The following is a 288,358-nucleotide window of genomic DNA, read 5'->3' as shown; positions in this document are numbered from 1 at the left end:
GGCTTCATAGAATGAGTTGGGTAGTATTCCATCATTTTCTATGCTTTGAAATACCTTTAGTAGTAGTGGTGTTATCTCTTCTCTGAAAGTTTGGTAGAACTCTGCAGTGAAGCCATCCAGGCCAGGGCTCTTTTTTGTTGGGAGTTTTTTGATTACCGTTTCAATCTCTTTTTTTGTTATGGGTCTATTTAATTGTTCTACTTCTGATTGTGTTAGTTTAGGTAGGTAGTGTTTTTCCAGGAATTCATCCATTTCTTCTAGGTTTGCAAATTTGTTAGAGTACAATTTTTCGTAATAATCTGATATGATTCTTTTAATTTCAGTTGGGTCTGTTGTGATGTGGCCCTTCTCGTTTCTTATTCGGGTTATTTGTTTCCTTTCCTGTATTTCTTTAGTCAGTCTAGCCAATGGTTTATCAATTTTGTTAATTTTTTCAAAGAACCAGCTTTTGGATTTGTTAATTCTTTCAATTGTTTTTCTGTTCTCTAATTCGTTTAGTTCAGCTCTAATTTTTATTATTTGTTTTCTTCTGGTGCCTGATGGATTCTTTTGTTGCTCACTTTCTATTTGTTCAAGTTGGCGGGACAGTTCTCTGATTTTGGCTCTTTCTTCTTTTTGTATGTGTGCATTGATCGATATAAATTGGCCTCTGAGCACTGCTCTTTCTGTGTTCCAGAGGTTTTGATAGGAAGTATTTTCACTCTCGTTGCATTCTATGAATTTCCTTATTCCCTCCTTAACGTCTTCTATAACCCAGTCTTTTTTCAGGAGGGTATTGTTCAGTTTTCAAGTATTTGATTTCTTTTCCCTAGTTTTTCTGTTATTAATTTCTAGTTTTATTGCCTTGTGGTCTGAGAAGATGCTTCGTAATATTTCGATGTTTTGGATTCTGCAAAGGTTTGTTTTATGACCTAATATGTGGTCTATTCTAGAGAATGTTCCAGGTGTGCTAGAAAAAAAAGTATACTTTGCAGCAGTTGGGTGGAGAGTTCTGTATAAGTCAATGAGGTCAAGTTGGTTGATTGTTGTAATTAGGTCTTCCGTGTCTCTATTGAGCTTCTTACTGGATGTCCTGTCCTTCTCCGAAAGTGGTGTGTTGAAGTCTCCTACTATAAATGTGGAGGTGTCTATCTCACTTTTCAGTTCTGTTAAAATTTGATTGATGTATCTTGCAGCCCTGTCATTGGGTGCATAAATATTTAATATGGTTATATCTTCCTGATCAATTGTCCCTTTTATCATTATGCAGTGCCCTTCTTTATCCTTTGTGGTGGATTTAAGTTTAAAGTCTATTTTGTCAGAAATTAATATTGCTACTCCTCTTCTTTTTTGCTTATTGTTTGCTTGATATATTTTTTTCCATCCTTTGAGTTTTAGTTTGTTTGTGTCTCTAAGATGTGTCTCTTGTAGGCAGCATATAGACGGATCGTGTTTCTTTATCCAGTCCGAGACTCTGTCTCTTTATTGGTGTATTTAGTCCATTTACATTCAGCATAATTATAGATAAGTGTTTAGTGTTGTCATTTTGATGCCTTTTTATGTGTGTTGTGGACAATTTCATTTTTCCACTTACTTTTTTGTGCTGAGATATTTTGCTTTGTAAATTGTGAGATCCTCATTTTCATAGTATTTGACTTTATGTTTGTTGAGTCGTTACGTTTTTCTTGGCTTTTATTTTGAGTTATGGAGTTGTTATACCTCTTTGTGATTACCTTAATATTTACCCCTATTTTTCTAAGTAAAAACCTAACTTGTATTGTCCTATATCGCCTTGTATCCCTCTCCATATGGCAGTTCTATGCCACCTGTATTTAGTCCCTCTTTTTGATTATTGTGATCTTTTACATATTGACTTCAAAGATTCCCTGTTTTGAGCATTTTTTTTTTAAATTAATCTTAATTTGTTTTTGTGATTTCCCTATTTGAGTTGATATCAGGATGTTCTGTTCTGTGACCTTGTGTTGTGCTGGTGTCTGATATTATTGGTTTTCTGACCAAACAATTTCCTTTAGTATTTCTTGTAGCTTTGGTTTGGTTTTTGCAAATTCTCTAAGCTTGTGTTTATCTGTAAATATCTTAATTTCGCCTTCATATTTTAGAGAGAGTTTTGCTGGATATATGATCCTTGGCTGGCAGTTTTTCTCCTTCAGCGCTCTGTATATGTCATCCCATTGCCTTCTTGCCTGCAGGGTTTCTGCTGAGTAGTCTGAACTTATTCTTATTGATTCTCCCTTGAAGGAGACCTTTCTTTTATCCCTGGCTGCTTTTAAAATTTTCTCTTTATCTTTGGTTTTGGCAAGTTTGATGATAATATGTCTTGGTGTTTTTCTTTTTGGATCAATCTTAAATGGGGTTCGATGAGCATCTTGGATAGATATCCCTTCGTCTTTCATGATGTCAGGGAAGTTTTCTGTCAGCAGATCTTCAACTATTTTCTCTGTGTTTTCTGTCCTCCCTCCCTGTTCTGGGACTCCAATCACACGCAAGTTATCCTTCTTGATAGAGTCCCACATGATTCTTAGGGTTTCTTCATTTTTTTTAATTCTTTTATCTGATTTTTTTTCAGCTATGTTGGTGTTAATTCCGTGGTTCTCCAGATTTCCCAGTCTGCATTCTAATTGCTCGAGTCTGCTCCTCTGACTTCCTATTGTGTTGTCTAATTCTGTAATTTTATTGTTACTCTTTTGGATTTCTGCTTGCTGTCTCTCTATGGATTCTTGCAACTTATTAATTTTTTCACTATGTTCTTGAATAATCTTTTTGAGTTCTTCTACTGTTTTATCAGTGTGTTCCTTGGCTTTTTCTGCAGTTTGCCTTATTTCATTTCTGAGGTCATTTCTGATGTCTTGAAGCATTCCGTAAATTAGTTTTTTATATTCGTATCTGATAATTCCAGGATTGTATCTTCATTTGGGAAAGATTTTGATTCTTTCGTTTGGGGGGTTGTAGAAGCAGTCATGGTCTGCTTCTTTATGTGGTTTGATATCGACTGCTGTCTCCGAGCCATCACTAAGATATAAAAAAAAAAAGATATGGTAGTGATTTATTCTATAATTACTCACTGAGTCTTATCTTGTTTTGTTTTCTTTCAATATATGTGGATGGGCTACTAGATTGTGCTGTCTTGTTTGTTGTAGCTGTTGACTTACTTATGACCTATTACCAGCTGGTTTGGGCTGTTGCCAGATATATATGCCTGAGTCTATTCACTATTCTTGAGTAGAATCTGATTTTGGGTCATCAAGTGTGTGCTGCACCCTAACACCTATCCACCTCGAGACGTAGTAGTGATAGTTGTGTGCAGCAGATTTTGTTAGCAGCTGGGGTTCACACTCCAGGGGGGCAGGATGCTGACAGGCTTCCCCCAAGTGTCAGTGAGGTAGGTGTGTCTCTATTCCTATAGCACCTTGGTGGGAGGGCTCTGCAGCTGTACCTTAGGCCCCCATTGCAAGTACCTCTACTGATTGGTAGGTGTCACCCTCCTTAGACCCCTAAGGCAAGAGGCTAGGTGGTCTGGGGGGAGCTTCAGCCCTCAGTTCCCTGTTGTGGGTCATTTAGGGCTCTGTTGAATAAGCAGAGATATCAGACCTGGGAAACTTGTTTTTCCAGTAAATCTGCTAAAAAAAAAATGCAGTCAGATCCCTATCAGAACTGCCTTTGCATTATAACAGCCACCTTGTTCCCTGTAAGGATGAAAGCCCGAGATTTGGATCATATATGCTTGGCTGGAGCTGGTTCTGTGTTTTTAGTCCAATTAGGGAAGGATTTTTGGTTCCTGGGTTTTTCGTGTTTGCTTCTCTCAGGCCGCAAGAATAGGTTAGGAAAAGACCAAAAAAAAAAAAAAAGGGAAAAGCAAACCGAGGAGATGGAGCTCTTCTCCCTCTGGCTCAGGAAATTCCAATGTTAATGAAGCCACCTGGGAAGGGGAGGGGAGGGTTCAGAAAAACAGGCGAGAGTAGCACCCCGGAATATAGCCAAAGTTGCTTATCTTGCTTGGGATGACTATTTTATCTGAGATTCCCGAGGGGCATGTCGCCTATGTGTGCTGGCTGTGTGGAGATTGTCCCCAAGGGTCTGGCCTGCTGAAGCCACGGTCAGATCCTCCGCTGCCAGTCCAAAGCCTAGCATCAAGGTTCTCCTGCTGGGACGCTGCACTCCTGGCTCCAAAATCAGTCACTGCCTCCCGGGGACTTCTTGTCCCGCCAGCTACGTCGCCGCACCTCCCCCGCAGACCAGATGGGCCCCCCCCCGGGGTTAGTTCAGGGGAGTAGGGCTGTGCCCCGTGTTTGTGCCGTGACCGGATGCTGTGTTCAGCTCCCCTGTGCCCAGTCCAAAGCCCGGCGCCAAGGTTCCCCGGCTGAGACGCTGCACTCCTGGCTCTAAAACCAGTCACTGCCTCCCGGGGACTTCTCCTCCCACCAGCTGCATGGCCACGCCGCCCGCGCATACAGGCTGGGTCCCCTCCCGGGGTCAGTTCAGGGGAGTAGGGCTGCGCCCCGTGTTTGCGCCGTCACAGATGTCATGTTCAGCTCCCCTATGCCCAGTCCTAAGCCCGGTGCCAAGGTTTCCTGATTGGGACACTGGCTCCAGGCTCCGAAAACAGTTGCTGCTTCCCCGTAGTTGTTTGTTCTCTGTCTCTGTCACTCAGTTCAACTCTTTAAATCTGTGTTTGTTGTTCAGGGTTCGTAGATTGTCATGTATGTGATCGATTCACTTGTTTTTCCGAGTCTTTGTTGCAAGAGGAATCCGAGGTAGCGTCTACCTAGTCAATCATCTTGGCCCCCCCTCCTGCACTGACTTTTGAGGATTAGTCAGATTGTCACATTTCAAAATTTGATAGCATTGTTTTAGGTTGGGTTCTCTAGGGAAGCAAAGCTAGTGAATCGTATAAATAAATATAGAGAGAGAGCGTTTTATATCAAGGAAATATCTCATGGGATTGTAGAGGCCGGAATGTTCTACATCCATAGGTTAGGCTGGAGGCTTCTTCTGACTCATGCTGCCACGGGGGCGGCTAACCCAAGATCGGCAGGTCAGAGAGCAGGGCTCTGGCTCATAGGCTACAAAGATCAACAAATTCTAAGACTGGCAGACAAGACCACAGAAAAGCTGCTAGCTCAAGTCCCAAGAACCAGAGGTTAGATGAACAGAAGCCGGCTGCAGGATTCAGAGCAAGCAAAAGCCCACGAGCTTTGCCAGAATGTCTACTCCTATTCAATGTGCGCTACATGCCCAAGGAAACTCACTTTCAACTGATTGGCTACACACAGCAGATCCCATCATGGGGGTGATTACATCATACAACTGCTGAACCACTGAGAATCATGGCCCAGCCAAGCTGACACATAGTCTTAACCATCACAGGCATATACACAAATACATGCTTAAACTCACCAAAAAACCAAACCAAACCCAGTGCCATCGAGTCAATTCCGACTCATAGCGACCCTATAGGACAGCGTAGAACCCCCGCATAGAGTTTCCAAGAAGCACCTGGTGGATTTGAACTGCCGACCCTTTGGTTAGCAGTCATAGCGCTTAACTACTGTGCCACCAGGGTTCCCCTTAAACACATATATGGATAATAACAACAAACATATTTCTTCTCAAAGTAACTGTCATGGATTGAATTGTGTCCCCCCAAAACATCTGTCAACTTGATTAGGCCATGATTCCCACTATTATGTGGTTGTCCTCCATTTTATGATTGGTGTAATTTTCCTGTGTTGTAAGTCCTAATCTCTGCCAATGGTTAATGAGGCAAGAGGCAAGATTAGGCTATATTAAAGAGGATTAGGGTGGGATGTAACACCCTTACCCAGGTCACATACCTGTTTCCTTGGGGTGTGGCCTGCATCACCTTTTACCTTATAAGAGATAAAAGGAAAGGGAAGCAAGCAGAGTATTGGGGACCTTATACCACCAAGAAAGCAGCACTGTGAGCAGAGCGCATCCTGTGGACCCAGGGTTCCAGTGTGAAGAAGCTCCTAGACTAAGGGAAGATTGATGACAAGGACCTTCCTCCAGAGCCGACAGAGTGGAAAAGACTTCCCCTGGAGCTGATGCCCTGAATTTGGGCTGGTAGCATACTAGACTGTGAGAAAATAAAGTTCTGTTCATTGAAGCCATACACCTGTGGTGTTTTTGTTACAGCGGCACTAGATGACTAAGAGAGTGACCCAATTGTAAATTAAAAAAAAAAAATCTAACAAATGGGATTGTTTTTCATATTATAATGGAATTTTTTTTTTTTTTTTAACTTTAGCGAGAAACTCAGATCAGGGATTTGTCACCAGCAAACGACCACTGTGCTTTTGAAGTAAGTCACATACAACACAATGCTCTAATATTAGAAAGCAATGAGTCTTATGTAAGGACTGAAACAAAGTTAGAACTGAAACACTTTCATGTGCATGTGAGGGGGTTGGAAATATTTTTAAAAGTGTGTTTCTCATTGTTGCATGGATAGTGAGAGTAACTGCCAAAATGTGGGCAAAACTGGAGAATTATGCAATGGGAGGAAAGAAATCAAAACAAGTAGCATAATTTTGACTCAGTTGTCATTGGGTTTCTTTTTTTTTTTTTTTGAATTAATAATAAATTTGAGCAGGTGGAATGAGTCAGTTGATGACTCAGGAAGGCCCATAGGAAACTTAAAGCTGTTAAGCCAAACACTTCTTCCTCACCATGAATTTCAGTTTCTTCTAATGGTTTTTCAACTGAAAACCTAATCTGTAAGGAGATCTGTGCAAGTCTGCCCTTCCCACCTAACTCTAAACCTTTATGAAAAAGACAGATTTGCATATCACAAATTTGGTTAAAATGCAGGAGAGCAAATATTCTTAGGGTGCAGCCCAGAGTGCCCAGGAGAAGGAGGTGGTGGCAGAGGACATGGTGGATATAATCAAGAAATGGCCTGTATTTTGTGTCTTAAAATGAAAAAAGAGAACATCCTTAGCTCAGGCCTTGGCTCTCACCAGGACCAGTGAAGTGATTCTAACTTGACTCTCCTAGAATGTGTCTCAGCATTTTTACTACACTGCTCCAGGAGTTAACTTTCTGAATTTCAAGGGCATTCATGGGATACCCTGGCTAAGATCATTCAGTAGCCCTCCCACCCCAACCTGGGGTCCCGGCCATAGTCTGCTCCTTTCAGCTTCTTCCAGGCTTTGCCATAACTCCATGCCCTCTACATAGTGTTCCTTTGTCAGGAATGTCATCCCTTTATTTTCATTTTACCTACACTTTCAACTTCCAGGGAGCCCTGGTGGTGCTGTGGTTAAGAGCTCGGCTGCTATCTAAATGTCAGCAGTTAGCTCAATGGCAGCGGGTTTGGTTTGGTTTAGCTCAACTTCTAAAGAAGAAGAAAATCGAAGCTGTCAATGATTTCATTCTACTTGGATCAAGAGTCAACATCTATGAAAGTGGCAGTCAAGAAATCAAATGGCCAATTGCATTGGACAAATCTGCTGCAAAAGACCTCTTTAAAGTTCTAAAAAGCAAAGATGTCACTTGGATGGCTAAGGTGAGCCTGACCCCATACATGGTCGTTTCAATCACCTCATATGCATATGAAACCTGAACAATGAAAAATGCAGATAGACAAAGAATTGATGCATTCTAACTGTGATGCTGGAGAAGAATACCGAATATACTGCGGACTGCCAGAAGAATGAGCAAATTTGTCTTGGCAGAAGTACAACCAGAATGCTCCTTATAAATGAGAATGGCAAGATTTCAGCACATTTACTTTGGACTTATCATCAGGAAAGAGTAATCACTAGACAAGGACATCGTGTTTGTTAAAGTAGAGGGCTGGGGAAAAAGAGGGAGACTCTCAATGAGATGAACTGACACAAGAGCCACAAGGATGGACTCTAACATACCAACAATCATGAAGATGGCGCCGATGGGACAACATTTCATTCTTTCGTACGTAAGGTTGCCATAAGTCAGAGCTGATCTGACAGCAACTAGCAACAACAAAGGAATACTTTGAAATGTTGCCTCCTCCTTGATGCCTTCCCAGATCTCACATCTTGCATGTAGTCCAGCACACCTTCTTCTCTGTTCTCTTGTTTTATATCTTCCTGTATTAAGACTTTATATTGTTCTGTAATTATTCACATGCTTTCTCCACTTCTATACTGTGTGTTCCCAGCAGCTACAGATTGAACCTTTTATCTTTGGTGAACTCAATTTAATCCCTAAGTGTTACTGTGTTTCAGATGAGGCCATGCTAACAGTATGGACATCCCTTTTGCTGGCTGATGAAGGACCCTAACATTCCTGACTGAGTTTCTTCTTAATATATTCTTGAGGCCTCTGGAAGTGTCTCCTATGTGAGGAAGGTCCGCTGATAACCACTCTTTCTGCTGATGCTGTCTCGGAGATAGTGCCACTGTGGAGAGAGCTGTAGCCCTGGGCTCCAAATCCTCAAGGTTCTTGGACCTTTACGTTACCTTCAGTTGCAAATGTCAGAAGGTAACAGTGTTCTGTGTAGTACTTCTCTCTTCTCAGCATTCAGCTCTGGCCCAGGTGCCAGGCTGAGAAACAGATAATTGATTATCTTCTGTGTTTTCTACTGTTTTGTCCACAGATCAACTCTGGTGCAGACACCTTGGTGTACCACAGTTTAATTGGTTTATCAAACTCTAGCCAAGTGTATATCTGATTTTCATCTTAGATGGGACATTGTAGCGTATTTATGTTTCCGTCCATCAGCTAGACAATGACTAACATTCAGGAGGTGCTTCTGTAAGTATTTCTGGGACTCTGAAGATGACCTTCACGTTCCTCAAAGCCTTCCTTATTGTCACTGACTAGCGTGGCCCCACTTGGCCCCAATCCTGCTGTTTTTCTTCATGCTGCTCGTGCTCTGCTATCTTGTAGTGAATTCCTCAGGCTGAGCCATACTTCTGGTACACTTTACTGAAAGCTTGGGGGTAATGTGTAGAAAATATTGCAAAACAGAAAAAAAAAAAATCTTAAAACTAAATATTTTTTTTTTCTGTTTTGCAATATTTTTTCTACACATTATCCCCAAGCTTTGGAAGTGACTGCCTCACAAGGGCTTCTTGTACCTGCTTCAATTAATTCTTCTGAGGTTCCCAGAGAATAAAATAATTTATTCTAAATAAAAACACACTTTTACTCTGTACATTACTATGCCTTTTTTTCCCCCTTACGTTATTAAAATTTAGCTCTTCACTGATTTCTTAACTCTCCATTCAGGAGATATTTGTTTATTTTGACATCACTAAACGGACTCCCTAAAATATTCTCACCAGCAACACAGGAATATTCTACTTCCAGATCCCAATCTCATTATAAGAAGATGTACTTCCAGCCACCATGTTTTCAAAATCTTCTGGGGGATTCATACTCAGATTACTGGAGGCACACCCATGAGTGAATATCGTGTTCCTTGGAAAGGACCCGTCTGTGATATGACGCCATATTGGAGATATACTGGGCTGAAGAGGAGTTTGAGGCTTCATCTAGATTACCACCGTGCATGCTTCAGTGAGATGGATTGGTACAATAGCTGCCATGACGGGCTCAAACATGCTTTTGATCGTGAGGATAACGCAAGACTAAGCAACGTTTCGTTCTGTTGTACCTAATGTTGCCATGAGTCAGAGTTGACTCGATGCCAGCTGTCTCTATCGTCCGTCCGTCCGTCCATCCATCCATCCATCCATCTTCTATCTACCTATCATCCATCTATCTATCATCTATCTATCTATCTATCTATCTATCTATCTATCTATCTATCTATCTATCTATCTATCTATCTATCTATCTATCTATCATCTATCTATCTATCCATCCATCTATCATCTATCTATCTTTCTCTCTCCTCCTCCTTGCTTTTCTGCTGAAAGTTCTGGTCCTTCTTTTGAGAGCTGGTTCTGTGGATAAGTCACAGATACCCACTTACTTCTATTTCAGTTCCTGTGCTGCCCAGAATCCCAGAGGCAGCTGTAGGCTGATGGAAGACTTCTTCAAGGGGGACTTAGAGCACTCTGGGTGAAATGGAGCAAGGGAGACTTCTGTCAATGGGCAGTGGAGTGTAGCCAAACACTTCCCCACCCCACAGTGCTGGGTAAGGAGATGCAGCAGCAAGCTTCTGCAGGGAAGACTGTTAATTTCTGAACCTAGAAAATATACTTAACTCCTGGACCGAGAAAAGACTTTTCTAAATTAAAAAAAAAAAAAAAAAAAGTTGTTTTTAAATGGGGTAACGTTTCTGGAATATATCGTTCCCAAAAATAAGATCCTCCAATTTGGAAAAATCTAGCTGAAATAAATGAAAATAACAGATGGAAAAGAAATAACAGAAGCTATCCAAGGAACAGCAAGAGATACGGAGTGGGATCATCTGTCTCGAAAATGGGACTCCGCTGTACTTTTGAAATTAAAGGTGCATTGACTTCGGAAGAGATTGTGATTTTCCTCTTGGCAGCCCCCCTTTCCACATTACGTCCTTTCTGGGCCAAGGTTAGCTCATAAGAGGTATATTTTCCTTTTCTGTTCCTGCGTTTCCCATTTGGTGCCGTTTCCATCTGTTCAAAGGTGTTAAGATCAACTGTTCTGTTCTCCTGGATAAAGGTTTGGCCTCTTGGCAGCGAGCTGCGTAAACACAGTCATACTATTAGCATAGGAATGTTTAATAACAGGTTATTTATGTTCTTTTAGGCTTGTCTAAGTGAAGTCCGGGCGAGCTGGGCCTCCCTGCTAGCCTGTGGGTGCCACTCAGCGGCAGCCGCAGGGGCCTGCGAACCTCGGCTCTTCCTCCCTCGCCGCCCCTCCCACCGTCCTCTCCTGAAAACACAATTCTCCTGCTCCATTGGTCATGGGGCTTATTTGGGTTACATAATTCATGATTCCATCCCTGTTTTTTGATAGCGTGACCTTGGCCCATTGTGGACTTTGTGTCTCCTTCATCTCTCCTGGCCTCCCCCCCGACCTTCCTGCTTGTTCTCACAAAATGACTCAGAGGGACCCATCCCCGGTGAGGCACTGGGTAGGGTTTTTGTTCCTGGCTGTGTTAGCCCCTGTCCATCGCCTCTCTTTCCTCAGGTTGCTGAGAAGCGTTTTTAGAAGGAAAGAAATGGACGCTCTAGCGAGCAATTTAAGTTCTGTCCTAGGCTTCTTTCTTCCCCCAGTCCCTACCCTGTTTGTTTAGTTGACTGAACTGAACTTGTCGCTTTGGTTAACGCCTAGGCAGAGCCAGTCCTGGGCAACTAGCATTTTGTTCCTCTCCTCCACCCTGACCTTGTCCCCCTTTCACCTTCCCCAGCTCTTGGGACCGGAGACCCAAGGGCATGGGGTAGTCCTGGCCCTAAACTTTGTCATCCAAAATATCCCTGCGGACAGAGAAGAGAAAAAAGAGAGAGGGAGACCACTTCACCAGTGTAACATTTCCCAGGAGAACTTGATCCCTAGGTTTATAATCTTCTAGATCAGTCCTGTTGTTGTTGTTAGGTACCATTGAGTCGGTGCTGACTCATAGCGACCCTATGCACAACAGAAGGAAATGCTGCCTGGTCCTGCTCCATCCTCACAATTGTTAGGTAAGATGAGTTTGCATGTAATCTCTGCTGCGTCCTAGATAAAGGTTCTGAGAAGGCTGAGGCGAGAGTAAACGGTGAGACTGCCTGCCATTCACTCACTTCCCATTTCGTTGCACTTCGAAAAATAAGTGTTAAGTAACTTAGTTGCTGTCATCGAATAGGCTCTGACTCATGGTAACCTTATGAATAAGCAGTGGCCAATTATCCAATAGGCAAGGTAAGCACGGTGCTTACCTTGCATACCAGATCAGCTGTGGTGAATAATTTCACATTTCTTCACCACATCAAAGGTTCTGCTATTAGATATGGTTGGCATCTGTCTCTCTCCCAACCCACACCACTTTCCTACAAAATCAAAGCCTCTTTTCAAATTTGTAATCCCTGACAGGGGTGGATGACCCAGTAAGCAAGGTAAGCACAGGCTTACTTGTGTTTACTTACTAATCTGTAGTGAACAATTTCACATCGAAGATGTGATGAAACTCATGTGAAATTGTTCACTGCAGGCAAGCGCTGTGCTTACCTCTGTTATTGGATAATCTGCCCCTGTATAACAGAAGGAAGCACTGCACAGTCCTGTTCCATCTTCATGATCATTTGTATGTTTGAGTCCATCGTGTGGCTGTTGCATAGTGCCTTCCAATCTAGGGGGCTCATCTGCCCGCAGTAGGTTGGCCAATGTTCTGTTGTGATCCACGAGGTTTTCACTGGCTAATTTTCAGTAGTAGATCACTTGGCTTTGCTTCCTAGCCTGTCTTAGTCTGGAAGCTCCATTGAAACCTGTCCACCATGGGTGACCCTGCTGGTATCTGAAACACCAGTGCCAAATAGCTTCCAGTATTTTAGCAACACACATACCACCGAAGTCTGATAAGCTGACAGACGGTAGTGTTAAGTAACTTTAGGAATCTTTTAAAATGCCACACTATAATATTTCCCTAAAAGTTTTCATGTCAAACATCCCCAGTGAGACCTGGGGAAGGGTTCAAAACAGAACACATCACAAACCTTCTAACTTTTTTCCAAGGACCTCCTCCTCAAATTGTTATTATTATTTATTTTTTTAAAGGAACTTTTTTTTTTTTAGAGAAGTGTTCAGTTTAAAGAAAAGTTTAGCATAAAATACAGACAGTTTTCATGCCTCCTGCACACGGCCTTTCCTGTTATTAACATCTTGCATCCGTGTGGTACCTTTCTTACAGTTGATGCACCAATATTGATACATCGTTATAAACGACAGCGCATAGTTTACATTAGGCTTCCCTTTTCACATTGTACAGCCTCATGGGTTTTGGCAAATGCATAATGTTATGTATCCACCATTGCATCATCATACGGAAAAGCCCCACCGCCCTGACTCTTCACATTTGTATGAAGTCTTAAAGCAAAATGTTTACATTCTGGCTCCCACCTCAAAAGGGGCGAACCCTGAGACCCTGAGGTTTGGGTTTACCAGTGCATGGCTGTGGTAGGAATAGGCACCCCCTTTTCAGTTTTCTGCAACACCCCTGCCCTTTCTGTTGCCTCCTCAATGTCACCTGGAAGCAGGTGGCAGATGTGTGATGCGTGGAGCAGGGAGGGGGCGCTGATAATAACAACACAAATCATGGAGTGGAGTGGAGAAGGATGAGAGGAATAGTTGGATTCCCATTGGAAATTCCCAAGCAGAGAAGCTGTTATAGCAATAGTTTGGCTTCAAGATTAACTGTTAGACCAAAGTGATACATCTGCTTGCCATCAAATTTTCCCAGATCATTGCGTGATTTTTTTCCCAGCTGCTAGGGAAGAGAATACCCTTCCTTGTAGTCAGCATCTTCTGAACCTGCCAGCATGCCCTTGCCTTCTGTGGCAATAGAGACTCAATAAAGACATGTCGATGGGGAAGAAAACTTTTTCTGAAATGAGGAGAGAGATTCTTGAAGAAAAAAAAAGCAAATCCTATCTCCCTGCATGAGAAAGACCCTCTTTTCCTTGGCTCAATCTTTTCTTATTTCCCACATTGATCTTTTGTCTTAATCACCTAGAAAATCAACATCGTTTGACAGCTGCCTCCCTCAAATTGCTGGCGCCCCATTTTCTTTCTGATTAAAACAAAACAAGACAAAAAAACCTATTGTCATCGAGTCAGTTCTGACTCATAGTGACCCTATAGGACAGAGTAGAATTGCACATAGGGTTTCCAAGGAGCAGCTGGTGGATTTGAACTGCCGAGCTCTTAACCACTCTGCTATCAGGGCTCCTTCCTTCTGAATAGGTGTACCCATTAGAGCCCAGATTGTCTCAGGCCCATGGAACCCGGCTCCTTCCTGCCAGGCTTTTTCAAAACAGAGGAATGCGATCACTGCCTTTACCCAGTCACTGCCTCTTCCTCCTGAGCCCCTGCAGCCTGGCTTCTCAGCCTTCACTGCCCCATTGAAACTGCTCCTGTAAAGGTTACCAGGGATTTAAGTTGCAAATTGTCTCAGCGCTCACCCTCCTCAACCCTTCGCAGCACTGTTAGCTCTCATTAAAATTGTTTCTTCCCTTGTCTTCTGAGATTGTGTACAGAATTGATTCTGGTTCTTCCTCTTTTGTAAAACTTCTAGTGGGATGCTTCTGACGGCTCTCTCATCTTCCCTTTCTCTTTTCTCGCTCTCTTGGCAATTTCACACACACTTATGAACACATCATCTGCCTCTCTGTTCTCAGAGTTGACCTTTCTCCTGTGCATTTGAGCTCTTCTTTTCTACCTGTCTGATGATATCTCTAGCAGGTTGTCCTACAGGCAATTCAAACTCAATATTTCTAACAAAAAGACTTGGATACTTTCCCCCAGAACCACTCAGTCCTCTGTGTTCCTCACTTCCAAGGCACATAGGACCATAACTGATTATACCTTGAACCCATCCCTCTTCTTCCCATTCCACTCTCATCCTCATTACCCTAGACATTTGTTACCTCTTGTCCAGATCATCATGGCAATCCGTCTGAAAGCTTTCCCTCCATCTTCTTTCCGCCTCACACGTCATCTCGGTTCATGCACTACAAAGGGGAGTTACAAAATCCTGCCCCTGGTTATGCCTCTCTTCCTGGTCAACAACTTCAGATTATGGCTCTCCATTAACTCCCAAAGTTAATTATTATTATTATTTTTTTTTGCCTTAGATTTTAATACCCCCTATGAGCTGGTCCTAACTTACTTTCTCAGTTTTCTCTCCAAGCACTCAACTAAAAACTGAAGTGTGATATTTCCTTTCTACACTTTATATTTTTCACCACATTTTTCCCACTCATTCTGTTCTTTCTGCATTTCCCCCAATCACTGTATTCCCCAATCCCACCTCTCCCTTTCTCCTTCATAAAGTTTATGCCGATGCTCCCATTCCGCCTCCCATTTCAGAATATGGTTTGTGGTTCATACAGACTACTAGTAGGGCATTATTGCTCTTTGACGTATTCAAAAATAATTGTTATCTTCCCTGCCAAACTCCTAAGAAACAGGAAAGTTTGCCTTAGGCATTTTTTTTTTTTAATCTTCCTCACTCTGCCTTGCATAGTAGGTATTCTATTTGTTAGGGAGAGGGAATTCATCTTGATTTTTCTTACCAAACTTGGATAACAATCAAAACTACCTTCATTCCCCTCTCTCTCTCCTCCTCCTCCCCCAGCCCCATTTATATATAAAACACAGACTGCTACCATATGGTGCCTTTCTAATCACACTCTCGTGGGAGAGGAAGAGACATGTTATTACAGACACATTTTAGCTGTATGAAATGACAATCCTAACTTAACAGCAGATAGTTCATTTAAAGTTTCATACTTTACATGTTATTCTGTCGTGAGCATTATTTAACCTCCTTTACTAGTAAGTTGAATGATGGGCATATCCCACAAAAGCTGTATTAATTTAACTTTATGGTCTTAATATGATACACCCCTCAGCAATCAGGGTGGGGGGTGCGGAGAACACAAACCTGTGGTGGACAGGCAGGTATAATTCTTCATGAGACATTAGTGTCTCTTCAGTATAATCAATGTTGTTGTGACAGAAAAATAAGCATTTACCATGTAGGTGGTGCATATGGAGCCAAGAGACAAATTGTTCTGCACCATGAGCACATGACATTGGCTCTGGCCAAGGCAGAAGAAGCCCACTGCTTCTTATTTCTTCCTCTGATTAGAACTCAGATCTGTGGGCAGACTACAAAAGGCAGCTACTTGAATGCTCAGAAAAGTAAACAATAGCAGACAAGTAAGAAATTAAAAGCTGGAAGAACAGCCATCTCTGGAAAATTTTCTGTTGTTTTTCTCATCTTGGGTTTTTAAAAATGTATATGAATGTTGAAAGAAAAAATTACAGTATTTATGGTGTGTTTTCAATGTATGTAGGTATAGCATCATGTTTGGCAAAGTGGAGGGTCAGCAAAAGAGAGGAGGAGTCTCAGTGAGATGGATTGACACAGTGGCTGCAACAATGGGCTGAAAGATACCTACTGTTGTGTGGATGGTGCAGGATTGGGCAATGTTTTGTTCTGTTATACTTGGGGGTGCTATGAGTCATAGACAACTAGACAATACTTAACAAGTATAATACATATAACCAATGTAACATAAAGGGAGGAGAGAAAAGGTACCTATATGGCTCTAAGTGGGAAGATATTAGCTCAAACAGGACTGTGAAAAAGCAACAACTAAAGAAATAATAGAAAAAATGTATAGCCAAAAATCTAATAGATAAATTAAAAGGAAATATTTAAAAATGTTTAATCCAGAAGAAGACAGGAAGGAGGTGAATCAAGGAACAAAAACAAAGAACAAATGATAAAATGTAGGCTTAAACTCAAACCTGACAACAATTTCAATAAATGTAAATTGTTTAAATAAACCAATTAATAGCAGGGATTGTTCACTTGGAGAAAAAATATTAAAGACCCAAATACATGCTCTCTGTGAGAAATCCCCAGTAAATGCAACATTATAGGTAGGTAAAAAGGTAAAAAAGGTGGAAAATGATATACCATGCAAACGATAGTCAAAAGAAAGTAGAGATGCTATATTAATATAAGACAAAGCAGAGTTCAAAAAAAAAATTACCAAAACTAAAGATGGACATAACGTAATGACAAGGAGTACTCGTGACACAGTGGTTAAAGTGCTTGGCTTCTAACTGAAAGGTCAGCAGTTCAAACCCACCAGCCACTACACAGGATACAAATGTGACAGTCTGCTTCTGTAAAGATTACAGCCTTGGAAACCTTATGCGGGCGCTATAAGTCGGTCAGTTCACCAAAAAGACATAACAATCCTAAATGTGTATGCAGCCAACAACGGAATTTCAAAATCCATGGGGCAAAAACTGATAGAACTAAAAGGGGGAACAGACAGATTGAAAATAGCAGATGAAAACTTTTATAGTCTTCTTTTAGTAATTTATAGAACAAACCAAAAACAAACAAACAAACCCCCCCCCCCAAAAAAAAACCCATTGCTACTAAGTCGTTTCCAACTCATAGCGACTCTCTAGGACAGAGGAGAACTGGCCCATAGAGTTTTCAAGGAGCGCCTGGTGGATTCAAACTGCTGACCTTTTGGCTAGTAGCTGTAGCTTTTAACTACTATGCCCCCAGGGTTTAATTTATAGAACAAGTAGATATCAAATCAGCAAGTTTATCAAAGACCTGAACAACACTGTTATCAACTTGAGCAAATACATATTTGTAGAATATTTCACTCTACAGTAGTATAATTACTCATTCTTTTTAAGTTCACATGGAACATTCATGAAAATACATGGTGTTTTGGGCAATTAAACAAGCCTCGTTGTTGTTATTGTTGTTTTTTGGTGCCATCAATTTGGTTCCAATTCTTAGCAACCCCATGTACAACAACAAAAATACTGCCCAGTCGTGTGCCATCTTCACAATCGTTGCTATGCTTGAGCCCGTTGTTGCAGCCACTCTGTCAGTCCATCTCGTTGAGGGTCTTCCTATTTTTTTGCTGACCCTCTACCCTACTTTAAGGAGGCAGCTCTTCCCCAGTCATGTTTTGAGTACCTTCCAACCTGAGGGGCTTATTTTCTGACACTACATGAGACAATGTTCTGCTGCTATTCATGAGGTTTTCACTGGCTGATTTTTTTCAGGAGTAGACCACTGGGTCCTTCTGTCTAGTCTTTTTTAGTCTGGAAGCTCTGCTGAAACCTGTCCGCCATGGGTGACCCTGCTGGTATTTGAAATATCGGCGGCATAGCTTCCAGTATCACAGCATCACGCAAGCCACCACAGTATGACAAACTGACAGATGTGTGAGGAAACAAACCTTAAAAATATATAAAATCATTGAGATTGGACAAACTATGTTCTCTGGTTATAATAAAATCAAAATTGATATCAATAAGAGAAAGCTATCTGAAATATTTCCAAACATTTGGAAATCATACCATATACTTGTAAATTACTCATAAGCCAAAGATAAGAGTCTCAAAGGAAATGAGAAAATATGTTGAACTGAATAGAAATAAAAATACAACATAGCAACATTGCAGGATGTAGCTAAAGCAGTACTTTGAAAGAATTTCATAGTACCAAAGGTTTATATTAGAAGATCTGATTAGAACAAAGATATGAAATAAATAATCTGTGCATCCACTTTCAGAAGCTAGAAAAAGAACAACTGAAACCAAAACTAAACATAAGAAAAGAAATAATAAAGTCAAAAGCAGAAATCGGTGAAATTGAAAACACAACAATAATAGAGAAAATCAAAGAAACCTTGAAAGAAAAAAAGAATGACAAACCTCTAGCCATATTGGTCAAAGAAAAATGAGAGAAGATACAAATGATCAAAATCAAGAACAATGGGGGGTGGGCATTAAAAGTATAATGCAGTAATTAGAGGTTTAAATAAAACGCGGTTGTCTTTAATGATAATTATTTTCAGATAAGATGCACAAGTTAGACCCTGGACTGTTGTTAGGAAGACAATTTCAGATATGCAAAAGTTCAAAATATACATTACTGATGTACACATATTAAAAAAAACACTCATACTGATGTACACATATTTTAAAAAAAACACTCAAAGACACTCTAGACGATTGAGAAAAGGGACAAAATTCAAGATGTAAGAAAGGCAATTTCATAGTATAAGAGAATCTGTAGTAAACATTGCAACACAATAATTATAAATTTAAGGGTGGGAGTGTTTGAGAGTGCTTTAAAAACCCTAATGTGATTTTAAAACTTTTCAAAAAGAAGTAATAGAATGTCAAATTATGACTTAATGAAAAAAATGGATTGAAAATTTAAGCTTAAATCCATGGACACCCCGAGTTAAAATGCATTTTGCAGGAGTGTGGTTGTAGGTGTGGGCTGGGAATGAATGGAAAAGCAGGCAGACAACACATCCTGTTTCACTCTTGACTTTGATAACCGTAGTTGGTAAACAATTTCTAATTGTCTGCCTAAAATCTATTCTTCCTTCATCTCTACTAAGGAAACCCAGATTTTGTTCAGGGTGGCGAACTACCCAGGTACAAATCCTCTATACCAGACTCCTCGTAGCTAGAGGTGGCCGAGGGGGCACAATGCTAGCCATTGACGCGTTAGAGAGTCTGCTGGAGGTTCAGGGAAGTGTTACTGCCCTGCAACAGACTACTGGTCCCTGGATGGTACAAACGCTTGACTACTGACCTAAATTTGAACCCACCCAGTGGCACTGCAGAATAAAAGCCCTGGTGATCTGCTTCTGTAAGATTACAGCCATGAAAATCCTATGGAGCAGTTCTATTCTGTAACACACAAGGTCACCATGAGTCAGAACTGACTGAAGCAGTAATGAGTTTGGTTTTGGTGTGGTTTGATACAGGCAATGGAACGGCCTTTCTGTTCTGTTTCTTCCTGCTTCTTCCTATTTGGAATGTGGATGGTAGGTCGGAGGTGCAGCACTCGTCCAGGATACCTATTCTTCCTTGGGATGACAGCCTCATGCTTAGGATGACAGAGCAGGACATCGGGAGCCTGAGCAGGGATGACACTGTGGGGCAGCTGCATAAACCCTGCCCTTCTCTGCCCTGAATTCTGGTTACATGGGAACAGGGGGTCCCAGCTTGGTAAAACCACTGGATGATTTTCTATTTCAGTTAACTGAACCCAGTCCCTAAATAACGATGTTTTTGAAACCATAAATCAAACCATTAATAGAATCACAAACAAGATATATACTTAGAAAATCAAAAGAACAGAAAAATAAAATGGTAAAAATAAATCCACATGTATCATGCATGACAATGAACAGAGGAAAACACTAAGAGGAAAATAAAATCTCAACTACAATCTGCTGACAAGAGCTGCTTCTCAAAAAAAAAAAAAAAGAGTTAAATGTGTAGCAAATATTTATCAGCAAAACAGACAAACAAAAAAAGCAAACAATATATAGTGGCAGAGTTAACATCAGATAAAATAGATATTATGGCAAAAATATTAAACCAAAGAGGGTCTATTATTGTTATAAAAGATACAATTAATAATAAAAATGTTCTTTTAAGAGCCCCACACCTAAACTGATGGAGTCCCTGGTGGCGTATGCGGGGTCACCATGAGTCAGAATCGACTCAATGGCAACTAAGAACAACGACAACACACATAAACTATATTTCAACCAAACTCTCTTAAAAGAAAGGTAAATTGATTGAAAGACTGTTGTGGGAGACATAACACAAATTTCTAAGCCTTCAGAGATCGTGGAGACCAAAATAAAAAATGTTATACAGAATTTAAATAATGCATTTAGATTGAAATAATGGTTATATATTAAGCAGAACATGCATTTGCTTTTGTGAGAGCTGATAGAATATAAAACTGAGGTCCAAAACATTACAAAATGCATAAGTTATAGAAAACCGAAAAACCAAACTCGTTGCGATAGAGTCGATTCCAACTCCTGGTGTCCGATGTGCTGCAGAGTAGAACTGAACGCCATAGGGTTTTTTTTGGCTGTAATCTTTACAGGAGCAGATCACCAGACTTTTCTTCTGCTGTGCCACTGTGCGGGTTCAAACCACCAACATTTCAATTAGAATCTGAGCACAAACCAAACCATTTGTATCATCCAGTGTCCTGTCTTAAGTTACATACTTTGACCTTTATTCACGGGGAAAAATGCAAAGCAAGTCAAATAAAGGTTTTAGTTAAGGGATCAGCCAATGTTGTCTTTTTATTTATTAAAGTATTTTTATATAACTAGAAGACCTCAACAGGAGCCCTGGTGACACAGTGGTTAAAGTGCTCAGCTGCTAACCTAAAGGTCAGAGATTCTAACCCACCAGCGCTCTGCAGGAGAAAGATGTGGCAGTCTGCTTCTGCAAAAATTTACAGCCTTAGAAACCCTGTGGAGCAGTTCTTTACTGTTCTATAGAGTCACTATGAGTTGGAGCTTCTTCCATGGCAATGGGTTGAGTTTGATATAACAACTCACACACACACACAGAAAAACACAAACCCATTGCCCTTGAGTTGATTCCAACTCATAGCGACTCTATAGGACCAAGTAGAACTTCCCCATAGAGTTTCCAAGCAGTGGCTGGTGGAGTCAAACTGCGGACCCTTTGGTTAGTAGCCAAGCTCTTAACCACTGCACCGCCAGGGCTCCATAAGGCCTCACAGCTAATTTAAACTAGATTCATACACTATTGAGAGAATAGCAAAAGACAGTACTACACTTGCAAGGTAGAGGGGCCTTCAGGAGCAAATTTATAGCCTCAAATATTTCAGAATTAAAGAAGGAGAAACTAAAAGAAGGTGAAAAATGACAGTTAATTGCAAAATAAAACATACCACAACTGAAGAGTCCAAAAATTGGAGAAGAGCTAAACAAAACATGATCCATCCATTTGTTGGAATACAGTGTGGTCGCTGCATACCATATTTTGATGACTAACATAGGCGACCCCGTGTGTGTCAGAGTAGAACTGTCTCTAGGGTTTCCAATGGGTGCTTTTTCAGAAGTAGATCGCCAGGCCTTTCTTCCAAGGCACATCTGGGTGAATTCAGACCTCCAACCTTTCAGCTAGTAGCTGAGTGCTTAATCGTTTACACCGCTTGGAGGCTCTAGATATTGCCAAATATCCCTGAGAAAGGCAGGGGAGCGGGTGCAAAATCACCCCAGTTTGAGACCCACTGGTCTTAAGAATGTGCGAAAATCAGTGAACCTCAGTTTTTGGTTCGACTTGGTGTTAAGGGAGAAATAATTCTCTTTATAATGATTTACATTGAACTGATCAACTGAACCGGTAAGAGAAAATGGACAGGAAGTGACCAGCTGGTGGACCTCCACAGTTATAATCCCATCAGGGATTATAACTGCGTTTAGTCTGCACCTCAATTAAGAAGGTAGAACCAGGATAAGATCACTCCTTGGTGACAGAAGAGAAATCTGCAGTGATCAATCGCATCCCATGCGGCATCGAGGCCCAAGAAGGCAAGCCGTGCAAACAAGCCCTAACTGGCATAAAATAAAAGGTTTTTCACCACATGGAGCAAATCAGTGTCTGGGCTGTGCCAAGAAGGAAGCTGGAAAGGACGCAATTATGGAGATTGCGACTAGAGAGATGATTAGAGGCTTGGGGAATTCTCTTTTCAAGGACTTGCTAAGGAAATGGGGTTGTAATTAGAAAGGGAAGCGGAATGAAGGTTTTTTCTGCTTTCTTTTAGGTGAACTAAATAGCTGCAGTAAATACATAACGAGAACCTCCTAAACTTCTAAATCAGTGAGAAAATGTTCCGACGTGAAAACTCACTAATGAATACATTCTGAAGCCAAGTGCTGCATTTGAAAATCCGTCTTTTTAGATACCTGTCAAATCCAGAGCTCCAGGATTTGTAGGCATGTCCTGAAGCAGCAGATGACAACCTGGTGAAATGAAAATTCGGAATCAAATTAGGGCCAGCCCATCAGGCCAAACAGGAGGAAACATGGTCAAAGGTTCAACAGATCTGTGGGCTGCAGTTTTATGGCTGATATTCTTATTTTCAGTTGAGAATAATTTTTGTCCTTTTTGGCAAGGTGAAAAAAAAAAAAAAAAAAAACCCAAGCTGAGATCTGAGGTTTTTATAGTTTGGCAAATTTCAGCGATATGAGAGCAGAATTTTGGCGTTCGGGCCTGAGAGGCGATAGAACTTGAGGGAACTAGAGAGCTAAAAACGTGCCTTTGGAGAATTTCAGAAGCTTCTGCTGCTGAAATAATTTTGAATTTTTTTCCCAGTGCATTTAGTCGTCACAAAAGGCAGCGGATTGACAACCTTGCAGAGGAAAACGCGTGTGTCCCAGGGGACTCTGTCAGCCTCGGCACAAGCAGCACCGGGGCTGGGAAGCTGTGCTGGTGCCTTGTCATTCTTGGCCTCCAGGGGGCGACTCTCTGCGTGAGCGGCACATTGAGGGTGAGTTCTGTGGTTCCCCTGTGGTCCTGCTGGCTGGTAGAGAGGACTGAACTGTGATAGTCACTGCCCAGTCTGTTTCTTGGGCCTCCTGGCCTTGGAATCATGCTGTTTCCAGAGACGAAAATCAATGTAGTCATTCCAGCGCTTCTGTCTCTTTTTCCTTTTTAAAAGAATTTTATTTACCTGTTTTTGTTGTTAAAATGTCCACAGCAAAACACGCACCAATTCAACAAATTCTACGCCTAAAATTCAGTGAGATTGATTATATTCTTCAAGTTGTGCAACCATTCTCACACTCCTTTTCTAAATTGTTCCTGCACAATTAACATGAACTCACTGCCCCCTACGCTTCTTCTTTAGCCTTTCGAGTTGCTGTTGTCAACTTTATCCCATGTCCCAGCCCAAACACAGTTCTTTAAAAGAGCACAGTAGTACAGTGCTTAAGGCAGACAGTCTTTTCTAATTAAGCTTAACTATTGTTTGGCGTAAAGAAAATTTGGGGGGATATTTTTGGCTTCAGGTTTAAAGATGATCCCAGGGTGGTAGTTTTGGGGGTTCATCCAGCCTCTATGGCTCCAGAAAATCTAAATTCCATAAGAATTTGAAATTCTATTCTGCATTTTCCCCCTTTCGATTAAGATTCTTTTATAGAACCCAAAGCTCACCTCTTAACTTTGGGAAATATCTGCCATCGAGTTGACTCTGACTCATGATGACCTTATATTTAACAGAATGAAACATTGTCCTGACCTGCAACATTCTCACAGTCACCAGCATGTTCAAGTCTGCCTTTGTAGCCATTATGCCAATCCATCTCTCTTGCCCTCTTTGACCCTCTACTTTACCAAACATGATGACCTCTTGCAGTGATTAATCCCTCCTAATTATGTGTCCAAAGCAAGCCAGTTGGGCAATGTTATGTTGTGATTCATGAGATTTTCACTGGCTGATATTCAGGAGTAGGTTTCCAGGTGTTTCTTCCTAGTCTTAGCCTGGAAGCTCCATTGAAACCTATCATGGGTGACCTTGCTGGTATTTGAAATACAGGTGGCGTAGCTTCCAGCATCATAGCAACATGCAAGCTACCACTGTACAACAAACTGAAAGATGGGTCATGGTTTCTCTTAACCTATACTCCCCTAAAGAGAGTTCATAAAAATGATAACTTTGATAAATGGCAGATGAATTCAAGGATAGAAGACAAACACGGTAGGAAAAATATAGGAAAATATTTTTTTTCCATAAAAGCCACTGCTGACCTCTTCCCTCACCCTCAGGTGGCCTAGGGAAACATGGGGAAGGGGCTATATCAAGGACTTAGCTGGAAAAAGGAGAGGAGAATTGAGATAGGAGAAAATGTTTTCTGGCTTCCCCTTCCCCAAGCCTACTGATTTTCAACACCAATCTAGCTTATGGCTTTGCAGTGAGATGGTAAATGAAAAGTGGTATAGGAAAAAAATTTAATGAGAAAATATATTTTTAAAATGGAATAAAAAGAAAAGAAAGAGGAAAGGATAGAAAATGCATTTAGTGTTGCAAATACACACCTACTTGGAAATGGGAAAACTATAATTAAAAGCATCAAGCAAAAAATCAGGACAAGTAACATAAAATGTCCTTGGGTCTTGTTTGTTTTCTGGTATTTTTGTTTTCAATTCTCCAAGTCCAGCTTTGAGCTACTCGCTAAATTAACAGTAGTGTCAAACTCATATTGGAAAACCAGAATTGGGCCATATGGTGTGTTCATTGATATATTAGCATCAATCAATTTCCTAATCGTTTTCAAATCTTGATTCAAAACGTTTGCTTTTTCTCCCTCCATCAGCTGTGGCAGTGCTGGGGTGTTCCATAGAATTAGAGAAAGTTCTCCTGGTGTTTTCCATGCATACACCTGGAAATATGTCAAACCTCACCCCTGAAATCATCTACTCAGAAGTCCTGCTTTCTGCCTATGGGGCTCCTCCCTGTGTCTGCTCTTCCCTGGGCTCCTCCCACCCCACTCCCTCCAGGAGCTCACTCACACTGGCAAAGTGTGGAGGACCCTGATCAGTGGAGCCTTCCTTTCCTTCCCTCCTAACCAAAGACCTCAGGAATGAATTCCATCTGCTTTCTTCCTCCAATTTACCAGCTTGAGTTTTTTTTTTCCTCCATCCTCAACTTCACTCTTTTGCATGCTAACCCTGGCACTTGTAAGCTCTTGATCTTATCTCCTTTTGTTTCCCCAAAGTCTCTACTACATCAATTATTCTCTCTCTTTCTTAAATCTTCAATTACTCTTTCTCTACACTGGCTCCTTCTCCCTCTGGCTACAAACATACTTAGATCTCTCTCATCTTAGGAGAAAAACATATCCTACAAAAAATTCTGTGTCTCCTTTAACTATTATCCTTCTCAAACTCCCTTTAAAATAGATCTCTCTCTTTTTTGACCTATTCTTGACTCATAACACAATTTGATTTGGGCCCCAGCCTGGTCCCCACCCAACCCATTTTCATAGATATTGCTCTGGGAGAGGTCAACAATGATCAGCTTCTAATTGTCACATCAAATCATCTGCTTTCATCTTCCTCTTAACTGGCCTCCCAGTAGCCTGGCCCTAGTGTTTATTTTTCTGCCTTGTAACTCTTTTCTCCTAGTTTTCCTCCCATTTCTTTGATATACCCTCATTTAATCTTTGCCAGCTTCTCTCCCTTTACCCTCCACTTAAATGTTGACCCTCCTTTTGGTACTAGCCTCACCTTTCTTCTCTATTCTATAAGCTCTTGCTGGGCAGTTTTATCTAGTCCCATGACTTCTACCTTGTCTTCTCCATGGATGAGTTTAAGATCATATCTCCAGGCCTGATCTCATGCCTGAACTCCCTTCTAAGGTTTCCCGTTGTCCCCTGGGTTTCAAATTTAAGCCATCTGTCACGGATTGAATTGTGTCCCCCAAAAATGTGTGTATCAATTTGGTTAGGCCGCGATTCCCAGTGTTGTGTGATTATCTGCCATTTTGTTATCTGATGTGATTTTCCTATGTGTTGTAAATCCTGTCTCTATGATGTTGCTGAGGTGAATTAGTGGTAGTTATGTTGATGAGATCTACAAGATTAGATTGTCTTAAGCCAATCTCTTTTGAAATATAAAAGAGAGAATTGGGCAGAAAAACAGGGGGACCTCATACTACCAAGAAAGCAGTGCTGGGAGCAGAGCACTTCCTTGGGACCCAGGGTTCCTGCCAGGAGAAGCTCCTAGCCCAGGGGAAGATTGACGAAAAGGACCTTCCTCCAGAGTTGACAGAGAGAGAAAGCCTTGCCCTAGAGCTGACACCCTGAATTTGGACTTCTAGCCTACCAGGCTATGCGAAAATAAATTTCTCTTTGTTGGAGCCATTCACTTGTATTTCTATTATAGCAGCACTAGAAGACTAAGACACTGTCAAAAACTAAACTCATTATCCCCAGGATCTAGCATGGTGCTTAGCTCCAGTTTGAGAGATGGAATTTCCAGGCTGGGCCACATCTGCATTTTCCTCTTTCTCCTGGAGTGGTTGGAAACCCTGGTGGTGTAGTGGTTAAGAGCTCTGCGTGCTAACCAAAAGGTTGGTAGTTTGAATCCACCAGGTGCTCCTTGGAAACTCTATTGGGCAGTTCCACTCTGTTCTATAGGGTCACTATTAGTTGGAATCAACCCAACGGCAACAGGTTTTTTGGGCCGAAGAGTTTAAAATCATGCAGATGCAAACTGATGATTCCCGTCTTGGCTTATCCTCAAAACCTCCTCCAATTCTGTAACAGCAGAAAACAAAATCATGAATTCTAACACTGGTATAAACACACACATTGGCCATCTTTGAGGTGGGACCAGAGGCCTTGAATAGCCTGACTTCTGAGCCAGAAGCCTAGATTCTTCAGTATCATCTCTGTGCACCTTAATCTATTCTCTTTACCTTCCTGCAAAGAGCAAAGGAACACCTCCTGGAGATGAAAGCCCTGGAATTCTGTGATGCATGAATTGCAGGCAGGGAACCTAGTGTGTTGAGGAATAGCTTTGCTAAGCTCCTGGCACAAAATTTTCTCATTCAAGCTATTTTCGTCCAGGTTCATCAGCCCTTCACGCAAGCTTTCGGGAGGCAAAAATGGACACTCTGTCCGGTGGGGGCTGGGGGGGCGCCACCAATCTCATGGAGTGAATGGGCAGTCCCCTGAACTCCTGTCTTGTGAGACCCTGGAGAGCAGTGTTGAGAAGGTGTCTGGAGAGCAAGAGCCATGAGGACTCTCTCCAATCTCTTCGAAGATACAGATATCCTGATCATGGAGTTCACACCTTAAGCTCTCACCTGCTTATATTTATATTAAAGGTTAACACTTTGTTGTTATCAGCTGCTGTTGAGTTAGCTCCAATTCATGGCGATATTATGTATAACAGAACAGAACACTGCCCAGTCCTGTGCCATCCTCATGATCATTGGTATGTTTGAGTCCATTGTTGGGGCTATTGTGTTAATCCATCTCATTGAGGTTTCCCTCATTTTCACCAACCCTCTACTGTTTAATTGAAGCCACTTGAAGCATTTCCTAGATTCTATGGGGTAGAATGATACCTGAAGAAGTAAGGGAATCCTGGGGCAGTGAAATAAACAAACAAACCAAAACAAGAACAGGAGACGTTCAGGGAAACAAAGATAAATAAACCCAATGTATCATTTTTCTTAAGGTCAGCAAAACTACCCCAAGATTTCTGATCCCTGCTTACCATAGTGGTATAGAAGGCTAAAAGAGCATCAGAGGATATATGATTCAGAAGTAAGATTCTATTTCATTTGATAAAAATGATACTGACAGTTACTGAAAAAATAAAATAAGTTCCCCTTTCTTTTGCTTTGTTTAGTATCAGGTCCAATAATAAAAAAAATACAATGGATCAAGTTCACCTTAGTCTTTGTAAAGGTTTTGTTTTGAAAGACAGTGTGTAGATCAGTTATGGGTGGAGGCAGATGTTGAAGTTATTCTAAGAATACAAAAACCTTCTTACCTTGATGAGCAGACAGCTCAAACAAGGATGAACTATACAATGATTGATGACGTAAATTCATTTCTGCCTTTAATATTTTTTATCTGGACTGAAATTTGAAGGGGTGTTTAGGGAGATGTATTGAAAACAGATGTCTAACTGCAACAGGGGCAAGGGGAGGGAGGCGAGGCTCTACTCATGTAGGAAGCCACTTTCTAATGGGACACTTGGAGCCTTACTGCATCCTCCTGAGGAGTTTCAGTCTGGAAGCTTTCAGATCTTTTGAACTCAATGCTTTTATCTTACTTCAACTCAGTCGATGCAGATGAGAAAGTCCTGTGAGGCAGTAATGTCACCAAGAAACTTTGTCCTTGGCTGTTATCGTTCTAATTGCTTCTGCTCCGTAAAGCCTTGGAATTGACATAGCCCAATCAATAATGACTGCCTTTAAGTGAGGAACCACTCTGGGAGACACTGCTGCAGGATTTCAGATTTACAGATATTTTCTCATTCAATTAAGAAGATGGAGACCATTCAACAACTGCTGGTCAGAGACCTAGAATTCCTGTAACACACTTCCGCCCAACTAAATTTGGCTGCAGAATTCCTGTGTAAGAGAAAATCTGGGCCTTGTCCCCGGAATGGCTGCCCAGTGCTTTAAATATTCAAAGGAATGGTGTGTGGCGCAGAACAGAGTGTCCTTCCTCTTTGCTGGGAAGAGGTTTTTCAGACCCAAGTTCTCCTTTTTACGATTTTGCTTACATCAGGGAAAAAAGTTGTCTATTGATGATGTCTCTGAACAGTTGGTAGCTTCCGTCTACAACCAAGCAGAGATAATCATCAAAGCTATGCCATCCGTTAGAGCAGCTTAAGAGTTTTAAAAGCTTTATATATATATATGTATATATATATATAAACCATTTGGATTCCTGCAGTTTGTTATTTGATATAAACTCTAACAATCAACTATGGACAGAGGAGCCTTCAATCCCAGAGTGGGCACTGGACCTGACAGGCATAGGGCAGGGGCAACTAGGATACCCAGGGCTCAAAGGAATTAATCATTTTAAAAATCAATTCTATTAAGGTATAATCTATATACAATAAAGTGCACAAATATTAAGTATATCGCTCAATGAGTTTATATATATATGTATATGTATATGTGTATGTGTATGTGTATGTGTATGTGTATGTGTATGTGTATGTGTATGTGTATGTGTATATGTATGTTGTTGTTAGATGTCTTCCAGCCAGCTCCAACTCATAGTGACCCTACATACAACAGAACGAAACACTGCCCGGTCTTGAACCATCCTCGCAATTGTTGCTATGTTTGAGTTCATCGTTACAGCCACTGTGTCAATCCATCTCCTTGAGGATCTTTGTTTTTTTCGCTGATCCTCTATTTTACCAAGCATGATGTCCTGCTCCAGGGACTGGCTCCTCCTGATAGTATGTCCAAAGTACGTGAGACGGAGTCTTGCCATCCTTGTTTCTAAGGAGCATTCTGGCTGTACTTTTTCCAAGATAGATTTGTTTGTTCTTTTGGCAGTCCATGGTATATTCAATATTCTTTGCCAACACCATAATTCAAATGCATCAATTCTTTGGCTTTCCTTATTCGTTGTCCATCTTTTCCATGCTTATGAGGTGATTGAAAATTCCATGACTTGGGTCAGGCACACCTTAGTCCTCAAGGTGACATCTTTGCTTTTTAACACTTTAAAGCAGTTTTTTTGCAGCAGATTTGCAAAATATACATACATATATATATATACACACATGTGTATAGTGTATATATATATATGGGAAACCCTGGTGGCGTAGTGGTTAAGTGCTACAGCTCTTAACTAAGAGGTCGGCAGTTCGAATCTGCCAGGCGCTCCTTGGAAACTCTAGGGGGCAGTTGTACTCTGTCCTATAGGGTCGCTATGAGTCAGAATTGACTCAATGGCAGTGGGATATATATATATATATATATTTACACACTAGCACCCATCTCTCAGTTTGTTGTACTCTGGTGACTTGCATTGTGATGCTGGATGATACGCCACTGGTATTTCAAATACCAGCAGGGTCGCTTACAGTGGATAGGTTCCAGTGGAGCTTCCAGACAAAGAGAGACTAGGAAGAAGGGTCTGATGATCCACTTCTGAAAATTAGGTAATGAAAATTTTATGGATGACATTAGAACATTGTCTGACTCACTTACTTTGGACACATCCTCAAGAAGGAGAAATAGCTCAGGAGAATATCACGTTTGGTGAAGTAAAGGCCAGCGAGGGTAAGGAGACCCTCAGTGAGGTGGATTGGCACAATAGCCAAACTGTGAATTCAAATGTGCCTGCAATCATGAAGACGACAAAGGATTGGATTACTTTTTGTTCTGTTGTAAGGTTGCTATGAATCAGAGTTGATGCAAACATAGCAACAATTGTAAGGATGGTGCAGGACTGGGCAGTGTTTCGTTCTGTTGATTACAGGGTCTTTATGAGTTGGACCGACTCTACAGTACCTAACAACAACAAGTATTTCATTATATAAATGTACCGGAGTGTATTGATCCATTCTACTGTTGATGGCCACTTGAATTGTTTCCAACTCTAGGCTCTTATGAAAAAACTCATGTGAACATTCCTATACCAGTTGTGCACAATGCCAAAAATTTTCCAGAGTGTGTTAATTTACATTTCTATCCGCAGTAGAGGGGAGAGACCCAGATGTTCTACATCTTCCCAAATACTTGGTATTGTCAGGGTATTAAATTCGTGCCATTCCGACCGAGTGTGTCTTGATATTTCATTATGCTTATAATGTGCATTTTCCTTATGGATAATGACATTGTCTTTTTTACGTGCTTATTTGCCATTTAGATATCCTCTTTTATGATATGTGTGTTCAAGTGTTTTGCTTATTTTGTAAAGCTGAGTTGTCTTTTCTTTCTGGATTTATGTTATTCTGTGTATATTCTAAGACTCCTTTGTCAAGTATGAGTATATTGAAAATATCTTCTCTCAGACTACCAAGTGTTTCGAAAGTGCTGTCTCTGAAGGACTCTCTCTTGTTGATGCTGATGTTTAAGACTAACGCCAAGCTTCCAGTACTGAAGTTCAAAGGAAGGAAGAAGAATTCAAGTGGGGAGATGGGGGTTCCCATCATCAGGTGTTTTCCAGTGGGAAGGAAACTTTTCTTTAAAGCCTTCCCTAAGTGCCTATGTGACATGTTCCCTTATGTCTTGTGGAGCTCTGTAAAAAAAACAAACAAAAAACCCAACAAAACCCATTGGTGTCAAGTTGATTCCCACTCATAGTGACCCTATTGGACAGAATAGAACTGCCTCATAGAATTTCCAAGGGTGTAATATTTATGGAAACAGCTTTCCACATCTTTCTCCCATGAAGCAGCTAGTGAGTTTGAACCACCGACCTTTTGGTTAGGAGCTGAGCACTTAACCACTGTGCCACATGATGCCATGCACTCATGTTTATTAGCCCCCAATCACATTGTGTTGCAGTTGGTGCCAGGTCTGTCTTCTCACTAGACCCTGAGCACTGTGAGGACAGGAGATACCACTTCTCATCCATGTATCCCCAACACCAACTCGGGGCCTGACTCTTACTCCACCTAGATTGTTCAAAAAATATACATTAAGTGAATAAATGAATGAAAATGATTTTAAGCATGGAGGTGGCACAATCAGTTTGCATTTTAAGTAGATAATTCTGACAGCCATGCACAGAGAGGGAGGGAGGCTGGAGATATCAAATAGTGAGTGGCAGTTCGGATTCCACCAGTTTAGACAGCAAAGTTGGAGAAAATATGCCGAACAATCAAAAGAAAAGATCTGTGTATGTTTTTCTTCTATAGCCAAGGGATGCACAATCAGCCCCAAGGCAATGATGATGTCAAATTTTGTTAGCGAATTTACTGACGCTGACTCAGTGATAGACGACAATACAAGAAAACAAAAAGATATGTCACAAAGCTCCAATGCCAAATGACAATTGAATAGTACAGCCAGCAAGAGCTATGAGTTCCGAGGAGGTAGTGATTACCATAAGCCACAGTAATCAGGATTTTACCAGTAAGATTTGCCCCCAATAAAGGTGCTAGCTGACATACTTCTTTTTTGTTATGGTGATAGAAATGTTATTTCAAATGTGAAACTAGAGTAAGCTGGATGGGAAAATATAAAAGATGAAACTTGCTGTTTCTGCTGTCTCTCAGCCTTGGGATCAGGGCAGAGGAGGGAGAAGTAAGTGAAAGCTTAGAGAGCTGCAGGGATTAGCACCCTGAGCTCTGGATAGCCATGGCTCTGTGGGGGGCAGCGTGCTATGCCCTTGGGTGTTGGTGAACCTATTGCCCTTGCAAACTGAGCCCTGCCTCTGCTTTTGTGCTGCTTCCTATTCCAGCCAATGGGATGTGCAGCACAACCCCAATGAAACTGACCTTGAGCTTTCTTGGGACTTTATAGATCTCCACGGTCTAGAAATCCTTGGTCGAATCTTTCATTTGGAATGTACAACAATCAAAAAGCCCTGCAAAGTTTAACCTTTTAAAATGAATTATTCCTACTTCTCCAAGGTGAATGTGGATATTTTGCTGTATTTTTATGTATGATCACAAAAAATAAATTAAGGAGGGAGAGTGTCTTAGTTATGTAGTGCTGCTGTAACACAAATACCACAAGTGGGACATTTGAAAGGAGCAAAATTAATTTTCTCATGGTTCTGGAGGCTCAGGGTCCAAATCAGGGACTTGGCCATGTCAGTGCCTTCCTTGTTGGTAGCCTGGACATTCCTTTGTTCCTTGACTTGTAGAGGGTTCTCGTATGTTGTCTGCCTTCCTCTGCGTGTGCAAGTAGCCCTGTGTTTAATCTGCTATTTGTATTTGTATGGCTAATCTTTGTTTATAATTCAGAAGTGATTAAGTTTAGGGTACGCTCTACACAGACTATGGCCTTATGAACATAACAAAGAAAACCCCTATGTCCAGACAGGATTACATCCACATATTTTTAGAGTATCTAGAGTGAGGAAGTGATGATTCTGTCTATTCTTTAATCTTCAGATCATTCCTAATGTATGCTGTCTGGCTCTGGTAGCCATGCTTGAACAGGAACATTGGCAAATTAGAATGTATCAGTAGAAGAATGTCTGGGGAGGTAATGAAAAACAAGATTTTACCATGTACACAAAACAAAAGAAGGATCAGGAATATTTAACTTGGAGAAGAGAACATTTATGGAGACAGCATAGCTGTCTATCATGTATTTGAAGAGGTGTCTAAGGGAACAGGATTGAACTTGCCCCTGCCACCCAGTAGCCCAAACTGGTAGGATACCACCTGGTACATATCACCAGGAACTCTGCTGGGCAGTAGAAAGAGGGCAAGTCTTGGAGCCAGGCAGACCGGGGCACTTTCTAGCTGTGTTATCTTCAGCACCTTAATTAATGTGTCCAATATGAACATGTGAGTATTTCATAGGGCTGGGCAAAAGACTCAGTGTGTCAATGAATCCATTGCTGGTAATAGGATGCCTGCCATACAGTGGTGGTTTCACGCATGCTAGTGGTAGCATTAGTGTTAACAGACTTTTCATAAACATAAGAAAGGAATGTTCAACAAATAGAGTGACCTTACAGCAAATGAGAGCTTTCAGAGGTACTGAGTTTGCTGTCCCTGGAGGTGTTTAAGCAGAAGCTTCCCAACCATTTGGTAGAGCATAGTCAAATATCTTACGTGGGTATTGGACTAGGTGGTATTCAGGGTCTCATCTGATTTAGAGAGTCAGTGATTCTAGATCTTTATCCATTTCTTAAGTCTTTAAACTATTTCTTAAATTCGTATTCATAATTTATCTGTTTTCAAAGATTTAACAAGTAACAGTTTTAGCGATAATTATTGCATTTCTATATTTATAGATAACTGGCACATATGGAGGTGGAATAGCACAATTTGATATTTTCTCATGTGCCAGATTTTTTTTTAATAAATATAGAAAATCCTATAGTTATGAAAAACTATTTGTTAAAATTAAACATATATGCAACTGGGCATCTGTTCTGATATATTAGGTCTCTCGAGAACTAGTTTCCCTGTTGCTATTGGCTGGAACTCAACATTGTTGTTGTTAGGTGCTGTCCAGTCCAATCCAACTCATAATGACCCTAAGCACAACAGAATGAATCACTGCCAGGTCCCATGCCATACTCACAATTATTGCTATGTTTGAGCCCATAGTTGCAGCCATTGGGTCAATCCATCTAATTGAGGGTCTTCCTCTTTTTCCCCTGACCCTCTACCAAGCATGATATCCTTCTCCACAGACTGGTCCCTCCGGAAACATGTCAAAAAGTACACTAGATGAACTCTTACCATTCTTGCATCTCAGCCTTCTGGCTGTACTTCTTCCAAGACAGATTTGTCTGTTCTTCTGGCAGTCCATGGTATATTCAATATTCTTCGCCAAAACCATAATTCAAATGCGTCAGTTCTTCTTTGATCTTCCTTATTCATTGTCCAGCTTTTGCATGCATATGAGGCGATTGAAAATATGGCTTGGGTCACGTGCACTTTAGTCCTCAAAGTGACATCTCTCTTTATCACTTTAAAGAGGTCTTTTGCAGCAGATTTGCCCAGTACAATGAGTTCTTTGATTTCTTGACTGCTGCTTCCATGGGCATTGATTGTGGATCCAAGTAAAATGAAATCCTTGACAACTTCAATCTTTTCTCCATTTATCATGATGTTGTTTATTGGTCCAGTTGTGAGGATTTTTGTTTTCTTTATGTTGAGGTGCAATCCATACTGAAGGCTGTGGTCTTTGATCTTCAGCAGTAAGTGCTTTGAGTCCTCTTTGCTTTCAGCAAGGAAGATTGTGTCATCTGCATATGGAAGCTTGTTCCTCCAATTCCAATGCCAAATTCTTCATCATATAGTCCAGCTTCTTGGATTATTTGCTCAGCATACAGATTGATTAAGTATTGTGAAAGGATACATCCTAAAGCACACCTCTCCTGACTTTAAACCATGTAGTAACCCTTTGTTCTGTTATCATGACTGCATATTGTTCTATGTACAGGTTCCTCATGAGCACAATTAAGTGTTCTGGAATTCCCATTCTTCTCAATGCTATCCATCATTTGTTATGATACATACAATTGAAAGCCTTTGCAAAGTCAATAAAATACAGGTAAACATCTTTCTGGTATCCTCTGCTTTCAGCCAAGATCCATCTGACATCCTCAATGATGTTGTTGTTGTTAGGTGCCGTTGAGTCGGTTCTGACTCATAGCAACCCTATGCACAACAGAATGAAACACGACCCGGTCCTGAGCCATCCTTACAATCGTTATGCTTGAGCTTATTGCTGCAGCCACCGCGTCGGTCCACCTCACTGAGAGCCTTCCTCTTTTCTGCTGACCCTGTACTCTGCCAAGCATGATGTCCTTCTCCAGGGACTGATCCCTCCTGACAACATCTCCAAAGTATGTAAGACGCAGTCTTGCCATCCTTGCTTCTAAGGAGCATTCTCATTTTACTTCTTCCAAGACAGATTTGTTCATTCTTTTGGCAGTCCGTGGTATATTCAATATTCTTTGCCAATGCCACAATTCCAAGGCATCAGTTCTTCTTCAGTCTTCCTTATTTGTTGTCCAGCTTTCACATGCATATGATGCAATTGAAAATACCATGGCTTGGGTCAGACGCACCTTAGTCTTCAAGGTGACATCTTTGCTCTTCAACACTTTAAAGAGGTCCCTTGCAGCAGATTTACCCAGTGCAATGCGTCTTTTGATTTCTTGACTGCTGCTTCCATGGCTGTTGATTGTGGATCCAAGTAAAATGAAATCCTTGACAACTTCAATCTTTTCTCCATTCATCATGATGTTGCTCATTGGTCCAGTTGTGAGGATTTTTGTTTTCTTTATTTTGAGGTGCAATCCATACCAAAGGCTGTGGTCTTTGATCTTCATTAGTAAGTGCTTCAAGTCCTCTTCACTTTCAGCAAGCAAGGTTGTGTCATCTGCATAACGCAGGTTGTTAATGAGTCTTCCTCCAATTCTGATGCCCCTTTCTTCTTCATATAGTCCAGCTTAACATATTATTTGCTTAGCATACAGATTGAATAGGTATGGTGAAAGAATACAACCCTGACACACACCTTTCCAGACTTTAAACCATGCAGTAACCCCTTGTTCCTTCCGAACAACTGCCTCTTGATCTATGTAAAGTTTCCTCATGAGCACAATTAAGTGTTCTGGAATTCCCATTCTTCGTAATGTTATCTATAATCTGTTATGATCCACAGAATTGAATGCCTTTGCGTAGTCAATAAAACATGGGTAAACATCCTTCTGGTATTCTCTGCTTTTAGCCAGGATCCATCTGACATCAGCAATGATATCCCTGGTTCCACGTCCTCTTCTGAAACCGGCCTGAATTTCTGGCAGTTCCCTGCGGATATACTGCTGCAGCCATTTTTGAATGATCTTCAGCAAAATTTTGCTTGCATGTGATATTAATGATATTGTTCTTGACATTAAGATATTATCAATCAAGATGCATTGATAATTACTGGTGATTGGAATGTGAAAGTTGGAAACAAAGAAGAAGGATCAGTAGTCGGAAAATATGGCCTTGATGATAGAAACAATGCCGGAGATTGAATGATAGAATTTTGCAAGACCAACGACTTCTTCATTGCAAATACCTTCTTTCACCAACATAAACGGTGACTATACACATGGACCTTGCCAGATGGAACATACAGAAATCAAATTGACTACATTTGTGGAAAGAGACAACGGAAAACTCAATATCATCAGTCAGAATGAGGCCAGGGGCCGACTGTGGAACAGACCATCAATTGCTCATATGCAAGTTCAAGCTGAAACTGAAGAAAATCAGAGCAAGTTATGAGAGCCAAAATATGACCTTGAGTATATCCCACCTGAATTCAGAGACCATCTGAAGAATAGATTTGACGCACTGAACACTAGTGACTGAAGACCAGACAAGTTGTAGAATGACATCAAGGACATCATCCATGAAGAAAGCAAGAGGTCACTGAAAAGACAGGAAAGAAAGACAAGACCAAGATGGATATCAGAGGAGACCCTTAAACTTGCTCTTGAGCATTGAGCAGCTAAAGCAAAAGGAAAAATTGATGAAGTAAAAGAACTGAACAGAAGTTTTCAAAGGGCATCTTGAGAAGACAAAGTATTATCATGACATGTGCAAAGAGCTGGAAATGGAAATTCGAAAGGGAAGAATACACTTGGTGTTTCTCAAGCAAAAAGAACTGAAAAAAAAATTCAAGCCTCGAGTTGCAATAGTGAAGGATTCCATGGGGAAAATATTAAACGACGCAGGAAGCATCAAAAGAAGATGGAAGGAATACACAGAGTCATTATGCCAAAAAGAATTAGTCGATATTCAAACATTTCAAGAGGTGGCGTATGATCATGAGCCAATGGTACTGAAGGAAGAAGTCCAAGCTGCTCTGAAGGCACTGGCGAAAAACAAGGCTCCAGGAATTGATGGAATATCAATCGAGATGTTTCAACAAACAGATGCAGTCCTGGAGGTGCTCACTCGTCTATGCCAAGAAATACGGAAGACAGCTTCCTGGCCAACTGACTGGAAGAGATCCATATTTATGCCTATTCCCTATCCCACAATGAGAGATATCTTTTAATCCACATCCTCTTCTGAATCCTGCTTGAATTTCTGGCAGTTCTTGTGGATGTACTGCTGCAACAGCTTTTGAACTATCTTCAGCATAATTTTACTTGCATGTGATATTAGTGATATTGTTTGATAATTTCCACATATGGTTGGATCACCTTTCTTTGGAATGGGCACGAATATGGATCTCTTCCAGTTGGTTGGCCAGATAGCTGTCTTTCAAATTTCTTGGCATAGAAGAGTGATCTCTTCCAGGATTGCACCTGTTTGTTGAAACATCTCTGTTGATATTCTGTCAATTCCCGGAGCCCCGTTTTTTACCGGTGTCTTTAGTGCAGCTTGGACCTCTTCCTTCAATACGACCTGTTCTTGATCGTATACTACCTCCTGAAATGGTTAAATGTAGATCAATTCTGTTTGGCATAGCAACTCTGTGTATTCCTTCCATCTTCTTTTGATGCTTTCTATGTCATTAATTTTTTTAGTATATAATTCTTCAAAATTGAAACTGGAGGCTTGACTTTTTTCTTCAGTTTTTTCACCTTAAGAAATGCTGACCATGATATTCCCTTTGGGTTTCCTAACTCCAGGTCTTTGTATATTTCATTATAATATTTTACTTTGTGTTCTTGGGTTGCCTTTTGAAATATGTTTAGCTCTTTTACTTTGTCATTTCTTCCATTTGTTTTAGCTACTCTATGTTCAAGAGCAAGTTTCAGAGTCTCTTCTGACATCCATTCTGGTCTTTTCTTTCTTTCCTGTGTTTTTAATGACCTTTTGCTTTCTTCATGTATGATGTCCTTGATGTCTCCTCACAAGTCCTCTGGTCTTCAGTCATTAGTATTCAATGCATTAAATCTATTCTTGAGATAATCTTTAAACTCAGTTGAGATATACTCAAAATCGCTCTCTTGGACTTGTTTTTAATTTTCTTCAGCTTCAACTTGAACTTGCATATGATCAATTGATGGCCTGCTCCACAGTCAGCCTCTGTTTTTTTTTTCTGACAGATGATATTGAGCTTTTCCACAGTGCCTCTCCACAGATGCAGTTGATTTGATTCTGGTGTATTCCGTCTGGTGAAGTCCACGTGTATAGTCACTGTTCATGTTCTTTGAAAAGGAATTTCCAATGAACAAGTCTTGCAAAATTCTATATGCGACCTCTGGCGTTTCTATCACCACTGCCATATTTTCCAACTACTAATCCTTATTCTTTGTTTCAAACTCTTGCATCCCAATCACCAATAGTTATCAATACAATTTGATTGCATGTTTGATCAATTTAAGAATGCAGAGATTGGTAAAAATGTTCAGCTTCTTCATCTTTGGCATTAGTGGTTGATGTGTAAATTTGAATAATAGTCGTATTAAATGGTCTTCCTTGTAGGTGTAAGGATATTATCCTATCACTTTCAGTGTTGTACTTCAGGGTAAATCTTTGCAATGTTCTTTTTAATAATGAATGTGATGCCATTCCTCTTCAATTTGTCATTCCCAGTATAGTAGAACATATGATTGTCTAATTCAAAATGGCTAATACCAGTCCATTTCAAGAGATACAGCTGCTAACCACCAGGTGTTCCTTGGAAATCTATGGGGCAGTTCTACTCTGTCCTGTAGGGTCGCTATGAATTGGAATCAACTCCACAGCAATGGGTTTGATTTTTTTATTTTAATGTCTAAGTTATTGATCTTCAAGCATTTCATTTTATTTTTTACAACTTCCCTTTTTATTTCATTCATATCATTCATATTTTGTACATTCCACATTCTGATTATTAATAGACTGTAGCTGTTTCTTCTCATTTTTAGTTGTTCCACATCAGCAAATGAGTGTCCTGAAAACTTACTCCATCCACGTCATTAAGGTTAACTCTCCTTTGAGGAGGCAGCTCTTCCCCAAGTGTATTTGAATGCCTTCTAACCTGAGGGGCTCATCTTCTGTCACTATATCAGACAGTGTTCTGCTGTTATACGTAAGGTTTTCACTGGCCAGTTTTTTCAGAAATAGATTGTCAGGTCTTTCTTCCCAGTCTGTCTTAGAGTGGACGCTCCACTGAAACCTGTCTACCACGGGTGACCCTGCTGGTGTTGGAGACACCAGTGATTAGCTTCCAGCGACATGCAAGCCACCACAGTGCAACAAACTGACAGGTGAGTGGTAGGACCCAGTATTAGCCCAGAGTTTAAGGGCCTTAAGTCTGAGGGCCCAAATAAAAACTGAAAAATTTTACTAATTCCAGTATATATTGCAGTTGTACACATCCTGGTTAAAATTTAATTTTCTGTCTATAAATATTGAAAAAATCCCCTCTCCCAAAAAAGCTATATTGGGATTTTTTTTTCCCCCTCAATGGTAAGAATTCCAAGTAGGCTACATGGTTAAGTACAAAGACTGGATTGTAGAGCCAACTAGATACAGGTCTATAAGTTCCGACTCTGTCTTTTTCTACCTGTGTGATCTTGGGTAAATTGTTTAACATTCTTGAGCCTTCTTTTCAATTTGTACAAGGTAGAGCACCACCCGTCTGTCAGTTTGTCATACCGTGATAGGTCGTGTGTTGCTATGATGGTGGAAGCTTTGCTATCAGTACTTCAAATACCTGCAGAGTCACTTCCATACTAAGGCTTCCAAAAATTAGGCAATAAAAACCCATGGATCACAACAGAGTATTATTCAATATGGTGCTGGAAGATGAGCTCCCTGGGTTGGAAGACAGTCAAAATACACACTGGCTGCAATGATCGTCTTGAGCTTAAACCAACAATCTTGAAGACGGTGCAGGACTGGGCAGTGTTTCCTTTTGTTGTACTTGGGCTTACCATGAGTCAGAGCTGACTTGACAGTAAGTAACAACAACAACAACAAAAGGCGGAGTAAGACCTACCTTTAAGGCATGTTTGTGAGGGTGAAATTATATCAACAGCATGCCTTGCACACAGTAAACATTTTAAAAACATATATTTATTCTTTGATATGTGTGAGCCTGTGCATTTTGGAAATGATAATAGTGATGGTATAGATCATGATAATAGCTACTAATAATATCTAAATTTATTGTTCGGTAAAGCAGACAGTGAAAAAGAGGAAGACTCTCAATGAGATGGATTGACACAGGGGCTGCAACAATGAGTTCCAGCATAACAGTGATTGTAAAGATGCCACAGGATGGGGCAGTGGTTTGTTCTGTTGTACATAGGGTCACGATGAGTTGGAACCGATTGGATGGTACTAACAACAACAACCATTTATTGAGTGCTTCCTATGCGTTGGGTATTAGGTTAAGCACTTAAAATAAAGATCTCATTTAAGCCTATCAACACAGCCCCATGGAATGGTTGGCAGCAGAACCACTGTAGAAGTGAGGACACTATCAGAGAAGTGAGGATCCTAAAGGTCCTACAACTAGTGGCAGCACTGGATCTCAGGCCAGGGTAGTCTGGCTCAAGAGCCCAAGTTTTGAACTCTTACTCTACGCTGTTTAACTAATATTCTAGGAGAATCTTAAAAGAGCTAAAACAATGTTAATAGTGTCTTAGATTTAGTAGAGATGATGTTCTCATTTTTATTTGACTCAAGGTAAGATTTTTTTGTTATCACATGGCAGTATTTTAATGACCTATCTTTTTGTATTCACAACTCCCATATACTTGGATGGATGCAGAATCGGACCTTGGATTCTTTGCCATTGCCGTGGTCTTTCGTCCTCCATTAGGACCGTTTCTGTCATGTTTGTGTTTTGCTAGTTGAAAGAGAACCAAATATACATTAATTATTGTTCTCAGGTTATTAATTTTCATTATGAAATATTCCAGGAAATATGGTTTAGGTGAAATTACGGGTTGATCGAGTTTTGTCTTTTGTTTCCCTTTACTTTGGGTCTGCCTTGCTCTTCCACATGGTCAGTAGTCAAGCTCAGTCCTGCTTCCATTCCCACTACACTCCTTGAGGGACAGGGCCCTCAGCCCATCAGGTCTCCACTGAATGCCTGGCACTTATTGCCTGGTGGCCTCCTATGACCCCTGAGAGTTTCCAGAGATGCTCAGAACACCTGTTCAGAAGGCAGCCTCTTAGTGCTCTCTGGGTGTCAGGGTTGGATTTGCTGGCTTCCAATTTAGGCTTATTTTTGAGAATTCAAATCTCCTTTCAGGCAAATTAGGTTAAAGTTTTCCTGATGAGGGAGATGCTTGACCTTGAATTACTTTCTTTTTCCTTTTTGAAGGAGAGATGACAAAACGGTTGACAGATGAGATTTAAGATGCTCCGGAGAAGCCACAGAGAGCTTATAAGCATAAACATATGGATCAAGGAGCAAGTAAATAGGTCAGAGATTGGTGGCATCATTTCAAGAACAGAAACAATCCACATCTTATTTGGTGATTATATCTAGTGCCACATAAATGTCACAGTATGTGTTTTTAAATGGCCTTCTTATCAACTTCTTGATATTTAAAGATTTTAAAGAAAATTTATATAAATAATGTAGAAAATATTAATAGAGATAAAAGGGCATCAAGAGTCTAATATTTTCCTTAAAATGTAACTGTGTATCATTTGCTTTTTAGTTCAGTAAGAGCTTTCTCTGTATCTGTAAACAAGAACCTACTCTTAGGTACAAGTTGTCCATGTCTCTAATGTCACACAGGAGGTCTCCAAAGAAAGTCGCTTGGCATTTCGTTCCTAAATTGTAGACCACTTGGAAGAGAACAAGGGAACATAGTTGAAAAGGAATGTATTTTTTGACAATCATGTAGGGTAAAACTAGTGGCTCTCAAACTTAATACATACCAGAATCACCTGGAGGGCTTATTAAAATACACTGCTGGGCCCCACATCCAGAGTTTCAGATACAGGAGATATGGAGGGGCTGAGAATTGGCATTTCTAGTAAGTTCCCAGCTGATGCTGATGCTTCCAGTCCAGACATGATATTTTACGAGCCATTCATCCCGACCAGCACTGTCCAATACAAATATAAACTAAGCCACGTGTGCAATTTTAAATTTTCTAATAACCTCATTAGAAAAGTAAAAATAAAGAGATGAAATTAATTTTAATAATATATTTTATTTAATCTAACATTTCCAAAATATTATAATTACAACGTACAAACACACACACACACACACACAAAACCAAACCCATTGCCATCAAGTTGATTCTGACTTAGAATGACGGAGTAGAACTGCCCCATAGGGTTTTCAAGGAGCAGCTGATGGGTTTGAACTGCTGACCTTTTGGTTAGCAACTGCGCTTTTAACCACTGAGCCACCAGGGCTCTAATTTCAACACTTAGTCCGTATAAAATTATTGAGATAGTTTACATTCTTTTTTCATATTACATCTTTGAAACATGTTGTGTGTTTTACACTTATACCAAAAAACCAAACCCAGTGCCGTTGAGTCTATTCCGACTCTTAGCGACCCTACAGGACAGAGTAGAACTGCCCCGTAGAGTTTCCAAGGAGCACCTGGCGGATTCGAACTGCCGACCCTTTGGTTAGCAGCCATAGCACTTAACCACTACGCCACTAGGGTTTTACACTTATAGCATATCCCAATTCAGACTAGCCACATTTCAAGTTGTCAGTAGCCCATATGAGTACTGGCTGCTGTATTAGAAAATGAAAAGTGAAGATTCTAATAAACTACATTGCAAAGAAAGGGCTTAGAAAGGTTAGCAGTGGCCCTCAACCCTGGCTGCACATCGCAATAACCTGAGGAACTTTTAAAACATACCAATGCCTAGGTCCACTCCCAGGAAATTGTATTTAAAAAAAAGTCTCCCCCAAATGATTCTAATATGCAGCCAGGTTGAGAATCACCGGGGTAGATGCGAGTCTGGCTGAAGGTAAGATCCACCTGCATGTGTTTCCTTGGCAAAGGCAAAAAAGAAGGGATACTAATATTAGTAAGACATTTATCACCGTGGAACAAATACTTTTAAAAAGATGATTTCACTTAATCCTTAGAACCCTGGCAGACAGCTATTATTGCTATTTTACAGAAGGTGTAGTTTAAGCGCAGAAAGATCAAGTTGGTCGGCCAACTTCTGTTGCGCTGAAACAAAGACAGATGCTAAATGGCAGCTGAAGCACCTAATTCCAAGGCCCACACACCACCCTGGGTGGTGTAAAGGGTTAATGCTGTCAGCTGCTTACTGAAAGGTTAGAGGTTTGAGCCTACCCAGAGGTGCCTGGGAAGAACATCCTGCTGATCTACTTCCCAAAAAATCAGCCATTGAGCACGACTCTGGGGCACAATTCTACTCTGACACAGGTGGGGTCATCATGACTTGGAGGCTACTCCACAGCAGCGGGTGGTGGTGGCCGTGATCTGCCTATGATAGCACCTTGTCTGACTTGTTTTATTTAACTCTGATCCAAATATTGCTTGAACCAGAATGGTGGATACACTCTCCCTTACCCACTTGCTTACTTGGATGCAATTTTCCTCCCTACAGGAGAAAAATAGAAGCACATGTTATTAGTATAGTATAGAGCAAGTATAGTCAGTGGCTTCTTTCTACAGAGAAAACAAACAAAAAACTCAAAAAAACAAACATGTTGTTGTTGTTAAGTTGATTGTGACTCATAGCAACCCTACAGGACAGAGTAGAACTGCCCCATAGGGTTTCCAAGGAGTGGCTGGTGGATTCGAACCGCCGACCTTTTGGTTAGCAGCCGTAGCTCTTAGCCACTGCGCCATCAGGGCTCCTCTTTCTACAGAGGACCTGGTTAATTTTCCAAATTTTTGAGGGTTGGTAGAAAACAAGATGGTTACTAATGCCAAACTCTTTCCTCTTCCTTTTCTGTTTTAAAGGGAATGTTCTCTGAGTCATCGTTTGTGTTTGATTCTTCTAATCAAAAATGATGTCCCTTTGATACCTGAGAAACTTTTCTAGCCAGGACTTATGTACTTTAGAGTTCCTTTTCTTAGAACCTGCAGGCTGCACCATGTGAGGGAGCATGGGTGTGCTCATGAGCTCCGACTGCTGGGCTGAAGGGAGGGCATGGGAGCATCCGGGCGTCTCTCTGGGTGTCAGGGGCTGAGGAGGGGACCATTGGCTCAGTGGTAACTAGTGCCCCATGATCTCAAATAGATTTATTACGATCAGTGCCAGTCTCCGTGAAGTCAGCTCCGACTCATGGCGACCCCATATGTGTCAGAGTAGAACTGTGCTCCGTAGGGTTTTCAATGGCAGATTTTTCAGAAGTAGGTCACCAGGCCTTTCTTCCCAGCTACCTCTAGGTGGACTCGAACCTCCAAACTTTTGGTTAGCAGCTGAGCTTGTTAATTACACCACCCAGATGCAGATTTATTGTGAGCTCTCCTGAATTAAGACGTTTTGCTAAAAAATCTTCCGTGGTTTTCTATTGTATAGAGTTTAGCATATTTAATATGTGATTTGAATGGCAGAACTCAAGAGACTTGGGCCCTTATCTATCTAAATGCAGTCTCTTTCTTAACTCATTTTCAGTCTAGGATATGTGTATTGTTTGAAGCTAAGAATTATGATTACATTCCAATATTTTGCCTCCAGTGTTTTTCCTGGACCACTCTTCATATACTTCAAAATCATTAAACAAAGTAGGAATTTAGGTCTTTCGTTGATCTGCCCTCGACTTCTCCTCTAACAACAATAGTGTAAGTGGATCTAACTAATTAAACCAATTTGTATTTTCTTGCTGTAGAGGCCATGAGTGTGACCTCAGAATCCCACTGCTGAGAGCCTGGCCCCAAAATACTTCCTCCCAAACTTTCGTATTTGAAAGCCTGAATCTAAAAACAAACAAACAACATCAACAATAAAAAAAAACCCAGTAAATCCCTATTCAAACTTATATCACTAATTCTTGAAATTTGAAATCCAAAGTCAGAAATTTGAAGAAAGTTGTTTTATCCACCCTTCATTAACTTATTGCCAAATAGTCTTCATTGTGAATCTGAAAACGTGCCAAAGAGGTAAGACTTTTGGAGAATAATAGGATGGATGTTTGGCCAATGGCATCAGATAAAATTCAACAACAAAAAGAGATATTGTGAAGTAGGAAGTAAGGTCGAATGGTTAGGTCCAGTTGGATTAGGTAAATCCATAAAATTAGGCAAAAGAGTCTGCTTCCCAAAGTTTGTTCTTGTTAAGGAAAAAGCCATTGCAGTTTTCAGGTGAGCTAAGTGACTGAATTTGAGTCATATGCCAAGGGCTGCTTGGTGGAGGAGGAGGAGGGCTTTAGCTGCCCTCAACCTGATTCATCCCCACCTCAGCTCACCCTGAATAACAAGACCCCCGCACCCCTTCTGGCGAGACTAGCATTCCTCCCTATGTAATAAATAGGATGGTCAATGTGACTCTTCCTGAAGTCATTCTGTTTCATTCTACTGAAGCCCGAAAAGCTGAGGACAATATCATAGGTGCCAGTTGTCTCCTGATCTAAAGCTGTATACAAGAACAGCTAGTACATGACAGAGCTTTGTGGTTCAGTCCTGTCTTGACACCTCTAGTCTTTAAAAAAGAGGCAGGTGAAGGCTGATAATGAGACTGCTTAGACACCGTGGTCACTGTGTTGTATACCCTCCACCACCCTAGCAGTGAGGAGGACATGGTTCCCTTCTAGTGAAATGAACTGAAGGAGGGAGTTTCTAGAAGAACATGCAGAGCACTTGCCACATCTGGAGTTTGGGGGATGCAAGGACAACGAAAAAGGAAGATGGAAAAAGGATTGAAACATTTAAGTTATGATGTTGGCAAAGAATATTGAATACATAAGTGGCTTCCAAGAGATCAAACAAATCTGTCTTGGAAGAAGTACAGCTAGAATGCTTCTTAGAGGCGAGGATGACGAGACTTAATCTCACGTACTTTAGACATGTTATCAGGAGGGATCAGTCCCTGGAGAAGGACATCATGCTTGGTAAAGGAGAGGGGTCAGTGAGAAAGAGGAAGACCCTCAAAGAGATGGACTGACACAGTAGCTGCAACAATGGGCTCAAACACAGCAATGACTGTGGATGGAACAAGACCAGGCAATATTTCCTTCTGTTATCCATAGGGTTGTCATGAGTCAGAGTTGGCTTGATGGTACCTAACAACAATAACAACAGATCTCTGTAAAGTGCAATGCTAGCTGGAGCTGGCAGAGAAAAGAGAGACCCAAATTCTAAGTGAGAGGCACACCCATCAACGGTAGGGCAAGGGTGCTTGTCTCTAGATGAGATGAGGGTCCAACAGAAGGAAGCCAACTTGGGGTCCTCTTAAAAGACACCCTACCCAAGAAAGCTACCTGAAGAGCCATTTGACCCAAGAGAGGGCACACATTTCATTCAGGGTCGGGAAAGTGTAAGTCCAGGGAGTTCATTGGAAAAAAATGTAATTGAAAACACAAAGTTAATTTCTGTTTGCATACTACAGAACTGAGCTTGCTCAATAAAACCATTATGTAAAATGCAGCTTCAAGTTACCCCCCAAATAAAAATATAATAAAAGTAAAGATTAGTTATGTAAATCCTCTAGCTCCCTTTAAGTCACAGCTGTCCCTAAAAAATGTTGGAGCTCCCACACTGATTTTATTGTTCTAGCAAGATTTGTCTAGTAAGGCCATGAAGGATAGTCAGAGAGAAGAGAAAATGGTGAATTTCTGTCTCCTTTTTGAGGATCACTGGTGGTTCAGTGGTAGAATTCTTGCCTTCCATGTGGGAAACAATGTGAGTTCGATACCTGGCCAATGCATCTCACGTCCAGCCACCACCTATCTTTCACTGGAGGCTTGCGTGTTTCTATGATATTGAATAGGTTTCAGCAAAGCTTCCGGACTAAGATGGACTAGAAAGAAAGGCCTGGTGACCTACTTCTGAAAATCAGCCAGTGAAAAACATTGAATCACAATGGTCTGATTCCCAACCAATCATGGGATTGGCAAGGGACCAGGCAGCATTTAGTTCAGTTGTGCTTGGGGCCACCATGAGTTGGGGGCCGACTCGATGGCAGCTAACAGCAACAACAGCCTCTCTGACGATCTTACCCTTTCCTCCCGTCATCCAACGCCCTTGTGTGGAGCTCCCACAATAATCCTCTGCCTGTCTTCATCACTGAGCTTACAGAAAGTGTCCTTTGGTTGTCTCAGTAGGTCTTGTCTCCTGAACTGCACCCTCCTCATGGAGAGGTCAGGGAATTCATATTCCTATTTTTAACCCAGCCTCTAGGACAGCTCCTGGCCCATGTATGTGTTCTATAAATGCTTCTTGAGTGGGTGAATGAGTCCCAGTCTTGACACCAGGTCTCTGAAGACTGGTGTATTTTTTGACAATTTACTTTATTTGGGCTGCAGATTTCTCAGTTACAAAAGGATTGGTCTCAATCCTTCGCTTTCTTTCAAACTATAAATCTCTAGTGCAAGAAATATAAGAAAAAAAGGAAGTGGAAAAAAAAAAAGACTCGAGATGATGCCTGCCAATGGTTTTAAGTTTGAAAGAATGGGAAAATAGTTGTACCTACGTGCAGAAATTAGGCAGTTAGGAGTGATAATCGGGACACTTGAGAGGAAATTTTTTGAAACATGTTCAGATGAGATACAGAAGCTCCATCCAATTGAAACCAGTTTGTTTGTCATGTTTTAGTAGGAAATTTGTGGGTTATCTTTATATAAGTAAGAGGAGCTTGATAATGGAGTTAATTTAGAGAGAACAACTGCAAAGTGTTAAAGCCAGCATTTGGGGCATACCAAGAGTTGGGGGTGGAAGGAGGAAGATCCTCCTGAAAGGCAAGTTCAAACGGAGTGGGAGGAGAGTCAGTGAAGCTCTGTGCCATAGAAAACTAAAGGAGAAAATTATCTCCAGGGATGTTTTGCATAAACTAAGTGGTTTGGGTTCAGGTAAGAAATTAAAGTTTACTTGCCGGGTGGATTTACAAACTCCTCCCTAGCCCGTGGATAATAGGCCACTTTGCCACTACCACCCCACAGAGAGCTGTGACTTAGTGACCTAGTGCTGCTGTAACAGAAATACCACAAGTGGGTGGCTTTCAAGAACAGAAATTGATTTTCTCACAGTTGTGGAGGCTGCAAGTCCAAAGCAGGGTCTTGGCTGTGTTGATTCCTTCTGTGAGCGTCTCTCCTGGTTTCTGGTGCCTGCCAGTGATCCTGGGCATTCCTTCGTGCCATTTGATGTCTGTCTTCCACCTGTGTGTGTCTCTGGGACTATTCTGGTCTTTTTTATCACTCAGAAGCGATAAGGTTTACGATTCACTGTACACTGGTATGACATAACATAGCAAAAGAAAAGCCTCTTTTCTAGACAGGATCACACGCACAGGTGCATGGGTCAGGAATTCAACACATTTTGGGGGGACACAATTCAATTCACAAGAAGCTGCTAGGATGTATCCTTTTTATGGTCGTGTTAAGCATCCACAAGACAGGAAACTTCCAACATAAATGGGGAAAGAATAAAGTTATATTTTAACTTGTGCAGTTATAGTGGCTGATTCTTTCAGGTAGATTTTTAATAGATTATCAATAAAGAGGTTAATAAACTACTGCCCACACCCCCAAACACATTCACTCTTCCTCAAGAAACCTGTTTGGTGTCATGTAGAATAGGCTTAAGTTTAGTTATTTAAAGAAAAGAAGAAAAGCATTTTCTTCAGCAAACAGCACATGCGTTGCTGCAACAGGACCCTGGAATAGACCCAGGAGTTCAGTTACACGACTTTGAAACCAACAGGTGAAGGCGTAAAATTGGTTGAGCCAGATCAACTAGTACAGCGATGAGATGGCCAAGGGATGTTTGAGATAAAACTAGTATGGGAAAGGAATCTAGTAAAACAGCCTTAAAAATACCTTAGGTTTAAAAAATGCACTTCTTTGCTATTATAGAATTTGTTACTATTTTTTTCTGACTCCGGGGCTCACGCACTGTAGGTGACTTCTACTACTTCACAGCATTTAAGCAGAAGTACTGACAGAAGGACATACCCCCATCTCGTTTCCTTATCTTCGGAAACCAGTAAGTCAGTTGCTGTTGAGTTGGTTCCAACTCAGGGTAACCTCCTGTGCGTGTCAGAGTGGAACTGTGCTCTGTCGTGTTTTCAATGGCTGAATTTTTGGAATTAGATCACCAGTCCTTTCTTCAGAGGTGCCTGTGGGTGGACTTGAACCTCCAACCTTTCAGCTAGCAGATGAGCACATTAATTGTTCATACCACCCAGGGACTCCATCTTCAGCAAGGGACCCAGAATATCCATGGAGCCATCAAGGCAAGGGAGACAAAGATGGCCTATCAGGAGCCCTGGTGGCACAGTGATTAAGAGCTCGCTGCTAACCAAAAGGTCAGCAGTTCAAATCCACCAGCCACTCCTTGGAAACCCTATGGGGTAGTTCTGCTCTGTGGTATAGGGTTGCAATAAGTCATAATGCGCTTGAGGGCAACAGGTTTGGTTTGGTTTTATAGTGTAACAACCCTTTCGTATATATTATGAATGGCAACATCAAGAAATCCATAAACAGTTTGAAAATTGTTTAAAATGCTGGATGTGCGTGTGAGCAGTACTGTAGCAAAGAAAGAACCCAAAGGACACCTTTTCAAAAGGAAAAATTGCCACCAAAGAGCACTGTGGACAAATCAACAGGAAACCAGTGGCTGACAGAATCACGGCTCCAGGAACGAATGCTAAGCATCCTGCCTTTAGCCCAGCTGGCCTATCATCCCTCTGAATCCCGAGGCTTACTGTGTCGCTCCCTCCTTCCCTCCAATTTCAGAAGTGTCAGACAGGCGACCCAGCGCCGGCAGAAAACCTCGTGTCCGATCTCTTGTTAGCTAACTGCGGTATTTTGCTCCAGGAGCCGGTGTCTGCGTGCGCTGTCACTGTGTCAGTCATAATTACCACCTGTTCGCTGACCCCTTCAGGTCCCATCACCTCGGCAATGTGAAGCAGCCAGCAGCAGGGAGCAGTGTCGATGGCCGGGGAGCAGTGACTGTCAGGCTTGGGGTTGCACAGGATAATTGCAGCCTGTGCACAAACAGCGCTGGCCTCTTCCCACCTTTCCCCTCCTGAACCCGAGCGAGGAGCCCCAGCCGGTCCTGACTCCAGCACTAACCCACATTCTTCAGGCGGGCGAGATCACAGACACATCAGATGTCACCTTCATGCCAGGCATCTTAGCTGAACTCTCACACAAACGTGTCATTCTGCAAAAAAAAAAAAAAGTTCAATTTTTAAAGACTGCACCAAACGTAATGTCTTGTCCCCGCCGTTCAGTGTTTTAATATTACCCGTTCTCTGAAGTTTTTGAGACGTTCTTAGAAATTGTGCTGGAATAAAATATTTGCATCTTTCTCTGCCAATTCTAATATCGTAGAGAACAAACAATAGACAACACCAGCTCATATGAACTGAGCACGTACTGTGGGGACAGGCATTGTTTTCAGCGCTCAGGGTTAATTACATAATTTAATCTTCACATTACCTCTCTCTGGTAGGTACCATGGTGATGATTTCCTTTTATGGATGAAGCCGGTGCAAACAGTTCAAGTACTCCACTGCTAACAGAAAAGTAGGCTGTTTGAGTTCACCCAGAGGTGCCTTGAAATAAAGGCCCGGTGATCTACTTCCAAAAAATGAGCCACTGGGAACCCTATGGAGCACAGTTCTACTCTGACACACACGGGGTTGCCATCGCGTTGGAGCTGACTCCACAACAACTGACCTTATTACGCAGAGCATGGTTAACCAGCTTTTCCTCAAGTGGCCCATTACCTGTTTCTGCCTCCAAGCCTTTGCACGTGCTGTGCCCGCCATGTTAGCCCTTTCCTCCTCATCAAGCCCACTCCTGCCTGTGCTGAAACCCACCTCAAATACCGCTTCCTGATCTCATCCTCCAGGTCTGGACTAGACACTCTAATAAACTCGGTTTATATCAATCGGAGAACTCTCATCTATGCTATTGTAACTCTTGGTGTTTGTGTCTTTTATTTCCTTGTGGGTAGGGACTCTGAATCCCCAAAATAAATGGTTCTGAGCCAACCGTCTTCTGACTCAGGACTAGTTAAACATTTCCATAATTATTAGCAAGAAAAACAAAATGGAAATGATAGTATTTTCTGCCATTTTTTTTTTCCTTTAGATTTGTGAAAATAAAGGGTCTTCAACTCTATGTTGTCATGAAGTCTCAAATGTTTGCGACTGACATGACACTGCTCAGGAATGCTTTTTTGTTGTTGAGGTGCTGTTGAATCAGCTCCAACTCCTGTGACCTTATGTATTAACAGAATGAAACATTGCTCGGTCCTGTGCTATCTTCACCATCATTGCCATGTTTGGGTCCATTGTTGTAGCTATTGTGTGAATCCAGCTCATTGCAGTTTTCACTCATTTTTGTTGACCCATACTACTTAGAAGTTTTAAAGCTTCAGTGTTATGCACATAGGTTCTAGAGTTTCAAAGCTTTCCTACTTCCAAGTTGGAGCATGTCAGAATTAGAGTTATTTTGCCTCGGGTCATCTCAGAGAGGCGAGGATGGAGTTATGTTGTGTAGGTTGGTGGTTCCTAAAACCAGCTGACCATAGAAATCACCTAAAAAACTGAAAACACACACACGGATATCCTTAGGTCCCACCAACTGATTGGGTCAGAATGTCTGGGGTTGAGGCCCAGGGATATGCATTTTCAAATTGCCGTAGTTGACTTTGCTGATCAACTAGTTTTAGAAGCAGTGTGACATGCCCTAAGGTGGCTTAAAGTAGTTTTGTCTAAGCAATGACTGAAAACTTAGAAAAGTTATCTTTCTACATGTGGTAACATCAGATGATAACATCAGAGGGGACAAAATAACCAACTTACTAGTCACATCAGTAACATGAAGGAAACGAACAAGAAATGGATGTTTTTAGGTCAGGGTTCTCAATATCCGGCCTGAGTAGAATAACGGGAGGAGCTTTTATACAATACCTGTGCCCCAGGGTCCACACCTGCCAATTAGATCCTTTGGGTGAGGAGGACTCATGCATCAGGATTCTTTTGAATGAAGCTCAGGTAATGCTGTCAGGTGGTGGTGGGATCAACAGCCCTGTCAAGAAGTTTGGAATTACAGGTACTTCAGAAACGATCACATCCTGGAAGGACTTCTCATCATTCAGACTGACAAACAGTTTCCAGAGACTCTCCTCAGAACATGATTTCCTCAAGATGCTCTGAAAAGAGGATTCTGCGTTCAAATGAATTTTAGAAATGCCCACTCCATGTCCCCATCTGTGAGACTACAATGCACAGTGTGTATTTACGTCTCTGAGAAGACCTGTGACCAAGAAAACCATTAACTGGGTTCAATCCAGCATTTTTTCATGGAAGCCACCTTTTATTTCTACAGCACGTATTAACGGCATATGAAGCTCCAGAAACAATGATCCAAGGTGAGGAGGATGAGTAGCCCCTAAGGAGTCCTGGGTGGTGCAGTTGGTTATGAGCTTGACTGCTAGCAAAAGGTTGGCAGTTTGAACCCATTCAGATGCACCTTAGAAGACAGGCCTAGTGATCTGTTTCTGAAGGGTTACAGCCTGCAGTTCTACTCTGCACACATGGAGTCACCAAGTGTCAAAATCGACTCAAGGCAACTAACAACAACAACCTTCAATAGTCCACTAAAACACTCTTCATAGAAACCTCCTTTCCCCTTCCTGCAGCAAAACAAAAATCTTTGGCATTGGCTGGAGGCCAGATAGACTTGCTATGGCCGATGCAATGTGAATGGAATGTGAGGAACATTGAGTCTGAGCAGAAGATCTCAATGTACTTGCATGCTTTAGCTGTGTGGCCTTTCTCTTGCCCTCCACCCTGAGAACAGTATGTCCCAGATAGTAGTTGCTCCTTCCCAGAGCCCTGGTGGTGCAGTGCTTAAGAGTTATGGCTGCTAAGCAAAAGGCTGGCAGTTCAAATCCACTAACTGCTCCTTAGAAACCCTATGGGGCTGTTCTACTCTGTCCTGTAGGGTCACTATGAGTTGCTTCTTCTGGACGGGATGAGACGATACGTGGAGCTGAGCCACAGCTCAGTCCTGGTGTCATATGACCAAGAAATAAATGATTGATGTTTTAAACTAGGGAGATTCTGCTATAGTTTATTGTAACTAAATGCAATATTCAAACCTTATTTGGCTCCTGGTTTAAAGAAACCAAACAACCAAAAATTATATGAGATAATCAGGGAAATTTGTATGCTGATGTTAAGAAATAAATTCGTGTCATCTTTAAAGCTGTAATAAAACTATTGTGTGTGTACTTAAATAAAGCGTCCCTATTTTTAGTGATCCATACTGAAATATTCATGCATGAAGTGACACAATGAGGGAACAGAATGACTGGTGTATAAATGAGGAAAGAGTGACCAGGAATTGATAATGGTTGAAGCTGGGTGATGGGTAATTGGAGTTCACCATGTTATTCTCTCTGCTTTTGTATATGTCTGAAATGTTTGCAAATTTCAGTAGGAAGTTAGAAAATCAACATTCATAAAAATTACCCTGTCTAGGTTGGAAATTGTTGGAGCTTCCTCATTAGGTTTATTACCATTTTCTCCTAATTGCATAGCATCGCCAATGAGCCATCCTCACCATAAAAGTGTCAGCCAAGGATACCTAAGAATTTCCACTGTGTAATTATTATCACTGTTTATCTCAGTGGAAACGGGTGCATATTTGGAGCTGGAATACTGAGACAGAGAAATAAAGATCCAGAGAATTCAAAGGATAATTCTCCTTTTTAAATATTGACACACTTACATGTTTTTTTCCAGACGTAGATTTTGTGTAGGCGAAAGCTCTCTGATTATAAAAGATCCGGTTTCTCCAAAATTTTTAGAGATAAAAACTTCATTAATTAGCATCAAGGGAAATGGAGCAGCTGCTCCTCTTTGTCAACAGATTTTAATATTATTGAGCACTGCTAATTGGATAGAGCTGAAATATAGTTCTTTGTATGCCAAATTAAGGTAGATTCTTCTGGCATTGTTCCCACTAAATTTTATTTAAGCTGTGGCAACTCTTCAGTGTTTTCCTCTACCACTTATGTTAAAGTGATGTTGAATACTTATGGATAAAAAGGATTTATGTCAAAAAAAAAAACCAAAAAACACTATCATTACTGCTGTTGTGGTAGTTACTGTGGCCTGGAAGGAGAAGAAAAGCAACAGAATGTGCCAACATTACAGCTCAAGAGTTATCTTGGGTGTTTCTGAAGTCAAAAGATCGAATGGGTATGTTGAATGGGCTTGGGGAGAAACTCCAAAGGCCGCACTGGTTAGTGACCAAATGAAATATGTGGCTAACTGGGGGTGATGGGAGAGGGAGGCAGTAGATATTTCTGTTTATTTTAAACACTGCTAACCTAATCCAAATCTAGTTTGGTGTATAAAAGGAAGCAGAACAGTACAATGGAAAGAAAGATGAAAGTGGAGTCAGGTAGCGTGAGTTTCACTGAGGAGACCTTCAATGAGATAGGTTGGCCCCATAGCTGCAGTGATGGTTTCCAGCATTGTGAGGATGACATAGTAACATTGTGAGGTGATCGTGAGGATGACACAGGACTAGGCAATGTTTCATTCTTTTGTACATAAGGTCACCATAAATCAGAAATGACTTGACAGCTTTTTATCTATCTGTCTAGCTTGAGGTTCAAATCTGGGTGTCACCATTTATAAGCTGGGTGGCTTTGAGTGAGTTGCTCAACTTCCCTGAGCGTCAGCTTCTTCGTTTATGTAATGGTGACAAAAAGACTTACCATGCAGGATTGTTTAAGGGAAAATTATACAACAGACGTGAAGTTCTCTTCCTCCTCTGCCTTCTCCTTGTAATACCAGAGAAAAGTTTTCCAATCTCCTTGGGTTTCAAATACTGGACTTCTTACGAAATGCTCCTGGGTACTCTCAGGTGCTGTCCTAGGGCAGACCAGAAGTAGGCACCCACATTGCATGTAGAGCAGGCCAGACTCCTGAGTGCTCTCAGATCCTGTCCTGGGGTTTTGGTTTTGGGTTAAGCTTCCCAGAGCTACCTCCCACGTATTGCATCCCAGGTGTGCCTTCGGGGTATGCCCCTTGTGGACACAAAAGGGTGGTAGCAACTGGATCCTGAGCTCCTTCATCTTGTAGAAGTCAGTGCGTCCATCCGTCTGATGGCTGGCAGAGTCCCCTCAGAGACCTTCCCCTGGATGACCTGCCTCAGCAAGCTCACCCAGGGTGCTGCCTCTGGTCTCTGGCCAACCTCCTCCTGCAACCTTGGCATTTGGAGACCTTGGCATAGCACCTTAAACTCTCTCGCTCAGGATCACTGCTGAGGCTCAAGGTGTGCCAGGCATTCAGGTTGTAGCAGAGAAGTGTTTCCTGTCCCACGCCCCCTAAGCTGGTGCCTGTGTGCAGTGCCAAACCACATGCTATGCACGACACCTGTCTGTCTTGGCTTCCTACGGCCACCATAACAAAGTACCACACACTGGGTGCCTTATAAGAACAGAAGTGCATTGTCTCACAGTTCAGGGGTAGGAATCTGATTTCAGGATATCAGCATGTTGATTCCTTCTGAGCTTTGAGGAAGAATCTCTTCCCTGCCTCTCTCCTAGCGTCTACCAGTTTAACTCCATGCCTCCCTCTCTCCTACCGTCTATCAGCTCCACGTTTCTCTCCTAGTGTCTACCAGCTCCGTGCCTCTCTCCCAGCATCTACAAGCTCTACACCTCTCTCCAAGCGTCTACCAGCTCCACGCCTCTCTCCTAGTGTCTACCAGCTCCAGGTGTTTCGTGGCTGATGGCTGCAGTGTCTGGGCCTCTGTAGCATCTGTCTCTCTGTCTGTTCTCCTCTTTGATAAGGACAGCACTTGGATTGGATTAGGACCCATCCTCCTCTGGTATAACCTCATGTTCACTTAACTGATAACATCATCAAAAACCCTATTTCCAAACAAGCTCACGTTTACAGGTCCCAGGGGTTAGGATGTGAACATATCTTTTGGGGGACACAATTCAATCCCTAACGCTCTCAAACAAGGACACTGAGGCCTAAAAACATTCGTTAATCGCTTTCTCGTATACACAGCCAGCAAGGGGAAGAGGCAGGATTTATATCCAGGTAGTGTAACGCTGGAGTCCCTGGTAGTGGAAACAGTTAATGCACTTGGCTGCTAACTGAAAGACTGGAAGTTTGAATCCATCCAAAGGAGCCTTGGAAGAAAGACCTGGTGATCTTCTACTTCTGAAAAATCAGCCCCTGAAAACCCTATGGAGCACAGTTCTGCTTTGACACACATAGGGTTGCCAGGCGTTGGAGGCTGGAGGTAGACAGCTCCAGAGCCTATGTTTGTAATGTGTGCGGTCTGCATCATTGCTTTCATTTGTACAAATAAGGAAATGGAGGCTCCGAAGGTTTAATTTGCCCACAGCTAGAAATCCAGAATGGTGAAGAGGGAAATGAAACTTAAGATTTCTGTCTCCAAATCTTACTCACTATTCTAAAATCAGATTAACCTTATTAATTTTCTTTGGCAAAAATATGACAAAATCCAAGAAATTGTGGGCTAATAATTCAGGGATTGAGTGTGAATGAACTGCTTGAAAATGACAAACTGTACATCTAGGAGTATGATTTTGAAGCAATTAGGTTGCCATCACCTTTCTTGTGGTCATATTTTGAATGCTAAAAAAATGCCTAGCTTGCAAATTTGATATCTCTGTTCCCTTAGCATAAATAAGTAGCATTGCCTATAAAACAGAGAGTAATTCTGCATTATTATGAGAGTTATACAAAAATACACTTGGGTACAATAAGTACTGTAATATTTGTGAAAATGACCCCTATCTTATAAAGATTTCCAATTGCCTGTGTTTCATAATTGTTTACTTGGGTACTAATTGCACAAAGCACTTGTCACTGCTTGGAGGCATGTTGACAGCTATATATCCCGAACTTGTGTGTCTTTCCAGCCTCAGAACACTCACAGTAATAATATATTAATAATAATTGTTTTCAAATGTCAGTCATTAAAGAATTCTTAGGTTTTTTCCAGGTAATAACAAATAATTCACTTTTCTACCATTCCCTCTGAGACAAACCAAAAAAACTCATTGCCATTGAGTTGATTCTGACTCATAGCAACCCTAAAAAATAAAAACAAAAAACAAAGCCGTTGCATTGATTCCGACTCATAGCAACCCTGTAGGGCAGGGCACAATTGCTCCATAGGATTTCCAAGGAGTGGCTGGTAGATTTGAATCACTGACCATTTGGTTAGTAGCTGGGGTCTTAACCACTGCATCACTAGGGTTCCAACTCCATAGGATAGAGTAAAACTGCCCCATGGCGTTTTCTATGCTGTAATCTTTATGGGAGCAGATCACAAGGCCTTTCTCCCAAGGAGTGGCTGGTGGGTTTGAACTGCCAACCTTTCAGTTAACAGTTGAGCACTTAACTACTGTACCACCAGGTCTCGCTCTGAGACAAACAACTCTCATATTCATTTTATGACGAAGCTGAGGTTTGGAATAACCATGCATCATGTACCGATGTGATGATGGTGATGAAGAGGAAGGATACTTCCAGCATGGTCCTCGGCAGATAAAGAAACACGTGTGTATGTCTTCTCCTTTGATGCTGACCATGCCCCTCTACAGCAGGATGGTGATGATTCTCTTCACGGTGAGGAAACAGATCAGGAACCTTGAGATTACTCACTCACGTTTTCTTCCATTCGATAAATGTATTATTATTGTGATTATTAGTATTGAGAGACTACTAAGTGCTGGGGACTATTCAAGGTGTGAGAACACAAAAGGTGACAAAAGAAACAGAACTGCCTGCCCTCATGGAGCCTATATTCTGCCTAAAGTCAGACAGATGGCAGGTAGCAGGGTGTGATGGTCAATTTTATGTGTCAGCGTGCAATGCAATATAATGATCCCGTAATGTGATCTAATGCAATGCAATCGCCTAATCAGTTGAGGTCGTTCCAACGTAAGATGTGTCCTAAACCTAGTCACTTCTGAGTTATAAAAAGAGCAGTATAGACACAGACACACACAGAAGAAGACTGTGAGGATTGTCTACAAGCAAAGAATGACAAAGATCGCCGGGAGACACCAGAAAATAGGAGAGAGGCTCACAGAAGGAGTCAGCACAACTGAGACCTGGATTTGGGCTTTTCGCCTCCAGAGCTGTGAGAAAATCAATTTCAGTAATTTCTGTTCTTTAAAGCCACTCGCTTGTGGCATTTCTGTTACGGGGGCCCTAGGTAACCGAGACATGGAGTCAGGGTTGATCTCTGCTTTCCTGACATATTATTAGAACCTAGAACATGCTTCTCTTGGAAGAAGTACAACCAGAATGCTCCTTAGAAGCAAGGATGGGGAGATTGTGTCTTACATACTTTGGACATGTTATCAGGAAGGATCAGTTCCTGGAGAAGGACATCATGCTGGGTAAAGTACAGGGTCAGCGGAGAAAAGGAAGCCCCTCTACAAGATAGATTGACACAGTGGTTGCAACAATAGCTCAAGCATAACAACAGTTGTGAGCATGGCACAGGACTGGGAAGTGTTTTGTTCTGTGGTACATAGGGTTGCTATGAGTCGGAACTAACTTGATGGCACCTAACAACAACAACAACAGAATGTGCTACATGTCTCTTATACACCAGAATAAGACCTGAAACGTTGTTAGGATGTAAGAAATGTGTATGTGTCTGAATGTATGTGTGGCGTGTTTATGTGTTGTTATGACAAAAAAAAAAAAAAAAAAAACCCATTGCTGTCGAGTCAATTCTGACTCATAGTGACCAAACTACTTATAAAAAGGAGAATAGACAGTGTCCACCACCCATCTGTCTGTTTGTCATGCTGTGGTGACTTGTGTGGCACTGGTATTTCAAATACCAGCAGGGTCACTCATGGTGGACAGGTTTCAATGGAGCTTCTAGACTGAGACTTGGAAGAAAGGCCTGGTGATCTATGTCTGAAAATTAGCTAGTAAAAACCCTATGGATCACAAAAGAATAATGTCTGAATGCCAACTTTAGTATGCCGGGGATTATTTTTCACTAAAATAATAACTCTACAATTCTAATGTTTTTCCTACTGTATCATACAGGTAGTATTGCTTATATGACTAAGAACAAGCTATGGTCTTTTCAATCGTCTCATGTGCTAGACAATGAAAAAGGAAGACAGAAGAAGTATTGATGCACTGATATTGTGGTGTTGACAAAGAATATTGAATATACCATGAGCCACCAGAAGTCAAACAAGTCAAGCATAGAAGAAATACAACCAGAACGCTCCTTAAAAGTGAGGATCGTGGGACTTTGGCTCGCTTACTTTGGACATATCATAGGAAAGATCAGTCACTAGAAAAAGTCATTGCGTTTGTTAACAAAGAAGGCCAGTGAAAACGAGGGAAATCCTCAATGAGATGGATTGACCCAATAGCTGCGACAATGGTCTCAAACATATGCCATTATGAATATGACACGGGACTGGGGAATGTTTCGTTTTCTCATACATAAGGTTGAAGACAACTTGATGGCAACTAACAACAACAACAAGGTAACATTTTAGGGCAATTATTCTCTCCAAGCTGTGCTTTCTGGAACTTCCCAATTCATTATTCAGATCTCACCAATTATTCCTTCCATTTCAGCTGTCAGCTCTTGAACATTTTGATTTCTTCTAAACCTCTTTTGGATGACTGCAAAATTCACAGCATTTAAAAGTAGAAGCTTCAACTGTTTTTTAGACTAAAGTTTCTTTCTCTGTGACACCAAGACTTTTTGCTTTGATAACTTCAGATGTTTCTCTCTCCATACCATGTATATAACGCTTGCCAGTGATTCAGCTTTTCAAACACATTAATAATATATTTTGTGTTTATTATTTTTTAAATCAGTTTTAACAGTGCATTTGTACCTGCTACGCAGCTCTAAACAAGGCTATTAACTGAATAATATTGTTTTTTAAAAAATGTCTTAAGAACTCCTCTTGTTTTTTTTTCTTTTTTAATGCTTTCCGTTCTGTGCTTTCAGTATACTGACTGTGAAAGAAATAAACGACAGCTTTTGCATTTTGTCACCTTGAAGTTCTCAGAGTCCTTTTACCTCCAAGGCTGGACAGATGAGCGTTTTCAAGTGCTTTAGAGACAAGGCGAGGGGGAGTGGCACAGTGGGGAGTAAGCCTGGCTTTTAGGTGAAACAAGAACAGGACTTGAAATTTCCAAGACTCAAATTAAAAGAAGAAGCGGGGGGGGGGGAGAGGGAAGCAGAGTGGAATAATTTTATAATTTTGGGGGCGGTATTGGAGCCTTTTATTTTTATTACATGTTTAGGAGCTGCATGGTGCTTTTCTTCTGGAAGAAGTGCAGGTGGCTTCACGCGTGTTCGTTCATCCTCACGAGTATTGTCTCCACATGTGCTCTTATACAATGTCCCCCCATTGCAGCCAGCTCTCGGGTAGAACAGAACCGCTATGTGATACGAACTCATTAGACACCTTCCTCAATGAGGAGGAGAAAGCATGATATGTGAGAATATAACTGAAACAGTAAAGGCAGTCATTCATGCGAAGAAATTGTGGTCTAGTCCTGAATTAAATTTGTTACAAGGATAACAAAAACAACAATAATAACAAAAGTCCTTCGTCCTGTTTTAACAAAAATAAAAATAGTAAAACTGAGGGCCCTATTTCTTCTATAAATAAGCACTTTCTTTATAGACTCAGCCAATTAAAAGCTTGCAGTTTTGCAGGGCAAAAAATTCGGTGTGGCCGTATTTTACACAGGATGGAGAGAGCCTTCAGGGTACATACCACGGCGCTTTGCTGCCTAAGTGTTAAGCAGAAACCGGTATAACTTTCCAAGCCAAATCAGACTGCAGTGTTAGGGGGCAAGTGGGGGTCAGCAAATGTTTTCTGTAAAAGATCAGGTAGTAAATATTTTGGGCTTTCTGAGTCAAAAGTTCTCCTTTGCAAAGACTCAACTCTGCAGTGTAGTGCATAAAAAAGCATAAGCAGCCACAAATAATATGTAAATATTGGTGGTTGTGTTCCCATGAGACTGTCTTTATGGGCACTTGAAATTTGCATTACACATAATTTTTCAAAAATACTATTATTCTCTTTATTTTTCTCCAATCATTTAAAAATGTAAAAAATGTTCCCGTGGTGGGCTATACAGAAATAGCTCACTGTTGTCTGCTTTTGTGAATTGGTAGTTGAGTTATGCTATTAAGGGATATGTCACATTTTTTATTTGAACTGAAGAATTCAGGTAGTAAGTATAGCCCAAATATCAATATTGCTAAAATATCTGGATAATTGAGTTGATGTATTGTTAGGACCTTAATTTTCTGCCACATGTAGCCAAATTCTGCAAAATTGCCTGGTTTTCTTAGAGTCTATATTTACTATGTGTGATAGGGATGTGGTTTTTTGATAATTAAGTCTTTTCTACCTTATTTCTCTCACCATGAGTCAGAATCGACTTGATGGCAATGGATTTACCCATTCCTCCCACTAAAAGAAATATTTTTCTAGCCTGGTTCTAATGTCGAGTTAAGAGAAGCAGGACCTCAAAGGCCCGAAGACCGGAGAAGGGGCAGAGCCAGAGCCAGAGAAACTAAGCTGATCTTCTTATTAAAGACTGGAAGATACGAGAAGCTGGGAGGGAAAACATTATGGCCTGGATGGTGGGTCCATTCTGGGTTTTTGGATGTAAGAAGCTGCGTAGAAGAGGAGTGAGGAAAGGAATTTGAGTAGGATTGTTGTGGGTTATTAACTGGCTTCCTTTTAAATGTTCTTCTAGAAACATAAGTAAAGATTAGCGTTCCCTTTTAAAGTTTATTTTTGGCTGCTGGGCTATGTGTCTTTGTTAAGGTTTCATACAGAGAACAGGCCACATGAGGCCCCAGGATTTATTAGTTATATAGCTGTCTACATATCATAAAAAGAATAACATCACATGTACAAAGGAACATATTTTATTTTTACTTACTCTTTTCTAGATGTCTTGGAATTACTAAATATTTCGTGGAGTTTGACGAAGAGTGCACAACACTCACAGGGACTATAGTTGCCAAAAAATAGGTTAATGAGAATTTTAGCTTTGGGCTTTAACGGGAAGAATTGTTCACAGCTTCTCTTTCTCCCAGGAAGTTTTGAGCCTTTGTTTTGGTTCACGGGTACAATAGTTCAATGATCCTGGTTGGATTACTCATTTGAGAAATGTGTTCTCTGGTAGACCTAAGAACAGCGTTTAGAAAATAATTAATTTAAAAAGGCAAGGGTCATTTTATAATTTAAGGGGTATCTATTTATATGCACAGACTCGGAAGAATTAGGATACATGATCCTTATCCACCAAAGACTTACACTCTATTAGTTCAGATGGCATAAAAAGGTGAGAAGGAGAAGATATTCTTAGAATGAGGGTGACATTAGTGTCCTGGACCATAAGTGTAAATATCTGCAGTTATGCAAGATGCCATACATTGTTTAAAGCAGCTGTCAAAACTTACGTTAGAAACTTTATTTGAAATGCAGAAAAACAATAGAAATCTGGGCAATAAGTGAATGAATGAATGAATGCAATAGTCCCTCTTTACTCTGTCCCAGGTCTGAAGCCATGGTTTAGGATTCATCCAGAAAAATACATTTCTCTTGCTAAGGGATTTGGTTTCTTCCTTTTAGTTACTGACACCATTGACATGCTTGTGAAGTCTGGTAGAATCATAGCACAAAAATAGCTCTTTGGAATGATAAAATTTTAAAATAATTTAATAACTCAAGGACAACATCCAAAGGAATGAAATTGATTTGCTCTGTTCTTTTCAAACCTCAGGCAGCAATCAAATTATCACCAAGACCCTCACCAATAAGAACAAAAAAATGGTTCTAAATGGTCAAAGATTTTGTGAAGACATGAAACTGCCTTCATATCTCTGCTTAATGGTTACCATCTTGGGTTGGAGAAAGATGTTTGATCAAAATAGCCTATGATAGCATTGGTATACTAGGTTTGCTCAGCCTACCCGTGGAGTCCCTGGGAGTCTCTGGGTGGTACAAACAGCTAACTAGCTCAGCTGCTAACTGAAAGGTTGGAAGTTCTTTGACTACATCCAGAGGTGCTTCAGAAGAAAGATGGGATGATTTGCGTCAGAAAAATCATTGAGAACCCTGTGGAGCACTGTTCTACTCTGACACATGTGGGATCACAATGATTCGGAATCAGTTTGGTGGCAACAGGTTTAATCCAAATACTGATTGGTGATAGGTTCAAATGCCTATAATAGTGGAGCAATATATTCCATTATTTAACCTCGAGTAGGTTGGGGTCTCAATTATAAATTGTGTTAGGCAAATTCATCTTTGGTTCATAGAGCTGAAGGCTCATGTATACCTCAGAGGGCTAGAAATGTGGTGAAGGAGTCATTCATACTCTATTCAAATTTTAAGTATATATCATGTCTTGAAACTCATCCTACTGTGTCCCAGTGTGTCTCCTGCCTGTGTCTTCTCCAGCCCCCCAAATGCCATCCACTGATGGGTAGTTTCCACCCACAGACCCAGGTTTGAGCCAATCAAGGGTAGGATCCCACCTCCCAATCATGTGACTGGATCTGCAGTTAGTCTTAGTGCCAACAGATTTGGTAACTCACATGTCATGGGTTGCCCTGGATATGCCTATAGCCTGAATACTCATTGTGATTGTCTAGTTGGGCTGGTGTTTGGTACCTTTTTCCTGAGAATGAAGGCTTGTCCTGAATTCAAGCCCTGCTTTGTGGAGCCCTCATACCACCTAAGAAGATGGTAGAGAAACAGATTTCAAAACTTAAAAACAGAACAAAATGGTCAATCTAGAATTTTATATCCAGCAAAAATATCTTTTGAAAACAAAGACAAAATAAAGACTTTTTCAGACATGCAAAAACTGAAAGAATTCATCACCAGCAAATCAACATAAAAATGGTAAGGATGACTTTTAGGCGGAAGAATGATATAAGACGGATATATGCATTGGTACAAAGGAATGAAGAGCACCAGAAATAGTAGTTACATGGAAAAACACATAAGTTTTTTTCTTCTTGTTTAATCCTCTTTAAAATCTAATGGACTGTTTAAACAAAAATAATAACAATGTATACAAAAGTAAAATGTTTGGCAACAGTAACATAAAGGCCACAAGGGGAAAAATGGAAGTACACTACTGTAAGGTTATTATACTGTACATAAAATGGTATAATATCACTTAAAGGTAGACTGTGATAAATTAAAAATGTATACCACTATCACAACCACTAACATAACTATATATATATGTATGTATATATATGGTTGCTATGAGTCGCTAACATAACAATATAGTTATAGCTAATAAGCCAACAAAGGAGATAAAATGAAATCATGAAAAGTAATTAATATATGAAAAGGGAGAACAAAGAAGGAATAAAAGAGGGAGAAAACAAATAGCAAGATGATAGACTGAAACCTAAGCATATTGATATCACATTAAATATTAACGGCCTAAACACTACACGGAGATTGTCAGATTGGATACAAAGCAAAGCCCAAGTATGTGTTGCTTTCAAGAGACATGCTCAAATATAAGGACACAGCTGGTGAAAAGTAAAGGGCTGGAAAACAATATACCATGCTAGCACCATTCTAATGAAATGTGGAGTGACTATATTATTGTCAGACAAAATGTATTTCAGAATAGAGAATATTATCAGGGATAAAGAAGGTCGTTCCATAATAATAAAGAAGTCAATTTATCAAGACGAGATCACAATCCTAAATGTCTATGTACCCGATAACAGAACACCAGAATACGTGCATGCAAAACCTGATAGAACAGCAAGAAGAAATAGACAAAGCCACAAGCATAGACAGATTTCAATAACTCTCTCTCAATAATCTATAGAACAAGTAGACAGGAAACCACTAGGACTATAAAAGACTTGAATATCACTTTCAACTATGCTGATCTAATTGATATCTACAGAACACTCCACCCAGTCACAGCATTACATTATTTTCAATTTCATACAGAACATTTATTGAAAGGCCATATCCTAGGCCATAAAACAAATCTCAATACATTTAAAAGGATTCAAGCAATATCAGGTAGATTCTCTGATCACAATCAAATTAGAAACTAGTAACAGAAACCTTTCTGGAATATCCTCAAATATTTGGAAACTAAATTAAATACCACACTTTTAAATAATTTGTGGGTCAAAGAATAAATCAGAAGGAAATTAGAAATTATTTTAATTTGAAAGGAAACCTGTCACTATTTGAGGGCTACAAAGCAGAACTTAAGGTGAAACTTCTAGCCTTAAAACCTATATTAGAAAAGAAGACACTTCTCAAACCAATGACCTGAACTTCCAACTCAAGACATGAGAGAAAGAAGAACAACGAGATACCCACTATACACTTACTAAAATGGCTAAATTGAAAAAGACTGTCAATAAGCAATTTGGCAACCATGTGGAAGAAATGGAACTCTTGTAAACTTCTGGTGAGAATATAAAATGGTACAACCACTGGGGCAGTTTCTTAAAATATTAAGCTTATTCTTAAAATATGATCTGAACATTCCACTCTTAGGTATTTACCCAAGAGACAAAGAAGTACACATTCATACAAATATGTGCACAGAAATGTTTACAGCAGTTTTATTTATAAACAAACCAAATGTCCATCAACTGGTGAATGAATAAACATATTTTGGTAAATCCATGTAATGGGATATTACTCCACAATGAAAGACTATGAGCTATTTATACACACAACATGGATAGATGTCCAAATAAATATGCTGAGTGAAAAAAGTCATACAAATAAAAAGTATATACTGTATGGTTCCATATATATAAAAGACTAGAAATAGCAAACTAATTTGTTGTGACAGAAAGCAGATGAGTGGCTTTCCGAGGATAAGAGAGGAGGAACAGGAGGCATGAGGAAATTTGGGGGTGATGGAAATGGTCACTATCTCGAACATGTGTCTCTGAGTGGATTCGAACTGCCAACCTTTTGGCTAGTAGTAGAATGCTTAAGTGGTTGTGCCCACCAGGGACTGTACAACGTATATAATCATACATCTTTCTATCTGTCTGTCTGTCTATCTATCTAACTACCTACCTACATATGCATATACATTTGTCGTTTTCAGGTGCTGTCGAGTCAGCTCCACCTTGTAGCAATCCTATGTATGACAAAACGAAAGATTGCTCTGTCCTATGCCACCCTCACAACAGTATCTTGTTTGTGGTGACTGTTTCAGGGGTATATACATATAGCAAAACATATCAAATTTTATACTTTAAGATGTGCAGCTTATTGTTTGTCATTTATATGTAACCTCTCCTCCCCCTATACCACTGAAATCCTCCTAAAATTTCAATAGAAATTTTTTCCCATGTCTCAACTACTTAGAGAGTGCTAGATTCAGTGTTAGAAAGTAGAAATAGAAACAAATTAGACATGGTTTTTGCTTTCAGTAATCTTTCCATTTTGGAAAAAACGTAAAGAGCTTTTCTGTAGTACTTTGTAAACTGTGAAAGTTATTTTTACAGAATTTTCTTATTGGAAAGTGATTATTTTTTATCTAAGTTATTAATTATGTTGCAAACAGACATAGAAGATGTAGAATATATAATGTTACTGCCTTTGAGTTGATTCTGACTTATGCTGACTTCATCTGTGTCAGAGTAGCACTGCTCCACAGGGTTTTCAAGGCTTTGACGTTTCTGAAGCAGATTGCAAGGCTTATCTTCCAATGCAGGAAAGAAGGAAAAGATCAGAAGGGATGTCAGAATACACTCTAAAACTTGCTCTTGAACGTAAAGTAGCTAAAGCAAGTGGAAGAAATGATAAAGTAAAAGAGCTGAACAGAAGATTTCAAAGGGCAACTCAAGAAGACAAAGTAAAATATTGTAATGAAATGCACAAAGCTCTGGAGGTAGAAAACCAAAAGGGAAGAAAATGCTCTGCATTTCTCAAGTTGAAAGAACTGAAGAAAAAATTCAAGCCTTGAGTTGCAATTTTGAAGGATTCTATACAACCTTGCTTGCTGAAAGTGAAGAGGACTTGAGTACTTACTAATGAAGATCAAAGACCATAGCCTTCAATATGGATTGCACCTCAACATAAAGAAAACAAAAATCCTCACAACTGGACCAATAAGCAGCATCATGATAAATGGAGAAAAGATTGAAGTTGTCAAGGATTTCATTTTACTTGGATCCACAATCAACAGCCATGTAAGCAGCAGTCAAGAAATCAAAAGATGCATTGCATTGGGTAAATCTGCTGCGAAAGACCTCTTTAAAGTGTTGAAAAGCAAAGATGTCACCTTGAAGACTAAGGTGCGCCTGACCCAAGCCATGGTATTTTCAATCGCATCATATGCATGTGAAAGCTGGACAATGAATAAGGAAGACCAAAGAAGAATCGATGCCTTTGAATTGTGGTGTTGAATATACCATGGACTGCCAAAAGAAGGAACAAATCTGTCTTGGAAGAAGTACAACCAGAATGCTCTCTAGAAGCTAGGATGGCAAGACTGCATCTTGCATACTTTGGTCATGTTGTCAGGAGGGATCGATCCCTGGAGAAGTATCATGCTTGGTAAAGTACAGTCAGTGGAAAAGATGAAGACCCTCAACGAGGTGGATTGACTCTGTGGCTGCAACAATGGGCGCAAGCATAACAACGATTTTTAGGATGGTGCAGGACCGGGCAGTGTTTCGTTCTGTTGTGCATAGGCTCGGTATGAGTCGGAACCAACTTGGTGGCACCTAGCAACAACAACAACAAATGGGCAAAATATTGAATGCAATAGGAAACATCAAAAGCAGATGGAAGGAACACACAGTCACTGAGTCACCATACCAAAAAGAATTGACCGACATTCAACCATTTCAGAAGGCAGTATATGATTAAGAACTGATGGTATTAAAGGAAGAAGTCCAAGCTGCACTGAAGGCATTGGGAAAAACAAGGCTCCGGGAATTGGTGCAATACCAATTGAGATGTTTCAACAAACAGATGCAGCACTGAATGTGTGCACTAGTCTATTCCAAGAAATTTGGAAGACAGCGACCCTGCCAACTGACAGGAAGAGATCCATATTTGTAGCCATTCCAAAGAAAGGTCATCCAACAGAATGCGGAAATTATCCAACAATATCCTTACTATCGCACACTAGTAAAATTTTGCCAAAGATTATTCAAAAGTGGTTACAGCAGTACATCCACAGGGAACTGCCAGAAATTCAAGCTGAATTCAGATAGAACATCACTGGTGATGTCAGATGGATCTTGGCTGCAAGCAGAGAATACCAGAAAGATGTTTACCTGTGTTTTATTGACTATGCAAAGGCGTTTGACTGTGTGGACCATAACAAATTATGAATTACATTGTGAAGAATGGGAATTCCAGAACACTTAATTGTGCTCATGCAGAACTTGTACATAGACCAAAAGGCAGTCGTTAGAACAGAGTAAGGGGGTACTGCATAGTTTAAAATCAAAGATGTGCATCAGGGTTGCACCCTTTCATCATACTTATTCAATCTGTATGTTGTGCAAATAATTTGAGAAGCTGAACCATATGAAGAAGAATATGGCATCAGGATTGGAGGAAGACTTATTAATAACCTGCAATATGCAGATGATGCAACCTTGCTCCCTGAAAGTGAAGAGGACTTGAGGCCCTTACTGATGAAGGTCAAAGACCACAGCCTTCAGTATGGATTACACCTGAACATAAAGAAAACAAAAATCCTTACAACGTGACCAATAAGCAACATCACGATAAATGGAGAGAAGATTGAAGTTGTCAAGGCTTTCATTTTACTTGGATCCACCATCAACGACCATGGAAGTGGCAGTCAAGAGATCAAAAGATGAATGGCATTGGTCAAATCTGCTGCAAAATACCTCTTAAAGTGTTAAAAAGCAAAGATATTACTTTAAGGACAAAGGTACACCTGACCCAAGCCATGGTATTTTCATTTGCCTCATATGCATGCGAAAGCTGGACAGTGAATAAAGAAGACTTACAAAAAATTGATAGTTTGAATTATGGTATTGACGAACAATATTGAATATACTATGGACTGCCAGAAGAACAAACTGATCTGTCTTGGAAGAAGTACAGCCAGAATGTTCCTTGGAAGGGAGGATGGCGAGACTTTGTCTCACATACTTTGGACACGTTATTAGGAGGGACCAGCCCCTGGAGAAGGACATTATGCTTGATAACATAGAGCGTCAGCAAAAAAGAGGAAGACCATCTAAGAGATAGATTGATATAGTGGTTGCAACAATGGGCTCAAATATAACAAAGGTTATGAGGATTGTGCAGGGGCAGGCAGTATTTCGTTCTATTATACATAAGGTCATTAAGGACACCAACTCCATGGCACCTAACAACAACAACAGCATCTTCTGAGGTGCCAGTGGGTATGTTTGAACTGCCAATCTTTTGGCTAGTAGTCAAATGTTTAACCATCTGTGCCACCCGGGGACTCCATAATACATGTGATCATATATATACATATACATATACACATACGTGTATGTGTATATGTTGTTGTTAGGTGTCATTGAGTTGGCTCCAACTCATAGTGACCCTACGTATAACAGAACGAAACATTGTTATATATGATTTGACCTTACACAATTTTGGGAGCAGCTTACAGTACCCATGTGAGATTGTTTCTGTGTTTGCTTTGCTGTACTAGAGCCTGGAGCCCACATCCGGGTGTTCAGGCAGAGAAGGTGGGCACAGACATTGTCTTAGATACCTAGTGCTTCTACAACAGAAATACTACAAGTGGATGGCTCTAACAAAGGGAAGTTTATTCTCTCGCAGTCTAGTAAGCTACAAGTCTGGATTTAGGGCTCCAGCTCCAGGGGAAGGCTTTCTTTCTCTGTCAGCTCGGAAGAAGGTCCTTGTGATTGATTTTCCCCTAACCTATGAGGTTCTTTGCATTGGGACCCCGGGTCCAAAGGACAAGCTCTGCTTCTGGTGCTACTTTCTTTATGGTATGAGGTCCCCATGGCTCTCTGCTAACTTCTCCTTTTATATCTCAAAAGTTATTGGTTTAAAACACAACCAAATCTTGTAGATTGAGTCTTGCTTTATTAACATCGTAAAGGTAGGGTTTACAACACACAGAAAAATCATGTCAGATGACAAAATGGTAGACAATCACACAGTACTGGGAATGGTAGCCTAGCCAAGTTGACGCACATTTTGGTGGCACACAACTCAATCTATAATAGACATGCAGTGGGGGAAGGCAGAGCCCACAATTTTAGACTGGAACCTGCGTTGGTCTCCCACCACCTTCAAGCTTTAACTTTGACGATGTAGGTGTCCTTTAGGAGAAGCCAATATCCTTCATCATGGAGCTCAATACGCATCTGGTGCAGAAGTTAGGCAAGTTGAAAGTCAAGTAAGACAGAAAATAAGTGAGAACATACCTGAGCTGCATTACTGTCTTGAGCTCTGTTCCGACCTTCCAAGTGCTCAAAGCAAGATGCCTGCTTCTCCACTTCTGCCCTCCAAATCTCCTGCAGATTATCTTTTGTGGCCCCAGAAGAGCATTCTAGGACACACAGTTCGCTTTTGCTGTGTTAAAGCAATCAAATCATATACATGCTTGCATATGTATCTGTATGTACATATATGTACATATATGCAGTAACTATCTGACTCCTCGTTATACATTGAACACTTCTGAAAAAATTCCTACTGAGAAAAGCGACCATTACTGAGGAATGAATTATGTGTCAAGCTCTGTGCTGTATATAATTTTATCCTTAAACGATTCTATGAGGTAGGTATTATCGTCACCATTTCACAGACGAGGAGAAGATGGGCACAGAGGTGAAGCGACGTGTCCCGGATTACATGTAAGTAGGAGGTAGAGCAGGGCTTCCTACCCCAAAGCCTTTATTATTGGGTTTAAACCTACATGGCAAAGCAGTGAGGTGAAACAAACAAACAAACAAACAAAAAACCTAAAATGTATAAATAGTACCTTACCAGAACAGATTTAAATAACCATTTAAAGAATTTTTAAAACATGGCAATGTTAAACAAATTGAAAATCCGCAGAGATAAATAACTACTCAAATAACCTTTGAAAGATTTTAATCTCTACTGTGTTGGGCTCTTTAATTTGCACTGAGCGTGCACACTTCTAAAGTATATGCCAACAACACGCAGATGTTTACTGACGTCTCTTACAAAAAAAAAGAAAAAACAGAGAGGATTCCGAAAAGCTGTGTGGATCCTAGACAGGCCAATGGGTGCAAAGAGAGGGAATTTGATGGAGGGAGAAAAAGGGGGAGAGAGAGAAGGAAAGAGACAGAGAGGGCAAAATAAAGAGGAAGCCTGAAGCTGAGTGAGAGAAATGCAAATGCTGGTGGGCTGTGTAATGAAAAATCTCCTTATTAAGCTGTGCTTTATCTGGGGACAGTCTTCCATTTAGAACACATCCAGGCAGAGATAAAGGCGTCTTACTCTACTCATTAAACTGTGCAGGGCTTGATGCAATCAGACTTGTATAATTTGCATATGGAGCAGTTTAATCTAGCTCACCCCGTCTTGCACCTATTGTTAATCATGCGTAGGCTTCCCGCCTTCCTTCCCCCTCTCCTCACCACTAACCCTTTGATTCAAGCAGATAAATGAATAGACATAAGCCCATCAACATCTCAACATCTTTGTGAGTAATCATCAGCCTTGTACCTTCAGAATCTCCCCGGGGTTTGCTGATTGTATTTTGGTTGGCATTCCATATGTTTTTGATAATGTCCATCTTTGCTAATTTAGAAAAGTCTGTACACAGGCAGATCAAGATGATAGAAAAAGATTACTTACATAGATTGAGGTTTTTATTGGGTGGGATCTGCTTTCAGCTAAGTGCTACGAGTCCGCAGGCAAGGTCTGACTGTATAAGAAGGCACTTAAGAACACACAGAAACTTTGTCATGACTTCCTGGCTGCTGATGTGCAGTTATAAAAATGGTTGCAATTTGATATTCGCTGTGTTTGTTTCTAATGAGTATGAGAAGAACTATCCAAAATATTTACTTCGGTCAGTCATATAGCTTCCCACTATTTATATTAAGGGGTTAAAACATGAAAAGTGGGAAAGGGAAGCAGTGTAAACCGTTAAAGTGCTTGGAGGTTCAAGTCCACCCAGTGGTGCCCTGGAGGAAAGGCCTGGCTAACTACTACCCAAAAATTCAGCCATTGAAAACTCCATGGAGCACAGTTCTACTCTGACACACATGGGGTCACCAAGAGTTGTAATCAGCTTTGTTATATCTCCTCTCAGCTTTGACCTCATTCATAAAACCCTAATGGTGTTTTTTATCTGTCCCTCAACCTTCCATCACACATATTCTCCCATGCTGGCAATAGAAGAGGAATATAGGAAAGAATATGATGGAAGGTTTTCTCTGGACTAAATCACATCTATTCAGAAATGGTGGAGATGACTTAAAGTCACTATGAGTTCCTTAATTTTATGTATCCCAACCATGGGATAGGATTATGTAGTTGATTCAAAGTGAAGATACTGCCGTCAAGAAACATGGGAGAAAGTGTGTGGTTGTATCTCAGGGGAGGGTTCTGAAACATTTAGAAAGTTCAGACAAATAGCATAGCATTTAACAACCTTTAATCAGATCTACATAGGACTCTTTTTTTTTTTTTTTTTTTACTTTGCACTGAGTATAAACAATCCAAGTTATTCCAGGTGAATGTTGGGTGACCACACCTTCATATTGTTGGGAAGAAGGCAACTGAGTTATGGTAAACAGGTGTGAATACAAATCCCCTTCTGTCTGTGTGGGAGAGTCTCTTTAAGGGCAAGTGACTAGCCTGGACTTTAAAGAAGTGGGGAGGACATGGGGGAGAACAAGAAAAAAGCTGTTCCAGGCTTTGGGACTAGTGAACTTGGAAGAAATCCTTGACACTGGGACATGAAGTAAAGCTGAACAAGCAGGGAAGGAAAAGAGATTGAGTAAAGAGTGAGCTCTTCATGAGGGAGGTGAAGAAGGTTATCTTTTTCTTGGAAAGTGAGTATGTGATCTTTCTGTATCATACTTCACTGATTCACCAACGTTTGCTTTCCTCATTGCCCTTTGGGCCTTCCAGAGGTAGAACTAAACTTAGGATAAATTAGGAGGCTGAAGTTAAATACATTTGGGTGTTCAATTCTTGTCCAACTTGTCCAGCCAAATAATATAATGACAATAATAGCAACAATGATAAGAGCTTGCACCAGGCACCCAACTAAATGCTTTACATAAACGATCTCACTTAATTTCCGCAAGCACTGAGGTGGCTGTTATCATCGCCCCGATTGTTGCATATGATGAAACAGGCTTGAGAAGAAACCTGAGGTTACTGTCTTAATCATCTAGTGCTGCTGTAACAGAAATACCACAAGTGGATGGCTTTAACAAAGAGAAATTTATTTCCTCACAGTAAAGTAGGCTAAAAGTCCAAATTCAGGGCGTCAGCTCCAGGGAAGTCTTTCTCTCTCTGTTGGCTCTGGAAGAAGGTCCTTGTCTTCAATCTTCCCTTGGTCGAGGAGCTTCTCAGGCGCAGGGACCCTGTGTCCAAAGAACGCGCTTTACTCCTGGTGCTGCTTTCTTGGTGGTATGAGGTCCCCAACTCTCCGCTTTCTTCCCTTTTCTTTTATCTCTTGAGAGATAAAAGGTGGTGCAGGCCACACCCCAGGGAAACTCCCTTTATGCTGGATCAGAGAGGTTACCTGAGTAAGCCTAGTGTTAAAATTCCACCCTAATCCTCTTAACATAAAATTACAATCACAAAATGGAGGACAACCACACAATACTGGGAATCATGGCCTAACCAAGTTGACACATATTTTTGAGGAGACACAATTCAATCCCTGACAGTTACCTTGCCCATGGTTACTCAGACACTTGCTGGCTTTGTCTTTCTGCATCCACCCTTACACCATTTCATGTTAGCACTTGACATCCATTTGAGGGGAACCGCTGTGTGGAGTCCTAGCAGGGGGGATTTCTTAGTGCCTACTTCTTGTGTCTTCCTCTCATTGCTGTCTCTGCCTACAGAAGCTGTGGGGGTAGGAGGGTAAACCCTTTGTTTATGTGTATATGCTACACCTGGGGGCAGATATATCAGTATTGTCTCCCTGGAATTTGAGTCCTGATCACATAATACAAAGCCTACAGTTGGGCAGAGAGACTCATCACAGTGGAAGCCTGTCCTTATCTGTGGTCCATGCTGCCCAGCCATTGGGATGGCCATGGTTTCTCCCTGCTTTCTAACCTCTGTCTTTGTGGCTTTAATTGATTCTAGGAATCCAAGATGAGCTTAAAATAAACCCCCTTTTCCAACATAGCCAGAAGGCAACAAATACCTGGATTCAGATCTAGGGAACTGGTTCACTGTCTTACCAACAAGAGGTTCTCGTTCTTCTTCATGATTTGATGATATCGTTTTCTCATTTCTTTGCTCTACACATATGAATCCTGTTCATTTGTCAGGTTTTATCTCGAATTGTCTTGAGATGACTTTCTCAAGTGTCCAAGCCCTTATGGATTTTCTATTACTATAGTCTATTGTAACCCTAAATTTGGCCCAAACCATTGACCATTGACACTCTGCTTTGTATACTCTTCAGTGCAGGCATTCTTTTTCTTTTTCCTTTTTCTTTAATTATGGTGAAAATACACACAGCAGAACATATGCCCATTCATCAACTTCTACACATACAATTCAATAACTTTGGTTACATTCTTCACATTGTGTCACCAATCTTGCTATTTCTCCCCGTATTGTTTCACCACCATTGACTTGGACTTATAACCCCCTAAACTTCTCATCTATGCTTTATGGGTACTGTTGACAATTTGATCTCATATAGATAATTCTTTAAAAGAACTCAATGCCCATGGCCAACATTTTTTACTAGTTTAACTAAACTGTTGTTTAGGTTAAAGATGACCTCAGGGGATAATTTTGGTTCATAGTTTGAAGATTTTCTCAGAGCAATAGATACGCGTGTTCCTCCAGTCTCAATAGATATAGTAAGTCCAATGCAGGTAGTCTCAACTCATTCATCCATTTATTTATTCGACAATGTTTACTATATGCCTGAGTTCTGCTAGGTGGTATGACCAAGATAAAAACCTGTGACTTGGGTTTCCAAGTGTGCTATGTGAAAGTGAAAGCGTGATGGGAAGTCTACCCTCATCTGGGCCTGTGGAACTGTCCAGGAGGTGTGTGAGTTTTCTAAAGTGTAGCAGAGAATTGTATGCATATTTGAATTTTTTCTAAGACAGGACCTCATCATGGCATCAGATTCTCCAAGTGGTCCATGACCCCAAAAATATTTAGAACAAAATCTGAGTGTACATGGGTGGAATTTTAACACTACGCTTACTCAAAGCTCTTTTGAGTTAGAGAGTTAAGCCTTACAACTCTCTTCTGATACCCATATGACCTACTTCAAACAATGCTAGGCATTTAGTAGATTCTCAATATATTCTTATCGATTACTTAGAGACTGAGAAATGAAAAAGTTTGATTCAAAATGTAGGTCAGGTTTCTTCTTCCAGCCATGTGCTTTTTTAAAACTCAAATTTAATCATCATATATGTTGTTGAAAATCATGTTCTTCAAAACGTTGTTGCCTGTGATAAAAGCCTGGCAGTGAGAAATGAGGGTAGTTGTTAGCTTTTGATCATAACTTCAGTCTGAAAGCTTCATTTTTCAGTGACTGTTGACCCTTTCTTTGAATGTCAGAAGGCTGTTCCAGACCGTCTGTGATCCTTCCAAGGTGAGTAGCAGGTACAAGTGTTTTACTTTCACCATTGCCTCCATAGGTAACTAGCCCTGCTCCCTCAGTCTGCTACCAAGCTGGGAAGAATACAAAATGCCTTTCTCATTCGTAATGATTGCTATCAGACCTCTGGGAGATCTGATTGAAACCCTGAGTCCTTCTGGCCAGACGGGGAACTGGGAAATGAGTTTTTTATAGTTTCAAGAAGCCTTGGAATGAAAGGAGGTGTTAAGAGAAAAAGTAGCAACCAGGTCAGAATCAATATTTATTGGCTTATTAAAGGAAGGGGGATGTTGGGAACAAGCATCTCTCCACATGTGTGGGCTGGAGAATATGTGTCTATATATGCCAACTGCTGCCTGCCTGTGAATACCAACTGTTAGGGTCAAGCACTCACATTTGTCTTATGTTTACAATCTTTGAAATTCCTCATTTAACATGCCACAGCACATGCACATTAGCCATTCAGGTGTCAATACAGCAATTATTACACTGGAGATGATGTCTATTTTTTTTTTATCTCTCCCTTTCTTCACCCTACCTTTTTCTCCCCTGCTTGTATTTTCTCTCTTTCAGCATTCAGTCTCTGTGGGGGACATTTTAGTAGGATTTTAATCTTCAAAGACAACCCATCTCTGTGTTATAGAAGCCAGGAATGGTCTCTTGAATCAGTTGCTCACTCTATTAAAGTACAAAGATACGTAGACACCGATGATTCTAGAGAGAGTGGTTTCCCATGAAGTGTGAGGAGTACTGGGAGGGTGATCATCCCACCTCACCTCTCTCCTTTGTCTTTTCTTCCATCACCAGTAAAAACCCCCTCCATTATTGCTGATAGTCCTTAGTAAGATTCCTTTCTTTGGGCTAAATCACTCTCTTGGGAAGAAAGAGATTATATACTAAACCTTATATGAGCCTTAGCACACCTGATTAATTCATGCAATTCAAACATTCAAAACAATTTTATTGAGCAACTAATCTGTACCTGACAACTCTTTCAAGGTGTTTTGCTGTAAAAGGGAGCAAAGAAAGGAAAGCTAGAGGGGAAAGTGGAGTTACATGAGATTTTTGTTGTTTTGTTTTTGCACGATGGTAGAAATAGCAATGTTTGTATGCAAATGGCAAGGATCCACTAAAGAGGGGAAAAAAGGAAGAAGCAGGTGAGAGATAGGAGAATTGCTAGAGCAATGCATTTGTGTAGGTGAGAAGGGATGGGACCTTGAGGAAAAATGGGGGGCTTGGTATTAGCTTATTCCTCCATGGTATAAGGAAAGGAAGAAACGTAAGTATATGGGCACTGATGCTGGTAGATAGGTAGAGATGGTGGTGACAGCTTGTTGTACTACGCTATTAATGGCTCCTCTTTTCTATTGATATAGGAAGCAAAGTTATCATGTCAGAGTGAAAATGAGGGAGGAAGTGTTAGAGGTTTGAGGAGGTATGAAAAAAGTCATCTAGAAGAGTCAGTGGACTAGGGCCATTTAGACTGATTTCCAGGCAGCATCTAGGGCCTATTTGAGATTAGTGATCATGAATTCAAAGTGTGAACAGTCAGCACGTTAAGAGATGAATGTAAAAAACTACACATACCCTACCACTCTGCCCTAAACTGATTCCAACACCAAAGGTCCTGGGAACTTGGAAAGGGACTGAACAAGTATAGAAGAGATGGTGGACCAAACGCAAGGTTTGCTCACCTCATTATAATTCCCATAGCTGGTGCTACACACACATGCATAAGCACTGTTCTATAAAACTTCATCAATAAGGTTAAAAGACCTCAATGCTCATGGTGAACTTTCTTTACCAACTTAGCTAAACAGCTGTTCAGTTTAAATATGACCATATGATGACCTAATTTTCCCAGTAGCAGTGGTGCAGCTGCATGGGAGATAGCAATATAAGGGAGAAAGAATTATGGGGGCAAGTCCTGAAAAACCACTATCCTACTCAAGTTAAAAAAAAAAAAAAAAATTTTTTTTTTTTTACTCAAGTTAAGTCCTTTGTGGGCGTGACTCCAGTAGCCTTTTCCATCTCCCAAGTCAGCTGTTAACTGTTGGCTTGATATCTTCTTGGAAAAGTTTCCAAAATATTTTGTGGCTTCCTGAATCAACATCATAGAATCATAAACTGTTCAAACTGGGGGTCCCTTAGCAAATATCTGGCCTTAATTTGCCATCAAAGCAACAGAAGCCCAGAGAAGAAAAGTGACTGGCATGAAGTCATCTGGTTTGGGATAGAAATGGACCTAGTACCCAGATTTGAGACTTGTGTACACTGCTTCTTTTGACATGTCTCTTGACTTATGACAACTGCGTGATTGTGAAGTGAGAGGCAGCTCTTGTGATGGATTTTAGTGTCACTTCCTGCCAGCAGTATAGGCCATATTGATATGAAATTAACTTTATTTGGTTCCAAACTACTAATAATGAGTGACTGAAATAATGACACCTTATGAGAATTTAAAATTTCATCATTAGTTAGGAAAATGAGAATGATAATGAGAATATTCAAATTGACAATCTAGGCCCTTCTCCTTTCCAAACCATGAAGTTAAGACTAGATTCTAAAATTAAGAGCTGTACTTCTAATCAATCCAGTGCCCACTCATATCAGGTTGGCAATGTAAATTCTAGGCCTTCCTTCAGGCAGATTATTTATTGTTATATGTGAAAAATCAGACTCCAACACAGAACGACTTTAATTTCCCAACAATAATGGCACAACTACGTGAGGGATAACAATATGAGGGAGAAAGAATTATGGGAGCAAGTCATGAAAAATACTTCTACTTGGTCTCCCATAATTATGTAGTTAGTTTATGTCATTACTGTGATGGGATTAACTTTTTCTGGGGTGTACTTTCTTCTGCAGTCTGTAATGTAGCTATTTAATTGCTTCAGTAAATTGGGATTTGTGTGGGCTGAAGCATGGAAGCATGGCACAATGGGCTGTTCCTGAACGTGATGGCCAATTACCTGATGGGACTTGACTGTACTAATGATCACTCTGAATTGAACCATGGGAAGGTCTACTGTGATACAAAGTTTCCAGGGAATTATGGCTTAGAAGTTTGAAGCAGAATAAATGAGCATGATTTTGTTGGCTAATGTTGATGTCTGAAACCAGGATGATGTTTTTAGAATCAAGTGATTCTGGTTGTGAACTTAAACTTGGTGGTGGAGCCTCTCACTCCATTATTTTGTCGCTCTAGGGTACACATCAGGGGAATCTTTGTTAAAGCCCTACTTGCAGCTTTATGATGTACCTGTAGTTTTTATAGTTAGAAGCCCCTAGGGATCTGAGGATATTATAGTGTGTGTGTGCGTGTGTGTGTGTGTGTGTGCATTGACTGAGTAGGATGAAGGAAAAGCATTCATTTGAACTGTAATATTATATAAAGAACTGCAGCTTTGCAGATTGTGGGACAAGAGTTGAAGGAAAGTTGTTTTCCTACCCCAACCTGAGAGAGGGTTTTATAAAATATATGGCAACAGGTTCTCTGAAGTCCTTGGAATGTCTTTCTGGAGGAATTAGTAATGCCACCAAAGCCCCCTGTTTTTCCTTCCTGCAGTATGTTGTTGTTGTTGTTACGTGCTGTCGAGACAGTTCCAACTCACAGCAACTGTACAGCACAGAGTAGATCTGCCCCATAGGAATTCCAAGGAGCAGCTGGTGGATTCAAACTGCCAACCTTTTGGTTAGCAGGCATGGTATGAGAGATAACAGAATGGCCATAAGCAATGGTTATAAATGCTTCTTGCTCAAATACTCCTAGCAGCCAAATACTTTCTCCAAATCACGTCACCTTTTCCATCTCCATAGAAGATTTTTAGTATAGAACATCACATGTTCACTGTGGGTTCTCAGAAAATGTTTGGACTTGATGATGCTCGTTGTACATGGGAAGACGTGCTCACAATGGCATGATGAAATAATGAATAAATCAGTGTTGGTAAAGTATTTCATGTTGGGCAATAGGCATTGTGCAAGGAAAATGGGCTTCGGTTCTAATTTGTTCCCATTAGTAACGTGGGGTATACCTAAGGAAGAGTGTGTGCTCTTCTGGACCATACGGGACAATCTGACAGATTCTACAACAAGTGATCATACCTTCCGAAATTCTTGATGAACTGAGGACTTGGCAAGGAAGGAAGCAATGATCTTCTCCATGTAAATGGTCAATCTGGTCTTGATAAGACATCATAAATAGAAATAAGAAGGATTACTAATCAATGTTAAGGAAAAGGCTTCTTGTCATCTTGAAGAAGAAGGAGCTCTAATTTTTGGTCTGTTCAAGTAGTCCAACGTTTCAGTATCTGATCAGAGGTCTGAGCCTTGTGTTACAATGATGGAAATGGTTGATGTGGGTCTTTCCTTGCTGAGGAATTTAACTCAGAGAAATGACTTTAAAAAAAGAAAATAGAAGGAGGCATTCTCAGGTAACAGTGAGACTGACTAGGGTGTTAATTTGAATATCGAGGCATCAATTAATCATGAATTAATTCAAAAGGCATTTCTGCTACGCCAGTGTGCTAGGTGTTAGGGATATACAAAGACAACTCCAAAATGGCCTCTGTATGCAAATACTCGTGCAGCATTGGTGATTCAGTGGCAGAGTTCTCATCTCCCAAATGGGAAACCTGGGTTCAATTCCCAGCCAGTGCACGTCACGCACAGCCCCCACCTGTCTGTTAGTGGAGGCTTGTGTGTTGATATGATGCTGAACAGGTTTCGGCAGAGCTTCTAGACTAAGAAGGACTAGGAAAAAAGGCCTGGTGATCTACTTCCAAATATCAGTCAATGAAAGCCCCATGGATTATAATAATACCATCTGCAACCAGTGATGGGGATGGCACAGAGCTGGGCAGTGCTTTGGTCCATTGTGCATGGGGTCTCCATGAGCCTGGGGCTGACTTCATGAACGCTAACAACAACAACAATGCAAAGAGCTTACAGTCTGGAGGCAAAAGCAGGTGTTATGCATTAGGTACTCTGCAGTTTCCATACAAGGCGAATGCAAGTCACATAAGAAGGTGCACATGGGAAGCAGTGCAAGTGCTGCAATAACTAAGTTTGGGTGCCCATAGGCACATACGGAGCTCTGGTGGTGCAGTGGTTAAGCATTTGGCTGCTAACCAAAAGGTTGGCAGTTCGAATCCACTAGCTGCTCCTTGGCTACCCTCTGGGTCAGTTCTCCTCTGTCCTATAGAGTTGCTATGAGTTGGAATTGACTCGATGGCAACAGGGTTTTTATAGGCACATATAAGACACGGTCCTTTGAGAAGTGACAATCCAGTTGTAGTGAAGACAAGCAATCTTACTGTCACAGTGCAGTAAAAAGCCACACAGCTGGTGCAGCAATAATTGCAGTGGGGTTTCATAAAGGAAAGATGTCCATACCAGCTGGGGCCATCAGAGAAGGCTTTGTCACTGAGGAAGGACTTGAGTTTACTCATAAAATACATCTTTTTGACAGGTGAAGGTGATAGAATAAGCGGCATCTCAACAGGGGTGAAGAAAATGGCAGCAAAAACATTCTAGACTTAAAGAACATATTCTGGGATCAATGTACATGATTCTCACAAGGAACCCCCCTGGAATGTTGGCTTAAGTGATTGAAAAATTTCTAGTGTGATGGGAGTTTCCTTAGATCTCCTCAGAAAGAGTGTAGTACCAGGAACCTACCCAAGGCTCTGTTTACCAGCCAGGTGTTCACAACCTGAAAAGAAGGGTTTACATAGAGGAGTGGAGAAAGGTCAGATGACAAGCTTGAGTGGGTCAGAACTGAAGGGCCTTGGGAGATGGGCTGAGGCTTTTGGTAAAGGATCATTTGATCCCCCTCTTTCTAGAGGTCACTCGGTCTTATCCTCCCTGCTTCACCATGATGGGCTAGCAGAAGTTGTTTTGACTTGGAGAAGTGGAGGACATTGTCCATCCAGGCCCAAGGAAGCTTGGGGGCACATCTGGAACTCTCCAACCTGGCTGCACACAATGGGAGTTACAGTGATTCAGTCTCCATGGACCATTTGATGTTTGCCGCAAAAGGTCTGAATTGCTCACTCAGCCGGTGAACCTCAGCCAGCCTCCTTAGGACCTCAGAGATTGCCTTCAAGGTCATGAGGACCACACAGGGCACCCAGAGAAGGAGTGAACATTAATCCCACCCTGGATTTTGCTTGGAGTCCCTGGGTGGTGCACATAGTAATGTGCTTGGCTGTTAAATGAAAGGTTGGAGGTTTGAGTCCACCTGGAGGCACCCTGGAAGAAAGGCCTGGTGATCCACTTCTGGGAAATCAGTTACCGAAAGCCCCCTGGAGCACAGATCTACTCTGACACACTTAGGGTAGCCATGAGTGCAAATCAACTTTTTTCTTTTTTTTCTTTTTAGGGGTTTGTTAGAAGTATGCAGTGTACATGGCCTCTGAGTTACTTTATTACTCTATGTTCCCTTTCTTCATTCACACACCTTCCTCCTCAACCGATTTCCCTGCTTCCATCACTTTTCTCCTCGTAAGAGCACACACACAATCACACAGAGCAGCCCTCCCTCATCTCTAATACAATGAATGTTGCTGTCAGTTCAGATAAGAGCACCCGCTGGATGGAAAGGCAATATTTTCAGTCCTGGCAAACGCGATCGTAAGTTCAGTTTATTAATATTGTAACAGTTGCACTAAATGAGATCACTTGGCTAACAAAACATTTATCAACAAAACGCTGCCACCTACTGAAGTTTTGCAAACAGCCCAGATGATTGGATAAGATCACAAATTCACTCTGTCACAAGCTTATGGTCTTTTCTGAAATCGCTCAGAAAAAAGAATGATAACCGGCAAAACCAGGCAAGACATCTCTTTCGTGCAGTCTGTTTGGAAAGTGTCAGGGTAAATCCCGCAGAGTGGCAGCCAAATGAGGAAGGAGGTTCGGGGGCCCTTGATGCTGAGTTTATTATGGGAATTTCTAACAGTGGCTGGGGAATGTTCCGGAACAACTGCTTGTGGGGGCTGTGTCTATTAGGAACATATTCTATACAAACTGATTTGCAACATTGGTGTTTAGTCTGCAGAGAAGGCACAAGAAAACAACTAGGTTTTTATTTTTTTTTCTCTAGACGATAAATATATTTGGTGACAAAAAAAAAAAATCCCACAAAACTGATGATGATAATAATAGTTACTTTTCTATGTGATCGTATAGCTGGGGAAATACACTTTCACCCAAAGATTCCTTAAATTGGGGAAACCACTTTGCTGTTAGCTTTTTTTACTGTCCAGTCAGCCCTGACTCGTGGTGACCCATGCACAATGGAATGAAATATTGCGTAGTCCTGTGCCAACCCTGTGATTGGGGGCCGATCAGACCATTGTGATCAATAAGGTTTTCAATGGTTGACTTTTGGAAGTAGGTCACCAGGCCTTTCTTCCTAGTCTGTCTCAGTCTGGAAGCTTTGCCAAAACCTGTTCAGCATCAGAGCAACATACAAGCCTCCAGTGACAGACAGGTGGCACCTGCCCACGAGGTGAGTTGTTACTGGTGTTGTTAGGTGCTGTTGAGTCGGTTCTGACTCATAGCGACCCCTATGCACAACAGAACAAAACACTGCCCACTCCTGCGCCATCCTCATGATCGTTGTTATGCCTGAGCCCATTGTGGCAGCCACCGTGTCAGTCCATCTTGAGGGTCTTCCTCTTCATCACTGGCCTCCTACTTTACCAAGCATGATGTCCTTCTCCAGGGGCTCATCCCTCCTGGTTACCTGTCCAAAGTATGTGAGGTGCCTTGGCCGGGGATTAAACCTAGGCCTCCCACATGGAAAGTGAGAATTCTACCACTGAACCACCAATGCCCCCATGTGGAAACCACTAATCAAGATGTATTGTGTTAATAAAGTTTGGACTACTTTAGTAAGTAACATGAGAACTAATTTGTAATAGCAAGGGGGAAGTTCAGGGGAAAAAAATGATGATTTATGTATGTGATATATTTTCTTCCAAAAAACCGCTCTCTTCCAAAAAATTAGGATGTAATTTTGAAATGCTGAATGATAAAACAGAGATCCAAATACCTCCCCAAGCTCTATTCTGCAGCAAACTGGGGTTTGCCAGGAAAGAAAAGAAAACATGTGAACTCTTCTATATATGGACCTGTATCTTACTTTATTTTGAGTATGTGTAAAAGATCAATTTGCTCACTATGCTGGGAGGTTCTCAAGGGGACAGTCCTGGATCCCACAGTCTAAGACAGTGCCTGGCATATTGCTAGGACTCAGTGAATACTTGTTGAATGAATCGGAGAGACCTATTGAGTAGATCCCCACACATCTGTCTGTCTTACTGTGGTGTCTTGTATGTTGCTGTGATGTTAGAAGCTATGCCACCAGTATTTCAAATACCAGGTGGGTCACCCATGGTGGACAGGCTTCAGCTAAGCTTCTAGACTAAGACAGACTAGGAAGAAGGGCCTGGCGGTTTACTTCTGAAAAAATAAGCCAGCAAAAACCTTATGAATAGCAGCGGAACACTGTTTGATATAGTGCCGGAAGATGAGCCACTAAGGTTGGAAGGCACTCAAGAGATGACTGGGGAAGAGCTTCTTCCTCAAAGTAGAGTTGACCTTAATAATGTGGACGGAGTCAAGCTTTCAGGACCTTCATTTGCTGATGTGGCACGACTCAAAATGAGTTGCACACTCATTAGCTGCAAACATCCATTGATAATCAGAACATGGAATGTACAAAGTATGAATCTAGGAAAATTGGAGGCCATCAAAAGTGAGGTGAAATGCATAAACATTCATATCCTAGGCATTAGTAAGCCGAAGTGGACTGGTGTTGGCCATTTTGAATCAGACAATCCTATGGTATACTATGCCAGGAATAAAAAATTTAAGAGGAAATTTTGAATCAGACAATCCTATGGTATACTATGCCAGGAATAAAAAATTGAAGAGGAATGGCGTTGCATTCATCCTCAAAGAGAACATTTCAAGATCTATCCTAAAGAACAACGCTGTCAGTGATAGGATAATATCTGTGAGTCTACAAGGAATTAACACAACTATTATTCAAATTTACGCACCAACCAATAATGCCAAAGAAAAGGATTTTTACCAACATCTGCAATCTGAAATTGATCAAACATGCAATCAAGATGCAGTGATAATTGCTGGTGATTGGAATTCAAAAGTTGGAAACAAAGGAAGTTGGAAAATATGGCTTTGGTTATAGAAACGGCGCCAGAAATTGCTTGACGGAATTTTGCAAGACCAATGACTTCTTCATGGCAAATACATTTTTTCACCAGCATAAAGAATGACTATATGTGTGGACCTTACTGGATGGAAAACACAGGAATCAAATTGGCTACCTCTTTGGAAAGAGACTACGGAAAAGCTCAATATCATCAGTCAGAACAAGGCCGGGGCCGGCTGTGGAACAGACCATCAACTGCTCATATGAAATTTCAAGTTGAAACTGAAGAAAATTAAAACAGGCCCACAAGAGCTAAAGTATGGACGTAAGTATACCCCCATCTGAATTTAGACACCATCTCAAGAATAGATTTAATGCACCGAACACTAATGACCAAAGACCAGACAATTGTAGAATGACATCAAGGACAGCATACATGAAGAAAGCAAGAGGTCATTAAAAAGACAGGAAAGAAAAAAAAAGATCAAAATGGATGCCAGAAGAGACCCTGAAACTTGCTCTTGAATGTAGAGTAGGTAAGATGAAGGGAAGAAATGATAAAGTAAAACAGCTGAACAGAAGATGCTAAAGGATGGCACAAGAAGACAAAGAAAAGTATTATAATGAAATGTTGAAAGACCTGGAGTTAGAAAACTGAAAGGGAAGAACATGCTTGGCATTTCTCAAGCTGAAAGAACTCAAGAAAAAATTCAAGCCTCGAGTTGCAATCCTGAAGGATTCTATGGGCAAAATATTGAATGAAGCAGGGTGCATCAAAAGAAGACGGAAGGAACATACAGTGTCATTGTACCAAAAAGAACTGGTCGATGTTCAACATTTCAGGAGGTAGAATATGATCGAGAGCCAATGGTACTGAAGGAAGAAATCCAAGCTGCAAAGAAGGCACTGGTGAAATACAAGTCTCCAGGAACTGGTAGAATACCAGCTGAGATGTTTCAACAAACAGATGCAGTGCTGGAAGAACTTACTCATCTATGCCCAAAAATTTGCAAGATAGCTACCTGGACAACTGACTGAAAGAGATTCATATTTGTGCCCATTCCAAAGAACGGAGATCCAACTGAATGTGGAAATTATCGAACAGTATCGTTAATATCACACGCAAGTAAAATTTTCCTGAAGATCATTCAAAAACACTTACAGCAGTACATCAACAAGAAACTTACAGAAATTTAAGCCAGATTCAGAAGAGGATGTTGAGCCAGAGATATCATTACTGATGTCAGATGGCTCTGGGCTGAAAGCAGAGAATACCAAAAAGATGTTTACCTGTGTTTTATTGACTATGCAAAGGCATTCAATGGTGTGGATCATGACAAACTATGGATAGCACTGAGAAAAATGGGATTTCCAGAACACTTAATTGTGCTGGTGAGGAACCTGTACTTAGACGAAGAGGCTATCGTTCTGATAGAACAAAGGGATACTGGGTGGTTTAAAGTCAGGAAAGGCGTGTATCAGGGTTGCATCATTTCACCGTACTTATTCAATCTCTATGCTGAGCAAATCATCAGAGAAGCTGGCATATGTGAAGAAGAACGTGGCATCAGGATTGGAGGAAGGCTCATTAACAACCTGAGAAATGCAGATGACACAACCTTGCTTGCTGAAAGTAAAGAGGACTTGAAGCACGTATTGATGAAGATCAAAGACGACAACTTTCAGTGTAAATTTCACCCTAATGTAAAGAAAACAAAAATCCTCACAACTGGACCAATAAGCAACATCATGATAAATGGAGAAAAGATTGAAGTTGTCCAGGATTTCATTTTATTTGGATGCACAATCAACGCCCATGGAAGCAGGAGTCAAGAAATCAAAAGATGCATTGCATTGGGCAAATTCTGCAACAAAATTCCTCTTTAAAGTGTGCTGAAAAGCAAAAATGTCTCTTTAAGGACTAAAGTGCACCTGACCCAAACCATGGCGTTTTCAATTGCCTTACGTGCATGTGAAAGCAGGACAATGAATAAAGAAGACCAAAGAAGAATTCATGCCTTTGAATTATGGTGTTGGCAAAGAATATTGAATATAACATGGACTGCCAGGAAAACAAACAAATTTGTCTTGGAAGAAGTACAGCCAGAATGCTTCTCAGAAGCAAGGATGGCAAGGCTTCATCTCACATACTTTGGATATGTTATCACGGGGGACCAGTCTCTGGAGAAGGACATCATGCTTGGTAGAGGGTCAGCAAAAAACTGGAAACCCCTCAATGATTTGGGTTGACACAGTAGCTGCAAGAATGGGCTCAAGGGAACAATTGTGAGGATGGCACAGGACCAGGCAGGGCAGTGTTTTGTTCTGTCATACATAGGGTCACTTTGAGTCAGAACAACCTCAATGGCACCTAACAACAACAATGAAGTAGATATGTCTGAGATCTATTTGAGAAGCCATACCAATTTCTGGTAACAAAAGTTCTAGGTTCCGGCAGAACGGGATTGCCTAAGGGTCAACTAAATATATAATAACAAATGATACTATTTATTGAACACAAAGTTCAACATTATTTATTTGAACTTTATTGATTCTACTGCTTGAACACTATTTACTGAACATGGAGTTCAATGCTATTTAATACTATTGAACTTCATTAATCTCTTGACTGAACACTACATTATTTATGAACACAAAGTTTGATACTGTTTATTTGAACTTTATTGATACTATTGATTGAATACTACTAGTTATTGAACACCAAATATGGGCCAAGCACCGTTAGAAGCGTTTTGCCTGTATTAGTTCTGTACCTCATAACAACTCGCCAAGGTAGGAATCATTTTACCCATTTTGTAGGCAAATAAAATGAGGTCCAGAGAGATTAACTGACTTGGCGAAGTCTACCCTGATGAAGAGTTGCACAACAAACTCAGATCTAAGTGGATGTCGTCTGACTGGAAAGAACCCGCTCTTTTAATGACACCAGTTTGGGCAGAGCTGGCTAATTTTCTCCTCTGCCTGTGCAGAGGGTTAAGTAAAGAGAGGGGCACAGGGGACGCACCTCTCTCTTCTACCCAGGGAAGTCACGCTTCTTGTGCACGTGGAAGAGCAGAGTTCACTGAACGCTGGTTAATGAGATCATGGGTAGGGAGCCCGTGTACCTCCTTAGAAGTAAATGACCTTAAAAAATCCAAGCCATTTGTACAACTCTTGTAGGTGATGTGATTTCAAATGGACAGAGAGCACAGTTTGTCTTCTGTTCAAATTGGCATCCCTTCACGCCATTCTGGGAATTAGTTCAGAACTGACTACAGGAAACATAAATCACCTTTGATACCTGGTACTATTTCCTAGCAGGCCCGTATTTCCCCAAGAGGCTCTTTCTCTGTAGTAGATAAAAGTTTGCCTCCATTCCAAGTGGTCTTATGCCATTTTCCTCTTCAGTAGATACTAGCCTGTGTTCATCATGCTGGGCAAAGCTGGACCCTGTCCCACACTCTTCAATTCAACGCGGTCCTACTGGAGCCTCCCTCTTTTCATTGAATACCTCCATCAGTCCTATTGTTATCAGGGGAGTTATCCTCCTTCTCATTGAAAGGAAAAGCACATTCTGAATATGTAACACTAGCCTGCATGCAGCTCTCTGATTATTAATATCAAGTGTTGTAACAGCCCCATCAGAGTGGGGATCAAAGGCACAAGGGACTTACTGCTCAAGCAGCAGGAGACCCAGTACAATTGGAACAAAGGGAAATGCTGAGTAGACAAGGGGGCCCAGGAAATTCACATTAAAGGTTTTTTCTGATGTATTTGCAGTCGTGCCTTATGAAAGAATTGGGCTAAAAGCTAACAAGGCGGTTGATTCTGCATTGAATTTTACCTGGTAATTAAAAATAAACTTGAGATCTTCTGATCAGTAATAAGTCCTAGTTTTCATCACTAGTAAAGCCAATAAGTGTTCTTAGTAATAATCACTTTTAACACAGGAAAAAAATAATAAAAGTGTTCCCACTGACATCTTCTTTCAGAAGGATATTGTTCTATGAGCCTGAGAAAGATATGAGTCAAAGAGAAAAACTCCAAAGGAGTTAGCGGCCAATTAGTCAAAGGAGATCATACACTGGGCTGATAAATTCCTTTTTCTTTCCGAGAGTAAATAATTCAGACTGAAGACTCATGAGCCAATCAGATAGAATCTATCAACCATGGTTTTCTACAAAGCAAGTAGGGGGTCACATTACACATGGGCAACACTCTCCCCCATTTTTTAAAGGTCATTAATTAACTTTCTGTCTTAAAAATAAATTTGTCTCTCTTAGAAATACTCTCCCAGAGAGTAGGATTCATTAAAGATGGCCCCATGTTAGCCCAAATCACAGGAAATTTCTGAGAGACCAAAGGGACGATTTTATGACCACTTGATGAAGTGGATTCTGAGGACAGGCTTAGAGGCAGATATGAGTGAAATCAAATATGAAGCTGAATATAATGAAACTACTGTGGACTGCCAAAAGAATGAACAACTCTGTCATGGAAGAAGTATAACCAGAATGCTCCTTAGAAGCAAGGATGGCGAGACTATGTCTCACATACTTCGGGCATGTTATCAGGAGGGACAAGTCCCTGGAGAAGGACATCCTGCTTGGTAAAGTAGAGAGTCACCAAAAAAGAAGAAGACCCTCAACGAGATGGATTGACACAGTGGCTGCAACAATGGGCTTAAGCACAGCAACAATTGTGAGGATGGCACAGGACCGGGCAGTGTTTTGTTTTGTTGTGCATAGAGTCGCTATGAGTTGGACCACACTCAATGGCACGAAGAACAACGATAATGAAATATAATGGTAAAACTCATACAAGGTTTTCACTGGCTAATTCTTTGCAGAAGTAGACTGCCTGGTCCTTCTTCCTAGTCTGTCTTAGTCTGGAAGCTCAGCTGAAACCTGTCCTCCATGGGTGACCCTGCTGGTATTTGAATACCGGTGGCATAGCTTCCAGCATCACAGCAACATACAAGCCCCCACAATACAACAAACTGACAGATGCTCAGCATTTCTCCAGCTGAAAGAAATGAAGAAAAAAATAAAGCCTCAAGTAGCAATTTTGAAAGATTCTGTGAGGAAAATGTTAAACAACACAGGAAGCATCAAAAGAAGTTGGAAGGAATACAGAGTCACTATACCAAAAACAATTGGTTGATGTCCAACCATTTCAGGAGGTAATATATGATCAGGAGGAACTGATGGTACTAAAGGAAGAAGTCCAAGGTGCACTGAAGGCATTGTCTAAAAACAAGCCTCCGGGAGTTGACAGAATACCAACTGAGATGTTTCAATAAACTGATGCAGCGCTGGAAGTGCTCACTCATCTATGCCATGAAATTTGGAAGATAGCTACCTGGCCAACTGACAAGAAGAGATCCATATTTATGCCTATTCCCAAGAAAGGTAATTCAAGTGGATGCGGAAATTATTGAACAACATCATTAATATCACATGGAAGCAAAATGATCATTCAAAAGTAGCTGAAGCAGTATATCAACAGGGAACTGCCAGAAATTCAAGCCAGATTTAGAAGAGGATGTGGAACCAGGGATATCATTGCTGATGTCAGATGAACCCTGGCTGAAAGCAGAGAGTGCCAGAAAGATGTTTACCTGTATTTTATTGACTATGCTAAGGCACTGGACTGTATGGATTGTAACAAATTATGGATTACATTGCAGAAAATGGTAATTTTAAACACTTAATTGTGCTCATGAGGAACCTTTACATAGATCAGGAGGCAGTCTTTCGAACAGAACAAGGGGATACTGCATGGTTTACAGTCAGGAAAGGTGTGTGTCAGGGTTGTATCCTTTCACCATACCTATTCGATCTGTATGCTAAGCAAATAATCCAAGAACCTGGACTATATGAAGAAGAATAGGGCATCAGGATTAGAGGAAAACTCATTATGCAGATGACACAACCTTGCTTGCTGAAAGTGAAGAGGACTTGAAGCATATGCTGATGAAGACCAAAGACCACAACCTTCAGTATGGATTACACCTCAACATAAAGAAAACAAAAGTCCTGACAACTGGACCAATAAGCAACATCATGATGAATGGAGAAAAGATTGAAGTTGTCAAGGATTTCATTTTACTTGAATCCACAGTCAACACCCATGGAAGCAGCAGTCAAGAAATCAAAAGATCCATTTCACTGGGCAAATCTGCTGCAAAGGACTTCTTTAAACTGTTGAAAAGCAAAGATGTCACCTTGAAAAGTAAGGTGCACCTGACTCAAGCCACGGTGTTTTCAATCACCTCATATGCATTCGAAAGGTAGACAATGAAAAGAAAGACCGAAGAATTAACGCCTTTGAATTGTGGTGCTGGCGAAGAATATTGAATATACCATGGACTGCCAAAAGGACGAACAAATCTCTCTTGGGAGAAGTACAAGCAGAATGCTCCTTAGAAGCAAGGATGGCGAGATTATGTGTCACATACTTTTGACATGTTGTCAGGAGGGATCAGTCACTGGAGAAGGACATCATGCTTGGTAAGGAAGAAGGTCAGCGAAAAAGACAAAAACCCTCAACGAGATGGATTGACACAGTGGCTGCAACAATGGGCACAAGTATAGCAACAATTGTGAAGATGGCACAGGACTGGGCAGTGTTTTGTTCAGGTGTGAAGGAGGTGGCTATGAGTTGGAGTCGACAGCACCTAACAACAACAATGGTAAAATTTCCTAATTTTTCTTGAAAAAATTCAGGTTGTATCTAGTGATATTTACTATTCAGTTGTTAATGTATACATTATTGTCTAGTCATATTGTCACCAAAATAAGTGCGAGTATATATTACTCTTCAATCACATCATTACTAAATACCAGCGGTTACAGCATAAGCATTCTTACATATGAAAATCTTAATTTGCTGCTTTTGAAAAACTCATTCCTTTTCTTTAAGTGAAAATCAGTTTAAAATGCTTCCTGATAAGTGAAGAATACCATCGATTTTTGTGCAGATCATTTGCTTGGTTCTTCTCAGATCCTTTCCTTGCCCTTCCCTGCTTTACTCTGGACTGTCCAAAACCAAACCACACCCATTGCCTTTGAGTCGGTTCCAACTCATAGTGACCCTACATAGGACAGGGTAGGACTATCCTATAGGGTTTCCAAGGCTGTAATCTTTATGGAAGCAGACTGCCACATCTTTTTTGAACTGCTAAACTTTCAGTAAGCAGCTGAGTGTTTAGCCACTGAACCACTAGGGCCCCTTCTTTGGATTGTAGGAATTATATTTACCAGGTTCCCTACCTTACCTTCTGGTTGCTGCTAGGACATACTGGCAGAAGATTGGAGGATGGGAGCAGGGGAGAGACAGGATATCTCTCGCCATATCTTTCTGCTTTGGACATGTCTCTGGCAGCAGCTCTGCTTCCTTTGAGGTCTGGCTTGTGCTGGACAGCCTCTCCTCTGAGGTTTACCACCTTGCTTCTGGTATCAACACCAATTTGTTCTGTGGCCTTGCAGCACTGGAAAGGACTTCCTGCTGCTGTAGGTCTCTGAAGTGCCTCACTCCCCCTTATTGGGCTTTTCAATTCATCAGTCATCTATGTGACCCATTCCCTATATTAAATTCCCTCTGTTTGACACACCTAGAGCGTTTCGGTTTTCCTGGTGTCACTGGCACAGTTTCATACTGAATTAATACTCTATTAATATGTGTTCTTAGTGCCCATTAATTTACTGTGATCTGACCTTACACCTATGGGAATTTTGTTGTTGTTACCATTATTATTCTTTATAAAACAAAAACAAAAGCAAGCAGTTGTCATCAGGTCGATTCCAGCTCGTGGTGATCCCACGTGTATCAGAGCAGAACTGTGATCCATGGGGTTTTCCAATAGTTGATTTTTTGGAGGTAGATCACCAGGCCTTCCTTGTGATGTGCCTCTGGGCAGACTCAAACTGCCAACCTTTCGGGTACCCTAGCCAAGTGCTTCTTATTTCATTATAGAGTCCCCTTACTTTTCTGCAGGAATGTATTTTTTCAGGTAGAAGAAGTGTGCAGAGAAGTTCTTGTTTTAAGAATCATGAATTTAAAATGATGCAATTTTTCAAATATTAGAAGTCTTGAAAGGCACCAGATGCATAGGACAGGCCTTGATAACCTCAGTTTCCTGGGACTTAGGGTGCAAATCCAGGACTCTAAGTGCATGTGATCACACAGAGCTGTCAGTATGAAGCTACAAACGTTCACGTACTAAGACATTTACGTCTCCCTGGGAAGGGCCCCGGTTTCAAACACTTGCTCTAGTCTAAGTGTTTCTGTCCACTATATCAAAACTAACCATCATTCTTTCTTGAACTCTGCTGCCAATTCTAGAGCGCATGTGCCATTTATTCTACTTATTGTCTTTTAAAGTATTTAATTAAGCATTGTGGCAGCTGGGAAGGTCACTGTGAACTTAATGACTAGATGTAGAAGTTAGCACAGCTGGTTATTAACTGCCAGGAAATATCTGACTAGGAGAACATTATTTCTACAAACCTAATAGAATTGGTCCTTCCCTTTCTTTTCTCTGTAGCTCAGTATTAAATCTTGTGTGCTGCTTCCAGTGGTTTGGGGTTTACAAGATAGTTCCTTCTGGGATTTTAGTGACTGGGGAAACAATAAATAGGAATATGGCACTTAATCCTCAGCGCTTCAGTAAGTTTGCGAGAGGACAGGGGAACTCTCTGGAAGCTGCAAACAAGCCATTTCTAATGGTACGCTGGAGCTGGGGGAGCCCAGGGTTGGGGGGCTAGCACAGGTAAGCAATCTCCTGGGATGAAACCCTATGGCTGCTTTGTTTTCAATTCTCCTGGGTAATCTTCCTGTAAGTGGGGGAGAAGGGGGGAGGCCCCTTTTCGGTTTTATTTTCTTTTGCTTTTATCGTTTGGCTATTTTGAAGCAGAATGTTTTCCCTAACAGTGTTTTCTCCTCGACTCCTACCAATTTCTCTTCCCTTCACTTGCTTTTAAGATTCCGAGCTTTAACTATTATTATCTTTTTCTATCATTTCGGCTTTTTTCTCTTGTCCCTTAATTGGCCTGAGCAGCCCTTTCACTTAAACTGAACCATTTCCTCAGCCCTTTCTGACCCAGAGAGTCAAGGTCTGGCATAATTGGGCCCAGGGCCTTTCCTTTTGATCTTGCAGTGCACTCAGAAGTCTTTTGTCGAGTCCGCTTTCCTAATGTAATTCCATTAGAAGCCCCCGTGTCCTTCACACAGCGAAGGTGCTCTTTGCTGAGACTCTGCCCATCTTGCAATCCCACTAATAGCCTTTTACAGTAGGAAGACTATCTTCGGTAGCATCTAAAGGTGCCCGCCCGTCCGATGGTTCCCAAGGAAGAAGCAAATAGTGGAGCTAAGAGGAGGTGAAACGTTTTTCATCTCCTGCTATAATTGCAGTTAAGTAATTGATTGTCCGCAAAAGTAATGGGCTTTCTACCTTCAACCATATACTTCCGGCCCATAGTCTAGCAACTGCGTCAGATGTTGAAAATGCACACTGCATGCGCCCGACATTTGTGACACTAAAAACATAGAACATTTCATTGTCAATATTATTAATACAATCTAGCAGTGAAGGTTTTCTTCAAAAAATATTAGACCAGAGCCAGCAGTGTCTAAAGATACTTGTCGCAGGTCTAGTTTGTGCAGCGGGGATGATGCTTTGAGTTGAGTTTTCATCTCAAAAGAAGATGTAGTTTTCTTTGCTTTTCTATAATTTACCTCACCTTACACTTGAGGCCCTGTCCTTCTATGGATGGAGGGAAAATTGCCTGTGAAAGGTAAATCAATTTCTTTCCTCTAAAAGGATATATTTGAAGTTAATTTAGTTTCTCTTGGATAAAGGGTTGGGTCTTTACAGCTTCTATCCATGCCCTTTCTTCTTGCCAGGTGGTGTCTGGGCATAGGAGGAAGACTAGGTGTTTTCATATTACAGTATCCTTACTGGTCATCACTGGCCAGGTGCAGTGTGCCCCTCACCTTCCATAGAGTAAAGGCCATGCTGGCATCTCCACTAAACAAACAAACAAACAGCAACCCAGTTGCTGATGAGTCAATTCCGACTCATGGTGACCCCATGTTTGCAGAGTAGAACTGTGCTCTGTAGGGTATTCAAGGCTGTGAACTTTCAGAAGTAGATCACTGGGTTTTCTTCTGTGGTGCCTTTGAGTGGGTTCAAGCCACCAGCCTTTAAGTTAGTAGTTGATCGCTCAGCCTTTTGCACCATCCAGGGATGACGTTTCCACTGGAAGAACATAAATCTTTTCTTTGGCATAACCAATGCCCTTGACCTTGGCATTGGACATCTCTCTTCTGAATCTCAGCTACATTTTTTATCCAGTTCTTAGATTCTCTAGCTTCGGTATAGCACCTGTTACCCAGCCGTCTCATTGTCATCAGGGTTGGTCCTGGCAGGCCCACTGGACATCAGCTTTGTGATCTTCCTTTTCCCCCCGCTGGGAACTCTCAGGAATTTCCCTACAAGTGGCAGTAGAGTTAAAGAAAGAATGGTGAAAATTAGTTTGGGAATGTTGGACAGAAATATCAAGCCCAGAATAAAATATAGTAAAACTTGTGAAAGTTGGAAAGTGGGTAAGGCGGAAATGTGCCAGAGAAGGAAAACTCAAATATTTTCCACTAATAGAGAAAGATAGAAAAGTGGTAAGACTGAACCCTATCAAAGATGGAAAATTTAGTAGACCTGGAAAAACAAGGCAATTCTGTCAAGTCCCAGCTCTCACAGGTTTCTCTGTATTTCAAGCCAGGACTCTTCCTAAATAGACATAAATGTCTTAGAATATGTCCATTTCATAGCTTCATACTGGCAGCTCTGTACCAGATGCATTCAGAGTCCTGGGTTTACACCCCAAGTTCTAGGAAACTTTGGGATTATTGGGGTCTGTCCTATGCATCTGCTACAAAACGTGGCAAATATCTTTGGCCTAAAGAAAGAGATCCCTTTCATTCTATATGGGAATTGAGGAAGCTCTGGTAGTCCCTGGACAGTAAAAACATTTAATGCATTTTTGGCTGTTAATCAAAAGGCTAGAGGTTCAAGTCCACCCAGAGGCATGTTGGTATAAAGGCCTGGTGAACTACTTTTGAAAAATCAGCCGTTGAAAACCCTGTGAAGCGTGGTTCTACTCTGACACACACACGGTTCCCATGAGTCGGAGTTGACTCAACGGCAACTAGTATAACCCCTTGCCGTTGAGTCAATTCTGACTCATAGCAACCTTATAGAGCAGAGCAGAACTGCCCCACGGGGTTTCCAAGGAGCAGCTGGTGGATTAGAACTGCCAACCTTTTCGTTAGCAGCTGAGGTCTTAACCACTGCACCATCAGGGCTCTGGCAACTGGTATAGAGGACATTAACTCCAGTCCTTTCTGTAACTATATTCTTCCCTTAGTCATTTTGTCTGATTGGTGCCATGTTGGATAGGGCAATTGTATGTTGTTGTTGTTAGCTGCTGTTGACTTGGCCCTTGACTCATGGCTACCCCATGTGTTAAGGGTAGAGCCACTCCATAGGGTTTTCTTGGCTGTAATCTTTACAGAAGCAGATCACCAGGCCTGTCTTCTGTGGAGCCACTGGGTGGGTGTGAACCACCAACTCTTAGATTAGCAGCTGATTGCAAACTGCTGTACCACCTGGCTCCTATGGTACTTACATAAGGGCACTTAATATTTTCACAGTCTGCTCCAGAGGAAGTGATGGAGAAGCCCACAACGCTGATTCCCCTCTCCTGCTTCCACTTGTCCCCATGCTTCCAGCCAGAGTATTGGCTGGAGGGAGACATTAGATACTGGTCTTTAATCTCTTCTCCAGTTCCTCTCCTTCTCTCCTTTCCTACATCCAAGACTAGGAAACTTCACTTCCTTCCCAGGCTAGTGGAAATTTCCCTTAGTCAAACTCTATACCTAAACTGGTTAGGCATTCTCTTGACATGCAAAGGGAGATTTAAGAATCTAGAAACCAATTCTCTCTTAATGAACCCTAGTTCCTGAGACAATTTTCCCACTGTAGTCTTAAAAGAAAAATCCAATTTGAAACCAAAACTGAACAATGACTCTGTGTTCTAATTGGAATTACCCATTGCCTAGAGCCTACTCATGTTCTATAGCACTGAAACACAGCTTCTTAATACATGGAGAACCTCAGGGTAAATTATGATTTTAAGGGTAATTAAGAATGCACTGGTTTATCAAAGACCTAAATGTCTAAAACCAATCCTTAAAACCCCCTAGAAGACAATAAAAATAGAATATTGTTATGATGTTGGGATAGGAAAAGATTTCTTAAATATGATTGCCAAAACACATACCAAAAAGAAAATTTTGAAATTATAAAAAGGTTGAGGTAGGAGATGGGGACACAGGAAGAGAGGACATCTTTGGAGAGAGATATGAAATCATTAGCCTATTACCTCTTGCCAGGGATGCCTCCTCTTCACCTAAGGTCAAAGGGTGTGGGGGGGGGTGGGCAGGGGGAGGTAGGAGATGTAAGGAGACCATTTGGATAGTCTGATATGTTTTCATTGGAATTTGGGGGGAACACAAGTGACTGGTGTTTGACCTATGTCTAAGAAATTAAAACCTTTAAAAAGACCACAGTGAGAGTGAGGAGAGTTGTTTGGTTTGGGGGCAAGCTGCACTTTCCCCCAAAGTGGGTTATGGTTTGCTTTTTTGTTTGCTCACTTGCTTTTCAAATTCTTTTAGCTGTGAATCAATTAGACCTGCAACTGGCCTGGGGCTGTAAAGAGACTTTACCCAGCAAGGTCTCCTATAGTGTAATGGCCTGCACAAAGAAAGCTTGTGAGGACACCCATCTGGGTCTGGGGGTTGGAGTCTTCCACTGTCAATTTGTGTCAAAGGAATTACAGTTACAGGTTTCTAGAAGGAGTTCTCAGGAACCCACTCAGTGCCAATGCATAAAAGACTCACTGTCTTAGGCTGGGTTCTCTAGAGAAGCAAAGCCAGTAAAGCTTATAAATATATGTATATATATAGAGAGAGAGAGAGAGATTTACACCAAGGAAACAGTTCACATGATTGTAGAGACTGGAACTTCCCAAGTCTGTGAATCAGGATAGAGGCTTCTCCTAATTTACCTAGCTGCAGGGGCTGGCAAACCCAAGATCGGTAGGTTGGAGATCAGGGCTCTTGTTCACAGGCTGTGAAGATCAATGAACCCCAAGATTGGCAGGCAAGACCACAAGGCTTCTCCTGATTCATGTAGCCACAGGGGCTGGCAAATCTAAAATCGGTAGGTCTGAGAGCAGTACTCTTGCTCATAGGCTGCAAAAGTTGACGAATCCCAAGATTGGCAGGTAAGCTGCTAGCTCAAGTCCCAAGAACCGGAGGTCAGATGAACAGGAGGCAGCTGCGGGATCCAGAGGGGGCAAAACCCAGAACATGCACTTATATTAGGATGCAGGCTACATGCTCAAGGAAACTCCCTTTCAACTGATTGGCCACTTACAGCAGATCCCATCATGGGGGTGATCACATATGAACACTGAGAATCACGGCCCAGCCAAGTTGACAAAATCTTAACCATCACACTCACATTGGGAATATACCAGATTCAGAGGACACCATCACCAGATTGCATTTTTGCCGAATCAGTAAGACTTTTATTGTATCTTATCTAGATTCTCTTTCTCCTCTGTTCCCCAATTCCACCCCAAGAGGTGTCAGAAATTGTGGCTACGGAGCGAGGGGATGGGTGCAGAAAGAGAGTGTGTTTAGGAGAGAAATGCTTACAGTTACTCTTTTCCTCTAAGGCAAGCTACCTCTCCTAAATCGAAAAAGTAGCAAGGGATCTGAAGATAAGCAAACAAGACTTACAAAATATTAAGGTATACCAAGGAGAGGCAGAAGACACAAAACAGAACAGAACTAAAACCTACAGAAATAGAGTCAATAATGGGAGGAAGTCTTAGTTTTTGATTTCTTCCAGAGTTACCATTTGATCCTACAGTTCCATTCCTAGTTAAATATCCAAGAGAAATAAAAACATATTTCTTAACAAAAACTTGTACATGAATGTCCAAAGCAACATTATGCATAATAGCCATAGGGTAGAAACAACCCAAATGTCCGTCAGCTGATGGATGGATAAATAAAGTGTACTATGGTCGGATATTAATTGACCGTTAAAAAAAAAGGACTGATAAATGTTACAACATGGATGAACCTTTAAAACATGCTAAGCGAAAAAGGCCAGTCACAAAGGACCACATATTGTATGATTTCATTTATATGAAATAAGTAAATCCAGAATTAATAAACCTATAGAGAAAGAAAGTAGATTAGTTGTTGCCTGGGGCTGGTGGGGACGAGGTGTTTGGGGGGCGATAGTCAAGGGGAGGAGATTTCTTTTTGGGATAATGAAAATGTTCTAAAAGCAATTGTGTTCATGGTGTCACTGCTCTGTGAATATACTAAAATCCTCTGAATTCAATACTTTAATGGGTAAGTTGTAAGGTTTGTGAATTATGTCTCAATAATGCTCTTACAAAAAAAAAAAGCAGTCTATTTTTGTAATCTTGGCAGATAGAAGATTTTGTTAAGCACCCAAACCCCAGCAATTAAAAGAACAGATTGATAAGTCAACCTTTAAAATCTATTTTTGGTAGAAGATAAAATTAAAAAAAAAAAGTGATAGGCTGGGAGAAAATAGTGGCAACATATACATCAGAAAAAGTATGTGAAACATGTAGGGAGCTTCCACAAACATCAAGAAAAACTAATAACCTAAAATGAGTATGTGCGGGGAGGATGAGAAGGAAGGGAGACTGGTAAGACAGAGAAATAAAATGAACATACCCCCTCCTCCCTGGGGCTGGTAGGGAGGTGTTCCAGCCTGAAGAGGCCAAGCTGGAGAACAGAACGGCTTTAAGTTGAATAAAACAAAGGATGCTGTGCTCATGAGCCTGGTGTGTACCGAGATTGTTCCTGTGATTAAAAAAAAAAAAAAAGAATTTTTACTTTCTGTTAGTCATTGGAAACCAAAGGGATTTTTCAAATCTCTCCCAAAAGAAGGGAAGAGGAAGACAAAGTCTGACTGCCAGCTTGGGTTTTGAACAAGAACCTGTGGAGATGAATCAAATTGTTTCCTGTTTAGTCAATGTGGAGGTTATAGTCATGTGGAAAATATCAGACTCAGCAGTAATCAGGGAAAACCAAATTCAAACGATACCCATTTCATCCACCAAACTGGACAAAATTTTAAATGCTTGGCAAGGATATGAAAAAATGGCTATTTTCATACTAGGTGGTAATATAATTTGATCAATACTTTTTGGAAGACAATTTGATAACCTATCAAAATTAAAAATTGTCCTTCTCTTCGAATCTCTTTGGAGAGAGATACCAGATCATTGGCCTGTCACCTCCTGCCAGGTGGTGGTGTTGGTGGCTGCTGTTGACTTGGCCCCTGATGCATGGCTACCACATGTATTAAGAGTAGAACCACTCCATAGGGTTTTCATGGCTGTAATGTTTACGGAACAAATCACCAGGCCTTTCTTCTGTGGTCTGTAATTGTATATGTAGCAAAGAAAGTCTCCAAGAATACACACAAAATGTTATAAGGCTTTCTCTGGGGAGAGAAATAGGGAGAATAAAAGGGAACTTTCATTTTATCGTCCATGTTAGCACTGCCCAGCAAAAATACACTGAGTGCCATAAGTGTGAGCCACCACTTAAATTTAAATTTTCTATTAGGCACATTTTAAAAAGTAAAAATAATAATAATAAAAATAAAACGAATGGCAATAAATTAATAGTATATTTTATGAAATCTAACATATCCCAAATAGTATCATTTTAACATGTAAGCTTCATAGAACGATTAATGTGATATTTTGCATTCTTTTTTTCAAACTTAGTCTTTGAAATCCAGGTGCATTTTAGACTTACAGCACTTTTCAGTTTGGACTCACCACATTTTATGCGCTCAAGTGCCACAACTGGCTAGTGGCTATTGCCCTGGCTGGTGCACAGTCCTGTATTCTATGTGATTATGCTTTGTTTTGAATAATTATGGCTAGATTATTTTTGTGTTACTTCTATTTAAAGGAAAAAAAAAGACAAAGAACCAGAACATTTAAACTACTCCAAAGGGAAGGGAAAAAAGAAAGAAAAAGAAAGCAAACTAGCTAACCTTCTGCCTTGGGCCCATCATTTGCTGAAAGCCCGTTTCCTCTCTGCTGGGCTCTCGAATGCAGTTACTGATGCAGGTGAACGGCAAAGGATTGTAGCAGAGGAGCCAGAATGCCTTTCTCGCCTTACAGGACTGTGGCTTGCGAACAAGTAGTTCCGGAGGGCGTTGGCAACTGCTTCTGGTTTCAAGGAACTTGACCTCCTCTGGCTAGGCAGTCATTGCGACGCCTAGATCTGGTCAATGGCCTCCCCCAAGCATGTGAGTGAGTGATGATTTCTGGAACCAACATAGCCTAAATTCCCCTTGCTGCCGCTTGACCCTTTCAATTCCTCCAGTCCTCAATGCCCATGCCCCTCTTTCTTATGCTGACATGGACTAAAAACTGCCTTTTAGTGTTCTTCTTGTAGTGGAAATATTCCCACTGCCCCTAGACTTTTAAACACTGGTAGTGCCTTCATCTGGACCCTTTTTGGTGGAAAGACTCAACAGTGCCATTTCGTTAGTGAACTTGGGGGGTTAATTCGTAGTTCCCACCATTTACACTCTGGTTTATACATTATGGTGTTTTCTTCACTTTGTTTTTTTCCACACGGCAGCATTTTCTTCAGTTATTCTCATATTGCTTTGAAGAGAAAACTCAGAAGCGCAATTCTTCCTCTGTTCACAGGGTGATTGACTCCCCTGGTAGAAATGAGATAAATGATCCTTCCACAAATTATCCGTCATCTCTTTCAACCTCCAATGTGACTAAAATTGGAATTAAAACTTGAGAGGCCCAGGGGCAACTATACAGAAGAGAGGGAGGTGCCCTGGCTTCAAAATTACGCGTGGTAGACATGAGGAATAGTAAGTTAAATACTATTTTTCATTGTGGCTATCTTATCTTGTGAGTCAACCCAGACCTCAGTCTTCCCTAAATCCCTGGGTTTGGGTTAGGAATTACTTCTGCAGATTCTCATTCTATCTTTGTGTTCTCTGTCTTGGCCTTTTAACTACTGAATCTGAATTGGTTATTTACTGTATACTTCTCTTGGGGTTTGGGAGCTGTTATGGGTGAATTATACCCTCAAAGAATATATTCAACTCCTAACCTCTCATTCCTGTGACCTGTTTGGAAATAGGGTCTTTGTAGATGTAGTTGGTTAAGTTAACATGAAGTCATATAAGAGTAGGGTGGGTCCTAATCTGATTGGACTTGTGTCCTTACAAGAAGAGGAGACCCAGAGACAGACACCCAGAGGGACGACAGCCAAGCTAAGATGGAGTCAAAGACTGGAGTGATGGGTCTACAAGCCAAGGAATGCCTGGGACCATCAGAAGTGGGAAGAGACACGTATCTTCCTCTGGAGTCTTTGGAGAGAGCATGGCCCTACCAATAGCCTGAATTCAGACTTCTAGTCTCTGGAACTAAGATAGAATACATTTCTGATATTTTTAGCTGTTCACTTGGAGGTAATTTGTTACAGCAGCCCCAGGAAAATTAAAACAGGGGCACACCTAAAAAAATGCACTGAGGCTAGATTGTGGTCTAGAGATTGCTGAAGGTAAGAGGCCCTTGGAAGTAGCCTTTTCCATCAAGACCTAATGAGAAATAAAAACCAAACCAAACCTGTTGCCGTTGAGTCAATTCCAACTCATAGCGGCCCCATGGAACAGAGTAGAACTGCCCCATAGGGTTTCTAAGGAGCTGCTGGTGGATTTGGACTGTTGACCTTTTGGTTAGCAGCCAAACTCTTAACCACTGCACCACCAGGCTCCATGATAAATAGGTGCGTTGTATTTGGAAAGAAGATGGAGAACCACTCCCCACACCTCCTCTACCATCTCAGAGGACCCTAGAAATTCCTTTGGCTGTACATTTAGAAGCATAGAAAGGAAACATTTCTTGTTTTTCCTCTGTGTTGAGACTCAACCTAATAATAATAAAACCTATAAACTTGTGTGTAGTTAGCTCATTGGAGCATTGAAGGCCCTGTTGGTCAGCACAGTGCCTGGAAGTAGTTAGCACTCAACATGCAACTGTCGAAGAAGTGAGCTGGGTTAAACAAAATCATGCTAAGAAAGGAAGCCATTCTTTTAGGGATCCTATTCCTAGGCTGTTGACTGTCATTTGAGAAATTTTATAGCTTTACTCATTGGGTTGTAATATTTGTTTTCCAGGTGCAGAAAGAGTAAAAATAATAATCAGCGGATGCATTCATTTGTTTTTCACTGAAGTGTTAGCAGGATATGTGATATTTACAATTGTGAGACTCATTACCGATTCCTGGGTTGCTATTTTCAACTACTGTTTTATAACAATAATTACTGATAATGTTAATGCTTTGTGCTTATGTGGCAATTTCCGTCAAAGAATTTCAAAAGCTTTCAAGTCAAGGTATTTTCAAGAACAAATTCATATGATATTGTAGCGTGCTTACAGATATTATTCATTTCTTTTCAATTTCATTGATTTTAAATCTTCCTGTTTCTCCTTTCCACAATTCAGTTCAATAATCTCTCACCTTTTCCAGGCCCCCTCCAAACCACTACCTTGCACACACACCTCAGTCCAGGTTGTATTACATCTATTGGTATTGTATTTTAAGCAACTCAGATGCTGCCTATTAGAAGGCCCTTAATAGGCATGTGATCATTTCAGTTGGAAATACCAATTTACATTCCAAATGAACCGAATGTTACATAAGGATGGAGAAATAAGGTCCATTGCATCTGTTGGATACAGACTTGCAGTTGTGATTAAATCCTGGAAACAAAACTGCTATTAAGTCAAAGTAGAAGTTCTAATTATTGACTTCTAATTCCAGTGATTTCAGGTAAGGATTTTTGGTCAATTAAAATTGCTGTTGTTGTTAGTTTTATCCAGTTGGTTCTGACTCATAGCAACTCTATGTACAATGAAATGGAACACTGCCCGGTCATGTGCCATCCTCACAATCTTTGCTATGTTTGAGCCCATTGTTGCAGCCACTGTGTCAACCCATCTCATAGAGGGTTTCAGTCTTTTTTACTGACCCTCTGCTCTACCAGACCTAATGTCCTTTTGTAGTGATTGCTCTTTCCTGATGATGTGTCCGAAGTAAGCAAGATGAGGTCTCACCATCCTTGCTACTAAGAAGCATTCCTGCTGTACTCTCTCCAAGACAGATGTTTGTTCTTTTGGCAGTTCATGGTATATTCAATATTCTTCACCAGCGCCACAATTTGAATGTGTGAATTCTTCTTTACTCTTCCTTTTTCATTGTTCAGATTTCATGTGCATATGAGGTGATTGAAAAAATCATGACTTGGGTTAGGTGCACCTTAGTCCTCAAAGTGACACCTTTGCTTTTTAACACTTTAAAGAGGCATTTGCGTCAGATTTGCCCCACACAAAACATCATTTGACCTCTTTACTGCTGCTTCCATGGGCATTGATTGCTGCTCCAAGGTAAATGAAATCCTTGACAACTCATAGGTACCCTTTAAAGCACTGTGCTTCCTCTAAAAGTTGTAATAAATTTGAATAAAAACACTTGAATGAGAAAAGTGCAGTCTTTCAGATGTTTTATCTGCACGGTGCTAAAACACATGAATAATTGGAAACGTCTGAGCGACTCATGCTGAAGTATGTGATTGAGTAAGCCTTCTACACCAAGTGCTTTTTTTATTAGTACCAGTATGATTGTTAATTATCATTAGTATTCCTCTTTTGAAGTTTGGAAACCTCTAATCAAACTTAGTTTTTCTGAATTTTCTGAATCTAAATTTTTAGAGGGGAAAGCAGAAGCACACTATTCAGATGGCGTATTTACCCAATTGTGATGAGCATAAAACACTTTTACTGAGGGACCGGTATCGTTATTTACCCATCCGCAGTGAGGGATTAATGCTATAGAGTCTCACACATTCACATTTATGCGGCGGGGGGGAGGGGGTGGCGTTATGAATTATCTAGTTTTATAAATTAGCTTGTAAAAATAATGCAATTGCTATTGAGGCTATAATGCCTCATGGAATTTACTTTGCTTGTTTGTTTTGACAAGTGAGGTTTAGCTTTATGATAATATTTCAGAGCGCACGAGTAAATGCCCTGTAGTCTGTTTTGTAAAGGTAATGAAGCCTTAGTGATTTGCAATCTTACTGCTGCGTCCAGATATTAAATCTTTGCTTGAGAGTAGAGTGAGACTGCTGGCATGCTCGCTGAGATTTCATAGGCCAAGTGAAAATGATAAGAATCCCCACCTCAGATATTGTTGCCGTGAATTCACTCTGGTCATTATCTTGATGTGTTTAAGCAAACATTTCCAGAGATTATTCAGAGGGCTGAGTATCTTATTTACCAATAACAACAACTATTATTGGGCACTGACTCTTGCCTTCCAGGCACTGTGAGGCCCTGGCCATGCAGCAGTGAACAAAACAGACAAGAAGACTTCCCTGCAGAGCTTGCCTTCTCCTAGGAGAGGGCATCCAAATAAATAAATAATAAAATAACGGAAATGCAGGGTCTGGGCCACAACCACCTCTTATTTGGGCCATTCCAACAGCCTCCTCGATGGCATCCCATTCATGCTTCACACCGCAGCCAGAGCAGTCCTCTTAAGATGCAATCAGGTCTTGCGTGCCCTGAGCTCGCGGCAAAGACCTGCGAGGCTCCTGCCCGTGTCTCAGACTTCATCGGACCCCTGACTGCTCTGGAACCACAGTGCTCTTCCAACTGTGCGGACTGGCCAGTCTCATCCCCAGCTTTGCTCATGCTGTTCTTTTTGGCTGCAATGCTCTTCCCACCATTTCATCGTGAAGCCAGCTCTTTTTATCTTTTGAGAGTCTGCTTAAATGTTACATTCTCAAAGAAGCCGTACCTGACCGCCTTATCAGAGTGGTTCTCCACCATTCTATTCTCTGTTTCAGTCTTGGCTGACTTCCTTCAGTGTCCCCATAGCGTTTGCAATTAGTTCATTGGCGCCATTCCTTGGGTTTTTGTGTGATTCCCCAATGACATCTGAGCTCCAAAAGCTAAGGGCCATGTTTGTCTTCTGCATCCTTATATTCCTGGTGCCTAACAGTGCACCAAGCACGCAGTATTGTTGTTGTAAGTTGCCATGGAGTTGGCTCCAACTCCTGGCAACTTAATGTATAACAGAAGGAAGCATTGCCCGATCCTGTGCCTTCTTCCTGATTGTTGGTATGTCTGAGTCCATTGTTCTGGCTTTTCGGCCCATAGTAGATCCTCAGTAAAATGTGTTGACTGACTGACTCTGATCAATGAATGAATGGAAAGGAAAAGAAAATGAGGATAGCCAGACCCTCACTCATCCCATTTCTCATGTGGTAAGAGTATCTCGTACTCATTGTCAAAACGGCAGGAAAACACTACTGTCTTGTCCGTCCACACCCCTTCCACACATACACATGCCACAGGACATGGCAGGAAAACACTACTGTCTTGTCCGTCCACACCCCTACCACACATACACACACCACAGGGCTAGGTCAGAGTCTCCTGCTGTTTGCTATTGTCACACCATGATCCTTTCACTGTTTTGGTTTCACCTGGCACTTTTTTCATGCTGAAATTTTACATTCCTTTGGGTACTATTTGGTTAATATTGGTTCCTCAAGAGATAGGGAGCATCCCAAGGACCAAGGCTATGCCTGTTCTGCTGATGAGTGTGTCTGCAGAACTAGAGGTACACTACCTTACAAATTACAGGCACTTAATAAAATTTTATTTAGTAAAAGGATGAATGAATGAAGAGAAGGAATTTTGGCAGCCTCCTTCATTTTTGTCAGAGTATGCTCTGTGCACAAATATGCCAATTTGATCACATCAGAATTGGTGGAATGATTCAGGATTTAGTAAACGGAGAATATCCCTCAACCTTTTACCTATTAAAACCTCAAATGCCTGAACTCCTCAAGGAATGGACATTTTCTGAAATTTTTTTTTAACCATAATTAACCAGGGGTTAATTAGAAACTCCTTTTCTGGTTTAATACTAGATTTGTAGGGTGGATTTCTAGGATGGCGAGTCTTCGTCTCAGGACTTAGAGCATGTTATCAGTAGGGACCAGTCCCTGGAGGAAGTCATCATGCCTGGTGAAGTAGAGGGTCAGTGAAAAAGAGGAAGACCCTCAATGAGATAGATTGACACGGTGGCTGCAACAGTGGGCTCAAACAGCAAAGACTGTGAGGATGGTGCAGGACCAGGCAGTGTTTTGTTCTGTTGTACGTAGTGTCGCTATGAGTTGAAACTGACTTGAGATCACCTAACAACAAGAAGGATGGGTTTATTCCTATTCTTGACTTAGTAAGCAGAATGTAATCAGCATAACGTAGTCTTCACTGAAAGGCATGAGCAGATGGAGTAAATGATCCACACTGGGTGAAGGAGCCAGGAGAAGAAAGGGTGGTAAGACCTGAGGAATTGGGGAAGGCACACCCCAACTAAAGATATTCAGAATGAATTAAACAACAAACAGAGCATGCTATCAAAACTGAGCATGTCAAAGGGCCTCTTGGGACCTGGGCTCATGGTAGTGTGATCTGTAGTAGTCATGCAGACCTCAAGGTATACCCATGCCCTGGGATCATTCATCTTTTCAGGCATCTGGATGGCTAAGCACCTATAAAGAGGCGACCCCTGATAAAGACCCCGGGAAACAGTAGAGAAGAGAGATAAGGTCTCAGTCTCATAGAGCCCACACTCTGGTGGGTGCTGGACTTGATCAACAAGCGCACTGAACACAAAAATAACTGGTAGTGGCACAGTGTTCAGAAATTTCATTTTTTTCTACACCCTGACCTAATTCATCTTATTTTTCCTTTTACTGATAAAAATATTCCCTCTTTTTCTCTTCCACACATGTGCATATATGTATCTATATATATATATATATATATATCCTTGTTAAATTTGGACCCCCAGGTTGAATGTGGACTGGCCAACTAAAGTTTTGCTCTAAGTGGTATAAATTGTGGCAATGCTTATATTTTGCAACACATGTCTTGTTGTTTTGGTTATAGAAAATAAGATGCATGAATAATAAATTAAAGCGTGTAATAATATAACTAAATCACATTTATGGGACGGTCTTTGTTTTGCAAATTAAAATGCTCAAACAGCTCAATCCTTTTGTCTTTATTAAACAGTTTGCTGGATTGCCTCAACTTGGAGCATGTACATAAATATTCAAATTGAGTTTTTCACTCTGAGGTAATTTTGACATTTCCATACTGAGTTCCTCCGTGTTTTATCTAAGAAAGATTAACCACGTGTGACCAAAATGTGATCACTTATATTTGTATTATACAATTCTTCCAGTTATATACCTAACAAGTAGATGATTTTACCAAGTACTCTGAAATGAAAGCATTGGTAAAGGGTTTCATATTAACCACTTAGAGAATTCCTAATAAAATGTTTATAGCAAGAGAAAACTACTATTAGCTCCAATAATCCAATTGGTATCTCTCTGGCACTGTGTCTATTTTCCAGCATTTTGAGATGTTCTGAATGAGAAGCACTTTTATTTAAAAAGAAGGCTGTGCTAGCTGGCTGCTTAGACTGATTTCAGTTGGGTATGTGACCAGCATTAAGAAAGGAACAGTGCAGCCTGGTGCCTGCGGATACAAGGAACAAACTTGCCCTCGCCATTCCCACTTACAATTCAAATGAACTCCTTGGGGACCACGCCTTTCCACTTCACACTCAGCTTTTTTGTTTTTGTTTTTTTTTTAGTCAGCTTTAGGCCTTTGTTACTTTGCAGGTGATACTGGGGGAAGGAGCCATAGATTCTTGGCATTATGGATTGAATTGTGTCCCCCAAGGGTAAGGGTGGTGTTATGACTTGAATCATGCCTCCCCCTCCCAAATATGTGTTGGAATACTAACTCCTGTAACTGTGGATATAATCTCAGTTGGGAATAGGATTTCCTCTGTATTGTTAATGAGACCTTATAAGTGGAGGGTATGTCTTAAACCTACTCACTTTGGAGATACAAAAACAGCACATTAGTCACAGAGAAGCAAGCACAAATGGGGAAAAATAGATGCCAGGTGAAAATTGCCAAGGAATGCTAAGAAGAATGCCAGAGAAGCTGAGACAAGGATTTTCCCAGACAGCCTTCCCCTAGAGTCAGTGCCCTGAACTCAGACTTCTAGCCTCCTAAACTGTGAGAGAATAAACTCTGTTCATCAAAGCCACCCACTTGTGTATTTCTGTTATAGCAGCACTAAGAAACTAAGACAGATGGGGACCTTCATATGAACAGCAGAAATGACCCCAAATCGCAAGATGGTGCATGGACTAGTGAAAAAGCAGGAGATCTTGGGCTTATATCCTGGCTCCCCACGTAACTAGCAAAGCAAGTATGAGAGAGACTCCTTACATCTCAGAGTCTTGGTTCTCTCTCCTGCCAGAAAAATCAGAATTGGAAAACTTACCTTCACAGCATTGCTGTGAATATGCAACCATCTAGCGTATGGGAAAGCGTTCATGAATATTTGTTGAACCTTCGAGTCCACCATCATTTCAGTCTGTTGCTGGCAATTGGGATAAATTGCCTCCTTACCATGCTGTGCTTTTTTTGCTCTCATTTTTGCTGGAAACCTCACCCAGATTTCTGCCTATCCTGCCTGTATATTTCAGATCAGTGGGTGTGCCACCTGGAGGAGCATGAAGACTGAAGACCACAGTCGCCAACAGAGCACACCTCAGGAGACACAAGCAGAGAGCAGAAGTTCGGTTTATTAGCACAGAAAAAGCACTCATGTGTGTGAAGAGGGGCCCTGGTGGCACAGTGGGTAAGCACTTTCCTGCTAACTGAAATGTTGTTGGTTTGAACCAGCGGTGGATTAAGCAGTAGGCAAGATATGCATGGGTTTACAGCAAGCAAGGTACACATGGGCTTAATTGTACTTACTTTCTAATCTGTAGTGAAAATTTTCACTTTGATACACCTTTGATATGGTGTAAAACAGGTGAAATAGGGCACTTCAGATTAGTAAGTGTAAGTAAGCTTGTGCATACCTTGCTTGTTGGGTAATTCGTTCCTGATTTAAACCCACCAGCAGCTCCTCAGGAGAAAGATGTGGCAATCTGCATCTGTAAAGCCCTGGAAACCGTATGGGGCAGTTCCACTCTGTCCTATAGAGTTGCCATGAGTTGGAATCAACTCGATGGCAATGGGTTTTTGGTTTTGGTCCATGAAAAACAAAAATTGGACACTATCAGCCTGTTATGTTCCTCCATACATTGGGGTAAATTCTACTTTCTGAGATTCGGACTAAAATGCTAGGTCAAGTTCTCCTTTGCTGACAGGATATTCCTGGGGAAGTCCAAGGTCATCCTTTGATGTGAGGTTATGAACCCATCTTTACTGAACTGGGCATTGTTAGATAATTGTGTCATGAGTTATAGATATTTAATATATATCCTGTCTCTCTCTCTCTCTCTCTCTCTCTCTATACACATACACGTACATGCCACATCAGCAAATGAAGGTCCCAAAAGCTTTACTCCATCCACATCATTAAGGTCAACTCTACTTTGAGGAGGCAGTTCTTCCCCAGTCATCTTTTGAGTGCCTTCCAACCTGGGGGGCTCATCTCCCAGCACTATATCAGACAATGTTCCGCTGCTATTCATGAGGTTTTCACTGGCTAATGCTTTTCAGAAGTAGACTGGCAGGTCCTTCTTCCTAGTCTGTCTTAGTCTGGAAGCTCAGCTGAAACCTGTCTTCCATGGGTGACCCTGCTGGTATCTGAATACCGGTGGCATAGCTTCCAGCAACACAGCACCACACAAGCCCCCACAGTATGACAAACTGACAGACATGTGCTGATGTGGCACGACTCAAAATGAGAAGAAAAAGCTGCGAACATCATTAATAATCTGAACCTGGTATGTATGAGATATGAATCTACCAAAACTGGAAATCATCAAAAATGAAATGGAACTCATAAACATCAATATCCTAGGCATTAGTGAGCTGAAATGGACTGGTATTGGCCATTTTGAATCGGACAATCATATAGTCTACTATGCTGGGAATGACAACTCCAAGAGGAATGGTGCTGCGTTCATCGTCAAAAAGAACGTTTCAAGATGTATCCTGAAGTACAACGCTGTCAGTGATAAGATAATATCCATATGCCTACAAGGAAGCCCAGTTAATACAACTGTAATTCAAATTTATGCACCAACCACTAGGGCCAAAGGTGAAGAAATAGAAGAATTTTATCAGCTGCTGCAGTCTGAAATTCATCGAACGTGCAATCAAGATGCATTGATAATTACTGGTGATTAGAATGCAAAAGTTGGAAACAAAGAAGAAGGATCAGTAGTTGCAAAATATGGCCTTGGTCATAGAAACAATGCCGGAGATCAAATGATAGAATTTTGCAAGACCAACAACTTCTTCATTGCAGATACCTTCTTTCACCAACATAAGCGATGACTATACACATGGACCTCACCAGATGGAACATATAGAAATCAAATTGACTACATCTGTGGAAAAAGATGATAGAAAAGCTCAATATCATCAGTCAGAACAAGGCCGGGGCTGACTGTGGAACAGACCATCAATTGCTCATATGCAAGTTAAAGCTGAAACTGAAGAAAATCAGAGCAAGTCCACGAGAGCCAAAATATGACCTTGGGTATATCCCACCTGAATTTAGAGACCATCTCAAGAATAGGTTTGATGCATTGAACATTAGTGACCGAAGACCAGACAAGTTGTGGAATGACATCAAGGACATCATCCATGAAGAAAGCAAAAGGGCACTGAAAAGACAGGAAAGAAAGAAAGGACAAAGATGGATGTCAGAGGAGACTCTGAAACTTGCTCTTGAGAATCGAGCAGCTAAAGCAAAAGGAAGAATTGATGAAGTAAAAGAACTGAACAGAAGATTTCAAAGGGCATCTTGAGAAGACAAAATATTATAATGACACGTGCAAAGAGCTGGAAATGGAAATTCAAAAGGAAAGAACATGCTTGGTGTTTCTCAAGCTAAAAGAACTGAAGAAAAAATTCAAGCCTTGAGTTGCAATAGTGAAGGATTCTATGGGGAAAATATTAAATGACGTAGGAAGCATCAAAAGAAGATGGAAGAAATATAGAGTCATTATACCAAAAAGAATTAGTTGATGTTCAACCATTTCAAGAGGTGGCACATGATCAGGAACCGAAGGTACTGAAGGAAGAAGTCCAAGCTGCTCTGAAGGCACTGGTGAAAAACCAGGCTCCAGGAATTGATGGAATATCAATTGAGATGTTTCAACAAGCAGATGCAGCACTGGAGGCGCTCACTCGTCTATGCCAAGAAATATGGAAGACAGCTTCCTGGCCAACTGACTGGAAGAGATCCATATTTATGCCTATTCCCAAGAAAGGTGATCCAACCGAATGTGGAAATTATAGAACAATATCATTAATATCACACACAAGCAAAATTCTGCTGAAGATCATTCAAAAATGGATGCAGCGGTATATCCACAGGGAACTGCCAGAAATTCAGGCCGGTTTCAGAAGAGGACATGGAATCAGGGATATTATTGCTGGTGTCAGATGGATCCTGGCTGAAAGCAGAGAATACCAGAAGGATGTTTACCTGGGTTTTATTGATTATGCAAAGGCATTCAACTGTGTGGATCATAACAAACTATGGCTAGCACCGCGAAGAATGGGAATTCCAGAACACTTAATTGTGCTCATGAGGAACCTTTACATAGCTCAAGAGGCAGTCGTTCGGACAGAACAAGGGGATACTGATTGGTTTAAAGTCAGGAAAGTTGTGGGTCAGGGTTGTATTCTTTCACCATACCTATTTAATCTGTATGCTGAACAAATAATCTGAGAAGCTGGACTATATGAAGAAGAACGGGGCATCAGGATTGGAGGAAGACTCATTAACAACCTGCGTTATGCAGATGACACAACCTTCCTTGCTGAAAGTGAAGAGGACTTGAAGCACTCACTGATGAAGATCAAAGACCACAACCTTCAGTATGGATTTCACCTCAACATAAAGAAAACAAAAATCCTCACAACAGGACCAATGAGCAACATCATGATAAATGGAGAAGAGACTGAAGTTGTCAAGGATTTCATTTTACTTGGATCCACAATCAACAGCCATGGAAGCAGCAGTCAAGAAATCAAAAGATGCATTTCAGTGGGCAAATCTGCTGCAAAGGACCTCTTCAAAGTGTTGAAGAACAAAGATGTCACCCTGAAGACTAAGGTGCGCCTGACCCAAGCCATGGTATTTTCAATCACATCATATGCATGTGAAAGCTGGACAATGAATAAGGAAGACTGAATTGTGGTGTTGGCGAAGAATATTGAATATACCATGGACTGCCAAAAGAACGAACAAATCTGTCTTGGAAGAAGTGCGGCCAGAATGCTCCTTAGAGGCAAGGATGGCGAGACTGCGTCTTACGTACTTTGGACATGTTGTCAGGCTGGATCAGTCCCTGGAGGAGGACATTATGCTTGGCAGAGTACAGGGTCAGCGGAAAAGAGAAAGACCGTCAACGAGGTGGATTGACACAGTGGCTGCAACAATGAGCTCAAGCATAACTATTGTAAGGATGGCGCAGGACCGGGCAGTGCGTAGGGTTGCTATGAGTCAGAACTGACTCGACGGCACCGAACAACAACAACACGTACATACGTATATACACATATATACATATGCACGCATACGTATATGCAAAAGGATAATACTGTTTATTTTACCTGCAATGACTAAAATTTCAGACGGTCTAGGTTTATATTTTCTTGGGCTTAATGTTGCATTAATGCATTTTTGTTTGCTAGAATGAGTTATCCCCAGCCCTTGCCTGAATTTGTTCATTAAGATTTCATGAAGTCAGCTCTTGATGAATTCACAAGCCAGAACTGCAACCTTCTCACTGTTTTCGTCGTGTGAAGAAGCGCAGCACCAGCTTTTCATACTGGTGGGTGGTGGAGATAAATCCTCCCAGGCCAGCTCATCACCTCGGGATGACAGAACTCCTGCTGAATTTACACAAGTCCTTTATTATGGGAAGTGGTTTGAGTGAAACAAATGGGTTATTTACTGTGCGGCAGACTAAGAAGTGACTCTTTTAAAATGGTAAACATTACAGTACATCATATCTGGGCTGTTTTTTTTTTTTTTTGCCGTGTGTGTCTGAGATTTTCACAGTTTATGTGAAAGTTGCAAATGGGAGTGCAGATTTCTTTCAAGGGGAGAGTTTCAGGGAGGAGGATGGGAAGGTCCCCCGGGGGTTTGGAGGACTTGTACAGTACTGGGCTTGTTTCAGTGGAGAAGTTATTTCCAGGCATTTCCTCATTGAGGTTGAAAACCAAAGAAACACCATTTGGGGATTGTGGCATAATTGCTTTGTCTTCAGTCATTACTTTTTGAGCTAAAGGGCCCAGTCTATCATCACCGAGGCTTCTGTGAAGTAATGGATTGGGGAAAGGGAATGCCTTTTCTTAAGATTAAGAAAGCTTGAGAAGGCCCAGGGAAGCTATACAGACTGCTGGCAATGACCTGGGTGGACAGTCGTCAGCATTTGGTATGGAAGACTTGAAGGTGGGAGCTACTACCTAAGAAATGAGGAATGAGGGGTGGGTAGATTACACATCAGATCCCAGGACCTTGCTGCCTCCTTCTCCTTTGCCACTCTTTCCACTGACGTTCTTGAGGGCTCTGTAGATGTTTGCGTATGGCCAATAGAATTAATAATAACTCCCACTTTACTGAGTATATACCAAATATCAGTCCTTTGAACAGAACAAGGGGATACTGCATGGTTTAAAGTCAGGGAAAGCATGCTTCAGGGTTGTATCCTTTTACCACACTTATTCAATCCATATGCTGAGCAAATAATACAAGAAGCTGGCCTATATGAAGAAGAATGGGGCATCAGGATTGGGGAAAGACTCTTTAACAACCTGCATTATACAGATAACACAACCTTGCTTGCTGAAAGTGAAGAGGACTTGAAGCACTTACTGATGAAGATCAAAGACCAGAGCCTTCAGTATGAAATATACCTCAGCATAAAGAAAACCAAAATCCTCACCACTAGACCAATAAGCAATATCATGATAAATAGAGAAAAGATTGAAGCCAAGGATTTCATTTTACTTTGCTCCACAATCAATGCCCACGGAAGCAGTAGTCAAGAAATCAAAAGATGCATTGCATTGGGCAAATCTTCTACAAACGATCTCTTTAAGGTATTATAAAGCAAAGACGTCACCTTGAGGAGTAAGGTGGACCTGACCCAAGCCATGGTGTTCTCAATCACCCCATATGAATGCGAAAGCTGGACAATGAATAAAGAAGACCAAAGAAGAATTGATGCCTTTGAATTATGATGTTGGCGAAGAATACTGAATATACCATGCACTGCCAAAAGAATGGACACATCTGTCTTGGAAGAAGGACAACCAGAATGCTCCTTAGAAGCAAAGATGATGAGACTGCCTCTCACATTCTTTGGACACGTTGTCAGGAGGGATCAGTTCCTGGAGAAGGACATCACGCTTGGTAAAATAGAGGGTCAGCGAAAAAGAGGAAGACCCTCAGTGAGATGGATTGACACAGTGGCTACAACAATGGGCTCAAGCATAGCAATGATTGTGAGGATGACTAAGGACTGGGCAGTATTTTGTTCTGTTGTACATAAGGTTGCTGTGAGTCAGAGCTGACTTGACAGTACCTAACAACAACAACATACCAAAGATTAGGCACTCTACATAGTTTTTGAGTTGTAATAATGTAACCCCCCTGCAGGGCAGTCTTGTTGTAACTGTTTACTATGAGAAAAAAAGATTCAGGGTCATGTGCCTGGTGAGTGGTACATGTGGGTTCTGAATACAGGATTTTACACATTTTCAGTATACGGTTGTTGTTGTTAGCGGCCACTGAGTCGTCCCTAACTCATGGTGACCCCATGCACAATGAGAAAAAACACTGCCTGGTTCTGAAACTTCCCAATGAATGTGGTGGTCTATAGGGTATTCATTGGTTGATGTTCAAAAGTAGATCTCCAGGACTTTCTTCCTAGTCTGTCTTAGAGTAGAAGATCTGCTGAACTATGTTCAGCATCATAGCAACATGCAAGTGTCCACTGACAGGTGGTGGCTGTGCTTGAGGAGCATTGTACTGCCACAGAATCTAGAGAACTGGATATGTAGCCAAAAAAAGGAAACATACGAAAGAAGTTCATTTCTCTCTTATGGGACAGTCCAGGGTAGGTAGGAGGACTTTCCTCTACAAAGTCTTCTAGGGGATAAGGCTGTGTGCTCCAGCTAACATGAAGGACCAAGTCCATGGGAAGCACGTCCAAGAGGATGGCCGAGGATTTGCACACAGCAGTGCCATTTGAATCCCAAAGGCCTGAAAAGCATTCATCAGGAAATCCCTAGCAGCCATGGAGGCTCAGCATTGTAGTCTATGGCTAGGTGGCCATGAGCCAAGGTAAAACCCAGAGGTGGGAGCCATCTGCAATGAAAGAGAAGAGGAGGAAAATGGCTATTGACAGACAACAGCCTCCATCCCAATCAAGGTGTCCAGTGGTGTCTCTGCACTCCACACTAGTGGGAAATCAGTACAGACAGTTAGAGCTTCAGGATGGGAGGTGGTGAATAAAGTAGAGTCAAGGGTGGATTCTAGAATCCTGGATTATAATGTCCCCTTCCTTATATTTGTCAGGATCTGAACATAATGTGCCTCCAAATTCCCACTTCAACCAAGATGACATACTCTTTCACCTGACTCATCTCCTTATCACAATAACCCAGAAAACCCAGTTTTGGAGTAATTACTTTTCCAGTAGCTAGTTCAAAAGATGTTCCTAGACCACGTTATTTGTTCTCGGGTTTGGGGTCTTCTCAACAGGACCACATGCCTGTAACCTGGGCTGTTTAGATGACTTTCCATATTGGTTGAGCCTTGAAATATTTCTTTATTTTTCACCCGTTGACTCACCTTGTTAGGAGTCTTTGAGCACAATCTGGAGCTGGCATGATGCTTTGATTAAAAAAAAATTTTTTTTTCCTTTTTTTTTTTTTTCATTTCTCCTCTAGAATTTCTGCTCATTTTTAACTTTCTGCTGTCTACAATTTTCCCAGTATGATAACAAAGTTGTTGTCAGCTGCTGGTGACTCATGGTGACCCCTTGTACAACAGAACAAAATGTTGCCTGGTCCTGCACCATCTTTTTGATCATTGGTATGCTTGAGTTCATTGTTAGAGGCAATGCGTATTTTGAGTTCCTTCTAATGTAGGGAACTCATCTTCCAGCACTGTACCAGAAAATATTCTGTTGTGACCCCTAAGGGTTTTAGTGGCTAATTTTCAGAAGTCGATTGGCAGGACTTTCTTCCTAGTCTGTCTTAGTGTGGAAACTCTGCTGAAACCTGCTCACCATGGTGACCCTGCTGGTATTTGAGGTACTGGCGGCATAGCTTCCAGCATCATAGCAATAGCAACACACAGGCCACCGCAGTCGGACAAACTGACAGATGGGTGGTAGATAAAGTACAGAGGTTCAGTTGATAATTCAACAATTCTTATTAACACCTACCACACACCAGGTGTTTTTCTGGATATTATGGGTTCAGCATTGGATAGAACAAAGTCTCTGCTCACTTGGAGCTTGTGTTTCAATATGTATGTGGTGATGAGGGATGTTGGGGGCAGTTAGTAGGCAGGTAATAAACAAGTAAACATGCAAATACACCGTATGTCCCATGGCTATAGGTGCTACAAAGATAAGCAGAGTAGGGGATAGAGTGTCTCAGGACTGTGGAAGTCTCAGTTATATTAGACAGGTAGTCAGGGAAGCCTCTCTGTTAAAGTGACATTTAATCTGAGACTGGAATCAAGTAAGGGAACAAGTGATGCTGATTTCAAGTTCAAGGCAAGTTCAAGGGATAGTAACAAGGTCAGTGTGTCAACAAAGAAAGGGAGAGAGAGGTAGAAGATGAGTTCAGAGAGCTAGTAATCAAAGATATTAGTAAGCCAAGGGAAGAATTTTGGATTTTATTCTGAGTGAGACCAGAAGCTACTGGAATATTTCGAGCATACTGAGGGTCATCTTAGAAGTCATACACCCTCACTTACCTATATCCTATTGGTCACACAAACCAGTCCTGAATTAATGGGAGGGCACTACACAAAGGCATGAATATCAGGGAGCAAAGATTATTGAGGATCATCTTGGAAGATGGTTGCCACATGAATATTCAATCATTCCAGCACTAATTTGTTGAAAAAAAAAAAAGAGTATACTTTCTCCATTGAATTACATTGGCACCTTTGTCAAAAATTAATTAGCTTTTATATGTGTAGGTTTATTGCTGTTGTTGCTAGATGCTGTTGGCTCAGTTCTGACTCATAGCAACCCTGTGTACAACAGAAAGAAACACTGTCTGGTCCTTAGCCATCCTCAATTTTGAGCCCATTGTTGCAGCCACTGTGTCAATCCAGCTCGTCAAGGACCTTTCTCTCTTTTGCTCACTCTCCACTTTACTGAGCATGGTGTGCTTCTCCAGAGACTGGCCTCTCCTGATAACACGTCCAAAGTACATGAGATGAAGTCTTGCCATCCTCACTTCCAAAGAGCACTCCACCTGTATTCCTTCCAAGACAGACTTGTTCGTTTTTATGGCAGTCCATGGTATATTCAATATTCTTCACCAACACCATAATTTTAAGACATCAATTCTTCTTCAGTCTTCCTTATTCACTGTGCAGCTCTCCCACATATCTGAGACAATTGAAAATATCATGGCTTGGGTCAGGTGCACCTTAGTTCTCAAAGTGACATCTTTGCTTTTGAACACTTCTAAGAATTTTTTTTTTTTTGTAGCAGATTTGCCGAGTGCAATACATCTTTTGATTTCCTGACCGCTGCTTCCCTGCGTGTTGATTGTGGATCCAAGTAAAATGAAACCCTTGACAACTTCCGTCTTTTCTTCATTTATCATGACGTTGCTTATTGGTACAGTTGTGAAGATTTTGGTTTTCTTTATATTGAGGTGTGAACCATACGGAAAGCTGTAGTCTTTGTTCTTCATCAGTAAGTGCTTCAATTTCTCTTCATTTTCAGCAAGCAAGATTGTGTCATCTGCATATTACAGGTTGTTAAGGAGCCTTCCACCAATACTGATGCCATATTCTTCTTCATATAGCCCAGCTTCTTGTATTATTTGTTTTGCATACAGATTGAATAAATATGGTGAAAAAATACCACCCTGACGCACACATTTCATGATTTTAAACCATGCGGTATCCCCCTGCTCTGTTCGAATGACTACCTCTTGGTCAATGTACAGGTTCCTCATGAGCACAATTAAGTGTTCTGGAATTTCCATTCTTCATAATGTTATCCATAATTTCTTATGATCCACGCAGTAGAATGCCTTTGCATAGTCAATAAAACACAGGTAAACATCTTTCTGGTATTCTCTGCTTTCAGCCAGAATCCATCTGACATCAGAATGATAACCCCTGTCCCACGTCCTCTTCTGAATCTGGCTTGAATTTCTGGCAGTTGCCTGTCAATGTACTCTGCTGCAACTGCTTTTGAATGATCTTTAACAAAATTTGACTTGTGTGTGATACTAATGATATTTAATAATCGCTGCATTCTGTTGGATCGCCTTTCCTTTGTCTCTAACGCGTTGTAAGTAAAAACATTTTTTTCTGTCCTTTGCTCTTACAAGTTCTTCAACGACTTCATCACAATTAAGCTGCTGAACAATATCTACTTTCACACTATGAGGGTAATGAATCAAGTCTTTCTTGAATCATTGCCATATGCTGATGATTTTTGAGCCTCTTCAGGGATGAAAATTAGTATTCTGTTGTGCGGTTTGTGATCATTAATGTTACCAGCCCAGTGCCGTCGATTTAGGAATATGTATAAAGCAATCTTTACATTGGGAAATGTGCATTGTGTTTTATCTTCTGTTATAGACTCATACACGCCTACATGAGTAAAATGTGTCTTTCCTGAATCTGTATACTTAGTTCTAACGTAAGAACGAAATTATCACACTTGTCTGTAAAGGTTTGCATTTAAGCCGTTGGGATAAGCCTGCACTAATTTCTTGGATGTCTCCATGGATTCTTCATCAGGTATATATATCCACATTGTCTGAGAAAGAAAATCGATATGAAAGAACTTCATACACTTTCATTCTTTTCGTATGAGATTCAAGTTTGTAAATGATGGTGTAGCATGTGGTTGTAGGAAACTGTTCTCTGGCACTCAGTGCTTCTGGAGCACTTCTGTCATTTCCTTGTTTCTAATGCTTCTGTTACAGCGAGCTGCTTTGTTATCAGTATTTGGCAGTATTTGGTTTGTTGTGTTTACAAAATTTTCAAAATCTCTTAAATTATATAAATATTCTGTTAGTGACTAGTAGAGATCTGTGCATGCCTTCAAATTTACTTCTGAATCTTGGCAGGCTTGGCTTATCTGATGAAGATGCTGCAATATATTATTCCACATAACCAACAGAAATACATACTGAAGTGTTTGCAGTTTGTTGGCCATATTTTCAGCTTCTTTTTTGGTATCTCCTTTTCGTGTCTGGCCTTCAGCAGTATGTTTTAAGGCATCTAGAATCTGAGTGTATGGCTCTCGGATTGCACTCATTGCTGCAGCATGCCCTTCCAAACATGCATTAGAAAGACATTTTAATAATCATTGCCTAAATATATTTTAAGAACCTCCCATCCGTAAGTAGAGGCAGCAAAAAATGTATAGAGTAACTGATCAGTAGAAAAAAATAAAAATAAACTGCTTCTGGACAGAAACCTACTGCGCTATGTCCTACAAGGTTAAGTGAGTGCACAGCTTATGGTATGAAAATGGCATATTCATCAAGTTCTACAATTTTCTGTTGCATGCCTTTATAATGCCCTGACATATTTGCAGCATTGTCATAAGACTAGCCTCCGCACTTAGAAAAATCAGTTTTGCAAACCTCATGTAAATAGTGAAATACTTGATTTGCAATTTCACCAGTGTGACTTTTTAAGCTAGTAAATGTGATAAATCACTCGATAGGTTTTCCGTCTGTTGGAGATATGTATCTTATAACAATATTTAGCTGATAAAAACCTGCCCGCTGCCGTCGAGTCAATTCCGACTCATAGAGACCCTATAGGACAGATTAGAACTGCCCCATAGAGTTTCCAAGGAGCGCCTGGCGGATTCGAACTGCCGACCTTTTGGTTAGCAGCCATGGTACTTAACCACTAAGCCAGGATATAAGTGAAAAAGATCAGGAGTGGAATCTACAGACAAACTGAAATATTGAGCTATATTTATTTCACTGAAAATAGTTGATCGACCTTTATCACTTATTAAGCTTATTAATTGTGGTGTTGGCGAAGAATATTGAATATACTATGGTCTGCCAAAAGAATGAACAAATCTGTCTTGGAGGAAGTACAACCAGAATGCTCCTTAGAAGCAAGGATGGCAAGACTGTGTCTTACATACTTTGGACATGTCAGGAGGGATAAGTCCATGGAGAAGGACATCATGCTTGGCAGAGTACAGGGTCAGCGGAAAAGAGAAAGACCCTCAACAAGGTGGATTGACACAGTAGCTGCAACAATGAGCTCAAGTATAACAACGATTGTAAAGTTGGTGCAGGACTGAGCAGTGTTTCATTCTGTTGTGCATAGGGTCGCTATAAGTCAGAACTGACTCGATGGCACCTAACAACAACAACAACAAGCCTATTAATGCTTCACATGTTGTTTTAGACATATACGATGGGTTGCCCTTTCCTGTGTTACCATATTTTGAGATGAGACCTGCTAAAAATGGATCAAACTGAGCAATAAGTTCAAGTAAGCCCCCAAAATTTCCATTCTGTGGGGATCAAAACACCTCATTTCTTCCTCAAAAAGATAGTCCACATTTAGCAATTGTTATAATAACAGCAACAACTCATTGTAAAACGGCTTTCCAATACTGATGTTCTTCATTAAGTTGTGCTTCCAGTTCACAAGTCAAGCCAAAACCATGTCTTCAGTTTAAATATGACAACATATAATGCCTGAATTGAACTGCTTTCATATTTATCAATAGCATTTGAGTGGAGCCAATCAATAAATCCATCTGTAGCAAATTGAGAATTAAATAGTTTAGGACTGAATAGTTTGCAAACAAAACAATATACAGAGCTGACTGATAGAGAATACAGAAGCCACTCCATCTTATAAATTTCACCATTAGCTTTGAACCCTAGAAATATATTCTGGCTACAGAACCTTGTTTGTTTACCAACCAGAAATTTTTGACATGAATTTTCAAATGGTCCACTGTAATGTTGACAATCACATGGCCCTGTTTCTATCCAACTATTTAAATAATTAGAAGAAAAATTATTCCACAAAGCAGGATCTGTATTTCTGTTATTTATAAGGTCTGCAGTTGGAACAATTTCAGATTCTAAAATAGTTTCACTTTCTATACCATTATCCAAGAAATGGATGCAGAATTTGGAACAAATTCAATTATATTTGTTTTGCTGTAAGTAATTTCATCACTAGTGGTACTAGTATAATGATTTGCACCCACTAAACTCAAATGTTCAATGGAAGAAGTCTCTTCTGATTCATTACATTTTAAAAAGGAAGTTAATTTTGGAAATGTCTTTAGGGGTTCACAATTTCTTTTCATCCCTTGTGAGCTTTAGTTTTTGCTCTCCATTTAATTGTTTCCATTTCATTTTACCTGGATATAAAATTCTGTCACTTTTTAAGTTTGGTTCTAATGTAGCAAATTTGAATAATTGAAAATAAAATTTATAAAACATAAAAATTTAAAATAAAACTTACATTAGAATTTAGACAATTAACACACAATTTGTATTTGAAAATCAATAAATAAAAAAATTGATTTGGAATATGCGACTTTGTTCTTCAGGTCTGAGATAGTCAAAAGAAATAGTAATTACAAAGCATTCAGAAATAATTTCATTCATTTATCATACGATGTTTGTTGGCAGGCTTTTTGCAAATCTCCATGAGGATTTTTTGCCTTGAAATAGTACTTAAAAACTTGTACACTCACTTTTCGTCCTTGGATACTATGTTTTCACAGTTCATTGACCTGCCGAAACCTGACAGTGGTGAGCGTAATCGAAAAGAGCATGATACAAATGCAAGAGTATACGCAATCTGAGCTGCATTTTGGTTCTCTATGCGCAGAACAGGAGCAGATACATTATGAGTCATGTTATTATAGTGCCCCTGCCACATTCTCACATGGTCAATGAGAGAGAACTGAATGTGAGGTTATACCCAATTGGTCAGAAATGAAAAGGAAAATATAATTGTTATCATATACAAAATTTATAAACTGTATGTTTTATTTCTTTGTGGAATTAGTCAACCCCCCACATTCAGAGATACACCCATAATTGATTTAACAGTAGCACTACTTCTTGACAAGCAAGTTTGTTTTGTCAGTTATAACAATATCAATCAATTTCTTAAAAGAAAGTCAATCTGAAGGGAAATATAAAATAAATTTATATAATTTTTATTACTTAAACATTAATTTAATTTATTTCCTTGAGGAATTGTTCAATTTCCTTATACAGAGATATGTAAATATTCTGAAAAAAATATAAACGTTATATTCTGATAAACACCTTTTGTGGCTTTCTTGGAAGACAAATTTAGAAACACACCTATTGGTGGAAAACAGAAACATATTTTGCATAAGAAATAAATATTGAATTTTGTGTTCTCTTAATGTGCTTGATACCTCATTTATTAGCATATACAGAGTAATATTAAGCACTCTGTCCCATGCAGCAGATAAAAAACAAAACTCACTCGACACATGAATTAAAACTTTTCCCGTTAGATGTTGTCGTTGTTTGGTGTCCTCCAGTCAGTTCCGACTCATAGAGACCCTATGTACAGCAGAATGAAACATTGCCTGGTCCTACCCCATCCTCACTATCCTTGTTGTGCTTGCACGCATTGTTGCAGCCACTGTGTCAGTCCATCTTGTTGAAGGTCTTCTTCTTTGATGAGCCTCTAATTTCCTAAGCATGATGACCTTCTCCAGGAACTTGTCCCTCCTGATAACATGTCCAAATTACATGCGACAAAGTCTCGTCATCCTTGCTTCTAAGGAACACTCTGGCTATATTCCTTCCAAGACAGATTTATTCATTTTTCTGGCAGTCTATGCTATATTCAATATTCTTTGCCAACACCATAATTCAAAGGCATCAATTCTTCTTTGGTCTTCCTTTATTCATTGTCCAGCTTTTCCATTCATATGAGGTGATTGAAAATACCATGGCCTAGGTCAGGTGCACATTGGTCTTCAAAGTGACATCTTTGCTTTTTAACACATTAAAGAGGTCTTTTGTAGCAGATTTGCCCAATGCAATGTGTCTTTTGATTTCTTGACTGCTACTTCCATGGGTCCTGATTGTGGATCCAAATAAAATGAAATCTTTGACAACCTCAATCTTTTCTCTGTTTATCATGATGTTGCTTACCGGTCCAGTTGTGAGGGTTTTTGTTTTCTTTATGTTGCCCTATAATCCACGCTGAAGGCTGTAGTCTTCGACCTTCATCAGTAAGTGCTTCAAGTCCTCTTCACTTTCAGCAAGCCAGGTTGTGTTATCTGTATAATTCAGGATTTATTGAGTCTTCCTCCATTCTTCTCCATATTGTCCACCTTCTCAGATTATTTGTTCAGCATACAGATTTAATAAGTATGGTGAAAGGATACAACCCTGACACACACCTTTCTTGACTTTAAAACCACATGGTATCCCCTTGTTCTGTTCGAATCACTGTCTCTGGGTCTATATACAGATTCCTTATGAGTACAATTTAGTGTTCTGGAATTCCCATTCCTCTCAATGTTGTCCATAGTGTGCTATCATCCACACAGTCGAATGCCTTTGCGTAGTCAATAAAACGCAGGTAAACATCTTTCTGGTATCTCTGCTTTCAATCAAGATCCATCTGACATCAGCAACGGTATCCTTCATTCATGTCCTCTTCTGAATCTGGCTTGAACTTCTGGCAGTTCCCTGTTGATACTTTGCAAACACTTTTGAATGACCTTCAGCAAAATTTTACTTGTGTGTGATATTAATGATTTTTTTTTTTTTGATAATTTTCGCAATCTGTTGGAACACATTGTTTTTGGAATGAACACAAATATGGATTTCTTCCAGTCAGTTGGCCAGGTAGCTCTCTTCCAAATTTCTTGAGTTAGCATGAGTGAGCACCTCCAGTGCTGCATCTGTTTGTTGAAACACCTCAATTGGTATTCTGTCAATTCCAGGAGCCTTATTTTTCACCAATGTCTTCAGTGCAGCTTGGACTTCTTCCTTCAGTACCATTGTTTCTTGATTATATGCTACTTTCTGAAATTGTTGAACATTGACTAATTCTTTTTGGTACAGTGACTCTTATTCCTTCCATCTTCTTTTGATGCTTCCTGCATTGTTCAATGTTCGTGTTAGATAAATACTAATATTTTCAGCATATTTTAGACATTTGCTATGTTCATATTATATTAAATTATTACCCATGTTAGTATTATAGCAAATGTACGTTAGATGCCTCCCTGTGTATGCTAAACATATTTTAAGGTTAAAGTTATAAATATTATTGTTTACAAAGCTTAGGACTTAAATTTGTATGTAAATGTTATACAGTTAAAAAGTAACTTGATGGAATTCGTTATAATGGTTGACTTGTTCGAGTTTTCTCACTTCTGTGCATCATCTGGGACTGAAGTTTCCATTGGTTGTTTACCAAGATGTGCGTGACAGCATACCCTTGTGGCAAAGAGTACTGCTTGCGCTCCTGACTGGAGTTGCTGGGTCAGCAGACATGAATGTACAAGACGGTTCTCTCAGAATGGATCAGAGACCTACTATCTATTAATATAATCTGCCCTTGCTCAGTAACAGCTCATGTTAATCCAGTTGCATATTGAGTGAATGTAGCAAGAGTTAGACTTGACAGCCCACCCCTACCTCTTGTTTATTAGAAGGAAATAGTATGCTCCCAAGAGACCAGTTAAGATAAGTAGTTTCAGTTACACGGGAGGGGACCTTAGGAGACATGTCAACAAGTTGTTGAGGTTGTACGGGTGTTATACCTTAAACAACCTTGAGAGAGGGCACCTTCATGACCTTGCCTAAACTTTATTTCTGGCCAGTACTCTCACACCCTGGAGCTGGTATCAGTTTCATTTAATGCCCTGCCAGTTCCCTTGTACTGCGGTGCTAACTTTTTCTTATGTCCTGTCTGCTTGGCATTTATGGTTCTTTGCTTTGCACAACTGGTGCCCCTGTTTTAGTGACACAGTAAGCATGTGCTTACTTTGCTTATTGTGTACTCCATCCCTGACTCTACCTTTGCACATTGCATTTTAACTTACAATTCATCGGGCCATCTATCCTGGTCTTTAACCACCTTGAAGGCAATAACTATGTAATCTTCTTTGTGTTTTAGCACTTAGTGTAATATATGGCATAGAATTTTTTCTCAAAAAATATTTATTCAAGGTTTCTAGTCTTGTGACCCATTTTCTGGAGTCTTTGGAACATGCTGGGTGTCAAAATTCATGTACATATCAGGGGAGTATGAGGAGGTCCATGTCTTGCCGTGTCCCCATGAAAGTTCATGGCAGACATTATTGATCACCGTGGTTCTACTTTCACCCAAGAGCAAAAGTGGCTTTGGACTCCTTCCTAACATAATTTCAGACATCTTTTACCAATACATGTAAGTTCACTCATATTACTCTTTATTAGAAATGGTTTTTATCTTATTTTGCAAACATTTATGTGGCACTTATTATGTGTCAGCATTATCCTAAACACTTTGAAATGTTATCTACTTTCTCCTTATTATAATCATGTGATGTTGGGCCTTGTATTTTTTCCATTTTGCAGATGAGGAAACTAGGGCAGAGCAAGTTAAGTAACTTGTCCAAGATCATACAACTTGTAAGTGTCATGTGGGAATTTTAGTCTAGGGAATCTGGCTCCAGTGTCCATGCTGTTAGCCACTACATGACACTGCTCCCTCCATGGCTGAAACCAACCAAGATGTGTCTATTTATGAAGAAGGTAAGAAAGTAGCTGATGCCTCTTTTCTGACAAGCAGTATTGAAGGACAGCCTGAAACAGTTGGAGCGTGGAGTTTAAAGAGCTTTGGGCATCTTTGAAGACAGGGGAACAATACCAATATCCTTCTTGATTTATTCATTTAACATTTATTCATGTCTATTATGTCATTTCCATGTCCCAAGCACTGCTGGGAAGGAAAAGCAAACATTAAGCCAAGTAAAGCACAAAGCAGTTATGTCTGGCCAAGTCTCACCTCAGACATACTAACCATCAAGTCTACGAGGGCACAACTTCATTCTGATTCTGCTGCTACAGCAACAGATAGACTTGATGTCCTGGGCAGGATTTTTGGAGGCACTGTAATTGAGAAAGAGCTGGAACTATAGCTATAATCCCTGAGTTGTGCAAACAGTTAACACACTCCGCTGCCAACCTAAAGGTTGGTGGTTCAAGTCCTCCCACAGGCATCTTGGAAGAACGCCCTGGCGATCCACTTCTGAAAAATCAGTCTTTGAAAATCTACGGAGCACAGCTCTACTCTGACACATGGGGGGTTGCCATGAGTCAGAGTCAACCCCATGGCAACTGGCTACAGCTGGGAGGGGTTGAAAAGAGCAGGGGGTGGCCTGTATCTTCATTGCTAGCGTTCATTGACCGTCACTGCAGCATCATTGTCTAGCGTGCTTTCCTACCCTCATGCAGCACACAGACTGTGTCCTGGTCCCCCACAGACCAGAGCAGAGAAGCTACAAGAGACTGAACAGTAATAGAGGCAAACATCCTATATGGCATTTTTGTCAAGGCAGGAAAGACAGCTAACACATGACAGGGCAAGCAGCTGCTCTCTGTTTTATTTCCTTGCTTTGTTTTATTTGTTTATGATAGATAGTTGACCTAGGGGATGGGATTAAAATGTTCTGCAGGAATTTTGTTCCTCTATTTAGGATGATGTCTTAGGTTCTATTGTGGGAGACTGGAACTCTTTGGACAGAAAGTGGTGGGGGATTTCTTTCACTGGGATTTTGAGAACTGGCTAGTCAGCATGACCCTTGCCCACGAGTCACCTCTGGGTGCCCCACAAAATCCAGCAAAGATGCTGAACACAAATTTTGACCACATACTTAATTATTAACATGGTAATTACCCAGGCTGATTGGGGTGTGTGTTCCATTGTTTGTCATTGCTCAAGGTCATTTACACTGTGCTCTAGTGGGGAAAAACAAACTGATACATTTGGATACTTTGGAAAAATCTCATTTCACAGGGATTTCTCCTCTCACTTCAAAGCCTATTAGATGCTATGCTTCTTAGCAGCCCCAGAGCAAAATATTGTCAGAACACACGTTTTTAATGGGTTGTTAAACTTCTCCTTGTTTTCCTGCAGCACAGAACGTTGCTTGTGAGTACACATGCTTACTGGGGAGCCCAGGAGACTTTGTGGGGTGGGGTCTCCAGGGACAGAGCCTTGGTATTCTTCTCTTCCCTTTCCTGATGTGAGTGAGTATGGAATGCACAGGGAATGGAGGACACATTCATTAAGCCCCATTACACATCAACTACTGGCTTGGGTCTGGAATGGCGCTCATACGTCTAGAACTTTGGACAATTTTTTGAAACCCTGGTGGTGCAGTGGTTAAGAACTTGGCTGCTAATCAAAAGATCAGCAGTTCGAATCCACTAGCTGCTCCTTGGAAACCCTATGGGGCAATTTTACTCTGCCCTATAGGGTCGCCATGAGTCAAAATTGATTTGATGTCAATGGGTTTATTTATTTATTTTTAATACTTTATGCAGTTTCACCACTTCAGACAAGTTGCAAAGTTAGGAATGAATGTATATTCATATACATGTGTAAAAAAAAAAAAAATCAAACCCACTGCCTCAAGCTGATTCTGACTCATAGCAACCCCATAAGGTTCCCAAGGCCGTAAATCTCTACAGAAGCACACTGCCACATCTTTCTCCTGTGGAGCCGCTGGTGGTTTTGAACTGCCAAAGTTTTGGTTTGCTATCAGTCATTTTAACCACTGCGCCGTAGGGTTATTGGAATCTAAATAAAACAAAATTAGGCATTGATTATTTTTATGGGGTAAAACATACCAATGATATAACAAAACAAAACAGAAACAAGAATGAAATGGTACAAAGTGAAAAATAGTTCCTCCTCCAGAACCAGCCCCTAAAATTAGGTCTCAAACTCAAAGATAAGTGGAACAGTGATTCAGTAGCAGAATTCTCACTTTCCGTAAGGGAGAATTCTGGGTTCAATTCCCAGCCAATGAACCTCAAGTACGGCCACCACCAGTCTGTCACTGGGGGCTTGTGTGTTGCTATGACGCCAAACAGGTTTAAGTGGGGCTTCCAGGCTAAGACAGACTGGGAAGAAAGGCTTAGCAATCTACTTCCAAAAATCAGCCAATGAAAACCCTAGGGATCAAAAAGGTCCCATCTGCAACCAGTCATGGGCATAGCACAGGATCTGGCAGCATTTTGTGCCTGGGGTCACCATAAGTGCCAACTCGGCAGCGGCTAACAGCAACAACAACAACAGCACCTCAATAATTATTGTTATCAGCTCTCATATTGGTAATTTCTGCACACACAAGCATAGAGACCTTATGAAATTTAGCTTTTTATATTTGTATGATTGTTTATTTCATACAAATGAATATGGTCCTTGGTGGTAGAGGCAGTGGGAGGAGTTCTTAGGACCACCGTCAAGAAGTTGTCCTTGGAAGTGGAAGAAAAACTATCAGCCTGAATTCCACAACTTTACACTGGAGAGTAGGATGGGAGGGGGAGACATCTAAAAATTACTTCGTGTCTACTGTGGAACTGGCATCAGGCAAGGGACTGTATATATACAGGACTGGCTGCAGAATTTTATGAGCGGCTACATATTTTACAGGGCCAAGTATAAAATAAAAATGTGGGTCCCCTTTGTTCTAAAATTAAAAAAAATTTCAAGACAGGACAGGAGAGCATTACACAAAGCAAGGGGTCCTGCATGCTGTACCAGTTACATACCCGTAAAGCCAGCCCCCATATCCAAAAAAAGCCCCACTGCTGTGGAGTCAATTCTCACTCACAGCGACCCCATAGGGTTTCCAAGGCTGTAAATCTTTACCGAAGCAAACTGCCACATCGTTCTCCCTAGGAGCTTCTGGTAGTTTTGAACCACCGACCTCTAGGTGGACTGGTTTAACCACGGTGCTACCAGGGATCCTTGCTGCGCCACCAGGACTCCCTATGCACGTTTTCAGCTTTAGCCATAAAACGACCAGCTGACGCCAAGTATCTTTGCCTTCATTTTGTAGATGGAAGGCTGAGATTTACAAGCTTTAATTTTCAACCTCCTTTCCAGTACATTCATCTTCAGGAAATCATGGTATGAAAATAGCATCCATCCCAAAACAATATGGGTTCCCCCCAAAAGGAAAAAGTTGACCCTGATATTGGTCATCTGGACAATGTGAATTTTCTATGTAACCGCAGCTCCAACTTCCAGTTACGAGATGTCTGTAAAAATTCATAGCAGGCTATTAAATTTAGCAGATCCTGCCTTAATTAGATTAGCTTCTGCACAGCAGGACAGCCGAGCATCTCGCTGATGGAGGGTTTATAGAGATTTCTGGTGGGAATTCTTCATGGAAGATGGAGTCTTTTATCCACAGAGATGGACAAATGGGGGAAAAAAAACCCACCTCCTAACAGTATTAAAATGTGGTCATGGTGTGTTAAAGCAGAAACATGGGTTTTTATTTCATTGATGTCTCCTTTGTATTTGGTTTAAGAACATGGAGGGCTGGGGATAAGGATGGAGGAGGGGTGCTCGAAACAACCTGCTAAGAAGCCAGCATAAGGGAGGTGGAAACTCACAAGCAAATTCTTCTCATCAAATCCTCCAATAAATCTAGCTCCAAAGGAGTGCTCAGTGTTGGGTGGCTGTCAGTTCGTGAGTTATTTTATTTTTTTCTGACAGGGAACAAAAACTGCACAGTTGGTCGTGAGCTGGTCTCACGTGATGCAACGCAGCATTTCTCCTCTCACCCCATTTTTGAGGTCACTAAAAAAGCTTACACGACACAAAACCAACAGCCCAAAGCCACCTCTTCATTTCTCTTGGTCGGTCTATTAGGCTGGGCACAGGACTTAACCCGCTGTATTCTGTGGACACCTCACTTGTCTATTCATGTCATGACACATGTGACAACAGTTCTGAGAGCTGAACAGCTCCTCTGCGTGCCTGGGGTGTGGGTCTTTCCAGAGAGAAAGCAGACGTGGGTCATTTTTCTTGTCGTGTGAGATTCACCGGCTGATCGGGGGTGTTCATGTAGAGCATCTCTCCTCTGCTGAGGTGTCTGTGGAGAGAGGCTGAGAGGACAAAGCGGAAGAGGATACAAATGCATTTCCACCTCACATCTCCTGGACAGGAAGGCAATTTGAGTTTTCTAAACCCCAAAGCCCGAGAACGCCACAGGATAGTGCCGGTGGCTGGTAGCAAGAACGGCCCCTCCTCAGCTCCTGCTCTGGCTGATCAGATCCGCTTCATACTCAGGCTGGGTTACTAGGCAACTGATTAAATAAACGTGCTGGTCCTACAAGCGAGCTTGCAATTAATTAACTTAAGCATTTTCATTTTGACGGTTTTCTTCCCTTCTCCACCTCAACCCATGTTGAGGTACTGAAGTGTGGGAGGCCATGGGGGTCCTCTCCATTCAGTGCAGAGGAAGCTCCAGTCCCAAATTTTGCCTTCAGTGGGAAATGCCCAATTCTGATAGATCTTCCCACCCATTTATGGGAAGAATCTGATCAGCAGGTAACTGACATTTTAAACAAATAAGAAAGCATACACAAGAAGGCCTAAAGGAGTACTTGGCACAGGACTGTTCAACACCTCTGATCCTTCCGATTCATGCTAGTCACTGGATAGACCAGGGCGAAAAGAACTTCCAGTATGGGAAACCATTTCAAGAAAGAAGTCATTTCAAGGTCAGATGACATGTGCTGGGGAAGAAGTAGGCACAGTGCATTATGGGGAGAGAGAGGCAGATCCTTTATCCAATGACATGGTCTAGGAAGCATGGCTGAAAGAGATGAGGCCAAAGCCAGGTCTCAAAGGCTGAGTGAGGGTCAGGGAAAAAATGTGAGGTGGACATTCCAAACGGGATAAGGTCTAGTCTGAACTAAGACCCAGTTATATTGGCAACATGAGCAATTCAGTTGTGCAGAAGTAAAAAAGGGAAGGTATAGAGGGTTGGAAATGGGGCTGGAAAAATGGCAGACCTGATCAGGAAGGCCCCTACGTGTCTGCCACCGCCTGTCGGTTTGGCATACTCTGCTGGTTTGTGTGTTGCTATGGTGCTGGAAGCTATGCCACCAGTATTTCAAATACCAGCAGGGTCACCCATGGCGGAGAGGTTTCAGTGGAGCACCCAGACTACAAGAGACTAGGAAGAAAGGCCTGGTGATCTGGTGATCAACTTCCAAAAATCAGCCAGTGAAAACCTTATGAATCACAACAGGATGTTGTCCAATATAGTGATGGAAGACGAGCCCTCTAGATTGAGAGGTAGCCATGGACTCAAGCATGCTGCCTATCATGAAGATGGCATGGAACTGGTCAACATTTTCTTCTGTTGTACATAAGCTCGTCATGAGTTGGAGGTGACACAGAAACAACTAACTACAACAACCTGTGTCCATTGCATGTGTCCTAAGATTTATACTTCATCCTGCTGGCAATGGAAGCCACTGAGGGATCTTAAAGGAGAAGTGGCGTAGCCAGACTTTCACATAAGTAGTGTTCTCTTCTTCGTTTAGAATTAGGATTTGAGGGAGCACTAGAAAAGACAAGACAGTGAAGAGGCTTTTGTAATGGTCCAGAGTGGGATAAACAAACAAAGTAGGGCAGCAGAGGAGAGATGGGGCAGAAAGAGTAAGTTTAAGAGTCATTTTGCACTTGAAGCTTGATTGGGGAGAGGTGGAAAAGAGGAAGAAGTCCAGGCCACAGCCAGATTCCTGATTTGAGAGACTAAGTGGGTAATGGACCATTGAAAATAGGAGTGCAGCAGGAGGAGCCAGGAGGGAAGAAATAAGCAAGTTCTCAGTTGTACTTGTTGAGTTTGAAGTTCCTATCTATGCCCAGCAGGCTATTGCTGAAATAAAGCATGTTCTTTATAATATACCTGAAAGACAGATATTAGGGGAGATTCCTGTAGAATCTATATTCCAAAAGAGACTCCAGCATAGGACTTCATTTCCATAGTGATTTTAAAGCAACACAGAGAACAAGTAGGTAGAAGGGTAGGGGGAGGAAAACCTCATCCAGATACTCTTCCACGTAGATGCATTTTCTTAACAGCCAAAGAAAGCAGAGATCTAATAGCACCAATAAAGTTATTATTAAACACAACTACTTGATTCTCTCTAATCTGTCCTTCTAATTATGTGATGGATATGTCATATTTCAAAGTAAAACAGGCTGAAATTAGTCGTGGCAAACAGACGAGCCCAGGAGATAGATGGTCTGGGATGATCTGACATTCTCTGTGTACTTGATCGAACATGACCCTCAGTCTTTCCACTGGAGATCTCATCTGATGGCTAGGCGGGTTCAGCACACGGGGATCACTGAGAAGCTCCTGGCTCCCACATACGACTGCTGAACGGAGAAGAATTGTTTTCTCAGGCCCTGGGAACCAAGATTCCTTCCGTTTCCTTTTGTAACAATCAGAAGATTTATGATCTTGCCTTCCCATTAGCCTTAAACTGACCATATCTCTGTTTTGCCTCTGCTTCCACTATTTTTCAGTGAAATGCGAATGACCGTGCTCTACACAAAGCCATTGATCCGAGCAGCTGGGGAAATGTCGACATACTCAAGGGCAATGGGTTTTAAGGAAGATGTTTTATTATTTAGATAAATGGACATGTGCCTGTCATAAAACCCAAAACCAAACTTGTTGCTGTCGAGTTGATTCTGACTTAGGTCGACCCCATGTGTTACACAGTAGATAGAGTTTTCTTGGCTGAGATCTTTTCAGAAACAGATCACCAGCCCTTTTTTCCATGACATTGCTGGAGTGTTCTAGCCTCCAACCTTTAGGTTACTAGTTGAGAGCAAACCATCTGAGCCACCAAGGGTCCTTTGTGCCTGTCATAGCCAGTGTTTTATACATATTCCCTCTTTGGAAAAACAAACAAAAAAATGTTTGTTTTTTAAATTCCTACTTCCTGAGCTATAGTGATTTTTATCTGTGGATGCATGTCTGACTGTCCCAATGCTGGTGAAATAGCTGAAAACTCTAAAATGTGTTTCCCATTATTTACTGAGCCTGCTGATTTCAACTTTGTGGCTTGGACACTGCCTTTCTCCCAAAAGAATTGTTATTTTCCTGGTTGTTTCTCTTCAGGTTGAAATGCCTGTTGAATTGCTCCAGGGTAACCCTTATTTCCAAGCTATGCTATCCAGTTAAAATGAAGGCCAGTCTTGTTCAGTCCTTGGTATTCAAGCCTCGAGCTTGACCCTTTGGGGTTCACAGTCCTTTACTCTGCATTTAGTCCAGTTGGCCAAGCCTTGGGCTATTCAAACACATTTGTCTCTTATTCCAGGAAAGACCTGGATTAAGGCATGAGTCAGATTTGCAGTTTCCAAGGGCATGGAGCGGTAAGAGAAGGGAAATATCACTGGAAATGCAATGGATTGCAAAAATTATTATTACTTGTCTCTAAATTTGAGGTCTCTGTGAGGTGCAAATGGTTAACAAGCTTAATCGGTAACCAAATGTTTAGAGGCTCAAGTCCACTCAGAGATGCCTCAAAAGAAAGGCCTGGCAATCTACTTCTGAAAAATCAGCCATTGAAAATCCTGAGGACACAGCACAGTTCTACCCTGACGCACATGGAGTCACCATGAGTTGGAACTGACTCAAGGGCCACTGGTTATTTCTGGTTTTAAACAATATAAAAAGTATAATAGTGTATTTTTTCTGCAATAATAATTTTGCTTCTATACCATTAAATTTTTGAGATTTATCTGCATTGAAATATGTTACTCTAATTCCTTGATTTTAAAGGTTGTGTAATATTCCATTAGCTAAATCCATCATTATTTATTCTCTTGCTGATGAACATGCAGATATTTTCAAGGTCTTCACTAATATAAACAATTGTTGTTGTTAGATGCTGTCGGGCTGGTTCTGACTCAGGGAGACCCTGTGCACAACAGAGCAAACCCTGCCAGGCCCTGCACCATCCTCACAGTTGCTGCTACGCTTGAGCCCACTGTCGCAACCGCTGTGTCAATCCAACCCATTGAGGGTCTTCCTCTTTTGCTCTGGCCCTCTACCTTACCAAGCATGACATCCTCCTCCAGGGGCTAATCCCTCCTGACAACATATCCAAAGTATGTGAGACACAGTCTCACATCCTTGCTTTCAAGGAGCATTCTGGTTGTACTTCTTCCAAGACAGATTTGTTTGTTCTCTTGGCAGTCCATGGTACATTCAATATTCTTCACCAACACCACAATTCGAAGACGTCGATTCTTCTTTGGTCTTCCTTACTCATTGTCCAGCTTTCACATACATAGGAGGCAATTGAAAACATCATGGCTTGGGTGACATCTTTGCTTTTTAACACTTTAAAAGGGACCTCTTGCAGCAGATTTGCTGAAGGCAATGCATCTTTTGATTTCTTGACTGTGGCTTCCATGGCTGTTGATTGTGGATTCAAGTAAGATGAAATCCTTGACAACCTCAATCTTTTCTCCATTTATCATGATGTTGCTCACTGGTCCAGTCATGAGGATTTTTGTTTTCTTTATGTTGAGATGTAACCCATACTGAAAGCTGTGGTCTTCGATCTTTATCAGTAAGTGCTTCAAGTCCTCTTCACTTTCAGCAAGAAAACTTCTGGCATCTGCATAATACAGGTTGTTAATGAGTCTTCCTCTAATCTTGTTGTCCAGTTCTTCTTCATATAGTCCAGCTTCTTGGATTATTTGCTCAGCATACAGATTGAATAGGTATAGTGAAAGGATACAACCCTGATGCACACCTTTCTTGATTTTAAACCATGCAGTATTCTCATGTTCTGTTTGAACGACTGCCTCTTGATCCATGTACTGATTCCTCATGAGCACAATTAACTGTTCCAGAATTCCCATTCTTCACTAGGTTAGCCATAGTTTTTTATGATCCACACAGCCAAATGCCTTAGCATAGTCAATAAAAGCACAGGTAGACATCTTTCTGATAGTCTCTGCTTTCAGCCAGGATCCATCTGACATCAGCAATGATGTCCCTGGTTCCATGTCATCTTCCAAATCTGGCTTGAACTTCTGACAGTTCCCTGTTGATATACTGCTGTAGCTACTTTTGAATGATCTTCATTAAAATTTTGCTTGCACGTCATATTAATGATATTGTTGGATAATTTCCACATTCAGTTGGATCACCTTTCTTGGGAATAGGCATAAATATGGATCTCTTGCAGCCAGTTGGCCAGGTAGCTGTCTTCCAAATTTCTTGGCATAGATGAGTGAGCACTTCCAGCGCTGCATCAATAGTGATTCTGAATAATGCTTTTTGCCTTAAAGTCTGTGTTGTTTGGTATTAATATGGCTGAACTAGCTTTATTTTGGTTAGGATTTTTCTTTTTCTTTGAAACTTTCTTTGTCTTTATGCTTCAACTGAGACTTCTATAAAGAGATTATAACTGGAATTTATTTACTTTTGCTTTTGTTTTATACAACAATCTGATCTGATCTCTAATTTTTAACTAGAGAAGTTATTCCATTCACATTCATTGTGACTTTTTAGATTTATCTGCATTAACTTATTTTTCTCTTTCTACTATTAATTTTTTGCCTCCTTTCCTGTCTTCTTTTGGTTCATTCACATTTTCTTCTAAGATTATCCCTAAAATGTTAACATGCATAATCGATCTAACAAAGTCTAAAGTTGATTAACATTTTCATTTTAGGAGAGTATCCTTGTGCCCTTCCTAGTTAAATCCCCAAAGCCTCTGACAACAGGCAACTGCTAACATGTTGTCTGTCAGTATAGACTACATTTAGCTGTCTTAGACATTCTATAAATGAAATCGTAAAGAATGGACTCTTTTGAGTTTGACTTCTCTAACTCAGCATATTGTTTTTGAAATTAATTCAAGTTGCATGTATCAATAATTCATTTATGTTTATTGCTGAGTAGTTTTCTCTTGTATGGATGGGCCACAGTTTGTTTATCCATGCGCCAGTTGATGGATATTTGAGTTGTTTCCAGTTTGGGCTATTACAAATAAAGTTTCTATAAACATTTAAAGACCGGTAATTTTGAATTTCCCTGTAAACTCTATTTTTTCCCTTTTCCAAAAGATTTAGATTCCAAAGCCTTTAACTTGGGAGACATGGTAAGGTATTTTTGAGATGAAATATATTGGGCTCCCTTACTTCACTGAGTTTTTGTTTTCTTTCACTATCTAAGCCACATATGAAAACAACATGAGTTCTTGAGAAGGAAGATCCCTAAAGTATTATTTTGATGGTAATTATTATTATTATTAGCTAATTCTACCATGTTTCTACATACCTGATAATGCGTGTGTATCTCTGATTGGTGCCAAATGTTTTAAAATTTATTTTCCTCCTTATTTCCCTTCCTACTTATTGCTGGGAAACCCTGGTGGCATAGCGGTTAAGTGCTACGGCTGCTAACCAAAGGGTCAGCAGTTCGAATCCACCAGGTGCTCCTTGGAAACTCGATGGGGCAGTTCTACTCTGTCCTATAGGGTTGCTATGAGTCGGAATCGACTCGACAGCACTGAGTTTTTTGGTTTTACTTATCGCTGATTTTACTCCTTGTATCAAACATATAATAAAATCTTTCTCATTCTTGCAGTTTACCTCCTCTCTGCTACTGCTGGGACTCTTCTTTCTCGTTCTTAGCTCTTTCTGACCCTACTTACTTAGGCGAGGGCTGGGCATTCAGGTTCCTTACTGGGAGATGGGTGAAGGAACCCAGGGCTAGTGGGGGAACAGGTTACGGGAGTAAGAGATAAAAGGAGGAAGGCAGGGGAACTGTGGAGTGAGAAAAATTGAGCACAAATTAGAGGAGACTCAAGAAACTGTCTCATCTATTGAGTAGGGACTGGGAAAATATTACTCAAGTATGTATATACAAATAAGAAGTAACAAACTCACCCCAATAAAGCTATGTGAAAATCTATATACAACGTCACATTTATAAGGAGGGTCAGTGAAAAAGAGGAAGCACCTCAATGTGATGGATTGACACAGTGGCTGCAACAATGGGCTCAAGCACAACAACAATTGTGAGGATGACACAGGACAGGCAGTGTTTCGTTCTGGTGTACGTAGGGTCGCTATGAGCCAGAGCCGACTTGATGGTACCTAACAACAACAACAACAATTTGTGGGTATGATAATTAAATTGGAAAGAGAAAACTAGAAGAGGAAAGTTCTTCCTATTTCTGCTTCTCCTGAACATGCCACAGTGGACCTCTCTGGCCAACCCCGCCAGTGGGTTCCTAACTGACCAGTCCAATTTCTTCTTTAAATTATCCTCCTTCTTGTTATCTCTGCAGCATTTGAAAACCTTGACCACACTTGCTTCTTCTTATAAATTGCTTCTCCCTTGATTTCTAAATCATCTCGTTTACCCAGTGTGGTAGATTGAAAATTGCCCACCCCCCAAAAAAAAAATTTCCATGTCCTATTCACTAGAACCTTGAAGGTTATTTTATACGGCAAACAAAGGACTTAACTGCGGATGTGAGTGTGTTAAGGATCTTGAGATGAGGAGATTATCCTGGATTATCCCAGTGGGCCCTAAATGCCATCTCAAGTGTCCTTACAAAAGGGTGGCAGAGGACGATTTGATAGCCACGCTGAAGGAGAGGCCATGCTGGCCTTGAAGATTGGTGTACTACAGCCACAAGCCAAAGGATGTTGGAAGCCACCAGAAGCTTAAAGAGGCAAGAAATGGATTCTTCCCTAGAGTTTCCAGAGAGAGTGTGGCCCTACTGATACCTTGATTTCAGTGCAATGATACCGATTTCAGACTGATGGCCGCCAGAACTGCGAGAGAATAAATCTGTGTTGTTTTAAGTCACCCAGTTTAAGGTACTTCATTACAGCAGCCTTAGTAAATTAATACACTCTCTCTGAAGAGTTCATTATCTCCCTTTTTACCTTTTTTTTTTTTTTTTGATGGTACCCGAATAGCAGTGAGAGTATAAGCTCCTGGTCTCATACCATTTCTCTTCCCCTTTATAGTCTCTTTCTGAGTGTCATTATCTCCTCTTGTGAATCCTAAAAAAAAAAAAAAAAATCCTAGGAGTTCCTAAATTAGTACCCTTCATCTCAGCATTCCAATGGCCAGCTAGCCAGTATGTGGATTTTCTACATTCTAAACACTGTGCTTACTATTTCCATAGAATTAACAGGTTGTGAGGGGTGTTAATATATATTGTGCCATAGATTTCTGTGATTCAATTACCTTGGGGATTGTTGTGTTAGACAAAGAATTTAAGTCCTTCGCTATAGCATTTCCCCTGTAACATTCTATGAAGTCGTTGTTGTTAAAAAAAAAAAAAAAAATTTTTTTTTTTTTCCATTAAATAGGCTTCGATCCATGGTGACCTTACTTAGAACAAAGTGTTGCCTTGTTGTAGGCCATTTTCATGATTGCTGTTATGTTTGAGCCCATCGTCGTGGCTATTGTGTCAATCCATCTCATTGAGGATTTTCTTCGTTTTTACTGACCTTCTACTTTACCAACCATGATGTCTTTTTCTGATGTCCAAAGTAAATGAGTTGAAATCTCACTGTCCTCACTTCTCTAGAACATTCTGGTTTTATCTTCTAAGAGTTGTTTGTTCATTCTTCTTGGAGTCCATGGTATATTTAATATTGGGAAATGGCTCCTACTGTGCTGTTTTCATTGTGGACTAAACTCCAATTCCTGAGCCAGGTCTGGAATCTTCTCTACCCACGGGCTTTGCCTTGAGGAGACCTGCTGTGCTCCTTCCTGCTCCCTGTCTCCTCTCTTCAACAGCTGCCCCTTTTCCAACTGTGCTGCCCACTAATGGTGTTGGCTCATGATGGTCCCCTGCAGGGGACAGCCTTCATTCTTCTTCATGCCCAATTCTGTACTTCAACTTAGTGCATTTTCCAATGTGTGAAGCTATTGGGGATAGAAAGACATCCAAAATGGCCTCTCTTTTTTCCTTCTTTGTGATTTACAGGGTATAGTCTAATGTAGACAGAGACAGTTCATATGTGAAGGTAATAATGATAATTTACACACTGTTGCCTCTAGGAAAATAATGATAAGGCACTGTTTAAAAATGAAGCAAACAAAACCCTTAAAAACGTGATTGGCTAAGTAAAATCGAGAAAGGTAAAAAAGACTTCGGGAGCAATTTGGGAATGACTCTTCTACACACAGGTAAGCTATTTGTCTCTTATGAGGTGTTTTAGTTAGGATTCTCTAGAGAAAAAGAACCAGTTATATATATGTATATATGGACAGAGAGAAATTTATTTTTAGGAATTGGTTCATGCAATTATAGGGGTCTGGTAAGTCCAAAATCTGTAGGTCATTTGGTGAGGAGAGAGGGAATTCTGGCAAGATGTCTATTTATAGTCTGGATGTAGAACACACCTTAGTGAAAGCTCCCTTTTTATTCTGAAGGTCTTCAACTGACTGGATGAGGCCCACCCACAGTATGGAGGGTGATCTGCTTTACTTAAGTCCAAATGACTTAATCACATGGAATGACTTCATAACAACATCTAGACTAACATTTGACCGAAAAACTGGGTACTGTAGCCTAGTTGTGTTGATACATAAAATTAACCACCATGCTAGATTTCCTTAGCCTGCCTGCCCCTTGTCAATGCCCACTGGTGACTGCCAGACTTCCCGGAGGACTCTTATGATCTCTTCACGTGGGCAAACCTACCATGCTCAATCCCAGCTGCCTCCTGCCCTTAGTCGGCCTCTCCATACTCTCCGGTAGTCTTGGCTGCTGTGGACCTTACCACGATGATTCCTAATCCAGGGTTCCCAGAGGTAGTTACTGGGGTTTTGGATAATTTTCAATATTTCAAAAAGCTTAATAGCTATTGGCAATGATGCTGCAATGGCTCTCCATAAAGTCACCCTTGTTTGGCAAGGGTAGCATTCTAAATCAGTTGTACTCATATAAGTTAGTTTGCAATGATTAAAAGTTCTGGTTGGTAATTCTGAATGTCACTGATGAACACAACTGATGAAGCAAATTAATCAGTAAGCAATAAATGTGCATTTAGCAGGCAAAAACTTGGGAAAACACGCATCCTACTGAGGAAAGTAATAAAGGTGGCCCTTAGTGGTGAAAAAACATTGGGGATGACTGCTGTAAATCTTTCTGGGACTGTCTCTATACCAGTTCTTTCCAGACCTAATTATGTACTTTCTGTTTTACTTACCTTTTCTTCCTTCTATGAAGATTATTCTGCCTTCCATTTTCCTCCTTCTCTTTCCTTCCTTGCCATGCAAAGTGTGCCTAGGGAATAATTTGCAGCATTTTTCTGTAGACCTTCTGGAAAATCATGCCAGAAAGAGAAGGATTCTTAAGTTACAAAAGCGATTCGGCTTACGCAAACACAATGTGGAAAACAATTCCCCTTGTTTCAACACAGCTCACTCTCTTTGAATCTTCTATCACTAGCAATTCTCCTCCTCTCCCTTGCCCCAGCTAATGGCTATCCCTTAGCTGATGGAACTTACCAAGAACCACCACCAAACCCACTTCCATCAAGTTGATTCTGACTCATAGTGACCCTACAGGATAGATTAGAACTGCCCCACAGAGTTTCCAAGGACTGCTTGGTGGATTCGAACTGCCAATCTTTTGGTTAGCAGCTGTAGCTCTTAACCACTATGCCACCAGGGTTTCCTTACCAAAGACAGGCACCTTTTTCCCTTTATTTCTTTCTAATTCCTTGCAGTGCCTGGTGCCATTCTGAGCACATGGTAAGATATTCAAGAATGTCTTGAACTGATTTCCTGTTGTCTGTATAGAACTAAACATAGCATCAAATCAGCTTGATCAACTGGGCAATTAATAAATGATGAAGGTGGGCCTGGTACTCATGCGCTCGGTTGTGAAAGGTTTAACATTTGTCTGGGCAGATGAAAAGGCAGACGAAGACAAACGCCTTTGTTCTGAGATAAATTTTGGGATAAGGTAACTTGGCAGCCTAATTCCTCAGACTGCTCAGAAGTTGACATACCTTTAAAGCCACCAGGAAGGGGCAGCCTGAAAGAATGACAGGGCTGAGTGGGTTTGTAGTCAGTAATATCTGTAGCCAGGGTGGCAGAACCGGTAGTGCGGTGAAGGGGTGGTACTTCCAGCATACTCGCACATTTGTAGCTTTGGGAAAATTGAACTGCAAGTTCGGCTCACACAACCACTAACTTTAGTATGCAGCTCGATATGATCCAACGCTTCATTTGTTTCCTGTGTTCCAGAAATAACATTATAATATGTTAATGAAAATTGAAATGAGAGGAACAACTCTGCCGGGTGATTCACCATCTCAACAAATGACCATTTTCCTTTTTTCACGTTCTCTGTTCCCTTACCTAATGAACACATTTTTATGTGGTTATAACTGTGATGTAGACACAGTGCCATACTCTGTTTTTAGTTTAACATTGTATCACGATTTTCTTTTATGCCATTCCTGTAGCCCCTGGGCTTTGAAGCCCAGCCACAGGTCACATCCAGCTCTTTCCTTCCCCTTGAGGAGGCCTCAGATGGAGCTGAAAAGGTCTCTCCTTAGGGCTCAGCAGGGTCTTCCTATTCTCACTGAGGGCTTGCTGGGGGCTTCTCTTATCATTGGGGTTGGAAGTTGGGGTTTGGGGGAAGACAGCCCTTGAGATAGCATGGAAAGATCAACCTTTCCACTTTCCTTCCAGAACAGGCCCAGGTGTGGCTTGTAGGGACTATTGTGTGGGTCTGGTGGGCAAGTGGAAAAGAGGGACACAGAATTTGGAGTTACTCTGCTAATCACCAGGCATGGGCCTCATAGGCATAGGAGCCTCTCTGTAGGGCCAAGAATGCTTCAGCAGCTGGGTATTCTGACCAGCCAAGTATGTGAGCATGTGGACTAAGTAGACCCTGGCTAACTCTGACGAACACAGGACTCAGGAGGACCTGGCGGGTGTCTGGGCCTGAGATAACAGATGAAAGCATGAGAATCACTAATTTTTGCTTACTGTATCCTAATTTCAAGGTCCCTTAAAAAAAAAATTTTTTTTTTTTATTTGGTTTCGGCTGCTAGCTGAATGGTTGGCAGTTCAAACCCACCCAGCTGCACAGCACAAGAAAAGCCTGGTGATCTGCTCCTGTAAAGATTACAAGCAAGAGCGCTCTAAGGAACAGCTCTACTCTACAACACATGGGGTCACCAAGAGTCAGAGCTGACTCAACAAAAACAGGTTTGTGGTTTTTTTTGTTGTTGTTGTTTTTCTTTTGATATTCTAATTTCAGTGTAACTGTGGAGGCCATTTAATTTATTTATTTAGGATTCTTCCTCTTTCTTCTTCCATAAATGATTTGAGATGTCTTGTCTAAGACACCACAGATTCAGTAACTCCAGCTTATAGTATTAGCATGAATATGCTTTTCATTTAGGGCTGCACAGTGTGGCTCCATAGAAGAAGGGGAGGAGTTGGGGGAAGACACGGGAAGCTTGAGGAGGGCTGAAAAGTACACGCAAGTAAACAGGTGAGCTTGGCCATTATTCCTTAGACAGGGACACACCAGGAATAAAAAAACATACAGTGCACTATTCCTCGGAGGAAATGATGCATGAAATAAATGTTATTAGAGGCCCAGGGGGATGCTTTTCCTTATTTGTTAATGTACCTCCTGCTGAAAATATGCCAAGAGCTGTCAGCACTGGGCTGCAGAGTTCTAAGAAGCCATTCCTCCCGACACTCCCGCTCCGTCCGTCTTCTCGAGTGCCTGTACCATATCCAAAGTCAATATCCCCTCCGCTCCCTTTCCGGCTCTTTTTCCCCTCATCTTCCTCACCAACATTTGACAACAGCCATGCTTTCCCGGGATGAATACGACATCTCCACCAACAGCCTTGAGCATTTCAATTTACTCCTGTAGCATCTTTCTTGCCTGAATGAGGCCGCACCACTCTATTGCTCTCTCAGCTGGGGTGATTTTAAAGGAACAAATGACGGCAGCCCAGGGCACTGACCTGGCAAAGGATGGGCTAGGGTGTCCCCGGTCTTTCCTAATGGCAGTGCTGAAGCATTAGGACAACATGTACCTGTCAGTGACAGGACATAATCCCACCCAAACACATTTAAAAGGTCTGAGGACTTCTCCTCAGTCATCTGACTCTAGTAGAAGGAGAAAGGGCAGGGGGAGGGGGAGAAGGGCTGAACACCTGTGTTTGGCTCCAGAGGCCGACAGGTTATAGCTTCTTCTTCTCCCTCTGTCTGATAACCCTTTGTCTGTAACGCTTTCTAATTGTGCTTGCGCTTCTTGCCTTCTTCGCATCTCTTAAGGTGTGTGACCAAATATGGCTTTATTTCAGCCCCTGTTTCCACTTCACTTCAGATGCTCAAGAATGTGAGTTGGGCAGAAAAGGGAGTTAGCCAAGTCTGAGGCAGGACATGTGTCAAGGGGAGTACTCAAGGAGCACCTTCCTACTGTGTGTGTGTGTGTGTGTGTGTGTGTGTGTGTGTGTGTGTGTTTGAGAGAGAGAGAGAGGAGAGATTAAGAAATTGTGTGTGTGTGTGAGAGAGAAAGGAGAGAGATAGATTGTGGGTCTGTGTGTGTGTGTGTGAGTGTGAGAGACAAGAGAGAGATTAAGAGAGATTGTGTGTGTGAGAGAGAAAGATTGAGAGAGAAAAGAGATGGTGTGCAACAGAGAGAGGAGAGAGAAAAGAGAGAAGAGATTGTGTGTGTATGAGAGAGATGTCAAGAGAGAAAAGAGAGAGGTCGAGAGAAAAGGGATTATGTGAGAAAGAGATTGAGAGAGAACAGAAAGGAACTGCCTATGTGTGCCTGTGTGTGTGTGTGTGTGTGTGTATGGGAGAGGGAGAGAAAGACTCTAGAAAGTATTTCGGAGCCTGCTTCTTCTGTAATAGTGAGGGTGACTCTACCATAAAAAAAATTTTTTTTTTTTATAGACATGTTAATATTCTAGCAGTCGTATTGACCTGGACATTCACTCATTCATACATGCATTCATCATTCATCCAACAAGTATGTAGGGACCACACTGATAGATGACTACCAGCTCTTTCTTCCTGGACTTGCTCTATGTTTGATTAGGGCCTAATACAGCACTACACTCTTATGGACTCTCATTAAGTAATGGTTGTTTGTTCTTAAGTCATCCAGTTCCTTCCTTTGCGGCCCAGGAATGCATAGCCATTATACCTCCATGCCCTGCAGCCAAGTTCTCAGAAAGGGAGCACCCCAGCCTTCCCTACGTACCAGTGTAGAAAACCTAGTAAACATTTTGAGGTTGATTGGCTTGGATTTGAATTGTATATCTGCCACATTTTTGCATGTAACCCTTGGACAAATTACTTGGCACCCCTGAGTCTCAGTTTTTAAATAGACTTTTCTTTTTTTTAGAGCAGTTTTAGGTTCACAGAGAAACTGCAGAAGGCACAGAGTTCCTGTATATTCCCCTCCCCTGCATGTAACACAGCTCGCGTTCATGCGGCATGGTTGTTGCAGTCGTAGACTTGTATTGGTGTACTATTATTAATTAAAGTCCATAGCTCACATTAGGGTTTACTCTTTGGGTTGTATAGCTCTATAGGTTTGGACCAATGCATAAAGTCGTGTGTCCACCATTACAGTATCATTCAGAGTAGTTTCATCACCCTAAAAATGCCCTGTGCTTCCCCTGTCGCCGACCCCCCTGCCCTGATGCCTTGGAAACCACTGGTATTTTCACGGTCTGTATAGTTTTGCCATTTTTAGAATGACATATAGTTGGAATCATTCAGTATATAGCTTTGTCAGACTGGCTTCTTTCACTTATCAACACTCATTTAAGTTTCCTCTATGCCTTTTCATAAAATTGATAGGCCGTTTCTTTTTTTTTTTTCCAGGGTCAGGGACAACCTTGCTGAAATGTCATGATTGTCCTCCCTCCTGTTTAGAGGCTAGTGACACTTAGAAGAGCCTTTCCTGCACTGCCACTTATTATGTATCAGTTGGTGAGAGAGTACGACAGGTACCCACACCTCCACTTACTGGGATTGTGAAAAATCAATCTCAATATGGGCGTATGTGCGCAATGAAAAAGTTTAAATGACAACATTGACTTGAGGACTGTTATTAAAGTTAAATCTTCTCACATTCAAAATAGTCACTGGATATTAACAATAGGAAAAAATAACTCCTTTTTTTATAATTTTGATGGTTGCTTTCCCTTCACCCCCAAAGTACTGGGGTTAATCTTTGGTGTAGGGAAAGGTAGAGAGAACCTGTGATTACTTCTAGGATGTGAAATGAGAGAAGTTCAATAAGAACACACAACCAACCAATGAGTTTGTAACAGGTCAATTCATCCGTGTTGATGTCATGTGTAATTAATGTCTAAATGGTTTAATTGATTCTTTTTTTTTTATTAACTTTTATTGAGCTTCAAGTGAACGTTTACAAATCAAGTCAGTCTGTCACATATAAATTAATATGCATCTTATTCCTTACTCCCACTAGCTCTCCCCCTAATAAGTCAGCCCTTCCAGTCTCTCCTTTCGTGAAAACCTTGGCAGCCTCCAACAACTCTCTCTATCCTCCCATCCCCCCTCCAGACAGGAGATGCCAACACAGTCTCAAGTGTCCACCTGATATAATTGGCTCACTCTTCATCAGCATCTCTCTCCCACTCACTATCCAGTCCCTTTCATGTCTGATGAATTGTCTTCGGGGATGGTTCCCGTCCTGTGCCAACAGAAGGTTTGGAGACCATGACCGCTGGGATTCCTCTAGTCACATCCAGACCATTAAGTATGGTCTTTTTATGAGAATTTGGGGTCTGCATCCCACTGATCTCCTGCTCCCTCAGGGGTTCTCTGTTGTGCTCCCTGTGAGGGCAGTCATCAATTGTGGCCGGGCACCAACTAGTTCTTCTGGTCTCAGGATAATGTAGGTCTCTGGTTTAGGCCGTTTCTTTTTATCACTGAATGAATTCCATTGTGTGGATATACCATATTTTTTTTAAATACATTGACCTATTGAAAGATATCTTGGTTCCTTCCAATTTTTGGCAATTAAGTATACAACTGCCATATAAGTTTGTGTGCAGGTTTTATGTAGACATGTCTTTTCAACTCATTTGGAAGAATGCCTAGAAGTACAATTGCTGGGTTGTGTGGTAAGCCTATGTTTGCTTTGTGAGAAACTGCCAAACTTGCTTCCAAAGTGGCTGGACCATTGTACATTCCCCCCAACAATGAATGAAAGCTCTTGTTACTCTACATTGTTACCAGCTTTTGGCGTCACCAGTTTTTTGAAGCTTAGCCATTGCAACAGATGTGTAGTGTTATCTCCTTGTTGTTTTAATTTCTTATTCCCTAATGACATGTGATATTGAACATCTTTTCATATGGTTATTTGCCATCTGTGTCTGTTCAGATCTTTTGCACAATTTGTAATTGGGCTGTTTGTATTCTTATTGTTGAGTTTTAAGAGTTCTTTGTATATCTAGGGTATAAATCTTTAGTCAGAGGTATGTTTTGCAAATATTTTCTCCTAGTCTGTGTCTTGTCTTTTCATTCTCTTAGCACAGTCTTTAGCAGAGCAGAAGTTTTTAATTTTAATGAAGTCTAACTTATTATTATTATTTTTTTTCTTTTTGGAATCAAGCTTCTGGTGTTGTATTTAAAAAGTCATCACCCAACCCAAGGTCACCTAGACATTCTCCTGTGTTGTCTTCTAGAAGTTGTATCATTTTGTTTCCTGCATTTCGGCCTATGATACATTTTGAGTTAATTTTTGTGAAAGATGTTATCTTGGTGTCTAGATTCTTTTTTTTTTTTGCACATGGATATCCAGTTGTTCTAGCACCATTTGTTGAAAAGACTTTTCTTCCTCCATTGAATCCCCTTTGCTCCCTTGTCAAAGATCAGTTGACTACATTTATGTGAGTCTATTTCTGGGTTCTCTATTCTGTTCCACTGTTTTATTTATTGATTCCTTTGCCAATACCACGCTGTCTTAGAAGGCAGCTATGCTAACCACTACATCACCGATGCACCAGTACCACACTGTCTCATCATTGTAGCTTTATAGTAAGTTTTGAAGTTGGGTAGTGCCAGTCCTCCAACTCTGTTCTTCTCTATTATTGTGTTGGCTATTTTGAGTCTTGCTTTTTTTTTTTCTATCCGTTTGTCAATATCCAAAAAATAATTTGCTGGGATTTCAATTTGGACTGCATTGAATCTATCGATAAGTTGGGAATGATAGACATCTTAGTAATATTAAGTCCTCCTATCTATGAATATGGAATAGCTGTCCCTTTATTTAGATTTTCTTTTTTTTCTTCAGAGTGTTGTTGTTTTCCTCATAGAGATCTTGTATATATTTTGTTAGATTTATACCTAAGTATTTATTTTCTTTTTTGGTGTTAATGTAAATGGTGTTCTGTTTTTAATTTCAAAATTCAGTTGTGGCTGGTATATAGGAAAAAATTGACTTTTCATATTAATCTTATGTTCTGGTGGGCATAGTGCTTTAGCTGTTATTTCGATATTTCTACCAGTAATGTACATATTGTCTTTGGGTCCAACGTGTGAGAAAATGCGTGACTGTTATCACAAGGAGCCATTTGTTAAGGTATAATTTCTATGTCTGTATTTGAAAGCAATTTTGCAATCATTTTTCTTCTGACAGTCCTTTTACTACAGCTCCTTTATTCATTCTTTTTTCATTAACTGTGTCTTCTAGTTTTAGTGTGCATCCTTCCTATTTAATATTTCTTATACACTTATACGTCAGCTGTCAGGAAAATCTGGCCTACCTCTTGTTTTTGTAAATAAAGTTTTATTAGTACACAGCCATGCTCATTCACTTACAAATGGTTTATGGCTCTTTACAAAAAAGTTTCCTGACCCCAAGGATATTATTTATTCTCCTATTGATGGATATTTATGTTGTTTCCAATATGGGGCCTCTATAGATCATGCTTTCCTTGAATATATGAAAGTGGCTTATCGTATACATTATATGCTTAGGAGTGGAGTAACTGGGTGAAATGTGTTTTTAACTTTACAGCATTTTTCTAAATTGTACTCCAATTCTGTTAGCTATTTTCCAAGTGTCATGGATTGAATTGTATCCCAAAAATGTGTGTCAACTTGGTTAGGACATGATTCCCAGAACTGTGTGGTTGTCCTCCATTTTGTGATTTTCCTATATGTTGTAAATCATAATCTTTCCCTGTAGTTAAAGAAGATTAGGGTGGGATGTAACACCTTTGTTCTGGTTACATCCCTGCTCCAATGTAAAGGGAGTTTTCCTGGGGTGTGGCCTGCATCACATTTTATCTTACAAGAGATAAAAGGAAAGGGAAGCAAGCAGAGAGTTGGGGACCTCATACCATCAAGAAAGAAGCACCAGGAGCAGAGTGAGTCCTTTGGACCCTGGGTTTCTGCACTGAGAAGCTCCTCAACCATGGGACGATTGACGGCAAGGACCTTCCTCCAGAGCCGACAGAGAGAGAAAGCTTTCCCCTGGAGCTGATGTCCTGAATTTGGACTTCTAGCCTACTAGACTGTGGGAAAATAAATTTCTCTTTGTTAAAGCTAGCCACTTGTGGTATTTCTGTTACAGCAGCACTAGACGACTAAGACACCAAGTGTTCTTGTTGTTAGGTGCTGTCGAGTCAGTTCTGACACATAGCGACCTTATGTACACCAGAATGAAACATTGCCCAGTCCTGTGCCATCCTCACAATCGTTGCTATGTTTGAGCTTATTTTTGCAGCCGCTGTGTTAATCCATCTCTTTGAGGATCCCCCTTTTTTTTTTGCTAACTCTCTGTTTTACCAAGCATGATGTCCTTCCCCAGGGACTGGTCCCTCCTGATGACATGGCCAAAGTACATGAGACAAAGTTTCACCACCCTCTCTTCAAAGGAGCATTCTGACCGCACTTCCAGGAAGGGTTTGTTCATTCTCCTGGCAGTCCATGGTATATTCAATATTCTTTGCCAATACCATAATTCAAATGCATCAATTCTTCGGTCTTCTTTATTCTTTGTCCAGCTTTTGCATGCATATGAGGCTATTGAAAATACCTTCGGCTTAGGTCAGGCACACCTTAGTCCTCAAGGTTACATCCTTGCTTTTTAACACTTTAAAGAGATCTTTTGCAGCAGATTTCCCCAATGCAAATCTGGGTGAACTTGAACCTCCAACCTTTCAGGTAGCAGCTGAGAATGTCACTTAAGTGAGATATTAATCCTCTTTTTCCCTGTGAACTTTATATATCTTTTCCTGAATGTTGCAGAAGAGAATCTTTAAGCCCATCTAATTTTTGTTTATTTTTTATACCTTATGGAAGCTTCATTTTGTTTTTGCCTGTGTGCACAAAAAATTCTTCTCTCCTTTTCTTTTATTTGAATCCTGCTGTTGTTGTTATTGTTAGGTGCTGTCCAGTCGGTTCCAACTCATAGCAATGCTATATACCACAGAACGAAACACTGTCTGGTCCTGTGCCATCCTTAGAATCATTGTTATGCTTGAGCCCATTGTTGCAGCCACTGTGTCAATTCACCTCGTTGAGGGTCTTCCTCTTTTCCACTGACCCTGTACTTTACCAAGCATGATGTCCTTTTCCGGGGACTGATCCCTCCTGACAACATGTCCAATGTATGTAAGATGCAGTCTCGCATTCCTTTTTCCTAAGGAGCATTCTGGTTGTACTTCTTCCAAGATAGATTTGTTCGTTCTTTTGGCAGTCCATGGTATGTTCAATATTCTTCACCAACACCGCAATTCAAAGCCGTTAACTCTTCTTCGGTCTTCCTTATTCATTGTCCAGCTCTCATGTGCATATGATGCGATTGAAAATACCAAGGCTTAGGTCAGGCACACCTTAGTCTTTAAGGTGACGTCTTTGCTTTTCAACATTTTAAAGAGCTCCTTTGCAGCAGATTTGCCCAATGCAATGAGTCTTTTGATTTCTTGACTGCTGCTTCCATGGGTGTTGATTGCAGATGCAAGTAAAATGAAATCCTTCACAACTTCAATCTTTTCTTCATTTATCATGAAGTGGCTTATCGGTCCAGTTGTGAGGATTTTTGTTTTCTTTATGTTGAGGTATAATCCATACTGAAGGCTGTGGTCTTTGATCTTCTTCAGTAAGTGCTTTACGTCTTCTTCACTTTCAGCAAAGAAGCCAGCTGGTGTCGTCTACATAACGCAGATTGTTAATGAGTCTTCCTCCAATCCTGATGTCTCATTTTTCTTCATATAGTCCAGCTTCTCGGATTATTTGATCAGCATACAGATTGAATAGGTATAGTGACAGGATACAACCCTGACACACATCTTTCCTGACTTTAAAACACTCAGTATTCCCTTGTTCTCTCTGAACAACTGCCTCTTGATCTATATACAGGCTCCCCATGAGCACAATTAAGCATTCTGGAATTCCCATACTTTGCAATGTTATCCATAATTTGTTATGATCCACAAGTCGAATGCCTTTGCATAGTCAATAAAACACAGATAAACGTTTTTCTGATATTCTCTGCTTTCAGCCAGGATCCATCTGATATCAGCAATGACACCCCTCGTTCCACATCCTCTTCTGAATCAGGCCTGAATTTCTGACAGTTCCCTGTCAATAATATACTGCTGCAGCCACTTTTGAATGATCTTCAGCAAAATTTTGCTTGTGTGTGATATTAATGATGTTGTTAGATAATTTCTGCATTTGGTTGGATCACCTTTCTTGGGAATAGGCATAAATATGGATCTCTTCTTGTCAGTTGTCCAGGGAGCTGTCTTCCAAATTTCTTGGCATAGATGAGTGAGCACTTCCAGTGCTGCGACCATTTCTTGAAACAACTCAATTGACATTCTGTCAATTCCTGGAGCCTTTTTTTTTTTACCAATGCCTTCAGTGCAGCTTGGACTTCTTCCTTCAGTATGATTGGTTCCTGATATATGCTACCTCTTGAAATGGTTGAACATCGACTAATTCTTTTTCGTATAATGAGTCTGTGTGTTCTTTCCATTTTCTTTTGACGCTTCCTGTGTCATTTAATATTTTCCCCATAGAATCCTTCACTATTGCAACTCGAGACTTGAATTTTCCTTCAGTCCTTTCAACTTGAGAAATGCCGAGCGCATTCTTCTCTTTTGGTTTTCCATCTCCAGCTCTTTGCACATGTCATTATAATACTTTACTTTGTCCTCTCAAGCTTCCTTTTGAAATCTTCTGTTCCATTCTTTTATGTCATCATTTCTTCCTTTTGCTTTAGCTTCTCAATGCTCGAGAGCAAGTTTCAGAGTCTCCTCTGACATCCCTCTTGGTCTTTCCTTTCTTTCCTGTCTTTTCAATGACTTCTTGCTTTCTTCATGTATGATGTCCTTGATGTCATTCCACAACTTGTCTGGTCTTCAATCATTAGTGTTCAAAGCATCATTTGAATCCTAGTACCTCAATATATTTGATCTGTATCAATTTACTGGGATATGGCCCCAAATTCAACATAAGAAATAATGTAAGGCAGAGGATGATAAAATTTCCCTCCATTGTCAATTGCTTCTGCCAGAAGCCTGAGAGCACCAACCATCCTGGGCTCCTTACTGAAATTTCAGGGATTAAGGTTTCCCACGTCTTGTAGTGATTTGAAGTTCATGCAAGGGCTGGCTTCCTCATGGTACCTACAACCTGCCAGGCCCAATCCTCAGTGTGTGGTCAACTACTAGGGCAGGTGTTGGACAACCACTTCTGCAGGACTACTCTGGAGAAGTCGGCTTTGATCTACAGCAGTAGGCAACATCTCCAGGCCCTCTCTCTCCCTGGTGCCATTTTCACTGCACTTGGCAAGTCTGCTTTATGTATATTTTGACTTGGGTTGTAAGGAGATTCTATTTTTATGGAAAATACAGTATTTCTTTATTTTCCCACCCCTTGTTTTTTGGCTTATATGATGGAGAAGAAAGAGACAGAGTCATCTTTGCTCTCTCATCTTATAACTGCCTTCCCATGACAGATTTTGTGGAGGAAAGTTGGTTCTTAAAAATGGCATTTTAGGAGGACTGTTTCTTTGTGATGCTTTACTGTCCCTGCAATACTTGTCTTAGATTTACAGCAAAACAGCCAAGGTTGTATTTCCAGAATACACATCATCTGATTGGTTGGGAATGAAGAGACAATTCAGAGTTACCTCTGGCAGAGGACACTATCCAAGAAAGACAGAATCTGTGAGAATGTACACACGCCTGCAATGATGCTGCGAAGTGACTAGTCTACTTACATGGCTCTGGCTTCTGTGTTTCTCTCTTCCTCAGAGACAAAAACACAGCTTAGAACGTCAGAGGGTCAAAAACTCAGTTGTATGCTAGGGGACACTGAGTTAAGGGCGATGGAAAAATTCAGGAACAGTTAGTAGGAATGGTTAAGCAACAAGATGAGCGTAACGTCACTGAACTGTGCACAGAAGATTGTAGAAATGGCAAATGTGTTGTTACCGATATATTTAACACAATTTAAAAAAACTCAATTGTGAAGGAATTCAACAATACTTGGTTTGTAAGAAAGCAGAGAACTTGAACCTGGTCCTTTATGGAAAATTCTATGAGTTCAAAGTTGGCATGGTTAGCTTTCAATCCTTTCCCCTTATAGGTAAGAATCTTTTACCAATTGTTGATGAAGGAGCTTGCAATTAGTAGACCCATTTTGAGGGCACAGCTTAGGGAGGTAATATTTCAGAATGACCATGCTCGTGATGAATTCTCCACAGTACAGATAAGGGGTAGCAATTGTTTCTAATTGGTTTCAGTTCTCGGAGTCAAGGTATACCATGCTGAACTTATTATGTGTTAACATCACTCCCCAGAACACCGTGTCCAAGCTTTTTGTCTGTTATTACTTGGGTCACCCTTTTCAGGCTAATTCTGAGTTCTGCTGTGTCTTGTTTAAACTGACTTGGCTAAAACTGAGCTTGGTCCTTGGAATCACCAGGTCTGTGCTTTTGCGGTATGTTGTGGCCTCCCACTAAATGCTCGTATTCACTTTAAGGGATTTGAGGAAGATTATTGGAAATGATTTCCAGGGCAAGCATCACTTTCCCTTATCTAAGCTGAATTTCTTTCCTTGGCCATCTTTGTGACTTATTTCTGCCCTCCTCACAATTTCTCCCAGCCTTGTCAGACAGTGTAATTATTTTTTATCAGCACATTTTGCACTTCCAGGTTGTTAATAAATACAGTGAAGAGAATTAGGATGGGAGGATTAGCTATAATCAGGTTCTCAAGGCAGTAACTATCACGTTGGTCTGAGGCTGAGAGACGACCGTTAGTTTCTGCCTCTTAACCAGTTCTAAAAATCCATAATAGGGTTGTGCGTTTACCTTACGCACTTTCTAAGTTTCCCAAGAACATCACTACAATCGTTTGCCAGCCCAAATCTATTCTGTGCACTGATTTTTCCCTCACCTACTTTTTGTTTTTTAGCCATTTTAGAAAATTCTTTAAGCAAAAAAGTCACAACCCCCTGATATAGAAATAAGTCTTTATTATAGCAAACTTCTTTCTTGCATTGGATTATAATGTATAGTATAGTCATTATCTCCACATTCCTAACCACCCCAGATGGCTGAAGAATTCGAGGCAGAAGGAAGACCTGTTTTGTAATAGCCTTCGAAGGGAGTAGTTTATGTATCCCTAAGCCCTGAGCTAAGGATGCAGAAAAGTGGTTTAATAGATAGCATGCCCGCCCCCAAGATACTTAGAGATGAACTCAGCCTAGGGCATTTAGGAATTTGGATTTACTATACCCTAAAAAAGGTTTCAGAAAAACCATGTCTATATAATTTTAAATTATGTAGCATTGGGCCTGTAGTTCTTTAATCTTTGTGACTTTTTATCTAAAGACATCCCCAACATGGGCCCCTGGGCTTAGAAAAAGAAGTGTTTACACTGGAAACAATCTTGGCATGGCTTTTAACAAGTAATATCTCTTTCTAGGCACCAAAATGGATTTGAATTGGAGCCAAAAGACATTTCCAGTGAGAGATCAACACATGGACAGAAACAAATGTGTGGTGGGCTGGTCCTGGTGAACGGCAGGGGTGGGGAAATTGGTTCAGATGAAATAAGAAACCATTTAGACCTTCTAGCAAGGCTTTCCCTTGAATCATGCTTCTCCGTAGTTTCCAAAAGAGTTTGACAATAGGGGCTTTCCACCATCTTACTCAGGAGCATGCAGAAAAACTTCCCATCTTCATTCCTATTTTCTACAACCCACAGAGCTCCACAACAGACCTGGTGGGACCAGTTCCCCTCTCTGTCAGCTTGATGTGGCCCTGCGTCCTTAGTCTGTCTTGTTCCAGAGCATTAAATAGCTAATATGTGCCCCTCTTTACAGAGCCTCAAGCCTTTGGAGTAGTGTGTGAGTTGATGTGCAATACTTCTATCTTTAGCAAACGAAACAGCAATAACAAGTGATGCTGCAGTCTCATCCATCCCTCCATCTTTATTCCTTCTGGCTTATTAAAGAATCCCTGACCTGTAAAATTGCTGGAGAGGCAGTGGTGGCTCAGTGGTAGAATCCTCGCCTTCCATGTAGGAGACCTGGGTTTGATTCCCTGCCAGTGGACCTCATGCACAGCCACCACTTGTCCCTTAGTGGAGGCTTTGCATGTTGCTGTGACACTGAACAGGTTTCGGTGGAGCTTCTAGATGAAGATGGACTAGGAAGAAAGACCTTGTGATCTACTTCCAAAAATCAGCCAACGAAAACCCTATGGATCACAGCAGTCCAACATGCGACAGATCATGGGGATGGTGCGGGACTGGGCAGTACTTTGTTCCATTGTGCATGGGGTCAGAAGAGATTAGGACCCACCCTGCTCAAGTAGGACCTCATTAACTTAACTGACAGTATCTTCAAAGTGAGTATATTTCTGTTGTGTCTTGAAGGTAATGGTGCCAAAGACTCACATGGAGTAATAAAAGAGAAGAGAGAATAGGTCCTTCTGTCATACCCTGATTCATGGTTTTTGCCTTGACTTTGCCCATGATGTAGGGGAACTGATGACTTAGACACATAAAATATCCCGAATCATTAGCTATGTTAGATCGCCAACCAATGGAAGCTGTTGACATAGGGATTTCTTTAACGTTTTGTTAGTGTTCTTCATAAAGGTACTCTGTTATTTGCCGTCAAATCGATTCCAGCTCATGGCGACCTCATATGTGAAGAGTAGAATTGTGCTCCATAGGGTTTTCAAGGCGGACTTTTCAGAAGCAGACCTCCAGCTCTTACTTCTGAGGCACCCCTGGGTGTCATTTCAGCTAGTAGTCCAGTGTTTTAACCATCTGCACCAGTGAGAGACTCCTTAAAGATATGCTAGAGTAGCTTTTTTTAAAAGGTTTGAATAAATATGCAGGGGATGATGTATATTTAGTTTGAATTCTTTCACTTGTTTGTCATATGGCACTTGAGCCCATGTGTTTGCATATGGTTTTATACATTTACATTTAGAATGTTTTTGTTTGATGGTGTTTCTCTCACTGTGGTTGTAGCAAGATCTGTCATGTCATGTCTTTTTGAGCCTTTGGTGATTTACCATATCTGTACTGTTTGGAACTTTCTAAAAATGCTCAGACAACCTTACTAGTGTTGCAAAGCTGTTTCTACCTCTTATTTTTTTTCTGTCACTCTTTTCCTCGGGGGGAAGGTACAGAGTTGGCTGTGTGACAGGGTGAGGGTGGGGGAGGGAGACTTAGTCTCTGGTAAGTTTGAGTTCACCAGGAAGGAGAATAGCTTTAATTAATGTGTCTCCTAGGAAATCTGAAAGAGAGTGGGACAATCTCATCACAATCAGAACTGTCCCCTACCTAATTAGCAGAATATTAAAGCAGAATTGCTTAAGTCAACCAATCTCACTTTCATAATCAAATATGCACCCTAAATTTGCACGCGTCTTGACCCAGCCTTTTCTTAATTTATTAAGGTCTGGGGGTGAAAATTATTTCAAAATAATTGTCTTCCCCAAGAAATATTCAAGTAGGCCTGGAGCTACCTTAGTTAGCTGCGCTGATTTGTGTTATCTTGGGTGTTATCTTTTCTCCAACATCAGTCCAAGATGCTTTTAATCAAAATTCATTTGTGCTTTATTAGTTTGGCCTTTAAGGCAAAAGCTAGAGTCTCGTTAATTTAATAAATATTGTTTAACATACAAGCCTGACATAAGAGGATATGAATAATTCTTGGTTTTTAAAAATTTTTTTTGGCTCTCTGACAGAATTTCTTAAATGACTCCCATTCATAATATAAATGTGTCATTTTGGGTGGAGCCTTAGCACTTTACAAATGTTTATACACGCACATATTTTGGTTAATAAGCCAGATATCTCACCATGGTAAAGTCCTATGAGGTTTCGAAGTAAATGGCTTCCTTCTATGTCACAAGGCTACTCAGCTAAAGTATGTCAAATTATAATTCTATATTTCTCCTTCTGCTTTCAGAGGTAAAAAAAGGAAAAAAAAAAAGAATTGCTATCAAGATGAAAATCAGATATGTAATCTTATACAATAATCTAGGAAGTATATATTAAAGTGTAATACCAAAAAAACCAAACCCAGTGCTGTCGAGTCAATTCTGACTCATAGCGACCCTATAGGACAGAGTAGAACGGCCCCATAGAGTTTCCAAGGAGCACCTGGCGGATTCGAACTGCCGATCCTTTGGTTAGCAGCCATAGCACTTAACCACTGCGCCACCAGGTTTATTAAAGTGTAATGCAGAGGGAAAATTGCTATTTTTTCATTTCCCAAGTATTTATGGAGCATCCCTGGTGGTGTAGTGGTTAAGAGCTCGGCTGCTAGCCAAAAGGTCAGAGGTTCGAATCCACCAGCTGCTGCTTGGAAACGCTATGGGGCAGTTCTATTCTGTCCTATAGGGTTGCTAGGAGTTGGAATTGACTCGGCAACAGGTGTGTTTTTTTTGGATTGTATACTAGGTACTACTCTAGGTGTTGGGGATTCAATCATGAATTGCAGCAGTCTCTATTCTCCTGAAATTTCCATTCTAACTGGGGAGGGGAGACACAGACAATGAATTAACGAATGTATCCTGTGTCAGAGTAAGTATATGGGTCAAAATAAAGCAAACAGGAGGCATGGGGAATGATGGGTTTGCTATTTTCTAAGGCGTTATCAGAGATACTTGAGACCTCTTAAGCAAGTATAGAATGCTCCTAATTTATAGACACTCGGTTTACAAATTAGAGGCATATGTATGTAGCAGCTACTGCCCCTCTACCAGCATAAATGGCCCTTCTGTCCATTCATACCAACTGGTCAGGCAGATCCTCACCTTGTGCCTTTCCGTCTCCTGAATGCTGAAATCATCTTCCTATCTTTGCAGTCTTCAGGGATCGATTTCTCTTCTCTTCTGTCAGTTTGTCATATGGTGGTGGCTTGTGTGTTGCTATGATGCTGGAAGCTGTGCCACCAGTATTTCAAATACCAGCAGGGTCACCCATGGTCAAAAGGTTCCAGAAGAGCTTTCAGAAAAAGACAAACTAGGAAGAAAATTAGCCAATGAAAGCACTATGTATCAGAGAATATTGTCCAAGACTTTGACTCGCTTACTTTGAATGCATCATCAGAAAGGACTGATCGCCGGAGAACGAAGTTATGTTTGGTAAAGTGGAGGGCCAGATAAGGCCCAGAAAACCCTCAGTGAGATGGGTTGACACCACAACTCTGACAATGGACTCACACACACCAACGGTCACAAAGATAGTGCAGGACCAGTCAGTGTTTTGTTCTGTTATATGTAAAGCAGCCTTGTTGTTGTTAGTTGTTGTTGAGCCAAGTCTGGCTCCTCAAGTCTGACTCTGGTCGTGAACCCAAATCTCCACATTCTACAGGATTCTGATGGGTCCACAACTCAGAACATCAGAATTCACATCAACGTTGCTCACCTTGAGTCGCCTAGAGTCAAAATTTCTGGAAAATTTTTTTTCCCCTTGGAGTTATTTGTTGTTGTTAGGTGCCATCAAGTCGGTTCTGACTCATAGCGACCCTATGCACAACAGAATGAAACACTGCCCGGTCCTGTGACATCCTTACAATCGCTGTTATGCTTGAGCTCATTGTTGCAGCCACTATGTCAATCCACCCCGTTGAGGGTCTTCCTCTTTTCTGCTGACCCTGTACTCTGCCAAGCATGATGTCCTTCTCCAGGGACTGATCCCTCCTGACAACATGTCCAAAGTATGTAAGACGCAGTCTCGCCATCCTTGCTTCTAAGGGGCATTCTGGTTGTACTTCTTCTAAGACAGATTTGTTTGTTCTTTTGGCAGCACATGGTATATTCAATATTCTTCGCCAACACCACAATTCAAAGGCGTCAGCTCTTCTTCAGTCTTCCTTATTCATTGTCCAGCTTTCACATGCATGTGATGCAATTGAAAATACCATGGCTTGGGTCAGGCGCACCTTAGTCTTCAGGGTGACATCTTTGTTTTTCAACACCTTGAAGAGGTCCTTTGCAGCAGATTTACCCAATGCAATGCGTCTTTTGATTTCTTGACTGCTGCTTCCATGGCTGTTGATTGTGGATCCAAGTAAAATGAAATCCTTGACAACTTCAATCTTTTCTCCATTTATCATGATGTTGCTCATTGGTCCAGTTGTGAGAATTTTTGTTTTATGTTGAGGTGTAATCCATCCTGAAGGCTGTGGTCTTTGATCTTCATTAGTGTTACAAGCCCTCTTCACTTTCAGCAAGCAAGGTTGTGTTATCTGCATAACGCAGGTTGTTAATGAGTCTTCCTCCAATCTTGATGCCCTGTTCTTCTTCATATAGTCCAGCTTCTGGTATTATTTGCTCAGCATACAGATTGAATAGGTATGGTGAAAGAATACAACCCTGACGCACACCTTTCCTGACGTTAAACCAATCAGTATCCCCTTGTTCTATCCAAACAACTGCCTCTTGATCTATGTAGAGGTTCCTCATGAGCACAATTAAGTGTTCTGGAATTCCCATTCTTTGCAGTGTTATCCATAGTTTGTTATGATCCACAGAGTCAAATGCCTTTGCATAAGCAATAACGCACAGGTAAACATCCTTCTGGTATTCTCTGCTTTCAGCCAGCAGCCATCTGACATCAGCAATGATATCCCTGGTTCCACGTCCTCTTCTGAAACCAGCCTGAATTTCTGGCAGTTCCCTGTGGATATACTGCTGCATCCATTTTTGAATGATCTTCAGCAGAATTTTGCTTGTGTGTGATATTAATGACAGTGTTCTATAATTTCCGCATTCAGTTGGATCACCTTTCTTGGGAATAGGCATAAATATGGATCTCTTCCAGTCAGTTGGCCAGGAAGCTGTCTTCCATATTTCTTGGCATAGACAAGTGAGCACCTCCAGTGCTGCATCTGCTTGTTGAAACATCTCAGTTGATATTCCATCAATTCCTGGAGCCTTGTTTTTTGCCAATGCCTTCAGAGCAGCTTGGACTTCTTCCTTCAGTACCATCGGCTCATGATGATACGCCACCTCTTGAAATGGTTGAATATTGACTAATTCTTTTTGGTATAATGGCTATGTGTATTCCTTCCATCTTCTTTTGATGCTTCCTGCGTCGTTTAATATTTTCCCCATGGAATCCTTCACTATTGCAACTCGAGGCTTGAGTTTTTCCTTCAGTTCTTTCAGCTTGAGAAATGCGGAGCGTGTTCTTCTCTTTTGGTTTTCCATCTCCAGCTCTTTGCACGTGTCATTATAATACTTTATTTTGTCTTCTCGAGAGGCCCTTTGAAGTCTTCTGTTCGGTTCTTTTACTTCATCAATTCTTCCTTTTGCTTTAGCTGCTCGACGCTCAAATTCCTTCAGATTTTATGTTTGCTTCATTTTTGTTTACGTTTTCTGTAAAGTTCTTATTAATTACTCACTAAAATATTTACGAAAGTGTAAACTCTTCTCAATACATTAGCTAATCTATCTGTTAATTATCTTTCTCAGGAATCTTCCTGTCTCAGTGTAAACTGATTGTTCTTTGGGCCTAATGTACACTTGGAAAATGCCCTTCTGAAGAATCGCCTTCGCTCTCATCATTCACTGGATCTCAAGGCATCTTCTTTTCTGCCTTATTTATTTAGTTAGTTAGTTTTGGTGAAGCACAGGTTCTAGCAGCTGAAAATACTCTGAAATGTATTTGTAGTATTTGAAAATACTTTTATGTTACACTCACACTTAATTGATAATTTGGCTGAGTTAGAATTCTAGGTTAGAAATAATTTTCCTTCAGGTTTTGAAGGAATTTCACCATTGTCTTCAAATAGTGATTTTGAGAAGCCAATTATTATTCATATTCCTTTGATTGTGGCTTTTTAATTTTTTTTTTTTTTTTTTGGACACTTCTAGGACCTCCCTCCCCGCCCTCCGCCCCCCACTGGCATGTATTTCAAAACAATTTCAAACTGATATGAATGAGTGAGGGTATTTTTATTGAATGTACTGTACATTGGGTGGTATCAGAAATAGACACCCAAGAAATTTTATTGTATTTCTCCTCTTTTTCATCTGTCATTTCTTTCTAAAACTCCTAATATTTAGATATTAGACATTCTGGCTGGATCTTCTAATTTTATATCCTTTTCTGTTGAGCAGCTCTCTGCCTTTTTAGCCTACTTTCTGGGAGTTTTTTCTTAAGCTTATTTTTCATATCTTCTTTTGATATGTTTTCTAAAGTTTTGTCATCCTAATTTAATTCTGAGGGCTCTTTCTGTTTCACTGATGATCATTTTTGTCTCCCACTGGTCTTATTTTATGGATTAATGACTCCTCTTGTTTTACTGAGGATAATTTTGCAAGTTTTTTCTCTCCCTTTTCTCTGCATCTGTTGTGTCTATTTCCACCAAATTTTCTTTTCGTCTTATTTTGACTCTTTCTGTTTTTTAAGTTGAGGCTTCCACAAATGTATGGCTATCCTTGTGTACCTACTCATATGTATAGACAAGCCACTGAAAAACAAGCTGAAAGCTCTTCAATATGGGTACACTGGCAGGATTACTGATTAGTGACCCTTACTTTAGGAAGACTGGGGGGGATCCAGCCTTTCTGTTGGTGATACCCTAAATGTCAGTTGCTCCCTTTTTTTCACGGCTCATCAGTTCCATCAGAGAAGACTCCTCCAGTCTTCTTCCTCCAGAATATAAGCTTCTTTGGTAGTCTCCTGGGAACCAGCATTTGACTGCTCACGGTTGGCACGCCAGATTTCACTCGAAAGCCATTTCCGAGAAATCTTTATTGGGTTATTTTTTCCACAAGGTAGTTCCCTCATTGCTGCTCTAGGCCTCTTCTAGGTCTTCTTCTTAATTTTCTGATAGTCTTACTTTTACTGCTAAGTGAATGGAATACTGTTTCCTTTCTCGCTATCTTGACAGTAATTCTAATTTATTTTTAATGAGTTTGGATTTTTTAAGAGGACTGGTGGAGCAAGGGTTAAGTACTTGGCTGCTAACCCAGTGGCTCTGTGGGAGAAAGGCTTGGTGATTTGCTCCTGTAAAGATTACAGCCTAGGAAACCCTATGGGGAAGTTCTACTCTGTCATATGGGGTCGCTGTGAGTTGAAATCAACTCAACACCACCCAACAACAACATTATTACTATTATTTTTACCTTTTCATTGCATTAACCAGAACTTCCAAAATGATATTACTAATAGAACTAGACACGTTTTCTTGCTTCTGATTTTAATATAACATTACTAGTGTTTCACTCATAAGCCTGATTTGGTTTTAAAAAGGTAGCCTTTAGCCGATATCAATATTTCATTCCTTATGATTCCTTGTGATAACATTTTCTTGAGAAGAGTTATATGGATTTAATTACAGAGTAGGGAGGAAAAAGCAACTTTAATTGAATGCTAGAACATCACATTGACTTAGATTGGAGAGCTAGAAAAGGAGAAGAGAAGGAAACGCTTGTAATGAAGGACCACTTGTCACATGTCAGTGGGGAGATATGAATCTGCTGAGATGCGCTGACTTGTTGATTCATCTCTGGAATTCAAATTTTCACTCATCTCCTGAGGCTGACAAGCATAACTTGAAAATTAGGGCACTGCGTTTTGATCAGCTCAAGGATAAATAAGGAACCAAAATGAGTTGTTTGAGGAAAGTATGACTACAGGGCTTGCGTTTGATCAGCAATCTTCGAGTTTTTAGGTGAAAGTAAGATACACGCATAAAATTTCTTGTTTGTTCTTTGAAAAATATTTTTAGCAGTTTATTAGTAGTTTAACCTCTGATCATCCAGAAGAATGGTTGTCTCAAGAGGGTTGCTAGGGTTTCCTGCTTGGAGACTTCAAAGTTGTAAAGGAGACAGAAACAGCTCAAACAAATTTAGTAGCACTTACGTTTTGGTATTTCTAGGCTGAGATATTGGATAACCAGGGTGAATAGTCAAATAGCCTCCTATCCCCCTTTCTTGTCTTCTTCCTTGATTTTCTCTGATAATACTCCTTTCTTTCTCCCGTTATCACAGTCATGAAACACACTGTGACTTTCCTTCATCATGTTAGTCATGCTTACATTTGATCCAAGCTAAGGAGGAGAAGCTGCTTGTCATACTAAGATAAAGCATGCAGAGATACTACAGAAAAAGTTTCCTGTGCCCTAGGGAAAATCTTTTTTTTTTTTTTAATTCAATTTTACCAAACAACCGTATTTAAAATATTGTGGAATTGTCCAGCATGGAGGGGTTTTACAGCCTGGGGAAAGGGGGACCAAAACAATATCAAACAAAGCCTCTTTCTAGATTAAATCCCAAATGGAGCCCAAGATTTAGATGAACTTCGACTAGACTGGGGACACAGTCTTCTTCAACCTTGATATTTACATCACATTATAGCTCTCCTTGGACTATTACCTGTGGATTGATTTCCAACGGGTACTGTGATTATCTTGTTATCCAGTGATTTCCAATGTATTACTAATAGGGCGAGGTACACGTTAACTGTCACATATGTGTTCAGTCCTTGCCAGAAAACCAGTTATCGTCTTCAGTTCCGACTCATGGGGACCGCATGTGTGTGAGAGTACAAATGTGCTCCATAGGGTTTTCGATGGCTGATTTTTTAGAAGTAGATTACCAGGCCCTTCATCCATGGCACCTCTGGGTGAACTTGAACCTCCAAGCTTTCAGTTAGCATCTGAGCGTGTTAACTGTACCACCCAATTTTTGCTTACCCCTTTGGAATCTCTCTGGAAACCCTGGTGGCATAGTGGTTAAGTGCTACAGTTGCTAACCAAGAGGTCAGCAGTTCAAATCCACCAGGTGCTCCTTGGAAACTCTATGGGGCAGCTCTATTCTGTCCTATAGGGTCGCTATGAGTCGGAATTGACTTGACAGCAGTGGGTTTGGTTTTTGGGGTTGGACTCTGTACCTTGGCATGTGCTGAAAGGAGAAGGGGCATGGATGGTTAATTTTTTGTGTCAACTTGGCTAGGCTATGGTTCCACTAGACTAGTTGCAGTTCTGAAAGGTAATTCAATGCAATGCAGTATAATCACCTTCCATAATGTAATCTACTATAACATGATCAATGAATCAGCTGAAGGGAGAGTTTCCCTAGGGTGTGGTCTGCCTCCAGACTGTACATAGATACCCTGGCAGAGCTCACTCTCTCTCCACTCTGCACTTTTCCCATTGCTTGACCTACAATCTTGGCACACAAGTCTGCAGACGTCTCCAGCCTGCCGCCTGACCTATGGATTTTGGACTTGCCAGCCCCACCATCATGGTGCCAATCCCTTGAAGTAAATCTCTTTCTCATTTGTATATATCTCACCAGCTCTGTTTCTCTAGAGAACCCTAAGACAGGCTGTATGAACTTTCTGGGAAGTAGGCCAGAGTGCCAGGTTACTACCACACTGGCTTTCCTTGGAGAAGCAGCAGGTGAAAAAATGCCACTTATCAGTCACTCCTCATCTCGTCCCTACCTCCAACCCCACCGTGCGCAGAGAAATGAAAGCCAAGTGCTAACTCTGCCTGTCATTTCATTTCCCCCCTTCTCACTTTCCCCAGGGGTCCAAAACGCTGATGCAGTTCCGATCTCTGAAATAAGTGATTTAGAACTAAAACGACCCTCTGCAGTGTAAGGTCTAAGAGAGAGGGGAGAATTTATTTGCTGAGTTACTATGCAAATTTCACAATTAAATCTTAACTCAGCTCCTGAGGGAATATGAAGGATTACTGAAGGAAAGGGGCTTTGACATGATTTTTAAAAAGGAAAGGGAGTGCAGAAATAGCAGAATACCCAACTGTTTTTTTAGCAGTGCGGCTCCACAGCAATCTCTCAGTGGGAATCGCTACGGAGAGAATCAGGTAGAAAAGGGTATAAGGAAGATGTAATCAGGGGAAATGCAAAGAAACCCACTTTCTTATTTGCAAAACTGAATTAATGAATTTTTAAAAATATCCATAGCCACAGCACGCTGTCTGGGGGGAAATGCTTTCAGAGACACAGGCAGGCCCACACGTTCTCCTTCATTCCTCCCTGCTCCCCCCCACCCCCCGCCGTGTCCTCCTCCTCCAACCTCTTTCTGCATGTTACCCAGACTCTGCGGTCGTGCCGAGCGGAACCTTCCTCAGTCTCCCCTTCCTCTGCCCCATCCCTCCTGCCTCTCCGTGTGCTCTCAGCTGGGTAGTTCCAGTAAGAAACTTCTGTTTTGACAGACGGTCTCTTGGGCCTCTCCATTGAAAAGGCCAGAGCTCCCAAAGCAGCTCAAATCTTTGCCTTTAAACAGCTTCTCACTTGTCTGAACTGCATGCAGAGAGCAGTGGTCTCAGGGGCTGCTGCTCACCCAGGCTTCTTGTGATTACCTCAGCCCCAGAAAACCGGCCCCCCTCAGAAGGATGCCCCCTTGGCAGCCCCTCACCCCTGGTGCCACCAGGCTCTGCCTCAGAGCTGGGCTCACCCAGTATTCTGAAGGCCTCCCTGGTCTTGGGCTCCTTGGAGCAAGAAAGACCTTTCTTTCCTCCTTTGCTCCGTGTCCAGTTAAACATGATGAAGGCAGCGGGCTTGTCCTTGCTGGCCTGTAACTGAAAGTTCCATGACAACAACCTTGGTTTGTTAGTGCAGTTTCGTCTCTAAGAAGGAGACACGTTTTGTTTTGTAGGAAAGAATGAGCGGAGCAGCCAGCCCCACACGTAGGCTGCCTATTAAGCAACCTGAGGGCTGACATACGGTGAGTCGTTTGTATCCTAGACAATTAGAAAAGTGAGGTTGAGAATTCCCACAGCTGCCACGCTAGAAATGCACCCATTTTAAATCCCTTTTCTTGAGTCCCTTCTCTGGTAAAAATCTTCCCCAAGGAAGTCAGGTTGAAGTAACTAAAGGCCTTAGGGCTTTTTTGTGTCTGCATCTGGGTCCGTTGTACCTAGGAGAGTGGAAAAGTTACTGGAAAAGGCCACAAAAGCAGCAAAACAATGGAAAGCTAGGAATGAGTTTCTCCTTAATTGCTCTGGTGGTTAAGATAAAGGAGAGAAAAACTTTCTGGGCATTCTTCTTAGAGCATTGGGTTTTCCTGGTTCTGGTTAAGTTTAGGAATCAAATAGCAACATACCGAGCCAAGGATGGGCCTCTCTATTCTGCCTTCCCCAAAGTTCATTTCTATGGGGACAATATGTGTATTTTCCTTGGGGCTGGAGGTAAGTTTGCAAATCTTGATAAAGTTTAGATTGAGGGCATTAGTAAGTCAAATGAGATGTTGGCTACGATAAGAGCAAGAAATCATCACAACCGTGGAGAACTTTCTTCAGCTCAGGGAATGTAGTTCTCTTTCAACAAACGATGAGTATCTTTTTTCCAGTATAACTTTGGTGTGAAGAAATTCATACTTATGTCTAGACATCTTACATACAGACAGCTTAGTCTGTGGTATCGCTGTAGGGAAGTTACATATTTCAAAAGATATTAAACACTGTGCTCCTTGTATAGACACCTTTTGATTGTCAATTTTTGTTACACTTCTATTGAGATATTTTTCCAAAACTTTCATGATACCATCCTATTTGATGCTCACCCCAACCCTTTGAGGCAGCTGGGACAGGCAGGCCATAAATGGATTATTTGGAACTAAAACTTATATGTTCTTATATGGGGTAGAAGGTACTTTTCATTATAACATATCCCCTTTCCTATGCTCCTAAATGGCTGAAGAAAAATGGGAATTTTACCAGCCTTTTTTTGAGCGATGAATGCAATTGGTGAGGGAATTCAACACAAACGCCAGGAAGCTAGGCGGGCTTTCAGTACAAGAACAGACCTCAAAACCCGAAAAACCAAACATGGCGCTATGAACTAAAACCTGACTCATGGAGACCCCAATGTGTGACAGGCTAGAACTGCCCCGCGGGGTTTTCTTGGCTGTCATCTTTATCAATGCTGATCACCAAGCCTTCCTTCTGTGACGCTGCTGGGTGGGTTTGAAGCACCAACCTTTAGATTAGCAGTCCAGCATAAACCATTTGCATCTCCTAGGGACCTTGGAACCAGTCTCAGGTATTGATTGTTCTAGGGTGCTCTGTGATGCAGGGATCCCCTCAACACTGCTTGCTAGTGCTGCTGTCCACCATCCTCGGGCGCTTCTAGTGACAGAGCACTCTCCAGTCTCATTGGACACCATGCATCCTTGAAATATTCTTTCTTAAATTAAGCTTCCTTGTAACTTCTGCCCATTGGTCCTCATTGTCCCAGTTTTACCATACACTGAGAGAGCAATCCCTAATTTTATTTATTCAACCAGCATCTATTGAGCAGATACTATGTGCCAGGCATTGTTCTAGGTGCTAGGCATACGGTAGTGAACCAACAGACAAACCCCCCATCTTTAGGGGCTTCAGTTCCAGAGGAACTTAGTTAGGAAAAGAGAAGTGCCAATGCTATTGAGAACAATAAGGCAGGGAATGGGGATTAGCAGTTGTATTAGTCTCCTCATATAAACTGGATGGCTTAAAGCAACAGGAATTTACGTTCTCAGTTTTTTAGGCCAGAAGTCTGAATCTAGGGTGTCGGCGGGTCTACACTCTCTCTCAAGTCTCTAGGGAAGATCCTTCCTTGTCTCTTCCAACTTCTGGTGACACTAGACATGCCTTGGTTTGTGGCAGCATCACTCCAGTCCCTGCCTCCATCTTCACAAAGTTTTCTTTCTCCCTGTGTGTGTGTCTTTCCCAGTCCCTTTCCTGTCCTTATGAGAACACCAGTCACACCAGATCACCCTTATGACCTCCTCTTAACTAATTACAACTGCAATGACTCTATTTCCAAACGAGGTCACATTCCCAGGTACCAGGGGTTAGGACTTGAGCATATCTTTCTGGGGCACACAATTCAACCCGCACCAAGAGTACCAGGGGAGGGAAGTTCAATTTAAATAAGTAAAGCTTGTGAAGGTGGGCAGTGTAGGTTCAGCTTGCCTTTGGCTTTTCTCTGAGTGAGATGGGAAGCCACCAGAGGGTCGTGGAGAAGGTCATGATCTGACAAGTCTTTAAAGGAATGCTTTGGTTCTTGGGTTTAGAATAGATTTGGGTATAGGATGAGGGCCAGGCAAAAGTGGAAGGAGAGGCAAGAAACTATGACAAGACAATTGATGCAACTGGTTTTATTGAATTGTATACATACGTGAAGTGCATTGAATTGGCAAGAGTCATGTTATCTATATTTTTACAAAAATTAAAAAAAAAAAAAAAGCTATTATAGTAATCCAGTGACTTGGACCAGGGTAGAAGCAGAGGAAATGTTGACCAGTGGATACATTTTGAAGATAAAGGCATCAGGATGTCGGGGTAGGATGAAGGAGGAACCAAGGATAACTCCAAAATTTTTAGACTGAGTGTATGAAAGCATAGAGCCCCCATTAACTTACATGGGAAAGTCTCTGGGTAGCAGATTATGGGGGAGTCATCAGGAATTTAGTTTCAGGCATGTTCGATTTGAAATCCCTAACCCATGGTATTTCAAGTATTTGAATACGATTGCCATGCTCGGGTAATCACCAAGTACAGTCAGTTTTGCCCTAACAGACATGTGTTCCTATATGGCCATCATGGCATGCAAAATAGCACAATAGAAGCCACAGGGCATGTGGAAAAATGAGATTGGGCACCACACTCTAACACCTTCAGTGATGTGTTAACCAAAAAACAGCACAGTATCACATGTGTTAAATGCTCATGAAGTACACAATTACTACAATAAATACGACACTTTACATTGAAAAATCTTGACGTTGGCTGTGTAACTGACTTTCAGGAGGGTTGCAGAGAGTAGTGGAAGGCGGGTTATTTGAAATCAGGTGGAAATTTGTAACACCAGATGTGGACGTGTGTGGCTCATTGTTCCCGAACAGCATTGACACTGAACCTCACAGTTAAGTGATCTTTTGCAGCCTTAAATCCTGGGGCACATTTTTCTGCCTTTGAGATGTAGGTCCTTCCAGATATGGCTTTGTAATACATACCTGTTACATCAAAACTGAAAATTTAATACAATGTATACCCTTCTTCAAGGGGCCCTGGTGGCACAGTGGTTAAGTGTTCAGTTGCTAACCAAAAGGTCGGTGGTTTGAATCCACCAGCTGCTTCTCAGGAGAAAAGTCCTAGAAATCTGCTTCCATAAAGATTAATGCTTAGAAAGCATATGGGGCAGTTCTACTCTGTCTCATGGGGTCACCATGAGTCTGAATTGACTTGATGGCACACAACAACATACCCTTCTTCTTCAACTTCTGTATCACTGCTGGAAATTCTTTTATGATGATTTCATCCGCATTCCCATCTCCACCTGTCAGCTGAAGACGTTGGAAATAGTAGCAATGTTAGAAATCACTAAGCCAGCCACAGTTTGCACCAAAAGGGGCCACTTCTGCAAGATACAGTGATTTCTGTTTAAGGTCTTTGAGTGCAGATGGTGTTTTCCTTTATGCATGCCCTGCTTGGTGTTTTAAACTATAGACAGATTTGGGAGGTGGAATGAATTTTGTTTGTTTTGTTTTGGTTGTTGTTTTTCTTTTTTTTTAATAGAAGAATTCACAAACGTTAAAGAATAACAGAACGCAACCTTGTGGAAGAGCACGGCTGGTGAACAGGGCGGCCGGGAGATTGTTGGAGGTGTGTGCATATGTGTTTTGTGGATTTCTAGGCAGCTCACTGGTTGCGTTTTTCTGCATTCACCTCCTTTTTCTCAGGGACACCCTGAGCATCAGTAAATGCAAAATTTACTTTATGCTCAAAGTGTTCCCAATTATATCAAATTGCACTGGAACAAATGCACAATTCCAAAACAAGCGTTATGGCAGAACTGACTGCTAATAGCAACATGGAGTTGTTGTTAGGTGCCATGGAGTCAGTTCTAACTTATAGTGACCCTGTGTACAACAGAACAAAACACTGCCCAGTCCTGCGCCATCCTCATAATCCTTGTTATGCTTGAGCCCATTGTTGCAGCCTCTGAGTCAACCCATCTCATCGAGAGTCTTCCTCTTTTTCACTGACCCTCTACTTTACCAAGCGTGACGTCCTTCTCCAGGGACTGATCCCTCCTGATAACACGTCCAAAATATGTGAGATGTAGTCTAATTATCCTTGCTTCTAAGGAGCATTCTGGCTGTTTTTCTTCCAAGATAGCTTTGTTCATTCTTCTGGCAGTCCATGGTATATTAAATATTCTTCGCCAACACCATAATTTGAAGGCATCAATTCTTCTTCCATCTTCGTTAATAATTGTCCAGCTTTTTCATGCATATGAGGTGACTGAAAACACCATGGCTTGGTCAGGTACGCTTCAGTCTTCAAGGTAACACTTTTGCTTTTTAATACTTTAAAGAGGTCTTTTGCAGCAGATTTGCTCAGTGCAATTCATCTTTTGATTTCTTGACTGCTGCTTCCATGGGCGTTGATTATGGATCCAAGTAAAATGAAGTCCTTGACAACTTCGATCTCTTCCCTGTTTATCATGATGTTGCTTATTGGCCCAGTTGTGAGGATTTTTGTTTTATGTTGAGGGCTAATCCATACTGAAGGCTGTGGTCTTTGATCTGCATCAGTAAATCCTTCAAGTCCTCTTCACTTTCGGCAAGCAAGGTTGTGTCATCTGCGTAACGCAGGTTGTTAACGAGTCTTCCTCCAATCCTGATGCCCCATTCTTTTTCCTATAGTCCAGCTTCTCAGGCTATTTGCTCAGCACATAGGTTGAATAAGTATGGTGAAAGGTTACAACCCTGTTGCACACCTTTCCTGACTTTAAACCACACAGTATCCCCTTGTTCTATTTGAATGACTGCCTCTTGATCTATGTACAGGTCACAAAGGAAATGAGCAAACAAAATAAAGGTTCAAAGAATACTCCAAGACTCCGAGGGATAGTTTTGGCTTAAGGCTCTTTGAACCAAAAAAAAAAAAAAAAGCTTATTTTAATCAGTAAATTACATCTGCTTGGAGCATTGTGGTCTTTTAAAGAACCATCTATGTGAGATCAAATTGACATCAGCAACTAAAAGATTGGATGGTAAGCTTGGGGGCAATGAGTTTAAGATAACTATAGTGGAATCATGTGGAAAAGGATAGTGAGAATGGCAGCACAACCTGAAAAATGTAACTGATGTCACAGAATTGTACATGTAGAAATGGTTGAAATGGTGTGTACTTGGCTGTGCACACTTTCACCTAAAAAAAAAAAAAATTTAAATAGAAAAAAATAGTAACATAGAAAAAAAAAACTGGAAATTTTAATCATGTAGAAAGCAAATTTAAGAGTATTTTTAAAATCTATAGTATAAACTTAATGTAGAAGAGGGGTATTTATGGTCTAAAGCCAAATGTGATTCAAGCAGGACTTCAGTTTGGGGAAATGAAGCCTAGGGAGAGATATGCGCTAGACCTGGCACAGTTTAAGAGTTTCAATCACGCCCTGTCTCTAACGTGCTCTGGAACAGATTCCTGGGCAACTGAGAAACCTCCCCTTCCAATGGATCTCCCACAGTCTTCCAGCCCAGCACGCCTGAGGAATGAGGACTGCTTGCTTAGTAATTGCTTGCCCTGTGCAGAATTTTACCTTGACCCTAACCGGGCACATTAGCATGGGCCCAGAGGCCTAGCACCTAAATGAAATGGAGCTGGACTCAAAAGGAGCCTGGGTCTCTGCAAATAGGAATCACATATAAAAATGAAAACTTGGTCCCATATGTCTTTAAACCCATGATAGCTACTGCTGATATGATACTGCAGGGGAAAATGACTTAGATTTTTGCTGGGTAGATGGATTTTGGGAGTCTCTCTGTGCAATTTTCTTTAACGTAGTCGGGTCTTTGTCACTGTAATGAAAACTGCTTTCAGCTGAAAAGAAAAAAGAGAGAAAGAGAGAGAAACAATAGCAACCTAGAAGCAGAATTTTCCAAATAAATTAAATGCTTTTGGGAAACAGGAGTTATATTAGAAACACTGATATAACCTTATTCCTGAAGGTGTGAAGATCTAGGTTCTTACAATTAACGTAAATAGCAGTGTGACTGCTGCAGGCATCAATGGAGAGCCTCCCGTCTATGAGAAAGCCACGTAGAAAAAGAGGGACAACAAAAGAAAGGGCCACATCTAATAGAGGCTGTTTGCAAAATCTTGGGGAAATTTGCTCTGCTTTGAATAACAACACCTTTCACTATTACTTCTTCATGAATATTATATAAAATGAGGTAAAACGAAAAGAAGAAACAGGCGATTTCACCTGTGCTTCATTTGCAGGAACAAATGTGGATTTTTCAGTGTGTCTTCCAGTGTGTGTGTGTGTGTGTGTGTGTGTGTGTGTGTGTGTGTGACCAAACTCAAGACCAAAAAGTCCTGTTGTTGCTGGGTGCTGTGGAGTCTGGTCCAACTCACAGAGACCCTATGTATAAAAGAAAGAAACAGTACCCAGTCCCACGCCATCCTCACAGTCTTTGCTGTGTTCGAGCCCATTGTTGTAGCCACTGTGTCAATCTGTCTCATGGAGGGGCTTCCTCTTTTTCACTGACCCTCACTTTATTCAGCAAAGATTAGGAGGCCCAATGTCTACTCTTTAGGTTATCAGGAGGGACTAGTCCCTGGAGGAGGACATCCTGCTTGGTAAAGTAGAGGGCAACAACGGGCTTAAAACATAGCAACGATTATGAGGATGGTGCAGGAGCGGGGAGTGTTTAATTCTATCGTACATGGGGCGGCTATGAGTCAGAACTGACTTGATGGCACCTAACAAAAGCAACAACAATATCTATTCTTAACCAATCAATCATAATTCTTAACCGATCAATCCTAAAAGTGACCTGTGGCCTTCAAAAAGTCATACACACACACATATAGTTGTATAAAAAAAAATACCAAAACAAAAAAAGCCAAACCCATTGTGACCCTATAAGACAGAGCAGAACTACCCCGTGTGTTTCCAAGGACTGGCTGGCAGTTTCGAACTGCCGACCTTTTGGTTAGCAGCCATAGTTCTTAACCACTGTGCCAACAGATAAACCAGAAAACCCACTGCTGTTGAATAGGTTCCGACTCACAGTGACCCCATAGGTCATAGAACTGCCCTATAGGATTTCCAAGGCTATAAATCTTTACAGAAGCAGACTACCTCATCTTTCTCCGGCAGAGTGGTTGGAGGGTTTGAACCGCTGACCTTTTGGTGTGCCACCAGGCTCCTTCTTGTTCTATATATGTATATACATATACAATATGTATATATATACACACACATATTTACGTGTATATATGTCTACATATGTATATGTGTGTATGTATAAAACCACTCACCTCTCACCTCTCAGGTGTACTGTAAAATTATGTGAGTTGATGGATGTAAATGTAGTTTTCAAGCAATAACAACTGACCTGAGATTGTTTTTAATGTGGGAATGGGGAAGGTGGGAAAATGGTCAAGAAAAGAGGAAGATGCGTTAGTTAATCCAGTTGCCTAGGAAATGTATGTTTTGCTAGCGGGGAAACTGGGACAGCTGGGTATGGGTATGTGAAAGACAGAAAGATAGTATGCACATGTCGAATGTTTGTACATGCAAGGGGGACGGCCTTTTATTAGGCAACGGATATGCTGAGTTTCAGGTTTGCATTACCAGGAGACTTGGAAAAGTTGAAACTCAGCCTAACTAGGGCTGCCAATAGCCTCTAATGAAAATTTCCATTTGGAGAGACTCTAGATGTTGACTTGGCATGACACCAAACAAGCAGCCTGCTGCAAATTTTTACACCAATTGTATTTCTCCTAATTAAACCCTGTCTGACCTCAGCATTAAGAAACAATTTGTTTCAGGATATAACCAGCACACATAAGCAATTACGTTCTGTTTGCCCCATTAGCATTATTTGGCTCCTCTGCTATCCAGGGCCGCTACTGCAGCGAATGCTGCCCAGGGGCCAGAGCTATAAAAAGCCTGGAGTGTTCCGAGGCTTTCTCCCCCATGCTAAGAACTAAGAATATCATCATATTTTAGCCAAGCCAAAGATTCTGGGAACAGTGTGCCTCTGTGTTTATTATAAGGGAGTGTCTATATATATATACATATATATGAATATTTCTTATGAGTTCAAAGAATCTTATAAAAAAAACCTGGGGAAGCTATAATAATCTAAGCTTATAATAAACTAAGCTTATCTCTGATGTGTTATTTTTCCTGTCCCCATTCGGCTATGACCCTTGCACTTTTACTTTTTTGTAGCTGTCAGACGTGGTTAAGTTTAGATTCCGAACTGAGAAAATTGGGTCCTGGCAAGGCTTTTGGGGTGACAAATGTTCTCTTATAAAAGAAGCATCGTGTCTATATAGCAGAGAGACTAATTAGAGACAGGCCTTCAAACCTGAAAGCACTTACCAGAATCCACTCAGAGAGTTGTATTTCGGTGATAGGAGCTCCAGGCCTGGGATCGCATGACACAGGGGGTCTTCTCAGCCCTGTCACTTGTAGCTTCTTGATTTCGAGCTCATAACCTACCTTTCTGAATCTCCATTTTTTTTTTTTTTTTTATAAAATAGGACAGATGTTACCTGCAGTATTTCTTCATTCAAGGTTGTTGTAGAGACCAGTTGAGTCACGTTGTTGCCGCTGTTGAGTTGGCCCCAATTCATGGTGACCTTGTGTACAACAGAACAAAATGCTGCCTGATGGAGCATCGTCTTCAAGACCACTGCTGTGTATGAGCCCAACGTTGCAGCTCTTGTGTCAATCCACCCCATTCAGGGGCACTGTTGTTTTTGCTGACCCTCTACTTTACCAACCGTGATCTCTAGCTACTGGTCTTTTCTAGTGACGTGTGCAAAGTATAAGCAAGCCAAAGCCTCACCACCCTCCCTTATAAAGAGCATTCTGGTTGAATTTCATCTAAGACTGATGTGTTTATTCTTCTGGAAGACCGTGGTACCTTAAATAATCTTCATCAACACCACAATTCAAATGCATCAATTCTTCCTCTGTCTTTAAGGTTTGATTTTATACTTGGCCCTTGAAATTTGCAGAACACTAAATGGATGTTAGAGCATGCTTTCTTCTACCCTCACTCTGAATCTTTCAGTCACATGCTCCAACTCTTCTGTCATTCTTGATTTGAGAGCTAAGGTGGGACAGGTAGAAAAAATGGTATAATGTAGTTCATGCAGGCAAGAGATGGATAGAAATGAGAAAAGAAGTTACACAATCTATTGGAGTAAGCAATAAAGTGGGTGCTTGTCCTCAGTTTTTGTCCAATTTTACCTCTAGTATCTTGGAGAATCAGAAATAAGGAAGACCAAAGAAGAATTGATGCCTTTGAATTGTGGTGTCGGCGAAGAATATTGAATATACCATGGACGGGCTGGGTGCCAAAAGAACGAACGAATCTGTTTTAGAAGAAGTACAACCAGAATGCTCCTTAGAGACAAGGATGGTGAGACTGTGTCTTACATACTTTGGACATGTAGTCAGGAGGGATCAGACCCTGGAGAAGGACATCATGCTTGGCAGAGTACAGGGTCAGCGGAAAAGAGGAAGACCCTCAACGAGGTGGATTGACACAGTGGCTGCAACAAGCATAACAACAATTGTGAGGATGGCTCAGAACAGGGCAGTGTTTCATTCTGTTGTCCATAGAGTCACTATGAGTCAGAACTGACTCGACGGTACCTAACAACAACAACAAAAACATCTTGGGGAAAAAAATGTGTTGGTTTCTGTGCTTGAGTTTTTCTACTTATAAAATGGGAATAAAACTGTATATCCTTTTTTATTTCACAGAGATACTGTGGGATGAAGTAATTTCTAATTAAGGGCTTTGAGAGTCTAGTTTTATTTCTGCAGCTACAGTCAGGTGTGTCAGTGGACTGGTGCCTCTCACTCTTCAGAGCAGCTTTTCTGTCTGTGAATCAAGAGCACCTTCTGTTGGCAACAAAGTCTCATGAGCCTTAAAAACAAAGGTACATTTCAGAATTGAGTCAAACTTATCAAAGTTTGAGAATAAGGAAGAAATGTTTATGGAACTTAATAATCCACAAGAATGAACACCCACCCCTTCTTCCTCTCAAGGTAAAAGCCCATTGTTGGGATCCAGCAGCGTCACTTACAGTGATCCTTAGTAAGTTCCGACAAGTGTAGGGTGCTAGAACAATGCACACACATGCACACACACACACACAGCATGGCACTGAAATAGTGCACACACATGCACACACAGCATGACGCTGAAATGGTGCAGGTACCTGCACACACACAGCGTGGTGCTTAAATGGTGCACACCCATCCACACCCACACACAGCATGGTGCTGAAACAGTACACACACATACAGGTACACACACAGCATGGGATTGAAACAGTACACATGTGCACATATACACAGAGTGGTGCTGAAACAGTGTGCCCACATGCACACACACACACCCAGCAGAGCCCTGCCCACAGACGCACATAAGTATAACAGACATCTTCTTATTTTGAGTCCAACAGTCCGGCATGTAGTGTGTCATGGTGGAAAGAGAGCATGTGAGAGTGGCTTGAGGACCACACTTTGAAATAGAAAACTTGGGTGTGAGTCCCATATCAGACATTTATTGGCCTTGCGGCTTGGGCAAGCCCTTTAACTTCACCTGGTGCCGATTAACCAAATTTAATTTTCCGGATATTACGATGTGCATTTTTTTCTCCTACATACTTCCCATAGGTCAGAGGCACTAACGTAATTGCTTGTACTGCTAATCGCTAAGTCAGGGATTCTAGAAATTTAGGAATCCTCAGGGGTACTTAGGAAAACTCAGATTCCCAGATGCCTGTAGAGGTTCTCCAGTCTGGTGCAGCGCCCAGGGGTTTGCATTTTCAAGATTCAACCCTGGTGTATTTATGCAGATGGGCTGCCTCTCAAATCACTTTGGTAAACATATCAAGTATGCAGTAAAGTACCTGACCCACTATTGTTAGCTGCCTCCCAGTTGGCCCCAGCTCACGGCAACATCGTACACAATGGGATTGGACTGTTGTGATCTGTAGGGTTTTCATTCACTGAATTTTTTGGAATTAGATTGCTAGACCTTTCTTTCTAGTCTGCCTTAGTCTGCAAGTTCTACTGAAACTCATTCAGCACCCTAACAACATGCAAACCACCACTGACAGACAGGTGCTGGCCGTGCAAGAGGTACGTTGGCTGGAAATGGAACCCAGGTCTCCTGCGTGGAAGGTGAGAATTCTCCCGCTGAACCACCCTGCCACCATCTAATCCATAGGAGGCATTTTATATATATTTGTTGAATTAATGAATAAATGGTGGCTTGACCTCTCCATATTAAGGAAGACTCCCTGCCCAGTAGGAATGATAAAAGCACATTGGTGGGTATAACCTTTCATCTGAATATCAAGGAGGTCAGTTTACTGTTAGAAGGAGAAGGAAAGGGAAGGCAACTAAGAACCAGGATAAGAAGGGCTGGAACCCATGACATAAGATCCTCTGAATGGCTTTGTGTGAACCACCCACTTCTCACTTTCTGATAAACATATTCTTCGCTCTGAAAGAAAGTCTTCCTAAATATTGTAGTATTGACAATATATTTTGTCGGTGATCCATGTATAAAGCTTAACATATCATAGCACTCTGTTTAAGAGTTTCACAATACATCTAGCTAGCTTCATTAGCTTCTTCTTGGGGAGCCTGAGTCCACATAGTTCTACACTGAAATTGGGATTATCTTTCATATCTCCTCTCCAAACCAAGACATCCAGTGCTTTGCAAGCAACCAGACAACCGCAGTTCCCTTCTTGGTGACCTCACTACTACCACTTCTGACCCCAACCGCTCATTTCCACATGGTAGCGAGGTAGATAACTTAGCATATAAATCAGCTGTGTCTCTCCCTTACTTAAAATGAACAAGTAATTTTCCATTTCATCCATGATAAAATTCAGCTCCATTGTGGCCACGAGGCCCTGGGTGGTCACCCTCTTCCTTCTCCAGGTGTGTTCAAGAACATCTTGCCCCTCCTTCCCCTCACTTACAACCACATGTGCCACCTTTCAGACCCTGGAACATGCTCATCTGTCTTCTATCACTGGGTTTTCTTATATCCTTCCCTTTTCCTTTGTTTTCAGATGAAACATCACTTCTTACCGGAGGCCTTCCAAACAATCAGATCTCTCTATTTTTTTCTTCCTCAGAGAAAACTGTGTCTTTCCTTTATAGCATTTGTCATAATTGATTATTGCACATTTATTATTGTGCACCTAGCAAGGATGGCCCCACCTGTCTGTCAGTTTGTTGTCCTGTGGTAGCTTGAGTGTTGCCAAGAACGAAGGCCAGAGATGAAGAAATGGAAGATTTTTACTAAATTCTACAGTCTGAAATAGATCAAACATGCAACCATGATGCATGGATAATTACTGGGGATCGGAATGAGAAAGCTGGAAACGAAGAAGGAACAGTCGTTGGAAAATGTAGCGTTGGTAACAGAAACGATGCCAGAGATCACGTGACAGAATTTTGCAAGACCAAAGACTTCTTTATTGCAAACTCCTTTTTTCAACAACATATACGGTGACTGTACACGTGGACCTCACTGGATGGAATGCACAGGAATCAAATCAACTACATCTGTGGAAAGAGACTTTGGAAAAGCTCAATGTCATTAGTCAGAAAAAGACCAGGGGCCAACTGCGGAACAGACCATCAATTGCTCGTATACAAGTTCAAGTTGAAGCTGAAAAAAATTAGAACAAGTCCACGAGAGCTTAACCACTGAGCCACCAGGGCCCCAAATAATTTGAATAGCCAGTAATTTTTATTCTTCTTAGAACCTAGTACCTGTCCCATGTAGGAAGTGCTGCATAAAGTTAAAAGCATAGCTGAGACATCAGAGCTGGGTTCAAATTTTGGCTTCACCATTTATTAGTTTTATGAATTTGCACAAATAATTTTTATATATCTGCTTTTCTTTTTCTATATTACAGGAAGAAAAGTAATATGAGACTTAGCCAAGATAATGCATATAATACAATGCTTGGCATGGTGGTTGAATGCAGAAGGTACTGAGTAAATATCAGCTATAATTATTAATAATAGTAAATAAAAACCCAAAAAGTAAAAGACCAAACCCATTGCCGTTGAGTCGATTCCAATTCATAGCGACCCTGTAGGGTAGAGTAGAACTGCCCCATACGGTTTCTAAGAAGTGCCTGGCGGATTTGAACTGCCGACCTTTTGGTTGCAGTGGTTAAGAGTTCGGCTGCTAACCAAAAGGTTGGCAGTTTGAATCCACCATCTGCTCCTCGGAAACCTTATCGGGCAGTTCTACTCTGTCCTATAGGTCCCTATGATTCAGAATCAACTTGACGACAACGAGTTTTTACGGGTATTCAAGTTATTTATAATAATATGGGTTTGGGGTCGTAAAGAAATCAGTTGTAGCCTGTGTTGGAAAATAGTCTAGACAGGCCCAGAGTGAGGTCTTCTGTTCCTTGATCTCTGTCCAAGCCTTTCCCTGCTCTCATTTTTAACCCTATGGCTTTTCCCTAGCATTCTTTACTTCACCCATACACACCTCCACCTTTGACAGCATTATCCACTGCCTCCGTCATTGGCAGATATTGTTTTAACACATGTAACTGAAATAAACCCCATCCTGCAAAAGAATTTTCTCTCGAGTTCCAGGGTTTATAAAATTCTTGAGGATCAGATCTAGTTTGAACGGTGAGCCTACTGAGACAGCTCACTTTAGTCTGGAATGTTCCGAAGGTAATGGAATTCTGTTACAATTCTACCAAATTCCAAAGGAAAACACTTCTCTTTGCTCCATAAACTGGAATGAATTGACCCCAGATCTACCCTGAGAAGGAGCGTGACAATGGCAGGGGTGGGCTAGAGTTCCACAGATAAAACTCTTGCCAAACTCCAAATCTGTTTGCATTTGCCCTAGTTCTGCTTAGGGAGGGTTATCCTATCTCCAAGCGGCAGTGTGATTTGTTGACTTTGCTTGAATCAAGGAAGGGTGAGCAACATCACAAGACCATTTTGTTTTTACTATTAAACATGAAAAATCCTGCTCTTATCTTAAAATCTTGCATATTTTCCATGAACTATCTTCATATCTGGGTTTCTCATGCTCTAAAAGCTGAGGGACTTGTTGTTCCCAAGGGACAGTGCAGCATGTTCTTTGTAAATTCCCCTTTGGACTTGGCCTTTCCACTTAGCTTCAGATTGAAACGTCAAAGCACAACTTGAAGGGCCTGTGCAGTTCTGGAAAACCAGGACGCAGGATGCTTTTAGAAAGCAATAGTGTGTTCCCACTAAACACACACATGCCAACACACACACACACACACACACACACACATACTCTTTCTCTCAAGAGGAGTCTAGAGCTGGGTCTCTGTTCTGGGTGACTGTGTGTATAACTCATCCCGAGGTGGGTCGGGCCTGGGCTGTGAAGGTTACGTTTCTAGCAGCTGGAGCCTGTGATCTGGACGGAATGAAATGTACCAGGATGTCCAGTCCTCTGGGATGATGTCCTTTCTGTCGAGACAACAGAAGGTGAATGCTTCTCAAGGGATGCCACCCTTGCCAAACATCTTTTCTTCTTTTCTAGGTCACGTGGGAAAAACTTTTGGGGGATGAGAAACTAGGCCACATTTCTTCTGAAAAAGACCATGTTCCAATTAGGTAATTGGGAGAAAGAAAGAATATACCCGTTTAGAATCTGAGGAGGAGGAAGAGTTTTGTATAAAAATAATTGGGCAGAACTTTGGCACATGGTAATTTAAGGAAGCAGAAAATGGTATTGGTTAAAATCACTGACTCAAATTACACTTTTTGGATTTCATTAATGGTTCTGCCATTTTCTATGTTTCTGTCTACCTGTCTCTCTATCTATGTATCTATCTATATCCATGTAGACTTCACCCTAAGCCTTTATTACCTGTAAAATAACATTATTCATATTACCCAAGTAGTGGTAGTTGCCAGAATTAGATGAGGTAATTGCGTAGAGTGGTTAGCACAGGAAATGAGGGCCTGGGATACAATAAGTGATGAAAACGTCGGTGATTATATTCATTTTCTACTGCTGCATAACACAGTATGAGAAATTTATCAGCTTAAAACAGCACAAATTTATTAGCTTACAGTCCTATAGGTCAGAAGTCCCACATGACACAACTGGGTTCTCTGCTTAGGATTTCATACGGCCAAAATCAGGGTGTTGGATGGGCTGGACTCTTATCTAGAGGTTCTAGGGGAGAATCTGCTTCCAAGCTCCTTCTGGCTGTAGGCTTAATTCAGTTACTTGAGTTAGTAGGACTGAGGACCTTGTTTCCTTGCTGATTGTTAGCGGGAGGTAGGGAGGGGTTTGCTCTCAGCTCAAGGCCACTCACATTCCTTCTCATGTGGTCCCCTCCATCTTCAAGGCAACAATGATATGTCAAATGCCCCTTGTGCTTAGAATCTCTTGACTTCTTCTTTTGCTACCAGCCAGAGAAAACTCTGCTTTCAAAGGGCTCACCTGATTGAGTCAGGCCCACCCGGATAATCTCCATATTTTAAGGTCAACTGGCTTCAGCTTTAAGTTCACCTGCAAAGCCCCTTCACAACGGTACTTAGTGTTTGATTGAATGACCAGGAACAGGGATCTTGAGGAGGGCATCCTCAGAATTCTGCCTTCCACAGTGATGATGATGGTGCTATTGATGATTGAAACTTATTGACCAGAGGCAAAGAGAGAGCTAAAGCTAAGTTTGGAGGCAGATGGTAGAAATTGCCTGATTGCTCCGCATCAGAAAATAGAATTCTTTTTTTTTTACTCTTGAGAGGACAGGGAAGAGTTGTAAAACGAAATATCTGGAGAGGAGGGGGAGAGAGAGGAGATTAGCCACATGGCAGCAAAACTGTAGGAGTTTTATGATTCAGGGTGTTCAGTGTTATAATTGAGATTATTTGCCCTTTTGTCTTCTCAAACCCACCATAGTGCCTTGGGTGAATCACTTTCTGCAGAAATGAGGCAAAAGGGTTGGATTCCAGGGCTGAGCAGACTCAGGGCAGAAGAGGACCCTGCAAGATTACCAAAGCACTACTCAGACTCAGTAGACGAGGGAACAGAGAGGTGGAGGTGGCCAGGAGAAAGTAATTGTCCCAGGGATACGTGGAATCTTGGGATGGGCAGTGCCCTTTCCACTAGTTCAGAGTGAGGGGTTGATGCAATATTCCCTGAGCTTAAGAGGCCCAAAACCCATTGTCGTCAAGGTGATTCCGACTCATAGAGATGCTATAGGACAGAGTAGAACTGCCCCATAGGGTTTCCAAGGCTGTAAATCATTACGGAAGCAGATTGTCACGTCTTCTCCCTCAGAGCAGCTGATGGATTCAAACCACTGACCTTTTGGTTAGCAGCTGCACGCTTAACCACTGCACCACCAGGGTTTCTTTGGAGGGGCCCAGCAGTCACAAATTAATATTTTACACATAAAACATAGAGCTGGGCAGGACATCTAGGAGCCACCTGGCTGAGACCCCTGTGTTCTGAATTCAGACAAGGCAGGTACTACTCCCCCAGTTAACAAGTTCATTCATTCATTCACTCATTCATTCATTTGACGAATATCTCTGTGATACCTAATATATATGAGGCATTGTTTTAGGTATTAGGGATTAGGTGGTGAATAAAATGAGATTGCTGGCCTCCTGGAGTCTATTCTTTAATGAAGGAGAGGAACAATAGGGAAGTAGACAAATACCAAATGATATAAATTTCTTAGTTATAACTAACATTTGAATTGTAGTGTTAGCAAAGAATATTGAATGGACTATCAGAAGAACAAAAAACAAATCAGTCTTAGCAGAAATACAACCAGAAAGTTCCTCGGAAGCAAGGATGGCAAGACAAGTCATCAGGAAAGACCAATCATTAGAAAGGGACATCATGTTTAGTAAAATGGAGGGTTGGCAAAGGTGACTGAAGTCCTGGGTGAGATGGATTCACACAATAACCACAGCAATGACCATGAGGCTGGGGCAGGGCTGGGCACCATTTTGTTCTGTTATACACAAGGTTGCTGTGAGTTGGAGCCTACTTGATGGCAATGAAACAACAACAACAATATAAGGGCTGGAAAAAAGTAAAGCTGGGTAAGGGAGTAGGTAGTACTCTATTGTACAGGAGGAGGTCAGGGGAGGCCACTCTGAGATGACAACCGAACAGCCTGAATAAAGTCAGGGCCCTGGAGAAGATCGATGTGTGGCCTTCGCTGAGCCACTTAGTGAGGACTTGGCCCAGGAGGAGGGTGAGCTGTAAAGCAGCTAGCGCAGGACTACTCCTGACAATCTTGTGACTTGTATGATTTCCTTTCTTGCTAAGTCTGCTTTGAAATCACCGAGATAAATGCTTCAAGGACTATAAATTATTAATTGCCAATAGGTGCCTGAAACAAACCACACCTGTCATGATTTCCACGTGTCACCAGCATTGCCTGGGAGATCAAAGTGGGGTGCGTGTGAGGCACGCTGAGAGCAGTATTCTGAAACGGCCCCTCGCCAAGACTGCGCTGGGCCAGGCTTTAGGCTTCCTCCTCTCATTTTGTTGAAAGAAGACTGACTGTGCAGTTAAGCTTAGCCATCTCTTGCACCTCCCAAGCCCGTGGACTCTCAGAACAAGCTAGAACAAGCTGGATTTAGACAACAGTGTGGCCTAACAGCTGAAAATAGGAAGGCTAGGTTAGACAGAAGCACTAGAAGAGTCAGCCATGGGACAAAATGTGAAGACGTGTCATATCTGGGCAGCACACGTCAGTGCAGCCTTAGAAGAGCTGGTGTACAGGACGGCGAGTGGGTGGGTGCTGTCCTCTCTAGGAAGGGTTGAAGGACATGGGACTTTTTATCTGGAGAGGAGTAAATTAAGGAGCTATGGCATCTAGCATGGTTGTAATTTCTCCTCACTAGAGTCTGAGTCCTGTGAGGGCCGGGACACCATCATATTCCCAGCCCACAGCCAAGGTCTGGCAAATTCTAAGCACTCAATAAATATTTGTGAAATGCATGAATGCTCAATAAGCAATAACAATGTGTATTTTTTTCCCTAAGTGAAAAACCATATTTTGTTTTGCCATCAAGTCAATTCTGACTCCTGGTGAGCCCGTGTGTGTGTCAGAATAAAACTGCTCCATAGGGTTTTCAATGTATGATTTTTTTTTTTTTTTTTAAGTAGATCTCTAGGCCTTTCTTCAAAGGTGTCTCTGGGTGGACTTGAACCACCAACCTTTCAGTTAGCAGCTAAGTGCTTTAATTATTTGCATTACCCAGGTACCCCTTTGTGAAAATGGGAGTAAATACTTGCATATCGCTTCAAAGATACAGTGAAACAATGATAACTCTGGAAGCAAATTTAGCTTCATGAAAGCAGGATTTTGTAACAATTCAATTCCAATTGTGAAACAGGAGACACAGATGTCTAAAGAGAAGCTGACGTTGCAGGCATTGGAAGTGTTTATATGGAGGATGGCCTGTGTCAGCTGGGTAACGGAGACCATTCTTTCATTGAATAGGGAGTTGTTCAGGAAGACAGTTAGGATCACTTTTAATGATAAGGGAATCTCTGGGTAGTGCAAACGGGTAATGTGTGTGGCTACTGAAAGAAAGGCTGGACCTTCGAGTCCACCCAGAGGTGTCTCGGAAGAAAAGCCTGGTAACCTGCTTCTGAAAAATCAGCTGTTGAAAACTACTAAAGCGCATAGTTCTACTTTGACACACATGAAAAAAAAAAGTTATGGGGTCACCATAAATCAGAATCAATGTGACGGCAACTTGTTTGGCTTTTTTTTGTTTTGTTTTGTTTAATTATAAGAGTCTATGATTCTAAATATGGGAGATTCAATATGCATTCTGGAGCCCTGGTGATGAAGTGGTTAAAGAGCTTGGCTGCTAACCAAAAAGTCAGCAGTTCAAATCTACCAGCCGCTCCTTGGAAACCTTTTGGGGCAGTTCTATTCTGTCCTATAGGGTTGCAATTGACTCAACAGCAACAGGGTTTTTTTTTTTTTTTTTTTCAATATGCACTCTGAAATTCTCCAAGGTAAGGGGCTGAGGATATTACTATCACAGAGTTAAGAAAATTCTCTAATTAAATGAGGATGTGCCATGCAGGCTTCTGACACCCATTTAACTCATGTTCCCCCATTCCCTTCCTCAATAACTCCATAACACTTCCTTGACATACCTTTTTTTCTTATGGGACCAAAGTGTGGCCCTTTAAAATCAGAACATTCCAGAACTCAGCATTTAGCAGTGGTTAGAATCTACCATCCCCTCGAATGATAGGAGGTGTTTTCCCTCACTCTTCTTGCTTATGGCCTGAGAATGAAGAATTAATGAAATGAGTTTGGGGGCAGAAGAATACCCCTGAGGGGCCATGGCCCGGTCCTTTCCCGTAGACCATTTGTTTTTAACTCTCTCTTGAGCAACTGTTCTGTAAAGTTAATAGCTGCAGGCTCTTCAGGGGAAGGTTTGTTAAAATCATGTCCAAGAAAATAAATATAATGAAGGAACAATCTCTGGAGAAAGCCTTGACATTTAAAAAAACGTAAATTAGTCTCACAAGAATCAGCTATAAAATAGGCAAAGTGCATTAGTACAAATGAGATATTTTTACAGTGATGATAGAAGCCATCTCCTGGGGACCACACCTGAACTCTTGAAAGCTGAACCAAAAACCACTGTGTACCCAGGAACCTGGCGTGACCGATTTGAATGCATTCCGCTAATAACTCTCCTCACCCCATGCCTGCATTTCAGGCCACGTGTCCCCTGTTGCTCAATGAGCTTTGATACAAGGATGCTGGAGCATGGCTTTGAACTCCTCTGATCCCAATTATCCACAGCCATTTGGAAGAGCCGTGGTGGGATGATGGTAGAACAGCGCTCTCTGAACTAGCACACAGAGAGTGCAAGGAGGAGTTGACTGCGGCAGGTCTGGCAGCCAATTCAGACATGGAACTGGCTTGCCAGTGGCACTGTTGTCTGCCAGCCAAACGCTGTAATGGAGAATATCAAAGTGAAATGCAATTAACCAAAATGGGGTTGAGCAAAGGGAAGGGGTAGGTGGTAGCAGCTTCTGCTCTTTGATTTGCAGCAGGAATATCCTGCTCCAACATGTGTCCCTGGCATTGGGGGAGCGAGCTAAAGGGACAGCCTTTCCCTGCAGGGAGAAAGAGGCATTTGCCTCCCCTGAAGAATCGCTCCATTTGCGATCCTAACGGAAGTCAGTTCTCCAGGTGAGCATCCCAGCCTTTTTCTCTCCAAATCAGCTTGGGACCAATTAAGATGACCCCCATAGAAAATAGAGGAGCTGGCAGGCTGGTTTCTTCTCCCATAGCATGGGAGGTCTATGTGTTTTCCCTTCAGACAAAGGGCATGGCCCCAAAGAGTAGAGTAGCAAGATGAAAAAGCACACTTTTGTCACCAGGCTCTAAGAAAAGGAGCGTGTTTTATTTATCTCATAAATCTGTTAGGTTTTATGGTCTGCCCATAAAGCCTCAAAATGACATTTTAAAGCTAGGCTCTCTAACATGGGTCTGTTTTCGTTGATTGAAGCCAGCGTGACCTACAAGCCATTGAAGTCAGGCAGCAGGCCACTACTGCTAAAATGTCTCCTTGAATGTTTGGAGGGGTCATGAGGTGAGCAGATAGGATGGCTGATTTCAAAATTTAGCTGGAGGTAAGAAATCTCCAGACCTTTATAAAGCAGCATTCCATTTTGTTAGGCTCCTACATTCTTTAGACAATGAGTAGACAGAATGTTTTTTTTCTCTGAGCATCTAAAATCTTTCGCTGAAGGTTTTTGGATTTAGTGAGAGGAGCAGGCAAGCCTTTGAGTTACCTGAGCCTTCCCAGCACCTGACTGGGGGGATGTGCTGTTGCCCAGGGAACTGCAGCCTCAGCAGTGGGGCAGGACCTACCCTTCAGCCCAGCCTGTCACTCATCTGAGCCATGGGTTGGACAAGGCTGTCCCATGCTCTGTAATCTCGGACCTCTTCATCCCGGCTCCTCAGCACTACCCCTCTTTGCCTCGTTTTTCAATAGGTTGTTACCTGCCGTCTCTTGTCTCTGTGCTTATGGACCACCTTCTGGTGTGGGAAAGCCTGGCTTCCTGATTTTGTGTAAACCCCAAAGCAAGCCTTTTAGCTTTGGAGCTCTGGGAGAAGGACACAGGTGCCTGTCACACCTGGAACCACTAGCACTGGCCCTTCCTTGACAGTTTTGGGGAAACTAACCCTTTCTCCTCTCTTTGACCCTTATCCCCCTTTATCCTCAGCCCAAGAGTTCCTCAATAGATGCCATTGTTGTTAGTTGCTGTCAAGTCAGCTCCTGACTCATGGCAATCCCATGCACACCTGAATGAAATGCTGCCCTGTCCTGCATCATCCCCACAATTGGTTGGAGATCATTGTGATCCATAGGGTTTTCAGTGGCTGATTTTTGGAAATAGATAACCAGGCCTTTCTTCCTAGTACATCTTAATTTGGAAGTTCTCCTGAGACCTGTTCAACATCGTAGCAACACACAAGCTTCCACTAACAAATAGCAGTGGTGGCTGCGCATGAGGTACACTGGCTGATATTTGAACCCAGGTCTCCCACATGGACGGTGAGAATTCTACCACCAAACCACCACTGCCCCCTCAACAGATCTAAATTCTCCCAAATCAATGCCTGAGTGGGAGATTGTCTTCTGGTATTTTCAACCTTGGTTTTTAGTCCTGTAATAAAAAGCTGTTAACTACCTCCTCAGGTCAAAGAGCGCAGGCTCAGAACAAAGATTTTTGTGATATGGGAATGGAGTATTTTTGCCTGTTAGAATGAAACACAATATATTAATAAAATTTTGTGCCATATTGTCATAGGCGTTTTTCTATAACATGGATCTAAACTGCCGTTGCTGACTCTTTCTTCCCCAACCTTCTAATATGCGAGAAGCAGCCCATTTCCTCCTTCTCCTTTCCCAGTGGCCTTTACACATTCGCTGTAAGACGATGAAAGCTTCCTTTCATCCAGTCCTGCTTCCACCCTCCTTTTCCTCTCTTTGTGCTCTGGCAAAAGCTTCCTAATTGGGCTCCCTACCTGTGGTCTCCCTCCACTTTACTGTGCCACATAATAATGGCATTAGCTCCTATGTGCCAGGAACTGGGCTAAGCACTTTTCGCAAATTATCTCAGTGTGGGTTTACTAGCTCCCTGAGGGTTTGGAACTGTTATCATGCAGACAATCCACTGATTTTCCTTTAATTTTCTTAAATTTGCAGTGGCTTTAGTTTGACTACTGCTTAAAACCCAAATACCATTAACTTCCCCCATGGTCTGTCTTCAACCAACAGTCTAGATTTATCTAACAGTTACTACCACTAGGGTTGAGCCCCTTTTTTAAACTTTCATTCTTATTTTCCACACTCCTTTCTCCTGAAAAGTTGTTTACCCTTCCATCCCATCCTCACCTCTGAAAATTCTACCCATCCATGGTAGACTGTGCTAGTTGCTTACCAAGTATCTATTTTTCTCTTTTTTTATTACCGGTAGATCCCTAATTTTTTGTGTAGTGGAAATGACCCTAGTTAAAAACATTTCCCTCTCAGAATCTCATGTCTCTCAGATAGGTCATGTCACCCAGCTCTGGCCAATACAACAGGAGTAAAAGCTTGCCAGGCGCGTCTAGGAAAGCTTTGCTTTCCTGATGTAAGCACTGCTCCTTCCTCCATTTTATTTCCTTCTCTGTCTGCCTGAAACATGGCTGCCATGCCTGGAGGTGGAGCCACCATCTTGCAGCCACCGAGGATGAGAAGCGTATGTTAAGGAGAGTGGAGCAGGAAGCTAAAAGGAGCCTGTGTCTCTTGGTGCCTTCACTAAGTAGTTGTACCTGTTCTGGACTGCATAACTCCTGACTTCTTATTTCATAGAAAAATAATCAATAATCTAACTGAAGTTATTGCAGTTTGGTTTCTACATGCAAATGAGTATAAACCTGCCACACCAACCTTCAAGGATAAGTTCAAATGCTACATATTTTGTGAAGGCAACCACCCTAGCCTAAGTCCCCATCATCTATAACACAGAATAGAGAAGCAACCTCTTAACCCCTCTTGCTTCAACAATTCTCACCAACATTTCTACTATGATTTGGAATTGACTCGAAAGCACACAACAACAACAACAACAACATTATCTACTCAACACTCAGAGCCATTCTTTATACATACATATATATATATATACTATGCATAAAGATCAACGGCAGTGGGTTTTATTATTTGGAATTGACTCGAAAGCACACAACAACAACAACAACAACAACATTATCTACTCAACACTCAGAGCCATTCTTTATACATACATATATATATATATACTATGCATAAAGATCAACGGCAGTGGGTTTTATTATGTGTATACACACACATATATATATATATAATCTTGGCATTTCCTTTTTATCAATCCAATAATTTTCCATAATCACACTTAAAATAAAACTCAAAGCCTTTCTATGAATGACAAGGTCTTATATATATGTCTTACTTATCTCATCCCCACCAGTCTCCCCACTCCCATCTTGTTGACATCCTTATAGTTGTTTCTATTGTCCACGTGTATTTTAGCAACAAGTTAATTTTACTTGTTTCTTCTTTCCAAATACTGAAATCCTCATTCCCTTAGTTCCTTTAGGGCTCTATTTAAATATCAGTTTTTAGATAGACTTTTATGATTATCCCACATAGAGTAGCACCCTCACCTCCACTCTCTGCTTATACAATGCTATTTTTTTATGGCACTTATCTGTGCTCGGTATGGTATGGTATGGTATGGTATGGTATGGTATGGTATGGTATGGTATGGTATGGTATGGTATGGTATGGTATGGTATGGTATGGTATGGTATGGTATGGTATGGTATGGTATGGTATGGTATGGTATGGTATGGTATGGTATGGTATGGTATGGTATGGTATGGTATGGTATGGTATGGTATCGTATCGTATGGTATGGTATCGTATGGTATCGTATGGTATGGTATCGTATCGTATTCCATTAATTTTATATTATACTATATTATATTATATAAGGTATTGTTATTTATTCACTTCATTTATTATCTGTCTTCCTTTCCTTATTAGAGTGTAAGTGATAAGAAGCAGGAATTTTGCTGCTTTATCCACTATAATATCCCTAGAATCTAGAGTAGTACCTAACACATTAAAAAACAGTTGCCATCTAGCCAACTTTGACTCACGGTGACCCCATGTATGTCAGAGCAGAACTGTTCCATAGGGTTTTCAAGGCTGTGACCTCTCAGAAGCAGTCCAAGACCTAATGAATTCGAATTGCCAATTTTTCAATCAGTAGCCAAACGCAAACCATTTGTGCCTCTAAGGGACTTTTCTGACCCATAATCCCCATTACTACGGAGTTGACTGCAACTCATAACAATGCTGTAGGACAGAGTAGAACTGCCCCATAGGGTTTCCAAGGCTATAAATCTTTATGGAAGCAGACTGCTACATATTTCTCCCACAGAGAAGCTGGTGGATTCTAACTGCCAAACTTTCTGACAAGAGCTTCAACCACTGTGCCGCCAGGGCTCCTTTCTGACCCATAATAGGTGGTCGATAATAATTGTGGCGTGAATAATTGAAGGAAGGAAAGAAGGAAGAAAGGACACAGATCTTAGAAAGGGGCTTGAAATAATCACAGTATTCCTTAACTAAGAGAAAATGAGGGACTGATTTAGGAGCTGCAATTCCTCTGAGGATATTTTCCCAAGAATAAGTGACAATTGCTTGAGATAACATCTCTCTGAGTCTTCCTTACTTCAGAAGGTGGTAAAATCACTAAAGCACGCTCTTGCAATTGCTAGAGGGAGTGGTATTAATGTTGCCGTAGTGACGGGACAGCTTATATAAAGTCTCCAACTCACTACAGATGCGGTAGCTGGTTTAAAAGTTTTCCTGGGTTTCAAATGTATATGCTGCTTTCTAGTTTTTCCTAAACAGTTGCTTGTGGTTAGTTACAAACTATGCGTATTACACTAAAACTGATTTTGAACTTTCTCCTTTTGGAGGAGACTAAAAAGTACCGTCTTTCATTCTTGCCTTTCTTGTGAAAGACCCGGGTTGGATTCCCATCCAACGCACCTCACGTGCAGCCACCACCTCTCTGTCACTGGAGGCGTGTGTGCTGCTATGATGCTGAACAGGCTTCAGTGGGGCTACCAGACTAAGATGGACAAGGAAGTAAGGCCTGTCGATCTACTTCTGAAAATCAGCCAGTGAAAACCCTGTGGATCAAAATGGTCTGATCCACAGACTATCATGAAGTGGGCACGGAACCGGCAGCATTTCGTTCCACTGTGCATGGGGCCGACTTGATGGCAGCTAACAATAACAATAACAACAACAAACAGAACTTTGCCATTTATATAGTTTTCCAAATGTAAACTGACGTTACAAGTTCTAATTACATTGATCTAGTATTGGGAAGACAGGGTTTATAACACACAAGCTAGAAAATGACTTTGTGTCTACCAATGTGGTACCATACTTTTCGCCATGGCGACAAGGTCCCGCAGGGTCTGGCCCTGCCTCCCTCTCTTGCCCTTGCTTCCTATGGTCCAGATACTTGGCTGTCTTATCTGTTCTTCTAACGCACCGTATGGCTTCCCTCTTGTGGGTTTTTGCACTTTCAGTTTCCTCTGCCCGGGTGCACTCAGATATTTTCACAGCTTACTTCTTTTCTTCTTTCATATCTCACCTCAAATAGCACTCCCTCAGGTAAGTCTTCCCTTACCACCTGCTCTAAAATACTCTAAAATAGCAACTCTTGCTTGTGCGCAATCTCCCATTTATTTTCTATTTACTTCCTATTTTATAATTTTCTTTATAATACTACTTATTACCTGCCTCTATTCGTTTATATTTATTTACTTTTTTTTTTTTTATCTCCCTCATGAGATTGTAAACTCCGTGGGAGTAAGGGCAGCTTTGTTTTGTTTACTGTTTATGAGTAATATTCCACTGTACGGATATACAACAATGTATTTGTCCACTGAATAGTTGATGGACATTTCCACTTTTTTCAGTTCGGGCTTCTATTACAAACCTGATAAGAACATTCATGTACAAATCTTTATGAAAGCATGCGTTTTCATTTCTTTAGGGCAAATACCTAGGAATGAAATTGCCGAGTTATATGAAAATTGAAAAGGAATAGCATTGCATACATCGTCAAAAAGAACATTTCAAGATGTATCCTGGAGTACAATGCTGTCAGTGATAGGATAATATACATATGCCTACAAGGGAGACCAGTTAATACGACTATTATTCAAATTTACCCACCAACCACTAAGGCCAAAGATGAAGAGCTAGAAGATTTTTACCAACTTCTGCAATCTCAAGTTGATCGAAAGTGCAGTCTGGATGCATTGATAACTACTAGTGATTGGAATGTGAAAATTGGAAATGAAGAAGGAAGAGTAGTTGGAAAATATGGCCTTGGTGATAGAGAAGATGAGGGAGAATGAATGATAGAATTTTGCAAAACTGGCGACTTTTTCATTGCAAATACCTTTTGTCAAAAGCGTAAATGGTGACTATACATGTGGAAAGAGACTATGTAAAAGCTCAATATCATTAGTCAGAACAAGGCCAGGGGCCAACCGCAGAACAGACCACCAATTACTCATATGCAAGTTCAAGTTGAAGCTGAAGAAAATTAGAACAAGTCGAAGAGAGCCAAAGTATGACCTGAGTATATCCCACCTGAATTTAGAGTTCATCTCAAGAATAAATTTGACCCACTGACAATAATGACCAGATGAGTTGTGGAATGACATCAAGGACATCACACATGAAGAAAGCAAAACATCATTAAAAGGACAGGAAAGAAAGGAAAGGCCAAAATGGATGTCAGAAGAGACTCTGAAGCTTGCTCTTGAAGGCTGAGTAGCTAAAGCAAAAGGAAAAAATGGTGAAGTAAAAGAGCTGAACAGAAGATTTTAAAGGGCAGCTTGAGAAGACAAAGTGTTATAATGAAATGTGTATGTATTATAATGAAATGTTCCAATACTTGCAGATAGAAAACCAAAGGGGAAAAACACACTTGGCATTTTTCAAGCCTCGAGTTGCAATAGAGAAGGATCCTGTGGGCAAAATATTGAACAACGCAGGAATCATCAAAAGCAGACGGAAGGAATACGCAGTCACTATACTGAAATACAAAAAAAAAAAAAAAATAGAAACCCTGGTGGCGTAGTGGTTAAGTGCTATGGCTGCTAACCAAACAGCCAGTTCTACTCTGTTCTATAGGGTCGCTATAAGTCGGAATCGACTCGACAGCACTGGGTTTTGTGTGTCAAAAATGATTGGTCTACGTTCAGCCATTTCAGGAGGTAGCAGATGATTAAGAATCAATAGTACTGGAGGAAGAAGTCAAAGCTGCACTGAAGACACTGGGGAAAAAGCAAGGCTCTGGGAATTGACACAATGCCAACTGAGATATTTCAGCAAATGGGTGAAGCACTGAAAGTGCTCATTCCTCTATGCCACGAAATTTGGGCAAATGACAGGAAGAGATTCATATTTATGCCTATTCCAAAGAAAGGCGATCCAAAAGAATGTGGAAATTATTGGACAAAAACATTAATATCACACGTAAGTAAAATTTTGCTGAAGATCATTTAAAAACAGTTGCAGCAGTACATCTACAGGGAACCTCCAGAAATTCATGCAGGATTTAAAAAAGAACATGGAGTGAGGGATGTCATTGCTGATGTCAGATGGATCCTGGCTGAAAGCAGAGAATACCAGAAAGATGTTTACCTGTGTTTTATTGACTATGTAAAGGCATTTGACTGTGTGGAGCGTAACAAATCATGGATAACATTTCGAAGAATGGGAATTGTGCTCATGAGGAACCCGTACATGGATCAAGAGGCAGTCATTTGAACAGAACAAGGGGATACTGCGTGGTTTAAAGTCAGGAAAGGTGTGTGTCAGGGTTGTATCCTTTCACCAAAAAAACCCCCAAAACCAAACCCAGTGCCATTGAGTCAACTCCGAATCATAGTGACCCTATAGGGCAGAGTAGAACTGCCCCAAAGAGTTTCCAAGGAGTGCCTGGCGGATTTGAACTGCTGGCCCTTTGGTTAGCAGCTGTAGCACTTAACCACTACGCCACCAGGGTTTCCATCCTTTCACCATACCTATTCAATTTGCACTCTGAGCAAATAATCTGAGAAGCTGGACTATATGAAGAAGAACAGGGCAGCAGGATTGAAGGAAGACTCATTAATAACCTGTGTTATGCAGATGACACAAATTTACTTGCTGAAAGTGAAGAGCACTTGAAGCCCTTACTGATGAAGATCAAAGACCACACCGTTCAGTACGGATAACACAACATAAAGAAAACCAAAATCCTCACAACTGGACCAATAAGCAGTACCACGATAAATGGAGAAAAGATTGAAACTGTCAAGGATTTCATTTTATTTGGATCCATGATCAACACCCATGGAAGCAGCAGTCAAGAAATCAAATGATGCATTGCATTGGGCAAATCTGCTGCAAAAGACTTCTTTGAAGTGTTAAAAAGTAAAGATGTCACCTTGAAGACTAAGTGGTTCCTGATCCAAGCTGTGGTATTTTCAGTCACCTCATACGCATGGAAAGCTAGGCAGTGAATAAGGAAGATGGAAGAAATATTGATGCATTTGAATTTTGGTGTTGGGGAAGAATGTTGAATATACCATGGACTGTCAGAAGAAGGAAGAAATCTGTCTTAGAAGAAGTATAGTCAGAATGCTCCTTAGAGTGAGGGTGCCAAGACTTTCTCTCACATATTTTGAATATGTTATCAGGAGGACCAGTCCCTGGGGAAGGACATCATGATTAGTAAAGCAGAGGGTCAGGGAAAAAGAGGAAGACCCCCAATGAGAGGGATTCACACAGTGGCTGCAACAACAGGCTTAAGCATAGCAATGATTATGAGGATTTTTTTTTTTTTTTTTTTTTACAGGACTAGGCAGGCGTTGTTTCGTTCTGTTGTACATGGGGTCAGTATGAGTTGGAACTGATTCGATAGGACCTAAAAACAACAACAACACGGTCAGGGTATTTAACTTTATAAGAAACTGCCAAACTGTTTTCCAAAATTATTCTACCTTTTCGTGTTCCCACCAACAGTGTATGAGAGTTCAAGTTGGTATATATCTTTGCTAATTCTCACGATTTCAATCTTTTTAATTGTAACCATTTTAATGGATTTGTAGTAGTATTTCACTGTTGTTTTAATTTACATTTCCTTGATTATTAATGATGTTGAACTTTTTTTCATGTGCCGATGGACTCTTTGAACACATTCTTTGATAAAATATCTGTTCATATTTTTGTCCATTTTTATTGAGTTGTTTGTCTTATTTTCCATGCTTATTAACTCTCAGTATAAGAACAATTACATAAACATTCCTGCATGTTTTATAAAATTCTTGTTGAAAAATACCTTACATGTTCAAATGTGATCCCTTGTATAAGGAAAATTTACCTTTCCTGAATAACTCATTGTATTTATAATTTTACTTTGGACAAGGGAAGTTCAGTGCTAAAGTTAATGCTTAATCATGGAAATCATGTTATTGTAGGTTTTTGACACATGTGTTTGCCCTCCTTAATGCTTTTTGATTTTTCTATTAAGTGTGCATTGGTTTTATTGTGTACTGGCTTTTAAGCAGCTTCAAATTTATTTTGAAGGTAAATATCACTTAGCTCAGTTTCTTCATATCTGAATACTGATAATGCTACTTCTGACCCAACTCATGGAAATGCTAGAAATCTCATTAGTGTCCTAGCATTAGCAGAATAGTCTTGACCTTCTTCAATTCATATTTTCCAAAATGGACTTTATATATAACATGGGCACAAAAGGAATTATTTGTGCTTCTCCAAAGAATTAATTTTTACCTTGAATAAATACTTATTTATACTTAGAGACACATTTCTCCATATGGTATATAATGTTATGCTATTTCATGAAAAAAAAATTCATGAAGGTAGGACATAATTTTCTAAAACAGTAGATAAAATTGTTCCTTTTGAAGCCATATTTCCCTTTACAAGTAAGGTCTTTGCTGTCAAGAGTCATGTCTTAAACATCTCCATATTCCTCATAGCCCTGAAAATGAGCCCTATGCACTTTTATTAAATAAGTGTGGACTGTGTGCTAAATAAGTGTTGGATAAAGGAGTAGCAGTAATTCCTGCTTTTTGTATGTCATTTGTTCATTTATTCAGACCCTCATCCATCTATTACAAGGTCCCCTTATGTGAACTGCCTTCAGGGAGCTGAGAGAGAGAAAGAACTGGAAGCCATAACCATAATGTTCTTCGTATGTAGTTTTCTTTCTGGAAATATCATGTCCACTTAGTGATCCAACAAATTAAATTAATAAGAGAAAGAAAATGAAGAGGCGATGAAGCTGCTCAGGGGGAGGCCAAAAGTGGAGAGGATGAGGTGGGGTGGCCAGAACGGAAGGAAGAAACAGATCTCTCAGTTCTGTGGGGCCCTGAATCTGCAGCTGCATCAAGCTCTCGCAGTTGAATACCAAGGATTAATTTGACATAATAAAACCAGCATGAACACTGCCAGAGAGGCCTGAGCAGACCCTCAAGTAAGTAATTAATTCTGGCTGCCTTCCGCTGTCTAGCTTTCATCATTCTTAATGTTATCTAATTGTAAAATTATTCTTCAAACCTTCCTCCTATAAAGGAAGAAAATGCCCAGATCTAGCCTGCTTTTCTCGAGGGCATGGGTGCCTCCTGCATCTTGGTGGAAGTACCTAAGATGCTACTAATTAAGGGTTTGTGAATGCTTGAAAACTTTTGATTAACTTTCCAAAAAACAGTCTACAAAAGAGTTCTGAAAAAGTGCTTCCCATGTGCACTGAACTACCATTCCAAGGGGTCATCTCCACAGCTCCTGTGGCCTTCGAATCCTCCCTGTGACCTTGACAGACCTTGGGTTGTGGACGCCTGTGAAAGACAAGTGCATAAGGAGGAGGGGTATATTCCTGGGCTGGCCTCCAGTGCTGCTGCTACTGGGGGGTGGTAATAATGAAAGTCTAGGGCACCATCCCACCCCACAATGTGGCAAGGCTCCCAGTGTCAATGGTGTTCAATTCCTGGAATTGCAGCCTGATAAATAAAGTCTTCACTCCCTAAAGGGCTCTTTTTTTCCCCATGTGTCTTCATTCTTCAAACCTGAAGGCCCTCCTGGGGACAATGTCATTTCTCTATCCATGATGGTGGCAGGAGAGACCAACCTGTGACCTGAGGTCTTTTCCGCTGTGATTACCTGCCTGGGCCTTAGGCCTTGGGCTCTCCAGATGGCCTTGGCAGTGTAAGTGCAATGCACTATTAAAACAATGACTATTTTCTTCAGTCCAGTTAAAAAATAGAAGGGACAGCCTTGGATGGCATCCTGGTCAGGGGGGAAATATCTCATGAGCCTCTGGGGTGAGATATAAAACTGAGGGCTTGACCTCTTTAGGCCGTTAAAGACCTTTGGGTCCTCTCCTGTCTCTTTCTTTCCTACAAGAGTAGTGGTAGCATTAATTCCATGGCTATCTAAATTATAACTGGGGTAATTATACTGTCACCATATATTCCCCTGGAGATTCAGTTAGAAAAGTTACTCTTTGGTCACGCCCTTAAATCCTACTGAGCTGGGCTTTGTAACATGGCAGGTGAAGAATGGCTATTGAATTCTGCATGGCTCCCTCCGCTGGGTGAATGATGCTAATTCTATGTATGTATTCTGCTGAGTGCTTTGGGATCCTTCTGGGAGAAGCTGCTGCAGTAAGCATGAGCTATTATTAGTTGAGTCTCACACAAAGGATTTGTTTGTAGGTTATATTCCTTTGATAAAAAAAAAAAAAGATTTCATTAACTCACCCAACACACAATTGTCAAAAAAAAAGGGGGGGGGGAAGGTTGCCAGAGGTTTGGGATTTTATGCAATGTTCATATACATTTTTTCTCATATATATTCACCTACATATATTTATGCATATATATACATATATATCTATTCACCTACATATATATGTTGTTGTTGCTAGGTGCCAAAGAGTTGGTTCCAACTCACAGAGACCCTATGTATAATAGAACAAAACACTGCCCAGTCCTGCACCATCCTCACAATCGTTGCTATGTTTGAGCCCACTGTAGCAGCTCTGTGTCAATACATTGTGTTGAGGGTCTTCCTCTTTTTCGCTGACCCTCTACCAAGCATGATGTTCTTCTCCAGGAAATGGTCCCTCCTGAAAACTTGTCCAAAATATGAGACGAAGTCTTGCCATCCTTGCTTCTAAGGAGCATTCTGGCTGTACTTCTTCCAAGACAGATTTGTTCATTCTTTTGGCACTCCATGGCATATTCAGTATTCTTTGCCAACACTATAATTCAAACACATCAATTATTCATTGGTCTTCCTTATTCATTGCCCGGCTTTTGCATGCATATGAGCTGATTGAAAATACCATGGCTTGGGTCAGGCACACCTTAGTCTTCAAAGTGACATCTTTGCTTTTTTTTTTTTTTTTTAATGTTGCTGTGTCTATATAAATGCACACATACAAGTATGTATATATGTTTTTTTTGTTTTGTTTTGTTTTGTTTTGTAGAGGTAAAATAAGTTCTGTTGCACATGCAACACTTTATATCATAAACAATCCAGATGACCTACTGGGTCACATTTGTTTTGATGCTGACACGGCCAGGGGAGTATCAGCACTGGGAATAGTACCTGAGCTGGGCACCCTTTAGGTGATATATTTCTGATGGCCAAAACTTATGAATGAAGGTGCTTTAAAATTATGCTGAAAGAGTTGTAAAAGGAAAATCTGAAACCATTGCCATTGAGTCGATTCAGACTTACAGCGACCCTACAGGACAGAACAGAACTTCCCCGTGCGGTTTCCGAGAAGTGGCTGACTTTTCGGTTAGCAGCTGTAGCATTTAACCACTGGGCCACCAGGGCTCAGAGAGGGTCATGGAGAGGGTAATTATAGACTTCAAGGAAACCTCCCGAATGCTAAATTATGGCACCTTTAAAGGAACAGCCTAACTACAGAGACTATACAGAGCTCAAGGGTTTCATGTGTGCTGAGGTCTTAAAACATACAGATGAATAAGGAGCCCACTTTTAATTCAAGTGTAACTTCACGTTTGTAGCAATAGACACACCCATGTATACGATCTTAGAAGCAGATGAATGCATAATTTTTCAGTCTCTTCCTTTGGGTCCACTTCCCTTTCCTTATTTTAACTTTGGTAACTCAATACAAAGAAACAAATTGGTAGTTTTTATAATCCTATATGCAAAAAAAATCTAAATGTATAACAAGAAGGAATTTGTTTTATAAATCAGAGTATATAGCAAAAACTGAAAATGTGGAGAGCCCTATTTGTGATCATGGAAAGATGCTGTCTTAGGCTGGGTTCTCTAGAGAAGCAAAACTAGTAAAGTGTGTAAACATACACAGAGATTTTTATCAAGGAAATGGCTCACGCAGTTGCAGAGACAGGAACGTCCCAAGTCCTTGGGTCAGGCTGGAGGTTTCTCCTGATTCGTGTAGCCTCAGGAGCTAGTGAACTCAAGATCGGCAGGTCAGAGAGCAGCACTGTTGTTCACAGGCTGTGAAGATGGACAAATCCTAAGGCTGGCAGGCAAGACCACAGGTAAGCTGCCAGCTCAAGTTCCAAGAACTGGAGGTCAGATGAACAAGAACGAGCTCCAGGCTCCAGAGCTAGACAAAGCCCGTGAGACTTGCCAGAATGTCCATTTATATTCAATGCAGGCCACACGCCCCCCCCACCCCCAGCCCCCAAGGAAACTGCCTTTCAACTGATTGGCTGCTTACAGCAGATACCGTCGTGGGGGTGATCACAACATCACACAACTGCTGAACCACTGAGAATCATGACCCAGCCAAGCTGACACACATTCTTAACCATCATAGATGTTAAGTAAGAAATCTGGTTAAAAAGTAATGCTTTTATATAATTATAATTTTGTGAGAGAATATTTATGTATTCTAGCGTGTGTATGGTGCAAGAAATACATCTTATATATGCCAACCTTTAAGAGTGATTATCACCTGGGGATTTGGTCATTTTTATTTCTTTTAGTTTTGCTGAGCATTGTAAGTTATATTTTATAGTGAATAGCAGGTACTTGTGTAAAATTAATTTAAAACAAAACCATAGAGAAAATATAATCCAGACCATATGATACACCAGTACGATAGCTTAAACCAAAACCAAACCCTTTGTGGTCAAGTTGATTCCGACTCGTAGCGACCTTATAGGACAGAATAGAACTGTTCCATAGGGTTTCTAAGGAGCTGCTGATGGAGTCAAACTGCTGACCTTTTGCCTAGCAGTTGAATGCTTCACCATTGCGTTTCCAGGATTCCGTTCAACAATTGAGCCAAGAATAATTTACTGGACTGTATAAATGATCTGTTGTCAAATTTAACGTATCACATTGGTTAATTCTGAATGCAGCATTTTTTTGGTTTAAAAAAAAAAGTTGCTAAATAATTGCTTTGAGATAACCTTGCCAGATGAATTTGAATTCTGAGACTCCAAGCAGATATTTCAGTCAAAACTGTCTAACTTAACTTACCCAGTAATGGCCATGTGACCTTTGGTGGCACCGTGCAGGGAACCTCCCTTGTGCTGTCACAGTGGGTGATCAGCCTCTGGGGTCAGGGAACCTGAGAAGGGACCCAGATGGTCAGAGAAGAGAGGCAAAGGGGCCAGGTGGAGGCTGAGGCATCTGAGGGTCCTGCAACTTCATCTGTGGCTGGCAGTAAATAACACATGAAGCATCAGAGGAAATCATAAAATGTTAATCAAATATAGATTACCACACAGAATGTTACCCATGACTCTGTGAGACACCAAAAGTATTTTCAGACGTTGCTTTTTCAAACTTCCTGTTAACCTGAACCTGAGAAAGGCTAAAGTAGCTAGATTTTAGTGAGTGCTCATTATTGGTTGGGATTGTTCCAGTGCTTTATGTGTCGTTGTTGTTCTGGGGTGCCATCGAGTAGATTCTTACTCTTGGTGACCCCACGCGACAGAATAGAACTGTCCCATTGGGTTTTCTAGACTGTAATCTTTACGCGAGAAGATCAGCAGGTCTTTCTCCCGCAGAACAACTGGGTGTGTTTGAACTGCTGACCTTTCAGTTAGCAGGTGAGCACTTAATGATTGTGCCACCAGTGTGCGTTGCTTTACATGTGCTAACGTTTAATCCTCGCAATGAGCCTAGGAGGCAGATACTGTTATCACACCCCAGAGAAAAACACGGAGGCCCAGGGGAGGGAAGCACTTTGTACAGTCTTACATACCTGATTGTTTTGTCTGCCTTCTCTTTACTCCAGTAGTGAGGGAGAGAGTCCCATCCACAGGTCCTGGGAATGGCCAAACCCATGGCACCCAACACTGAACAGGTGAGATGGATAGCAGTTATTAGTCACAATACTCACAGCCTCGGGGAGAAGGCCACCACACACCCTGCAGGGCCACACGGGTGGCGCTCAGGAACAGAGTGAACCAGCAGAGTGTAGGAGGCAGTTTTTGTAGTGGCAAGAGGTTGAGGTGCCCCTCAATTACCTGGGAGGATGTAACTGACTTGTTTGAATAATTTTGTGAGCCACTAGGAAAAAATGATGACTAGTCCTGAGAATGCGGAAAGAAGATAGAGAAGCCGAAAGATGACGATGCCAGAGACAGCTGCTATATAAAAATCCGTTCTCTGCCCTGCTTTGCAGAATTTTAATAAAGTCTACATTAGTGCACACACCGTTATGGTTGGAATTGTATCTTCCCAAAATGTATGTCGAAATCCTAACCCTTGTACCTGTTAATGTGATCCTATTTGGAAATAGAGTTTTTGGCTTGTTATGTTAACAAGGTCATACCATTGTAGGGTGGATCCTAAACCTAAAAAGTTATTAAAAAAAAAAAAAAAAAAAACCAGAATAGATACAGAAACACACACAGGAAGAAGAGGAAGACAGATGACAGAGAAAGACTCTCCAACAAGTCCAGGAATGCCAAGGATTGCTGGCAGCTATTAGAAGCTAAAAAAAAATCCCTGGGTGGTGCAAACAGTTGGTGCTCAACTACTAACCGAAAAAGGTTGGTGGTTTGAACCTACCCAGTGGTGCTGTGGAAGAAACACCTGGCAATCTGCATCCATAAAGATTATGGTCAAGAAAACCCTGTGGAGCAGTTTTATTCTGTAACACGTGAGGTTGACATGAGTCAGAATCGACTCCAAGGAAATAGGTTTTTTTGTTTGTTTGTTAGAAGCTGAAATAGGTAAGGAAAGCCCTTCCTATAGAATCATGCCCTGAATTCAGACTTATAGCCTCCTGAGCTGTGAGATAATACATCTCTGTTCTTTAAAGCCACCCACTTGTGGTATTTTTTGCTACAGCAGCACTAGGTAACTAAGACACACGCTTTGTGCAAGTTGAGATATTTGGAAAGCTCGAAGTGGCTGAAAGAAACACTTACAACAGTCAGAGCAGAACAGAGAACAGATGTGAAGAACCCAGGTGGTAGAGGAATCCATCTAGTCTACCTTCTCTTTTTCCTTGCCTTGAGAGTCTCAGAAATTTGAAGGGAAAGATTTAGGTCTTAGAATTAGGCATGTGAGAAGGTAGGGAGCACTGAGCTGAGAACATCTAGACTTTAAAGGTCAAGGAGGCCCATATGATATTTCAATAAAAAAAAAATTTTCAATTACATTGGTTAAAATGTTTTATTTGTATCTTTGCAATATTTAACATAAAACATAAGCTGAAGAAGGAATCTTCATCCTATGGCTTTGGGTTTAAGTTTGTATGGTTTTATGGGTTCGGTTTAAAATAAAACAAAGAGTTCCACTCATGAGCAGAATTTTGTTCACTGCTGGAATGACTTTTTAGGTTTTTGGAATTTTCCTATATAAAAGATGTTGGTACCCAGAAATACGGTTTCCTTATGTCTGAAGCCTGCCACTTAAATGGTTTCTAAGCGAATCGTATTACCATGAATTTTACCTACAAATGTTAAGCATGTCAACCCAGTGGTAATTTACACCATCTCTCCACCTTTTGGAAACCCTGACGGTGTAGTGGTTATGTGCTATGGCTGCTAACCAAAAGACTGGCAGTTCAAATCCACCAGGAGCTCCTTGGAAACCCTATAGGGCAGTTGTACACTGTCCTATAGGGTCGCTATGAGTCAGAATTGACTCCGTGGCAATGGGTTTGGTCTTTTTTTTTTTTTTTTCCTCCACCTTTCAGATAGTCTTTGCTTGGCAAAACTGTCTCTCCCTCTTTCTCTGTGTGTGTGCCTCATACATTAACCTACAGCTCCTTAGATTTTCCCAAGTGACATTTTGTGACAGGGGCTATAACCAATGTGAGTGCTTAATCCTCTAGCTATTGGACACCTGACTGGAAATGTGACCTTTAGGCTTCATCCCAGACAGCTTGACTGGTGGGTGGACAGCTGGGCAGTTCTATCTCAGCGTTCACAGAGTCACATGGGCAGGAGTAACTTAGCCACGGCAGCTGCAGTAGTCACAGAATCTTAGCAAAGGTCAACACTAACTTGCTGTCTCCTCATCTTTATACCACATTCACACCAGTTTATGGTAAATTGTTATCATCCCTAACTGATCAGCTGAGACTTATCTCCCAAGGAATACCATTGGCTTCCTAATTACAAATTGTAACGGCAAATTTTCATTTTTATTTTATTCGACCTCAAATTTGACAGCATTGATCTCTCTTTCTTGATCTTATCCTGACTTCCCAAATGAGACCATTCTTTCTTGGTTTTTATGTTTCTAACAGTTAACCTTAATCTCTTTTGATGGCCCCATCTCTTTTCTTCTCTTTATCCATGATCTAATGTATTTCCCTGGCTTTAGCTGTCATTCCCCAAAAACCATCTATTTTCTCAAAATGTCCCCAGACTGATAACTACAATTCTCTATGAGATGTCTCTAACTTAGCTATTTACTCTTTCTCTTCCTTTCCCTAAGCTGCACATCAAATAGGTCACCAGGTTTTATTTATTCTACTCTAGGAGTGGTCCTTGGCTTAATTTTATTCTTTACACTTAAATATAGTTCGTATTTAACTTGCAGGACTATAATAATGCCCTTTCAACCTATGTCCTCTCCACCCTTCCACACCCACCTCCATACTATAGGAAGGCATCTCTTTTTACATTCCTGATAGACTGTCACATTGCTAGTGCCCCATGAGCCATGTATCCCAGTATTCACACCCTTAAGTTATTACACCGTACATTGACTGTAGGGTAGACCTTGTGACTTGGTTTGACCAGTGAGATGTTTGCAAGTATAATGCAGTCAGAAACGTGATAAATGCTTGTACATCAGGGTTTCTCCTCTAGAAACATCCCCTCTTGGAATCCAGACACCATACTGCAAGGAGGATGGATGGTCTAGAATTGACTGTTGGAGGGAGAGAAGCCATGTGCAGGAGAACAAGACACCTCAGCCAACAGACAGCCCCAGACATGCGTGCGGCATCTTGACTGTTCCACTCGAGCTGAGTTCTCAGCTGAGTGTAGCTAAAAAAGAGATAGACACCAGCGAGCCCCAGATGGAGAAGAAAAACTGCCCCACTCACCCCCAGAATCGTTCAAAGTAATAAACTACTGTTATATTTAGCCACTAATTTTGAAGTGCTTTGTTATGCAGTAATAGATAAATGAAACATCATGTAGAAACTTAAAATCCTTTGCTGGTTTCTAATTTCCTCAGGGTGAAATTTAAACTCCGTTCCATGTCTTACTAGACTTGCATAAACAAGGCTCAATCTGCCTTTGCAGTCTCATCTCCCATCTTTCCTTCCCAGACACCATCCACTCCACCACCAAGTTGCTCATTATGGCACTGCTCTCTGCATAAATCGTGTCCACCTCTTTCCTCACAGGGTCAACTCCTCACCCTTCAAAACATTATTCAAATATCACCTTTGTGGCTTCTTCCAGGTAAAGCTAGTCATTTACTGACTCTGTGTTCCTTAGCACTTGGTACATGCATCTTCTCATTGCACTGGATGTGTTTCACTGGGATTATTTGCTGATATATTTGTTACTGTAATTGAGCATAGAGATTAAACAATCTGGTCCCCACTTATCTCTCCAGCCTACGTTTGCTCTCACACTCTATATGTAGCTGGTATATTGAAATTTTATTCGCTGTGCCTGGGCCACTCTTCCATCCTTCTCCTTCCACCTGCCTTTGCCCACACTTCTGGTTTCCAAACTTTTGCTCAATCTGTGGGTTCCCATTTAGGCATCATTTATAGGCATAGCTTTTTCTAACCCTGTAGTGGGTGCTCCTTCTGTGAACTTCATAGCAACTCTGTTGTTGTTAGCTCCCATGGAGCCACCTCCCTGCTCACAGCAACCCCATGCACAGTAGAACAAAACACTCCCCAGTCCTGTGCCATCCCCATGATCAGTAGCAGATCAGACCATTGTGATCCATAGGGTTTTCACTGGCTGATTTTCAGAAGTAGGTTGCCAGGACTGTCTTCCTAGTTCATCTTAGTCTGGAAGTTCTGCTGAAGTCTGTTCAGCATCATAGCAACACACAAGCCTTCACTGATAGAATGGTAGATTGGTCAGGAATTGAACCTGGGTCTCCTGCACAGAAGGCAAGAATTCTCCAACCTTTCAGTCAGTAGCTGAGCAATTTAAGCGTTTGCACCAATCAGGGATTCCATATGTGGAAGGTAAAGGATAATATCTACTTCACAGAGTTGTCATGAAGATTCAATGAAATAACGTAAACTAATTTCCTAGAGTGTGTCACTGAGTGGCACAAATGGTTAGTCGCTTGCCCACTAGCTGAAAGGTGGGTAATTTGAACCCACCCAAAGGTGCCTTGGCAGACAGGCCTGGCAGTCTTCTTCTGAAAGGTCACATCCATTGAAAACCCTGTGGAGCACGCCTACTCTGTAAATATGGGGTCGCTAAGATTAGGAATCTTCTCCACGGCAGCAAACAACAACCTCCTACAGCAATCCTCTCTCCACAGCAGGAGCTCAATAAATAGTAGGTGCATTTAAACCATCTTGGACCTAGCAAATAGGAGGGATGTCTCCAGGTAAGAGTTGTGTTAAGCTAACTGGAGACTGCTTCCTGCAGCAATCAAATGACTTTATATTATCTATAATCAATTGTTCATATGCAAGTTCAAGTTGAAGCTGGAGAAAATTAGAACAAGTCCACAAGAGCCAAAGTACAACCTTGAGTATATCTCACTTGAATTTAGAGACCATCTCAAGAATAGATTTGACACATTGAACACTAATGACTGAAGACCAGATGAGTTGTGGAATGACATCAAGGACATCATACATGAGGAAAGCAAGAGGTCATTGAAAAGACAGGAAAGAAAGAAAAGATCAAAAATGGACGTCAGAAGAGACTCTGCAACTTGCTCTTGAACATCGAGAAGCTAAAGCAGGAGGAAGAAATGATGAAGTAAAAGAACTGAACAGAGATTTCAGAGGGCAGCTCGAGAAGACAAATAAGTATTATAATGACATGTGCAAAGACCTGGGATAGAAAACTAAAGGGAAGAACTTGCTCAGCATATCTCAAGCTGAAAGAACTGAAAAAAAAAAAAAAAAATTCAAGCCTCGAGTTGCAATATTGAAGGACTCTGTAGGGAAAATATTAAATGATGCAGGAAGCATGAAAAGAAGATGGAAGGAATACACAGAGTCACTGTAACAAAGACAACTGGTCGGTGTTCATCCATTTCAGGAGGTAGCATATGATCAGGAAGCAATGGCACTGAAGGAAGAGGTCCAAGCTGCACTGAAGGCATTGGTGAAAAACAAGGAGTTGATGGAATACCAACCGGGATGTTTCAACAAATAGATGCAGTGCTAGAAGTGCTCACTCAGCTATGCCAGGAAATTTGGGAGACAGCTACTGGAAGAGATTCATATTTATGGCTATTTCCAAGAAAGGTGATCTAACCCAATGTGGAAATTATCAAACAATATCGTTAATATCACACACAAGTAAAATTTTGCTGAAGATTATTCAAAAGCAGCTGCAGCAGTACATTGACAGGAAACTGCCAGAAATTCAAGCCAGATTCAGAAGAGGATGTGAAACCGGGATATCACTGCTGATGTCAGATGGATCCTGGCTGAAAGCAGGGAATACTAGTAAGACGTTTACCTGTGTTTTATTGACTATGCTAAGGCATTCAACTATGTGGATCATAATAAATTATGGATAATTTGCGAAGAATGGGAATTCCAGAACACTTAATTGTGCTCATGAGGAACGTGTACATAGATCTAGAAGCAGTTGTTCCAATAGAACAAGGGGATTCTGTGTGGTTTAAAGCCAGGAAAGGTGTGCGTCAGCAGTGTATCTTTTCACCATACCTAGTCAACCTGTATGCTGAGCAAATAATCTGAGAAGCTGGACTATATGGAGAAGAATGGGGCATCAGAATTGGAGGAAGGCTCGTTAACAACCCAAGTTATGTAGATGACACAACCTTACTTGCCGAAAATGAAAGGACTTGAAGCACTTACTGATGAAGATCAAAGACTACAGCCTTCAGTATGAATTACATTTCAACATAAAGAAAACAAAAATCCTTGCAACTGGACCGATAAGCAACATCATGATAAACGAAGAAAAGATTGAAGTTGTCAAGGATTTCACTTTACTTGCTTCCACAATCAACACCCATGGAAGAAGCAGTCAAGAAATCAAACAACATATTGCACCAGGAAAATCTACTGCAAAATATCCCTTTAAAGTCTTAAAAAACAAAGATGTCACTTTGAGGACTAAGGTTTGTTTGACCCAAGCATATGTACTCAAAAGCTGGACAATGAATAAGGAAGACCAAAGAAAAATTGATGCCTTTGAATTACGTTGTTGGTGAAGAATGTTGAATATACCATGGACCGCCAAAATACTAACAAATCTGTCTTGGAAGAAGCAGAACCGGAATGCTTCTTAGAAGCAAAGATGGAGGGACTACGTCTCACATACTTTGGACATGTTATTATGAGGGACCAGTCCCTGGAGAAGGACATCATACTTGGAAAAGTAGAGGGTCACTGAAAAAGAGAAAGACCCACAAGAAGATGGATTCACGCAGTGGCTGCAACGATGGGTTGAAGCATAACAATGATTGTGAGGATGGTGCAGGACTGAGCAGCGTTTCATTCTATTGTACATAAGGTCGCTATGAGTGGGAACCGACGTCACTGCACCTAACGACAACAAACCTGACTGGCCACACAGTTTGCTACCTTCCCACACTGTCTCTGAGCTGGGTTGCCACAGGAGTGCACGGTACAACTAGAGCATATCCTTCACATAGACTGTCCCATGAAGGGCGCCTCCTAGAGCTGTGTGTGCATTGCGCACTCTGCAGAAAAGAATGTATACTTGGACTACCACTCATGAGTTATTTTATGAAGATTTCATATACAAATGTATATCTTGCATTGTATATTCTTCTTGTTGTTGTTGTTAGGTGCTGTCAAGGTGGTTCTGACTCATAGCATATTGTTGTTAGGTGCCATTGAGTGGATTTTTGACTCCTGGTGACCCCATGCGACAGAGCAGAACTGCCCTATAGGGTTTCGTAGGCTGTAATCTTTACGGGAAAAGACTGTGAGCTCTTTCTGCCTCAGACTGCTAGATGGGTTTGACTGCCGTCATTTTCGTTAGCAGCCAAGCGCTCAAGCACTGTATCACCAGGGCTCCTGCTCATGAGTTCCTTTAAATGTTTATATATTTGTGTCTGTTTACGGAAGTGAAATGTCCCCATTATAGAAAACCCAGGAAGTACAGAAAAGCCATATCACAAAACGATCCAACTATTCAGAAACAATTCCTCTTACAACTTTAATATTTTGGTCCATTTCCCTCTAATTTTAATTTTAACACATAAGCGGGCTCTTTAATCATTAATATTAAGAATGAAAGAGAATCTATGGTGACTCCTGGTGTAAAATGATACATTTGGCAGCTTTTTATTTCTCCCTATCCCTCATTCTTTTCCTAGTCTTTCTGACACAATCTGAAGAATTAGAGTTAGTTATTAATAGTTTTTTCATTATATATCTTTTCTTTAAGATTTATTATTGTGATATTTACATGTCATGAAATGAAATGAAATTCTCTTAAAAAGTCAAAGGCAGAGCCTGAGAATCACCACTCTTATAGATTAAGAACCCATGAGGAGAGGTTATTAAATTAACAAAACAAAACAATACAAAGTAGATTGGGTGAGATATTGGAGGCGGCACTGAGAACTTTGAAGCCCTGTGTGTTCCTGGTAGGGGCAGTGGTATTCCAAATTATGCAATTTGACATAAAACTTGAAACTTCCAGTTGCATCACATTGTCAATCCTTCCTTCTCACTCGGCATCACCAGCAGTGTTACCAGTTAGGCAGATGTTGCCTAGTGGGGCCCGGCTCTAAAGGTTCTTAAACATAAATGCCTACAGTGCTGAATTCACAGTTTACGATGTGCGTTTTACATAATACATTACACTGAGTCTCCATATTAACCTTGGAAAGTTAGGGATCATTGTGCTCACTTTACATATGAGGACACTGAGACCCGGAACTGCTGAGCTATTTGCTGTGGACTACTTTTTTTTTTTACCTAGCTAGGACGGAGCCCTGGTGGTGCAGTGGTTAGGGACTTGGCTGCTAACCAAAACGTCTGTGGTTGGGAACCACCCAGCTACTCCCTGATGACCTGCTCCCATAAAGATTACGGCTGAACAAATACTATGGGGCAGTTCTACTCTGTCACACGGAGTCACTATGAGTTGGGATCAACTCAATGGCACATAACAACCCCCTAGATAATAAGTGGCAAAACCCTGATTCCAGCCTGACTTGCTGGAAATTGCGGGAATATCAAGGGGAATACTAGGGGGGATACCTGCAGGACTCTCAGCAGGCACCAGTTTGGGGTTAAGGCCGGGAGTTGTTTTCATTGTGTTGGAAGCGTCATAATCTTGAAGCACACACTTTAGACATTCACTACTGGTAATAAGTCCTAGTCTGTCTTCTGAAAAAAAAAAAAAAATTAAGGCCATTAGTTTGTATAATTGTTGTCCACAGAGTAAATTTGTATTCTTGACTCACAAGTATTATTTTGAGCTGCATAGGACACATCTACACACAAATCCACTCTCCTTGTGGGAAAATAGTACATCAAAGCAAAGCAATACTTTGATTTTTTTTTTTTTTTTTTTGGCTACATAAATTTGAAATCAGAAGAATAAATAAGATAAATCTTCTATTAAATTAAAAGCCTGGGACCCCCACGAGAGTACAATTATCCCAAAATTTGGAATGATGCTAAATGGGTTTTAAAATATATACATATATTTATACACACATGCATATATATATATTATATACACATATATTCTAGTTTTGTCTAGAACATCCAGGTTTGGAGAAGTCCCAGGCACTGAATTAAGGTTCTGCTCCTGACTAGCTAAGTGGTCCTCAGCAAACAGCCATTCTGTCTCAGTGTCCTCATATGTAAAATGAACGCAACGGTTCTTAACTTTGCAAGGTTATTATGGAGACTCAATGTAATGTATTAAGTCGCCACAACTTTCTTACTTCCATACTGCATGTAGAATACACACACATATATGTACATAACTCCAGTAAACCAGTTGCTGTAAAGTTTATTCTGACTCATGGTGGCCCAATGTGTGTCAGAGAAGACCTGTACTCTGTAGGTTTTCAATGGTTGATTCTTCAGACATAGGCTGCCAGGCCTTTCTTCTGAAGTGCCAGTGGGTAGACTAGAACCACCAACCTTTCAGTTGTTGTTGTTAGATGCCATCGAGTTGTTTCTGACTCACAGCAACCCTATGCACAACAGAATGACACACTGCCTGGTCCTGTGCCATCCTCGCAATTGTTGCTATGCTTGAGCACATTGTCGCAGCCACTGTGTCAATCCAGTTCCTTGAGGGTCTTCCTCTTTTTTGTTGACCCTCTGCTTTACCAAGCATGATGTACTTCTTCAGGAACTGATCCCTCCTGACAACATGTCCAAAGTATGTGAGATGCAGTCTTGCCATCCTTGCTTTCAAGGAGTATTCTGGTTGTATTTCTTCCAAGACAGATTTGTTTGTTCTTTTGGCAGTTCATGGTATATTCAATATTATTCTTCACCAACACCACAATTCAAAGGCATCAATTCTTCTTCAGTTTTTCTTATTCATTGTTCAGCTTTTGCACGCATATGAGGCAATTGAAAACACCATGGCTTGGGTCAGGCGCACCTTAGTCCTCAAAGTGACATCTTTGCTTTTTAACACTGTAAAGAGATCTCTTGCAGCTGATTAGCCCAGTGCAATGTGTCTTTTGATTTCTTGACGGCTGCTTCCATGGGAGTTGATTGTAGATACAAATAAAATGAAATCCTTAACAATCTCAATATTTTCTCTGTTCATCATGATGTGGCTTATCGGTCCAGTTGTGAGGATTTTTGTTTCCTTTCTGTTGAGGTGCAATCCATACTGAAGGCTGTAGTCTTTGATTTTCATGAGTAAGTGCTTCAAGTCCTCTTCACTTTCAGCAAGCAAGGTTGTGTCATCTGCATAACACAGGTTGTTAATGAGTCTTCCTCCAATCCTGATGCCCGATTCTTCTTCCTATAGTCCAGCTTCTCAGATTATTTGCTCAGCATACAGATTAAATAGGTATGGTGAAAGGTTACAACCTTGACGCATACCTTTCCTGACTTTAAACCACTCAGTATCCCCTTGTTCTGTTTGAACTACTGCTCTTGATCCATGTACAGATTCCTCATGAACACAATTAAGTGTTCCGGAATTCCCATTCTCCACAATGTTATCCATAATTTGTTATGATTCACAAAGTCAAATGTCTTTGCCTAGTCAATAAATCATAGGTAAACATATTTCTGGTATTCTCTGCTTTCAGCCAGGATCCATTTGACATCAGCAATGATATCCCTTGTTCCATGTCCTTATCTAAATCTTGCCTGAATTTTGGGAGGTTCCCTGTATATGTACTGCTGCAACCACTTTTAAATGATCTTCAGCAAAATTTTACTTATATGTGATATTAATGTTATTCTTCAATAATTTCTACATTCTGTTGGATCACCTTTCTTTGGAATGTGCATAAATATGAATCTCTTCTTGTCATTTGGCCAGGTAGCTGTCTTGCAAATTTCTTGGCATAGAGGAGTGAGCACTTTCAGCACTTCATCCATTTGTTGAAACATCTCAATTGGTATTCTGTCAATTCCTGGAGCCTTGTTTTTTTCCCCCAATGTCTGCAGTGCAGCTTGGACTTCTTCCTCCAGTATTATTGATTCTTAGTCATCTGCTACCTCCTGAAATGGTTGAACGTCAACCAATAGTGACTGTGTATTCCTTCCGTCTGCTTTTGATGATTCCTGTGTTGTTCAGTATGTTGGCCACAGAATCCTTCTCCATTGCAACTCCAGGCTTGAATTTTTCTTCAGTTCTTTCAGTCTGAGAAATGCAGAGCATGTTTTTCCCCTTTGATTTTATATCTCCAGGCCTTGGCACATTTCATTATAATACTTTGTCTTCTCCAGCTTCACTTTAAAATCTTCTGTTCATCTCTTTTACTTCATCATTTTTTTCCTTTTGCTTTAGCCACCCAACCTTCAAGGGCAAGTTTCAGAGTCTCTTTTGATATCCATTTTGGCCTTTTCTTTCTTTTCTGTGTTTTTAATGATGTTTTGCTTTCTTCATGTGTGATGTCCTTGATGTCATTCCACAGCTCATCTGGTCTTTGGTTATTAGTGTTCAATGGGTCAAATCTATTCTTCAGATGGACTCTAAATTCAGGTGAGATATACTTAAGTTCGTACTTTGGTTCTTGTCAACTGGTTCTAATTTTCTTCCAGTTTCAACTTGAATTTGCAGATGAGCAACTGGTGGTCTGTTCGGCAGTGGCCCCTGGCCTTGTTCTGACTGATTATACTGAGCTTTTCCATAGTCTCTTTCCACAGATACAGTTGATTTAATTCCTGTGTATTGTATCTGTTGAGGTCCACATGTATAGTCACCATTTATGGTGTTGACAAAAGGTACATGCAATGAAGAAATCATAGGTCTTGCAAAATTCTATCATGTGATCTCCCTCATCTTTTCTATCATCAAAGCTATATTTTCCAACTATGGGACTTCTTCTTTGTTTCCAGCTTTCGAATTCCAATCACTAGTAATGATCAAAGCATCCTGATTGCACGTTCGATCAACTTCAGACTGCAGAATTTGGTAAAAATCTTCAGTTTGTTCATATCTGGCCTTAGTGGTTGGTGGGTAAATTTGAATAATAGTCATATTAACTGGTCTTCCTTGTAGGTATATGGATATTATCCTATCACTGACAGCATTGTACTTTAGGATAGATCTTGAAATGTCCTTTTTGACAAAGAATGGGATGCCATTCCTCTTCAAGCTGTCATTCCCGGCATAGTAGACCATATGATTGTCCAATTCAAAATGACCGATACCAGTCCCATTTCATTTTTGGCTGTTTTCAATTTTCCTAGATTCGTACTTCATATATTTCAGGTTCTTATTTTTAATGGATGTTTGCAGCTGTTTCTTCCCATTTTGATTTGTGCCACATCAGCAAATGAAGGTCCTGAAAGCTTGACTTCATCCACGTCATTAAGGTTGACTCTACTTTGAGGAGACAGCTCTTCCCCAGCCATATTTTGAGTGCCTTCTAACCTGAGGGGCCTGTTTTCAGGAACTCTACAAGACAATGCTCCACTGGTATTCAAAAGGTTTTCATATAAGTTAGCATATATATATACATATCTATATATGTATATATAGATATGTATGTATATATATACACATATGCTATTCATATAAGTTTAGCATATATATATGCAGTTTGACTCCACCAAGGGGCCCAGTGATCTGCTTCCAAATGGTCATGGCCATGAAAACCCTATGAAGTGCAGTTCTACTGTGCAAAATATGCAATATATGTGGTTGCCAGGAGTTGGAATTGTCTTGGTGGCAACTAGAATATTTCTCATTTCATAGATAAACAGGCAGTATTTTTTTTATATATATAATGTTATTCTTCTGTGTGCTTAAAATTCTTGATTTAAGCCTCTTCTAGAGGATAAGCAGTGGAGACTCCAGAAATTTATATTTTCTTAACAAAGTATCCCTTTAATGAAGGCTTAGGATCAAAAGGAAAATAATAAGTTATTCTCTATGAAAGGATATATACTCCATTTCAAAGCAAGAAATGTGAAAACAGCACAGAGGCAATTTTGAGAAATCTGTTACCACATTCTCTGTATTGTAACAGGTAATCTACGTAAATTTGGGGTTAGAATCCAAGTTTTGTCTTTATATTATATTACAGGTGTTCCTCGACTTACATGTATTTGAATTACAAGGAACTGCACTTACAACTGTCCATTTTTTTGTTGTTGTTTGTTTGCTTGCATACATCTTATCATTAGGAATATGTATGTACGTATTAAAATATATTAAATATTTAAATATATCTGAGAAACAAGAAGCGCGAATTTGGGTTTTCATGCCTTTCCAGAATATTTTCTGATCTTCTGATGTTAAGTTGATGAAAGTCACCTAGCATATCATTGGTTTTTCGTAGGAGGTACAACCTAACGAACAAGGGGAGTATTTACTGAAACTGAAGATTTTGTTAGGTTAGGAAATGGTTGCTGCCGAGAATAGTTACATTTTGAAGGAACTAAACTTTGTAAGAGAATGTACTTTCAAATCTATTTAGAATATAAAACAGTAAGCCTTTCAAATAAACCACTCTGCATGTATTACCATTACCCACCGTGATGGATAACATTATGTATCAACTTGGCTAGGCTACAATTCTCAGTGGTTTGGTAGACGCTGTGTATCACCTCCCATTTTGTGATCTGATATGAGCAGCCAGTGAGCTGGAAGAGGAGTTTCCTTGGGGGTGTGGCCTATATTTATGATATAAATGAATGCTCTGGCAAAGCTTACTCTCTCGATCCTGCATTCGTCTCATTATCCTCTGACCTCCAGTTCTGAGGACATGAGAAGCCTTCAGCCTGCTGCCTGACCTGCAGATTTTGTGTTCATCAGCCTCTGCCACCATGTGAGTCAGGGGAAGCCTCTTGTCTACCACCTGACCCAAGGATTTGGGGCTTGCCAGCCTCCACAATTGTATAAGCCATTTCCTTGAAATAAATCTCTTTATACATGTTTATACACACGCTTCACTGGTTTTGCTACTCTAGAGAACCCAGCCTAAAACACCCACATAATCTGTAACTGTTACTTTACGTGGAAGTAAAAATATTTGTATCTGTTCTTTGTATTATGTGTCACTAAATATGAGTTATGTCAGCTGGTTACCACCTTATATTTTTTCCTCCTCTGAGATGCAAAGAATACTTTTAGAGAAGGTATAAGTCTGCTGAAATTCCTCTCTTGACTTCTCACTAGACATTAAGGGATGTTAACCTTTGTTATGCCCTTACTATGTCAGGCAATGAGCTAAGTACTTTTTAACAAGTTAAACCTATTGTCATTTAGTCGATTCTAACTCATAGCCACTCTGTAGGATGGAGTAGAAATGCTCTATAGGGTTTCCAAGGAGTGACTGGGGATTCAAACTGCCAACCTTTTAGTTAGCAGCCGAACTTTTAACCACTATGCCCTTCACAGCGTCACTTGGTGGCACAAACAGTTAAGCAGTGGGCTACTAACCAAATAGTTGGTGATTTGAACCTACCCAAGGGTATCTCAGAAGAAAGGCCTGGTGATCTGTTTGCAAAAAGCCACAGCCATGAAAACCTTTTGTAGTACAGTTCTACTGTGTAATATATGGGGTTGTCATGAGTCAAATTGACTCAGCAGCAACTAGAATAATTCCCATTTCCCAGATGAACAGACTGAGCCTCAGAACAGTTAAATAAAGGACCCTAAGTCATGCAGACTGTCAACAGCAGAGCCGACATTTGGATGCGGCTTTGTCAGACTCTGTAACCTGCTTTAGTTCCTTTTTTCTATAGCATGAACCTATTGCCATCGAGTTGAATCTGACTCATAGCGACTCTATATGACAGGGTAGAATTGCCCAGAGGGTTTCCAAGGCCGTAATCTTTATGGAAACAGACTGCCACATCTTTCTGCCATGGAGAAGCTAGTGGATTCCAACAGCTGACCTTTCGGTTAGCAGCTGAGCACTTTTACCACTGCACCACCAGGGCTCCTTTTTCTATCATATTGCTTCTGAATTCCCCAAACATGATCAAAACCAAACCCAGTGCCATTGAGTTGATTCCGACTCATAGCGACCCTACAGGACAGAGTAGAACTGCCCCATAGAGTTTTCAAGGAGCGCCTGGCGGATGCAAACTGGCGACCCTTTGGTTAGCAGCTGTAGCACGTAACCACTACGCCACCAGGGTTTCCCCAAACATGATAGAGGCCTTTTTTTTCAGGAACTCAGTTAAGTACAGTGTCGTCACTGGGGTTGGTGTCACCTAGTGTGGTAGCTCATGGTGCCACCTCCCCCACGGTCTTCCTCCCATACCAGACCATACAGAATCCTACTAATATTACTCCAAAGTCATAATTCCCGTATATCACTCCTTCTTTTCCTTTAATTACTAATTCATTCTCAAAAACAGTTATTGATATAGGTTCATAAATACTAATTACCATAATATTGTAGCTAAAACACAAGGAAATCTGACAAAGTCAACAACTATAAAAACACCAGCAGCAATGAAAACAACTGCGTGTGCTTGTAGCTCGTGCAGAAAAAACTACACGATTTGAAGCTTCATTGATATTGGGTAATAATGACAGCTCTGGCCAGAGCCCATCAGGAGGTTCAAAAAGTAAATTAGCAGAACGTTTTTAGCCTTTAAGTTACTGATACATGTAAGCTGGGCTTGTAAAAAAATGTTTTTGTTGTTATAACTAACAGGGATATTTTTATAGACAGTCATTTTGCTGTCACCCCCTCTGACAAGTGTCACCTGGTACACACCCCCTGCACCTCCTAGGCACACCCCTGGCTAACTAAGCAAGTGCTTCCTTTACTTGTCATGCCCCATCTGGAAAATCATCTCCTTCCATCTATTAGCACCAAGCACTTGGTGTTAGGGCTTCCCTGGCTCCAAGTATGCAGGGAGACCTGTGGAGAAATCAGGGGTGTGTTCTCATGTATTTGATATAAGTAGGCACTTACATACCTCCTGATTGCATTTGCATGTCCTCACCTGCCACTTCCGGCCCCTACCCAATCAGGTAGCTAGTATAGAGAATCCTAAGAAGAGAAGCCTGCATAAAAGAACCCACCTAATCTGTGTCTTTTTCACATAACTAAATCCTCTTTTGTAATTTGCAAAAAGAAAATCAATGAGAATCTTCAATTCAGTCATTGTTTCTTACTTTGAATTCTGTGGGTGATCTTTAGCAGAACTTTATAATTTTGTCTGGGTCTGCAAGGTTGAATGGTAAGAAATCGGCTCTGCTTTGGATATCTCCTCAAACAATGTGAACCAGAGCTGTGCCATGCCAAATGGAATACCTTTGTCTATTTTAAGGGTGCTGGAGTGTGTAGGGAGCCCTGGTGGTGCAGTGATTAAGAGCTGTGGTGAGCTACGGCAGTTCGAATCCACCAGCCACTCCTTGGAAACCCTATAGGGCAGTTCTACTCTGTCCTATGGTGTTGCTATGAGTTGGAATTGACTCAATGGCAACGGGTTTGGTTTTTAGGGTTTGGAGTGGGTATGCATGTGGGATGAGTATTGGGCAGTTCTACTCTGTCCTATGGTGTTGCTATGAGTTGGAATTGACTCAATGGCAACGGGTTTGGTTTTTAGGGTTTGGAGTGGGTATGCATGTGGGATGAGTATTGGGCAAATGATGAAACTGTTGATAGCTTCAGTTTCTATTTGTAAAGGGGCAGTGGTAATACTCCATAGAGTGGGGAAAAAAACAAAAGTGCAGTGGGTCTGGCACAGAGCCTATAGTTGAGAAAATGCAAATTACCCCAAGGGGAGTAGAGTCCTTCCTGCCACGGTGCGCCCACATCCGGAGGTGGCTTTCATGTCCTTCATCTCACTGTGCCCTCATTTCCTGGTGATTGGGATCAGGCTCTTTAGTATTTATCTCCTTGTTAATTGAATGACTAGTTCTGATAATGGATAATTCTCAATTTTCTATTTTTAGAAAGTGTATAAATATCTAAATTAGATTTAGGCAAAGTGAGCTGCAGTACTTGATAAGCCGAGAACATAATTAGGTTGCTCCGTTTACCTAGGCAGTCGCAAGAAAACTTTAACTCATTAATCTGTAAGGGATTTTCATGAACCTTTGAACTAGATAAACTATGCCAGTCATGGCAAAGCTCTCTATTCTCTGAGAGCTTTCAAAGGACTAAAAGTGACTGATATAAGCTACAAGGTTTTCTAACATCCTCTGCCAGCTCTGATCATGCCACTCTGAAATCTTCAGTAGATTCTCCCTGACTCAGAGTCAGATAAAACCAAAAAACCAAACCCATTGCTATCAAGTCGATTCCGACTCATAGCGAACCTATAGGACAGAGGAGAACTGCCCCATAGGGTTTTCAAGGAGTGGCTGGTGGATTCCAACTGCCAACCTTTCAGTTAGCAGTCAAATGTTTTAACCACTGCACTACCAGGGCTCCCAGAGTCAAATAAAAACCAAAAAAAAAAAAAACCTGTTCATTCTGGCTCATAGCAACCCTATAGGACAGAGGAGAACTGCCCCATAGGGTTTCCAAGGAGTGGCTGGTGGATTTGAACTGCCAACCCTTTGGTTAGCAGCTGTAACTCACTGAAGCTCTTAGTCACTGCAGCCACCAGGGCTCCATGAATCAAATAGGAGGTATTAAAAAAAAAAACAAAAACACAACATTTCCATTGAGTAGATTCCGACTCATGGCAACTCCACGTTTCAGAGTAGAACTGTGCTCCAAAGGGTTTTCTAATCCCACAGAAGTAGATCACTAGGGCTTTCTTCTACAGGACAGCTGGGCAGATTTCAAAGCTAACCTTTCAGTTAGTGGCGAAGCACAAACTACCGTTTGCCCAATCTAATCTGTTGCTGTAATCTTGATGGAAGTCGATTGCCACATCCTTCTCCCATGGAGTGGCTGGCGGGTTTGAACTGCCAACTTTTCAGTTAGTAGCTGTCATGGATTGAATTATGTCCCCCCAAAATGTGTGTATCAACTTGGTTACGCCATAATTCCCAGTATTGTGTGGTCATCCTCCATTTTGTGATTGTAATTTTATATTGAGAAGATTAGGGTGGGATTGTAACGCCACCCTTACTCAGGTCACCTCCCTGATCCAAGGTAAAGGGAGTTTCCCGGGGGTGTGGCCTGCACCACCTTTTGTCTCTCAAGAGATAAAAGGAAAGGGAAGCAAGCAGAGAGTTGGGGACCTCATACCACCAAGAAAGCAGCACCAGGAGCAGAGCCTGTGCTCTGGACCTGGGGTCCCTGTGCCTGAGAAGCTCCTAGAGGGGGAAGATTGAGGACAACGACCTTCCTCCAGAGCCGACGGAGAGAGAAAGCCTTCTCCTGGAGCCAACGCCCTGAAGTTGGACTTGTAGCCTACTAGACTGTGAGAAAATAAATCCCTCTTTGTTAAAGCTACCCATTTGTGGTTTTTCTGTTATGGCAGCATTGAATGACTAAGACAGTAGCTGAGTGCTTAACCAGTGGACCACCAGGGACCTTTATAAAAGGTATTATTGCCAGCTTTTGACCAGGGGTTTAGTGAGGGTAACGAGTGTCCAGTGGCAATATCTAAGTTGTGTCTGCCCAATTGTAAGATGAGTGGAAGTTAATAGCGATGATATATTAGCAGAAACACCTCCTCCCCCGCCCCCCATCCAACTGTCTTATTCGGGTGCCTTCAATATTTGTGGTGCTTTGGAATCTCATTCACGTCTCATCTGGTGTCCCCCTGGACTTGTGCCTGGGGACAAGTGCCCCCCTTTACCCCCTCGGTATGGCTCTGCATACCATGCTTGAAGAAGAATTTTAGGCCATATCTGGTTAACAGACACTGCTCGGTGATCCCCCCCCTTTCAAGTGGTGTCCAGTACCCTTGCCATATACTTTACATACGCCTCTGATTCGGACTCTTAGCAACTCCACGTGACAGAACAGAACTGCCCCACAGGGTTTTCTATACTGTAATCTTCACAGGAGCAGATCACCAGGTCTTTTCTCCTGTGGAAAAACTGGGTGGGTTCAAACCACGAACCTTTCAGTAAGCAGCCAAGTGCTTAACAGCTGCATCACCAGAGCCTTTTATAAAAGGCAGTAGGATGAACTAAAGACATTGCACCAGGAGTCAGAAGCCCCACGCTCGGACTCCAGTTCTTCCCCTTACCCTCAGTGATTTGGGGTCAGATGTGGGGCCTTTTGGGCTTACTTTCCCTGTCTGTGAAATAAGACCAATGATCACAGGGTAGGAGAGAGGTTGGAATCTGTGATCCTGTCTGAGAAAATGCAGTGCAGAACTGAAGTGTGGGTCTGTGCATGGATTCTGACAGCTGTGTGGTATCCTGCCCTGACTTACCTGCTCCACTCCACCTTCCAGAATTCTTAATTTCCATTCTTCAAACCCTCCCTGCCCTGCTTTAGTGTCTCAGTGCCTTGTTTACATTCTCTCCTAGTACAACAGGGTCCCCTCCCCCAGGAGAACTCATCTATCAAAGTCTAGCTTAAATGCTGCAATGTTCATAAATCTCTCTCTGGCGTTCCCCGTCTGGGCGCCCACAGCAGTTTGTATTCTATTTCCTGGACTTACCCCATTCTGCCTTGTTTTACACTTTTTTCATGCGTAAACATTTATTCCTTCAATGTATGCACCATTCCATTTTCTGTATTTTCACCCTTTGGCCCTTCCCTGTTGGTTCAGAGGACTAATGTCCCACTTGTGGGCCAGACACCTCACTGTCCTACTTCTCTGACTGCCTCCTCTGTCTCACCTGTCCCTTTTCCTGTTCTTATTTCCCTCTCTATAGGATTGTTATCCTCAGCCTTGAAACAGCCCGAGTATCCCCAACCCTAAAACAAGTTTCCCTGCCTTCCTTTCCCAGAAAATGTTATAAGAAAAAGCTTTGTATAAAGATGCCATAATTCCTTCACCTCTCCTCACTTCTAGATGCTTTAAATCACTACCTTGGACCCGCAAAGCTCTATGGAAACTGTTCCCAACAATTTCCACAGTTAAATCCTCTATTACATTTGCCCCATCTTTCTATGCCCAGTTCATCCTAAGTCTCTACTAAATACATCTTTTTCAAGTGTAGTTCTTACTGTGTTACTTCCCACCCCTCTCAGAAAACATTGTCTACAAAGAATAGGAATAGACAATCTTTTTAAAAAAGAAACTCAACAAATGTCCAATTAACATGTGAAAAAGATTCAACTTTACTCGAAATCAAAGAAATAAAATTTATAGTGGGATCTGTTTTTTTCACCTTTATTTTTTAAAAATACCCAATATAATTGACTTTAGGAGGTAGAGAAACACATTTTGTAAACTGCGGTTTAGGTGTAAATTGGTACAATCTTTCAGAAATCCTCTTACCACGGCATACTTCCAACCAACTAAATTTTAGTAATCTATACTGGGTGGAAACTAATTTCTAATTGCCTCATTGTTTATAACACCTACAATTGCTAAGGATTCTGTGATAATAGAAAACTAGCACACACCCAGGGAATGAAAATTCATGCAGTCACTAAAGGGGTGGTGTTCAAATACATATGTGGATACAAGGTTACTTTAAAGTATATATTTAAGTGAAAAAAATCAATTTACAAAATGGCATGTAAAAAATTCCTGGGTTCAAAAATATTTACACAGGAGCTTTTTATTGAATGCCTACTGTGTAGCAGGATACTACTCTAGTCTCTGGGCATGTGAGAATATACAGAAAGTTTGAATGAACATACATGAAGTCGTAATAACAGTGTGATCTCTAGCTGGTGAAATGATGATAGGTTTTCTCCAATGGATATATATTTCTTCTACAATAACGGCACAAGTTTTAAACTTCCAAAGACTTCAATGTCTTTAAAATAAACATCAGATCCTTCAGCCTTCAATGAAAACAAAAACCATTGCTGTTGAGTTGATTCTGACTCACGGTGACCTCATACGTTACAGGGTAGAGTTAGGTTTCATAGAGTTTTCTCGGCTGTGATATTTACACAAGCAGATCACCCAGCCTTTCTTCCATGGCACTGCTCAGTGAGCTTGAACTGCCAACCTTCAGTTTAGTAGTCGCATGCAACCAGTCCTTATGTCCTGGTCTTAATTCCTTTTCCAGCCTATTCCTCGTAGTCTGTCCACCTGACATCTAGTGTATTTTTTTGTTTGTTATATCAACCCCCCCGAACTTCTTAATATTATTCTCTTCTCATGTTCTTGCTCCATCTTCTCATGATCAAATTCTGTATAACCTCTTTTGTGGAGCCCTAGCAGGAAATAATCTGCCCTCTCTGTGAACTTGCATATGTCTTCTTCTGTATCTCTCCTGGAAGCCCTGGTGATGCAATGGTTAAGCACTAACCAAAAGGTCAGTGGTTCAAATGCACCCCGTGTCTCCGAGGGAGAAAGACCTGGCAATCTGCTCCAATAAAGATTACAGGCTAGGAAACCCTATGGGGCAGTTGTTGTTGTTGTTAGGTGCTGTCGAGTCGGTTCCGACTCATAGCGATCCTATGCACAACAGAACGAAACACTGCCTGGTCCTGCGCCATCCTTACAATTGTTGTTATGATTCAGCTCATTGTTGCAGCCACTGTGTCAATCCACCTCGTTGAGGGTCTTCCTCTTTTCTGCTGACCCGGTATTCTGCCAAGCATAATGTTCCTCTCCAGGGACTGATCGCTCCTGACAACATGTCCAAAGTATGTAAGTCACAGTCTCGGCATCCTTGCTTCTAAGGAGCATTCTGGTTGTACTTCTTCCAAGATAGATTTGTTTGTTCTTCTGGCAGTCCGTGGTATATTCAATATTCTTCGCCAGCACCACAATTCAAAGGCGTCAATTCTTCAGTCTTCCTTATTCATTCTCCAGCTTTCACATGCATATGATGCTATTGAAAATACCATGGCTTGGGTCAGGCGCACCTTAGTCTTCAAGGTGACATCTTTGCTCTTCAACACTTTAAAGAGGCAGTTATACTCTGTCATATAGGGTCACTATGAGTTGAAATCCACTCAACTGCACACAACAACAACATCTCTCTCCAACATTGTCTGTGCCTTTCTTCTGTGCCATTGAGAGTAGAACGCTAGCTAATTCATTTCTGAATTGCTCCCACATGACACGACAGCTCCTTCCATAAACCGTAACCAAACCCGCTGTCATCGAGTCGATTCCGACTCATAGTGACCCTGTAAGACAGAGTAGAACTGCCCCATAAGTTTTCCAAGGCTGTAAATCTTTATGGAAGCAGACTGCCACATCTTTCCCCCACAGAGCTGCTGGTGGGTTTGAACTGCCAACCTTTTGGTTAGCAGCTGAGCACTTAACCACTGCACCACTAGGGCTCCTGGCTCCTTCTGCAGCATCTCGCAGAGGAGCACTTACTGAATGAGTTGACAGATGTTCATATTCCTTTCTAGATTATAAATTCCTTCTGGCTGGGGCTCTTATTCTTTGATTCTTCTTCATCAGTCTCCCCAGGGGCAATGTTCTGGAGGCACACTAGCATGAAACGCTTGAAAAGCCCTTGCCATCGAGTCAATTCTGCCTCATAGCAACCATGCAAGAGAGAATAGAACTGCTCCACAGGGTTTCCAAGGTTGTAAATCTTTATGGAAGCAGACTGGCACATCTTTCTCTCACGGAGCAGCTGGTGTGGGTTTGAACTGCTGACCTTTTGGTTAGAGGTCAAGTGCTTTAACCACTGAGCCACCAGGGCTCCGTATGAAACACTTAAAAGGGATCAATTTTCAGATCCTTAAATTCCATGTGTACATATTCCCCAAAATGAGAATGCACGATCTTCTGGTGTTCCAGCTCCATCCCTCCTTTCCTATCACTTTCTCCCACCGTACTAAAAAAAAAACAAGCAGACAAACAAACAAATAATAAAGTGTCCCTCGCACTCATCCTGAGTCTTTCCGTGGTTCATTGCCTTAAGATGTAAAAATCTCCTGACTACCAAAGAAAAGGTCAGTTTGGAATTTTTCATGCAATCACATCACTTCTTTCATCCCACTCATCCACAGAGTCCCTTGAGAGCAGACAGCTCCCTATACGAAATTAAAGCAATAACCACATCGGGCTACTAACTGAAATGCTGGAGGTTTGAGCCCACATAGGGTTACCTCGAGAAAAAGACCTGGCAATCTGCTTCCAAGCAGTCAGCCACTGAGAACCCTGGGGAGCACAGTGCTACTTTGCCACTCAGGAGGCCACCATGAGTCGGAGACAACTTGATGGCAACTGGTTCTTATTCAGCCAGGTGAGAAATTCATGGCCCAGTTCTGTGCTCTACCTGTCTATCATTTTATCTTTCTCTCTATTTTATAATTAGAATACAAAAGGGAGATGGTTGTCAGGAAATCCGTATTAACACTTTTTTTAAAACTGAAAAGTGAAATCATACGTTTTCAGACAGGCAGAATGGGAGTCTGATCTGATGGATAGCTTTGACAAAAAGGACTCATTTTCCATTAATTTATATGATGGACATTTTCCATAAATTAAATGAGCTGAATGTGAATCTCCAGATATTGACAAATACATATTTCAAGCATGTGATAATATAAAACATTTTTTTTTTTTAGTAAAGGAATTTTATTGTTATTTTTGATGAAAACATATACACAGCAAAGCATACACCAATTTAAGAATTTTACGTGTACAATTCAGTAATGATGGTTACATTCTTCGTGTTGAGTCATCATTCTGGCTGTCCCTACCCAGATTATTTCATTCCCGTTAACTTAAACTCACTGTCTCCTAAACTTCTCGTCTATACTTTAGAGTCACTGTTGGCAATTTGACCTCGTATAAATAATTCTTTAAAGGATCACAATGCTCAAAGTAAACATTTTCTTAAGTAACTGAGCAAAACTCTCGTTTGGTTTAAAGGTGGCTTCAGAGGATAGTTTCTGTTCAAGGTTTAAAGACTATCTCAGAGCAGTAGATTCTGAGGTTCCTCCAGCCTCAATGGGTTTAGTAATTCTGTGTTCCTTAGGAGTTCAAAATTCTGTACTGCATTTTCTCTCTTTTGATCAGGATACATCTATTGAGTCCAAATGAACTTTAAATACTATTCGTCCTTTTTTAAACAAATCTTTTTTTAGTATATTGTGTATAAAATATTCACCTGTTTAGTACAGGATGCCTCCAAGTGAAAGAGTAACTCATATAATTACTAATCAATTGATAAGTCCTAGTAAAAACCTTTAGTATCCTTCCCAGAAACTGAGAAAGAAATATGTTTAATTGCTTGGTAACACATTTTTTGGCAAGTCATGTTTTCTAATATTTTACTTTCCATCAAGTTGGAGGAGAACTGAAACAAGTCATCGGCTCCTTATACGAACGTTTGATCTTAGATGACATTGTGATATTTGGCATATAACAGACACAGTTCATAGAATTAAGTGATAGTGCTATAACAAAACTCAATTTTGATCGACTCACTTCTGTCGATAAATTTTCTCAGCACTTAAATCTGTAAAAATGAAAATTAGAAATGGATATAATACTAAACGTTTAATTCTGGCCATAATGAAAGCACTTGTAAGATTTTATTTTTCCTTTTAGTAATTATTTATCAAGAATTTATACTATAATAATTTTAATGATAGATCAAGGCAGAAAAACATTGTAGTGCTTAGATCCCGATGGCCAGATGAAAAATATATAAGTGAATGGATGAATGTTAATTAGATGCCTCTTTTAGCTACAGAGATGAACGCTTTTTAGTTACAGAGATGAATGATAAGGTATAATTGGAGTATCAGTTTAAGGAGAAGAGGGAACAACGTAAAATGCCCGTCTCTTGAGCTTGTTAATAATTTTAGTGGATAATCATGGCTCTCATATTGCTCTGGTATTTATGTATTTATTTTTTTATTGTACTTTAGATAAAGGCTTACAGAACAAGCTAGTTTCTCATCAAACAGTTAGCACACACATTGTTCTATGACATTGGTTAACAACCCCACGACATGTCAACACTCTCCCTTCTCAACCTTGGGTTCCCTATTACCAGCTTTCCTGTTCCCTCCTGCATTGCAGTCCCTGCCCCAGGACAGGTGAGCCCCTTTAGTCTTGTTTTGTTCTATGGGTCCTTCCATCTTTGGCTGAAGGGTGAATCTCAGAAGTGACCTCATTACTGAGCTGAAACAGTGTCTGGGGGCCATACTCTCAGGGTTTCTCTAGTCTCCGTTAGGCCAGCAAGTAAGGTCTTTTTGAATTAGAATTTTGTTCTACATTTTTTTCCAGCTCTCTCCGGGACCCTTTATTGTGATCCCTGTCAGAGCAGTCAGCGGTGGTAGCAGGGCACCACCTAGTTTTCCTGGACTCAGTCTGGTGAAGGCTGTGCTAGATGTGGCTGCTCTGGTATTTATATTCACCTTGATACATTTGAAAGGGTGATTAATAGTTATAATTTAAAATGTCAGTAGTTACAATATGCCAGAAGTTAAATCCTTTTCAATTAAATAAGTTTAAATAAACTTAAAAATTTAGAACTCAGTATAAAAAGTATAAGAGGACTCTCAAAATTTAGGGAGAAGGGGTACTTGAGCAAAGATAGTTTGAAAATAACTGCCCTAAAAGATAAGAGTGGTTTACATTTAGTTGTTGTTCAACAAATGTTTGAGACAGATGATATCCAAAGTAATAATTAAAGAAGGTATAAACCAGTGATGCTAGTTTTTCATAACCCTGCACAGATGGGGCCTAATTCTTGGCTCATTTCCTCCAGATAAAGACTCTGGTCCACTGGTCACAGCAAAGAGAACAAAAGTGACGGCCCACTTTGCACTTCCTGCGTTGTTCATGTGCTTCTCTGGGATTAGTTTAAAAATACAAAAATAAATTCCCTTGAAAATACGTAATTCTGTGATGTAAATTACAAACTTTGGCCAGTTAATCTCATAAGTCTGAGGCTTACGTTGACTTCAAAATGCTTTCAAAGATAGTAACTAGAACAAACGAATTCCTGAGTGGTGCAAATGGTTAACACACTTGGCTGCTAACAAAAAGTTGGAGGCTTGAGTCCACCCAGAGGCACCTCATAAGAAAGACCTGGTGATCTACTTCCAAAAAATCAGCCACTAAAAAACCCTATGGAGCATAATTCTACTCTGACAGACCTGGGGTTGCCTTGAGTGGTAATCACCTTGACAGCTACTGGTTGGACTTTGTCATCCACATAAACCAAAAACCAAACCCGTGGCCATCAAGTTGATTCAGGCTCATAGGTACCTTGAATATAAGGGCTTTGCTTTGTTCACCTACAACAGTGCTTGACACTTGATAGGACCTTAATAAATCTTTGTTGAATAATGATAAAATTTAGCAGTATATACTGAGAATTTTTCCATGTCACCCAATATTTTTGAAGAACAAAAAATTTAAAGATTTTTAATACATATTGCCAAATTGCTCTCTAGAAATATATTATCTTTCAATCACTGCCTGTGATGTTGTTCTTGTTAGGTGCTGTGGAGTGGGTTCCAACTCAGAACGAAGCACTGCCCTGTCCTGTGCCATGCTCACAATTGCTGTTATGCTTGACCCCATTGCTGCAGTCACTGTGTCAACCCATCTCGTTGAGGGTCTTCCTCTTTTCTGCTGACCCTGTACTTTACCAAGCATGATGTCCTTCTCCAGGGATTCATCCGTCCTGACAAGATGCCCAAAGTATGTAATATGCTGTTTCGCCATCCTTGCTTCCAAGGAGCATTCTGGTTGTACTTCTTCCAAGACAGATTTGTTTGTTCTTTTGGCAGTCCATGGTATGAATATTATATATTATGCTATGCTTATACTATATTATATTATGTTGAATAATATTCTTTACCAATACCTAAATTCAAAGATGTCAATTCTTTGATCTTCCTTATTCATTGTCCAGCTTTCACATGCATGTCATGTGATTGAAAATACCATGGCTTGGGTCAGGACCTCCTTAGTCTTCCAGGTGACTTCTTTGCTTTTCAACACTTTAAAGAGGTCCTTTGCAGCAGATTTGCCCAAAGCAAAGCGTCGTTTGATTTCTTGACTGCTGCTTCCATGTGTGTTGATTGCGGATCCAAGTAAAATGAAATCCTTGACAACTTCAGTCTTTTCTCCTTTTATCATGATGTTGCTTATTGGTCCAGCTGTGAGGATTTTTGTTTTCTTTATGTTATGGTGTAATCCATACCGAAGGCTGTGGTCTTTGATCTTCCTCAGTAAGTGCTTCAAGTCCTCTTCACTTTCAGCAAGCAAGGTTGTGTCATCTGTATAACAGAGGTTATTAATGAGTCTTCCTCCAATCCTGCTGCCCCGTTCTTCTTCATATAGTCCAGCTTCTCAGATTATTTGTTCAGCATACAGACTGAATAGATATGGTGAAAGGATACAACCCTTACGCACACCTCCCCTGACTTTAAACCACACAATATCCCTTTGCTCTGTCCAAACAACTGACTCTTGATTTATGTACAGGTTCCTCATGAGCATAATTAAGTGTTCTGGAATTCTCATTCTCCACAATGTTATCCATAATTTGTTATGATCCACATAGTTGAATGCCTTTGCATAGTCAACAACACACAGGTAAACATCTTTCTGGTATTCTCTGCTTTCAGCCAGGATCCATCTGACATCAGCAATGATATCCCTGGTTCCACGTCCTCTTCTGAATCCGGCCTGAATTTCTGGTAGTTCCTTGTCGACATACTGCTGCACCTGCTTTTAAATGATCTGTGGCAAAATTTTGCTTGGTGTGATCATGATATTGTTCTATAATTTCCACATTCGGTTGGATCAACTTTCTTGGGAATAGGCATAAATATGTATCTCTTCCAGTCAGTTGTCCAGGTAGCTCTCTTCCCAAATTTCTTGGCATAAATGAGTGAGCACTTCCAGTGCTGCATCTGTTTGTTGAAACATCTCAATTAATATTCCATCAACTCCTGGAGCCTCGTTTTTTACTAATGTCTTCAGTGCAGCTTGGACTTCTTCCTTCAGTACCATCGGTTCCTGATCTTATGCTACTTCTTGAAATGATTGAACCTTGACCAATTATTTTTCATGTAATGAGTCTGTGTATTCCTTCCATCTTCTTTTGATGCTCCCTGAATCATTTAGTATTTTCCCCATTGAATCCTTCACTATTACAACCCAAGACTTAAATTTTTTTCTTCAGTACTTTGAACTTGAAACTATGATAATTGTTCTATAACATCAATAAAATATTCAACTATGTTAATATCATTACCAATTTGATGGACAGTTTCAATGTTAATGTTGTTGTTAGGTGCCATTGAGTCAGTTTCAACTCAAAGTGACCCTATGTACAACAGAATAAAACACTGCCCCTGTTCCGTGCCATTCTCACAATCCTCGTTATGCTTGAAATCATTGTTACAGCCACTGTGTCAATCCATCTTGTTGAGGGTCTTTCTCGTTTTCAGTGACCCTCTACTTTACCAAGAATGATGTCCTCCAGGGATTGGTCCCTCCTGACAACATGTCCAAAGTACGTGAGACATAGTCTTGCCATTCTTGCTTCTAAGGGGCATTCTGGTTGCATTTCTTCCTAGACAGATTTGTTCATCCTTTTGGCAGTCCACGGTATATTCAATATTCTTTGCCAACACCACAATTCAAAGGCGTCAATTATTCTTTGGTCTTCCTTGTTCATTGTCCAGCTTTCACATGCATGTGAGGTGATTGAAAACACCATGGCTTGAGTCAGGTGCACTTTAATCTCCAAGGTGACATCTTTGCTTTTCAACACTTTAAAGAGGCCTTTTGCAGCAGATTTGCCCAATGCAATGCATCTTTTGATTTCTTGACTGCTGCTTCCATGGGTGTTGATTGTGGATCTGAGTAGAATGAAATCCTTGACAACTTCAGTCTTTTCTCCATTTATCATGATGTTGCTTGTCGGCCCAGCTGTGAGGATTTTTGTTTTATTTACATTGAGGTGTAACCTATAATGAAGGCTGTGGTCTCTGATCTTTACCAGTAAGTGCTTCAGTTCCTCTTCACTTGTAGCAAGCAAGGTTGTGTCACCTGCATAACGCAGGTTCTAATGAGTCTTCCTCCAATCTTGATGCCTTGTTCTTCTTCATATAGTCCAGTTTCTCAGATTATTTGCTCAGCATACAGTTTCAATGTACATTTCAATAATTACTAGGAAAATGAATATGTTTTTTACTTTGACTGGCTATTTGTATTTCTCCCGTGATTATCCACCTGTGCTTTTTATGCATTTTTTCTAATCAGTATTTATTGCACACCTATTATATACTTCACAAAATAGGGAATAAAGACAATAATTAAAGGCTATTTTCTCTAGATTCCAGGCTTTTATTTACCCAGTGCAAAGGGTAAAATATAGAGAGAATAATAACTATGAGAAAAGTCTGGAATTGTTTTTATTGGAAAATAATTAAAGAACAAATATTCAAAGATTTTAAAACAACAGGGTTGAAAAACCACCTACATAAAATCTTATACCGGCAACGTTTAGTTACTGAAAGACAGGGCTTAAAAAATATTTTCATTGTTTCCTAATGGACTGTGATACTCTGCACTATGGATCAAAAGAAGCAGAAAATTAAAAAAAGAGCCCTTCCACTCCCACTGACTATAAGAAAAGAAATGGGGTAGAAAGGAGCTAGTAACCTATTTTGTTCTTGTTGAGAATAATGTAGTTAGTTAAAATGAACTATACGTATTGGTAGTATAGGCATCTCTGGGTGGTGCAAATGCTTAAGTTCTCAACTACCAGCCAAAAAGTTGGTGGTTCAAACCCACCCAGAGGGACCTTGGAAGAAAGACCTGGCAATCTGCTTCTGAAAGGTTCTGAAAAACCTTGGAAACCCTATGGAGCACAGCTCTACTTTGCACACGTGGAGTCACCATGAATCAGAATCTACTTGATGGCAACTGACAACAATAGCAACAACAAATGGTAACTCTATCAACTAAGTTACAATTAAAGTGCCTTCATGTGATGTTATTTGGCAAAGGAACTCAGAATAATGGAGTACTGCCCTGCCATGAGTATGTCTTTGAGTGAGGTTACAAGGGAAATACTTTCACAGGAGAATGAGGGACAAAGCTAACCGTTGTCTCACTTCTTTATTGGTTGGAATGCAACCTCCATCCCTAACGCAGACCTCCAGTGAGTCAGGGGTCCTTGGAGCATCCTTCCTCCCTGAGCCACATGGTTATTCCCTAAACCCAATCCCTAGTCTCTAACGTTACCACTCAGCTTGGGAGACAGGCTAATCTACAGTAGATCTACCAAGGTGAAAGGAAAAAGAACTTGGACAAAAGTAGAGGGAAGAGGGAGGAAAGGAAGAAAGTGCCTGCTGCTATGCCAAGTCTCCTGCTCTAGACTTTATCACATCTGGCTCTTGCTTCCCTGATCTAGAGCGGTCCCTTGAGGCATGAGAGAGTCCAGGATGGGAAACAGAGAGAGCTAAAGATAGCGAGGATGGTTGGGATTTTTCCTAGGGGAAATGGCTCTGGCCCTCGTTGCCACCTTGTCCTCCATGGAAGAAACAGTGACCAGAGAGAACAAGTCTACACTCAGGTGTGCCCCACTTGTCTCTTTGGAGGTTGTGCCAATACGAGATCTTTTGGCTTGAACAATTCAGATCAGAATGCTTTTTCCTTGGGTGAAGGGTGTGTACCCTGACTCATCCTTGGGGAAGAGTGAGGAGGGGTGTGGAGAAAGGAGCAGGATCCTCAGTGAACGTCTCCTGGAGGTCAGTGACCCCATTTTCATCAGAGATAAAGATGGTGTAAGGAGGTATAGGCCAGTAAGTAGGGAGCGTTACTCTAGTCTTAAATGAAGTGAGAATACTCACAGCCAAACTAGCTCTAAAGCTCAGAGAGATGCTCTTTGCTGCACAGAGGGAACATTTGCAATAGGGCCACCTGGGGACTGATTAGTTTGAAATTTTTCAGCAACTTCAAAGGAAAAGGAAAGTTAACTGGGAAAGCACCAATTCTCCTTAGACGTAAGACATTTAGGGAAATAAGAACTACACATCAGAGTGAAGTAGTATTTTACATACACAGTTTTATTCATGTTTTCCTTGATTCAAAGGGATATTTAACCTCAAACTCAACTGGAATTTCTAGAATCAGAAGTTTGAAACCAGAATGTGCATTTAAACGCTACCCTAATGCTCTCACATTACGATGATGGGGCTGAAATATGGGTAACACTAAGCTGGACTAGAATCCAAGTTGCCATGCTTATCTGCAGAGTCTTTTTTTTTTTCACTATTCCAGTAGATGAGTTGTATAATTATGTCTCATAAGAGAGCAAATTTGTCTTAAAATGATAAAGACTGACCACAAATAAAGCTGGATGTACGTGAATTTTCAAACAACTACTATGTCTATGAATAAATAATCTCATCACCAAAGTAAGATTACAACATAGCGATAGCCACTCAGAATGAAAAACATTTTTTTCACCGGGTTTACTAATCCATGAAGCACATATGACAAAAATGTATGAGGCAATAAATAATGTAATGTAATAGCATTTTCTATTTGCTGGGTATGCTTATGAATGTTTTACATGTTTAATTACATTTTATCTTCATAACAATCCAATGAACTAAATGTTACTATCCCCATTTTATAGATGAGGAAACTAAATGACAGAGGCTGAGTCACTTGTTCAAGGTCACACAATTTGTTCATGGTGAACCAGAACAAGCCAAATGAGTAGGGTTGACTGTAAATTCTAGTGAAATAAGAAGGGGTAGAATTTTACTCAAAATATACCACTGTAAAAATACACAGAATCCCTGGGCGGCTCAAATGGTTAAACACTTGACTATTAGTCATAAGGTTGGCAGTTCGAAGCCACCCAGAGATGCCTCAGAAGACAGGCCTGGCGATCTGCTTCTGAAAAGTCACAGCCTTGAAAACCCCGTGAAGTATAGTTCTACTCCTCACAAATGGGGTCTCCATGAGTTGGAATTTATTCAAAGGCAACTAACAACAGAAACGATATACAAAATACACCAGAATCTCGGTGAACCTGAGGTTTTAGGGGGATTATGTAAAGCATGTGCTATGTTGCTATTCATTTAGGCATTCTGGTACTTTTCATCAGACTTGATCACTGGAAGGCTACACATTGGACTCTACCTTGGCCCGTCATGGAATTGTCTTACAGAGTTACTTTCTGAAGTGATGGGCTTGGCTTTTCTTGAAGGCCTTTATAAGGTACAGCTTTATAAAACCCATTCTTAGATTTCATTTAGCAATGTCGTCGAAGGTATCATCTGGTACATTACTTGTTGCCTGATACATGGGTCAGAGAGTAGAAATATTTACTTTAGAAATTTGTGCTGGAAAAGTCTTCCTTCCCCTTTGATAAGCTTTGTATCTCAGGCTCTGGCACAGGTTGAATTGTGTCCCCCCAAAATATCTGTCAACTTGGCTAGGTCATCATTCCCTTGTATGATTATATGACTGTCTATCATTTTATCTTCTGATGTGATTTCCCAATATGTTGTAAATCTTATCACTATGATGTAATAAGATGGATTAGCAGCAGTTAGAGTGATGAGGTCTACAAGATTAGATAGTGTCTTAAGCCAATCTCTTTTGAGATATAAAAGGAAGAAGTGAGCAGAGAGACGTGGGGATCTCACACCATCAAGAAAGCAGTGCTGTGAGCAGAGCTCATCCTTTGGACCTGAGGTTCCTGCACTAAGATGCTCCCAGACCAAGGGAAGACTGATGACAAGGACCTTCCTCCAGAGCTGACACAGAGAGAAAGCCTTCCCCTGGAGCTGGCGCCCTGAATTAGGACTTCTGGCCTCCTGGACTGTGAGAGAATAAACTTCTCCTTGTCACAGCCATCCACTTTTGGTACTTCTGTTATAGCAGCACTAGATGACTATGATAGGTGCTTTCTCTTCTCATTATGGCTGCCAGGAAGTTTAGAATCAAATTTGAAAATGACCTGTGGGAATTATGTTTACCGTTAGGCTGGAAACTTCTATTTTCAATGGCTTCTAGTTTTGACTTTTACCTTCATTTCCTTTTCTTCTGGACACAATTCTCTGTTATTATTTACCATTTGGGGTTATATTCTGGTTGTAAACCATCTCAAATCATTTTTAGAATCATGATGTAAATAAATTCCACTGTTCCATATTTGGTATAGGGACAAAAGTTAATGTCTAAGAATACTTTGAGCCATGACCTTTAGGTTCATTTTTATTCAATAATAGTAAGCCACTAACATTTTTATTAAATGCCTAATTATACCACATAATGTGGATAGAACCACATAAGTATACGTAAACATCAGCATTACAAAGATTTTAGAGATAATTTCATAGATGATGAAGCTAATACTTAGAGAGGTTAAAGAGTTTGCTCAGTGTCACTCAGCCAGTTAGTGGCAAAGGAAAGAAACTAGAGACCAAGTATTATTTATACAGTTAAACCTGTGAGAGCCGGAACTCCATGGGTCTGGCTTGTTTTTCTGGATCTTGCAAGTTTTCTGCCTTTGACAGGTTGTAGTCTTACCACTCTTCTATCACAAGTTGTAGTGGAAAATATTTGAGTTTTCCTTCTCTGGCAGGTTTCCACCTTACACAGGTTCCAGCTTTTGCAGGTTTTACTGTATGTACACATTATATTGGAAACTCTGGTGGCATAGTGGTTAAGTGCTACAGCTGCTAACCAAAGGGTCGGCAGTTTGAATCTGCCAAGTGCTCTTTGGAAACTCTGTGGGGCAGTTCTACTTTGTCCTATAGGGTTGCTATGAGTCAGAATCGAGTCAACGGCACTGGGTTTGGTTTGGTTTGGTTACTCCATATATTAAGCTGAGTCCAATATTATTTCTTACATCTCTTCTAAGGTACCAAGAAATAAGACTTTTAAAAATTCTATAAAGCAAATCAACAGTTAAAAAAGTACCTGGAAGTAAACTATGCTTCTGATCTAACAAGAAAGCCACAGAGTAGCCCCCAGTTGTGATGCAGTGTGATCAATGCTGTGATGGGGAGGAGAAAAGATAGCCATCTGGCTCAGCCAAGGAAGGTTAGAAATAGCCTCACAGAGATGGTGACAACTGAATGGAGCCTTGAAGAAGTGGGAATGGACCAGGTGGAGAAGGTTGCGGCCATTGGGTGGTGGTTTGAGTGGGAGAAAGAACAGCATAGGCAGAGAAGACATGGATGAGGAAGAGCAGCATATTCACAATGGCTGAAGAGCAGGAAATGAGGGAAAGGAAGCCAGAGGTGCAGGCAGACACCAGGACGCAGCAGGGCCTTTTCCTGAAGCCTATGGGAGATTTTCAGGATCTTCCACGAGAAATGGTACATTTTTCATGCTTTAGAGTCACCTCGACAGGATGGATTGGACAGTAGAGGCAGGGAAACCAGTTAGCTGGCTCTTCGATAGTTAAGAAAGATCTGAACACAGTGGAATTGAGGACAGGGAAAAAGTCATGCTTTTGAAAAAAGTAAGTGTATATGGCCATTACAAGCCGTAGGACTTGGTGATCTATCAGATTGATGGAGATGGGGAGGTCTGAGCTATTAACCTCCCAAATCTAAATGTTGAATGGAGGAAGAGGTGCCTCCAGAATCCACTGAGAAGAAGTAGTCAAGAGTACCAGGAAGAAGATGAGGAGGGCTTTATGTCAGGGAAGAGATTTGACCAGGGCAAAGCCATGCACTATAAAACAAAGGTTAACCCCAAACACATTCTTTAAAAGTAGAATAGAAGCTATCAGTTTTATTTTGGCAATTAGGAACTCAACAATAATATTATTGAGAACATTTTTATGTAATATCTTAACCCAGGCCAAACTGGATGTACAGTAAATACTTACTGAACCTATAAACGGATATTCCCTGCAGTTGGCAAAAGGAAATCTGGTTGTTTTAGATGAATTCTGGGTATAAGAAAGCCCACTGGGTTCTTCCATGACTAGTCTATACCTAGAAAATAAAGACAGCAGTTGGATGTTTTATATTAAGAAAAATCGCTTAAGCCTAAAAGTAGGTACCTTTTAAAAAGGGTAAAGAATTTTAGTATAATGCTTCTCTCAGTCCAGTTATTTTACATGGATTTAATCAATGAAATAAAGACTCAAACTGGAGGAAAATACGAGTGTTGGGAGGGCTAAATGAGAAACTGTATACTGAATTACTTAGTGGGAGACCATGTGTGTAGACGTTCCATAAAGACCAGCCATCAGTATCATTACAAAATTTCTGGAATTAAAATATTCTCTATTCAAAGGCATATTGGAGAACCTAATATTTCCTGGATAATGTGCCTAAGTGGAATTATTTGGGGATTAATCTCAGGAAATTCATTTTTGTTCTCTTGAAAATATGTTCGTAGTAACACTGGTCTGAATTATAACTGGATTACTGCCGTGATAGTATTCTCCTTCCTCGGAATCTTCCTATTCTGGAGACATTCTCAAAATTGTTCTCTTAGGCATTTCATCCCATTGCAAATATCAAATTCCCCCACCTCCGTCATACATACGTAACCATTCTCCGAAGGGTAAGAGTGGAATCAAGGAACAGAAGAGAAACAAGTTGGGAATCCCTGCTGCTATTCCTATGTCAGCAAGTATTTTTTAGCAGCCTGTTTTGACCTATTGCTTGATGAAGTAATATGAAGAAATATGTCATTGTATTCCACAAATAATTGATATAAACACATAAAGGTTGATTCACAGCATACCTTGTTTTTTCTCTCTCCGTTCAAGCCTCTCTTTACAGTTGCTGTGTGTTGGTTCTAGGCCGAGTGCCAGTTGTATCAATTAAACAGTAACTAATTCAAGTACCTTTGCAATCTGTGTTTGAAATGCCAGCCCATACAGTAGTTACCAATTAAGCATGAGGCAGATTAATGGATGCGTTGTTCTTCTGGGCTAACCCCACCACATTGGCATTAAGCATGTAAGCCCTAGTGAACCAAAGGCTTCCATTTAAAGGGAAAGGGAAACACGTGCTTAGGAAAAAGAAGTTGGGAGTTTATATCAAGCAGAATTATTCAACAGGAAAGGTGGCGGGTAACCTTTTGAAGAGAGAAGAAATTTTGACTGTTTAGTGTTTTTCTCCATTCCTTTATCTTGCAGGGACTAGATCAATGGAGAAATATGAAGGTGCAAAATGGGGAGGAAAATAACGGGAACAGATCAGACAGACAAATGGCTCCTGTAAGTTCACAGTTCTTAAAACAGATGTTCTTTTCAGGTGGCTTCCTCAGGAACCCTAAAGAGAAGTACAAAGATTCACTAGGGACAGTGGGAATGCACCATATCTACTGTGCAAAACACTCGGTTCTGTCCCCCCTCCCCTGGCCCACCCTCTACTTCCATTTAAGGAGACACATACTTGGGGCAGCTACTCGGTCCATTCTAATTGCATAGGCTTCTAATCTTCAGAACCGTGTGTAACTGTTGCAAAGTAAAGCTGTCTTTTGGTACTTGCTAAACACTGGTGATTGTTGTCATTGGTATCAGAACAAATGGAAAGAGACTGAGGATTTAAAAAGAAGCAATTCATTTTAGTTGTTCAGTGTTTGTGAGTGCCTGTGGAAATTTATCTTCTTTTGTTGGCCACTTCATCGGACCTCCAAGTAATTAAAAAATAATATTTTTTGCTCTTTTTTATTAAAGAAAAATCTTTTCTATTTTTTTGTTATGTGCCATTTCCCAGGGCGGGGGGCGAGGGGGTATGATGTGGTTTAATGAATGGCTTCCCAAAGTCTAAAGTGGAAAAATTTCCCACGGCTTTCAAAACTTTTCAGGATGACACAATTAATTGTATCAGTTTACATGTAATACCACCAGTTACCAGCGGCCATCAAGTCAATCCCGATTCATGGTGACACCCTGTGTGTCAGGGTACAACTGTGCCCCATAGGATTTTCAGTGGCTGATTTTTCAGGAGTAGATTGCCAGGCATTTCTTTCAAGGCACCTCTCGGTGGACTTGAGCCTCCAATCTTTTGGTTAGCAGCCAAGTGCCCTAACCCTTTGGGCCACCTAGGGACTCCACATGTAATATTAGGTTTGGCCTAAAGAGCATAACTGCTGTTTGTAAATTCACGTACTCCCAAATCTGCCATTTATTCCAGTTTCCCACCTGGCCCCTCAACCTGCTGTACTGCAGTCCAGAAACACCTACAGAAGGCTGACAGGACATCTCCACGTGGATGTCTATTAACAGCCCATAAATGTATTCAAATGTAGACTCACCGCCTTCGTTCTGACCCCACTTCTTTGCCTTTTCTGCTGTCTTGGCAGATGGCTATTTGTTCTGCTCTTTGTCCAGGGCCAGGAAGACACTGCTCACTCCTCTGAGGGGACTGAATGGCCTGGAAAAGAGGATAAGAGAAGGGCGTCACTGCTGTGTGATCCATCTCCTTAGATGTACTGCAGTGTCTCTGACTTCAGAAGGGGTGTGTGCATGAAAGCGTGTGTATGTATGGACCTGGAAAGCAAGTCCCTGTTATTATAGGTGTTTTTAGTTCACTTTGATCATTAGAGACATTTTCCGATTTGATTGTCATTTGCTTTCGGTGCATTTAACATGTATTGAGGTTTCCCAGATAGCTGGAGTATGTGGCTCCCCTACTAACAGAGTACTGGAAAGGCTTTCACTTTCTATTATCCCCTGGTCTTCTTCTTGCTCTTCTTTCTCCAACCTCCTCCTGCCTTTCTTCCCCCTCCTCCCACTACTGGCTCATCAGTAGAGGGACAGAAACGGTGAAATCAATACGAGAATACATTGCCACATGGTCTTTATTGTACAGGCAAGGCTTCTACAGAGGACCGTTGTAATCAGAAAAGAGGGAAGATGAGATTAAAGTGATTAAACTGAGAAAGTCAAAAAAAGGACAACTTGAAAGATTAGCTCTACCAGCCAGGGAAGCATTAGCCCCATGCATGTTAAGTAGAGCCATCCTAGCTGCTATCAGCCCTGCATCGGCTGCCCTCTGTCACCCTATCACAGAGCTACTGAGCCAAGGCGAATACTGAGAATTGAAAAGCCAGAATGTTGGTGATTACAGCAGGCATCAATATTATTGTAATGATGTTTCGTTATCATTATGGAACTTAATCACTTAGAATAAGAAGGCCAGAAACGAAAGCACAAAGTCAGAACTGGAGTCAGTATCTAGATCGGGGTTGACACTTGAGAGCTGCCTCAAATTCAGATTCACTGGTAGTCAAGAAGTGAGAATAAGAAGAGAAAGGTTTTAAGAAGACCGCCAAGGGCACAGTAGCAGAGCAAATCGTAGGCCACTAAAATGCAAGACAGGGTTGTTAGCTTTTGAAATGCTTAGCACAGCATCTGGTGCATAGTAGGTGCTCAATAAGTATTGAGAGAGTGAAAACATAAAATGAAAAAATAAACAAGACAAATAACCCAACCAAACTCACCCTGGTAACATGCCAAGACTGATTAATTTCATTAAAAATAAAGACGGAAAACTATCAAAATTTGAGTATTGATGTTAACCAACCCAACTCCTCTTTAATGTAAAGTCAATCTCGTAGCTCAGAAAACCTCCTTTCAACTGACCTCCAGTCTCTCTCTCTCTCTCTCCCTCTCCCTCTTCCCTTCCTCCGATCAGCCTTTCCTTCCTTCCCTTTGCTTTCTCTCTCTTTCCTTTTACATAGATGTTTACCATTCTTAGTCTGGTTTGGGGATGTTATAATTCTAAGATGTAGAGTTCAAGCTGGGCACCTGTTTTCTTTTAACTCTGACCCCTAAATAGAACTGTAGTGCATTTCTGAACACTCCAGGGCCCTGGCCATGCTGAGTTAGGCCAGAATCAGCCCCACTCATCAACCTACAAATAGACCTGACCCAGTGTGACCTGCCGCCCTCAGAGTGCTTGGGAAAATTCACATTTCCAGATTTATTGAATCAAATTTATTTATTTTCCCATAGGCACAAAAGCCAAAGGAAACTTCAAGCGGCATTTGAATCAACTCTTTCATTCAAACAGTTGTACCATCTGCAAATTTTCCTGTTGACTCACACAGACTCAGTTATTGCCATTCAAAGATGACCAAAAAAAAAAAAATAAATAATCTGAGGAAGAAAAAAATGTGTTTGGAGAAAACATTAAAGGTCAGAATATAGCATTTTGAATGCTCTATAAACTCCTGCAAGGAGCCCTGGTGGTGCAATGGTTACGTGCTTGCCTGCTAACCAGAAGGTTGATGATTGGAATCCACCAGCTGCTCTGTGGAAGAAAGGCCTGGTGATCTGCTTCCATAAAAATTACAGCCTAGGAAACACTACGGTGCAGCTTTACTCCACCCTCCAGGGTCACTACGAATTGGAGTCGACTCAGCTGCATACAACAACAACAACATGAACTTTTGCAGACTAATTTAGAAGTCAGTAATATTTCAGGGGGCAGAGGCCATGTTTATTCCTTACCATTCACTCATATTTACAACTTGGGGACTATATGACCTTGGTGTAAGGAGCCCTGGTTGCCCAAAGGTTAAGCAACCAAAAGGTTGGTGGTTAGAACCTACCCAGAGACTGCAGGAGAAAGACCTGATGATGTGCTCCCATGAAGATGACAACCTAGAAAACCCTGTGGGGTAGTTCTACTCTGTCACATGGGGTCTCTGTGAGTCCAAATTGACCCTAACAACAACATGACCTCGGGATAAGTGAGGCAAACCCTGATATAAGGCAGGATGAGATTACCGTTGCCATCGAGTCGATTTCGTCTGGTAGTGACCTTAGAGGATGGGATTAGCCATGATGATCCCTTATGAAAAAGTAGGCGAATAATTCAAATTAAAACCTCCTTCTTTGGATAAAGGAGTCTGTAGGTGGTGCATTCAGCTACGTCTCTGTTACCACCCAGAGGCACCTCAGGAAAAACCGGGTATCTACTTCTGAAAAATCAGCTGCTGAAAACTGTGGGATGCAGTTCTAGTCTGGCACACACGGGGTCACCATGAGCCAGAGTCGACTCAGTGTCATCTGGTAGTCTTTAGATAAGAGATCGGAAGCGATTTTAAGCTCTTTTCCGAATGTTTGGTAGAATTCTCCAGTGAAGCCATGTGGGCCAGGGTTTTTTTTTTTATTATTATTATTGGTTGGGAGTTTCTTTTCTTTTTTTTTAATTACCTTTTCTATCGCTTCTCTTGTTATAGGTCTGTTCAGATTTTCAACGTCATTTTGTCCTAGTTTGGGTAGGTAGTGTATCTCTAGAAATTGGTCCATTTCCTCTAGGTTTTCAAATTTGTTGGAATATAGGTTTTCATAGTACTGTATTATGACCCTTTTTATTTCAGTTGGGTCTGTTTTAATGTCCCGCATTTCATTTCTTATTTGGATTATTTGCGTTCTCTCCTGTTTTTCTTTTGTCAATTCGGCCAGTGGTTTGTTGATTTTGGTGATCCTTTCAGGGTACCAACTTTTGGTTTTGTTGATTCTATTGTTTTTCTATTCTCTATTTCATTTATTTCTGCTCTGATCTGTATGATTTCTTCTGGTGGCTGTGGGCTTCTTTCGCTGTTCTCTTTCTATTTGTTCAAGTTGTGGAACTAATGTTTTGATTTTGTCCCTTTCTTCTTTTTTTGATGTGTGCATCTAGTGCTATAAATTGACCTCCGAGAACTGCCTTTGCTCTGTCCCAAAGGTTTAGTATGATGTGTTTTCGCTCTTGTTTGATTCCAGGAATTTTTTGATTCCGTCTTTGATTTCTTCTATTACCCAGTAGTTTTTAAGCAGGGTGTTATTCAGTTCCCACGTAGTTGATTTTTTTTCCTTACTCTTCCTGTTGTTAATTTCAACTTTGATGGCATTGTGGTCAGAGAAGATACTTTGTATTATCTCAGTGTTTTGGATTTTGTTGAGGGTTGCTCTGTGGCCTAAGATGTGGTCTATTCTGGAGAACTTTCTATGTGCGTTGGAAAAGAATGTGTACTTTGCACCTGTTGGGCGGAGTGTTCTATATATGTCTATGAGGTCAGAGTCATCACATGAATAGATACATGTAAATCCATGTTCATTGCAGGATTTTTCACAATAGCAAAAAGATGGAAAAACCTAGATGCCCAGCAACAGATGAATGGATAAACAAACTGTTGTACATACACACAGTGGAGTATTATGCAATGATAAAGAACAACGATGAATCTCATCTCATAACATGGATGCATCTGGTGGACATTATGCTGAGTGAAATATGTCAATCACAAAAGGACAAATATTGTATGAGATCACTACTGTAAAAACTAATAAAAAGGTTTACATACAAAAAGGAACAACCTTTGATGGTTATTAGGGAGGGGAGGGGTGGTGATGGAAAAACACTTAATAGACAATAGATAAGCTGTAACTTTGGTGAAGAGTAAGACAGTGTAAAATACTGGGGAAGCCAGCACAGCCTGTACAAGGCAGTGCCATGGTAGCACCATAGAAACACCTAAACTCCCTGAGGGACCAAATGGCTGGGCTGAGGGCTGTGGGGACCATGGTCTTAGGGAACATCTAGCTCATTTGGCATAATAGAGTTTATAAAGAAAATGCTCTACATTCTACTTTGGTGAGTAGCATCTGGGGTCTTAAAAGCCTGTGAGCGGCCATCTATATACTCCGCTGGTCTCACCCCTTCAGAAGCAAGGAAGAAAGAAGAAAACCAAAGACACAAGGGAAAGATTAGTCCACAGGACTAATGGACCACATCTACCATGGCCTCCACCAGACAGAGTCCAGTACAACTAGATGGTGCTTGGGTGCCACCACTAACTGCTCTCTGACAGGGATCACAAAAGAGGCTCACAGACAGATCTGGAGAAAAATGTAGAACAAAATTCTAACCCAAAAAGAAAGACCACACTTGCTGACCTGACGGAGACTGGAGAAACCCTGAGAGTATGGCCTCCAGACACCCTTTCAGCTCAGTAATGAGGCCACTCCTGAGGTTCACCTTTCAGCCAAAGATTGAACAGGCCTATGAAACAAAACAAGACTGAAGGGGTGCACCAGCCCTGGCGACGTAGGAGGGAACAGGAAAGCTGATAATAGGGAACCCAGGGTTGAGAATGCAGAGTGTTAACATGTCCTGGGGTTGTTAACCAATGTCGTACAACAACATGTGTACTGTTTGATGGGAAACTAGTTTGTTCTGTAAACCTTCATCTGAAGTGCAATTAAAAAAAAAAAAAAAAGAGAGATGGGAAGTGATCTTAGATCACTTCGGGTAAGAGATGGGAAGATGGGCCTATGAAATGATTTTCATGCCACCTGAAATGGATACTTTCATATCTCACAGCCTCAGGGTAACTTCAGGGTTTGTTATGGTCTTGTTTTCCTACCAGTTCACTGTCTAAGCCAGGGAAGTTCAGGTATCACCACACCTTAACGTAGAGGTTAAATTTATCCTGAACCTCAGGGTGAAGAAGATGATCTCACTTCAGGCCAGGATTCTCTCTGTAAGTCGTCATTTCTTGTCCCAGAATCAACCTCTTCCAGTGTTGACCAAGTGAAGGTCATTCCTTCCCTTCAAGGGAAAGCCTCACCCTCCAGAGACCCAAGACTCAAGAAGATAGTCCTGTTATCTGAAGTACCTTTTTCAGAATCCCAGATACTTATATTCCTGTGTTGTCTGTATTAGACCGGCAGCTCCCCACCCTGGTTGCACATTAGAGCCAGCTGAGAAAGTTTTGATTAAAATCTCCTAGATATTCTGATCCAGTTGATTTGGAATGGGGTCCTCATATTCTTTTCTTCTTGACTGTTATCAGTTCTGCATGATGTAGTCAATTCGTCCATGCTTCTTGAATCTTCCACACTGTCTTAGTTATCTAGTGCTGCTATAACAGAAATACCACAAGTAGATGGCTTTAACAAACAAAAGCTTTTTTTCTCACAATTTATGAGGCTAGAAGTCCAAATTCATGACACTATCTTTAGAGGAAGGCTTTCTCTCTATATAAGCTCTGGGGGAAGGTCCTTGTCATCAATCTCTCCCTGGTCTAGGAGCTTCTCAGTGCAGGAGCTCCAGGTCCAAAGGAAGCACTCCTCCCAGCTCTTCTTTCTTGAAAGTAGGAGGTCCCCTCAACTTTAAGCAGTGGCTCTGGCCCCATCCCTCCGGCACTCACGAAAGCAGCCCCACACTCTGGAGCAGAGTTGGTGAAGATCTGACTCTTTGAAACATAGAAGACTATGGACCCACCCTTTGAGACTCCAGAGGTGGTAGCCCTACCCTTCAAGACTGAGGCAGCTCTGCTGCCTGTGTTTCTTGTCCCAGGCACTTATATTCCTGTGTTGTCTGTATTAGACTGGCAGCTCCCCACCCTGGTTGCACATTAGAATCAGCTGAGAAGATTTTGATTAAAATCTCCCAGATAATCTGATTCAGTTGATTTAGAAAGGGGTCCTCGTATTCTTTTTTTCTTGACTATTGTCCATTCTAGGGTCATGTGGTCAGTTAGTCTGTGCGTTGTGAATCTTGTACACTGTTAACCAACTTTTTTGGTTTCATTCTTGATACTACCATGTCCAGAGAAGCAGGGCTTCTCTTTGTCTTTGCGGCCTCTAAGTCTGCTTTCAACCCTGACCACATATTAAAATGCCCTGATGAGGTCTGAAAATATACGGGAGTTGAGCCTTACCCCAAGACATTTAATTGGTTTTGAGTGGGGCCCAGGCATTAGTTTTTTTGGTTTTGTTTTGTTTTGTCTTTAATGTGAAATCCTTAAGGGACTAAGTGAATATGAAAGCCATAGTTACCTGAGGGCTTTGTCAATATCTTTGGGGTTTTAACAGCAGAACAGAGCGGGGAGGTCTTGCCTGGGCCTGTCCAAGGTGGGAGACACAACTGAGGTTTGACAAGAAGCTGGAATTCTTTAAAGGCCCATGGAAATGTGAAACACAGAAAAAGCTACCAACTAGTAAAAGAAGCTTGGCCATCCGGATTTGTTCAATATCCATTCCGAGATCCAGTTTGCCCGAGGCAATCAATCCTGGTTTGTCCAGAACGATCCTAGTCTTGGCGTAGCTGTTGTACCAGTGTAAATACTGCTTTCAATATATTCCCATTTGGACAAAAATTACATGGTCACCCTTTGTCTACAGGGCTTGGTTAAACAAAGTTCATTATATTTGTATTTTATCCTATGAATATGATAAAAACAAAATATAGTTTTAGGAAAGATATTAGATCTTGTACGTGTATCAAAGTTCTAGACAAAATCATTTTATAAAATTTTAATGAAAAACTTGAGCTTATTCCTGCTGTTAAATGATTAATAACAAAAAAAAAAAAGTAGAGCCATGACTCTCATACAGCTTTAAAATGAATATGTGTCAAAAACTGTATATAATTCATTAATTAACAAGGGAACCAGCAACATGTTAAGACCAGTTTAAAGGAGAATCAGAAGGACAATCTCATACATAGGCAATCAGATGCAAATACCAGGTTAAGTTTGCTAATAGATGCAAACTGGTCAACAGCCAAAGGACAGTAAAATACACGGTTTAGAATCATCTCCTGGGGGGAAGGAGGAAGAAAGAAGGGAGAGACAGATCGAGCACCCGAACCAGCACAAAACCCAATGCTGTCAAGTCGATCCCAACTCGTAGCAACCCTGTAGGACAAAGTAGAACTGCCCCATAGGGTTTCCAAGGCTGTAAATCCTTACAGAAACACACTGCCATATCTTTCTCCTATGGAGGGGCTGGTGAGTTTGAACTGCCAACCTTTCGGTTAGCAGCCTAGTGCTTAACCACTGTACCACCAGGGTTCCATTAGATCCAGTATATCTTCATCAGACAGCTCATGTGTATGTTTATGAATAAGAACCATTTGCATTACCATGAATAGGAACCATTGTCAAAACCAACAGCAAACCACGGGTTAACTTTTATATTTACAAAGTTGCAAAATAAGTCAGTCAAAGAGTATGAAAGGCACAGACCCCCATTGAGTCAGACAATGCAAAAGTCTGCTAGACAATGCTAGCGTTCTTCAAAGAACACACAGAAATCCTTCCACCTAATTTTTTACAGAGAGCTAAAGGAGTTTAGCGTGTAGTGATTTATCAGACCCACCATGTTGATAACACTATACACAGAAACATTGAGTGAATAAAACATCCGACCTCAGGGTTGCCAAAGGTACTTTTGAAACAAAGCCTTTGTATCTTTTGTGTCTTTTCAGCTGTATCATTAATACAAAATGTGCAGAGTGTTTCTTTAATACCTTGTTTCAAAGTATTCATTTGCCACTTTGAATATTTCCCACTCATTAGCTTGTTTTGGTATATCTTTGCAGAACTAATAATGTTCTATAAAGCATTTCTCTTGAGGGCTTCTAATTAGTGCTATTAAGTGAGCACTCTTGATATTGTCTACAGATTCATCCATCTGCAATAAAACCAGTTTGCTTTTATAATTTTCTGGATCAGTGTTGCCCTGAGTTATACAGCATGTTGACAAGGAACCTACTAAGTTTGTAATTTAATAGTGGCACCTTTTGCATTCCCTGTATGCTTCATTGGTTCAAAACATAGTGTTGGTCATTTCCATACAGGCCGATAAAACAAGTGACTCTAAAATTGTAAGGTATTTTGTGATCATTAGCTATTAATTAAACTGCCTTGTAAGTAGTTCCTCATAAAAAAAGATTTTTTTTTTTTCTCCCTGATTTTGGGCTTGCAGACACTTGGGAAGGCTAACCCTGTTTAGTGTGTAAGGTGAATGTTTTCTAGTTTAATGCTGGTGTAGTTTCTGGACATAGTTGCTTTATTTAACAGATTTTCCATGTACAGAAATATTTCGAGTCTAAAAAAAGGATTAACAGGGCACAGGACTTTAAATTTGATGGTATGACTTACTTTTTTTTTTTCTTTTCTTTTTTTACAAGTGGGCTTTTCTTGAGAATCTGAGACTTTACAACTTCAGTGAGAAAGTTATCCATCACAGTGAAAAGAAAATAAATCTATTTAAACATAAATTACTTAAAGTGACGCTCAAATCAGCTGCCCTGGAATGAATTCCAACACATGGTGACAACGTGTGTGTCAGAGTGGGACTGTGCTCCACTGTGTTTCCAACACCTGGTTTTTCAGCAGATCACTAGGCCTTTCTTTCAAGGTGCCTCTGGGTGAATTCAACCACCAACCTTTGGGTTCGCAGCCAAGAGTGTTAACTATCTGCACGTCCCATGTGACTCTAGGCTGTTATGAATTTAGGAAATTAAAATTTCAGAATATTTGTTTTACACTTTCTGCATTCCTAAGAACATTTTAAAACATTTTTTATTTAAAATTAAAAAAAAATAAAGATGAGGTAAAAATTCACAAAAATATTCATATATGACCAAAATTTCTTCAAATTTTTGATTTCTGAACCTACACCTGCACACAATTGATTTTATTTATCAACAAGGATAAATGTGTTCATTTTCACATCAACCCTTCAGGTTTTACCTTCCTATTTTCTCTTTTTAAAAAATTAAATCATCATTTTTTTTATTCTTAGAAGTTAGTTTTATATCATCTTGGTCTTGGTCTAGTCTCTTGTTCTTTACTCATATTTTCACCTCTTCTTTTACTTCTTTAAGTATATCAAACACACTCATTTTATGTTCTGGGTCTCATAACTCAGTTGTCCTATTGTGTGTGTGTGTGTTTGACTCTGCTGTCTGTTTTTTTCACTGATTCTTTCTTATCAGTGTTTTGTTTTGAGTGGTATGTTTGCATTTTTTTTCTTATTTTTTAATTTTACTGTGTGCCCATATTTCTCGGAACTTTAATAAGACAATTTCTTTGAGGTCCACGTTGAAGTGAATTTCTCTGAAATGACCTGTGTTTGTGCTGGACACCCTGGGAATCCTGCTAGCCTGGAATCACTTTATACTGAATTCTTAGCTTGAGGATTTTATTCAAACCATCCAAATATTACGAATTCGGATTGCAAAGCCCCTCGATCCTGAGTGCTAGTGTTTGAGACAATTTCTCTGATAGTTTCCGTGGTGTGGGAGGGTAGACATATTTCTAATTTATCCTTACACTGAGGGTGCAGAATTTTGGAGAGCCAAGTTTATGGGAGAATCCTCCTATTAGAGTTTTCACTTCAGCCCTGGAATTTGTGTTCTCTTTCAAGACCTCGCACCAGTTCGTCAAGTTAACCCTGACTCATGGTGATCCCATGTGTATCAGAGCTGTGCTTCGTAGGGTTTTTAGTGGCTGATTTTTCAGAAGTAGATCACCAGGCCTTTCTTCTGAGGCATCTCTGGGTAGACTCAGACTTCCAACCTTTAAGTGGGCAGCTAAGAACTTTAACCTTGCACCACCTGGGACTCCTAAGGGACCATAGAAACATATAGCTCAATTTGATCTTCTTTAACACATGCCCTAAAATAAAAGTTGGATTCGATATTCCACTTACCTTACTGAGTTCTTGCTGTGACTCAGTTTTGTTCGTTTGTTAGTTTGGGTTTTTGTTTCTTTTTGTTTTGCCTTTTAAATCTATCATTGCTTTCAAGTTCCTCAATATATTAAGAATTGTTTTTTAAAGAAATTAAGTCATCTAGCAACATTTTATAGAGGTACAACTTACATATAGTAAAAGTGCATAGAATTTAAATATTCAGTTTGATTAAAAAATAAAAAACATTTTTGTTGAGTTGATTCCAACTCACAGTGACCCTATAGGACACGGTAGAACTGTCCCACAGAGTTTTCAAGGATTAGCTTGTAGATCTGAACTGCCAACTTTTTGGTTAGCAGCTGAATGCTTAACCACTGTGCCACCAAGTCTCCTCAGCTTGGTTAGATTTAACAAATATATACACCTGTGTAACCTCCACATAAAACAAGATAAAGAATATTTCCAACAGAGAAATTTCTTAGTTGCTCTTTTCTAGTCTAATCCTACTAATCACTTGGGCAAACATTTCTGGTTACTATCACCATAGATGACAGATAGATGACACAGTGGCTACAACAATGGGCTCAAGCATAGCAATGATTCTGAGGATGGCACAGAACCCGGCAGCGCTTGGTTCTGTTGTACATAAGGTCGCTTTGAGTCAGAACCAACTCGACGGCACCTAACAACAGAACAACATCACCATAAATTAACTTTTCCTAATGTTGGATTGAAAATAAGTGAAATCATAGAGTAACTTTTTTTTTTTTTGAGATTGAGTCATATTGTTTAGTCTATCTGTGGTTCATTGCTTTCATTACTTGGGAGGATTCCATTGCAAGAATATACCACAAATTTTTTTATCAGTGCCCTTGTTGATGGATATTTGGAACATTTCCAGCTTTTGGCTATAATGAATAAGTCTGCTACAAATATTCTTCCACAATTGTTTTTGTGAAGATATCTTTTTTCCCTCCTCTTGGATAATTACTAATAGCGGAATTGCTGTATTATTGGCTAAATGTATGCTTAACTTTATAAGAAACTGCCAATTGTTCTCCAAAGCAGTTACATCATTGGACACAACCATGAGCATTTTATGAAAGTCACAGTTATTCAGTCCTAAACATGTACTGGTGCTGTCAGTCTTTGATATTGTAGCCATCTAATTCAGGTGAGGTGGTATGTCAGGGTTCTCTTTTGCTTTTCCTCAATGACTAACAAAGTTAAGCATCTTTCTGTGTGATGCTGGCCATTTAAACATCTTCTTCAGTGAAGAGTCTGTTCAAGTGTTTTGCCTATTCTTTCTTTTTTTTGTAGTGGGCTGCTGGTCTTTTTATTTGTTAATTTTAGGAGTTTTTAAAATGTATTGTAAATATAGTCTAGCTCTTACATTTATGTCTTCAATTTACCCCAACCTAATTTTTGTGTATGGAGATAAGGATTAAGATTTACGCCTTTTCATGTGTGTATACGGATTGAAGTTGTCAAGGATTTCATTTTACTTGGATCCACAATCAGTACCCATGGAAGCAGCAGTCAAGAAATCAAAAGATGCGTTGCACTGGGCAAATCTGCTGCAAAAAAATCTCTTTAAAGCATTGAAAAGCAAAGAAGTCACCTTGAAGACTAAGGTGCACCTGACCCAAGCCATGAGTTTTCAATCACCTCATATGCATAGGAAAGCTGGACAGTGAATAAGGAAGACTGAAGAAGAATTGATGCCTTTGAATTGTGGTGTTGGCGAAGCATAGTGAACGTACCATGGACTGCCAAAAGAATGAACACATTTGTCTTGGAAGAAGGACTACAAGAATGCTTCTTAGAAGCAAGGATGCCTAGACTACATCTCACATTTACTTTGGACATGTTATCAGGTGGGGTCAGTCCTCAGAGAAGGACATCTTGCTTGGTAGAGTAGAGGGTCAGCGGAAAAAAGGAAGACCCTCAACTAGACGGATTGACACAGTGGCTGCAACAATGGGCTCAAGCATAACAACGATTGTGAGGATGGCTCAGGACCAGGCAGTGTTTTCATTCTGTTGTACATATGGTCACTACGAGTTGGAAACAAGTCGATGGCGCCTAACAACAACAACATACAATTTTTCCAGCATCATCTTTTAAAAAAAAAACCAACAAACATTCATTTCTCCATTGATTTGCTTGCCACTTTTACAAAAATCATCTGAACATGGAAGTGTAGATATTTTTCTGGATTTGTTTTACCTGTTCTCTATTCTGTCCCATTGATCTATTTGACTGTTCTGTTGATATCATCACACTGTCTTCAGTAGTACAACTGTATAGTAAGTCTTGAAACCAAAGATTTTAAGCTCTTCAATATTATTCTTCCTTTTCAAGAATGTTTTGGCTATTTAGATCCTTTGAATTTCCATACAAGCATTAGCATTAGCCTGTCAATTTCTTTGAAGGAGCCTCATGGGTCTTTGATTGGGATTGTATGGAATCTGTAGCTCAATTTATGAAGAACCATTACCTTATAAATATTGAGTCCTCTAATCAGTGGGGTGCCTGTAAATGGTTAACAAGGACTCTCTGGGAAGGAGAGGGGCACCAATAGTAGTTGCTAATTTCTGTAGCGTAAATACTTCCATCATGGTCAATTTCAAGTTACCAACATGGTTTCATTAAAACAAAGTCAGGGATAGATGTGCACAATCAGGTCTCATGAACCAGTATGAGTCATCTCCAGGTCCACAACACTTCTAATCCATGAACATGGTATTGCATTTTATTCATTTAGGCCTTTAACTTCTCTCAGAAGTATTCTGTAGTTTTTATTGTAAACATTTAGCAAAACTTTCACTGGATTTATTTCTAGGTGATTGATATTTTTGTTACTATTATGAATGATATTCTTTAATTTTCTTTTTTTATTGCTAGTATACTTAAATACGTAACTTTTGTGTATTGACCTTTGATCCTGTGACTTTGTTAAATTCACTTACTAGTTATACTAGGTTTTTTTCTACATTTGATAATTTTTGTTTTTTTTTTTAATGTAAACAATCATGTTAGCCACAAATAATAGAGACATTTTTATTTCTTTCTTTACAATCTTCACACTTTTTAATTCATTTACTTGCCTTATTGCACTGGGTAGGATTTCTAGCACAATGCAGAATAGAAGTGGTGATATTTGCAAATCTTAGGAGAAAGATATTCAATATTTTCCCATTAATTATGGAACTAATTATAGGTTATTGAAGAAATAATTTCCTATTCCTTGTTTGAGAGCTATTATCATGAAAGGATGTTAAATTTTGTTAAATGTATTTTCTGCATCTATTGTAATAATTTTATAAGCCTTATCCATTATTATGTTAATGTGATAACTTATGCTAAAGTTACATTAGCCTTGCATTCCTAGAATAAAGCACTTTGGGTCATCTATTATTGCCATTTATATATATATTGCTAAAATTTGGAAGGTTTTTGACTTGTGCATTCATGGGGGAGGTTGGTCTGAAAGTTTTTTTCTCATGATGTTCTTGACTTTTTTAAATATCAGGGCTATGATGTCCTCATAAAATGAGCTGGGAAATGACCCATCTGGGTTTATTTTCTAAAATAATTTGCATAAGATTGATATTATTTTATCCTTAACATTTGACAAAATTCCTTTGTGAAGTCATCTTGGCCTAGAACTACCTTTGTGGAAATATATATTTTTAAATAATGACTTCAATTATTTAAATAGAAATATGGCTATTTCATTTCTTTTTAATTCTTGTGCCATTTTTAACAAGGTATTTCATTCATGAAATTTGATTATTTCCTTGAAATTGTTGAATATATTGACATAATATTGTTTATAGAGAAATTCTGCTCCTGGTCATGAAGAATTAACAGAGCACCAACTCACCCTCCCACTATAACAACTAGAAAACTGGAAAAAATGGGGAAAATTTGTATTTGGATATTGGACAACAGACCACATAGAATTGTGATCACTGAGAGAAAGGAAACAAATGAGGCAAGTTGTACAATTGTCCTGGTTTTCTAACTGGAAGCAATTTTCAGATAGCCATGTAGAGAAGAGAAAGCCAAAGAATCTGGTCATCTTATTGAGCTGAGTAGACAGAGGTCGAAGTTCTAGCTGAGGGAGCTTGAAATCGCAAGTCATGGTTCTGGAAATCAGGAACCATTACATGGAACGAGCTTCAGAAATATGCATAGGGATTCCTTTGAACCTTTGGCTGAATACCAATGTGTCCATAGCAAGGTGAAAACCCAAAAGGTTGTGCAAAGTACAACTTCTTGGGAAAATAACAATACCATAACCGTAAAACAAATAGTTACCAATGTTCATGCATGCCCAGGAATCATTTGACTTCCCTTTAGTGAATGTAAAGAGGGCTTTTTGAAAACATGCGGCAATCAGTAGAATCACTGAGAAGTGATGTTGTAGTAGCGATCTAAGCTAGCCCTATAGGAAAGCCTGCTCTAGACTTGCATTAAAATAGTTTGATAATTAGTTGTGAAATGATTGAAGTGATCTGTAAATGACTTAATGGCTGACTATAGCAAGGTTCCGTACTCCTTAAAGAAATCCAAATTAATCAAGCCTTCAAAAACATAAAATTCACAATGTTCAATATTCAATAAAAATCACTGTATATGTTAAAAGACAAAATCAAGAAAAAGTAACCTATAACCCAAACAAAAATCACTTAATAGAAACAAATCCAGAAATGACAAATGATGAAGGAAATGACATACAAAGATATTAAAGTGTTGTTGTTATTGTTAGGTGCCGTTGAGTCGGTTCCGACTCACAGCGACCCTATGCACAACAGAACGAAACATTGCCTGGTCCTGTGACATCCTTACAATCGTTGTTATGCTTGAGCTCATTTTTGCAGCCACTGTGTCAATCCACCTCATTGAGGGTCTTCCTCTTTTCCACTGACCCTGTACTCTGCCAAGCATGATGTCCTTCTCCAGGGACTGATCCCTCCTGACAACATGTCCAAAGTATGTAAGACGCAGTCTTGCCATCCTTGCTTCTAAGGAGCATTCTGGTGTACTTCTTCCAAGACAGATTTGTTCCTTCTTTTGGCAGTCCGTGGTATATTCAATATTCTTCGCCAACACCACAATTCAAAGGCGTCAACTCTTCTTCGGTCTTCCTTATTCATTGTCCAGCTTTCACATGCATGTGATGCAATTGAAAATACCATGGCTTGGGTCAGGCGCACCTTAGTCTTCAGGGTGACATCTTTGTTCTTCAACACTTTGAAGAGGTCCTTTGCAGCAGATTTGCCCAATGCAGTGCGTCTTTTGATTTCTTGACTGCTGCTTCCATGGCTGTTGATTGTGGATCCAAGTAAAAAACTTCAATCTTTTCTCCGTTTGTCATGATGTGGCTCACTGGTCCAGTTGTGAGGATTTTTGTTTTCTTTATGTTGAGGTGTAATCCATACTGAAGGCTATTGTAATTATGCTAAAAGTGCTAAAGGATTTCAATGAATACATAAACTTAATGAGGAGAGAAAATGATGATTTAGAAAAGAACATTTGGAATTTTTAGACATGAAAATATAATAGTCAAAATAAAAATGTCACTGGATGGAATTGACAGTAAATAAAACAATACAGAAGAAAAGATCATTAAACTTAAAGAAATAGCATTACAAACTATCCAAAATATAGCACAGAGGAAATATAAAACTGAAAACATGTTGAGCAGAACCTCGTAATCTGTGGAAAAATACCAAGTGGCCCAATAAAAAAGTTTTTAGAATCCCAGAAAGAATGGGGTGGGATGGGAGAATATAAAATGTGTTTGAATAAATAATTGCTGAAAATATTCCAAATTTGATGGAAACTGTAAATCCACTGACCTGTGTAGCTCAATAAATCCAAAAGGTTTAAAAAAGAAAGAAATATGACACTAAAATATCTTTTAATCCAATTGCTGAGAACCAGCGTTAAAGAGAAAAGAGGAGTTAAAGAAAAGGCACATTATGTACAGAATAACAGTAGACTTTATAGAAAGTTACGTCATCCAGAAGAGAATGGAATGCTATCTTTAAAATATGGAAGTGGAACCAAAAAACCAAACCTGTTGCCGTTGAGTTGATGCCGACTCATTCTATACCCAGCAAAAATAACTTTCAAACGTGAAAGTAAAAGAAACACTTTTTCAGGCAAGTAAAAGCTGAGAGACTTTATCTCTAGCATACCTACACTACAAGAATTATTAAATGAAGTTCTTCAGACATAGGGAAATGATACCAAGCAGAACTTTAATCTATAGAAAAACAATGGAGAGTTCTAAAAATACTAAATTTGCAGGTACATATAAAAGACATTTTTGTTAGTTTTTAACTTCTTCAAAAAAAGATGACTATCCAAAATTGAAAAATATATGAAAGTTTAGTTCTTTTTACAACATATAGAGAAGCAAATCTATGATAATGGAAGGAGTGAGTAAAATTTATGACAAAGGGCAAGAAGGGTAAGTGAAAGTGTAATTCTCTAAAGCTCTTATATGCAAATTGGAAGACTATTGAAGATTCATTTTGTAAATACTATCCTTGTTTTTTTTTTTTTTTTTTTTTTTTTTTTATCCTTGTTTAGTCTGGGTTTCAAGAATAAACTACCCTCATCAAATGTTAGGGAGACTTCCTCTTTCTCTGTTTTCTGAAATGGTTTTGCTAATCCTTCCTTCTTCCCTTCCATCCATTCTAACATTTTATGACTTAAAAAAAAAATAAATTTATTTACATTTATTACTACTATCTTATTTTGTCACACTTTAGTGTCTTTTTTTCCTTTTCCTGCCCTCTTTAAATATTTAATTGAAAATTTTCTTCATTTTTTTCTCACTTTTTTTCCCTCTTTCAAGGAAGATGTATAATTCCTTTATTTACATTTAACATACATAGTTAACTTTTAAATGCTAAAGTAACACAGCACAATATCCTCTTTCTAGCAATGAAAAGTTCTTAGAATGTTTATCACTAGTGCTGCCCTCATGATGTATAGGAAATTGTTGTTCATCATTTTAATTTTATCTTCTTCTTTTTTTTTTAACCTCACAGATTCAGTGTCACCGGTTTTGCTTCATGGCATCAAGGTTTAAATTTACTCCCATGTTTATCACTTACTTTGCTTATAGACCCATCTCCTATTTTAGATATGCTGTCTGCTATCATTTTGCCTCTTCTCAAAGTATATCTTTTAAGAGTTTATTAAAGATGTGTTGGGAGTGAACTCTCTGTTCTTGTTCATCTGAAAATGTATTTTGTCTCTCTCTCAAAAGTTTTTCTGAATATAAAGTTCTAGGTTGGTAGTTGTTGTCTGCCAGCACTTTGAAGATGTTGATCTCTTCTACTGGCTTCCAATATTACTCTTGTGAATTCATCTGTTTCTTGGTTAAACTATTCTTTGAAGGTGATTTTTAAAAAAATCTAGCTGCTTCTATCATCTCCTTGTCTTTGGTAGGCTACATTTTCAGTATAATGTATATAGAGATGTGGATTTCTTTTTATTTATCCTGCTTGGAATTCACTGAGTTTCCTGAAGTTGAAGATTTATCTTCCCGTAATTCTTGAAAATTTTCACCCATGATATTGTTGAATATTGTCTCTCCTCTCCCGTTATTTCAACCCCTGCTCCGTCTGTCTTTCTCTCTCCCTCTCTCTCTCTCTTTATGTCTCCCTGTCCCTCTCTCTGTAAAGCCCATTAGGTGACTACTGAAAATTCTAACCTCTAGGTCTCTCAAACTCTTTTTCATTACCTCCATCTCTTTTTCTCTCTGCTCCATTCTGGATAATTTAATATAAACTCAGTGCCATCAAGTTGATACATATAAAATTCACTAACTCTCTCTTCAGCTGTGTGTAATCTGCTTTTAAGTCTTTCCACTGAATTTAATTTTTGATGATTACATATTTTAAAATTCTAATAGTTTCTTTCCCTAATCCCTATCAGTTCCAAGAACATTTATTCTATTATAACTACTATTGCCACTGTAAATACTTGTCGAGTCATTTTTCCCTAACACCAGCACTCTATACACATTCCCATTGAAACTCACAACTCCATTAGCGTACCTCTCAGTCTCTCTGGCCTTTATGTTGTTCCTGGTTAAGCTGTCTACAGAGAGATGTCTCTGGAAACACCCAGACTTGGATAAAAGAAAAATAAGGAAAGGAGAATCTAAGTTAGCAGGACTTCAATAGAGCTTCGCCAAAGTCAGTTTGTGAACTTCAGCAAATGCATGAGCAAACAGAAGGAGGAACTGCTTATTTCATTTGATAGAAAAATCTTGCATTGGGTAGAAAATTCCATGTACAATTCTGTGAGAGGCTGGAGCAGAGCAACAAACATAACAGGGCAAGCTAATAGGCTGCCTTACACCAAACCCTTGTGTGGCCTGATATGTGAAGGGGCATGAGCCTAGGAGCTCAGAGGTTCCCCCAAGATGTCAGAATTTTTCATTAATCTGTAGTATACAATATTCCCATAAATATTTTACTGAACATATTTAGAGAGAGTTTTAGTATATCTAGCCTATTGTATTTGTCAAATACTAAAGTCTCTCTAAACATATTACTCAGGCTTGATCCAGGCATGAACTCACTGTTACCTAAGTCACAGGAGACACATATCTAGCTTGCAAACTGGTCTCCTTGAAGCCCCTTTCATTCACCTTCAAGTGAGAGAAAACCCAGTTCAACCTCTTCCCCATGGAGGTAACAAGAAAAAAAATACCACAGCAGTCCAACATTTTTTCAATGATTCTTTTTGCCTTCTTATTTTAACTTCAGCCCTTTAATAACCTGGAGTCCAAGGACGGCATAATCGGTTTGCAATTCTGCAGAGGTGAAAAGTGAGAGTACTGGTCTTTTATTTTTTGTTTTTGTTTGTTTTAATCTTTTGAAGTGTCAAACAACACTGGTATAATAAGTCCGGTTTTAAAAATCTATTACATCTGAAAGTTTATATTTCAGTCGTATACCTGTAATTCTCAACTGATATATATATTAAATAACTTCAAATACGTTATTAAATTCCAGACATCATTAACATACGCAAAGATGGAATTCTAGAAGAATGATATAGAAATGAATATAAGAAGATATTCTACATTTTCTTCCTACGTGGCTTTCTGCTATCTTGCACCCTCTCATCAGGGAATGGAGGCATTTGCGGTTCAGCGGTGGAATTCTCTTCTTCCATGTTGGAGACCCTAGTTCAATTCCCAGGCAATGCACCTCATGTACAGCCATCAGTCACCTGTCCGTGGAGACTGGTATGTCGCTGTGATGCTGAACAGGTACAGCAGAGCTTCCAGACAAAAACAGCTTAGGAAGAATGGCCTGGTGTTCTCCTTCCAAAAATCAACCCTTGAAAACCCTATAGATCACCGCGGTTCAGTTCACAGAGGATCATGGTAATGGTGAAAGACCAGGCAACACTTTGCCCTTGTGCATGCGGTCTCCCTGAGTCATGGGCTGAAGGTAACAACACCATCACACTGGAGAACAGAGCTCTAAATGAAAAGTGTTTGACTCTGCGTTTCCAGGCAAAACTAGCAAAGAAATAATGCCGTGGTCTATGAAAAAAAATTTTTTTAACTGTTTTGGGCTTTTTAAAGTTATATTGATAACAGGAATGAGCTTTTTCCGTTGGAACTCTAAAGAGAAGATTATGAAAAAATCTCTGCAGTTGTGAGACAGCAGGCCGATATGGGATCCCACACAGAGTGTACTTCTTCCAAGTTATACACCGCCCCTTCAACAGATTCTCAAATGAATTGCTAAATGTGATTTTTTGTTCATAGTTTAGAACTTTTTTTTTTCCTGTAAATGACACAGCACGGCCTGGTAGACTTGAATATTCTATGATATTTGTTGTGGTATATTTCCCAGCTGAGTGATACTGCTTCGTGCACCAGGAGTTATATCAATGACAAAAACTCCACTCCTGTGGGCATGTATGGGAACTGCCAATGTGGCTGCCTAAAGTCCTAAAACAGCTTTTCTTAGGAAAGAATCCTAGCCCCAAGTAAAATTTAAGAATGTAGATTGCACAGTAGCTTTTATTCAGCCAAGGTAGGTGGTTACAGATAATTGTACAAGCTGCCAATCTATAGCTCGGGAGAGGTTATAGTAACTAATCTGCTCTGAATCTTCCAATTTCAAATAAGTTCTTCTTTTAAGGAAAAGCAAACTTGAGACTTAAAAGTAAATGCCTTGTGGTTGCATCGGTTTCATAGACTCTTCCCTTTATTTTTCTCTTTCCCCTTTTGTGTGTGAAGGGTAGCAGAGTATAATATATACAAATAAAACCAGTAAGTGACTCAAGGACCAAAATACTTCTCTTTCCTAATATTTTCAAGGCATTTTAATTTTAAGCACAAAACTTAATTATGGAAATGGGTGATTCCCCTTCCCCAAGCCCCCAATTTGACCTGAAGTGTCCAGTGTGTGTTAGGTTTTAGTTGAGTCTAAGGTAATTATTTTTTGCCATATGTTGTTGTTGTTAGGTGCCATCAAGTCACCTCTGACTCATAGTGACCCTATTTACAACAGAACAAAACACTGCCCAGTCCTGCACCATCCTCACAATTGTTGCTTGAGCCCACTGTTGCAGCCTCATCTCGTTGAGGCTCTTCCTCTCTTCCCCTGACCCTCTCCTTTACCAAGTATGGTGTCCTTCTCCAGGGACTTAAACCTCTAGACAGAATTAAATGCTACAAGTTGTGCTCTTGCTTTAAGGGCATTAAACAATATTTAGTTGAATGCCTGTAGATTCCAGCAGTATAATTTCCAATGGATTTAAGAAATTTTGAGTACACTTTACTGTTAAATAGTAATGACCTTTTTTTTTTTTTTTTTTTTGCCATGAAGTACTTGACTAATATTAGTCAAGGTTAGATGAATTGTCTATTCCCTTCCAAGAAAGATCATTATCCCCATGTTTTAAATGATAAAATTCAAGGCAGAGAATTCAGAGGATTTGTGGAAAGAAGCATTATAAGTCAGGTGGAAATAGAATCTCAAAATTTTCCAGCTTTCTGCTTTAAATCACTGGTTTGCTTTAGAACCATTTTTACAATTCTGTGTATGCTTCCTCCTGTCTCCCCTTTCTTAAAGAGAAAGAAATATGCTTTAAAAGGAATAATCTCATTTAAATTCTTAAAAATTTTCAGACCTTTTGAACACTTAGGTGTTTTGTTGGTGTAAGCTGAAAGCTTTGAAATCAACCTGGTCACTCTGAAAAATCAACAGTTAGGATTCAACTCTAATACAGACAGTGGGCATTGGACTTTAATTCCAGAATCCTGTGCGTCAACTTCTATGTTTCTCCCTTTAGGGTAATTTGTGCAGAAAGGCAGGGAAAGTCATCAATATCATTGCGTTGTTTATGCCCTAATTCCTTTCGAGAAAACTTCCTTCTTCCTCACCTTCCTCTCCATGGGTCATCTGAGGCATCTCCAAATTGGAGGAGCTACACACATTTTTCCATAGTGGGTGATTCTGCAGAAAGGTGGGCTGAGCTCACCCATGGTGGCTCGTTCTTTCTGCCTCTGCTAAGTCCTAAGTGGGCAAGTGTAGCTCTCAAAGCACAAAGTGCTTCATTCCTGTATTGAAGACACAGGGGCAGCTTTATGAAAAGCTCAGGAAGGCAAAAGCTCATGCCTAGGGATTGAGCTGATCATAAAAAAATATCAGGAATAAAAAGACTAGATTCCAAAAACCCAGAAAAGGATTTAAATTAAAACTTAGAACATAAACTTTATTACTGTAGAGAAGGTAGTAGGAGCTACTTCCTATCTTTTTCATCATTATCATGAATATATATATATATATATATATATATATATATCTGTATATACAATCAAAAAACACCAAACCCGTTCCGGTCCAGTGGATTCTGGTTCATAGTGACCCTATAGGGCAGAGTAGAACTGCCCCATTAGTTTCCAAGGAGCACCTGGTGGATTAGAACTGCCGACCTCTGTGGTGAGCAGCTGTATGGCTTACCTACTACACCACCAGGGCTTCCGTACACACACACACACACACACACACACACACACATTAGAAAAACAAAACAAAACCTTGTTGCCATCAAGTTGATGTCGACTCACAGCCACCCTATAACAGAGTAGAACTGCCCCATAGGGTTTCCAAAGAGCAGCTGGTAGATTCACGCTGGCGACCTTTTAGTTAGCAGGAATATGTAGTATTATATATATGGCAGGACAGTGGATTATACATATTCAACCTATTTTTGTAATCTAGCACTGAATGAAATGTGACCAAAAAAATGAAAGTTATTTTTACTATAATCGTGAGATACTGATTTTGAGGAAAAAACAGAGGAGAAAACTAATTGATATACTGTGGTAATTTTTTTTGAACATTTATACATTTATATAGAATTGCAGTATATGATTCCTGCTCTCAAAGAGCTGGAGAAATCAAATATGTACATAGAAGTGAAATAACTAGACAAGAATTAAAGTCTTATCATCAGTCTTTGAATTACTGGAGTATAATCTAAAAGTTTTTTTTTTTTTTCCTTTTTTTTTGCTATTTAGTATTTGGAACTTCATTACAGAAAAGTTATTCTAAGTGTTATCTTGATATAAAAGTCAGCTTATAAATCATTTGATTCCTAATCAGCTCAAATTCTGTATGTTTTTGCTAAGTGTTTTAGATAAAAAGACACAATAGAATCAGCTTTGTCTTTTACGGACCACAGCAGGAATTAAACAAGATAAAACGGATTTAAGGACACATTACCTGGACAGCAGACCCACAAGGTAAACCCGAAGAGAGAAGATTCGTCCAATCTTAAGTAAGGCATTTCATGTCCAAAAAATTCTACCATTTAACAGAAAATTGTATACGAAATTATTTAATTCCACTGGAAACATATTGCCAAATCTACACTTTGTTAAATATTATTTAGTGACCATAGAGTAAATACACAAGGTTTTAACATTTAATCTCCTCTGTTGTTGTTGGGTTTTTTTTTTTTTTTTTTCAGTTGTTGCATTTCTATATTCCTTGCTAACACCTTAGTTCAAAGGCATCAGTTCTTCTTTGATCTTTCTTATTCATTGTCCACCTTTCACATGGATATGAGATTGAAAACACCACTGCTTGGGTCAGGTGCACCTTAGTCTTCAAAGTGACATCTTTGCCTTTTAACACTTTAAAGAGGTCTTTTGCAGCAAATTTGCCCAATGCAATGTGTCCTTTGATTCCCTGACTGATGCTTCCATGGGCATTGATTGTGGATCAAAGTAAAATGAAATCCTTGATGACTTCGACCTTTTCTCTGTTTATCATGAGGCTGATTATTGGTTCAGTTGTGAGATTTTTTTTCTTTATGTGAAATGTAATTCATGCTGAAGTCTGTAATTTCTGAACTTCATCAGTAAGTGCTTCAAGTTCTTTTTGCTTAAAAATTGATGCCTTTGTCTCCATAACATGGATGAATCTGGAGGACATTATGCTGAGTGAAATACGTCAATCACAAAAGGACAAATATTGTATAAGACCACTGCTGTACTGAAAAGGGTTACACACAAAAAGAAACAACCTTTGACAGTTATGAGGGAGGGGAGGGGTGAGGACAGAAAAACACTAAATAGACAATTGATAAGTGGTAAATTTGCTGAAGGACAAGACAGTACACAATACTGGGGAAGCCAGCACACCCTGTACAAGGCAAAGTCATGGAAGCCCCAGAGACACATCTAAATTCCTTGAGGGACCAAACTGCTGGGCTGAGGGCTGTGGGGACCATGTTCTCGGGGAATGTCTAGCTCAATTGGCATAACAGAGTTTATAAAGAAAACGCTCTACATCCTACTTTGGTGACTAGCATCTGGGGTCTTAATAGCCTGTGAGTGGCCATCTAGGATACTCCATTGGTCTCACACCTTCAGGAGCAAGGAAGAATGAAGAAAACTAAAGATACAAGGGAAAGATTAGTCCAAAGGACTAATGGAACACATCTTCCATGGCTTCTATCAGACTGAGTCCAGTACAACTAGATGGTGCCCAGCTACCACCACTGACTTCTCTGACAGGAATCACAATGGAGGGTCCCGGAGGAGCTGGAAAAAAAATGTAGAACAAAATTCTAACTCACAAAAAAAGACCACACTTGCTGGGCTGACAGAGACTGGAGAAACCCTGAGAGCATGGCCCCTGGACACACTTTCAGCTCGGTAATGAAGTCACTCTTGAGGTTCACCCTTCAGCCGAAGATTGAACAGGGCCGTGAAACAAAATGAGACTAAAGGGGCACACCAGCCCAGGGGCAAGGACTAGAAAGCAGGGAGGGACAGGAAAGTGGTAATAGGGAACCCAAGGTTGAGAAGGGAGACTGCTGATATGTTGCGGGGTTGTTAATCATTGTCATAAAACCAAGTGTGTATTGTTTAATGAGAAACTAGTTTGTTCTGTAAACCTTCATCTAAAGTACATTTAAAAAAAAAAAGAAAAAAAGAATTCATGCTTTTGAATTATGGTGTTGGTGAAAAATATTGAATATACCATGAACTGCCAGAAGAATGAACATGTACGTCTTGGAGGAAGTACAGCCAGAATGCTCCTTAGAAATAAGGGTGGCAAGACTTCCTCTCACATACTTTAGGCATGTTATCAGGAGAGTCCAGACCCTAGAGAAGAACATCATGCCTCGGAGAGTAGAGGATCAGCGAAGGAGGAAGACTCACTGAGATGGGTTGGCACAGTAGCTGCAACAATGGGCTCAAGCATAGCAAGGGTCGTGCGGACGGCACCTAACAATGGCATTTGTTGTTAGTTGCTCTTGGGTCAGCTCGGACTCCTGATGGCCCAGTGTACAGCAGAACAAAATACTGCCTGGTCCTGCCCCATCTTCATGATCATTGATATGCTTGACTCCATTGTTGTAGCTGTTGTGTAGTGTCTCCCAACCTAGGGGATTCATCTTCCAGCACTATATCAGACAAAGTTTTATTGTGATCCATAGGGTTTTCACTGGCTAATTTTCTGAAGCAAATCACCAGGCCATTCTTCCTCTTCTGTCTTAGTGTGGAAGCTCTGCTGAAACATGTCCACTATGGGTGACCCTGCTGATATTTGAAATACTGGTATCACAGCTTCCAGCATCATAGTAACACACAACCACCCCAGTGCAAGAAACTGACAGACAGGTGGTGGTAATCCTCTCCACAGACGGCAAAATAAAATTACCCTATAACTAAATTAACACAAGTTCATGAACCCAGGGCAGGCAAGTTGCTTCCCTTCCCATTGCAAAGGGGACCAAAGCAGACAGCAAGTGGAGATGGAGAACTTGGGTTTCCTGCAGCAGTTTTGACCAAAACAAGAGGAAGGGAATGAAGAGATATGGAGGAAATCCTCATAGACAGATTGTCAAGGACAGAGACCTCGTGATTGGGGTCTCAATAAGAGGGAAACCCAAAAGCAGAGAGAGGAGTAAGTTCGCAGAAAGCTGGGCCACCACCGTGAGCGTAGGGATCAGTCCTTTGCCGAGTCCTTTTAACTGGCTACTTGAAATTCCGCAGCATAAGTTGCCCGGTGGCTCCCGTTAGCATATTCTCACCCTTACGGCCTTTGATTGGCTGCTGACAGGTAGATGCCAGGATCGCAGTTAAGCTCCTATAGTTTATAGTAGCCAATTCAATATAGGCTGCCAAGGAAATTCGGTGAAGCACAGCCAAACAAAGGTCAGGAACAAAAAGACTGCTCCAAAGACCCTTAAGGCAACCAGTTGCCATTGAGTCAAGTACAACTCATGGCAACCTCACATGTGCCAAAGCAGAACTGTGCTCCACAGGCTTTTCAGTGGCTTAGTTTTGGGAAGTAGATTTCCAAAAAATATGGCCTTTCTTCTAAGGCACCTGAGGACTTCAACCACTTGCACCTCCCAGGGACTTCCCAAAGACACTTGCGGCACACACTCTCTGTGGAACAATAAACAAGACCATGGATATAGCATTAGGACCTTGCTCTAGGTGCCAAGATTTCCCTTCAAACACCATGTGGGTCTATAGATTGGTTCTTGTGTCTGGCTTAAATTCTTAGTAGTCCTCACAAAGTCTTTTCATTTATTTTTAATTTTGTATTTTTTTAAAGCATCGTGTTTTGGAAATAGTGCATGGTTTTAGATGACAGCCTGAGGGAAACTTTTAGAATGAGCATTTACAACATTTATAAGCACGGCCCTGTCCTCCAAACCACAAGAAACAGTTGTTGAATATATCTGCGCAAGTCAAATCCATCAGGACATAGGACATGGTAGAGCTGACTCCATGCGATGTTCTTCTCTTTCAGAAGGCAAGATCAAGTCTTTTATAATGTTTAAAACATTTTGGTCTAATTTCCTGCTTTGGTCAATGCTTTCTTTGCTACTGAGCCATGACTCATGAGAAACTTAGAAGGAACCCAAATTTTAGAGCAGGTCTTTCTCTTGCTACTTCAGGTCAGAAAATGAACCATATCATGTACAATGGTCTCCTTTGAGAGAAAAGAGCCAGGTAGGAGACATTCTGTCTGGCTTTCTTTTGTTCCCTTTTCCCTACAGCTCTCTTGGAGTTTTTTATTTTCCTATCCTACTTTCTAGAACCCTGGGCAGTGCAAACAGTTAAGATACTTGGTTGTTAACCAAAAAGTTATTGGTTCGAGTTCACCCAAAGGCACCTTGGAAGAAAGTCTGGGCGATCTACTTTCAGTCACTGAAAACCCTATGGAGCACAGTTCTATTCTGATCCACACGGAGTGGCCATAAGTTGAAGTCAACTCAACCACAACCATTAGTGAGTTAAAAAGGTGTCCAGGGGCCATAGTCTCGGGGTTTCTTCAGTCTCTGTCAGACCAATAAGTCTGGCCTTTTTTTGTGAGTTTGAATTTTGTTTTACATTTTTCTCTCACTCTTACCGGGACCCTCTATCATGATCCCTGTCTGAGCAGTCGTGGTGGTAGCCGGGCACCATCTAGTTGTGCTGGGCTCAGTCCGGTGGAGGCTGTGGTAGTTGTAGTCCATTGGTCCTTTGGACTAATCTTTCCCTCGTGTCTTCGGTTTTCTTCATTCTCCCTTGCTCCAGATGGGATGGGACCAGTGGAGTATCTTAGGTGGCCGCTCACAAGCTTTTAGGACCTCAAATGCTACCCACCGAAGTAGGATAAGGAACATTTTTTGTATAAACTATATTACGCCAGTTGAGCTAGATGTTCCCCAAGACCATGCTCCCCAGCACTTAGCCCAGTGATTCAGTCCTTCAGGGACTGTGGATGTGTCTATGAAGCTTCCATGAGCTTGCCTTGGTCAAGTTGTGCCGACGTCCGCAGTATTGCCTGCTGTCTTACCCTTCACCAAAGTTACCACTTCATTTGGATTCTTTTGATTTACCTGTAACGTAAATAAAGTTGCGCTGTACGCACTCATTCATCTATCTTTGTCTACTTGAACTGTTACATTTTTAGAATAACTACCTAGAAATGGACTGGCTGGGACAGCAGGAATAAACATAAATCCGTGTGATAGTTATTGCAAAATTTCCTCTGAAAAAATTTTGAGGTTTATATTTTTCTAGTAATACAGGTACATTTGTGTTTTCCACATCCATATTAACACATATTATTTAAAATTTAGTTTTCTTTGTCAATCAAGAGAAAAAAAAGTTGCTCATTTATATTATTTTGATTCCTAATGAGGCTTACTTTTTATATGCTTACTGATTATTTTAAATTCTTATTTCCTAGAATTATCATTTCATGTTTCTCATTGTCTTTTTACTGCTGTGATATTTGTTTTTTTAATCTATGTGAAATACATGTATATGGATGAATTTTATCCTTTGCCATTTTAAAATACATTTTATTATAGAATTTTTCAAACAGGTGCAAAGGTGGAAAGACTACTCAGTGAGAAATTATATATTTTGCAAATGTTTTTCCCCAAATTTAAGTTTGTCACATGAATGTCTTTTCAAATTAAATTAATTAATTAATTGTGTGTGTGTGTGTGTGTGTGTGTGTGTGTGTGTGTGTGTGCCATGAGACCCCTATTTTGTATTTGGGGATTTTTATTTCCTATGCTACTTTGGAAAGGAGCCCTGTGGAGCAATGGTTAAGCACTTGGCTGTTAGCCAGAAGGTTGGCAGTTGGAACCCACCAGCTGCCCCATGGGAGGAAGATGTGGAAGTCTGCTTCCTTGAAGATTTACAGCCTTAGAAACCCTGCGGGGCTCTTCTACTGTGTCCTACAGGGTCTCTATAAGTTGGAATCAACTTGATGGCAGTGAGCGCTTATACTACTTTTGGAGTCAATGATATACCAGTAGCTGTTTGGAGACTATTAGAATATGACGCCATTTTTTTTTTTTAAATAAGAAATGTGTTTATCGTTTTCTATTGGGACTAAGTGATGGAGAAGGTGCTGACTGTCCTGAATTCTCTGATCTCAATGCATTATTTGTCAGTGCTACTGATGTTTCTTTTTCCCTTTTGGAAAATGTATTTTCAATACTGAAGTGACCTGCATTTCAAAGGTATTGGCATCTAATCACTGTCTTCAGGTCTGATACAGAAAGAGTACTTAAATTTATATAATCAAAATTTTTTTTGTTTTTATCTAGGACACTATAAAATATGCTGAGAAAAGAGATCTTGGTTACCTAAAGACATAAAAACAGTATCTAAACAAAGTAAACCTTACCCTAGATTGGTCTGCCTGCAGGCAATTAAAGAAAATGATTACTGAAGAGAAATGCCTGAAATTGCATGTTTACGAGACCTGGGAATCCTAATGTATACTTCCTGCCTCTATCCCATCATGTTGCTTTAAAGGCTCAGAGTTGTATAAGTTGAGAAATACATGAGCAGATGTGTTTACTGAAATGTTTGAGTGCATTGTCCTTATAAGTCTGGCTTTGAGTTTCTTCCTTAAGGCTATAATTGTCTCTTTCTAAATATATGGAGTACTAGATTTTTAAGGGAAACCCTGGTGGCATAGTGGTTAAGTGCTATGGCTGCTAACCAAAAGGCTGGTAGTTCAAATCTACCCGGTGCTCCTTGGAAACTCTGTGGGTGAGTTCTACTCTGTCCTATAGGATTGCTATGAGTCGGAATTGACTTGATGGCAACAGGTTTGTTTGTTAGATCTTAAGGAGCCCTGGTGGTGCAGTGGTTAAGTGCTCAGCAGCTAACTGAAAGGTCGCCAGTTCAAACCCACCAGCCACTCCTCAGGAGAAAGATGTTGCAGTTTGCTCCCATAAAGGTTCCAGCCTTGTAAACCCTATGAGGCAGTTCTACTCTGAACTATAGGGTCACTCTGAGTCTGAATCAACTCGATGGCAATGGGTTAATGGGTTAGGTTTTTGAGAAAGGTGCCATAGTGGTACAATGGTTAAGCATTTGGCTGCTAAGAATACAGTTGCTAACCATAAGGTTTTTGGTTCAAACCCACCTAGTGGCTCCGAGGGAGAAAGGCCTGGTGATCTGCTTCTGCAAAGATAACATCCTAAGAAAACCTACGGGGCAGTTCTACTCAGTTACGTGGGGCCACTATGAGTCGAAATTTGACTAAATGGCACACAACAGCAAGAGATTTTTTTTAAAACTTGACTTTTCTAATTTATATTGACACTACCGCAAGCTTTATCATAAAACCTTATTTTCTAAAAATCTATTTGACATATAGAATGGATGCCACAGCTGGTTCTCACCCTTTAGCAGTCCGTTTGCAGTAGCGAATCAGGAACATTACGTGAAAGAGTAAAAGGACATTTTTCAGACAAATGAACATGTTACCCCAAAGCTAAAAGCAACAAAAATTATTCCTAGAAAATTTTTTGTTTCTCACATTCTTCCTTAAAACCCTTCCAAGACTTGATTATTTCCTCCTTTGAAGTTGTTGTTGATACTATGTTTTCACTAATGGAAGGCATTCTGATTAAAGGGCCAGTTCAGAATTTTTGTTATGATTTGTGGAATTTGGTAACCATTATCTGGGATCACAGCTGTCGTAGGGGACCGTGGATGTCATAAATTCTGAAGATACAAGTCAATGATAATTTTTTTTTCTTGCAAATTTGCAAAACACGAGGTAAAACATGAAGGCATCTGGCAATGACTGAACATACATTTTATCCTGGCCTCCTTCTTCTTAGCCTTATTATTATTTTTCATGAAATGCTTCAAAACATGGTGCAATGCATTCTTTCTTACTGCAAAAGCAGTACTTATAGCCCAAATACATAAAGCCAAGGTTTTTTTTTTTTTTTTTTTTTTTTAATCTCTGGAAAATTACCACTACAGTGCATTCTTCATTACTGCAAAAGCAGTACTGACAGGCCAATAAATAAAATTAAAGGAGTTTGAGTCTCAGGAAAATTACCACCATTATGTATTCTTCATTATAACAAGAGCCGTACTACCAGCTAAGAAGCAGAAATAACCGCCCCGGAATACTGCAGACTTGCTCACAGCCGTGCATTCCACCTGCTACACGTGGAAGCAATGATTGGGCCCTAAGATTGAATGCAGGGTAAGGAGAACAGGAGTTTGAGTCTCTTGAGGAGTACCACTGCAACGCACTATTCCTTATTGTGAAGGCATTATTTACGGTCCAGAAGCTAGAAAAGGAGGGAGCCAGTAACACATAGAAACAACGAATGGGGTCGGGGAGAAAACAGGCGCTATGGCTGCATGAAGCTTATTCTCGCGAGAAGTACACTCATGAGAACATAGAAACTCGGAAACAGGAGGCTTACCTCGGGAAAATACAGGCGACCGTGTCAAAAGTTTAGAAAACTCAGACATCTAGCAGGCATCACCTAGAAAAATGATCAATCTACACAAGAATGAGGCTGCAACTCTTCGTTTTGGAGTTTCATGCATTCCAAAAGGCTCCCACCTTGAGGCCAAAACGGAACACCCGAGTCAATTCCGACTTAAAGTGACCCTATAGGCCAGAGTAGAACTGCACCCTAGAGTTTCCAAGGAGCACCTGGTGGATTCGAACTGCCAGCCTCTTAGTTAGCAGCCACAGCACTTAACCACCGCGCCACCAGGGTTCCTAGGAGCCTCTGAAGAACTCCAGAGGCATAAAAAGCGGCTGGGATATCATAGGGCCCGCAAGTCACAAAAAAGGTTAAAATTAAAAAGGGGATAAAAGAGCTTGAACGGCTGAAGTTGTATCCTTTATGTAGGTTTTCCATAAAGCTAAACCGGCTCAATACGGAGTTTACAACCTGAAATCTTAAGTCAGTGGAAAAAGCTCACGTGCATCCACTCTTCTAGAAAGTCAGCTCAGATTTCACTTAGTGGACTGTCACGTGGTTTTAACTGCCCCTTTTACAGAAATAAGTGGGTCATTTTTTCAGAAACTACAGGGCAGTCAAGTTGGTCTGCAGAATCTGCTTAGTTAGGTCACTCCTCAGCTGCAAGAGGGGAACAGAACCAAGCAGCATTTCCATTCTGGATCATATTGACATCTCTTACAATTTATTATTAAACATAAAACCCCACATGGCACCTGTAATAATCCAGGGAAAGAAAAATGCTACCAAATGCAAGCCTTTTGGATTTTGTCACAAAAGGGTAATATTTAAATTAAACCAGTTGCTGTCATATTTGCCTGTAAAGAAAATAAATGTATCAGAATGTGACAGACAACTTGACTCATAGCTTAATTTGGTAGTTTTCTTCAAAGGTCACTTTCATTTGTAATTGTCAGGCATGTAGTCCTGTTTACGACGACATACACAGTATCCTACACTGGAGCTGCCTTTTACAGGAAATGATGCAATATCAGTAGATGTATAAACCTAAAAGACTTACAGCAGAATAAAGATTCTATCACTGCCAAAAGAATATATAATCACACAAGGACTGGTTATCTTTTTCCTTCTCTTCCATTTAGCTGTTGTTATGGATTGAATTGTGTCTCCCCAAAAATATGTGTTGGAATCCTAACCCCCTGTACCTACGGATATAATCCTGTTTGGGAATAGAATTTTCTTTGTTATATTAATAAGTCCATATCGATGTGGGGTGTGTCCTCAACCTAATCAATCACTTGTGAGTTATAAAAAGGGCAGATTAAACAGAAACAAGCAGACGTGGGGGAAGACAGACACTATCTAAGGAAGCCTGAGGCAGAGGAATCTACAAGCCCAGGAACTCCAAGGATTGTGGACTATTAGAAAATGAAATAGACGCAAAAGGATAGCCGACAGAACACAGGAATTATCGAGCAATATCATTACTATCACACACCAGTAAAATTTTGCTGAAGATCATTCAAAAGTGGTTACAGCAGTACATCGGCAGGAAACTGTCAGAAATTCAAGCCCGATACAGAAGAGGATGTGGAACAAGGGGTATCATTCCTGGTGTCAGGCTGATCATGGCTGAAAGCAGAGAATAACAGAAAGATGTGTTTTGTTTTGTTTTTTGTCTATACAAAGGCATAACAAAGTACAGATAAGGCTGCGAAGAATGGGAATTCCAGAGCACTTATTGTAGAGGATCAGTGAAAAAGAGGAAGACCCTCAGGAGATGGATTGACACAGTGGCTGCAACAATGGGCTCAAACGTAGCAACGATGGTGAAGATGGTGCGGGGACCTGGCAGTGTCTCGTTCTGTTGTACATAGGGTCGCTATGAGTCGGAATAGACTAGAAGGCACCTACAACAACAACATACAGTTCTCAAGGAGCCATTGTGCTGCAGTGGTTAAAGCACTCAGCTGCTAACGAAAATGTCAGTGGTTTGAACTCACCAGCCACTTCATAGGAGATAGATTTTGCAGTCTGCTTTTATAGATTTACAGCCTTGGAAATCCTATGGGGCAGTTCTGCTCTGTCCTATAGGGTCGTGATGAATCAGAATCAACTTGGCGGCAGTGGGTTTTGGTTATATAGCTCTCAACCTTTCTAAAAAATGTGTTGAAAACTATTTAAAAATATTACTTAAGGAGTGCCAAATTAACTCTTGTCTGTGACTCTCACGTAGCTCATACTGGCACTGACTACAGCCGTGTGTATGTTTTTTAGTCCTCCGTTGTTATGTGAAGTGTTAAAAAAGTTGTCACTGGAAAATATAGGTACAACATCAACTAGTGAAGCGGAGACCATTTTTCTGGCCATGAGATTTCAACAACATTGTACACAGAGTTAAATGCTAGGCAAAAGTAGAATGGATCCTCTATGTGGACATCCCCTGCAGGGCAGAATCTTATTGCCTAAAATGGAAATTAGACATCAATATAAAATACTCACATCGCTTGCTTCTTCCGTGTTGTTGTTGTGTGCCATTGAGTTGATTTCAACTCATAGTGAGCCTCTAGGTCAGAGTAGAGCTGTCCCATAGGGTTTGTTACAGGAGCAGATGGCCAAGTCTTTTCTCTTGCAGAGTGGCTGGTGGGTTTGAATCGCTGACCTTTTGGTTAGCAGCTAAGTGTTTAACCATTGTACCCAAGGGTTCCATGTTTCTTCTACAACCATAGCCAACTGAAGCAGCATCCATGATTCTGTAATAAGGTAAAAATAAATTTATTCATTGTCCTAAATTAGAGAAACTCAGTTTGACCTGGCAAAATGTCTTAGGGATAACATTTAGAAAAAGTCAGATGTATTAACTTCACAGTGGGACAAGGAATACATTTGGTTATATAACTTGAACCGAATACAAATAATGTGTGATTATCATACCTGTTATTAAAATAAAGAAGTTGTATCATATCTATTATTAAAATAAAGCTGCTCTGCTCAGATGGTATTTCAAGAGTATAATCACTTATAGATGTGTTTATTTAATATATATTTTGAGCACCTACTATTTGTTAGTGTATTTTCTTACAGCTTTATTGTGATATAACTTACATACAATAAAATTCATCCATTTTAAGTGTACAATTCAATGATTTTTAGTAAATTTCCAGAGTTGTGCACCATCACCGCAATCCAACTTATAACAGTTTCATTACCCCAAAGACCCCTCATGCCTTTTTGCAGTTACTCTCCTTTCCTACCCAAGCTCCAGGCAACCACTAATCTACTTTCTGTGTCAATAGATTTGCTTTTTTAGAGATTTCATATAAACGGAATCATGCAATATATGGTCTTTTTCATCTGGCTCCTTTCGTGGTATTAAATGAATGTTATGAGGCTCGTCCATGTTGTGGCATGTGCCAGTAGTTCTTTTTTATTGTCAAGTAGTATTCCATTGTATGAGCTTACCACTTCTGCTTATCCATTCATCAGTTAGTGGACATTTGGGTTGTTTCCCATTTTGAGTTGTTATGAATAACTGCTATGAATATTCACATACAAGTCTTCGCATGAACATATGTCTTCATTTCTCTTGCATTTATATCTAGGAGCAGAATTGATAGACCATATGGTAAATTTATGTTTTTTTTTTTTTAAGAAACTGTCAAACTCCTTTCCAAAGTGGCTGGGCCGTTTTGCATTCCCACCAACCAGAGTGAGAGCTGCAGTTTCCCACATCCTCTACAGCACTAATTATTGTCTGCCTTTCTTATTACAACCATCCTAGTGCCCATGAAGTGATATCTCATTGCTCATTGTGGTTTTAATTTGAGATGGTATGTTTTAAACTGAATAATTATAATTCTGGTATATCAGTTGCCTTATTAACCACACACTCCATGTCTTTTCCCTGAAAGAGACAGTAAAAATAAACCTCTGCTCAGCATATTAAAATTTAAAATATCATGAATGAGTGAAGTGACAATTACTGAGCTTTTTTATGGATTGAGACAGCAGTACAAGTCGCCTCTCGGCCTGTGGGGCTGATTTTCTCCTCATCCAAGTGTCTGCCAAAGCGATGCTGACTTTGAGGTTTCTTTAGGAACACCTTTAGAAGTTTATCAGGATCGTCAACAAGACAGCTGTTTTCATGCATCTTTTTACTCAGGGTTCTCTATTCTAAGCTGATTCTGTGAAATTTAGATAGACAAGATCCAACAAAGACAAACGCTTAAAGGAATCTAGATAATAGAATTAAAATCTCAAGCAATTACAGTCATTTGTGTTCAATGTCTGATGACAACTCAAAATTAAAACAAACACCAAAACAAACAAACCCAAAGTGTTTTACAGGATTTCTCGAATTTCATTTAGCCTCTACTAAAGCAAAAGCAAAAATAAATGTACAAAGCAAAGATAAATATGGCATGATTCTGTCCATGGGAAGTTTATAATCTCAAATGAGAGGAATACATGGCTAAACCAAAAATTGGGGTTCAAATTCAGTTTTGCTCCTTCATTGTGTGTGTGCTCTTAGGGAAGGTATATAATCTCTCAACATGTCTAGGCTCTTCATCTACAAAATGGGTAAATAGCAGTAATTATTTCCTAGAGTTTTGTGAGGATTACTTGTCTGTTAAGTACGTATATTAATTCCTGGGACAAAGCAAACATTCAGGAAATATTATTCTTGATATATGATTCATGTAAGGCAGAAAGAAGCATGAACTAAAATAGAATTAGAACCTGATGACCATAAGAAATGAGGGTTTAAATTTTGATAAAGTCATTTTTTGGCTACCTTACATCTGAACACTCTTCCTCTTTGGGTGAATCCTCAGCATAGTTGGGAGGATGGACCCTGCCTCTTAATGTGGAAGTCTGTGTGTCTGGATATCTCCTCTCCCCTACATCCCAGCAACTAGAGTGTGAACACGTGAACAGGGATTGGCTTAACAGGTGCTCTTTTCTATGACTTTGAATCTTGTTATCGTTATTGCTAGGTGCCGTCGAGTCGGTTCTGACTCACAGCGACACTATGAACCACAGAATGAAACACTGGCTGGTCCTGCGCCATCCTTGCAATCGTTGTTATGCTTGAGCCCATTGTTGCAGCCACTGTATCAATCCATCTCATTGAGGGTCTTCCTCTTTTCCACTAACCCTATACTTTGCCAAGCATGGCGTCCTTCTCCAGGGACTGATCTCCCCGACAACATGTCTAAAGTATGTGAGATGCAGTCTCACCATCCTTGTTTCTAAGGATCATTCTGGTTGTACTTCTACCAAGACAGTTCATTCTTTTGGCAGTCCATGGTATATTTAATATTCTTCACCAACACCACAATTCAAAGGAGTCAATTCTTCTTTGGTCTTCCTTATTCATTGTCCAGCTTTCACATGTGTATAATGTGATTAAAAATGCCATGGGATAGGTCAGTCTTACCTTAGTCTTCAAGGTGACATCTTTGCTTTTCAACACTTTGGAAGAAGTCGTTTGCAGCAGATTTGCCCAGTGCAATGCGTCTTTTGATTTCCTGACTGCTGCTTCCACGGGTGTTGACTGTGGATCCAAGTAAAATGAAATCCTTGACAACTTCAATCTTTTCTCCACTTATCATGATGTGGCTTATTGGTCCAGTTGTGAGCATTTTTATTTTCTTTATGTTGAGGTGTAAGTGAATCTTGAGGAAGTAAAATACTCAAGCCACAGCAATGGAGGCAGTCAACATTCCAGCAGATAGATAAGTCTGGGCCCCAGTTGTGGAGCTGTCTCAGTGGCATCTGAAGAAGATTCTTCTTGTCCTTTGATCTTAGTTGGCTTCTAGACTGCTGCATGCCTTGGCTATTCTCTAGGTGTGAGTCTCCAACCTTCTTATTGGTTTTGTGACCTGTTCAATATTTTTCCAATAAATTCTTTATCTGCTTAAGTTTTTCTGAATTGCTTTCTGATGATTGCAGTCAATAACCTTAACTGGTCTATTTGATTTGAGTCTGGGCTAAAACTTAATGAGTCAGGAAAAGCTTTTGGATATTTTGAAAGGCAGAATGTATTCAAACGAAAATAGAAATAAACATTTAAGCAGAAAACAGAAATATAGTGAGAAAATTTAAATAAAAATGTGTCAATATTCTAGTGTAAAATGAAGGTGAAAGAAATATTGTTTGGGGTCAGATCATAGAAGGTTTTGATCGCAATTCTAAATTTGAAATTTTGTTATGTAAAAGTAAAGTAAATTTTATTCGGTAAAAAGCAAAGTGAATGCTTTAAAGATTTTTGGTCAGGGAGGCACAAAATTGTTATTTAGGAACATTATTCTAGAGCAGTATTCATTCAAACATTTTTTTTTTTTAAACTGTAATCCATGGCTCAGTGGTTAAGAGCTGGAGTGTAGCTTGCTGCTAACCAAAAGGTCAGTAGTTCAAATCCACCAGCCGCTCCTTGGAAATTCGATGGGGCAGTTCTACTCTGTCTTATAGGGCCGCTATGGGTTGGAATCGACTTGACGGCAATGGGTTTGGTTTTGTTTTGGAATACATGGTAAATAACATATTTTATATTGTGACTTAGCACAAACATACACAGATGTAATTGAATAAAAATTTCATGTAATAACATTGCATATATGTTGTTATTGTTGTTTTTAGGTGTTGTTGACTCAGTGCTGACTCATAGAACCTTAATGTACAGCAAAACAAAACATTGCGCAGTCCTGCGCCATCTTCATGCTTATGGATATGTTTGAGTCCGTTGTTGAAGCTGTTGTGTCAGTCCATGTCGTTGAACTTTTCCCTCATTTTCATTGATCCTCTACGTTACAAAAAATGATGTCCTTTTCTGGTATTTGGTTCTTCCTGATGACATGTCCAAAGCAAGCAATCTGAAGTCTCGCTATCCTCGTTTCTAAGGACCATTCTGGTTGTACTTGTTCTAAAACTGATTTGTTTATTCTCCTGGTAGTACTTAGTACGTTCAGTATTAATCATCAACACCACAATTTGAATGCATCAATTCTTCTTCTGGTACACCTCATTCTATTCGTCGTCTTCTTTTTTTTAATATTATTAATAGTTGTGACCTATTAAATTAATTTCCTGATTCATAATTTGAAAAACACTATTCTGGAAACTGTGTAAGGGATTGATTAAACCCAGAAGGGACCAGGGCGGGAAGACTTTCAATAGCCCAGGTGTGAGAAAATGAGAACTTCAATTAATGCCATTCAGTAAAAATAGACAAGAGGGAAGAAGAGGAAGATGCTTAGGTATATTCGAAAGGACTTGCTAATGATTTTACTGTGGAAGGAAAGGGTGAAAAAGAAGCCTAAGATGACTTTCTGTTTTCTACATTGTTCAAGGAAGTTCATAATATAATTAAAATGGAGTTATAGGAGGAAGACTAGACTCCAAAGTGAGAATGAGACAATGAGTTCAATTTCTGACATGCTGAGTTTTATTTATCAATGATTTGATATTACTAAGGATATTACTTGAGGGTAGGCTGTGGAGGAAACAGTCTCTAGCATAAACTCCTTTCAAAAGCTTTCTATTGAGAGGGATTTCTGTGTGGTGAGCTTATGGCACATTAGCTTGGTTGGCCCAGGTGGGAATTTGAAAACTGTATCTCAATTTTAATCTGATAGTTCTTTAAAGAGTTGAACACATTTTATTTTCTGCTCACACTCTTCTCCATCACTTTACAAAGTAAAAAAAGTAGGCTGCTGCTTTCTGGGCTGCTTTCAGGTTCTCCAGATTTGGAAGCGGGGGATGGAGGAGATAAAAGGGGAAAAATGTTTTCTCCTAACTGGTGCCTCAAGCCTCAATCCCTTCTAAGTATGATATTCTCATTGCTGTTTCCTCATGTTTTGGGTGCTTTTGTAGGTTTTTGGAGACACCTCTGCTAGGCATTCCTTGCCAGTCATTCCCTTGATGCAGGTGGCACCTCTTCTGACATGCTGCTGTCAAGTCCCATCTCAGTCCAGTTTTTGGAGACCCACCTCACTCCTCCAGGCACTTCTGTTGAGTAACTCAATCTGTCAGCCTTCTATGGAGTTAACATCCAATCTACAGGAAGTTCACACGCTGGAGGTGAGTGTATTCCCAATGGAGTTTCTTCTGACCCTTGGTTGTCAGAGCGACCATCCAGCCAGGTCACATTCTTGCTTCTCTCAGACCCTAGGGACGCAGGTCAAGATCTCCAAGTGGAGGGGATAGGAGAGAAAGAACAGGAGGGAAAGTCAACATTTCTGAATATGCCTTATGTCCTTCACTCCTGTAACCGTAGAAATGTAAATGTAAGCAATAATAACAAAAGATACTTACAAGCTGTAAAAATTGAAAACAAAATGTGTATCAAGTCTGTGGCTTATCTTCACAGAAATAAATTATTTCAAACAATTTTAAAAGAGTCACTCAACATCTAAAAATAAGGAAGTCAGTTATAGACATTCAAAGGAATATTATGGAGCTAGTAAATATTTATAATATCAGTATACCATACATAAATATAAACCGTAGGAAAAAATAGTTTACAAAATTGCACATAAAGTGTGAATCCAATTATTTGAACATACCAATGCAGAAGATACATCAGAAAGCAACAAATAAAATACGAACTGTTGTCACATACGTGTGTGTATGCATATGGGGGGGGGGTGTTTGAATTGTAAGTTTTAATTTTTTTTTCTCTTCCTACTTCTCTGTAGACAACTTTTTTATTTAAATCTCAACAATGTTACCGTTTATCAAGATATAAGATTAAGTTCCACTTTGGAGGAAATATTCCAATTTCTGCATTTCTAAGGTCGGAGTTTGACTTAACAGTGATTAAAATAGTTTAATCTTATTATCACAATAATTCCATTTTAAAAACACGCAGGAATTTTCACAACTCAGAAATCTTTGCAATGCACTTGGCATACTTTTTGGCAGCAGTACTAAGCATTCCATTGTAATGTTGATCATTGTAGGCAGTCTTCCTGTTTTCAGATGCGTCAGAATTAGCAAATTACCTATGAAATCTTACAGCTCAAAAAGATCTTTGCAAATCTTCTATTCAGGAAAGTAGTATGGCTAAAGTCGGAGCTGTAGAGCGGTATAATTGAGTTTGACTCCTGGCTCATCCACGTTCTAGATATGTGATCATGGAAAAATAATTTAATCTCTCTAACCATCATTTTCTTATTTGTAAGAACAGTTATTGAAATATGACGAGAGGGGATGCTGGTAGAGTATGTCTGATAGTAAGTACGTATTCAACAGAAACTCTACTCATGGCCACACGTAAGCTTCTTCAAATCAGGGAAAGCTACCCTAATTTATGGCACTTGTGTTTGACTTCAATTTTTTTTCTTCAACCCACTGCAGTAGCATTGTCATATTTTTTCCCTTGGATTTAACCCAAACCTCTTGGGCTGTTTACTAAAGGACAGCTGGATGTCATCGTCTATAAAAAGTCCTATTATTTGCTGAAAGTATTTTGACTTCACCAACAACATTCATGCACTGGGTGCCTGTGATTATCGTATGGGGAGAAACAACGAATACGTAGTCGAGGAGCTAACAACTGACTTGGAAACAAACAAGTCACTGGAAATCAAAGATGAACTAAATAAGTATTTAGAGACACAACAGTAATACCTCTATTTGACCACCAATTTTGATTCTGAATACCCACGGGAAGAAAAGAACCTTAAATGCAGAAAAGAATTTAGAGCAAAGAGACTTACCTTACCTGATTAGGGTCCGTGCCCTGGAGCAGTCGAGCCAATGAAACATACTCCAAGTCAGAAAGAGTGAGAAAGTTTATTAAGGAGATGCACACATTACCGGGGACCCCACAGCAACACAGTCTGTCTCTATGGAGTCCCAAAGAGCAGTTTTACATTAGAGCTTATATAGAATCTTACAAGGGTTACAAGTGTCTTTGTAGACCCTGCCAGACATTTCTTTATTAGGCTGAAGACATACCTGTCTGATACCTGGGCTCCAAATTGTCTGTGGGGGTTGTATGCCACAGATAGTCCAGACGGAATAAAAGTTTATTTGCATCAGTTTAAAACAAAGAACAAAGTCATTAACATCTGGTCAAAACAAAGTCATTAACACAGGTATGTGAAGGAGGCAGGCAGAGAAAGAACAGCTTATAGATTTATTATGGCCTCAGTTACGTTAAGCTCTCAGTAGCCCATTTTGAAAAAGGAGAAGACATGCTGGGGGAGGTATTGGGGTCACACTTACAAAACATCCATGATAGCTGGAAATCACAGGAGATGGCTATTGAGCTATTCCCTGGAGGATGAATGGATTTCAATAGGCAGAAAATGGAAAAAAAAAAAAAGGATATTTCAGAAGAAGTGAACTTCATCCAACTTCATCCATTCATTTATGGTTTCATTCAATAAATATGTGAGTGCCTGCTTTTTATCAGTCAGCTTCCACTAGGTTATTCTGTGGTAACAATATCAGAACATAAGTGGCTCGTAATAAGACAGATTTAATTTTCACTCATAGCATGTCTTTTTTCCTTTGCTGTGGCTCTACTCCTTATTTTTCACTCCAGGACCCAAGATGATGGAGCAGCTGCTGTCTGGGACTTACCAATCTCATGGCAGTGGAGAAATACCCATGGTGGAGCCAGGAACCATGCAATGGCTCTATGGCTTCTGTTTAGAAGTGGCCGACATCACTTCTGCTCACATCTCATTGGCCAAAGCAAATTATATGGAAAACATGTCCAGGGATGGGCTGCTAGAGATGTGTAAACAAATAATATAAACTACCTCTCTCCTATATGCTAAACAGTGAGCATAGGAGAGTGACTACTCTCAGGAAGCTTACATTTCGGTATGTGTGGAGCTGTGCAGGTTTATCTCCTGTGATCGGAAAAAAAAAAAAAAAGGTAAGTAATCTAACGTGATGAAAGAATGAAAAGGAAGATGAAACTGGAAAGAATGTATGTGATCAGATTAAGAAAGAATGTGAACGCCAGGCTCTAAGTATTTAGTTTTGGAATCCATGGACATAACAAGTTATTTGAAGTAGAAGATCTCATGATTCAACTTTTTATAGATGGAAGAGATAGAGCAAAGTAAAACAGAAAGAATTTGCTTATTGCTCAGAGGTCAGGAAAAGAGAGCAGAGGTAAAGATGAACTTCAGGCATCTTTTATAAGCAAAATAATTCTAGGGATTTCCTTGTTTCTTCAAACTTCCTCAAACTTTGTCCTTAGTTTTATGATGTGATTCTGCACAGGTAAGGATTCTAGTTTGTCATTCATTGTGATACACATACATGAAAATGTATTTATAAGATGTAAATGCTGGTTATTTCTCTTCATAAATAAACTGTTATTCAGTTTCATACTAATTGCTCTAAAATTTGTGTTTTCTTAAGAAGTGGTAAACGGAGATGTCATCCAGGCCTAAGACCCAAGTATGTGGTCCTGGAAGTACATGAATTCTGTTGAGCTGATAAACTATCAGTATTTTGGTTTCTTTAAAATGCACTTGAATTGCTCCAAATGAGTGAGGAAATACTAGAATTTTTGAGAGATTCCCACCACGACACCAAGAGGAGTGAGATTGCATCAAATGTACCTAGAAAGCAGCATTAAAAGTGTTTCTGTGCCCTGAGTTTGGCCAGACTAGTTTGATTCTATTCATCCCTTCCCCCTTGCTTGTGTCTTTCATTCTCCTGAATTTCTCTCACACTTCTACTTGATCCCAATCTATAACTAGGTCAGGTATTTTAGTGGAATTATCATCATTTAGTAAGGGTGTATTCACAATATTACATGAAGTTATAAAACTGAGCAATTTAATTCTTGCCATGTCCCTCTGAGATAATTTGTGATATCCTATGGATGAGGAAATATAGAGAGTCAGGTAATTTGACAAAACCAAAAAAAAGCGTGTTCATAAATCTATTTTCTCATAGAAATTATGAAGTGTGAACAGTTTGTAAATCTGTCTCACTGGGATTATTAAAGGAAGCAAAACAACAAGGACAATAAAAAAAATGTATAAGCCATCAAGAAGCTTTTGGCATGGTCTTAGAGAAAATATTAGTGTAAATTACTAACCTGAGAACATTTTTCTGCCTTATTACAAGCCTCTACTCCCTTCCTACGAGGGCAGTGATGGTTCAGTTGTAGAGTTCCCATCTTCCACACAAGATGCCTGGGTTTGGTTCCTGACCAATGCGTCTCACGCACAGCCACCACCTGTCTGTCAGTGGAAGCTGTGTGTTGCTATGATGATGAACAAGTTTCACTGAAGCTTTTAGGTTAACACAGACTAGGATGAAAGGCCTGGTGACTTACTTCCAAAAATCAGCAATGAAAACCCTGTGGATCACAAAGGTCCAACCCGCAACCAATCATGCAGGACCAGGCAGCATTGCACCTGGTATCACCATGAGGCAGAGGGTCTATTCCACGGCAGCTGACAACAACCACATTCCTTTATTATTGCTTGCAGAGTCAGATCTAAGTTCTTCAGCATGACCTGGAGGCCCTTGAGAATTTACCTTCTGCTTGTCTGTTCAGAGTGTTCTTTTACCCCTTGTTTATACTATATTACAATAGGTACCTAACCATTTGTAATATTTTTCTTGTAAAATATATATAACAAAAAATTTACCAATTTGACATTTTCCAGGCACACAACTCAGTGGTATCGATGATGTTAATCATGTGCAACCATCTCCCATTGCTAAATTTCTCATCACCAGCATTTGTAAGCTTTTAACATGACAAGATTTTGACTTAGCACGTCCAAACCTGAAACCAGGTCTTCCTACCCAAACCCCTACATCTCAGTTTATATTAACGAGTCCTTTCAGCTGCTCAAGTCAAAAAGTGGAGAGTTATCTTTGACCACTTATTTTTCTCCACCATATATCCAATATACCTATAAATCCTATTGAATTTACTTTCCAAATAAGTCCATAATCCACCCATTTACTATCGTCTTAGCTATCCTGGTCTGTACCATATATCTGAGAAAAATATTGTGTGAGGCTAGAAACAAGCAAGCAAGCAAACAAACAAAAAACAAACCCTCTCTCCCCCAAACTCAAAATCATACAGCTGTACCAGGTGCATTCAAATCAAGAGGATGTGAAGTATTGAAGGTTCTGTTGTAATATCACTCAAGACTCTGCTCTTAAATTATCAATTTTTTTTAATAATTATCCCCAAATTTAGTATGAATATCTTTTGCGGGATTACTTCTGAATGGTGTTGTTGGTAAGTGCTGTCGAGTTGATTTTTTACTCATAGTGCCCTATGTAACAGAGTAGATTTGTCCCGTAGGGTTTTCTAGGCTGGAATCTTTATGGAAGCAGATCACCAGGCCTCTTCTCCCGTGAAGCCACGGGGTAGGTTCTAATCTCCAACCCTTTGGTTAGCAGCCAAGCACTTAATCATTGAGTCACCAGGGTTCCTTCACATCTGAATAAACCTTGTAATTTTCTAGCCTCTGGTCTTCTTATATGCAGACTCATGCATCATCCTTAAAATAATCACAATAACAACAGCTTCTGTTGTTGTTACCGTCAAGTCAGTTCTGACTCACAGCAACCCTATGTACGACAGAACGAAACCCTGCCCGGTCCTGTGCCATTCTCACAATTGTTGCTTTGTTTGAGCCCATTGTCGCAGGCACTACGTCAATCTACTCTTTAAGGGTCTTCCTCTTTATCCCTGACCCTCTGCTTTACCAATTATGAGGTCTTTCTCCAGGGACTGGTCCCCCCGATAACATGTACAATGTGAGACGATGTCTTGCCATCATCAGACGAAGGTCCTGAAAGCTTTACTCCATCCATGTCATTAAGGCTGACTCGACTCTAAGGAAGCAGCTCTTCCCTAGTCGTATTTTGAGTGCCTTCCAACCCAAGGGGATCATCTTCCAGCACTATACCAGACACGTTCTGCTGCTATTCGTAAGGTTTTCACTGGCCAATTTATTTAGAAATAGATCACCAGGTCCTTCTTCCTAGTCTATCTTAGTCTGGAAACTCTCCTGAAACCTGTCCATCATGGGTGACCCTGCTGGTGTTTGAAATACCAGCGGTGTAGCTTCCAGCGTCACAGCACCACACAAGCCACCACAGCACAACGAACTGCAGGATGGGTGGTGGAACAACAGCCCCTACTTTTTTGACTGGTTGTCCGTGTCAGGCACTGGGCCCCTAATCCATTGCTGTCAAGTTGATTCCAACTCACGGTGACCTTCTGTGTCTTGTAACATAACTGTGCTTTATAAGGTTTTCAGAGGCTGATTTTTCTGAAGTAGATCGCCAGGACTTTCTTCCGAGGCACCTCTGAGTGAACTTGAACTTCCAACATTTTGGTTAGCCGGCAAGCACCACCCAAGGACTCCTTATGCTCGCTACTTATAGTCATGATCTATAACTCCCACAAGATCTCAACAAAGTCAGCAATATTTTTGTTATTGTTGTTGTTGAAGTTACTACGATTTTATTATTCCCTTTTATAGATGCGCAAACTGAGGCTCAAGGAGTTTAAGTCACCAGCATCATGCCACCCAGAATATAAGTGATGGAGGTAGGGTTCTCACTTAGGTTTGACTGGCAGGGACTCCACAGTCTTTACAATGGGTTATGCTGATCCCAGGTGTCATGGGTTGAATTATGTCCCTCCAAAAAATGTGTGTATCAATTTGACTGGGCCATGATTTCCAGCATTGTGTGTTTGTCCTCCATTTTGCAATTGTAATTTTATGTTAAAAGGATTAGGGTGGGATTGTAACACCGCCCTTACCCAGGTCACATCCATGATCCAATGTAAAGAGAGTTTCCCTGGGTGTGGCCTGCACAACCTTTTATCTCTCAAGAGATAAAAAGCAAAGGGAAACAAGCAGAGAGTTGGGGACCTCATACTACCAAGAAAGAAGCACCAGGAGCAGAGCACTTCCTTTGGACTAGGGGTACCTGCATGAAGAAGCTCCTAATCTGGGGGAATATTGATGAGAAGGTGGACAGAGAGAGAATGTCTTCCCCTGGAGCTGATGCACTGAATTTGAACTTCTAGCCTACTGGGTTGTGAGAGAATAAATTTCTCTTTGTTAAAGCCATCCGCCTGTGATATTTCTGTTACAGCAGCACTATATAACTAAGACAGAATTTGATACTAGGAGTGGGGTGCTGTGCTAACAGATACCTAAAATGTGGAAGAGGTTTTGAAGCTGTGAAGGATAGAGCTGCAATAGCAGCTGAAGGCCAGGGCAGCAGAGAACCTGCATCAGCAGAGAAGCGGCAACAGCAGAGAACCAGCAGCAGCAGAACCAGGAGACCAGCACGAGACAGTGCCGGAGCTGACCCATGGAGAGAGACAGCTGTCTACCCCTGCACAGGAGGCTTTCTGGTGGACTGGGGTGCCTCCAGGCCCTTATTGGTGGAGCTAGGCTTGTTGACCTAGGGAGCGAGAGAGCTGAGTGCCTGTGCACAGGAGGCTTCCTGGTGGAGTGTGGTGCCTCCAGGCACTTACCGGTGGGCTACTGAGTCTTGGAACACTTGCCCCAGCAGGGCAGATGTAGGCATGAGGGCTGAGGAGCTGAGAGGCCAAGAAACCAGGTAGCAGAAGCTAAAGACACAACACAAGAAGCTGAGCTGCCTCAGTTTCAAAAGGTATGGCCGTGACCTCTGGGGTTTCAAAGGGTGGTGCCAGAGCCTCCAGTGTTTCTAAGGGTGGAATTATCACTCAAATGGACTAGGAATGGTGCGCCTAAAGCTGAGGGAGCAGAGTTGTTGTCCTAGTGGGTCTGGAAGGCCAAGCTGAAGCCCAGAGCAGAGGGGCCTCCACTCAGAATCTGGAGAGTGTAGCCAGTACCTGGAGGGCAGGGCCATTGTGTAAATTGTTTCAGTGAACAGAGAGTTATTCTCAAAGGTTTGACGGCTAATGTAATGCATTCTGCTGACTTGCTTGGTGCCTGTTATCTCTTTTTTCCCTCCAGTTTTTCCCATCTGTAATGGAAATGTCTAGCTTGTGCCTGTTGTGCCATTGTACCTTGGAAGCAGATAACTTCTAGATTTCACAGATGCAGAGGAATTTTTAGATTTTGGATTTAGAGTTAAGACTTGCTATGATATGATGGGGTGAATATGTTTCGCATATTGCAAGGATGTGATTTTTGCGGTGGCCAAAGGGTGGAATGTCATGGATTGAGTTATGTTCCCCCAAAAATGTGTGTTTCAGTTGGGCTGGGCCATGATTCCCGGTATTGTGTGATTTTCCTATACTTTGTAAATCCTGTCTCTATGATGTTAATAAGGGAGGATGGGCAGCAATTGTGTTAGTGAGGCAGGACTCAAATTACAGGACTAGATTGTGTCTTGAGGCAATCTCTTGAGATATAAAAGGTAAAAGCAAGCAGAGAGATAGGGGGACCTCATACCACCAAGGAAGCAGCACCAGGAGCAGAGAGTGTCATTTGGACCCAGAGTCCTTGCACCTGAGAAGCTCCTTGACCACGGGAAGATTGAGGACAAGGATCTTCCTCCAGAACTGACAGAGAGACAAGGCTTCCCCTGGAGGTGACACCTTGAATGTGGATTTTCAGCCTACTTTACTGTGAGGAAATGAACTTCTCTTTGTTAAAGCCATCTACTTGTGGTATTTCTGTTATAGCAGCACTAGATAACTGAGACACCAGGCATTGACGAATGAGCTTTGCTGGGGCATGTTAAGATCCCTACTAATTTTAAAATTATATGAATTTAGAGAGTTCCTGGTGCTTCTTGGTTAAATGTGTATTTGTTTAAAATCATTG

General features: G+C 40.7%; 1 non-coding gene across 1 annotated transcript; it reads left to right on the top strand.

Annotated features, from left to right (window-relative positions):
* Positions 1-81,169: 81,169 nt before the first annotated feature.
* On the top strand, positions 81,170-81,240 carry TRNAG-CCC (transfer RNA glycine (anticodon CCC)). The gene has a single exon. It is a non-coding gene; the product is annotated as a tRNA-Gly (tRNA).
* Positions 81,241-288,358: the final 207,118 nt, after the last annotated feature.

Source organism: Loxodonta africana, chromosome 1 (assembly GCF_030014295.1).
Source record: "Loxodonta africana isolate mLoxAfr1 chromosome 1, mLoxAfr1.hap2, whole genome shotgun sequence".
NCBI classification, from domain to species: domain Eukaryota; kingdom Metazoa; phylum Chordata; class Mammalia; order Proboscidea; family Elephantidae; genus Loxodonta; species Loxodonta africana.
This window is presented reverse-complemented; position numbering and strand designations above follow the sequence as displayed.